The 248967-nt window shown below is 40.4% G+C and overlaps 6 protein-coding genes across 16 annotated transcripts; 3 read left to right on the forward strand and 3 right to left on the reverse strand.

Annotated features, from left to right (window-relative positions):
- Positions 1 to 213: 213 nt before the first annotated feature.
- Positions 214 to 99844, reverse strand: LOC109041322 (uncharacterized). Of its 10 annotated transcripts, none has more exons than XM_072298985.1 (14): positions 99621 to 99844; positions 87468 to 88511; positions 84092 to 84256; positions 32550 to 32677; positions 28670 to 28795; positions 23381 to 23566; positions 21899 to 22061; positions 18627 to 18798; positions 17456 to 17561; positions 15497 to 15692; positions 12189 to 12296; positions 9885 to 10040; positions 6457 to 6570; positions 214 to 5252 (listed from the first exon to the last, which is right to left on the reverse strand). In XM_072298985.1, the coding sequence occupies exons 2-14, from the start codon at positions 88387 to 88389 to the stop codon at positions 2146 to 2148; spliced, it is 5649 nt and encodes a 1882-aa protein (XP_072155086.1). In that variant the 5' UTR covers positions 88390 to 88511; positions 99621 to 99844; the 3' UTR covers positions 214 to 2145. The 10 variants fall into 10 exon arrangements, with proteins under 10 accessions (XP_072155086.1, XP_018913185.2, XP_018913188.2 ...); XM_019057640.2 differs by lacking the exon at positions 99621 to 99844 and adding an exon at positions 98329 to 98790; XM_019057643.2 differs by lacking the exons at positions 84092 to 84256; positions 87468 to 88511; positions 99621 to 99844 and adding exons at positions 68710 to 68912; positions 81666 to 81851.
- Positions 99845 to 100016: 172 nt separating this feature from the next.
- Cul4 (cullin 4) lies at positions 100017 to 116776 on the forward strand. Its single transcript, XM_019057627.2, has 15 exons — positions 100017 to 100328; positions 101931 to 102336; positions 102733 to 102906; positions 103436 to 103625; positions 104435 to 104623; positions 105597 to 105743; positions 107488 to 107674; positions 108642 to 108834; positions 109738 to 109874; positions 110730 to 110894; positions 111865 to 112104; positions 112909 to 113016; positions 113775 to 113945; positions 114925 to 115077; positions 116149 to 116776. The coding sequence occupies exons 2-15, from the start codon at positions 102102 to 102104 to the stop codon at positions 116242 to 116244; spliced, it is 2385 nt and encodes a 794-aa protein (XP_018913172.1). The 5' UTR covers positions 100017 to 100328; positions 101931 to 102101; the 3' UTR covers positions 116245 to 116776.
- A 1638-nt stretch (positions 116777 to 118414) lies between these two features.
- tun (N-terminal glutamine amidase tungus) lies at positions 118415 to 124493 on the forward strand. Its single transcript, XM_019057666.2, has 5 exons — positions 118415 to 118794; positions 119579 to 119732; positions 120398 to 120546; positions 121188 to 121312; positions 122849 to 124493. Exons 1-5 carry the CDS (start codon positions 118715 to 118717, stop codon positions 122968 to 122970), a joined length of 630 nt encoding a protein of 209 aa, XP_018913211.2. The 5' UTR covers positions 118415 to 118714; the 3' UTR covers positions 122971 to 124493.
- A 1384-nt stretch (positions 124494 to 125877) lies between these two features.
- Positions 125878 to 238119, forward strand: shn (zinc finger protein schnurri). The gene is made up of 15 exons (XM_019057468.2): positions 125878 to 126697; positions 215815 to 215874; positions 217739 to 220674; positions 221466 to 221801; positions 222154 to 222330; positions 222915 to 222996; positions 223392 to 223512; positions 223787 to 223922; positions 224520 to 224640; positions 225650 to 225873; positions 226364 to 226589; positions 227859 to 228561; positions 229139 to 229325; positions 230008 to 230256; positions 231356 to 238119. Exons 1-15 carry the CDS (start codon positions 126658 to 126660, stop codon positions 231374 to 231376), a joined length of 5619 nt encoding a protein of 1872 aa, XP_018913013.2. The 5' UTR covers positions 125878 to 126657; the 3' UTR covers positions 231377 to 238119.
- LOC109041342 (alpha-tocopherol transfer protein-like) lies at positions 237968 to 243705 on the reverse strand. 2 transcript variants are annotated; one of them, XR_011899654.1, is made up of 7 exons: positions 243310 to 243705; positions 242429 to 242585; positions 241820 to 242072; positions 241196 to 241306; positions 240155 to 240263; positions 239447 to 239671; positions 237968 to 239082 (listed from the first exon to the last, which is right to left on the reverse strand). XR_011899654.1 is itself a non-coding variant. In XM_019057678.2 (6 exons), exons 1-6 carry the CDS (start codon positions 243380 to 243382, stop codon positions 239526 to 239528), a joined length of 849 nt encoding a protein of 282 aa, XP_018913223.2. In that variant the 5' UTR covers positions 243383 to 243704; the 3' UTR covers positions 237968 to 239525. The 2 variants fall into 2 exon arrangements, 1 of the variants encoding a protein (XP_018913223.2); XM_019057678.2 differs by having other exon boundaries at positions 237968 to 239671; positions 243310 to 243704.
- Positions 243706 to 244496: 791 nt separating this feature from the next.
- Positions 244497 to 247752, reverse strand: Polr2K (DNA-directed RNA polymerases I, II, and III subunit Rpb12). Its single transcript, XM_019057679.2, has 3 exons — positions 247565 to 247752; positions 246271 to 246363; positions 244497 to 245092 (listed from the first exon to the last, which is right to left on the reverse strand). Exons 1-3 carry the CDS (start codon positions 247620 to 247622, stop codon positions 245070 to 245072), a joined length of 174 nt encoding a protein of 57 aa, XP_018913224.1. The 5' UTR covers positions 247623 to 247752; the 3' UTR covers positions 244497 to 245069.
- Between the last annotated feature and the right edge of the window lie 1215 nt (positions 247753 to 248967).

A 248967-nucleotide genomic window follows, 5' to 3' on the forward strand; every position in this document is an offset into this window, starting at 1 on the left:
TATATTTTAGTCGGTATGTAAAATTATACTGACAATATGGAAATGAGAAATTGAGAGAGAAGGAGGTGTTCTTATGGTTGCTCATTTTCTAAATGAAATGTTATTACTTTCTCCTTTTGAATCATCTTTTTAAATTGTCATTTGTGAATATTTGGTTTTATTTCTATCCTTAAAATATTCGATGTACAATATACCTTATATATGTATAGTTACTTTTTTTATTTTATTTTTTTTTAATTTTTTTCTTTACGAAATTATTACTTCATTTTGAAAACATTTATATTTTTAAAACGTGACAAATATTTTTGAAACCTTTTCCAAGCGACATTAATCTCAATGAGCCCCAGTTTTGCCGACAGAAACTGCAAAAATGAATAAAAGAGGAAAAAAAACCAAGAAGCACGCAATATTTACTTTTAACCCATTTGTACATCGATCTTTTAGATTCAAATACGTCAAATTTTGAGCGTTTGGTTGCGCGTACACCTCGCTGCTGCACAATAAAAGCACAACATGTAAAAGAAAAAATTAAAGTGCTTTGGAAATCATTAAATTTGACACGGACCCACCAATATTTAAAAAACACACATTATATTATTATTCTCCTTTGATAAATTGATACATATTTTTTCCCATCAATTTAAATGAGAATAATCAATGCAGAGTGTGCAAACATTTCAAAATCATGAGTTAAAAAACGCTGACTATGCGAGTATAAATACTAAAGTCTAACAGAGCGGAGCGGCGTGCTGCCAGCGCGAGAGGCTCACTGGCGCATACAAACCTAAGTGGATACTTCACGCATTGCACAATGCTTGAAGTATCCACTTAGGTTTGTAGGCGCCAAAGCGCGTTTCGCGCTGGCCACCCGCGCCCGCCTGCCGTGTGACGGCGCCTGAAGCAACTATTTCACAACAGAGGTGTTGCACAGTATTATACGAAATTGAACGTATTAAGAATGACGGGCATCCTTTAAAAGTACAGATCTTTCCTCGCAAAATAAATTAATATGCTTATCGTACACTGGAAAAATCCAAGAGCCTTTAGCTGAGGCAAATATAGAGGTTTATCCGGTTCAGGTATAACAAGGTGAGAATTTCTTGAAAGATAATTAAGTCCTGTTACGCCAAAGAGGTGTAGAGAGTTTTAGTGAATTTTGTCTCAGAGAATTGGCGCTCCCCCATTTTTACCAAAACTCTCAACTATGTATTGTTATCCGTTGGACCAAACAGACAAAACAAAAAAATAAGCAAACCCTCGTTCTTCCAAGACAATATACATTTTCATCCAAAAACGTCGTGAGCAATTGTCGTTTGTATTTACATGTGGGCCAATAATTAACTTTGGGTCTCAACTGGCACGTGGACCAAAACTCCCGTGCCGAAAAAATGAGTGGACGTAAATTACTGGAAAAAACAGGTGCGCGGACAAAAAATCGTTGACGAAATGTCCTATAACCAGGTAATAAGGACTGAACTTCCGTTTATATGGAAAACTGAAGCATTTGGTCCAGGTAAACGACGTTTTCAGTCGTGGGAACCGAAATTCGGTTCCAGTTACCAAGGTCTTTCGAATTAATGCGAGTTTTTGCATGGTTGACGAAGACGTCGGTTCCTATGGCTAAAAACTTTGGTTAACTTGACTGGAAGCTTTACATGTTTCCCAAAATGACCGAAACACCAAGACCAAAATGTTATTCTCTGCGTAACTAATTACTCACCGAGCTATTCGGGTATCGGAGACCCTAACTGCTATAATTTACCGAGCTGTTTCGGTTTTCATAATCGCCATTCGGCTGAGCAGACCGAATGTTCGTCGTTTCCCTCGCGAAAGAACTTAAGTCCATTTCAGTGTTGCCAAGTACCCCCTCGCAAAGTGCATATTAACCAGGAAAATCTTGGACATTTCTAACTGGAAAGTTCACTGATTTTTCCTCAGATTTCAAGCAATAATCAGAAAATTCTGGAGAAAAATCGCACAAGTTCGTTTTCGTAAAATAAATGAATTGTTTGAGTGAATTTGGCAACCTTGAAATCGAGTTACGTTCCTTCGTTGGAAAGACGACGTATTCCGTCATGCTAAGAGAACTATTTTTATCTGCGGTAATCTGCGGAACCTGGCGGGAGATGATGGAAGGGAACTTGTTCAATCGGACAAACAGTCAGTTTTCAGATGATCGAGAGGGGAGCTTACGATGTCCTGCGGGTCGAACTTGTGGGACAAGATAGTCGTGTACAAACTCCTCGACGAGGGGAAGTTATGATGGAGAGGAGGGCTGTCGCTGAGCATTGTTTCCAGATCGTAGGTGGAGCTTTCGCAGGAGGACGTGAATTTCTCCGTTTCGTTCTCGGTCGTAACCGACTCGAAGTACTCGCTCTGGAGCTGGGTCTCGTCTGCCGCGGTCCCCGCGGACATCTCGCTCTCCTCGTCCTGGCTCCGGGCTCGGCGACCTCCGCTGAAACTCCCGACTCTCGGAAATCTCTCCAGGTCATCTTCCCGACTCGAAATATTAACTTGCTCACTTCCGATTTCCAACCTTGCCCCCTCTAGAAAGCCGCTCGAAAACGCGCTCGCTTTTTCCAACGAACCCATCTCAAACTCGGTCCCCGAAGATTTTAACCGAGAGACAGCTCCGTCCCTCTCGAACCCAAGTTCAGAGCTTGTTTGTAATGGGTAGTTTAGAATTGATCCGGTAGATTGCGTCCTTGACACCGAACTCCCTACAACCTCGTCAATCGGAGTCTCTCGTTCGTGGGAGCTGACACTTCCTTGTAGGAACTCTTCAATGGTTTTGTCCTCGACGTCCTCCAGAAGTGGCCTCTGGTGCGGCCTCAAGCAAGTATAATCATCCGAGTGGAGTTTATTTTCAGAAAATGATCCGCCTAAGCTGTGCTTTGATATATCTCCTTTTTTAAAGAAAGAAAATTGACTACTGTCCAGTGAGGAATACTGCCTAGTTTTGCTGAATTTGGACGTACTATCCTCAAAACTACCTCTGGACGATACCTCTTTTCTTACGCTTATCTCGTCTAAATCGCTGAGTTTGGAAATGCTCTTGTCAGTTCTTTGGATCTGTATCCGGCTGAGGATTTTCGAATTCTCCGCTAAGATCCTCTGCAATGCTGTTACACTATCTCGTCTGGGTTTTAGGTTCTCGGATTTGTCTTCATCTATACCACCTAACGTTTTGGGTGTTGATTTCACTGTTTGAATCGGTGACACCGGAACCGATTTATGTTCAGGCACAGACTTTGTGTCAAATTCACTAATATTCGGATTGATATTGTTTGCTTGAGAACATGTTTCTTCATCACTTTGAAGTGGAATTTTCAGCTCGAGTTCCATCTTTTTCATGGAGCTTATACACTGTTGTAACTTGTTTTCTATGTCTAATTTGAGTTTTAAGTTAGAGTATTGATCCTGATCGAGGGTCTCTTCCTCAAGGCACTTAGCATTTTCGGGATTTTCATACTCTTTCAAAATTTGCCCATGCTCGTGTTCAGTCGATTTGCTTTCAGAAATTATTTCGGAGGGTTCAGAACTAGTGAGTGATGTTATATCTAAAGACTTTTCATTTTCAATATCTTTCAACACTGAGGAACTTATTTCTTCTGGCGTTGAAATGTTTTCCTTTCCTAGATCCAATTCAAAACTCCGATGATTGTCCGTATTATTCCTTAAATCTTCACTTCCATCTAGAATGCCTTCCAGGCTTAGTTTATTTTCGAGAGTCTCGAAACTTTTATGACCGTACTTTGCCTCTAAATCGGACCGGTATTCCGTCAAATCTTTCAACGGACTGAATTGGCTTGAACTCACCTCCGACGCAGGGTTTGGACTCAACAAATCTAAAGGCTTACTGATAAATTTTCTTTCACTCCTATCTAATGCGTTAACATTTGAACTATTCTCCCCTACTTTAGGGTCAAATTCAAAGGTCTTTGATTTCTTATCAGGAGTGTCTAGCCCTGTAAGTAAATTTTCCCTGAACAAATTATTAATCTTACAATCTACATGACTAGTGTCAAGTCGATCTTTTGCCGATGAGGGTGAATTTGAGATGTCTTCTGACGAGGCACTAGTGAAAAAGTTTCCTTGAACAACCCGCTCCTCAAAATCTAAAAAATTAGACCCTTGATGAGAATCTATGGCTGGCTCGAGAAAAACACTAAGATTTCCACTAGTTTCTGCCCTTGAAGGCTCACATTTGTTTTCTGTGCCCTTTAAATTTGACTCCGTTGAAGATGACGTCTCAGTTGTCTCTCCCTGGGAAATCTGTGCACCGCTATGAGATACAGAGCGATCCTCTCTACTTACACGGATGGAATTCGAATCTATAGAAGGCGCTGTGGATAATTTATCACTATGTAGACTTACCCCAGTTTGCTTATTTGACTGAAATTCTGGCTCTAAAAATTTAAGGGGTGAGGAAATTTGAGTTTCCGAAAGCGAAGGAGCGGTAATCAAGGTAGAATAAGGATCAGTGATGGAGCTTTTAGAGTCAAGGGCCGGCTGACATACTGGTTGAGTTGGGGAAGAAGTATTTGTATCATCAGGGTTGATAATATAATTCTGATCGGCCAATTCTGATCGATCTGAGGCAGGGTTCACTGGGACGGTTTCATCACGTGGAGAGAGGACGCTAATCATGCTCTCGGATGGAGGCGAGTCCGAGATGGAGGCATTTTGGGAAGTATCCACGCTCTCAGAAGGCGGAGGATGTAAGGGAGTTGTTTCTGTTAACGGACATTCTGCTGTCTCGGGAAGCAACGAAAGCATGGAGGTCGAGTCTTTTTTCGAATTATCTGCGCCCCCGGATAGGAGATATGAGGCAGGAAAGTCCTCTGTGAAATCCTTCGTGCTTTTTTTCAAACACTCCGCATCCACAGAGGGTGGAAGATGTGAAGAAGTGGAGTCCTCTCTGATATCCTCTATGCTTTTTTTCGAGCACTCTGCATCCACGGAAGATGGGAGATGTGAGGAAATAGAGTCTTCTCTGAAGCCCTCGGTGTTTTCAGAGAATTCGTCTCTGAGATGGAGGGAATCCGACGAGTTCCTAGATGATACGGCGATGTCTGGATTGACTTCTTTGCAAGGCGCTGGCTCCTGTCGCATGGTGACGGGAAGAGATTCGGCGTCACTGGCTGCATCGTCGTCCGGGTCTGGATCGTCGCAAAGTTCTGTCGAGGAGGAGGAAGAGGAGCTATTGCTGTTCCGCCGCGACGAAACGTTCGAGATGTCCGACACCTCCTCTGTTAACCAAAAAAACAAACATTAGTACCTAGCTAAAATCGTAAGAGTAACATGTAACGCGTAACACCTGAGTTGCGGTGCGCTTCGGAAGGGGGGGGGGGGTTGGACCTTGACGTGGTCAGAGGCGTACCCCCTAGTCACTCAAGAAAAACAAAATTGATACGTGCATGGCGAAAGTCGAAAGGTGCAGATCCAAATTGCATCGTTTAAAAATTATGGCTTATAGTTTTTAAAGAAAGAAAAGAAACTGGCCAAAATACATATTTTTTAATGTTCGTGAAAATTTTTGAATCAAGTTAGAAAATTTGCAGGAGATTTAAAGAGAAGATTAGGTTTCTTTCAGAAATTACATATTTTAGAGACCCACATACTGCTATCTTCTTTGAAAATATAGCTCATCAGAATTTAATGCAGACTCCAAAAGTTCAATTTTGAGCATTAGTACCTAGCTAAAATCGTAAGAGTAACATGTAACGCGTAACACCTGAGTTGCGGTGCGCTTCGGAAGGGGGGGGGGGGGGGGTTGGACCTTGACGTGGTCAGAGGCGTACCCCCTAGTCACTCAAGAAAAACAAAATTGATACGTGCATGGCGAAAGTCGAAAGGTGCAGATCCAAATTGCATCGTTTAAAAATTATGGCTTATAGTTTTTAAAGAAAGAAAAGAAACTGGCCAAAATACATATTTTTTAATGTTCGTGAAAATTTTTGAATCAAGTTAGAAAATTTGCAGGAGATTTAAAGAGAAGATTAGGTTTCTTTCAGAAATTACATATTTTAGAGACCCACATACTGCTATCTTCTTTGAAAATATAGCTCATCAGAATTTAATGCAGACTCCAAAAGTTCAATTTTGAGCGAGTGGATTCATCAGGAAACTTCAAATATTTGAAATTACTTAAAAGAAGAATGTTTTGGCATGAAGGGCGCACTCAAAACTGATCTGCTAGCTGTTTCCTTTCACCCCTTAAACTGGAAAATTCGTGAAATTAACGAAAAGTATACCTACTTCTACAAAGTGGGTATGATCGCATTGTCGCACTGTAGATTGATGATAAGTTCAGCAGCTGCAAGACTGTCAGTAGTGCTGTGATAATAGGTAACAGGGTAGGGGGGGGGGGATATAGACTCTTAAATGACGACTTGATGTGCCAGAATTCAGATTAACTTCATACCAATCGTCTCATTCTTTAAGAAAATTTACCTGATTGATCAGTGGCTAGAGACTCGGTTGCTGATGTTGCTCGCTGCACCTGCCGTCGTTTCTTCTCAGAACTTTCCCAGGGGATGGTTGTTCCTAATTCCTCTTGTTGTTTTACTGTAACATATTAAAAAAGAAATCAATCCACAAGAAAATCAGAAATAGATCACTTCTCTGATGATGCTCGCAAATATAGAGGAAAATACGAAGAAACACAAAAAATTCCGCGCATGTTACCAATAATTTATTGTATTCATCTATCTGTGACCGGAAGCTACGGAGACAGATCGGACAATTCTGTAGCTGCTAAATGCGTTCAATCCATAACGCAATGCTGCATGAATACGATGGCAGTTTTCATTGAATCGTCAATTTTGCATTGTATTTTTTCTATAGAAAATAGCAAGATAGCTCTGGATGTTCAAATAATGATATACTCGTTTCTGAATTAATGGGAAGATAAAAGATTATCGCACACAAAACCAATCAGAAATCAAATGATATGAGAATGCGAGGAAATAACGCAGGGTGTGAAAATATTAGAGTTCTAATTACATAGTTCGGTGAGCCTTCCGCTCTTGTCATCAATTTATCCTCGTTCTTTTTGAATGGAGTTATATAGAGGTATACCTGAATAAAAGGTTTAAACGAAAACCATCGAATCATTAGCATCCTCTCCAATATTGCCGTATCGGACGATTAAAATGATACCGCTAGGTTAATGTTAACGAAATTTTACCTATGATGAAAGAAAATATTCATAGATGGTAACTCAACTGGCTCAGAAGTGTGCGCCGTTTCTCCTCTGGTAAATTTCTTTTGGAATTGAGACCCGAAAAAGGAAAGATTCGAGGAATTTAATATTATATTATACATTATGCGCATTATGTCACATAATATTATATTTTATATTTCATTATACACATATTCAAAGTTATTAATCCTCCTTAAAAAAATCCTGGGAAACCGTAGAATTGCAATTTTTTGTTTTTGTTTTTGTAACTGGCTCAAAGAGAGCATTATAAAGATCTGAAAAATTCTAATTAATATACTCCTCTTTTCCAAATATCGAAATTAAGTTCAATGAAACGTAATTTCACTCTCCCTCATCAGTGGTTGTCATTCAATAGACTCATAACAGGCTAATATGTCCTTTTACGATTTGACCACGGCACCAGGGAAACTCTCAGGGTAAAGTCGCATGATATCGATGGTTTTTAGCTAAAAGTGGCATCATGCTGCTCTCTCCTTCCGCGCCACCGCGTTTCCCACCGAGTAATATTCGGCGTCCCTAAATCCGTTCACTGAGCAAATAATAATTGATGGTTTGTCGAGCAGCGCCAAGATCAGTCATTACTCGTTAAATGTTCCACGGATGCGGTTGCTGTTCTGTTCATGCCACACGGATCGAGGTGGGTTTCAATAATGACGTCATACTACGATTTTGTAAATAATCGACCCCGGCGCTACAGCCTTCCTAAAAGTTGGATGACAGTTACAACATTCGTAGAATAGCGACCTCACCTCCAATAATTTGTAGAATTTCCGAATGATAAATCAACCTCATAAATTTCTTACCCATCCATGGAAATTTTAAAAAATCTGAACGACTGCTAACAGTTAAGCAGCAGGTTATAGGACATTTCGTCCACGATTTTTTGTCCGCGCACCTGTTTTTTCCAGTAATTTACGTCCACGCGTTTTTTCGGCACAGTAGTTTTGGTCCACGTGCCAATTGAGACCCAAAGTTAATTGGCCCACTTGTAAATACAAACGACAATTGCTCACGACGTTTTTGGATGAAAATGTATAATGTCTTGGAAGAACGAGGGTTTGCTTGTTTTTTTGTTTTGTCTGTTTGGTCCAACGGATAACAATACATAGTTGAGAGTTTTGGTAAAAATGGGGGAGCGCCAATTCTCTGAGACAAAATTCACTAAAACTCTCTGCACCTCTTTGGTGTAACAGGACTTAATTATCTTTCAAGAAATTCTCACCTTGTTATACCTGAACCGGATAAACCTCTATGTTTGCCTCAGCTAAAGGCTCTTGGATTTTTCCAGTGTGCGATAAGTATCTTGATTTATTTTGCGAGGAAAGATCTGTACTTTTAAAGGATGCCCGTCATTCTCAATACGTTCAATTTCGTATAATACTGTGCAACACCTCTGTTGTGAAATAGTTGCTTCAGGCGCCGTCACACGGCAGGCGGGCCCGGGTGGCCAGCACGAAACGCGCTTTGGTGCCTACAAACCTAAGTGGATACTTCAAGCATTGTGCAATGCGTGAAGTATCCACTTAGGTTTGTAGGTGCCAGTGAGCCTCTCGCGCTGGCAGCACGGCGCTCCGCTCTGTTAGGCTTTAATATTTATACTCGCATAGTCAGCGTTTTTTAACTCATGATTTTGAAATTTTTGCACACTCTGCATTGATTATTCTCATTTAAATTGAAAATGGGGAAAAATATGTATCAATTTATCAAAGGAGAATAATAATATAATGTGTGTTTTTTTAATATTGGTCGTTCCGTGTCAAATTTAAAAATTTCCAAAGCACTTTAATTTTTTCTTTTATACATTTTGTGCTTTTATTGTACTGCAGCGAGGTGTATGTGCAACCAAACGCTCAAAATTTGACGTATTTGACTCTAAAAGATCGATGTACAAATGGGTTAAAACTAAAGATTGCGTGCTTCTTGTTTTTTTTTCCTCTTTTATTCATTTTCGCAGTTTCTGTCGGCACAACTGCGGCTCATTGAGATTAATTTCGCTTGGAAAAGGTTTTACACCGACTAAAATATAACGCTTGGACCAAGTCACTGTTGCTTATTTTACGCGTGGGTGTTAACTACTGGACAAAAAAGGTGCGCGGACAAAAAGTCGTTGACAAAATGTCCTGAAACCGTTAAGCACTGGAATCCACATGGAAAATACTCTTTTTGGTATATGCTTTAACTGAACGTAGATTTTTAAACAGGGCATTTATTCCTTACCGTAGCTAAAAGAATCATAGTTTATTCCGGGTTTCATGTAAGCTTGGCCGCTAGGAGCTTCAGATTACAGGCATAGGCCGGCGGCAGGTTTCAAAAATGATACTTTTTTTTGTGCTTTTCAATCTCGTTACGTATGATCATAAAAACAAGTAAAAAAAAGAAAGGATCATCGTTTTTGAAATCTTACGGTGATAAATTGTAGCCAGCTCCTGGTGGCAAAATCACAAGTCCAGCCTTGCCTCCAACACCTTACTAAACCTCGCAAATAATGATTCCAGTATCAAGAGGATTTGCCCTTGCTGCAGGTTGCAGATTGAGGCCCAACATATCGATAATTGCTCCGCAAATAGGTTACTGCAAGTAGCTTTCGTGCAATTTTGGACAAGGTGTAAGGCTTAAAGTACTAAAACAAGATCCAGAGAAAACAAATTCAAAATACCTTGGTGCTGGTGTTTTAGGGGCGGTGGGATGGACCCGGGTATTGGCGGTAATCTATGCGTCTTCGAGGTGAGCAGTGGTTTTTTGTTTAGCAATAAATGGTTCATCGCTGGAGACATTGGATTAGTTACAGCCAGATTTCCTCCGCCGCAAGCAGCTGAAAAGAAAGAAAAACTGTAAATCAAATTCAGTTTCAAAAAATTGGGGAGTGAGAGATTAAAAGCATGTCTATACAAAGTGACGTTGGTCGTCATAACTTCTCACATCAAGTGTTTGAACTAGGACAATGGAGCTGAATCATGTTTTGTCCTCAGGTGAGTGGGACAAAGCATGAATTTAAAAAAGGTGCCCGTCGCGCTAGTTACAGCATCGTGTTTTGATTGTTTGACATTGTAGACGAGCAAATAGTAAATAACACCAAATTTCTACGTCCAATATTAATGGAGATATTGTTCCTTAAAACACGTGGCGTATGACGTCATCCACCGCGACGGTATATATTGTCTTTTCTTCCACCTCAGTTTCAGCCGTGTTTTAATTCAAGCAACCAATACAAATATGTGTATAACTACTTGATGAATCAAAGGCTTGGTAAGAGAAACAATGCTGTACGGCGGTGGATATATGCGGTCACTAAGTGTGGTCGCTGGTCTGCGCAAGCAGCATATAAGCGCCTACAAGAGTGCGTGAATACTTCACGCATTGCGCCTAACACAGTGAGGTCGCTAGTCGGCACGGAAAACATATTAGCGCCTACGAGAGTGCATGAATACTTCACGCATTGCGCCTACTAACACAGTGAGGTCGCTAGTCGACGCGGAAAACATATTAGCGCCTACGAGAGTGCATGAATACTTCACGCATTGCGCCTACTAACACAGTGCAGTCGCTAGCCGGCGTGGAAATCATATTAGCGCCTACAAAAGGGCATGAATACTTCACGCATTGCGCCAAACACATTGCGGTCGCTGGTCGGCGAAACTGTCCAATTCGACCTCCAAATAACTAAAAATGAGACTTGATTATTTTGGATTGAGGGTTTGTTTTTCTAGTCAGTTATATTATCGAGCTTAAAAATATAATACAGGTACCTTTTAATTCCGGCATTTTCCCCTTCTAATTACGCGCAAAAATCCTATGCGACTTGACGGTCGTGACAAATTTAAACATAAAAAGCGTGACGGTCGTGACACACAAAAAAGTTCAACGGAGTTAATTTACGTTTTAAATCCTACCAGAATATTCTAAATTCTACCAGTGACTTCTGAACGATTATATTTTAATGTGAGCACTTCATTCAACGGAATGGAACATTTTGTCGCGATTTTGACAGCCTCTAGCGGCCGTTTTGGCAAACAAAATCACTGTGACGGTTGGTACGTCGAAACTTCATAACAGTATCAACTAAAGCTAAAATCAACTAAAAAACTCGAATCAAACGCCAAACGCCAGCCGCAGTGATTGTTGGGTCAACAATCACTGAGGATGGGAAGCGATAGCTCCCGAAACTAGTCTGGCGTTTTAAGACGTAAGCCAATTCGAGTTTTTTAGTTGATTTTAGCTTTAGTTGATTTAATCAGTTCGCTGTTTTTTAGTTTCATTTTTATTGTTTATTCATGACAGTATATTTTCGAAATATTTCGGGCGGAAAATGCATTTAAAAATAAAATAAAATAAAATAAAAAAAAACTTTATGCGTTGACTGTTTTGGGCTATGAAGTCACAATTGTTTGATCTTCTGACGAAAGGTCATGCCTTCGTGGGGAAAGGAGCCCGGAAAGCATGTTACAGTAAGGATTTCATGGTAGGTTCATCTCAACTGAAATGGAGAATTTGCACGCAATTGTTTTTATTGCTTTATCTGCGAGTAATTCAAGAGCTGATTTCCCAGTATTCTTTTAACTTTTTTTCTAATATGGGGAGATCATGTAAAAACAAATTAAAAAGTGAAAAAATGCACGGCCTAGTGACGTCATTTCCAATTTAAACACATGTATTTTAGCAGATTAGATAATTTTGTCATAACTCCTCCACTTGTTCAATTTATGAACCAAAGGTATCTTCGTGTTCAGTTCACACATTGACAGTGGTTTTCACTTAAACACGAAATTCATCAAATTTCAGACACCTGCAAATTCTCCATTCGCGGATTGTGACCTCGTCTTTGAATGATTTTCGTTGATAAGAAAAGCCAGCAATGGATCAATAATTTAAAAAAAAAAAAAAAAAAAAAAAAACACCTTTAGTTTTCGTGAGGGTCAGCGTGTGTGTATGTGTTCTCGTGTAATGTAGTTGAAAAAATTACCAGATAAAATAATGTGAGCCTGTCTTTGGCGCTCTCGAAGTTTGCAATATTGCTTTTTTAGGGCAGAGATATCCAAGGCTATCTTTTCCCGGTCAGAGGCAAGTTGATCTGGAAAACAAGAAGAAGAACAATAATAGTTTCAAAATTTAGAAGCGAAGCAATAAGATGTTTGGAACATAATAACATATATAGCCTGATTGACATAATTACAAGTGGTAAATCTTTTGATCATGTGACCACTCCATGTTGGTAATCACTTCACTGGATATTGAACCGATGATTTTGACGTTAAGACTAGCAGTTTCAGTTTTTTTTTTTCTTTCTTCAAGTAAAGTGTGTGTGTGCGTTTTTTTTTAAAAAAAAAAATACGCATATTTATTGAAATAGTACTGTATTCCTTAAAAATTTTAAATTTAAATTGTATATGCATTGAAGTAAGTATATGCGGCGTCACTGCTGTTGACTTAACTTCATCGTTGGTTGTTATGGCAACAATGCCATTCTACACCGTATTTTGATTAAATTTCCGCCGAACTTTTAAGCGAACTCCCTCCTTTATGGGAGTTGCTTCTTCCAGTCGTTCACTTTGTTGCAGTTTTAGTAGCGGGCCCTCTGATCGATTCCGCATGCTACCTTGTTGGATGTATCGATTAAACCCCAGGTCCCGAAGACCAAATATTTTGTACCCGTGAAACAAATATATGCATTTGCTCTAGAAATTGACTAGTCAAGTGGCCAAAATGATTACCTAGACAGAAGACTTGCACCCGATCATTTAGCTCTTCACGGATAAGTATCTAAAAATATTTAGTAATACTTCGAAAATTAAATATCTCTTTAATCTCGAATTATTGCAACTGCTTATTCATTAGTTACTCCTTCAATAATACTTTTTAATGATATGATTTGAAGTTTCAGCTGTTTAATTATCATACCCCTTTAAAGTGTCGTCAAATTTTTGCTATGTTGCACATTCCTGGTTCCCAGTAAGATGAGAACTTCGTCGTTTCTCGACCAATCAGAGGCCCTCAAAAGTCACTTTTTCAAGAAAAGGAAGAGGTGGGAAGGTGGGAAGGGTTCCTTTACATCGGAAGGATTGAGGTGAAAAACAATCTAATTTGGCAACGAAGGTATGCATCCTGCCGCGCGGACAAACTTTTAAGTTCAGATAAAATGAGTAAACCGCTGCACTGTATGCCGCAAGAGTTTTCTCATCTGCAATTCGCCTCTTTTACGGTAAAGTTTCTTTATTAAGGCACGGAAACGAATTTTTTGACCTCAAATCGTCCGCTTGAAGTTCGCCTTTAATTCCGGTGGATAGGCAACACAACATATCCTCAGAGGAGGACAAATAGTTATCTACCTGGAGGCAATAACATCATACCGCTTCCTGTTTTGAATGGAGGATGTGAACCAGTTGGGAAATGAAAACCTGTTGAATTTCATTTGATAGGCAGCAAATGTTCAGGAGAGAATATTTTCGCCGCGCCCATACGAAAAATGAAAAATTTCACCCAACTTCTCGCGTCATGTTTTGATGACAAATATAGAATTTCTGCGAGCTCATTGGTATTTTCCACATGAAATTCGCCTTCAATTTTGCTGAATAGACAACAAACTTACAGAGAAACACGAATCTACTTGAAAGTTCACACTTAAAATCCCTCCGTGCTTTGATTGCAAGGGGCGGTAGCCTTTTAATTCCTCTAAGACATTCTGAGAACATTTTTGCCGTACAAAATTTTTGCAACGGCTTGATTATTTTCCCATTAATAACTACTGTTTAAGCAAATAAAATACAGCCAAATAACACCGAACGAAAAGAGCAAATCATTTTATTTTCATTTCACGTGTATTTTCAGTAAAAAGTGCATTTTTGCAGTAAATTTTGCTTTGACATACTAACTTCGGAATTGCATTATTACAAAAAAAAAAAAAACAATGAATTAAATACAGCCCTAAACCGTCAACCTTTACTCTCGCTGCAAATGCACAGTTTCTCCTGTAATTTATTTAAATCCACAGATTTTGTTGAATCTTCCCAATCACACTAATCAACCTTATAAATACATTCATTTAGTTATACAAAAAATAGTAAATAAACAAACAAGACAGCACATCCATCACTCATTTCCTTTTTTTTGAAGTTAACTGTGTTCATGTATTCTTGAGTCTTTCTCTGTGCAGTAAAGTACTATGTAAAATGACGAGTACGTGCGCAAAGATTCGAGATTAGCATTAAAGACAACCGGGGAGTTTATATTTCTGTTCACCGTTCTCCTTATCACAAGGTAACACAAAACACGAGACGGTTGTAAATTCTACAATGTACGCAAAATCCCCAGTTTTATGGCGTCTCATAAACTCCTTGCTTTAACTTTCTCGAGCCTCCTGACACCTACGCAGAGTGGTCCGAGAAGTCGCTACTTCAAGTCCTTTTCAACGGTGGGTGGTACTTAACGAGCAAAAACAAATGGATTCGCACGAACGAAATCCGAGCAAAGGACGCAGGTTAATTCTGCGAAGTGGGAATAAGATTCGCAGCCCTCTCCGCTGTCATTTGAGTAGTTTAAAACATCATTGTTCTCAGAATGGAGATTTCCGTATTTTTCCTCATTTAAATTTTTATGAGAAGAAAGCGAGTAGCCACGCGGAATATAACCGATCCGTGCGGATTTACCCCCCCCCCCTTCCTCAGGGGGCAACTTACAATTTCAGCAGATATTTTTATTAAAGGAACTCCGTATTCTTCAACCCCGGAAAGGTATGTATATGTCAAATTGTCGAAGGCAAATAGTCAAATCAGGCATTTTGTCAAATGCCTAGGCAAACAGTCAAATATTCTTTCTTCGATTGAAATTTTGATTTTTTTATCCTAATTTCAGACAAAATAATTCGTTGCTCCTGTAAGAAAGAATTCTCTGTAAAAATATGCAGCGTACAGTAGTACTTTAAACGATTTTGAGATCCTGAATGCACATTTCTCATAAAATTTTCAGCACATCATGAAATATAGAATTTTTAAAATTTTAACGTTTAAATGTACTACAAGCATGTAAAAAAGGAAGGAACAAGGAGAGTTCGCGAATTTAAAGAGTTATTTTTCCCAAAATACTGAAAACCCGTGAACTCCTCGCCATAAATTTCCAGAATTCCGTAAACCGTCAAAATTTGACGACCGGCCTAGGCATTTAACATAATGCCTGATTTGACTATTCGCCTCGACTTATATACCCCGCTGCATATTCTCACCTGCGGCGAGAAATTAGACGAAAGGAGCATAAAGATAGAATTTGAAAAATAAAAACCTTTATGTTTAGGTGAGCGGAACAAGGCATAGGCTGCTGCGACGGCGACTTTCTCATCATCATCGCTCGTATCAGTGTCCTCGTCGCTGTAGAAAAGTCTGAGGCCTCTCTTGGCCACCGCTGACCACGGCGTGATGTTGTACATGTATTTTTCTCGAAGTTCGCCCAGCTCCGGAAGACTAATACTTGATATTGCCTAAGGAAGGAATGGAAACATCATGTAAATACACTAAATTTGGCCTACTTAATCGAGCAGTGATTGGACAAGCACAAATTGCGAAACTACAAAAACGTGTAACTCGGGCTGAAGCCCGCAGCGCAGCCCTTCTGTCATGCGATGTAAATCTTAAATTGAAAAATTTTCAATGTCATGTGCTAACTTCCCTGCTTTGTTTCTCTATGTGATGAATACTCCGTGAAAAAGTCTTAGAATGGTGTTGATTCATTCGCCTTTGATGAAATAAAATAGGAGAGATTTTGCAGTGACAGGAGACTCTTCACTAGCCTCTTCGTGACAGGTGGTAGCTTTTAATTTCGGGGATTCAACAATTCCTTATGGAAAAGTATAAGGAAGCAACAGTCATCACTCGTATTTCGGCTATTGACCTACCTACATGGTAAATGGTTAGCCTCGGGTGACGTCATGAGCCAAACAAGCTTCCCAAACTTCGGCTTGTTTGCAAAACGAAACTGCCAACTCGTTGTTGAACATCAACCATGTAGGTAAGTAAACAGTAGAATGCTGAAGTCCCGAAAGTAAAAACTTCCACCATTGCCAAGATACTAGAGGAGGGTCTCTTGCCTCTGAGAGTTTGAAACCTCGCAAACAAAAAATGCGTCATTGTAGTTTCACCGTCGATACTTCATTAAGTTTCAGGTTGCCCCAAACCAGACGAGTATCTCATTTTCTGGAACAACACAGCTATTAAGGTATACTTCGAAGGTAGGACAAGGAAAATACATAAGTATTGATATGATGTTCCTGTGTTTAAAGAAAAGATATCATATTTTTACGAGAGAATGAAGCAGTTTTATTGCTCGTTTTCAGAATATTTTTCACACTTGGAAAAACCAATTACCCTCCCAGAGATCATCAGGCATTTGGCACCTTCTGATCTCCTCCTCCACCCCTTGGCAAAGGCCAACGGGGGCAATGGCGATTGGGCGTCGCAGAGCGCGAGGCTGCGCTATAAAAGCGGCTCTACGTGTGTATGTGTGTATGTAGGGGTGTATGTATGTATGTAAAAACCAATTACGGAAGTCGTTCAAATATGACGATGAATGGCTTCTCATTTAAAGTATATGGCAGGACAAGAAAGTAACGTCGCGGGAAGTTCTGGAATATTGTAGGACGAACTCAGTTACCCCCGGATAAAAGAGGAATTATTCCCAAAATCTAAGAAGTAATGGTATAGTATTTACGACCTTTAAACGTTTTCCGCTTTCAATAGGAGATGAAAGGTGGCTAAAATTTGTAATGAAAAAAATGCCTGCTCTGAAGGCTATTTAAGTAAATGTCGGAAAAAATCAGTTGCTCTAAAAATTCCTGTGGCCCCGGGCAGCGTTTTCTTTCTCTCTCCCTCGGCTATTCCGAGGCAAGGTTTCAGAGTTCTTCTTCTTGCTTCATCAGTCAAATTATAAAAAAGAAAGTTCCTCAACCTGTGACTTCTTTGTTTCTTCTTTGACCAAGACTCCTGGATCCATATAATAAAGTGGAATATGACAGCTGATTTCAAGTTTTGAGCTCACACATGACAATGTGTGTCAAAACCAAAAAAAATTCTGATTTACACATTTTCTATTTATGTGCAAGCCTCAAGGGAAATTTTGCATCGCAGAGCTTAAAATAGTATTTTTTCATATGAAAACATGCAATCGTTTCCTATGAAAATTGAGCAGCAGGTTGTAAAACAAGCTCCATGACCAATTAATCCATTAGGATTCTTTACAAGAACTAACCTTGACAAGATGGTCTGCATCCATCAGTCCAATTTCGAGCATCTCTCGCGTGAGAACACCCATGATGCTGTAAAACTCGTCAGCACTATCTACAGCCATTATTCGACTGAAAAAGACAGGCGAATTGTTAACACTAATCGCAAGTACTCAAAAATATCAAATTATTCTGATGTCATTTTGCAAGCATGGGCAAAACTAGGGGGGCCAGAAGGGGCCTGACCACTTCCCCTCCCCAGAAATCTACTTTTCTCCTCCCAAGATACTTGAAGGATTTTGCAAAGAGAGCTCTTGATATATCTTTTTTTCTTTCTTTTATCTCTACTCGTATTCATTTATGTAATCTTCCAACATATCGACGGTGAAACTACCAAACCACGTATCTCGTTTGCGGTGTTTAAAAATCTACGCTTACATTTTATTTTTTTGAAGTAGACCAAATCAATATCATTCCTTGAAATTTTCACGGAATTTTCTCCGCACAAAGAGGAAAAATCACAGAAATTTTCAAGACTAGATGTTAAGTAGTTTTTCATTTAAAAAATAAAGTATGAAAGGAAGTCTGCGACGTCGCAAACCGAGATACGTGGTTTGGTAGTTTCACCGTCGATATGGAATTATATACAGTGTTTTTAACATGAATTCACAAAGAAAGGCAAACAACCGGGTAGTTTGACAGGTTCGACATATCTTTCATCATATAAAGTGTAAAAAATTCCTGGCTCCGATCATGCCCCCGTGGAAGTCATGAAAAAAACTACCAATAATTATTATTAGATGGCCACTTTCTGACCGAAATAATTTTTTCTATTATCCGGTGAATCTTGGCAATAAGTCGTAAATGATAAGTTTAAGCCAGCGAACGTGTTACCTTGCTCATGCAATTGCGTGTATACATATATCATCAATCATATGTTTAAACACTGGAAATGGCTCTCTCTAATATTTCTATTGAAGATCATAGCGACCGCAGCTTTAATTATAAGTTATAACATCTCCAATGTGAAGCAGTAATATCTAGACCAGTTAAACATCACACTCATTCTCTTCCTTCATGATGGGTTACTTTCTCTCTCCTCGGAGAAGGGGGGCGGGGGTGGTTGGATGCTCATGAAACCAAGAGATAATAATGCATCGTATTTGTTTAAGGTAAACTTTTGCAGATGAAACTTACTCGGATAAGGAGTCCCAAATAGCCAGAGCCGTTTTCAGCAAAATCTCATTGCCCTCTAGGAAGATGAGGTCCCATACTCTGAGGACCATCGACTGGGGAAGACAGTTGCAAAACAAGGTCAAAAACCATTGCATAGTGAACACATTTGTCAGAGGTGGCTCGTAGCTGGTGCCTGCGACAATCAAAATATTAATTAATGAAAAAAGTATATGCCACAAGCACAAACAGTTATATATTCGCTGTCGCGTCTCTGCGTCGTTATCGACACGCGCCCTTTTCCTTGCTCTGTTTCCATGTTGAGTTCGTTCCGTTCGTCATGTTTTTACGGTGGCGCCTTAAAGGCTACGCGAGCAACACACTTGAAAACAAGACAAGTGTAATCCGGCCACGTTTTTTTTTTTAAAAAAATTGTCTCCCAAATCTGAGCGACACACGACACCTCACTAGCAGCATAGAGCGGAGCATTGCGAGTTCACGCCTCGCGCCAGCGCGCCTTCAATTTCATGGACGCAACGCGGACATCCATCAAGCACGAATATTTGTATCTCTGCGCCGTCATCAATGCACGCCGCGCCGCGCCGTATCCATTCCTCTATTGCCGTGTTGTGTTGGCCCCGTTTGTGTTATTTGTAGTGGTGCCTCAAGGGCTATGTATGCAACACAGCCAAAGTTAGGAAAGGCGTAATCGGGCCTCGTTTTTTAACGTTCCTCCCGAATCTGAACGACACCTCACTGATAGCTGAGACGAAGCATTGATAGTTCACGCCTCATGGCATCGCGCCTTCCATTTTGTAGATGCATGCAACATGGATATCCATCAAGCACAAATATTCGTACCTCTACGCTGTCATCAACATTAGATAAGGTGTTGCTTCTTTTAAAAATTGAGAAAAGTTGAGGCTAAATTTGCTTAAAATATGCTTTAATGTTTCCAAATCAGTAATCATTTTTGGGGGAAAAAGGTAAAATAAGTTTATAGAGGTCTCTCAATCGCCCCAAAGGGTGCACGTCTAAAAATTGGTATTTTGGTGAGAGTTGTATCTTTCAGGGGGTTCGTACCTTCTCATTTTTTTGACGACCACTAGAAATCCCAAGCCGGGTCAATTCACCCGACTATCTCTCTTTACCTGTCTTGTACTCTCTATCGGGGATGTGGCGGGTGAGGATAGGGGATAAAAAGCGCTAGTATATTGTCAAGAAGGTACACATTTCAAAGAAAACTTTTCTCACCCTCAAAAATAGACATAGGATAGATAATACTTCAAAAACTATCAAAATCAATGTATTTAAATACGAGTCAATTTGATCCGACTTGGGAACATTGCGTGTAAAAGAAGTTTTGAGCATCTAAAGATTAAGTCTTTTTCAGAATGACCATTCAATTGTTAGCTGAGTCCTCTTCAAAGCTTGCTCTGAAGCTTGGAAAACTCAAAAGACACAAATTAGTGGTTCGCCAAGGTAGAACGTCTGAATCTACGTTGTACAGAATTCTCTCTTATTAGAGGGAGAGGATTCACAAAGTTAAAAGAAAATTATATTCTTCCGAGGGGAATAATTTTACGAGTATTTTCCTTCCCCCTGTGATAAAGTTAATTGGAAACCTTCGCTGGCATATCTTTCTACAGTTTTTTTACGGCGCGAGTCTTTAGAATGATGAAGAGATCATGCAGTTTTGAATACTGTGTAGTTAACTCAGTATGCGTGCGTGGCTTGTTTTCTTTATTCTTTTCGGAAAGGAGCCTAGGAGTCTAAATCTGAGAATAATAATTGTGTCGATTTAACAAACTAGTTGAATTACGTTTTGATTTTAAACGCATACTGGAGAAAATTTTCACCGCCAGGCTCTGATTTCTCCCTGTTTCCCTCAATTTTGAAGAGAGGAAGAAAATCTCATTTCTTCCGTTATACATATCGATGGCCAAACCGCGAAACTGCGTATCTCCATTGCGATGTTTCAAAATTTTCGCTCCTGCTATTTTGTTTTTACGTTTACTGCAGAACATTGACTGCTGTGCGCTCTGCCATGCTAAAGAAAAACACCAAGAACATTCGGAAGAGACCGAATTTCTCCCCGTAAAATATTTATTTTTCAGTGGAGTTTTGAATTCTTTTCCTGAAATTTTTTTAGATACTTTAGATTGAATTGCTAACGACATTCTCTGAAAGCTTGGAATAAAAATATTGAAAAGCTTACCTTAAAATTTGTATTACAGCAACGGAAATTTGGCAACATCTGAAGTCCCCTACGATGTTTTTTTTCTCAGCATGTTTGTGCTGAGAACGCAACATTTTCTATCGAGTACGGCTCGAGTACGGTACTGCCGTGCTAAGAAAGTGCGCCGTATGAACATTCGAGAGTTGCCAAATTTCCCTTGATAAAACATGACTTTTTGACGACATTTAGGCACATTTTTCTTTGAAATTTTCAGATATTTTAGATTGAATTGCGTAAAAAATAGTCTGAAAATTTTGGAAAAAAATATGCACAAGTTTCTCAGTAAATTCGGGTTTTATCGAAGGGAACTTAGCGACGTCTGAAGGCTCATACGGCGTTCTTCCTTAGCACGGCAGGGTAGGTGAACGGTATGTGTACGTTATTCCTTCATATCGTTAATAACGAACAAGCTTGTTTTGAGGTCATGTTGTGAGAGGACTTTTGAATCGATAAAAACTAATTGGAATGATTCAATCTCCATTTAAAGCATGAGCTGAGAGCTTAAGGACCTCGAAAATGCAGCCTAACTTGCACTATACGGCTCAAGCGGTTACGCTGTTTATGCAAATTAGAAATTAACCGTTCCAATTAAAATATGTCAAAGCATTGTATCCATTAGCGGTCGTTTGATAACGTTTGGACAAGTGAACGTCCATTCGCGGGAGCATTTAACCTTTTCGGATGCCTTTGTTGGCGTTCCAACAAGCACATCAAACAAACAAATTTGAGAGTAGCCCGAGGCTACCGAGCATCAAGCGCTTTTGAGCACTATCCTTTGAACAATGCATAGGTGAGTTCTGATTGAGAACATCAAAACTGAGCGTTTAGAGGGGTAAATGCACCAACTCAAACAAATGAAACAAACAAGTTAAATACTAAAATAATAATCCGGTTTATTTTATCCAAGTTATATACCAGTTGCAAAAAAAGGAACGATGAATAATTAATACACGATCGACGGACCTTTTAAAGATTGATCTTTTGAAACTCATGAGTTCGGGATGATTTCGTGAGGATTTTTGATATATTATTTATCTCCTAATATGATGTTCTTTACCTGAGTCTTTTGAGTCATTTTGAAGTTGATCCAGGTGCCTGGAGAGGGCTGGAAACCTCAATTTTAGCAACTCCCGGAAAACAGCCATGTCCACAGAGAGCCCCCTCAGGTTGTTTGCAAAGTAACTTTCTGGCAAGACACCTTCTATTAAATAAATCATAACCTAAACAACAAAATGAAAAAGAAGAAAAAAACATGAGTAGAATGACCCAGGTGTGATGGAAAAAATGTGATTGTCAATCGAGTCATCTTAAAGCTCTTCTTCACGTTCAAACTGAAGCTCTCAAACTGGCTTTGATTTTTCACTTTCCAGCCAGTTTCGTACGAAATTCTTTGAAATTCCCCAGAGCTAATCTATGATTCGACCCAAATATATTGGTTGGTTCAAAGGTCGTCGTCCTGACGATCTTTAAACTGTCAACAGGCACACCGCGATAATCAACTTTGAAGTCTCCATTTTAAACGTGGAGAACATTCATTTTTTTCAATATTGTATTTACCTCATTGCCCGAGAATCCTTGTAAGTGCTTCAGTATGATGACTGATCAGGTATACAAAATGCCAGAGCCACTGGCGAGTTATTGGAAATATGGCAAAGAATCTACTTTTACGGTGTTTGTTGCAAACACCCTGTTTATCGATCCTTTTCCATAAGTTTAAATGGGAGATCAATCAAGATATCGCAAAGCACGCCACGCCACTGCCCAGAGCAAACAAAAGGAGACGATAACGGCTCAAATACGATAGTCTAAAACATAAGTACGGTTTCGAAAATAAGAGACTTATTATTTGAGTCTTCTGTAAGCTTGGGGCTAAAATCTTCGGATTCAAATTCAACATTGTGCCCTTTATATGCATGGACACACTATTAGAATAAACCCCTCGCTTCTGTTTTTCTTATGATCTGAACTTCTTCAGTCAAAAACTCAAATTGTCATTTTTTCTACGTGACGAAAAAAGCCTCTCTAGATAAAAATACCGCAGCGCAACAAGGTCCGCTGTTTAAAATCTCCGCTCCTATTTTTTTTTTTTTAAAAGGAAACTAAACCAACATCATCGCTCGAAATGTTCACAGGATATTCTTTACGTAGAGAAGAGAAATCACCGAAGTTTTCATGAAATGGCGTTGGGTAAGTTTATAATTTAGAAAATAAAGCAAAACAGGAAGTCTGCGACGTCACAGACCGAGGTACGCCTTTTTATAGTTTCACCGTTGATATTAAGGAAAAGTTTGCTTTCATACGTCTCAGAGCTCAAAACTCCATTGCACTTCTCAATTTCAGTGGCGGGGCGTGAATTGCGATATATCGATTGTTATGCCATTTAAACCTATGGTGAAGAATCGATTATTAAGGTGTTCGCTGCGAACACCCTGTTTATCGATACTTTTCGATAGGTTTAAACGGCCGATCAATCGATATATCGCAAAGCACGCCACGCCACTTCTCAATTTCCCGGGAGATCAGTTGACCGCTGACTTACCTTCACTGAATTGGGCTGCGACCTATCCATCACCTGCAAAATTAAGGCTGCCAGCATGTTGAACCCTTGACAGTATCCAACATTTTTATTCCACCGCGCGTACGCCAACAGAACTCGTTTCAAGACTGCCTGATTATGTTGACCCGACTGTCCGCAAAATAAACTACACCCTGTTCTATGAAGGTCCTGCAACACATAGGAGATCACTTTAAAATAATGCTGACGACACCATTCTGAGCACTTGCATCGGAACAAAAAATTGTACTTTGATGTAAAGTATTACCTATTTCAGGCGCTAAAGTATTTAAAATATATGTATATTAGAAAGTGGATTCAATTTTACCGAGGCCGCCAAAAAAATACGGGTATCGGGACAAAATTAGGTGGCGGACCCACAGGGGGTCTGGGGAAGAAGCCCCCCGGCTGAAAAACAGGTAGCCTGAGGATGTTTCTTGGGCCATTTTCACAATTGAAGGGACTAAAGATGGATTTTTGAGCTTACTCAATGTGAATTTCAATCCTTCTGAATATAGTCAGCGTTTATAGGAGCCCACGGTCCCATCATTTTTACAACTGCCTCTAGGGTGGAGGCCTGCCAAACGTGACGTCCATAAGATTTAAGAGAAGACAGGGGCCAGTGGGGCTAATGGAACTGCAAGAGAGGCCCCCAAACTTGGATAAAAAGCAAAAATTATGCTTACTCGTAAGGCGCCGAGACTCCAGGGTGGAGGCCTGCCAAACGTGACGTCCAAGATTTAAGAGAAGACAGGGGCCAGTGGGGCTAATGGAACTGCAAGAGAGACCCCCAAACTTGGATAAAAAGCAAAAATTATGCTTACTCGTAAGGCGCCGAGACGTATTAATAAATTGCTCCAGGTCCTCATAAATTTTAGAGCCGATTCGGCCCAGACGAACCCGGGCTGCGGGACAGGAGTCCCTTTTCTCCCTCTCTGAGCAGCCCTCAACTTCCCTCTTGAAAGTCTCTTACTGGTGATCTTCACTTTCAACATTTCTCTTTGAAGCTATACATTCCTCCTCTGAATTAATCTAAACGCGAAAACTCGTAAAAGAAAGTCTAGCTACGAAAAATCTGGGTAATAGAGACATTCCTTATATTACTGTGCTCTGAATATTGCTTAATAATATGAAAAAGTGACATTAAATTCGAGTTTCCACCTTTGTATTGTTTGAAACGGGCCAGAATGACAGAGAAGGAGTATCTCATAACAACCAATTACAGGGAATCGAGGCAGTCATGGAAGAAAAATAATTATAGTTATAACTGCGTTTTTTCTGTCTCGAGGAGGCTGCCCAACGCCGACGGCCCCACTGGTTTCTTTGATTGTTATTCGCAATATTTGAAGTTTTGCATTTCACTTTTAGCATTAGATATTACTAAGAGAAACTCACATTTAATATAGATTGTCTCCTTAGCATATTTAGAATATGAATGAATAGATTTTGAAATGTAGTGGCTAGTGGGGGAGTGTTTGGAACAGTTGACATATTTTGCGTGACTGTGTCAAGTAAAGTATTTTTCACCTCCCTTCAAAAACAATGTCGGAACATATGTTGAGCAATGCTCCCGATGTTTATCTGAAATACGCGAAGAGATGAGCCATGAGTGCGCACCATCAGCAATGTAAACAATCCCAAACTACAATGCAAAAGTATTTATCCCCGAAGTCAAAACACCAACTAGCAAGTAAGTTAATGAAGGAAGTTCAACTAGGCAAAGAGCCGGTGAAAGTGGTCAAAGTTCCTACGGTATCATGAGTGCAGGCGAGGCATACGCAATTTACACGTAGGAGGAACGTACGCTTAACGGTGTAGTGCTTGAAGTATTTCAGCGATTCCGAAGGCGCTGAATTCAGTGCATGCGGACGAGTCTTCTGTAAGTGATAATTTGAATTCGCGGGGTCTTCTCTCGGATCCAGATCGAGTCGACACCCAGCGGTGGGCCGAATTAATTCACAGAAATCAAAATATAATGTTGTTGAGCTAATGAAAATTAGTCAAAGGATGATATGCTATATATTTGACTAATTTTGATTACATTTAAATCCATTCGCGTACAACAAAAATAAACCGGTGAGAGAAATATGACATTAAGTCTACAAGAAGAGATTCGAATCAAAGCTCTATGGTTTCCAAACTACCTGAATTTTAGTTTCAGTTATATGCTTCTAAATTCAGCGCGACAAAATGTCATCAAAAAAGGGCTCATCTCATTGACGCTTTTAAAATCGCATCAGTGAGCACCGACGAGTTCTTCCTTCTTCCTTTCTTGTTTCCACCCTCCATTTTTCATTTTTCAGGTGTATTTCGATCCCGCAAAAAAGAACTTGATACCGAGTGATAGAGGAACATTTTCACGACTGTGAATAAAACACGAAGCCTTTGAATTTTCTCCATTAAGTTGGCATTTGAAAGCGGCAGATTCAACGGTGACGGTGAGTGATCGCAATTTCATTGCCGATACATTCCCGTAAAGCTGAAAGACGGACTATACTGAACACTTCATCCCCCTGCCCCTCCCCCCATCCCCCCACCTATTCGATCCCCGGAGCTGTTTTTTATTTACGCGATGTCCCACTTTGATGGGCTCCAAGGCATTCGCAGAGACGTTTATTTAAGGGAGCCTCTCATTGTTATTGCCTGAGATGAAAAGCAAAAGAAAAACAAAAAAAAGTTTTTCAGGGAAACTGAACGATGCAAAGTCAACACTTCATTTCGTCCTTAATTTGCTGGTATCCAGCCTCTTGAATAAAGCAATTTACACCGGCATTTAATGCATCGCTCTACTTTGGAGGATAAACGGGAACTGGGTCCTCTTGAGGTTGATAAACTAAGACTCTCGAGTGATTGCTTGTCAGTTCCGGTCAACATTGTCCCACAAGATGTAAACGAGCAACAAAAAAGGGAACCTCCCAATATTTGGACTAAGGGATCCTGCAAATGATAACCTGATAAGCTAGAGATAGGAACATGGAGTGCCTGGAGGATATTCTTCCAAATTGCAAAAAAATAGGCAAAATTACTTTGTAAAAGAACACGAAAGGTAACCTTGATCCGCACATTTAAAAAAGCATTTAAGAAGACCCGTTTCCTTGTTCACCCCAAGATGCCTGAATCATAGAGTCTACATGGACTTACAAAGTTAAAAGTAATTCTAAATAACTGTCGCGAATACGTGTGATGCGATTTTGACATCATTTTAAGTTTTTAGAGGTTCTTTTTGGCTTGTTGTTGGGTTTTTTTTTTCTTTTAAAATTTTTTTAATAATTAATTTTACATTTATTTGTTATTTCCAAAGAAATACACGTAAAGTACGTCAATCATACGTTTTATCCTTTTCCATGACTGTAAGCCATCCCATTGGTTTGATCCTGTAGCTCTCCCACATACCTACACTTACGATCCTAACGGAAAGCAATAACAATTTCCACATCACTGACGTTCTCAATTGAACAACTTTGGGACTATAAAATAAAAACAAAACAACCGAGGTATGGCAGGAAGGTATTCCGTATGTTTTCGCTATTTGGCCATAAAGGCATAACTTCATTTTCACTTGAATCCCAGGAAACATGGAGTTGTATGTAAAGTAGGTATCATTTTTCAGTGTAGTCACGCCCTTACATTAGAGACACAACGGCTCGTTTTCAGTGCATACTGCAGTTGGTATGAGGAGCCAAGGCTGCGCTATTAAGCTCATAATAAAGACCATCAATGGATGCACTTCAGACTCAAGAGCATGGGCTGCAAAACTGAACATTGATTCACCCGGATTTCTATTTCTCTCACTAAAATTGGATACAATGGTACCCGTAGATGTAAAATCTTGCATGGCTTATGCCAAGACAAATTGGCAGATATTCAGCCGAGTCAGAGAAAGACAAGGGAGGTTGCAGTCTCGCACAACCCGATTGTTTATCTTCATAGATAGGACACCACGGAGTATGATATGAGTGGACTGGGATCAAGTTATGGCACATAAAAATTTAAGTGGGTACTTTTGGTGGAAATCTCACCAGTCGTGCGTGGTTTGCTTTTTGTTCTTTGGGAAAACGAATAAAGACGGACATAAAAAAGATGTCGATCACTATCTGAAGGTTGTGAATAGAAAACAAAATTTTATCGAGTTTTTTAAACCCCTCTGAAAAGTACTCTCTTCCGTAGAATTTGTATGAGTCATTTCCGAAGATTGCTTCCTTTATTGCGTTTAAAAACTACTTGTGTAAAGATGTAACTAAAATTTTTAAACCCTCTATTCAGGATTATCAACTTGCTTTCGAAAATGGTTAGGAGATGCACGGGCACGGCTTAATCTATCGTAAACTAACTTGTTTTAATTGTTAAAATTGCATTAATTGTTTTCGTTTCTGATATAACTGCTGCCCAATAATGCCAGACATTTGTAAATATTAATTTTTATGATCAAAATCTCCAAACGATGGGATACATATTGCAACGTAGAAATATGCGAGTTTGAGACATAGTGTGATATCACTAACGCGTTAGACACGGGTAATTGTTTGGCAGCACCACCATCAGCTTAATTAGGCTCAAGTTTCCGAGTTCGCTTAATTTTGCTCTTGTTGCTCCCCTTACGTTCAGGAGGCATTATCCTTCAGGCAGTAGCGGAGACAAATAAAATTCTTCTGTGAGCTAAATAACCAAGGGCTCAGTATCAAAGAAGTGAAATGAAAGAAAAAGAAAAAACCGTGCTAAAGAAAAACGCCAAATGAGATTTGAATGTTGTCAAATTTAATTTGAAAGAAAGTGATGAATATTCTTCCATGACATTTTTAGATATATTAGATCAAATTGCGAACAAAGCCGTCTGAAAAATTGAAAGAAAAATATTTTCAAATTTCTGAATTAAATTGTATTTTATCAAAGACGATCTGGCAACGCCTTAAGGCACATACGACGTTTTTCCTCAGCACGGCAGAGTGGAGATTTCGGTTAAAAATAATTTTTGAAGGAAATGAGATCTTTTTACGAATGCATGGGCAAACAGCAGTGGCGTGGCGTGAAGGATCGATTATCGATTCGCCATTTAAAGCTATGGTAAAGAATCGATTACTAAGGTGTTCGCTGCGAACGCCCTGATAATCGACCTTTTTTCATAGGTTTGAATGGCGAATCAATCGATAAATCGCAAAGCGTGCCACGCCACTGGCAAACAGATTTTGATGTGTATGAGGAGCACTCGAACAGGTTGTAAGTCCATGCAGTTTCAATTAAGGAGCGTCCTAAGAGTGTATGAATTTCACAGCTTACCTTAACTATTTGTACTCCTAATTCCTCATCATCTGGATTGGTCCATTCGTTGAAGAGACTCCTGCTCACTTGTGGCCAGTCGACTCCTCGCGCAGCCAAATGTTGCTCCGCCAGCGTCAGCCATAGCTGAAAAAAAGGTTAAACATTCCCGATCAACAAGAGAGGAAGGGATTTTCAAGATAAATGTTTGTTTCTTGGGAAGAGTCGACTCCTCGAGCAGCCAAATTTTGCTCCGCCACACAGTAGATCGAGTCAATTAGAGAGGTTGGACATGAAATTTTTGGCAAAAACTTCGAATTTTGATGTTTATTTCGTCACATTTCAAACTTCAAGGGGTGCTGTCAGCAGAAAATTTCACGAGGAAACCAATGGAACAACTTTGAGAGCCTTAAAGTGTTGTATAAACGGAGTTATAGCGTTTAAAATTTCCAAATTTTGTCCGACCTCTCCAATGGACTCGATCCACTGTGCGCCAGCGTCGGCCATAGCTGGGTTAAGACTTCTCAATCAACAAGAAAGGTAGGGATTTTCAAGAAAAATGTGTGCTCGTTGGAAAGAGTGCATTGCTTACATAAGAAAAAGGATGTTAGTAAATACTAGATTCCTGATTACATAAGATCCCCGGGAAATTCGGTTATCAGCATTAAATAATCAATAGTGATACTGGTACATAGAGTCACACGCTGGGCATCATATTGTCACCTTCCGGCCAATGTATCACGAGCGCCATTAATGATAAATTGCGACACAGAATCACGTTTTTGGGGTGCGGAACTTTTCTAGTTTAAAAATAACAATTCAGCCGTCAAAAGTCTTAATTTTGAACTTATTGAAAGTAATCTATCGGCTATTGTTTTATTTAAATTGGTTTGCTAAATATATAAAATACCCACAGAGTATCACAAGCGCCAAAATAGACACTTAATTTGACTTCTTTCTCTCTCCTCAAATTTTATCCACATCAGTTGCTGGGGCTGCCTCTGAACGTATATACAAAATATCAGATCTCTGATGTGTTTATGACAGCTACGTGAGATTACCTTTTTCAATTTTACATTATTCTTTTGAGAGGTTGGCGCACAATTGACGCTTGCGATACTAATAATCAAGAATGTAGGAACAATTGACATTATCTGTTATGTATACTGAAAAGGCGACAAACCATCGGAGTCAATCTCACTTCAAACTGATTCTTGATTATCAATAAGAGTTATAAACAATCTCCAAACTTGACGATTCAATCCTTCGAGAACTGTGAGAGGCGAAAGTCAAGTAAATGCCGATCGATTGTTGGATCGTTATCGATTGACTTTGATCGATATATCTCTATCGCAGCGATGCTCTCTATCTATCAAAGTTGTTCACGACCGAATCAACAATCGATTCATCGGGTTATTTCAGTTCCCCTCAAACAAAGCGAAGCCGGTGCGGTGACATTTAAGGATCTATTAACGACGACGCGACAGTCCGATATCGTATTGTTCTGGCTTATAAGAGGCACTTCTATAGAGGACCCCGGAGCCGGACCCCCGAAAGCTGTGATAAAATTAGCCTGTTACCTTACCGAAGTAATTATTCAGAGGAAGCTTGCGGTCAACCCTTGTGATTCTAAAATAAAATTTGAGAGCCCCCGGCAAAATGACCTCGGCCTACAACAATTCTAAGTTGAGTTACCGATATTAGAGCATGGAAGAGCAATTTTGAGCATTATTAAACACAACGGACCTAAAACTTCAAAAGAAACCGGTGGTATGTCTAAAACTTACTTTTCAGATTTATTTTTATTTAAATAATTAAATTTAATTTTACTTTAATTGTTAGTGCAGGGTCGTTAAACTATATTATAATTTATCACTATGAATACACTATAAGTTGCACTATCTGCGATAGTTCTATTTACAGCTCGATTCGTCTTTCCTTCTCTCTCTCTCTCTCCCTCCCTCTCTCCCTCCCTCTTCCCCCCTCTCTCCTTCTCTGCCCCTCTCCCTCTCTCTCTCTCCCCCTCCCTCCCTCTCTCCCCCTCTCTCTCTCTCTCTCCCCAAAATAAGAATGAAAATGAACGTGTATATCAATAACGGCTAAGGTTTTCTATACCACATGTTATATCATCGCTCACCCACCGAGTGCTGAATTAGAATGAATTCGCTTTATTTTTGGAATCCATGGTTTGATACCTCCCGTCATTTCAAGGCATCAGTTTTTCGGGGAAAACGTTAATTATTCTGTTTCATAATACTCCCTGACCTATGTGACTAATAATACGTAGTCAAACTTACAAACTCGTCTCGTTCGAAACCCCATTGAAATACAAAATTCATGAAAAAAGTGAACATAAACTCTGGCTCAATAATCCAGATGAACACCCTCCTCTTTGCCCTTTTCCCTTTTTTCCATCTATCGTAATCCATAAGTCGCTTGTGTTTGATTAATCCAACGCCATTTTCGAACTGCACAAAAGTTCACGTCATTCAAAAATAAATCGTCGCTCTCCACACGAAAGTGCGCAACAACATTTTGACGCTGCAAACTTTCCTTCCTCTGATTGTTGAAAATGAAAATGAAAATGTTGAGCGTTTGGAATCAAGAAGATGGGCAGTGACTGATATGTGTGGATTGGTTTTGATTGTGCGTAAAATTTCGATGAGAAAACATACATTGCTGTACATAATCTGGACTGCACATCTGCTCTTGCCTTTAACTGGGCAATTTAATTTTTTATAAGAGAACGTTTGTGCGTATTCTATTGAAAACTTAAAGGAATTCGCTTCTATTATGCAAAATATATACTGAAATTTGCACAAAAATCCGCACAACCGTTTTTATGTAAAAAATTAAACTGCCCCGTTGCATTTGGCAATAGTTAAGGTGATTCGATGGACGTCATATTTTGTGTCAAAACAGCATGCGATATATCGCATCAATTGGTTCCATTTTTTCAGCTCCTCGTCATTTTTCTCCAATTTTGAGATCGCAATTCTGTTGTTGGGAGACTAAAGCACTCACTTACCAATTTTAGCAGAGAAATTCAACGTAATAAAGGCTTGGTTTTTTTTAGAGAGAAAACATAGCATTCGATACTGATATCGAAACTGCACTCGAATGCGATATTTTCTCTCTAAAAAAAACCACGTCTTTATTACCTACGTTAAATTTCTTTGTAAAAATTGGTAAGTGAGTGCTTAAGTCTCCTGACAACAGAATTGCGATCTCAAAATTCGAGAAAAATAATTAGTATAGCTGAAAAAGTGGAACCAATTGATGCGATATATCACATGCCGTTCTGACACAAAATATGACGTCCATTGAATCACCTCAATGTGGCTTGGTCCCTTTCTGCGTAATACGATCACTTCCCGAACCGCCCACGCTACGGATAAAATTGTATGATGACCTCTGGAATAACCTCTTCAATTTTGTAGATTAACCCTCAGACACCTGAGCAGATTCTGGCCTCCGACACAAGATAGGGCGTATTTAAGTTGTATTTATTTATTTACCTTCGTATAAAACATGAATTTGTTATATGTTATAATCAAAAGCCCAGACCCACAGTGTACTGTCGAAGGAGATCATGCGAGACCATGCCGAATACGAATTTTTGATAGAGTACTTTTTCTTGAAAGACTTTGTTTTGAGTCGAAACGTCTCGGGTTTCATTAATTGTGTATTTTTAGCCTTGTTTTCCGTTTTTCGTCCTTGTTTTTCCACTGTACTTTTTCTTGACGATGTTTTTAAGAGTCTGGACTCTAGATCCAATGTGTTTTTTTTTCCCAGTGCGAGCACTGTTTCGTAGTCAAGTGCTCCTTGTTGCACTTCATGGGTGAAAAGTTGCAACGCACATTTTTGAGGGGACAAATAAAATTACAAAGCTCTATCTTACCGTCTTCCGGAATTCGTGAGGAATGCCTTCCGGGAGCCGCGCCACCATTTTCATCGCGCTGTGCCATTGCGCGAAGCCGCTGTCACCGGGGCTCGGAGTCACGCTGAATTTCAGCCGGGTGTCCTCGCCTGGAGATAACAAAATAAACGGAATAATAAATGAATCCGAATAGAATCATGCTTCAGTTTGTTACACTTTTCTGCGTGATATGTGTATGTGTCGCAGGCAATGAACAATTGAACAATCACCCGCAATTTTCAAGCGCTTTGCCAAATGGACCACTGTAGAGTGCCTATATTGAGAGAGTATGGCCACTGGTGTTACCACCTCTGATTGGCTCAGCCATCTTAGGCTGAATGGAGCCCTTAGGACCCAAAAATGGCGGACGCCATAAATTAATGTAATGCAAAATGACTCAAAATGTAGTTTTCTTTGCTTATCGTAACGAGAAATTTACTCAAATGCACCATTGCGACATCTTTACAAATTTTTAAGGCTAATCGTGTGCAATTTTTGAGAAAAATTATCTTAGATGTAGTAAGGTTGGCAGCAAGTGCGGTTGGTGATAACCGTCAAAAGTTGGCAATGTCCCCCCTCCCATCCTAAAAAACCAAAACAAACACTGAAAAAAAAAACTCCGGCCGTGGGAGCCGTCCTTACGGGCTATATAGGCATACCGTTCGCGTTCCGGGTTCAGAGGCCGAAAGTTCCGGGCGTAGAACCCGGAGCAATCGAAGCTTCCGGCTCCTATAAAGGGACTCTACACTGGACAAGGCACGAGTTAAAAAATTCCGATACATATTGCCTCCGCAAAATTTCTCCTATAAAACACTTTTTGCGCAACGGGAATCACTGAAAACCACTAACCAGGTTACTGCAGTTTCTTTGGAGCATTTTTTTTTTTGAAAAATTCAAATTTCCAGCAAAACTTATAGAGTTTACTTTGATCGAATCGCTCACTATAAGGGTTTCCGCAAATTGCCCAATCAAGCACTCTTCCATCCTCGTCTTGTGGTGCATGTATAAAGTGTGACATTCAATAGTTAAACGTTGGATATCCCTCCAATCCTCCCTATCCCTCTTGTCTCCTTTGTCTATAGCTTTGTCTATCAATTTCAACAAAGAGTCCGCGGGGGCCTTTCTATGCTGGTCTGGCAGGCTCAGATCATACGGATGTTAACGTATGTTAGATATGGGGATGCAATAGGAATCGAAAGAAGAAGAGGATGAAATAGAAAAGAGAGGAGAGTAACAGGGAGAAGAAGAAGATGAGGAGGAAAAGTAGGAAATGAATAAATGTGTATCTTCGATGACAGGATAAATGGAACCACATAAATACGCCAATTACGTCATCAACAGGCCAAAAACGGTCCGTCGAGGGATGCCGAAATAACGTCATGAATGAATCCACTAGATGGTATCATCATGACAAGAATTTGAGTTTTTAGTCGTAAGAACGTTGGATTTGGTGAAAAAAGCCCGGCACAGTAAAAATGTTGAAATCATATGGGCGGTCTTGAACAGGTAGGAAGTTGTTCCTTCCACATTTTAGCAGATGTGGCCGTGCTAGACTACATTCAAGCGGGAAGCGCATTAAATAAATGTGTCATAACCACCCGAGACTTAAAAACACTCAAGTGGCTGTGAAGTTTGATAGAACTTTTGCGTGGTTTTTCCAACCGCCCCCTCCCATTTTCGGCAACGACGCTAATCTAGCAGTGTTCCCATTTTGTACGCATCCGTACCTGACATATGCTGGGGAAGGCACACATAGATTATTATCGTTAAAACTTTCAATGTAAACGTAAGTAGACGTAACACGTTTGTTTAATGAGATCCAAATGACTCCGGTGATCTTGTCATAATGGCGGCCATGACGACTTCAGCTCATAGTTCGTGAGTTTCGTGGAAGGATCTCAATTAAACCCACCTCGTTTATTACGGGAACCGAGGTCTTTTCGAGCCACTGCGCTCATGTGCGGGCACGAAGAGAGAGGAACTCCAGCACCGAGCGAGTATATTAATCTCCTCACGCCACTCCATACTTGCACTCGCACTTGAGCCACCACTGACACACTCTCCCGCGATAAGGAAGAACACCGTATGAGCCTTCAAACGTCTCCAAATTTCCTGTGACAAATCGCGAATTTTTGGGAATTTTGTGAATATTTCTCCGCTGATTTTTCAGAGAATTTTTATCGTAATTTGATCTAACTCGACTGAAAGTTTCAAGGAAAAATATTCATAACTTTGATCAAAAAAATATCTTCCAAGAGGAAATTTGGCAACGTTTGAAAGTTCGTACGGCAAGAGCTGTGTCCCGCGTGGGTCACCTGATTAAATCCTGACCACGCTGATTAAATCCCTCACATAACTCGGTGGCGGATCTAGAGAGTAGCTGAGGAGGGAGCTTTTTGGGGCAACTCCCCCCACCCTTCCATCCGGGTTGTGGAACGGTTTTAAGAACTCCGCTTTAAGGAAGATTTGGAAGAAGGAATTCCGTTGGATTATAATTGATGGAAAATTCAGCTGTTCAACTGCAATTTTTAGTGTGAGAATCGTTAGATTTTATCGTTCGCACTAATGAATGTTTCGACGATATTCCGCTAAGGAAGAAAGGCGAAGAAAGCCAAAATGAGTGGAAAAACAGAGCCGGACAAAACAGTGGAGGAATTGGATAATTCAACACGGAGAAAAAAACCTCGTGCGTGGGACCCGAAGTTAAGGTCATATGGATCTCTGAAGTTTTCAGAGTGAGCACCTGAACACTTCAGGTCTAGCTGTCGAGGCTCGGATCACACATCCGAAACTTCAGTTCTTACATATGAAGTACTTCAGATGTAAGAACCGAAGTTTTCCGGATGTGAAAACCGAAGTACTTCAGATGTAAGAACTGAAGTTTCAGATGTGTGATCCAAACGTCAGCAGCTGGACCTTAAGTGTTCAGATGCTCAATCTGAAAACTTCAGAGATCCATATGACCTAAACTTCGGGTCCCACGCACGAAGTTTTTTTCTCCGTGAACAATCAGCCCTCTGTTCGGCCAGTTCAGATCCAATATTTTATTCTAAAAGTGTTGCGCCAGCGCCTCGTTGCTTAAACATGGGCGATTAAAGAATAATTGCAATTGGGGAGAAAATTCCACCTGTTGAGCTGTCGCCTCGTCGAGTCGTGTCGCGTCCCTCGGCCACTGATTGCTCCCGTCCGCGTCGGAGCCCACATCTCATTCCCCCCCCCCCTTCTTCTCCGCCTGCCCCCCCCCCCCGCCACCACTTCACCTCGGTGCGCTCGGGGCATTTTTCACTCAATGGGTCTCCACTGACTTCGACATTAATTCCTGAGACCTCGTCCACACTGGGATTTCATCCTGAGTCCGAGCACTTCCAGGGAGCCACAGCTTCGACCGGAAACACTTTTTGGTTACCTTTCAATAAGTGACGGTCTCTCAACCTGGATCGATGGTGAAACTCTAGAAACACACCCATTCTTTTTTATGTATGCACTTATGTCTCTTTGGGAATGATCGATTCAATTCTTCGTTCATACTACAAAAACAACTCTTGAGCACGAGTAACTCAAAGCTGAAGCACTAAAGATACACACACCCTAAGTGCCTACGTCTCTGTGTGCAACCATTCGCTTTTAAAGATTTCTTTGCCACAAAAAATTGGAGGTGCTTCCTCATTTTGGATCCTTGTAGTACAGTGCAGCGCGCCGCACGTGTGAAGCGGTGAGTGCCTGGAGACTCAAAACGCCTTCACTTTTGTGCATATGCAACACGGACATCCATCAAGTACGAATAGTTGTATCTCTGCGCCGTCATCGACGCACTCTAGATGTCTCTTATTTTTGATACTTGAGAAGTTTCAAGGCTTTTGCTCAAAGTTGATGTGTCCAAATTAATAATCAATTTTTTTTTAAAAATAAAAGAAAGTGAAAAAAATGTTTAAAGATCTCTCAAGCGCTCTAAAAGGCGCACGTCTAAAAAGTGGTATGATGACTACCTCTAGAAACCCCGAGCCAGGTCAGATATTGACCCGACTTTCTCTTCAGGAGAGTTACTTTTGGCAGATGAGGGGGAAGAGGAAGCCAGTATGTTATCAGAGAGGTGAAAATCTCAAAAAAATATTCTTTACCTTCAAAAACATTGAAATAACATAGATAATACTTTGAAAAACTCGAAATCAATGCATTTAAATACGGGTCGACATGACCTGACTTGAGATTTTGCGCATGAAAAAGTCTTGGGCATGAAGGGTTAAAAGATAATCAGAGTGGCATAAAAATAAAAAGCAGCTTAAAGGTCAAAAAACATGTTGAATAGCTACAGACTGCTGAGCAGAGAAAAATAAGGTGGGAAGTGAGTTTTAATATCACCGAGAGCTGAAGGCTATTCTTATTTAGAGAGGTAGAATATTTTTAACGCGATGAAGTTAACTTTGATTATCACCGTGCGATATCTGCAGGGCTCTTTCCAACACGAAGACACCCACCGTAGTAAAATTTAAAATTAAAGCCAATTTCTTCCTCTTAATATTTACCAACCACTTTCCTAACCGGACGGAGATGAATTCAGCTTTTTGTAGCGCCTCTTATTTAGCACTTCAGCAGTATGGCTGTAAAATTGTACGCTCCTCCCCTCTTTCCATCCCCTTCTTTCCTCATCTCTCTCTTGGCGCTCCTATTATCACGGGTCAAATTAACTTAGCTTGCGATAGAATTTACGACAAGCACCTCGAGCGTGAATACCACCGCCGCAGCGCTCCGCCATATCGCCTCCCGCCTACTCTACTATGCCGAAGAAAATCGCCGTATGAGACATTGAACGCTGCAAAATTTAATTTGATTAAAAGCCGATTTTGTTTAAAATCTTTGAGTATATTCCCTCTGATTTTCAGAGAACTTTGTTTGCAGTTGTTTTTAAAGCACCTAAAAATACCAAGGAATGATATTCATTACTCTCCTTAAAAATAAATAATTAATCTGAGGGAATTTGGCAACCTTTTAATGTTCATGAGGTGTTAGGTTAGGCAATTTTTGTGACTGTCAATTTCATCTCAGGCAAGACCAAGATATTCTGCAAAATAAACATTTGTCTACACCTTTTTTCCGTCTCAACTTTCTCATTGTGTCAAGCGATGAGATCTTATACTTAAATACTCGTACTTTAAGAAACTTCTTCGTTTAATGATACCTTGAGCGAAACAAGTGCATTAAACAAATTTCAGAAAAATCCTCAAAATGAGTCAATATAATCGGGTTGGAATCTCACCCTTCCCACCCTCCCTCCCTCCCTCCCTTTACTCTCCTCGTTCCTTCCTTTTCATAGGTGAATAATTTTTTTGTGATGTCCTGACTATACTGTTTAAAAGCAGATTTTAATGTAGCCTCGTTTCATGGTGTTGTATTTACTCGAGGAATTTGAATTTACACTGGATGCTGAAACGGATAATAATATTTACAGTATACTAAGGGATACGGCCCCCTGATCACTTTGCGGTCCAACTCCCGAAGCCCGGCTTGCCTCAGGCGTTGTACGAGGCGTTACTCTTATCATTTCATGTTATTGTGTAACATAGTGTAATTATTGTGTAACATGTAATCGTGTATCATCGCATGGTCAGAAGTGAGCAATCGCAATCAATGCAGTTTATTCAAAATAAACTTCCGACACGCAGTATTTTCAATGATAAATAAATTGAAAATTCTTCAACAAGTATGACTTCTAGTATAAAAAAAGAAAAAAAAGAAAAGAAAATAAATTCGATCTATCAAACTCGGTCCATTTTTTTTACCAAACTAAAGGGTAAATGCTCACCTGGCACCTGTGTGCGAAGCAGCATTGCGCTTCAATGAAAATTCCCGATCGCACTTGCTTTCCGCTCAATTAGGTCGGAGGGGCTTCGGTGTCGCCGGGAGGAGGAGGAGGAGGGGGTGTTAAGACGTAAAGAATAAAGCATCTGAAGCTCATTCGAAGTTGTCCGATTAACTCGCGGGCCCTGGTACACGCTCCCGGTTTCAGGTACGAAATGACAACACTGTGACCGCACTTACTCGTGACGTCACACATCGACTCGGTGCCTTTGGCCTGGTCACCCAGTGACTCAATTTATGTTTCGCGGTTCGCTGAGCAGGGAAACTTACATTGTCACCTCAACCTTTTACCCACGGTATGGCGCCTTCTCTTGATGATGTTAGAAATTGGAAACTCTCACGCTTGTTCATTTACCGTCGTTTTTACGGATTGTTTACCTTGCCTTCAGCAAAGGGTCTTTTGTTTTCGCCGGTGTCGGTATGATTAATTTAGTACCTTAACTTCATATCTTTTATAGTTTTTCTTTTTCATTTGGGCTTGGAAGTTTAAACTTCGATTAATGTAACAGTATTGTTCTCAGTCAAACAGAAAATCCTGATGAATTTCTATTCCTTGAGCGGAAAGGAGAAGAGGTCTCCTGGGTACACTGATGTATAAACGTTTAATTCATTATAATCAGGGCCGGATTTACCTATGGTGCATCGGTGCAGCTGCACAGGGCGCCAAATTTTGAGGGGCGCCAGATTTTGGGTTTTTTTTTCCAAACCCTGCAAAAAATTGAGAATTGCGTCGAAAGTTCAGAAACTCTGATTGTTGATTGATTGTATTGCGTTCCATCTTTTAAATGACTTGACCCTGGACTTTAAGGGTCAAACTTTCTCTTAGTTTCGTAGTTAACAGGAACAGGTACCTGGTTTTGGTTTCTGCCCCAGAATCATTCACTCACTCGAAAAATTCGTATTTAGTTAGAGTTAGCACGTTGTAACCAAAGAGGACCGTCGGGTTGGGAAATGCGCGGGCGGGGGGAGGGGACGTGCGAGGGTGGCGCCTCGAAAATTTCTGCACAGGGCGCCAAAAACATAAATCCGTCCCTGATTATAATGATGTACAAAATTGATCGTTTTTTAACTTAAAGGTGAAAATCTATAAACTTTGTTCGGTCAACCATTATTTCACTTGATCAAGCAGGGAATCCTAAGCATACAGATGAGTGATGTCTTAACTAAAATTGATTGAAAAATTGGTTTTATTTAGGAACTTTGCGAGTAGGTGACTCGTGAATTGGACTACATTTTGCGATTAGAAATTATTAGTTTTCCTAAATACATGAGTGTTTTCTCACATAAGCCAGGCATGTTCGTTCCAAGTGTAAAATGCAGTCCAATTATGCTCGAGCATAACGGGTGACTTTAACGTCTAGATGAGACATTAAGTCGAAGTGTTTGTAGCCTTCAAAACTTGCAATTGAATCTACTAAAACTCTATACCTGCAAGTCCTTAAATATTTCCCTAAGGCTGAGTTTTAGTCATCATTTCAATGATTCTACATCCCATACGCACGCATATTGACAGATGTATTAGCAAGTTGCTGTGCTGTAAAGGTAACGCCTGCTTAAAAGAGGGCGAGGTGAGAGCAAGTTACCCTCTTGAGCGAACTGGGAAACATGAGTTTTTCCTCATTTTACAGAGATAAAAAATCGAACCGACGTATCTCGAATGCGATGTTTCAAAATGTATTACATCTCATGTTTACTAATTTTAAAAAACTAATCACTCAATTTTTTGCAACACACTTTCAAAGAAAATTCTTAAAAATGAAAACAGAAATCACACAAAATTTATGCTAAACAATGACTGATCATCCTTCACGGAAGTAAAATATGCAAGGAAATTTTCAAGCCGATGAACGTTTTTCCCTCTGTTATCATGCATAAAATAATTAGCCGATCATACATGTAAATCAAAATATTTCACAGTGAGTTCATCATTTCAGTTAGTTAGCGAAGTATAGTGGATGAGTTATACTGCATGGTTAATCGCAAGGAACAATTGTTAGTACTAAATAATTATCCATTTTTTATTTTAAAATGATAAAAAAAATTGACGTTAAAGAATCGTTTATTAAGGTGTTAGTGTTCGTTGCGGCCACCCTGTTGCTCTCGATCCTTTTCTATAGGTTTAAATGACAGATAAATCTGTTTATCCTAAAGCACGGCACGCCACTGACATATTGAAGATCCTTTTTTTCAATAATTTTCCAGCACATATTATGTAAATAACTTTTACGTAACTTTACTTGTGCATAAAATTAATCATTTGTAAAATACTAAAAATAATTTCATTATTGTGCACAAGCGGATCAAACAGGATTGCGAGACATCAATTCTATTGAAGCAGTTCTTTGATGTCAATAGAGACGTTTTCTTGTAGCGGTTTTCGCGTAGCTGAAGCATTGATGTTGCTCACTCGGTGGAAAATCCCTCGAGAGTTAATCGTCGGATGCTTGTTTTTCACTATGTTACAACCCTGGTCTACAGGTCGAGACGTTTCAGGAAACTTTTCAACGTCAAGATGCGTGTAGCGTGAAATGACGTGAATATTTGCGTTGCGTTCCGTAAAGCGCAGCCTTCAGTATAAGCCTGGGAAGCGAGGAAAAAATCTATTTTTCAAAATTTCCTCACGTCTCATCCATCTTATCTTGTCTCCTTTCCGTTTTGACGGCTCTAAGACTGCACAAGAGTGTCCGCCCCTGGTTCATTTCGAGTGGTGCACCATCATCCGCTCCTTTCTGCGGTTATAAGCGCATTTCGCTCTAGATCAATTTGAATGAAGCCGGCCAGGTTGGCCTAGTGGTCAGCGCGTCTGACTCTCGGACAATAGGTCCCGGGTTCGAATCCCGGTGGTGGCGTCTAATTTTCACGGAATTGACGAGTAGATCTGCTGAAACAGATTCTCCTCGGCCCTAATCCCTGAAAATTAGAAAAGCCTGGAGCATGGAGCCTGATGTCTACGGACACTAAACATTGTCTAAAGTTGGCTGAAGGTGCTATAGACACAAAGCCATTAAACCAGCAGAAAAAAAAAAAAAAAAAAAATTTGAATGAAAAATACTGATCTCACGTGCTGCACTATCTCCGTCTTGGTGTGATCAAACACGGATATTTCTTGTTAAAACCGGCGCGTTTCGGGCTTTACCGGTCATCATCAGGGACGCGACCCCGACCAATAAGTGGTTTTGATGTTTTATTACTTGGTTGACCTGTTTTCTAGTCTGGTACTTTCCAAAATGTTTAAAATTGGATTGCATTTTGCAAAAAGGAGCCACTAGCATTGCAATGTTACTAAGATTGTGCAACTTCTTTTGTCTTGGAGGAAAAACCCGATTATCCATTAATAGTTTCTATTTTACTCGCTAAAAACTGTAAATTTATGACAAAAAATACCATCTAAATTTCATAGTTTTTCACGATTTCCGCAATTTTATTGCAAAAGATGAAGTTGCACAATCTTAGCATCATATTGCAATGCTAGTGGTTCCTTTTTGCAAAATGCAATCCAATGGACCACTAGACAAGGTACGAATTTAAGCAATCTGATACATGTTTCTTAACCATAATTTCACGTAGAACCCGATTAGCGCAACGAATATTACTGAAACTAACTCCTAACGAAGATATCAACGTTTTTATTTTATATTGGTCACAATGAATTTGAACTGCCCGCTCACAAGAAACTCAAAGCTCTACGTGAGTCAAATCGCGCCCTACAACGGTTTCAGCAAGCTTCTCAATCGAGCAATGTTCATTTTCCACCATATGATGTTCAAACTATAAGCAATTTGCTATAGCTGAGCCAAAGCGTCAAGATTGAGGTTGCCAGATTTTTTTATCGCAGAGACTTTCATGATAACGTTTAGCCAACGTTAAGCGCGCGATGTGAGTCACGTAGAGCGTTGAATTTTCATGAGCGGGTGGTTTGAATTTACGCATCAAGAATCATTAAATATCTTCGTAAGGAGTCCATTTCGGTAATTTCCGTTGTGCGCATCGTGTTCTACGTGAAATTTTGGTTAAGAAATATGTATCAGAATGTTGAAATTCGTACTTTGTCTAGTGGTCCATTATGAGGAAATTGCCGTTATTACGAAAGAGTGCAGATTGATTTACATGGTGGGTTTCTCGTGATAGTTTGATCTGGACCGAGAAAATCTCTTTTGGGTTTCTAAATAGCGTCGGTATTGGAGAATGCAAACTGTTGTACTATGGAAGAACGACGTACGAGCCCTTAAAGGTTACCATATTTCATTCAGTAAACGACAATGTCTTTAGGGAAAATTGTGAATATTTCTCTTCAATTTTTTAGGGGATTTTGTTCGCAATTTAATCCAAATTACCTGAGAATTTCAAGGAGAAATATGCATAACTTTTTTTAAAAATACATGTTTTATTCGGGGTGATTTGGCAACTCTCGAATTTTATACCGCGTTCTTCCGTAGCACGACAGTATATGTCCACATGCTGTGCACAGAACGATTACGTCACCTTGAAGAAAATTAGGGCGCTTTTAGTTTTAGTATATTTTTTGAAAAATTTTAAAATTTTGGCGGGTAAATGTCCCATCTTAGTTCCAAAAATTAGAGTTTTGCCAATTTCTCTCTATTTTTTGGATGCTTCAAAAGCACCACTTATTGGTGCAAGAGCATTCCAATGTCGCTAACCTTGCAAACATAAACGATCATCTAAACTAGTTTCACCTCTACTCCCAATAAACTATGAATTCAAGACGAAAATTACCGTCGCAAAGTTTACTTTTTGCAAAGAATGTACCTAAGTTGCACAATTCCAGCAACATTGAAATGCTCTTAGTTCCTTTTTGCAAAATGCGATCCAATTGGTTGTTGCTGCAAAAAAATAGTTTCCCACAACCTGCTATACAATGCTCCAGTGACCATGTAAGTTGGCCCGAGCACTAACTTTTCGGGAAGAAAGCCTTTCCCCTACCTGGTTTCTCACTTAATATCCGCCCGAGTTTCGCATATCCTCCGTTTCTCCTCATCGCACCTTCCATCAAACCGCAATTGCCCGGAAACTAGGACCGCACATCTTATCTGATAAAATCGTTCGCCCTTTAGACCGATTCTGGGGGGTTAGGCTAGACTAGTCGATGAGTCAACTGTTGATCTAATTTCATTACGTGAACGTAGAAGAAAAACGGGGTAAAAAATCACTAATGTGTGATCAATTTTCAAGGACAATTCTGTAATTTCTCCAACGATTTTAAATAGATTAAAACGCGTAATATCCAAAATCTAAGCTCAGATTCGGCTTCCTCGTGAAAAACTGATGCGATTTCATGCATCAAATTTTAGAATAGCGTGAAGGAAAGAGGTTTAATGGCGTAAAAGAAAACACTAACGTGTGATCAATTTTCAATGACAATTCTGTAATTTCTCCTACGATTTTAAATAGATTAAAACGCTTAATATCCAAAATCTAAGCTCAGATTCAGATTTCTCGTGAAAAGCTGATGCGATCTCATGCATCAAATTTTAGAATAGCGTGAAGGAAAGAGGTTTAATGACGTAAAAAAACACTAATGTGTGATCAATTTTCAAGGACAATTCTGTAATTTCTCCTACGATTTTTAATAGATTAAAACGCGCAATATCCAAAATCTAACCTCAGATTCGGATTTCTCGTAAAAAATTGATGAGATTTCATGTATCATATGTTAGAATTACGTGAAGGAAAAAGGTTTAACGACGCGTATAAATTCTGTCATACTACCCGTTTGAACTACGCCGCCGCGCGGGTCGCCCGAGTGAAACCGAACGGGGAGGCGCCGCCCGGCGCTAACGTTCAGTTTCGTCGCGAGGAATTCCTTACGATAAATTCTTCTTCTTCCTCCTCCGCTGACCCACTGAGCACTACCCATGTTGCCACGTTGCATTCATATGCTCGAATCAGTATGTCTACGTTACGTCTCTTTCCTTCACGCTATGCTCGGGTATGATACATGAAATTGTATCAATTTTTAACGAGGAATCCGAATCTGAACTTCGATTTTGGGTATCACGCGTTTTAAGTCAAATTTTCCAAATTCGAAAATCTGAAATGACTGACGTGGCTTAAAATGCCATCTCGGCTCCTGTTCGATGGATTTTCCTGAAATTCGGTGTCAGGGTATGATACATGAAATCGCATCGATTTTTTACGAGGAATCCGAATCTGAACTTCGATTTTCGGTATCACGCGTTCTAAGTAAAAATTTTCAACTTCAAAAATCCGAAATGACTGAAGTGGCTTAAAATGCCATCTCGGCTCCTGTTCGATGGATTCTCCTGAAATTCGGTGTCAGGGTATGATATATGAAATCGCATCGATTTTTTACGAGGAATCCGAATCTGAGCTTCGATTTTGGGGATCACGCGTTTTAAATCAAAATCTGTCAAAATTCAAAAAATTCAAAATTCGAAAATCCGAAATGGCTTAAAATGCTATCTCGGCTCCTGTTCGATGGATTTTTCTGAAATTCGGTGTCAGGAGGTACTTTTCGACGGGAAACTCGAATTTTTAGTCCATTTTTTAAAATTCTCAAATTCAAGATGGCGGACGTGGGCTAAAGTGCTATCTCGGTTTATGTTTGTTCGAGTCTTGTGAAACGCGGTATCACACGGTATTTTTCAACGGAAAACTCGAATTTTTAGTCAATTTTTTAAAACTCTCAACTCCAAAATGTTGGATGTGGCCTAAAATGAGCCCCGGTTCTGGCCTCCGTTTCTGTTCGTTAGAGCTTTGTGAACCGCGAGATCAGGGGTACTTTTCGACTCTCGCGGACTCTCTTTTCACTTTTCTTGCCTCCTTTTTCCTTCCATTTCCCCCCTTCTTCCTTGCTTTCACTGCCCAACCTTGTTTCCTTTTCCTTTTTTCCCCTTGTCCTTTTTTCCCTTTTTTTCCTTTTCCTTTTCCCCCCACTTTTTCCCTCTCTTCTTCTTTCGTGGCGCCCCCAAAGGCTGGCGCCCGTGTGCGCCGCACGCCCTGCACACGCCCTAGGTCCGGGCCTGTTGATGCTATTATCTCAGTTTCGTCAAAAAATGTCCGTGTGTCTTTTTGACCTTGTCTCAAATATATGGAAAAAGTACTTGACTTCAACTCAGGGAACTAGGGTGAAAAAAGAAATGCGCGCGTGAGGAATTCGCCGTGCTAAGGAGGAACGCCGTATGAACATTCGAGAGTTGCCAAATTTCCCTTTATAAAACATGTATTTTTGACGACATTCATGCACATTTTTCTTTGGAATTTTCAGATATTTTAGATTAAATTGCGTGCCAAACTGTATGAAAATTTTAGGAAAAAAAATTCAAAATTTTCACGCTAAATACGGTTTTTATCGGAGGGAACTTGGCGACGTCTGAATGCTCATACGGCGTTCTTCCTTGGCATGGCAGAGTTGGACCAGGGTCTTCGGGAGAGTGTACCTCTCTATTTTCAATTAAAAGATAAGCCTGGAAACGCAACGAATAATGCAAAGTGGAATAATTCTACAGCGTATTATTCCAATTACGGTTAAATCCCTAACGGGAATGGGAACACGAACGAACTCATTGCAGCGTATTCTCAAACCTTATCGCAGCAGGGGATTGTGTGCGTTCCTGGTTGCGTTCCTGATGGGTCCTACATTTTGGATTCCCCTCTCTCGAAACCGTTTGGAGAAACAATAATTTACTCGTTTCGATGACCATTAGCATTGCGTACTTTGTGATTCGGTGCGTCATTTATATTGCGATGTAGAAATATCTTTTCGTGCCCAGTATTGTTTGAGCAGTCTCTGATTGTTGGTTTGAAAAGTATGTAGTTTCATGTAGAGAAGTCTTCATTACAGGATCAAAACTGGGTAAATGATTAGGAATTTCAAAAATAAGCGAGAGAAATAGAATAACTAAATTTCTGGATTTCTTTTTACACTTTTCTCTTGACAGGAAAAAAATGCTAATAGAGGGATGAAAATTAGCTGTATATTATCCAAACTTTAATGACGCACTAATCTCAAGTTTCATAAACAAAGAAGTAGTTGGTAGAGATTTTGAAACAGTCTAAAGGAAAAATGCCCTTCATGCATCCAAGTCGTTAATTTTTACCGCATAAATTTTGAATATTTTAAAAACTTGGAAGACCACTTTCTCGCCACCCCCTCTTTTTTCTTCTTGTATGCCTGTTCGTTTGAATGTGACCACATTATCACTAAAATCGAAGAAATGTGTACAACAATTGTATATGATTTTCAAAACAATTAATGCTTTACGTATATTCCTCCAATGAAATAAATTTCTAGTAAAAAAGAGTAGGAAAATTCACCCAAAAAAAGAAAAAAAAATTATAACACAAAAATGCATACGTGACCGTCCACGGGCAAAAAGAACTTACTTCACATAAACTCAGAATGAGTTATTGATACTCAGAGGATAGAGAAGTTTTTACAACTCATTATTTTGGACACTAGGGAGTTTATTTGAGGCCTCTCAGTGTTTTTTTTTCTCTCCAAATTCTCTTCAAAGCAACAAAATTCATCATTCTAAACATATTTCTGTGGGCTAAGGTCTCTTCTCTCATTAAAGGTCACATTGAAGGACTGAAGCAAATTTCACGTATGCGCCATCCTCTGTTGAGGACAACTCTAAATTCTAGCAAGACTCTGATATATTGAAGGCCGAAGTGCGAAACCACTTTCTCCGTTTGCGACATTGCAGACTCCCTGTTATACTTTATTTTTCCATTGGAAAACTAGTCAACTAATTTCTTGAAAACTACCTTTATTTTTCTTCTATATGTGGAGAATATGCCGTAGAAATTTCAAGCTATATAGGTGACTTATTTCTCATCGAAAAAATAAAATAGGAGCAGAGATCTTGAAACACCGCAATAGAGATACCTGATTTTTCACTTCAGCCATCATTATTCCAATTCAAAATTCCTCCGATGGCATCAACCAGTGGCCGTTGCAAACGCTCTTCGTCAACCTTTGGAGAAAGATTCTCGTCTAAACTTCTGGACAGTGGGCAGAGGCAGATTTTACCCGATTTTACTCGAAAACCATCGATGGTTTAACAAAAATTAATTTCACTCATATCGCTCTAACAGCCAATGCATGCACGGTCTGTAAAAGAAACTTTATCTCTATGCGTGACTAGTGGATGAACTGGAACGAAATAAAACTGAGGTATTTCATTAAAACAATGCAATGTTATCTCTAGTTAATGAAATAGACCCATCTGTGAGAATGAAACCGTAATCACATCATCTACACTCAACAGAGCGTCTTCGGTGGAGGGAATTAAACGTAATTAAGTTGGTCAATGAGTCCGAGTGACGACTTGCCCCATTTTATTAGTTTCCTTTTCCTATTCTCAATTTTATACTCGAATAATTCGTCGCTTGGCTGATATAAGGGCGTAACTATACATTGAGATGAGCCCGGACAAGCATTGAAACGTATGGAAGACAGGGTTCAGTGCATAGTGCAGTTACGCCCTTATGTCAGGTAGGTGACGAATTGCACCTCGCAGTTGCTGGCATAAAAATAATCCATGCTCCATCCTGGATATTTAATTCCTCATCAAACGTACTTATTAGAAGAAGGGTAGCTTTACGGTGTTAGCAAACTGCATGGGATGGGAGGGGATTTCTCGGTCATTAGTCTTAAATTACGTGTTTTTGCGGAGGTATACATTTTTTAAAGCAAAGAGCTAAAAATATACATATCTCTTACTCAGATTGTGAGAAAGAGAGTCTCATTCTAGATTTTTCTCACGCACTCATCATGATCTTTTAGCAATTTCCCGCGCTTATAACAATTTATATTTTTCTCTCTGGTGCTTTTCGCAACAGATCCACTACCTAACGTTGCCAGGTTCGGAATGGTGTCTCGTTTTTTAGAAAACTCGCACTTTCACCGTCAGTTGCTTCATGGGAAATTTTTGGAATTGCATAATCTTTCATTAATTCCAAGTTCCAGGTTTTAATCAATTGTTCTAATCATTCATTAGAATGAATTATTGAATTTTGACAGTGTGGTTTTTTATGCCTAGCGGACAATATCCATCATCATCAAATGTTTTTTCCGGTGAATTCTTCTTTTATAAATAAAATGAATAACAAAAAGGAGAGAGATTAAAAGCTAATAACGGGAACTAGTAGTATAATATAGGGAATTACGAATATGCACTAGGAGAAACTGGTGCGAACAACTTTTACTCCAAACCTCTTAAATTTACTGAGAAAATTAAAGGCAACTAGAGTATGCTGAACAATATAAGTACCGGGATAGCTATTGGTCACTTTCAGTCTTATTCAAAACGAATGAACATTGCAATATTGCTGCAAGCAATTATTACTGCCAATAAATCCCTCATGTTGCCAGCTTGAGTTATTGAAGGCGAACTGCAGCTGGACTGTTGAAACTTTAACTGGCCATGTCGGCACGATAAGGCAAGACATATCCCTATCTGCGCCGTGCAATATATCGATTTTCGATTCTTGTCGTGACGACATAGATTTCAACAATCAGGCTGCTGGTAAGAATATTGTGAACAGAATAATGTTGGTCCGCTCATGTTATGCTTACATTATCTTCTTTAACTGCTGCAATTTACCTTCACTACTCTGAACAGCCCATACAGTCGCTTATCTACTTAGTTTTTGTGTAAGAATCTTTCTTTTATCAAACAAGTTTTTTCGGTATTAAAATTTGGTTGAATTAATTATTTCACCCTGCACCTGCATGGATCTCAGTCCAAATCGTGATTTTTTTGAGGTTTTTTCTCTCTCTAACTACACCCCCACGAAAACAGAACACAATACTGAACAACGTTTACCTAATTTACACATTACCGGATGTGTCATATTTCACCTCTATCGTACATTAATATTCCAAAAACCACCTGACTGCAGATTATATCTAGAAATAAGTCTTAGAAATATATTTTTCATGTCTTCGCACACCATGCCGTCCAATTACGCACAAGTTATTGCTACAAATATAAAAATCGGAGACTACTCGATAGAATAAAACCACGAAGAAAAATACTTTTACCCCCTATAAATCAGATTTCTTATTCTGCGAGGCAGGGATAGGTTTTTTGTTCCGCTTGCTGCTTCTGAGCGCATCATGCGGAAATTGAATCAGGTTGCCTTTCGCTATAAATTACTCATCGGTGAGTGGAGCGTGCCCCCTCCCTTCCCCCCTTCCCCTCCCCTTTCCTTCCCGACCCGCAATCTGGTCATAGAAAAGTATGGAAACTGTGAGTGAAGCCGGAGTGTCAGCGGTTGCACCCGCTGACACGTGGAACCATATTTTCATTTGTACACTTTTTCGGCCTTGAAATACGCAGAATGTATTGAATGAATTTCAGGAAAACATATACAGCCTTTATTGCTCAGATGCAGTCGACCAACTTAGATGTGTTAAATTATCTGAAGTAATTCTTCAGAGGTTTGCGGAACGTGGATGGAAAGAAGAGAGAGGAAACGAACGTAAAAGAGGCAGGGCAAAACCTTTACGAGCAAAATGTGCACTCGCGAGGATTTACTGTCCTTGTGATCCCGCCCTTCGATAAATATGGTGAATGAAAATCTGTCTTCGACAGCTCGATTGTAGATTAAAGCCATACTGGTGTGTGCTCAGAAAAGTATTAACATTGTAAATACTGACTTACCACAACTTCATTGTAATTCGACATAAAAAATAATTGGAAATGTTATGTTTCCTTACCTGAAACAGAAAAGAGATGAAGAACAGTTAATGAAATAAAATAAAATCGAAGAGCAAGGCGGATAAAGGCTGGTGATCGCATTTCGTACCCTCTGGACGTCACACGGTATAGGGCACGGGTACATGGGCCGGCCGTGGCCCAGAGGGGGGGGGGGGGGGCGCTCAACCTCGAATTGTACGGCAAAACCCGTACCCTCCTGACGTCACACCACTTCAAGATGGCAGCCAAAATCGAAATGCGACCACCATTCCTCATCAGCCTTGATCGAAGAGAATTAAATACATGGGGTAATGTCAGAGTGTCTAAGAGTTGTGAAGGGTAACATGAAGCAACTCTATGTCCCCATAACACTTCAGGGTTTGATACACCATTATTAGTTTAGTTACCTCGAAACCGAACTTACTTATGGCTTATTGTGAGATGAATATTTCATTATAATGAGGGGTCATAAAAATGACACTCGACTGGAAGTGCCTTTATTCTCACGTGATGCTTCATACGCTTCATCACCCAGTTCGTTTGGTTGCCTAACCGACCCGAATCCAGAGCGAGGGACCTCAAAAGAAAAGTTAGTTTCCACTCCAGGCGCGATTTCGGCTTAAAAGTTGGAAGATCGTATCTTTACGTGATATACCTATTTGCTGCATGACGCGTTTGCTGATAGTTGTCTGCAGTATTTGACATTTCTGCTAAATTAAAGCAGTGGTCAAGTTTCGAACGAAGTTAGTAGAATATAGGAAAAGAGGGTAATGCGTTTAAAAATAATTACTTTTTTTTTATATTTTATACAGGAGTCTTGCAGGGCGTGTAAAGGATAAGAACCCGTAATACTTCATAAGTCTTCTCTTTGAACTTTGCGAACAAATTCCTCTACATAAATGCAAATTCAATGTGAATTTTTTCCACGTTAAAAGCAGGGAAAACGTGATATCGTGATCTTTTCACAGCTTTTCCTACTGACTGGGGGTGATATGAAAATGAAGTCGAATGAATCTTTAAATAGCAAACACATTCCTTCCTGTAGACTTGGTCCTCTCAATTTTTCGGTAGTGCTCACTTTGCCACTGTTTTCGAGTCCCAGCCCAATGCTAGACGAAAACGAAACTTTTCAGTATCTTAAGTTTTATGGGTCGCTCGGTGATGAAAGAGACGTCAGAAAAATTTTGAGAAACATTAGAACTGAATTAGATCTAATTTAGTCCTCAACATTATCATCTAGCAATGAGCGTCACGGTAGCCACCTTGTCCAAAAAAATGTCTGAAAAACCAGGAATATCCGGGAACCAAAATGTTTTCTCTTTTGTTTCTGCAATTCGAATAAATCTAAGGGTCGGCGGAAGTTGATGGGAAAAAATACTTAGTGCTTTCATAATTGGGTAGCTTTTGTACACAGCCCATTTGTGAAAGAAATGAGGCGCCAAAAAACTCCATCCGTTGGAATACTACCTTTTCTCAGGCCGCTAGGAATTTAAGTCTTTGATCTGCTTTTTGGAGGCAGTCTGCCACTAAGGAGATGAGTGCATTTCAGTGTACGCATTCATTAAAAAAATGCCCTAATATTCTCATCCAAGTATAAATTGTCATCCATGGAATCGTGAGAAGAGACCGTAAAAGGGATTTTAAAACTCATCAACGACTGCACCTCTTACTTTTCCCTGTAGAGCAGGCAAAAACCTGTGTAATTCTGATATAATATTGCTCCAAAGTCATTCCGACTTGACGAGAAACCTTTGAAATTCACTGTTACTCGGATGACTACAAAAAGAAGACTGCTTGCGTAGGAGAACTCACCGTGTGTAAAAGTAAGATGAAATGTAATCAAACGTAAAGTCTCTTTGCACCTACAACTACAGATGTGTTAGTGACCATGGTTGTTAAGGCACCGCTTTAATATTAACGTATATTACTACTACTGCTATTTTCTCTCTTTCTTCTGAAGGCCTACCTTTGTAACATACGTTTATTTTACAGTTAAACCGAGAAGAAGAAAAAATTATGAACATAAAAACAGAGCAATAGAATTAACTCGAGTTGAAAATATAGTTGTAAATGCAAAATTTTGTCACCCAATTGTGTGATCAGAGTTTGCTTACTCTTATAGTGGAATTAGATAATGGACCAGTGGTGTCAGTAGCCATGTTTGTAGACGAGCAACTCGTCAAGTTTGAAATTGGGGGGAGGGTGACTTTTTTTTTTTTGTTTTTTTTTTTTTTAAATGGGCACTTTTACCGTGAATCTGCCAAAGCGTTACCTATTTTCCCTCGTAGATATTCTCCTCTCCACCCATCTTCCTTATTTTCTGCACCCCCCCCCCCCCGTTCTCCTGTTCCCCCGTATTCTTCGTTTCTCCCCCCCCCCCATTTCCTTTTCTCCCCGATCTTTCATTCCCCCCCCCCATATTTTGTTCTACCCCCTCACCTGTTCCTCCCCCCCCCCAATTTCCTTTTCGCCTCTATTCTTCATTCCCCCATATTTTGTTCTCTCCCCCCTATTCTTCGTTTATTCCCCTCCCCCCCATTTCCTTTTCTCCCCGATCCTTCATTCCCCCCATATTTTTTTCTCTCCCCCCCAGTTTCCTTTTCTCCCCTATCCTTCATTCCCCCCATATTTTGTTCTCTCTCCGCCCCTCGTTTTCCTGTTCCCCCTCTATTCTTATTCTCTCCCCCAATTTTCCTTTTCTCCCGATCCTTCATCCCCCCATATTTTGCTCTCTCCCCCGCTTTTCTTTCTTTTCTCTCCTTCACGATTTTTCTTATCCCTTCATCTTTCTTGCCCGTTTGTTTTATTTTTATTTTTCTCGAGGGGGGCATTTACATGCAAGACACTGCTACTGTTAGTTCTAATCGTAAGCATCATTTTCTGGATTTTAAAAGGAAAGCTCATTTAATGTCAAGAAAAATAACAATGTTACTACACGTAGCTCACGAAAGGTTGAGGGGACCTTTAGTCGAGGTAAGGGGGGCTCAGTTGTGGTAGGGGGGGAAATCAGTCGAGTTAGGATCGAACTTGCTCACGGAAAGGGAGCAGCCCAGTCAAATTTATGTTAGATGAAGACCATGGAAATAGCTTCTGATAAAATTTAAGGAGGGTGTCGTCGGTGAGGATTGGAAAGGGATAGCCTAAAGTTGGGGGGGGGGAGGTTTTATTCAAAATAAAAAGAGAAACTTCCGGCATCGTTAATGGGAGATTTTAATGAACCTTTGAGGGGACCCTTTTAATTCCACGAATGAAATAATTTTTTACTTATTTATTTTTTGTAATGGAAATAAATTTGCTCAATGTATCTGTATGGAGAAGGCATCCATAAATATTCATCCTTACCTAAGTTTTTTTTTTTTTTTTTTTTTTTTTAAAAAAATTATATATATTTACACCGAAAACTACGCAAATTTCTGCAGTGAAATCGGAGACAAAACTGCTGACTATAGCCTCAAATTGCTTCTAGAGAGCATCAAATTTTCAAAATTTTCCGGGGGAGGCCCCCCGGACCCCCCGTCGGGGGAGGGGGCCGCCCCCTGGAAATTCGCGGCTGTTTAAGGGGGGGGTGAAAAGTGATGAAATAAGGGGGGAACTCGTCAAGTACCTACGGGGGGGAGTGACACCACTGTAATGGACAAAAAATTCCGTGAGGCCAAATACGTTGATGCTACTTTGATGAGAAGTTTTTGATCACATCGTTTGCTGTATATCAGTAACGATGAGGGACGCCTGCAAATAGTGACTGCACATTAGGAAATTGAAATCTGTGGAAGAAATACGACCGCTTGAGTTTTCCGACATTTATTTTATGTCGTAAAGACTCCGCAGCGAGGAAAAACTAACTTTCCGTCTATTAAAAATTGAGGCGCTAAAATACCAGCTTTTTTCTGGTACATTGTGGGTCTCTCCTCCATGGCCGGATTTACCTACTTGCCGCCCACGGGCCGCCTGTATTTTGCCGCCCTCTTCTCATTCATTTTGAAACATCAATGAAAACCATCAAGTGAACGTACCGGAGGGAGCAGGGTGCATAAGACGCGTTCACTCATGTTGGACACATTTTTTGCGTAAGCCCTATCAACACTACTAGCAAAAGCTCACGGAACTTCGCGCGGAAGTTCAGTTCCATAAACCTATCTCTGCGGGGACAAGGCCTTTCATTTGTAAGAAATGAACTAAAAAATTAAAAAAGAACATCATAAATGTGGTTTAATAATTTTAACTTCCGCCGCCGTGCGTGCCGCGCTGACCACACTGTGTTTGGCGCAATGCGTGAAGTATTCATGTAGTCTTGTAGGCACTGTGCGTTTCACGCCGCGCCGACAGCGCCCGCTGTTGACCGTGTTGTGTTTGACGCGATGCTTGAGGTATTCATGCAGTCTCGTAGGCGCTAATATGTGTTACATGCCGACCGCCGCGTCGAGAGCTCCTCCTTTTCATCTCAAGTCCTCGTCATCATTTCTCTTTGCGCCGCGCCGCTCCAGGCCAAATTACGTGTTTGGTTTCTCTCTTAACTCAACTAATTAGAGGTGCGCAGTCTTTTGTATCACCGAAATACGACAAAATTATAAATTAATGAACTCTCAGGAAATGAAAGATTTTGTCACCTTTTCTTGTTTGTAATTTTTTTCTGAATCCGATTTTTTTTTGTACGTGCATTTAAAAAAATTGCAAAATTTGCCGCCCCCTAATTATGCCGCCATGGTCCGCGGCCCATGTGGCCACCCCCTTAATCCGGCCCTACTCTCCTCATCGGAAACTGAAACGTGCTCATCTTATCTCATCCGTTATTTTCGTTGTACTATGTGCGATTGCAATTGTCACGTAAGTAAGCCGGTGAGGATTATACCCCTGTGCACTTTGCTGATTAAAGTTTAAACGTAGATGGACGGTGAACGTGGTTTAAACGGTAATTTAAGTCTTCACCAATGACTCACCTCTCTTGCAGATCGAACAAGAGAATATTAGCGCAGGAGAGAAAAAATTCTATGAAAAATTTATCTCGCGTCCAAAATCCCATCCAGATTTGAATTTTGAATCAATTTCATTCTCATGCACATTTTGAATTCGTTATCTCAATGATATCTTCCATGTTGAAGTTTGACCGCTGTCACACCACGCTAGATCAAATAAAACTGAGCAAGTTTCATTAGGATATGCTTGTGCTCTCAGAATAATGCAAATAGATAGGTATTTGAATAGTTCTATCCATGATCCTTAGAGAGGGAGGAAGGGAAGGGGAGGGGGGTCTTTAGAGATATTTTATACGCAGGTGCCCTTATACATCCCTCATGCTCCAAAGCTTCTTCTCAGCTTACTGTACCGGAACCAAATCAATTATAAATTATAACCCTTTCAATCCGAAGCTTTCTTTGTGACATCCTTTCTACTCTTCGTATAGAATTTTCCACTCAGTTGCATACCTCTGCATTGCCCGGATGACAATGGACTAAACGGAAAAATGGAGCAAACGGATTATCAATTGAACGTATCTGAACGAAAGGAGTCCGTCTACATTGGTAGGTTTAAAAAAAAAAAAAAAAAAAAAAAAAAAAAAAAAAAAAAAGTAGTTGTGTAAAATAGCTTTAGACTGCTAACATATGCTAGTTTAATAGTTGGAAGCGTACACGCAATTGGAAAAGACAGAGAAGAAGCAAGCAGTCACAAAAAGGAGCACTTTCAGAAACCATCCAAGATTGCATTAAACGCCAGTGACAGTCAAAGGTTTTATCTCTCCTGCGAATATACTTCTCTCCTGTGATGTAATTATACCGCTTCGAGCAGTATTCGCGAAACAAATCCATCTACCGTCAGACCATCCAGGAGGTCTCCGAAGATTGAAATTACTGAAAAACAAGAAGAATGACCTTATTTGCAAAAAATGTTTGCTAAGGGGGGGGGGGACCACCCCCGGCTGTGCCACTTACTTAGCCGTCAGCTGGCTCACATACTCAAATTCTAAAATCTGATCTATCACTCGAATAGATAGACTGCGTCTCAAAATTTTCAGTGTAGATGGTCTTTTCACGCAAAAATGCGTGATGATTTTATGATATACTTATGATTACAATTTGTTTTAAATCTTTCATCATCGAGTTATAATTTTATACGTTAATATTATGCATCGATGAGTCTTCACATTCAACGGAGGAATTTGTGAACACGGTCAATATTCTCGGAAGAATTTTTATACTCTCTACCTGTGGCCAAAATCAGTGAAAACAGGTACAGTCAATAAAAGGATTCTCATTTCCCTGGGTGTTTTCTAAGGGGAAAAAAGAAAAAAATTATCCGATATTCTGGCGACCCTGGCTGCTTGTCTTCGTATTGATTTTACAATGGAGTACGGAGACGCGCTTTCAGTCTGAATGACTAGGATGAGAGAGAGAACTATGCACACCACTTTTTGTCACAGACCCTTCATCATTTTTGACGGGTCCGATCGAGTCTAAGTCCTCACAAACAGAGGCGCAAAAAGAATGTAGCAAAAAGCAGATCGAGACTACTTGAGTTGTTAAAATTGTTAAATTGAGTAGAATAGAGAATAGAAGATAACAGAACAGAATAGAACAGTATGTAGAATTGAATAGAATGTGAAATAAATAAAAAAAACTAATGTTCGTAAAATAATTCTGATAAAATAGAGTAGCTGATATGAGATTTGCGATTTGCGAATCAATCAATGAGCTTAGAAAAGGGTCAATAATTCATGAAGTCCTCCTGACTTCAGTCGTTTCCATTAGGAGTATATGGTAACGTCAACCCTATCCCTTCACAAGTGTCATAGAAGTGGCCGATGATTGATGAAGCTCAGACGAGGGAAGGAGGGGACATACTTGGTGGAAAACCAGTCATTGGTCAAATTCAAAAGAGGGCACCGTTGATTAAGATTATTTTTTGGGGGAAGGGAGGGCACTTTTAGGCAAATTCAACTCTGAAACAAGAATGACGAGATTTTGTAACGAAAACGTTCGTAATTAATGGTGAAATCATCATAATCCCTGCAAAATTCCAAATAGGCGAACTAAGAATAGAGGAGAAAATTCTAGGATCCCACAAGATGTGTTTCCTTGGCTTTTGTGAGAAGAAGTTGATTGCGCCTACCTCTTCTTGATTTCGATACAAGGTAGCAGAATTGTCTGATGGATGAGTTAATCTTCATTTACTCCCGGGATTTGTCTCAAGGGGATGCGCTTGCCTCTGTCATACTTTCTTGCGATCTCATCGACATTTCAAACTCAAGGCATGACGCATGTGAGGTAAATTTACTTAGAAAACGTGGGGGATGAAACCGCGTAGGTATTCAAAACGCCTCTCAAAAAGTATGAAAAGAACTGGTCCCTCATGTGAAAGTGCAGTGGGAGTCATCGAGACAGCGAGTGGGTTCATCTCAAGAGAGTCGAGCTGCTGACGAGCACATGGCAGAATATCATTAATTAATGTATCCTGCATATGTGTGATACTATAGGAGCTGATGGCAAAAAATGCAAAGTCATCGAACGTTTTCTCGCAAAATTACTAGCGACGGTGTGAGTCGGCAATCACATAACTCGGTTTGCGACGTCGCAGACTTCCTGTCATACTTTATTTTTTAAACGGAAAATTACTCAACGGCAATTCTTCAAAACTGCCATAATTTTTCTTCTCTGTACGAAGAAAATTCTCCAAAAACTTCAAGGAATTATGTCGATTTGTTTCCCTTTAAAACAATAACGTAGAGGCGGAGATTTTCAGACACCGCAAACGAGATATGTGATTGCGGACTTGCGCCGTCGAGAGGGTAAATTACGCCTAGTTCCAACCATAATAAATTTTCAAAATGACAAATAGTGATAACTCCCCTACTCCTAAAAGCAGAATAATTCACATCGAGTCAGAGAGAAGACCCAAGTGCACAGTTGATTCCCTCTTAGATTTCCTGCTGGTGTAATGAATTCATAGAAAGGAGCCAACGGCATAGTGATGCTAGTGAAGTTCTTCCAAGGAATTCGCAAACAAACTCCTTCTTGTTTGCCAGAAAACTTGACTCTTGCCTGCTGTATTTGATCCTTTTCTAACTTCTGTTTGATTAAAGTGGATACTTACTTTTGAACTAAGCAGAGTCTAAGATTTTTCCTCATTCAACTTTGAAAAATTGCGATATTTTGAAGAAATCAAAAGAAACTTTCTGCAAGTCGCAATCTTATTTTGAAATAGACCCTTTTATACGTGGATTTTTCGGGCGTGGATCAGTGGCGTGGCGTGAATGATCGATTATCGACATTTCCCCATTTGAATTCGTGGTAAAGAATCGATAATTAAGGTGTTCGCTGCGAACACCCTATTTATCAATCCTTTTCCATAGGTTTAAATCGCCGATCAATCGATATATCGCAATTCACGCCACGCCACTGGCGTGGATTAATCCATTTCTTGACTAGAGATTCGATGATTTTCACCGGAAGGAACTCGCCTTTCCTTTCCGAAACATCATCCACATACTTTCACGATACAAACTCTGCCTCTAAATCAATGAGCAAAGAAAACTGTAGAGAACGTCAAGCCAAAAAGTACGCATGTTTCTACTCTCAATTTTATTTTTATGCGCACTCTTTTTTCATTGAACTTCTCGCTCCTTTCAGTATTTTCTGTTCTTTCCACAAGTTGAAAGAAAACAACGACGAAACATTTTATCTATCTTCCTTTATATTGTTTATAGGAATTATTCAATTCCTTTTCTTTTTGCACTGAAATAATGTCCTTGGAATAAGTGCGAGTTTCTCATAGAAGCTTTAGAGGTTATTCACGTTACCCCAGGGGCGTAGCTAGGAAATTTCTCTGGGGGGGGGGGGGGGCATGGGACCACCTCTCGTGGTGAAGAGAGCGGGGGGAGGGTGAGAAATGAAGGATCCCGTTTTTTTGGGGGGGGCACGAGATTTCTGGGGGGGACAAGCCCCCCCAGGACCCCCCCTAGCTACGCCCATGCGTTACCCAGATCAAGAGGCATCATAAGGCTGGTTTTTTATAAATTGAATCCTCAGTCACGTGTGATACCGTCGTGCGATTATTGAATTGGGAGACATGTCGGCTGCCGAGTTGTCACGAGAACTGGAGCAAAAGGCAAAGGAATAATTTTCCCTAAGTTCTCGTCTTCTTTGAACAATTGATTGTCATTGCAAAAATGAGAGAAAGAGGGCGAGAAACAAGCCTCTCTCTCTATTGATAACAGAATAGAGGGAAAATTGAATCAAAAGTTCGGACGGTGATCACAGGGAAATACCAACTAAACATCCGAGCAGAAAGGTTATAAAGGGTGAAACTTAAACTTTTTAAAAGAGGACCCTGGAAGAATTGAATTACGATTGGGTGAAGTATAAACTTTTCGGTTTAAAGCATTCTTGCGCCCAGTTCTGTCAGAGAACAATGGTATCGTGAAGACTGTGAGAGCGTGATTTTAGAAAAAAAATACTTCAAATGGTGCCAAAAACCACCAAAATCCGCGTACCTTCTAATTTTCTCTTTAGCCTCTGAAATCAAAAATTTACACTTCAGTTCTATGAACTTAAGCATTATACGCATCCATCACTGCGCAGGCATACTGCCGTGCAAAGGAAAAACGTCATATGAGCTGCCGGGCGTTGCCAAAATTCCTAGAACAAATATTGAATTTTTGGGAAAATTTTTTAAAAAAAATCTCCTCCAATTTTTCAGAGAAATTTGTTCCTAATTTGATTTAAAGTATCTGAAAATTTCAAATAAAAATATTCACGGCTTCCTTCTAAAATACATATTTTTAGGTAGGAAATTTGGCAACATCGGAATGCTCATACGGTGTTTTTCCTTAGCACGACAGCATGGCTGTCGCTTCATAACGGCTGGCGTCCTATGCATTCCAAGATCAGTTTTCCCCTTCGTTTCTCCTACTGACCACAAGCCGCTAATAAAGCACCGCTTTGAATAACTGTCTCGCGGTTACAACCACAACAACACCCACCTCGATTACGATTATTCAAAATTTGTGCTCCTACTAAATGTTTCCAAGGGAGATACAAATAAATGTGACGTTTATCGTCACGTTTGACGTTTATCGTCACGTTTGACGTTCATCGATATGGCTCTAAATGTCGGGACGTTTAAGTTCCGGATGCAGACTAAAAAACCACCAAGTAGACGTAAATACGTCGGCTTTGGGGATAGATTGACGTGTTCATCCCTAAAGCCAACGTATTTCGTCTACTTGCTGGTTTTCCGTCTCCGTCCTAAGTTGTATCATTCTGACACGTAAAGCGATCTCGCGGAAGTCATCTTGATAATAAATGTTACAAATGAATCGAAATCGAATAGACGGGCGTACGTAAGTTCACAAACTCATGAGCCCTGACTTTCGTTAATAACGCAGGACGCTAAGGCTATTGGGTTTTTAGGACTAACGCCAGTCTAACAGAAACCGATTCATATGAGGTCCCAGACGACTTCTTTTGCACTTTGCGCTACTCGAAATTTTTGTCTGAAACTGGTGAGTATTCTTGAAAAGGCAGGGAAAATTACAGGAAATCGTTGAATGACGACGATCATCGGTCATCCTTGTAAACAGTAAAATGTGACAAGAGACCTGTGACCAGGGCCGGATTTTGGGGGTGGCCACATGGGCCGTGGCTCATGGCGGCAAATGTTGTAACTTTTTCAAATGTAGGTATCAAGAAAAAAATCTAATTCAGAAAAAAAATTACAAACGAGAAAAGGTGAAAAAATCTCTCATTTCCTTAGAGTTAAAGTATAGAAATTTCTAATTTGTTCGTCTTTCGGTAATACAAGAGACAGCGCTTTTATTAGTCTAGTTGAGAGAGAAACCAAACACGTAATTTGGCCTGGAGTGGCGCGGCGCAGAGAGCAATGATCACGCGGACTTGAAATGGAAAGGAGAAGCCCTCGGCGCGCCGCGTCGATCAGCATAAAACACCTATTGGCGCCTACAAGACTATATGAATACTTCACGCATTGCGTTAAACGTAGTGCGGTCAGCAGCGGTTGGCGTGAAACTCATAACGCCTACAAGACTGCATGAATACTTCACGCATTGCGTTAAACGTATAGTGCGGTCAGCAGCGGTCGACGTGAAACGCATAGCGCCTACTAGACTGTAGGGATACTTCACGCATTGCGCCAAACACAGTGCGGTTGGCGCGGTGGCGGAATTAATTTCCGCATCATTATTCCACAATCATTAAACCACATTCATGTTTATTCTTTCATAATTTTTTCATTCTTTTCTTATGAATGAAAGGCCTCGTCCACACAGAGATAGGTTTACGGAACTTAATTTTCGCGCAAAGTTCCGTGAACTTTTGTTAGTGTTAACAGGGCTTTTACAAAAAATGTGCCTAACACGAGTAAACGCGTCTTATGCACCCCTCCTCCTCCGGCACGTTCACTTGATGGTTTGTATCGATGTTTCAAAACAAATGAGAAGGGGCGGCAAAATACAGGCAGCCCATGGGCGGCAAGTAGGTAAAGCCGGTCCTGCCTGTGACGTCACGAACCGAGGTACGTGATTTCGTAGTTTCGCCATCGATATGAATATCGAAATACAATATCGAAAAGTTGGAGCGTCGATGCAAAAATCTGCTTCATAATTTGTCGAGGGAGAACTCTGGATCCTTCCTTATATTTTGACAACGTTGCGCTAACCGCACGATGTCAAAGCGTCAAAGCGCATGCACTTTGTTTTGTATAGCCTAGTTCCACGCGCTTTCCATTTACTCTCGCATCTTATTCGGAATGCTTCTTCATCCGAAATCAATTTTCCATTTTCCATTTCCATAATCAAATCGACCATGTCTTGTTGACACGCCAAAAGAAATGGATGAAGGGAAAAATTGCTCTGACTAAAGTCACGTTTTGGAAGTGCTAACAACACTCATGTACTGCTGCATGTGACGTTTGCGAACTCGTTTCCCTGGTTGATCCGCTTTACCCAAGATGGAAATGTGGAAAATGAAAAATACCCAAGTTAAGCTGTAAGTCAATGTTACTGGTTGTTATGATACTAACAAACCGTGACTTATACAACTTCAATAGTAACTCAATAGCTTTTATACGAGCCTGGCCTTTTTTTGGTCAAAGAATCGGCCAATTATGACCTTTTTTTAAAATTGTTTGGACTTGATTGAACAGAAAAGAACCAAGTCGCATTTTGTTCACCGTCCTTAATTACAGCGTTTAGGGTCAGATCAGTTTTCCCAATATAATGTGTATAGGCAATGTGAGCGGCTTTGGAGTAATGATAGTTGCTTGCAGCCTTTTGGTCTCACTGACTTGGTTTCCCATTGCAATAGAACAATAGGAATAAATTAAACAGGAAAGAATGAAATTTCGGGAAAAAAGGAGTAAGACGTAGTTAAGAGCTTGACCAGCAACACGTTTTTTTCTATCAAGAATCCAAAGCCTCGAACAAATATTTTGCTCATGAAATAGCCGTTGAACTTTAACAACACTCTATAATTGGGTCTTACGACAGAATAAAGCCCTCAAATCTCTTTTCCCCGGTATGATCTTGATGTGGTCTGGTTCCTTTTTGTTTTGTTAAACTCGATTTATTTATTAAGATGACCTCATAAGAAGAAGAAAAACTAATTGATGCTGCATCTTTAAGTTGGAGTAGGTAAAACTGCGATAAGTTTGCTGCACAATACCGATGAGTTTGTATTGCGCACCGGTGTTGTTAGCAGTATCGAAAATATCCGACCCTCCTTTTCAGTGTTGTCTCTGAATGTTACTCAACAGAGTAAACACGAAGCCCTATGAATATTTAGGACAGACCAAGATGCAACCTTCACGAATTCTACGAGGACCCCCTCGCAGGTCAACTCAATAATGTTCCTTGAATCTCACAGAGGTAGAAAATCAGCGGGACTCAATTCAACTGAGATGCAGCGGAGGAAACGGCCTTCTCATTTAGCTTCGCGTTTAATGAGACCTCTTCAATCCGGAAGTCCTTATCCTGAAATTTACGGTCGGGTAATACGTGACTTAAATATGAGATTCTCACTCGCTCACCGTTGATGATTCTCAGTCCGTTCGTCTTCCTTTCGGTGGCGGGGCGTGAATGATCGAATATCGATATCTCCCCATTTGAAGCGGTGGTAAAGAATCGATTATTAAGGCGTTCGTTGCGAAACCCTGTTTATCGATCTTTTTCCATTGGTTTAAATGGCTGATAAATCGATATATCGCAAAGTACGCCACTGTCTTTCAGGATGGTTTGTTTTAAGACTCGGTAAAAGGAATTTTTTGCATGATGGCAGCCTCTGCAACGTCGTTGGAAGCATAGGTTAGAAAAATTGCGTCTTCGGAGTAGTTTTATAGCCATCGCAAAAGAATTGTATGTAATACTCTAGGCGCAGTAAAATAGGAAAAACCTAATCAGTAGATTCTAGCATTCAAATTCTAGAAGACCTGAATAAGAAGAGTAAGGATGGCCACTGGAAGATTAATTTTCGATTGACTTGGCCATCTCAGGCTTCAAAGAGCTTTTAGGGTAAATAAAATAGTGAACAGATAATTCAAAATGACAGAATATAAGGTTTTGTTGGCTTGAGTTACCGTGAACTTTACTCAAATTACGTAACAATCAGTTTCCTTCACCTCTCTACTTTCAGTTCATGCCTCCTGACCACTCGCGGTCCAACCTCCTGAAGCACTGTGCGCTTCAGGTGTTATGCGTTACGCATTACTCTTATGATTTTTATGATTTTATGGAGTAAGAGTTTCTCTAGTATCACACTTATGGAGTGGGATAAGGAAAAGAACACCAATACCGTTGAATTAAAAACGATTAACTCATTGAGAAGGCGGAAAATTTCCGAGGAAGGTGGGCAGGATGACGGGCACCGCATATTTCTTCGCCCACCGCTTTGGACAGGAGTTCAAGGCGAACAGATTTGGGAATGAAGTTTTTCCATCAATTACTGTTAAGGGCCAGCACCTCATACAACACGACTATCAATTATGGTTGATTGGTATTATCTTGAACTTGTAACGCAACAAAATCTTGATCATTGTACGGTAAGATTACTTTAGCGAACATTTCCTCAAGTCCTTTTCCCTTCATTGCCAGTATGCAGAAAAAACTGGTGACTACGGTTCAAGTATGGATATCACTCCACACTGAAAAAGAAAAAAAACACATTGGATCTAGAGTCTAGATTCTTAAAAACATCGAAAAGAAAAAATACTCTTGATTCAATCGGATTTTTGCTTAAATCAAGAACCAAACCTCTTAATTTGAGCGGATTTCCTTTTGATTTAAGCTTAAATCTGATTGAATCAAGAGTATTTTTTCTTGTCAATTTTTTCAAGAGTCTGGACTCTAGATCCAATGTGTTTTTTTTCCAGTGCATGAAAACCTATCGTAATATTGGTCTTCTGTCTGGAAATCCACTCGAAGAAAATTGAACCCAAAATTTCGATATTTTATTTTTTTTAAAATAAGATCACTTATACTTATGAAATTAAGTTTTTTCAAGAATTAGCTCTCTAATTTTTCTTGGCTACTTTTGAAAATATTCGAAACCATTTTCTCTTCTTCATTCACAAGAGCAAGAATACTGAAATCCCATTTCCTCATTCTTCACTATTTACCTTGAGGTGCAAATAGCAATAGACGTTTAGGCATCCGTCCACATACCAGATCTTCCTAGTCTCAGGCTTTACCAGGCACTATACCCGATAGTCTTTACACGTCTTCCCCATCGTCTTGACATCGTTGAACTGTTTTAAGCCCCTACTCCGCGCGCTTTCACAGCTGTTAGCTCAACATTGGTATTCCTCCGTTTCTTGTTGACGTTCCTGAATTGCCGTCTCGTCGCTGAGACTCCTGGACTGTCGCAGGAATATGTTTTCATCGCAGTTTGTATCTGAGATTTGGAAACGCTGGAAAAATGTCTGGCCCTGTTGTTTTTCTTCCGGTGGGCGTCCCCATCTCGCGAGACTTAAGCAAGACATCCCTCATCTTAGTTCCTTTTCAATGCTCCCAAATATTATTGAAGACGGATTTTTAGAGAAGAAAAGGTCATTACGCTTCGCTCCCACGTTACCCTCTACAGTTTTGTCGATTTGTTTTCCTCTTTTTTCCCTCCTCCGACTGCATTTTGTGGTTCTGGAATCTACTTAGTGACTTCACATGGAACTCCTAATTTCGCAAGCCACCAGTGATAAATATAAAGGTATGAGATGCAGTAATGAACGGAGGAGAATTCTAATCATTTTGCCTAAATGTGAAATATATTCTTTTCCTCCGTAAACGCGTAATCGCAAGTGACACACTTGCGTGAGCGTGAAGGAAAATTAGCAACCTTAGTTGGGTTGAGGACAGAAAGGCAACTAATTTAACTGCGAGACAAAGCCATGGGTATCACGGAAAAATGAAGGCGCACTAAGCCCAGATTGTGCTTTAAAAGGTCACTGTCAATCAGTCCTTCGCTATACTACCGAACTGAGGAAACCGCACAAGAGCCTTCAAACGTCGCCAAATTTCCCCCGAAAAAATATTTATTTCTGAAGAAAGTCATGTGGATTTTTCCTTGAAATTTATACATAATTCAGATCGAATTTCAAATGCAATTCTCTGAAACATTGGAAGAAGAATCAAACGTTTCTTTGAAAATTTGTATTTTACCAAAATGAATTTTGCAACGCCTGAAGACTCATGCGGCGCTTTTCCTTAACGTGGCAGTATATTAGTACACATTTTTGCGATTCATCAAAACAACGCTAATTGCCTACGAAAAAATCACACCCAAGAAGGGCAATCAAGCAGCAAAAAAATACAAGATGATAGCAAACTTTGGATGTTTTCAGTAGAAACGTCAAAAGGAAAGTGTGTTATACGGTAACGGAGCGTACTGAGTAGAAATAGTTTCACCGCGTAATTAATGAACAAGAATGAACTTGCCTTTTAGCTGAAATTCAAAGGGCTTGATGCGTTGAGCGGGAAGTGGTTAACTTTTAAAAGTTGAGTGCTTAGCTCGGAGCCTCACCCGCGGATGAGACATCACCGTGGATCAGTTAAGTTACTCACCGACCAGGAAGTTAGTGCTCGCCACTGCCTTCAGGGCGTTTCGTGCCACCGACAATTGAAATAAAATAAAAATTATACACCAACCCAGTTCTACGCGCGTTCATGAGCAGGAAATCATGAACGATTTCACCCTGGAAAACGACTTTTCAACATAACTCGGCATCGAACGATTTTACACTGTGATGGTCGAAGGATCAGTTTCTGGATTCCTTCACCGACAGGTAAATTCAGAGTCCTTAATCAGTGGCGATTTTTGAAATTTGGCAACACTGTTTTTCCTCTGACGAAATGCATGTAAAATGATCGATTCTTAGTGAGGCAGCTTGCCTCGGCTGAAATCAATATTTTCAATGGATTTAAATGGAGTAAAAACAGTGTTGCCAACTTGCAAAATTTTCACTTCCCGCGGCGTAGCAGAATATTACAAGGCATTGACGCGGGAACTTGTGCTTCTAACCACAAAACTGTCAAACTTACCATAATTGGGGAGCTTTTTAGAAAAGGGACACATACACGTATGTACTCTTTTTCCGCAAATTGCAGAAATTGGTCTTTCGTATCCCAATGTATATATGCACCCATAGTTAAAAATCAGGCGCAATATGAGTATTCACATAAATTAAAGCTGAGCAGCTTCAATTTAAGTAGAAGTTTATTAAAATCAACAATCAAGCGAAGGAACGCTCAAGAGATCAAGTTATTCACACTGATTGCAGACAGTGCGTGCTTCACCTGTCATCTCTTGGCGCGTAGTTTTCTTTCGTAAAAAAGTTTCAGAACGAGGTCAACTTCACGTTTGCGAGAAAATTTTCGTTGGTTCAACGAAATTTTTTGTTAAACTGCGATGAGACTTTCACAACCATCAAGTATTAGAATACAGAATAAATATTTTAGGAAAATAACATTACTCGACATTCCACTTTGATTTTGCCTCCATATTGGCGTCTCTTGCCTCTTGTTCATTTCGAATCCTAGACATTGCGGGTTTGTTTCGAGGCAAGAGAGAGCAAGCATTTAGCTGCGCACTTATTTAATATTCACCTCTTGTTGTTTGAGGTCGGTCTGCTCATTTAATTGTTCCTCCATACAGTAACGCTCCCGTTTAAAGAGAAAACATCGTATGAGCCTCCGTGAGTTGCCAAGTTTACTTTGATTAAATATGAATTTTCTGAGGAACTTGTGAAATATTGATTTTTCCTTTTTACAAAGAATTTTATTCGTTTTTAGTTTCGAAGCATCTGCAAATCCGAAGGGAAAATATTCATAACTTTTCTCTGAAATAAATCTTTTGTTGAGGGAGATTTGACAACATTCGATTGTTCATACGGCGTTTTACCTTGGCACGGCGGAGGGAGTAAATGTAAATCACGCCGACGAACCTACAACTAAATAACCTTCCGCGGTTCTCGACCCAATTCGAGGTTTTCTTTCCCACCCAGCTCCAGCTAGCTCAGTCCGGTCACTGAGTCCGTGCCTACGCAATCATTCCTCTGAACATCCACCTGAATTTGTTTGAGGTTGAGTGAAAAGTCAATCAAGCCTGCGGGAGCCAAGAATAGTTCACCAAATCAACGACGGGTTCAAGAACTCGGTAAACCTACCTCTGCCATTTCGATCAATACAGAAGGCAGCGCCGACCTTGTCCCATAGGATGTCACCCTTTATGACTCTGCCGCCACGGTGCAACGCATGCACCGAAATTACCGAACATTTTGCATTGTAGACCCTTTACAGAAGGCATTGGACGCTAGGCATGGAAAACCCTTTTAAAATTTGCACTGGCTCGTGTAAAAACAACTATTTTCCGCTTTTTCATCTTCACGTGCCATTTTTTTCTTCTTCTTGATATATATATATGAGTCGCTTTTACAGCGCTCTTTGGCGCTTTACGACGCCTACTCGCCACAAAGCTCGATCTTCCCACAGGTCACACAGTCCACAGGTCTTCTTCTTCTTGATGCCTTCGTAAATATAATTCATGTAGTTAGATACAAGGCGCTTGTAGTAGTTACAATACTATTGAACCATTTTTTCTTTGATAAAGAATAATTCAAGAAAAGCTGTCTGGTTTTTAAGACTCCGCGAGGCTCGGAAATTTTAGTTTGGAGGGCTCGGAGGTTTGGTCCTGGATTTAATGGATTTGCAGGTTAAAAGGTTACTATTCACATCGCGATTAAAAGACGTAGCAGTTTCAACGTCTTACAATTAGCAGTATTCTCAAAACTAGAGAACATGTACATTCGCTATTTCCGCCAAAGCTGATTCAAGTAGAAATAGGGCTTTGCATACTTGCACCAAGCTATATGCATTGCCTCCTGTAAGAGTCATTTTGGAATTAGAAAGTGCCAAATTGTGTGTAATTTTTCTCTATTCCATGATAAATAATCATCAACAATTTGGGATAAAAACTACTCTTTTCCTAGAAAACATTGAGCTATCATGGTTTTAACAGAAGTCTGAGGTTGAAAATCGTGCAACTGTTTTTCAAAAGCTCAAAGAGGGGTTGATGATTAAAAAAAAAAATTCGATCATCAGAACTTACCAAAAGCGGCTGCGCTGGACGCCAGGCTCTTCAAGGAATTGATAAAAGCACTCATCAGACCAGTGAAGCTGTACAAGTGGCCAACTCAGGAAGTCTCCAACATTTTTCACAATCAACGGATATCATTTAATCGTCTCATAATTAATGGTCTCTATTATTCTCGTATCCATCTTCAATCCAGCAACTTAGATCGAAAGCTATTACTAAGAAGGACACCGTCTGTGATGCATATTTTGATATCATAAAAGATGTAAAATATTTTTAGATAATCGCCTACTATTTGACGGTCAATTTTTCAAGTTTACTTCGAGCCACGCTTCAAGGGGACACACAATTGAAGAAATACATAATGAAATTAAATGAAAGCGACCGAGAAAATATCAGATCATTTTCTTCTTTTCTCCAGAGAGTACGATTAAAAATGGATTTAGGGGCGACCTCATAGGATAATTGAAACATTAACGCCTCTTCTTCTAATATGGCTTTATATGATGAAAATATGTGTACGTTCTATTCCTGAGTTTAATTTCCCTACATTGTTAACTTTCTGACACGTTTATGCCTAACAGAAATAAATTAAGTTAAATACACTTGTCTGAGAAACTCTCTCCAAATCTCTGAGAAATAATTACTTTTTCATTATTTAGTGAAGGATATTTAATCTACTTTAATTTAAATCAAAAAGGTAAGAAATAAGAAGAACCCATTAATATCGCAAATCACAACAGTAGGACTGCGTTTTTAATGAGGAACTACTATTTCTGGCTATTCCATAAAAGCACCTATCTGAGTTGGGAAACTAATGGCACATAAGCCGATTCTTCAATGAGCCAGAAATACTCGTTCCTTCCTGCAAAATCCAGTCCAATTGTTTTGAAATATAATTCGAATATAACTAAGCTTCCATCTTCAAACATCTCAAAACAGAAAATTTTAAACAGAGTTTGTTTAAATAAAAAACCAAAATGAAACATTTTTTATTTTATTTTTAAGACTCCTCAAGTTCCGATGAGTCCCGAGATTGTTTTCTTGCTGAAACAGGAATTAATCGAAAGATTCCGTGCCAAAAAACCGGTAGCGTGCGATTAATCGATTGATACGTCATTCAAACCCATGAAAAAGATCGATTACCGATGGACACCATAGGAATCGATTCTTTACCATAGCTTCAAATAGGGAGATATCGATAGTCGATTATCGCGCCTCGCCAGTCTGCCAAACAGCTCTCGAATGGAAAGAGTGGCGGTGAGACGCCCTGCTGTTATACTCCGGCCGGGGATTCGCTTCTCCGATTAAGTCCTTATTGATGGAGAGCAGTGGCGTGGCGTGCTTTGCGATATATCGATTGATCGGTCATTTAAACCTGTGGAAAAGTATCGATAAACAGGGTGTTCGCAGCGAACACCTTAATAATCGATTATTTACCTCAGCTCAAATGGGGAAATATCGATACATCGCAAAGCACGCCACGCCACTGATGGAGAGTCCGCGCTCAGGGAATCTCGAGATTGAATTTATTTTCCACCGTCAGTGGAAATAAAGTTAGGATTGTAGTGATTAACTGGAAAAACTGCGACTAATTGCCGGCGATTGGCTGGAGAGAGGGAAGAGTCCGGTGGCGGATAATGCGCTCCCACAACAGACGCCTTCACCCTCGCCGCGTCGCATCGCAACCATTTGACGGGATAAACCTCAAAGACGCCTCGTGTACGTTGCCGCCATTCGGGATTTTCTTTTCAATGCGTATACGAAGTTTACGTAGCTTTTTTCGTTTACGCCGATGGTATACCGCAGGGTAAATCCGGCGCGACCTTGGCTCCTGGAGTCACATAATTCTCCCCTGTTAATCATCAACTCTCTATGTTAAAATTATTTTGATCTCTTATTATACTTCTATATCCTGTTATCTAATTGTCTTTTTTTATGTCTCTACCGTTGTATTGCTGTATTCTTTTTGTCAATAAAGGTCTAAATTCAAAAAAAAAAAAAAAAAAAAAGAAGCTTTTTTCGCTTCGTTTTTTAACTCTTTGTTCCCCAAGACTTTCTTTATACGCTGAGTCCCCAGTCGGGGCAAACTGACCCGTATTTAAATACTGTTAACGTGTGACAAAAAAAAATACAGTTTAGGAAAATCGCCGCGGGAGCCGTCCCTAAATTACGTAACGCTCTAGGGGGAGGGGAGTTCCAGGAGAATATTACGCTATTTTGTTTTTGTGCGTTCAAGGAGAGGGATCTACGTCACAGAAGCGTTACAAGGGGTGAGGGGTCAAAAATACCGACAAATTTGCGAATTTAGGGACCGCCCCATATGAACTATCCGATGTTGCAAAACTAATGTTATGACACAAAGAATGCCTTGAGAAACTTGTGAGTATTTTTATTCAAATTCTTCAGAAAATAATATTCGCAACTGAATCTAAAAAGTCTGAAAATTTCAAGGAGATATTGATAACTTTTCTCTGGATTAAATACTTCGTCAGGAGAAATTTTACGTTCGAATGCTCACACAGCGTTCTTCCTCAGCAAAGCAGGACTGTCAAAGGCGTTGATAACGGCGCAGAGATACAACTATTCGTACTTGATGGATGTCCGTGTTGCGTCTGCAAAATTGAAGGCGCGATAGCACGAGGCGTGAACTCGCGGTGCTTCGCTCCATACTGTCAATGGAGGTGTTGCTCGGATTTGGGAGAAAAGTTAAACAACTAGGCACGAATTTTTCGACTGAATGCAGTTTTCCCGCTTTAGGAAATTTCTTTAATTCGGAGTTTGGTTTTTTTTTTCAAAGCAAGCGAAATAAAAGAGGAATAACACCACAATCTCAAACTCAAAGAATGAGTAAAGGTCCGAAAAATATAGTTTCAACATGAATTTTCCCGACCTCTAGTGATTACAAATACTACAGTTTAGCCTTTCATATTTTATACGGCTACCTGTATTTAAACTGCAAATTCTACGATCTGATCCAATTCGATAGAAGAGAATTTGAAGCTTCTAAGAAGTACATTTTCGTACCAGGCAAATCGAGCAGGAAGAGCATTAAAGATCGGCATAGCTCCGAACTTTAGCAGCTTAGGAACGAAGCGCGAAGCAAAGAAAAAACCGAATCGAGCTAAAGCAATGTAGTCATAAAATGTAAAGGCCGAGACTGACCAAGACTAAGGTAATGCGCTTATACAAGCGCTGAGTTCGTGGTATTGTTCGGCATTGAATTCGCCTCGATACAAGAAGAGGACAGCCCCTAGAAACTATACATGCACCATCCTTCACGGATTACAAAATATTGAAAATTTCTTGACTATTTCACCTTAAGACGTGCATAAGGTATAGCCATAAGATCTTCGCATCCACTTCTTTTCGTTGAAATCTGAATATTGAAAATTAAATAAATGCTACAATACGCTAATCATGTTCGATCAAAATTACTGACCTTTACCCTCCCCCTTTTCAAGTACCACAGGCCGTAACTATGTATTATAATTTCATGGTAGAACTATCACAACTAAACCGAAGTTTTGTGTATGTTGCCTATCCTATGATTAAAATGGCTCCTCCTGTTGAAACAAACGACAATAAAATTTGAAAAAGAAGTAGTTTGCAGTGAAAAGAGAATCGTCCATCTTTCTTCGTCTGATAGTCTAAAATCGACATTTATGGGCTGAATGGACCGCGTTTAGCAGAAAAAAACCAAGTCACATCAGCTGCTGCCAAATGTAACTGGGCAATTTAATTTTTGACAATAGAACGTTTGAGCGGATTCCATTGAAATTTTTAAGGAATTTGCTTCGTACAATGCAGAAAATTCACCAAAATTTGCGCAAAAATCCGCACAACCGTTTTCATGTAAAAAACTGAGGTACCCGATTAAATTTGGAAATAGCTGAATGCGTCTTGGTTCCTATCTGCTTAACGCAGTTTAAAGGATTAAAAATTTTACAATAATGGTAATCCAATTGTGTTGCAATGAATTATGGAATCGTGGAATCCGTAGAAACAGCTATCAATCATGTTACTCGATTGAAACAATACAGCATGCCCTTCTACGTTAGTTCTACGTTAGTTCCCGTGTGCGGTGCATGCCTTTATTTCGTTATGAGCATCAATGCTTAATGCGCTGAGAGCCAAGATAGGATACAAACGCCCAAGAGGCGCGTGGAGCGCCTAAAGGATTCGGAGATTGATTTTATGAGCTCCGACTTCCAAGACAAACGGAACAGTTATGCAAACGCTATCATGGAACCAATCGGCATGAAGGTAAAACCATAGGTATCCTTTAGAGTTGCCAACAGCTTCGAAAGACGTATTCTCTGAAGTTTCTACTCCATGACTCCATGAGAGAGTTTTTAGTTTCGAATTTCTTCCTTCAAAGTGTCAACACTTTCAGCAGTAGACGTGGCCGCAACTTTTATCACTTTCCACTCGAGCACCTCCTTCCTCTCGACCGGTACATTCATGAATGTATTTTAAATTCAAGAAAAGAGTAAGCAGCTTTCGAGTCGTCTCAGGAGTTTTCTAGTCATGCACAATTCTACAGCGTCAACTACATTTTGGACCTGAGTCCCACGACATACATAGAGTGCACTTATCTAGAGCCGACCTAGATTCGTCCTGGGTGTAATAGGTCGAACTGGCGTGCGATATATAGCTTCGATTAAGGAAACAATCAATCCTAGAATTTAACTTTTTAGCTCCAAAAACAACGATAGCCCCTGCGCATAAGCATTCAGAATCATTCACAACGAAAAAATTATAAAATTCAGAGAAGTAACTGCAGGGTTCAGCTACGAAAAAACATATTCCATTCCAAGGAGGGTTTGATTTCTTTGTCAAATGTAATACTATTTTTCGTGTTTCTTATCTCTTCGAATTTTGTTAATTTTGCATTGCGAATTATTCTTTAGACTCACACGCAACGGTTAAAGTCGCTTTTTGACCTAAAACATCTAACTCTGCCACGAGTTTTTACTTAATCGATTATATATATCGCACGTCGGTTCGCCTATGCTCAAAACCCGGGTTGGATCATTTTCGCAGGAAAGAACTGAAACATATTTTTGTGGAAAATTTGAAATAATTATGTATCTAATTCTGTGAACCTAAGATAAATAGAAAACTTTCCAAAATCGACCTTCAAACCATGAATTCAAATTTTAAAATGCTGCAGATTACCTAGAGCGCAAATTCAACCCGTAGAAGAAAATCGACCCTCCTTTGCACACCTAACTCTGGTCATACATGAAAGTATTAGAAGTAGAGAACGTAATCGCATCGCAACGTTGCGAGGATTTACCTAGTACCTACTCAATATTTTATTTATATTGACGATTACACTATCCATTTCAAAAATTACGAAGAATTTTTTTAAATCATAGAGTTTGCCAAAAATGAGAGAACATTTTGCAACAATTCCTAGGTCAGCTGATCAATTTTCAAGCAAAACTTTGTAACGTTGCAGTGGAAGTAAACTTTTATGGCTTTAACCCTTCCACATTGATAAATTCTTGACGTTCTGATGAGAAGAGGAAAAATAGGGAAGCAAGAAAACCACGAATTCATGAAACGTCTCGGTGCCGATTGTACTCTCTCCGATCAAATCTAGGTTGAGATTTTAAGGCAATTTTTTTGCAGCTCTGCAAATATGATGCGTCATTTATTTGCAGTTATCTTGCATGAATCTGTGAGCAGTCTCTTGAGTAAAACTACCTCTCTCTCAATACTTTATGCGGCACGCGCTTGACTCTAAAATCTAATAGGTAAATTTTATTCTGATATTCATTTCACACATCCTCACGCTCGTTCGTGACTAGAATCCTTACTAGCGCGCGCCAATAACCCAACGAAGGATTCCTCCCTGACCTTAAACACACTCATTCATAAACGAACTTAGTTTTAAGTTGAAACGAAATTTTTCGCCCTTTCTCGAAAGAAATAATATACTTTCAAGAGGATGCGGCCCTGTTCAGAATTCTACTGGGGTAGTAGTGGCGAAGCGTGAATGATCGATCTTAATCGATATCTCACCATTTGAAGCTATGGTAAAGAATCGAACATTAAGATGCTCGTTGCGGACACCCTCCTGTTTATCGATCCTTTTCTACATGTTTAAATGGCAGATCAATCGATTTATCGCAAAGCACGTCGCGCCACGGTGGTGTGGTAAAGGTTCGCTTCGCTTGAAGTCCACGAGAGATGAAGTTGTGCCTAACAAAATTAGGTTGAGGAACTTCGACAATTTTTAACTCGGATCGATAATACACGTCGTCGGCCAACTTTCGATCGTAGGCTTTTAATTTAAAATGCAGAAGTAAACATGGAAACCAGTGGCGTGGCGTGAATTGCGATATATCGATTGTTATGCCATTTAAACCTATGGTAAAGAATCGATTATTAAGGTGTTCGCTGCGAACACCCTATTTATCGATCCTTTTCCTTAGGTTTGAATGGCATAACAATCGATTTATCGTAATTCACGCCACGCCACTGCTGGAAACATCTGCTCCGTGTTTCTCTTAACATTGCTACCTACATTTATGGGCAGACGGAGCGGGGGAGCAGGGACCCTCCGTTCTCCCCCCCCCCCCAGAAATTTACTTGGCCCCTCATATATGTAAGGGATTTTGCTGAGTAAGTGTGTGGCATAACTTTCATCTCTGAAATTGTAATTGAATCAACTTTTCGGTGGTAACAGCTTAAAATATCGCCTGAAACGACTCAATTTTTTTTAAAATTTTCCAGGGGAGACCCACCGCCTTTCGATGCTGAGAAAATCTCCTGAATCCTCCTTAGTGGGGTGTCTCTTTTTGCCTCCCCTCCCCACCCGCCGCCGCCAGACCTTCCTTGATGAGGTGCCCCTCATGCTCCCCCATGATAATTTTCTAGTTCCACCCATGTTTACTTTCATTTTCACCTCCAAATATTAAGAGATAAGCGGTTTATTGTATATTAGAGTGTGTTTACATAAGTAAGCTGCAAAAACCGTGATATTTTAAAACAACATCCATCAGTTGTGGACATTATTAAATGGAGCTATAGAGCCAGGAGGAAGGCCGTCGCATGGGAAAGGGGCACCCAGGTAACTGTAATTCCCTCCCTCCGAAAAGTTATGAACGTTTGTCGTCTCCTAATACCACTATATTTCCACGAAGAGTGAATGATCCCTTGCTGCCCGCCCCTTCTCGTTCCCAGAAAAAATGGCTAGCACGCCTAAAGCAATGACTAAAGCAAGAACGGTAATTTTCGAAATTAATAGGCGCCAATTTTTCGCTATTTTCGGTCACCTTTTGGTAGGGCTTATCCATGTCGCATATTTTCCCATTAAAAAGCAGAGTCGACGAGACCAGCGCTCCCATTCTGCGGCCTTCAAAAATTCCGAAATTCGGAACTTTTCATTTCAATGGCCGTCAAAAGTTCCGGGATCCTTTTTAGATTTTTTCAAAAGTTCCGAGAAAGTTCGGGATAATGGCAAAGACCCAGAATATTTGAGGTTTTTTAAAAATTCCGGGAAAAATTCAGGAAAATCTAAAAAGTTCCGGAAACTGACGTGAGGATCTGCAGAAACAGATTCTACTCGGCCTTAATCCCTGAAAATTTGAAAGCCGGAGCATGGATGTCTCTATCGCCCTGTTGTCTACGGACATTAAATCTCTCTCTATAGTTGGCTGTAGACCTCTGATAAGAGGTGTAAGCCATTAAACCTGCAAAAAAAAAAAAACAAAAAAAAAGTTCCGGAATCCGGAACTAGTTCCGAGAAATGGGAGCACTGGACGAGACCACGGATGCTTTTTTTCAACCACCCTTCAGAACACGAGACGATAGATTCATTCTCTGCTCATCAATATACAAATTTTTCATTAACACTATACTGGTAAAGAGGGAGTGTGAATATATGTTTGAATGAATGAAACGCGTCCTTGATGAGAGAAAAAAAATGGGGGGAAAACTCGGCATCAGTGAAACTGAGGTTTCCCTTCGTCGCGTGTCTACTCGCCATCATGCGACGATATGCTTTTAATTCTTTCGCTCTCTCAGTTTCACTGGGTGAAGTGAACATAATTTCTCGCGGTTCATTCTCTTCTACAAGCTCACGCATGTAGGTATTGGACGAGTTACACAAGTGTAAACGGGCCTTTCTACGTTCAAAAGAAGGAAGAACAATCAAAACTCGGGACTGTGCTTCCTCCACCGAGAAAGATAAACAAATCGATCACGATGAAGGAGTGGAGTGTTGCAATAAATATCAATCTGAATGATTAGATATAATGCGAATAGCTTCTTGACAAGTAGGATAGAAACTCCGGTACCCTTCCATACGATTCCCCACGATGGAGAATTTGCAGGGTGTCTGAAATTTGATGAATTTCGCATGTTAAAGTGGGAACCACTGACTGAAATAGACACCAGAAAATTTTCAATTATTTAAATTGAACAATGGGCCTGTTGCATGCAAGAGATACAGCCGTGCGAATAGACTTTTTAGTGGTTAAATGACACGAAAATTACGATGCTCACATTAAAAAAGTCTGAAATACACTCCTTATTGCGCAATTTGCGTTGTCAGGAACGCGCTTTTTCAAATTTCCCGCGTCTGGGGACAGTTTTCTAACGGAAACAATTAACGGCAACTCGCGGCTATTTCCGGTCAACTAAAAATGACAACATAACCTAAAAATCGGAGCTCGTGATATCGTGAAATGTAATGTAGAAGGATTGCGTTGGATATTTAAAAGTTGATCGATTTGGTTACTGCATAAAGGGTATATAGACCACTTTAAGAGATCACGTTGGGTTTGTAAACAAACTGAAGGAAAAAAATAACAACAACAACAACGACTCGACATCTTCCGGAAATCACCGAGCCCGCCGTTTGCTCGTTTCCGGTGATTAGAAAACTGCCCCCAGACGCGGGAAATTTGAAAAAGTGCGTTCCCAACAACGCAAATTGCGCAGTAAGGAGTGTATTTCAGACTTTTTTAATGTGACCATCGTAATTTTCGTGTCATTTAACCTCTAAAAAGTCTATTCGCGCGGCTGTATCTCTTGCATGCAACAGGCCCATTATTGGAGGAGATATGACCAAATGATCTCATCTCATGGAATACGTGTATTGAAATCGGAAATGCCGCCAGATGACGTCACATTTTCTCACCTTTGAATCTATTTTCCTACAATTTCCCACAGTAGAAAAATTTTATGAAAAAAACTGCAAACTCGGCTCATTAAGCACTTTCAGATAAAAAAATAAAACATATTCGTGCAAATTCTCCATCGATGGACTTGATAGAATACACGAAAAGGGCCACTGCGATTAGCACTCGCTGTGTATTTTATACAGCCTTTTAACCACGGGACGTTTCATGAGATTTGTCTCCAGTTTGAATCACAGGAATGAAACTTTCGGCTTTTTTCTTCGTCAAACGAAATAACAAAGTTTCTTCTTCATCTCTCTGAGTTGCTCTTAGTACTCCACAAAGACTCTACTTGGTGCTGTGATTAGTATTGACTGACTCAATACTTTTCCCAACTTCGCAAGTGAGATTTTTCCCGCAGACAAATCCCACGAAACATCCCGTAGAGACGAGGCCTTCGAATATGTGCAGGAAACGTATGATAACCAAAGCAGTCAGAGAGGCAGAGAATGCGGAGTCATGATATTATACCCGAAAACAAGGAATTGAATCACCCCACGTCCCCCGTTTCCAGATTCGTGTGGGAGTTCCGTTCAACTGCACCACTCCCAGTATGTAGCGGATGGGACGCTCATGCCCTGTGGGTCCATTTCCCGATTGTGGAACGAGCTCCAAAGCGGGCCTTTGATCGTTCCTCTAGAGAACATTTTTTTTCACTACGTAACAATTTTATCCTTGCCTGGGGTCCCCTAATCCCGCCGCAGCCCCTCTCCCTTTCCTCATTTACACACTCCCTTGATCTCTTTTTCCTATTCGTATCGCAGATAAATTAAACAAAATAAATATATGGATCCTTTGAGAGAGGAAGGAAAAAACCCATCAAAAGGGATTTCTTTTTATGGTATCCCTATGAAGAAGAAATGAAGCAAATGGAAACTTGAGAATGCGCGTGCGTAATGATGAGATCTGTAAAAAGCCATCGGGCTGATTATTGAAATTGATAGACAAAGCTAAAAGAAAAGACAAAGAAGACATAGGGAGTACGGAGCAATCCTCTTAGTTTAAATGGGTGGCTCCTATAGACTGATTGTGAGATACAAAATGATGTACTAACTATATAGGATCTCTCGTGTGTTGCCCTCATAGTTGGTCTATTACCTACCTCTTTTGTCCATTGCAACCACCCACTTCCACCAATAGGATCCCTCCATATCCCTTTTTGTCTTTTTTGTCTAAAGCTTTGTCTATCAATTTCAATAATCAGCCTGCAGAAGTTACGAAGTAACAACGTAGTATAACCTTATCTACACTGAAAAAAGTGCTCAGTTCAAGCATGATGCTTCTAAAATTTGCCGCCAACATTTTCTCTTTTTTTTATCTATCCTGACTCAAGTTAAACTCTGGGGACAATTCAAAATTCTTTGGGTTAAGCAAGAGTGTAGCATAACTAAGCTATAGGCATAAACATCACTCTTGATCCAAAAAAAGTATTTCTTGGCGGCATATTTAAGGATTTTCGAATTTCAAAAGTTTATTTTGAGTATTTTATACACTTCCTTCACAAATTCTCTGTTTTTTCTTTCGCATCACTCTTGAGTTTTAAAAATATGAGCTCCGATTGGAGGTTTTGCACTATTATGTTTAAACTGTTTTGATTAAATATGCGTCATTCGATTTGGATGCTACTACACAAAAATGTACTTCCTTTTCGCGAAGCATTTTCAAGTTTTGTCAATCATGCTCAACTCAGTAGTTTGGTCTTAGTAATCCCTGACAACAGCAAAATTTTCATCATACATTATAATTGTAAGCTTAAATTGGATACTCAAAACAAAAAAAGTCTAAAATATTGTTTCAATTGTCCCTCGTACACCTATCAATCTAAAGATGACTTGGATAGTGATAAGGGAAAAGTTTGGGAAAGCTCGATTTATCTGGCGAAAATTTTTCAATAGAATACCTATGGATATTGTTTTTACTCCAGTATCTGCGAGAAGTAAAATTTTCTTATTTGTTTATCATTATGAACATAAATATCTCTCCTTCACGGCTCCTAAACCTGCTGATATGCCTGGCCAATCCGACTGTACTAACCCCTTACTAAAATATTATACCCGAGCTTTTCTTTCTCTTCGGAAATATTCTACATTCGTTACGTTCCCCATTATTCTTGAATTTTCATTTCGATGCAGACGCAGGTTACTTCATTATAATAATAATTGAAACTTCACGTAAAGTAGAATAAGATTGTTTGCAGGAGCTTAAGCGGGAAAAGGGGCTCGGTGCGATGGGGTCTTGGTTCAAAAATCCATTTATAAAAAGGTTATTATTTGAAAACTATGGACGATTTACATTTTTACTCTTACTCCTCCTCTTAAAAACTTTTCTAGATCTTGGCCGCCCCTTTCTTTGAAAATTTCCAAGTTGAACCACTGGCTGTTTAGTGTTTATCTAGCTATCAGTTTTTGATACGAGGATAGATTCATATTGTTCGAATCAACTTAATTTTGGTTTTAAAATCACAATTTTACCAATACCTATACATGAAAGTATAGTCTACGTCTTTATGAGGCTAATTGTTTAAAGCGGAATGTGCATTAGTCTGCCGTTTTTTTCAATTGGATGTTTTTTCCCCTCCAGAATAGATCAAAAAGCTTTTAGGCGAGATAAACATGTAATAGAGTTTAAAAACATTCGGACTTGATTAATCATCTCAAAAAAACATTGAAAGAGAGAAAAATACATTTTTGTTACATAATATATTTATCGGCCCCTTGTCGATCACTGGAAAAAAAAACATTGGATCTAGAGTCCAGACTCTTGAAAACGGCCCCTTGTCGATCACTGGAAAAAAAACATTGGATCTAGAGTCCAGACTCTTGAAAACACTGACAAGAAAAAATACCTTTGATTCAATCAGATTTAAACTTAAATCAAAAGGAAATCCGCTCAAATTAAGAGGCTTGGTTCTTGATTTAAGCTTAAATCTGATTGAATCAAGAGTATTTTTTCTTGTCGATGTTTTTAAGAGTCTGGACTCTAGATCCAATGTGTTTTTTTCCAGTGATTCCTTAAAGAAAGTACTGTGTTTGAACCTGAACCCTCCTTCCCTCTTAAACTAAATTTGTAGCTAATAGTGAGTAATTTTTCAATTTAAGAAGAAACCAGCAGCATTTTAAAAAAATGAAAGGACATCTGCTCATATCAACTCAAGCATCTGGTATTGAAACTAAATCATAAAAATAGTGCCGGTTCTAAAATACGCCCTCTTAGAGCGACTGATATCCGTTTACAGAAGAATCATAGGCACTTACAATAGAAAGTTCTGTCTACAGAGCTTCCAAGCTTTTCTTGTTATGGTCACAGAATATTTCTAACAGGGAAACAGAACTTTGGTCGTAAGCAATTCATGACTAAAAACGAGGATAGCTTAGCACGGAGAAAAAAGTGCGGTTCACATTGAACACCAAAGGTTTTTGGTTCATGCAACCGAATTTTCCGGTCAAAAGAACGGAGTTCTGGAAATATGTTTCCTTTGACTAAAAACCTTAGTTACCTAAATCCAAAAACTTTGGTGTTAAATAAAAAACAAAGTTCAGCCCCTATAGCCAACGTTCTTTTCGCCGGTGAATACCACTGTAGACAGAGCGCTCTGTTACAAGCACCAAGTATTTTTCTGTGCCAACAAACAGGATATTCATCACAGTTTTCGATAGGATGGGGAAGACTGACTCAAAATAGCATCACAGATGTTTAGGTTATGTCCAATAACCTGTTCAAAACACAAACACGGAGACGAGAAAACGAGCAAACTCGCGTCGACCGCTTTCTTACAGGCGTGAAGGGTTGAAATTTCGTTCACTTGTAACAGCACAGACCGGGGGAAAATTCGAGGTTGAGGGATTTCGCGTGCGTGAAAGTTAGGAACGGCGCGGAACGGTGCGGATATTTCGAAGACGGGCGGAACTGCAATACGGCCGCGGCGTGCACCAGCCTGGAACTCACCCCATTCTCGCTCCATTGAGGTGGCTCGACTGACCCCCGCGCCTGCGCCGGAACCCCCTTTCGCCCCCTCGAAGCAAGCGCAACGGTGGCCCCATATTGATTCTCGGTCACTCCTCCATACGGCCGCCTCTCTGCTCGACCGGTAGCTACTATGGCTATAGTATGCCGCGGCATTAATGGATAAGTGTGTCAGTTAAGCGCCGCCACCGGCAAGTTCACGGCTCAGGGCTAAAAAATAAGATACCGTCACCCCCCTCGTCCAAGTCGATGAGGGCAAGAGGCACCGCCAGTCCAGAAGTGGAGCCTCTTCGTTCCTTCGCAACTTGAGTTCCCGGTCTTTGTGAAACTTTTTGAAAAATAAGTTGGAGCTCCTCAGACGTGCGACTCGTGCTCCGTCTTGATGAGGAAAAACTTCGTATGAGTAACTAACGATTGCCAACTTTGCCTCGATAAAATAACCATTTCTGAGAAAATGTTTGAACACGCGGAAAAAACTATGTAGTGCTGAGCACTAACTGTTTAGATCAAACGGAGCCAGCTGATATAGCAGTACTGCTAAAACCTGTGTCTGTAGGGCTGGACCATAAAGTTTTAGAGCTCAGCACTACTGTCATATCAGTTGGCTCCATTTAATCTAAAAAGTTAGTGTTCAGCACTATATCGTTTTTCCGTGTAGTTTTTCTTGAAATTTTCAGGTTTCTACTTTAATGTAATTGCAAAAAAAAGTATTTGAAAAGTTGGAGGGAAAATATCATTTAATTTCATAAAACATTCTTGTATTATCGAAGGAAATTTGGCAGCATCTGAAGGCTCGCAGGTATTCTTCAGCATGGCAGCGGTTAAAATTACCACGCAAGCTAGAGGTCAGTGCCTGCTCTTTTTTCAGGTCAAATGGCTGTAAATGCACTTTACATGGAGTAAAAAGTATCCGGCAGTAGTAGCCAGCGGTAACTATTCTTACAAGTTCGCAACAATTTTTTCCCTCTGTTTCGGCAGTATTACTGTTGGTATATTTAATTATGTATTGAATATATTGTGCTCCATTGTAGTAAGTGGTCAATGGGCCTGTTGCAAACTTTTGCTAGAGCAGAATGAAGAGTTGTTTCCTATAGATAATGCCTCAAAAATCACGATGAGCGCATCGGCAAAGTCTGAAATGCACTCATAAATTCACAATCTGCGTAAGAAATTTGCGTTATTTTGAGCTTCCCGCTTCAAAAACGATACTACTGCACAGGTGAACATTTTGTTAGATGAGTCCCTCCATCGTCGGCAATATTCATCATGGCCGACGCTTGCGCAGTTCCGCGAGTAATTCGAGGAGAGTTCAAGATCAATTAAGGCGGGCGAGGAAAATATAAACGTAAACACGCCGATTGTTATCTGATTTAATCCTGTTCAGATGTTATCTCGTCCCATCACACGTGTTTTGGCGGACTGGCGTCGGCCATGATGAGTATTGCCGCCAATGGAACGGCTCCTCTAACAAAATGTTCACCTGTACCGTAGTATCGTTTTCGAAGCGGGAAGCTCAAAAAACCGCAAATTTCTTAGGCAGATTGTGAAGTTGTGAGTGCATTTCAGACTTTACCGATGCGCTTATCGTGATTTTGGAGGCATTATCTGTAAGAAACAACTCTTAGTTTTGCTCTAGCAAAAGTTTGCAACAGGCCCATTATCATGCGTTGAATGATTGAAACCTCTCGTATAGTTTGTGAATAAATAAAGAAATCCTTAAATAAAACGATAAAAAGTTTTAAAAAAAATTTTGATCGGGCTGAGAAGTGTAACGAACTATATAAAAATATTTAAAAAAAATCGTGCACGTCAAAACTTGACTTTTAGAGAACAAACGTGAAATAAACAAAAAGTACTTGCGGACCCTAAAAATAAATCATTGTGTCGTGAGAGGAGTAAGTGCGCTTACACAAAACATGATCATGTGAGCCGTCGACACTGCTAACGCGCCTTCAATTGCGGATGCATACAAAATCACCTCCGGGGAGTTAAAATAGTTATCGTTCGCGCCTACGGCTGAGATCAAGCGCAGATTGGGCTTATTTACTTCGATGAATTTTGGAGCTGCAAGAATTCGAGCGAGTAATTTTCTTTCAACGTCAGGAATTATTTTTTTACTTAAACATTTCCTGAAGCAGAGGGATCATTACTGTATTTATTACGTTAAAGTGCGATCATACATGCATGCATTTGAGGTACGACCAAAAGGTTAAATAGGAATATATAGATACACTTACTTCTTTTTCTGGAATGAGCTTGAAGAAAGGCGGTGACGATATCGCAGTTTTTCTCTTTCAGTGTGATGAGAAAGTCTCGTTTCTTTAGGTTGTAAACTAACTTGTTCCCCGCTCTGGCGATCTGATTTTGTAAATTTTGAACCAGAAGACGTAATTCTTCTAACCCTGGAAGTTAAAGATAAACATTTAAAACCATCTTCGAAGGTATCAGGTCTTTTTTTGTAAAAAAACTTTTCTAAAAAGAATAAAACGGTTCAAAAAGAAAAAAATGAGAAGAAAACTGTTGAATCCTGAAGACGGGAATAACTGGAACCTTTCTCTGGACAAGACCCCGTTTTTAATTGTTTTGAGGGGAGATCAACTGACGTTCTTTAAGCAAAATTTTTTAAGAACCAAAATCCCATTTTTAATTATTCCCACTTATTTCTGTTGAAATTTCATTCAGACTAAGAAACCTCTCTTGAACTTAACGAGCACTGCTGAAACCCCTCAGAAAGAATCTCTAAAGAAAGTCTGGATTCCGCCCTGCGCTCATATCACTCCGATAGTTTTGGGAGCAAACCAGGCACCATAAATTCACTCCGAATTTCACCTCCAGATTTTTATCTGCATGCACACAATAATTACATGTGGTTCAAGAATATACCATCACCTTCCAGGCTAAGTATCACAAGCGCCATGCGACTTTTCAAAATTTCCGTCGCCATTTTTCTTACAGAGAAATTGTTGATTGAATCTGTTTGAAAATTTCACCGAATTTCATCGGCAGCACGAAAAAAATCCAGTGAAAATTTCGGACAGCTTCGTTGAACAATTTCTTTGTAAAAAAATAAAATTGCGGCGGAAATTTTTAAACGTCGCCTGGCGCTTGTTGGCCGGAAGTTGACGACACGGCGATGCTATATTTGAACCTCTTTGAAATCTTCAGTTTACATTCCCCAATAGAGACGCGAAAGTGCTCTTGATGGCAGTTAAAAGCCATGTCAAAATTGCATCCTGAAAATTCCGGATATTTCGTAGAGGCCTCGGAGAGAGGAAGAAGGTGGGTTTCGAGCATCGAGGGGGACTCCTTTCCAGTCCCTTGACGAACGCAATTCCCGCGGCTAATTAAAACTCATTTCAATATTAAATGAAAACTGCGTCATAGCGAAACAGCCCTATCTTTGATTTGAGAGCTCAACAGAGATTTCAAGTTGATGTGAATTGTTCCTTGAAGGAAATGACTGTTCCTCAATCATACTAGCACAAGACTCGATTGCGAAGGAATATTTCTTTGCCGCTGCTCAATTCCGAAAATTTCTCGCGATGCGTGCTGCGAATGACAGGCACGTGCCAAGGGGGCGGGGGGTAGAAAAGCCTAATCTACCTATTAAAAATGATGGATTTTTTTTATCTTTTATAAATGCTAAAACTGTAAGAAAAAATAATCTAATAGAAGGTGAACCGCAAGTCAATTTTATTGCAAGAAATAAGGTAAATGAATAGAGAAGCAAGAAAGAGCAACCTTCCCTTCCTCACCCGTCCAAGCCCCCCCCCCCCCCAAAATAAAAATAAATAAAATAAAATCCGGGCTACGTGCTTGGCGGCTGATGAACTCTCGTTTTCGAACACGGTTCAACCCTATAAGCATTTGGATTCGAGCCCGACTTAAAGTATACGATATTTTGCAGTATCTGAGTGATATCCTGCCTTTCGATATGTTTCGCTAAGACGACGTGCTGCGTTCCAACCGCGTTCCTCGCTTTACCTTTCCGCTCTCCCAGATTCGGATATCATTTTGTTATTTTTCGTGGTTTTTTCCTTTCGAAGTCATTGGATTCAAAAGAATTTGCCTCTAAGTGAAATCCCGAAAAGATTACAACTAATGATGGTCCTATAAGTAAGGTATGTGGTCTCGTAAAATGAAAAATCGTGAAAACCGTATGAATCTTTTGAAATTTTATTTGTATTAGATTCTCTTATTTAATTTATTCAACTTGTGATGTGAATTTGTGCCACCACGGTAAAAAGGGCTGAACATAAAATCGTTTTCATGTAAAACAGACAACATTGCGGGAAATCGTGGTCAATTTAGTTGTTTAAAGCGGCCACTTTTCCATTTGGCGGATGCATATCAAGGTGATTAAGCTCAATAAGGTCAGTCGTCTAAAATAATAGCCCAGGAAGAAGGGTTGCCAGATAGCGAGTGTTTAATTACTTTCATTAATCGGCTGAAATCAAGAGACCTCGTTGCGCTGCTCGACAACCTCACCGCAAAGTCCACAACCCCGAACTCCCGCAGCTTAATCAAATATCGTGGCGATTTAACAAGCCGCACGAACGCGCTGTAATGAAAGCCGATGAGATCAGAGCTGGCCCTATATTAATATTGGTGACGCATTCCATCAATGTCACGATGAGCCCACAACTGTGACGTCTGCCGCGTTCCGAGATGTTTCAGCGGTTAAATCATACGTTACGTTACGTCACGACAGTTGATCTCCAGAATCGCGTATTTTGGTAATCCGGAACTATAATTTCTGGCTCATCTATAAAAATATTCGTGTATTTTGTAAAACAAATGAACCATACGTTGTTTCTGAACTGAGAGAGAAATCATAATTCCTAATAAACAAATGTAATCCAATTCAAATTAAAAGAAAAAAACTTCAATAACCAAGATTGGATTGAGCTCAGCAGGAAAAAAAAAACAATTCTTTTTGTTAAAACAAGGGTATCCTTGTTGTAAAATTTCATTTTTAAGTATTTTTCGTTTCAAAATATTAACTTTAATAAATTGCAGGAGCCTCATTTACTCATTTATGACCAAGAAAGTTCAGTTCGTTTCAAAAATCGTTGGTATAATTTTTAAATTTTTAATGGCTTGGTTGCCTTTTCCTGTGGGCAAAAAGAAACTGAATTAGCTCAGGGGGAAACCCCATGTCCAAAACAATTTCCCTTCTAGATTTTTGGTTGAAGAGATTAAGTAAGAGGAAGGAACCAACCGCATAACGATGCTAATTGAGTTCCTCCAAGAAACTAACGAGCACAGTGCATTCCTTATTCGTCTAAAAGCACGGTTCCTCTAAACTAAATCCAAATGTAGTGTCAATTGGACCGAGTTCATCAGAAAGGAACCGACCCACATTGAGTTGAAACTGAGAAAAAGAGGTTTTAAGTTGTATTCCTGCATATGGCTTAATGTAAAAAATAAACTTCAACCTCTCTTTTCACAAAACCTTTTTTGTTTATAGACCTTCAGTTTTTGGCAGGAGAAAAAATACGGCCAGTGAAACGCAAAAACATTCTTAACTCAATTTCTCCTTGGGTTGGTTCCTTTCCGATAAACTCGGTCAAATTATTCATCAATACGGAGAATCAGCATGACAGTACTCACTTCTCTTTTGCAGGTACGGAAGCCCATAAACTCGAACGACGCAGTCATCGCAGTCGAAGTCCGAATCGGTCGTGGTCGTGCGATTGAAGTAATCCGTGGTCGATTGGTCACTCCGGTTTCCGTCCGACAGCTTCCGGTCTCCGTGTTTCGAGATATCGATGAGCAACTGGTCCACCAGCAGCGAGACTTTCCGCTTCGTCTCGATTATCCTCGAATCAGAATCGTTCTCCGTGCTCACCCCCGTTTCACTGCTACTCCCCTTCCGGTAGGCGCGTCCCACTTCCGGCCTCTTCACCACCGATTCCCGCACTTCCGGTTTCCCGCGACTCGCGACCACCGACTCCCGCATTTCCGGTTTCCCGCGACTCGCGACCACCGACTCCCACGTTTCCGGTTTCCCGCGACCCGCGACCACCGCCTCCCGCGAGGATTCGCAACACCTCCACGACGGCACGGACTTGAAATTGTTGTCGTTGTTGTTGATTTCATCGGAACTAACGCTGGAGCTTCGCTGCGGCCACGCACTCGCGGTTCTGCGCTTCGACTTCCGGTCGGGTCGTCGAGCGCTTTTACACGGGCACTCGGCGAACCCGTCCGAGGTTTGGAGGACGGTGCAGGCGCACATGTCACCGCCGCCGGAGAGATTGATTCCGTTGCCTTTGGCACTCGGCGCTCTGCTTTTGGTGGTGCCGAATTCTTCCGGAGTGGCGGCGCGGAAGAAGTCTCCGCCGCTGTTGATGATGAGCAGGCCGCTCTCGGGCGACTTCTTCAGCTGCATGTTGACCGTTTTCACGCCGAGCCGGTTCGAGGGCAGTTGCTCGGAGATCGGGAAGAATCGTATCATCGGCTCTCCCAGGGTTTTAATCTTCGGTCCTTGAGTGTACCATCGGCGGTTTGTGGTCTGTATTTCAGTCCTCTTCATCGGGAAGAATTTCCAGATCGTTTAGTTAGCCAGAGAAGATGATTTTCTTCGGAACTTCTCATCAAGGTCCTTCAACTTATTGTAGCATAGTTTCTCTATGTCGCCACACGCTTCTAAAAGACCTGAAAAAGGTTAACATTTACCATTAGTAATTAGAACCCTAACATTCTTTTTCGAATGTAATGGAGTCGGACAAACTCAAGCAAAATGGAATTTCCCAGGAATTGTCAGTCCGTAAATTTTCAACTGTGCGTTGTCTGTAGGACGCATTTTACATTCCCCATGTGGGCATTTTTATTTTTTCGATTTCGGTAACCAGGTTTGATCAAGAGAGGTAAGAAAACCTAACCTGAATATGCAAGCATTCTCGCAAACTTTTCCGCCTCGAGTGTGATTTTCCGTCGTTTCGTGTTAACCCTTCGATGCCCAAGCTGAATGAAATTGACCCGAGGCTTGCTGAAAACGCGTGCTTTGCGGGTTGTATGGAACCGGTATACACACGAGCTCTAGATCTAGGTCTACAAATACATCCTGCCTCAAATCGAAAAAAAAAAAGGAAAATCCAGTGTCAACACAGCCGAAGATCGGAGAGGCGTAATCGGGCCTTGCTTTTCATCTTGATCCCAAATCTGAGTGACACCTGATTGGCGGCATAAAGCGGAGTATTGAGAGTTCACGCTTCGTGCCATCGCGCCTTCAATATTGCAGATGCACCACGGACATCCATTAAGCACAAATAGTCGTATCTCTACGCCATCATCAACGCGCGTCCTTTTCTTTGATCTACGTCCATATTGCGTTTCATTCCGTTTGTCTTTTATTAAAATTTGTTGTGGTGTTTTAAGCGCTACGCGAGAAACACACACAAAGATAGAAGGGACGTAATCGGACCTCATTTTTTTTCTCTCGAATTTGAACGAGCATGAAGGCTATTTCCATTTAAATCTTCCGTCACATTCATACGGCGCAGTAACAACTATTTGAACTCTCCGGAATGCGTGAAGTATCACGCCGCATTCGAAGGCGTTTTCAAAACAGCTTAGTTCCGATGCCCGGATTATCGTTTTGCATAGTTCATATTCTTTTGTTTTCATTCCTAACCACTCGTTTATTTATAATCCTCTTAGAAAAACCACCCATTTGCTAAATACAATTCTACCTGAAGCGCACTTCAGCCATGCATTCACCACTGCAAAATTTCAGAGGAAATCGACAAGCACAGCGTGGTTGGGGGCTATCTCCATTTACATCTTCCGTTACATTCTTACGGCGCAATGATACAACTATTTGAACTCTCCGGAATGCGTGAGGTATCACGCCGCATTTGAAGGCGTTTTCAAAACAGCTTAGTTCCGATACCCGGATTATCGTTTTGCGTAGTTCATATTCTTTTGTTTTCATTTCTAACCACTTGTTTATTTATAATCCTCCTATAAAAATTACCCATTTGATATATCCATTTCTAGCTGTAGCGCACTTCAGCTATGCATTCACCACTGCAAAAATGTCAAAGGAAATCGGCAAGCCCAGCGTGCATGAAGGCAGGCCCGCCACAAGGGGGAAGATACTGTGCCCCTGTTATCGGGGCCCGGGCCCCGGAGTGGGCCCGTGTTACCCGTGAAAAACCACTACGAATTCACATGCAACTCTTGTTTTGTAAGAAGAAGTGAAAAATTTACCCTAAAAATTTTGCAAAAGCTGAATAGATTTTCAGAAACACGCTGGGACACTGTAGAATTCTTCTTAAATTTTCAAAGAAGTATACTTCTTGGAAAATGTCTATCTATTTTCAAGATTTTCAGTACAGACGGATATTTTTAGTAACTGCGTTTCATTTTCTTCCGTCGTCAGATGCTAAGAGTCTCTAGACTGGGCATCCTCGACTGCAATGGCTCATGGCTCAACTCCCTTGCTATAGACAAACGAAGGGGGAGTCCAGGGGGGCCTGGCCCTCTTAGAACTGAAAATAGTATCATACGCCCCCCCCCCCCCGAAAAAAAAAAATTCCAGATGTTTTGAATGCAACAATTTGCAAGTATTTTGTGCTGGAAGTAGAAATAAAAACCATAATTATTCCGCAAAAATTGATGGAAAAATTCTTTATGGAAGCTTCAAAATGCGTCCGATTAGTCGTTAAAATTCTAAAATTTCTCGGGGGATGCCCCTCGTACCCCCCCCCCCCCTCCTTGCTTGGGTCCCGGACCTTAAAACTGGTACCAGGGCCCGAGATGGGATGTGACGGGCCTGTAGCGAGACCTCATTAGTGGCATAGAGCGGAGCGTGGCGAGCTCACGCCTCGTGCCATCGCGCCTTCAATTTTGCAGATGCAACACGGACATCCATCAAGCACGAATAGTTGTATCTCTGCGCCGTCGTCAACGCGCATCCTTACCTTTACCTTGTGTTATATTACACATACCGACTAAGATGGTTTATTGTAAAAGAGCGGAATCAGTTTGCAATGTTTTTTTGTAAATTTAGGTTAAGTTTTCTTACACGTCTTTCTCGGTTAACGAGAAAGCTGATTATTGAAATGGGTGGATAATGCTATACACAAAGGAGACTCAGAGAAAATGACGCGATCCTGTCAGTCCTGTTGTGGAAGCAGATTGTGGAAAAAATACTTTGCAGTAAAGTGCAATGAAGTAAAAACTAACTAGGAACAACACACAAGATGCCTACAGTTAGTTTATCAGTTTCCCCCTAGTTACCGCTCGTTTCAACACTTTCAACCAATGTTATGATCTCTCATTTTCCCTTTACCTACATTGACTATTATTTTGTTTATTAATCAGTTCGTAGGTTGCCAATGATGAAGATAAGTGTACACGCGGCAGTCGGGTAGCCATAAATTTTTCGATGGAGACAAAAATTTCTCTCGCAGAAAATTCAAGTATAACACCGAAATGACGTTTTGTAGGAAAATTGTCAAATCGTACGAGAAAAAGTGGGTACAGACCTTCTAGGCCGCTGGCTCGCGGGCACGAAAAATTTAAAAATGCACCCAACGAAATACAAGAAATAAGCAATGGAGAGTGAATTCCAGTCGTAATTAATTTAGACATTTAGACATTAATTAACGTGCTCATTGGGAGTTTTGGGCGGTTTTACTATTAGATAGTCCATTCATTCATCTGTATCTCTTGTAAGCAACAGATCAATTGAAACTTGGCAGCATACTTTCATGCAATGTGCATGTGCAGTCACGAGAGTGCCGCCTGTCAATGCTTGGTTTCATGTCTGTGATGAGATGACTGACGAGGTGAGTAAAGCGTGCTGATCAGTTGTTTAAATAGGTGACACTCACATCTTGACCCACTTCCGAACTGGGTGCAAACACAGACATAGCACGCATAAAGGTGGCAAGAATTTTCCACCCGGCCGGCGTGATGTTCGCGAATGGTGGTAAATCCACGAGAGCCAATGTGAAATCCAAAAATGTTCCCTCATAATCAAATAGACCAAGTAGGATAGTCTTAAGTGGGAGTAAATGCATCCTCATCAAAATTCGTGTGAAATACTTCGAGTCGAACCACCTCCTTTCACCTAATAATGTTTGGAATTTTAATATTCAAAATCTTTGATAACTGGACCATTGGCGGAATTAAGAAGGAGTCAGAGGTCCTGACCCCCCAAAAAGATGATGTCCAGAGATTCCTAAATCCAGAAAGTGTGAGGGATTTTCCTAAATATGCGCGTAACATATCTTTCATCTAATATTGTATTTCGATCAGCAGTCCAATAAGGTTAGCTCAAAATTACTCCTGGGTCGACTTGATTTTTCACAATTTCTTCAGAAAGGCCTCTGGATTCCATTTTGTGCTGAGGAACCCTCCGAACTCCCCCATGAGACGGGGATGGGGGGTGTCCCTAGACCCCGCGATCCATCTGCCCCCCCCCCCTCAAGCGTTCTTGATGAGGCAGCCTTCAGGATCTCCCCCTCCCACACAAAAAGTTCCAGTTCCGCCCACGAGCTGATTCAGAATTTATATGGTTTTAAAATGTATGGAAACAGTACACTTCTCAGTTTAATCTCTTTGTATGCCCGGATAGCACGAGATATATATAACGAGTAGTGCTGTAAAGTAGAATTTTAATTCCTAGGGCGCAAACGAAATATGCTTCCATTATAACCCTTTTCCTGATGCACCCAAATGGGTGGATCAGGAAAGGGGATCAAGCAGAAAGTTTTCCACAGTAGCAAAGTAATTCTCCTTTACTTTAGGAATATGTTAACCACGTTCTCAAACATTTGTCATTATTTGGTACAATGTAGAACCAATAGCAGTTCAGGCGCCCAGATATCCCTTACCATTTCATCTTTTCAGCTTCAGTTTGATCTACAACATTCTTCAAAGAGTCCTACTTGTTTTGGAAAATCTAGTCTCCTTGTTTCATGAGCTCAATCCTAATTTTTTCCAGCGCACACTGGAAAAAAAACACATCGGATCTAGAGTCCAGACTCTTAAAAACATCGACAAGAAAAAAATACTCTTGATTTAATCAGATTTTAGCTTAAATCAAGAACCAAGCCTCTTAATCTGAGCGGATTTCCTTTTGATTTAAGCTTAAATCTGATTGAATCAAGAGTCCTTTTTCTTGTCAATATTTTCAAGAGTCTGAACTCTAGATCCAATATGTTTTTTTGCCAGTGCAGGAGGAAGAAAATTACATCTAAAGAGGGGATGACTCTGATACTGAGTGACAATCAAAAAGATCGTCATACTTAAACGTCATACTTAAAATTTTGAAAAAAAAAAAGAAAAAATATCCCGGCAAGATGATGCCCTCCACTAGAGTCCCTTTATACCCAGAGTTAAGACAACTCGATTATCAGCTGACTGGCAGTCGGCTTTGGCTGGCCATGGAGGCCGAAACGAGTGCACCCAAACAAACGATATTGAGGGATAAGGATCAGGAATCCTGCGATGTCTGTCACACAAAAACAACAACATCAACAAATTGATCAATTAAAACGAAAATTAGATTGGTTTGTGAATAATTTCTTAATCTATTTTCATTTTAGACCGATGGAAATAACAATTACTCTCGATAAACCACAATTAGGTAATATTTTCATCATTCTTGTTTACATTCGAGGTACCGCCATCTTGGTGCACTCGTTTCGGCCTCCATGAGCGAGAACCAATCAGAATTGGATTTTTTTTTAGGCCACTTTCAGCCCAACCAAAAGTGAGTTGTCTTAACTCTGGGTATAAAGGGACTCTACCCTCCACGGTATACGCAAAAGGGGACCACTCGCCCCTGTGACTCCTCTCCAGTGCCTTGGCGTGCTTTGTGCTGTATCGATTGCTCTGCCATTTAAACCTGTGGAAAAGGATCGACAAACAGAGTGTTCGCAGCGAACACCTTAATAATCGATTCTTTGCCACAGCTTCAAATGGGAGAATATCGATAATCGATTATTCACGCCTCGCCGCTGTTCCTTACCCACGCAGCGCCACTGAGAAGAAAACCACCACTGATTTCAGTTGCTTTCTTTACCTTATTAGAAAAAAAAAAATAATTGGTCATTCGCAGTCACGCAAAGGTCCAAATAAAATTTTGATAATAGGAATCACACAACCTATCGCAGATGCGCTCGATTTTGAGAAGAAAAATCTGAAAGTTTGGAAAAGCCCGCTTTAGTATGAAAGCGGTATACCCAAAAACTCCACCTGATCTGAATGTTGCCACTGTCGCTCTCTTTCCTCAGATTTATGGCTCGATGCGTACGTGTGAAAACTGGCTTGAAGTCAATAAACTCATTGAGGCATAAAGATCAATAATTATCCGAGTTTAGTTTTTTGGTTTCCCATAGCTGCGCGATCGGTGAAAACTCATGAGCTTTGCAACTCTCACATAAACTTTTTTCTCGATCGTGAGCTCGTGACGTCAGCAACCAGCTAAATACACATCGCACTGTGGAAGTATTTTTTCATACACCCTCACAACGCAGTGGGACGGAGCTCGTGTGTGTGCAACAAACGTACTATGGTGCGAGTAATCAGGTCAATGAATAAAATGCTTGTTGAAGTTTAAGGGAATAAGAATTTGAAATCAAGTCTGCACATAGTGGTTGACCGTAGAAGTTATTTGAACTAGAAACGCCTGCAAAATGACAGAATGCAAATTTCCTTTCTATGCATCGGATTTATTTGTTATGTCGCGTTTAGACTGTAACCGGAGGTGGCAACTGCCACCCATGATCATCCCTGCACTCTCTAGTTGAATACATTTGAAAATAAATAATCAAAAATCAGCTAACTTTGTTTTTTATTGCTTAATCTACTCTTATATTTCTACAGGATGACGAAGCAACAAACACCTTGAAACTTTTCATGAATTTTTCAAACAGTGTATTGCATTCGTCAATGTGTGCTTGTGTTAGCAAGTGAAACGAGATTTTGATTTCAAATCTTGGTGATGACCGTAACACGCAAACATAAGCACCCTCACTGATAAGTGATAACACACTTAAAAATTTACTTACAGGGGCGAATGCAAGGATGATTACCAGTGTAAAAGCAGTCTAGACTATCTAATTAGACTACATATAATAGAAGGAACTATGTGCACAGGGTTTCCGTAAAACATAGATCCTTTTAGCATAAACGCGTCCAATCGTAGACTTATTTCCTAAATTCAATTCGCATGAAAACCCATTTATCATGACACACTGCTACGGTTGGCAGCTGATACCGTCCTCTTTGATAAAGCGAGCGGTCCCCGCTAATGTTTTCAAGTCAATGAACTACGCACTACAAGAAAGAAGACATTACCAGCACGCTACGTCACGTCAAGTGTACGACAACAATTAGCCCCATCCAACGTTATCATTTCTCCTTTCTTCGCGCGATTGACACTACTGCGGCCGTCGCGTCGGTCTGTAATTTATTGGGAACACCTGAAAGGTTAAGGGACGGATAATGGCCTCTCCTCGTCCTTGACAAACTGTGGAGCTTTCGCAATTTTATGTCTCCTCGTTTTTACTTCATTTTCAAATTGCCGCTCGATCAGCCACTTACATTAAATTGAAAGTATTTCGACGGTTTAAGTCGGCAATCACATAACTCGGTTTGCGACGTCGCAGACTTCCTGTCATACTTTATTTTTTAAACCGCGGGAAACTACTCAACGGCAATTCTTTAAACTTCCATGATTTTCCTTCTCTGGGCGACGAAAATTCTGCAAAAACTTCAAGGAAATATGTCAATTTGTTCTCTACTAAAAAAAATAACATAGAGGCGGAGATTTTCGGACACCGCAACCGAGATATGTGATTACGGACTTACGCCGTCGATTAATGCTGAAAGGAACTATATCGACGGAAGACTTTGAAACCACGTATCTTCATTGTGGCGTTTCATTTTCGATCTTGTTTCATTTTTTCGAGGAGGAACTCTAGGTATAGCGTGACATTTTTACAGAATCTTCCTCCAACAGAGAAGAGAATAATCTAGGTAGGATGGAAGATTTAAAGAAATTGCGTCGATTTATTTTTCCATTTAAAAAAAGAAAAAAAATGAAGTATGCCAGGAAATCTGCAACATTTACAAACGGAAATTCGTGGTTTCGCACTTTGGCCATCGATTTGTTGCACGAAAATGATATGCACATACTTAGTTACTTTTAGTATAAATACGTGCAACTAAGGATTAAACGGATTTCAGCGGAACCAGCTTAATTCCATAAGACCAGATTATTATTTATTTTTTCTACCAGAAAACCAAGCAACATCCTGACTTGAACTTGTTTATCTACACTCTCTGCAATCTAAGTCAAATTCAAAGAAAGATTCGAAGCGTTATGTTGTTTGGTTTTATATATTAAAAAAAACCGACAGGAAGTTAGGTAACGTGAAATAAACAGTTAGATTTAAATTTAAACGCGCTCCACATTTAAAATATTTCTTAGCTATCAAGTTTTTTGCCAATAAAAACCGTACGACTAGTGAGCCTTAAACTACTCGTCGCACATTTTGTTCATGTGTCATGCTTGCGATTTGGTTCATTTTTATTTAATATAGCCCTCGTATTTTACTGCAGCTGGAATCAAATGAATGAGGTTGAATTGCCGCGAGCAACTATTACTGCTCGAAAGCCGCTCATATTGCCTACACAAATTATTGCAGGCGAACTGGTCTGACTCCAAGCGCTGTTCTCAAGGACTGTATTTAAAATGCAATCACCACCGATTTCGAGTAAATGAGGCCTAAAGGTCTGAGAAATACGTGTTTGAAGTTTCGAATTTAGATGGATTCTTATGGCGGAGAGAAAGTTCTAACTGACTTTTTTATGCTTAAAAATTGTAATTGAATTTTTCACAGAATATGCATTAAGACTAGTTTTACTTGAGATCATTAATATCTCAATTTTTTCAAAAACTGCACTCATGCGCCTCTTATGTATTGCTATTTACTCCGAAGTCGCGAAAATTACGTAAATAAACAGGTCGTATATTCAGGTTCAAGTTTCCGGCACTTCCCTCCAGAAAATTTCAGCGGAAAACAAGGGTTTCAAACAGATCTATTTTCCGTCAATTGCAAATTTATCTCAAGACGGCACTCCGCACGCTTTTGAAGATCGACAACATTTGGTGGCTGGACACTTGACCCAATTTTTTTCACCCTATACCTAATTTGGCCTACTAATTTAATCCAAGGCATACGTTGGCTATGTTGCTCACGTCGTCCTTCAAGCCCTGCTATACATAAGACAAAAGGAACCGACACAACATGGAAATAGAGTGAGAGAAAGGACCCGCTTTGATGACGGCACAGAGATACAACTATACGTGCTTGATGGATGTCCGTGTTGTATCTGCAAAATTGAAGGCGCAATGCGTAAACTCGCAATGGTCCGCTCTATGCTGTCAATGAGGTATCGCTTGGATTCGAGAGAAAAGGTAAAAAAAGGCCGATTACATCTCGCCTATCTTCGGTTGTGTTGATATTTGATTTTGTACCTTTTTCAATTTGATGTCCTCTTTTTTTAAGATGTATTTGTAATCCGGCTTGGGCATCTAAAGGTTACATTCCATTATTTGGCAAAATCTCAGCACCAATACCATTGCTTACAACTGGACTAAGTAAATTATTGGTTCATAGAGCATTGCACACAAAAAACTATTGTACTAACTTTATGAATGGACAGTGAAAAGTTTGGATCAAACAAATTTGGGTAAAATGTCTGGCCACCCACATTGAGGTGGGAATCGAGAAAATCCTATTGCCATTACTATTCTATACATCCAAGTCTACCGATGGGTTTTAATTCTAACACTAGCTAAAGTCACATTCTTTACGTTTCCTTTTTAGAGTTGTTCTCTTCTATTTTACGATGAGGACTAGGTCTTGTTGTAAATGAATTCTGATTTTTTTTTCAATCAAAGGAAAATGAATTCCATTTCTGACAGCTTGTGGCTATTTTAAATCTAAAGATATGAGTCTTTCGGTAAAGGATATACACTTGAACTTATGTGACCATTAACTCGAGGTTCCTATTAGGAAAAAAGCGAAAAAACTCATGGATAAGTTACTCTACACAGTGACTTAGGCACTAACTAGGACCATCGAAGAGCAAACAAACCGGCTTTTTTTCATTTTTTCTTTTACAGAAGTTATAACCAAATTAATTTACTTATTTGTTGTAGGCCTCATTGAAGACAATGATTGGCAAAAGAAAGAGTGCCACAATTTTTAATTACTGTCATTTTATTTACCTCCATTGAGTGAGGAACTAATCGCGGGGACGTATTCCGAAAAAAACCCAATCATTTTGTATTTCTCATTAAATTTCGAGTTCCCGTAAGTAGTATTAAAAAACCAACTCCCTCAAAGTGAACATTTTATTGCTTGCACACTGGATAAGTAAAGGAGGAAAAACAAAATTCATGATGATATTCAAAATGAGAAATAGTTTACTTCTAGGTACTTACATCATTCAAAATCGAAACATTTTCGCGATTTACCGCGTCGATCGTTCCCACAAATTCTAATACAAAACTTCGTTCCCTCCGGCACAATCATCAAATTATCCTTGATTATCAATCGGGAAACCTTCTATTCCCTAATTTACTCCTTGAATAATAGAATTATTGAATTTTGATGGAATTTCATACACACACACTCGGTTGAAAAATCAAATTTAAACTAGGTACTTTGCGAACCGCGAATTTTTGAGGCTGCCACAGGATCGCAAAGCCTAACCAGCCCGCGTAACTGGGCCTGGAAGTTGAAAAGTCGGCCTGGAGCGCTGTGTACCCCCCTCCCCCTCTCCCTTGTCGGTGCCCAACACAGTTCGTTATCGCTTCAAGTTCTATTTACTGACATATGATTTACCTACTTCGTTCAGACAACAGAACCTCAGTTCCCCCATCACACACACACACACATGGTTCAATCAAACTTACAATGAATATCTGTAACGGATACGTGTGTTTGATGAAGGACCATTTTTTAAATGCAAGGTTCTGTGAAAAGCACACGTATGAAACAATTCCATTTTAACGGTAAAAACTAATCCTTTTTAACTAAGGTCAGAGGATAAAGGTTCCCTCCTGAAAAAGGCATGGTTTGTCACACTGTGAGAAAGAGGATGGGGGGGGGGGGGGGGATATAAAAGTTTTTAGTAGTGCTGTAACTCAGGAGGCAATAGGAGTGCCCCCCCCCCCCAGACACACACACACACACACCACAACACGTCTGTAAGGGAGACATCGCATTGCTAAAAAAAACTTCCACCTCTCCTTCCTCTTCCAAGGTTTTTTATTAAATAAATCCGTCACTAAACCTTATTAAGTAACTTGAAATGACGAAAATGAACTAACTCCAAAACCTGAGGTATCGCATCATTAGGACTGGCAGAACTTTTCTTGTAAAAGCGAAGAAATTACCTTCTTTCGACGAACATTCAGATTAAGGAAGTCATCTGACAAACACCCCCCCCCCCCCTTTCACCCCTCGATCAAAGGATCTTGGCGAGATCGGAATAGCCACGATAGTCATAGTAGCCGCTTTTTTAACGCCATGCAATATTGTCCCAGCACGAGGTTGTTTATTTTCAAGCTTAACTTTGCAGAGTTGGGAGGATGGGAGTGAAGGTTAAAATGAAAACATGATATTTTATAGTCGTACCTACATCTGATCACACCAAGCAACCTAATTTAAATCACGCATGGGTGACATTTACAAGGAGAGTAACGCTCTTCAAAAGCCATTCGTAACTTACCTGAATGCTCCGCTTCAGTCGCATGGAAAATATTTCGGATTTTTCGAATGAATTCTAAAGTGGATGAGGTTAAATATAATCACTACACATTTCATAACATACCTATGTACTAAGAAGAAAGTCCGCACATTTGAATTGTTCGAGAAGTTGCCGGCATTTTGAGAATTAGTTCCATTTCGTTCCATTGTTCCTTGTTATTCATTCGTTCCTTCTCTTTCGGAGTGGAAACATTTATATTTGAACCAAAAGGAGCGTGCGCATGTATTACAATCGGGTGTGAGAGTGTGCGTGCACAGTGTAGTAAACGTTGCACTAGTGTGACAGGAAGATCTGTTTCTTGTCTTTGTGTGAGTGTGAGTCGTAAGTTTACACTGTGAATTCACCGGAGATACAATCCAAAACAACAATGGACCGTGCTTTCGGATGCAGCAAATAATTTTACATAATTTCCCCAAATTAAACAGTTTCTTGTTTCTTATAATTTAAAGTTTCTTCATCCTTGTCAAATAAGTGTGGTCATTCCATTTTATATTGTGAAATCACCCTCTCAAGCTGATTTTTCTGATGGTCACTCATATTTATCAGGTTATAGGTTAAGAAAAAGTTTCATTTTCTGTACTTTTGTCCTCAAATTGTTGCTGTTCAATTTGCCTCTCTTGCTTCAAGTGGTTTCATCATCTTCATTGCAAGATATTGAATTTTCATTTCGTAAGTACCTCTTTCCTTCTTCTTGGTTTCCAGTAGTGGATGGTTATTCATTCCTTCTTGAGTTCGCTAGTTGCAACGTCTTCTCATATCTTATTGCCGAAATGTCAGTACTGCTCCAAAGTTGAATGGTCAAAGCGCATAATTTTTCACATGATGTCAGATCATTTGCCGTGCCATTTTCAAACATATTGGGAGATGATGCTAGAGACTGAAAAAAGGGAAGCCGAACCCGCAAAACCTAGTGACCTTTTTTTTGCTCTTCATCTTTACGCCATAATGAAGTAATTTTCTTGGTTCCCTGAATTAATTCGTGAGCCTTAGCCTTGCTTATGTCTCATGGCACTGTATTTGAGCATCTGGCATCTTCTTTTCAAATGAATAATACTGTAAAATAAACAAGCGTCCTTAATCTAGATTCTATTATTGGGCATATTAAATGTGAAACCCTGAACTAACTCTTTATCACCAATGCACCAAAGAAATCAGTTATTTATTTAAGACAAGTAATCAGGTATCATCGGACTTCCAATGATCTGACTTATTCTCCTGTGAAGCACTTTTCTAATATTTGCAGCCAAGTCTTTTTCCCATAACTTTTCAAGTGAATGCCCCGCAGTAACTGCCAGTTACTTTAAAACTGAATTCTTCAGTAGCCTTTTGGATTATCATGAGTAATATTTAAAAATTTAGCTTGGTCATTACTCAAGACAACACCTTAAATTTCGAGGTTGATATGAATTTTATGTTTAGCCAATACTCCGAATTTCTTGATAGTCCCAACTTGCACCCTTCCCATTCAACCTTAACTATGAATTATCTTTAACAATTGATTAAAAAGGATAATCCTGGAAACAAGAATTGGTGGAGTAATTGCTCCGGATACGTTGGCAGTTGTTTACTTCCTGGGTGAAATAACTCTGCTGCTGTCATTCAACCGAGTTCAAAGACTGAGCACAGGCAGCAACATTGCTGCCATGCGCAGGTACTCAAAAGCACTTGGGTGCGACCATGCGCTAGGTAAGCATTGTAGGTGATGGTCAAAAGTGAGCACGTGCCATTTATCGGATGCAATCTCAACAGCATGCAAGAGTGAAGGAATAAACTTGCATTTTACTAAATAGTAATAAAATGATCAGTACATGATGACTGAAAATCAAAAAATTGAAGACGGAAGTCTGCAATCACATATTTCGTTTGCGACGACTGAAAATCTCCGCCTCTAGGTTATTTCTTTAATGGAGAACAAGTTGTCATCATTCTTTGAAGTTTTTGCAGAATTTTCTTTGCTCAGGGAAAAAAAATCACTGCAGTTTTAAAGAATTGCCGTTGAGTAGTTTCTGTTTAAAAAATGAAGTATGACAGGAAGTCTGCAACGTCGCAAACCGAGTTATATGATCGTCGACTTACACTGTCAAAATGTTTCAGTTTTCATTGAAAACAAGGCCTTTTCAAGTAGATGGAAGCTCTGAGCTCATTTCCAAGATAAACAGACTTTCCGAAGTTTTAAGAGAAGCTTTGATTTATGATGTGATAAGAAATAAGTTTGTATCAGTGTCATGATCAACCTACCTTCTTAATTGTAATTTCGCCTTCTTTTTGCAGGTCTATACTCTCACAAAATTCAACTTTATCACATCAACAGTTAACAAAAACTTCTGAAATAAAATGTGCTCCAGTTGAACTGGTCTACCAATAGTTTTGGTTACATAAAAATCATTTCTTTTGCCTTCAAGGCACTCTCAAATCCAAGTCTTGCCTGCAAGAAATGCTCCTATGTCTGGTATGATTAGGAGCAAAGCTTGTGATATAAGGCACAAAAGAGGTCAAGGTGATTATCAAAGTGAGCCTGAAAGGAAAAGATTCAAGGAAGAAATTAATATGACTGATGCAGCCAGTCAAAAGGCTGCTAATTTCTCTGCTCTTCTCACGAGGCCGAATGGAGTTCAGAAGGGATCTTCTAATCTCAAATCAAGCACTGCAAAGAAATTAACTATTAAAAATTTCAAAGGTAATTTTTTCTTTAGCTACCTTTTCCATGTCAATTCATTGAAAATCTTCCTGATTCTACCGAGACTTTACCTATTTACAAAATTGATTTTGTGAAGTGAAAGGGAAAATCATTAAGGATTTATTAACCCACCAAGGTGAGGTACAAGTCTTCTTTCAAGACCTAATAAATTTTGTAATCTTTTGTCACCAAAAATTTGTCTACCTTTCATCCTCCAAACGTTGAAGGAATGGGTCAACCCTTAACTTCTATTTTCTTCGTCAGCTCAGTTTTCACCACTCAAAATGTCTCTCTGTAAGAATTATCTAAAACAACTAATGCCAAAATTGAAGAGACTGGTCACCTACTTCTAGACAAACCAATGCAATCAAGTAATTTTTTTTTCCTAATTTTCAGATAAACCAAAACTACCAGAGAACTACCAACAAGAAACATGGGAGAAACTGAAGGAAGCTGTGATAGCCATTCAAACATCTAAATCTATCAAATACAGCCTTGAAGAACTCTATCAGGCTGTCGAAAACATGTGTAATCATAAAATGGCTGCCACGCTGTATACAAATCTAGCAGGTAATTTTAATATGCTTGACAAAACAATGAGCATGGACACTTCTTTCTTTTAGGCATTAACTCCAATCATGTTGTCTTTTTCATCTACGTTACCATTAAGGTATTTCATTTATTTTTATAATATTTTTATTTTAAAAGGTGTATAGACAAAACATACAATGTCAAACCAAAATGTGTTTATTTGTACAAGTATATCAACAATGAAATAAAGTTGGTCAAAAAGGAAGCATGATACTAATTCTTTCCAACTGTTACAATGCCGCAAAATGTTAGGGTGGGTCTTTAAAGTATTTAAAGCAGTAATTACTTCCTAGATTAGGCAGCGGATCATCAAAAAAATATCCACCTGTTTATAAACAGATGTACCACATGAAGTTTAATGCAGGTTTCAATTTTTATTTGTCAATGCTGTTATGCTCATTTAATCTAGCCGTATTTTTGCATATTCTCTCGGATTTTCAAGATAATTCTGCTCTCCTCTCAGATTTTAATTTCATGGCTTTATTTTTTGTATTTTATTTGTTAACAGGTCTAATAGAAGCAGATGTGAAAGCCAGTATCGAACAATTCACAACAGATTCAATGGACAGATTAATTTTCCTGAAGAACATGAATGATTGTTGGCATGCTCATTGTCAACAGATGATAATGATCCGCAGCATATTTCTTTTCCTGGACCGCACCTACGTTCTTCATAATCCTGCCATTCATTCAATTTGGTAAGTCATGAGTTGTAAATGTAGCTCAGCATCAGTATTTTCCGAGACATCCACTGAAAATCGGAAAAAAGTACAGCTCCTAAATGTTGTCTCCTATGTACACTTGCATTTTATGAAAGGTTTCATTCACATAACTTGATAAAATACTGGCATGAATCTTCATTTCAACCTTTTTATATTAACTCGTCTCAGTGCATAAGCCTTGTAGCTCTTAGAAGGATATCTTTCTGACTATATCTCCAAGTGTATTATTTGGAGGATACTTCAGCTTATGCTTTTTTATTTTTATTTAAAAAATAGAAGGGTAAAAGAGGACACCCCTTTGCTTGTTGTATCAATACCTTGAGTGGAAAATATTAGTCAGTTCTATTGTCACTCTTCATGGATCTGATCTAAAAAAAATTGAAGAAAATAGTGGAAAGTTGAAATTTTACCTCTAACGAATGTGTGATGAAAAAATGTAAAGATCGGTCAGTTGAGAACTGAGTGCTGGTCTTTTGTACATTTATCATACACTTTTGTGACTGATTAGTGTTCAGCACTTCCAATGTACCTTATCATGTGCTATTCCAATATTTTCTCAGGAGAAAATTAGTGACGTTCGATACAGCATGAAAAATTGCACATTCTTAAATCATTGTGCACAAGTCATTTCCTTAAATCAGGAATTTCCAACTTAATTAAAAAATCAAGTGAAAGATTCTCTGGTAACGCAAGGGACTGGTGCAAGTTTCTTATTATTTTCTGTCAGCAGGAAGGAGATCTCTGACATAAATTCATTATGTTAATATGTTTTGGTTTTTTCACAGGGATATGGGTCTAGAACTGTTTCGAACTCATATTGCGTTGAATACTCGAATCCAGTCAAGAATAGTTCAGGGCCTCTTGTATTTAATAGATCAAGAAAGAAGTGGTGATACTGTGGATAGGACTCTGTTAAAATCTCTGTTACGAATGCTTTCTGATCTACAAGTGTACAAAGAAGCTTTTGAAGTGAAGTAAGTTCTAGTGTTCTTTTTTTTAATTGATCTCCAATAGAAATGAAGTAAAAACATTTGTAAAATAAAATAATAGAATAAAAAATGAAATGCAAACATCCACAGAAAAAGAGTCTTGGTGTTTGAGTTTGTGATGCAATTTTACACTATTTGCTATCCCACCAAGCTTGACTCTAGACAGTCAGGTCCTCTTTTGGTTGATTGTCACAGTTGTCGGATAGAACTTTGGAACGGCTAAAATAATTCATTTTTTTTAATTTGTAGCCAAAATGTTTCAGCTGTATGTAGATGGAATTTGAAACTTAAATAAAATTGTCAAGTTCAGAGCATGAAGGTCTAAAGATTGGGGGCTGAATGCGAAAGATGGACTTTTCAATTTCGATATTAAAAAAGCTGTGATTTTGTTTCATTCTATGCAAGGAAAACTAACCAAAATGTTTCCTCGCAATTTTGTGTGATTTTCTAAAAGGAGTGACGAAAATTCACAGCAAATAACAGGAACTGTCCATTAGTTTACCTTTGAATAAATGTAATCTAAACAAAGGCTTACAAAATAACGATCTTAGATACACATCTTTTGACCTTAGCTATCAATTTACAAATATTTTACAAATTTGCAATAGGTTACTGAATAGACAGATTACAAACAAGAATTGAAGCCATGGCTGCTAATCAACGGCATATGGTTTTCAAGACTCTCTTGCTAATCTAAAATGTATGTACAACAGTCAATTTTTATTGATTTTCTGGCCCTAAACTATTTTTAAAAACTTAACTTTATTGCTCTTATGAGGCAAATACAAAAAATGAATATCCCAAGGCTTTATGTTAAAGTTGTTTAAAGAAACAAAAAAGGCCAACAAAAAATTTCATGAACTAAAATTTTCCCTTTTAATAGAAATATTTCTTTGTTTTTCTCTCTTCTTTTTTTCCTCTTCTTTAATTTTGATTGTTTTGATAAATTCTTCCTTAGATTTTTGCAAGCAACTGAACGTCTATATTCCGCAGAAGGGCAGAGATTAGTTCAGTCTCTCGATGTGCCAGAATATCTTCACCATGTAGACAAAAGACTTTTAGAAGAAAAAGAAAGAATTTTACATTATCTGGACTCTGCTACCAAGTAAGATTGCAGTTGTTTTTCTTTTTCTGTCTCTAACTTTTGACCAAGGACAGATCCTTGTTTTTCAAGCCTCTACTCTGAGGATTCTAATGACTTTTAGGGACAAAAGGTAGCTTTTTCCTCACCATGCAGTTTCTTCACACCATGGTCATTATTTTTTATGGTTTATCATGAGAGATGGAGCCTTTGTCTCCAGAGAAAAATATTCAATGAAGCTATTTTTGCTTAATTGGCACAAACGCTTAGGTTTAAAGTAGAGAAATCTGACTAGTTTCCTGTCGTATAACTAGTTGTAAACATATTTTACATTTTTCTACGATCAATATGTCTAGACGTTTTTCTCTCCTGCCAAGATTTGTGTTTATTCCCTTTTTTTTCATATCAATCTCGATTCAATGTATAGTTTTATTAAATCTATTTTGGGTGTTTTGTTTTTGTTTACATTTGAACCAACAAAACAGCGAAATGGAACAATGTGAGCACCCACTAAATCCGTGTATTCAAACCAATAGATACTAACTAATTGAGTTGACCCAATATACATGTATGTGTCGCAGGCAATTAGTCAAATCAGGCATTTAGTCAAATGCCTAGGCAAATAGTCAAGAAATGTAAGAAACTAACGAAGTTCACTATTTGCCTAGGCATTTGACTAAATGCCTAGGCGCTTGATTAAATTCCTAGGCATTTTATTAAATGCCTGAGCATTTGACAAAACGCCGAGAGGTGATCAGGCACATAGTCAAATGAACGGACCGGGGCTAGAGGTGCTTCCATCGCATTTTGAACCGATCACCGTACACGGCTCTGTTTGGTTTCGGAACCGAAAATGGGTCTTGGAAGCACCAATATACCATCCTCCATTCTTGCTAAATTAACGACTGAAGAAGATTTTGAAAACTTGCAGAACAAAGGGAATGAAGAAAGAAAACGCTCTAGGGATTCAAATGAGCCGGAACCATCGGATGCACCTGTAGAAAAAGCTGCTAGATTGGAAGATGACATAAATGATGTCCCTTGCTGTAACTGTCAGACAGGTGGTAAAACTGAACAGTGTTCGACATGTCCTAATGTCTGCCATACACAATGTGGGCAAACTACCCTCGAAGACGGGCAAACATCCCTTACCTTCCTTTGTAACTTATGCCAGAATGAAATAGTAATTCGTCAGACACGTTCTGAAACTCATGAAAGGCAAAAAGATGCAGCAGCTGGCATGGCAGAATCAAGTAAAAAACTTAGCCGTCCCAAAAGTCGATAGAGGGCCTCTTGATCATCAGAATGTACAAGGTTTCGTAACAGATATTCGTAACGGAGTTTACCAAGTCGGAACTATTGGTGGAATCATAAAAAAATTGGTGCGCCAGACCTGACCTTCGACGAATCGACTGTGTTGATTTCGACTTTTCACAAATTCCGCGAGAAAAATTCATATCGATCCGTGAGGCGGTTGCAGCCGGCTCTATGTTTGGCGGCCAAGGTGTTATGAAGTGTTCCTGTAAGCCAAGCAATTTGACTATTTGCCTGATTTTTAACGAGTTTCACTATTTGCCTAAAGGCCATACGGCATTTAGTCAAATGCCTAGGCTCTTTATCAAATGCCTAGGCACTTTATTAACTGCCTAGGCGAATAGCCAAAGTGGGTTTTCGGTAAAATTTGACTATTTGCCTAGGCATTTGACTAAATGCCTGATTTGACTAATTGCCTGCGACATATGTTTACTCATGATGTGTAATTTTTCAGAGTACCTTTGATTCATACTGTGGAATGGCAGCTGTTAAATGGTCATCTTAACACCATATTACAGAAAGGACTGGATAACTTACTAGAAGAAAATAGAATCCAAGACCTCACACTTCTTTACAATCTTTTCAAGAGAGTTAAAAAAGGATTAAATGAACTTTGCAGTAGCTTTAATGCTTATATTAAGGTATTTGAAATTAATTCATTAATTTTATTCTGATCTATCGAAAAACATTGTCAATGAATTCTGCTTGCCGCTTGATGCCCGGAACTCTTGCATGCCATTAAGAGTTTGATTTAATCACTTTTTCTTTTGTAAAATTTTGAAAGAAACACAAAGTTGATTTCTGTGAAATGAACTCCCAAGCTCAAAAAAACTCTTAAATTTGAGGCGGCAATGGAGGAAATTCCGTCGGCTACACTTAGAATCCACCTCTGTATCCAGTTAAACTCTCCATTTACCGATAGGGAGCAAATACATCAGTAGGGTTGCCACTTTGTTTAGGGACTCCAAGGTTAGAACCACAGCAACTCTGCTAGTGCATTTACTCCCTATCTATACATGGAGAGTTAGACTGAATGTAAAGGTGGACTCTCAACGTGGCTAGGGATCCCCTCCATTACAGCCTCAATTTTTATTTTTCACAACAAGGCTTTTTTTGAGCTTGGAAGTTTGTTTTAGAGAATAACAGTGCCACCATTGTGTTTTTCACAGAATTTTATATCCGAGGAAGTACTTAGATTGTAAATCCCTGATGCAATCAAAAGCTTACTTGTTTTCCTTCCTGATTCTTTTTAAATTAAATGTAACTATTGATGTACAGAGTATATCTTGCCCCTTTTTTTTTTGCATCCACAGGGTCTTCAAAATTAATGGAGTTTCAAGATTCACTTTTTATCACTTCGTATCACTATTCTTTTTGTACTCTCGGACATTTTTTTTGATTATCCATGCTCAGTGTTTCAAGCTAAAAACCTTGAAGTACGGTTTTAGAAGCACATATTATGAAATTTATCCCTTGGAAACTCTAGAAATATCTCAATTGGCGAAAAACACTATTCCTCAAACTTGTAATAGTTACATGGAAATAGTCCTCAAAAGCTTATAACCTCTTTTAGTTGATCTAATTTCACATGTCACCTCTATGTTGCAGAAAACTGGTCGAACCATTGTGATAGATCCAGAAAAAGACCGAACTATGGTTCAGGAACTTCTGGACTTTAAGGACAAGATGGATCAAGTCATTATTACATGTTTTCAGTCCAATGAAAAATTTAGTAATAGTTTGAAAGAAGCATTTGAATATTTCATCAACCAGAGAGCCAACAAACCTGCCGAGCTTATAGGTAATGGACAAATACCTTGGATCATGAAAATTCTGTCTTTATTTGTTGCATGACAATACACAATGAAATCAAAAAGTCTTAGTTTGGATCCCAAAGCAGTTATTTTAGGAAGACTTCTATTAACAATTTATAACGCCTGCTCAGAAACACAAAACGCAAAACAGAGGGGGAACAAATGTTAGTCAATAAATGTTAGTCTTTTATAAATCTTGCAAGTTCCTGAGTGTATATATACACTTAAGGGCCAAGTTTGGCTGGCTAGTTTGGTTTGACATGATCAATGATTAAAAAATCGAGCCACAAGCCAAAATAAATAATAGAATATAGTATTTCAAAAGACAAGTAGATGAGAAAAAATGCAACTTTCAAAAAACAAAGCAGACGTTTCAGTTTCATTCCTAAGTGTGCCGGGTGTTCCAGACCACCGGTTTACTATCTTTTTCCCAGTAATGGCCGAAAATTGAGCTTCACAACGAAAACTTCTAAGGTTAAATCAACCCCAAAGAATTCAATTTATCAGCATAAAGAAACAGAGATCTGGAGATATTTTTTATCATCCTCCTCAAAATTTTAAGAGAAATAGTGTGGATCCAGCACTATTTTACCACCTAATTACAATTTTACTTTCCAACATTAAATAACAGGATCAATTGCACAGGTTGCATCTTCAGGGCTCCTCGCTGCGCTAATCAAAACCATTCTCATACCAAATTGAGTAATCTTTGAAAACAGCCTACTGTTGCCCCATGTCTGATTGCAGAAGATAGTGGCAAACTTGTTTCTTTGAACTGCACCAATAGAGGAATCTCGTCAATTGGACCACCCTTAGCCTACAGTCACAGCCTATCTTCACTCTGCCACGGAATCATACTTTAACTTTTAATTTTTTCTTCCTTTTTCCAGCAAAATTCGTTGATTGCAAACTAAGAGCTGGTAACAAAGAAGCTACAGAGGAGGAACTCGAAAGGTTATTGGACAAAATCATGGTTCTTTTTAGGTTTATTCACGGCAAGGATGTTTTCGAAGCTTTTTACAAGAAGGTAATAATCTTGAACTGTTAAATATCTTAAAAACCTTATATACATATGACACCCGACGCCATTCTTTGGTATTGAAACATACTTTAAAACATGGAGGAATTTTCATGATTGAAGTTGTTTGATATTGTAAGTTTAGGCTTTCAAAAACTGAAAAATTAGTCATTTATATGATTCATGTGATAATCTGCCACATGATTTTTTATTTGAGTCCCACTAGTAAATGACTTCAAATTTCCTCCATTTCATGTGTGTGGTTGATGAGTTTAGTAAATGATTCCTCTCAAAATTATGATTTTTCTTCGTTGTTTTGGTACTTACTATCCTTTTTTCTGCTTTTTTTTTCTTTACTGAGCGAAGAAGGAGAGTCTATACGGAGTACTTTTTTTTTTTTTTTCATACACTTTTGCCTTGAACCCAGATTTCAGAGAATATGGATGGTTAGAGGCCTGACTGGATAGGGAAGAATTGGAACAGGAGTTGAGCCTTGGGCAAGAAGTTGTGTACGTTGGCGCGAGATTGCGCAGCGAGCGTGATTCCCATACTACTGCGCTGATTGGCCAAGCGAGAGTTGCGGAGAGATGATATATGAAAAATTGCCTATGTAGAGGTGGTCCGGCAGGAACATACCCACCGCCTGTCACTGGAAAACAATAGAAAATTGTAGTTGTGCTCGTTGCATGCAAGCGCTTCTGTTTCAATTTCTTAGCATTAACACGAGCCTCTGACTTTCCATATTCTTTACTAGATTTTTATGAAGTCCATGTGTTAAATGGAAGCTGGCTTGTGACCATGGCAATATTTTTCCTCCAAAAGAAATGTTTCAGTATGATTTACAGACTGTTTTATCTGTTTCAGGACTTAGCTAAGCGACTTCTTGTTGGCAAGTCAGCAAGTGTAGATGCAGAAAAAAGTATGCTGTCTAAATTGAAACAAGAATGTGGTGGTGGATTCACTTCAAAGTTGGAAGGAATGTTCAAAGATATGGAGTTAAGTAAGGATATTAATGTCGCTTTTAAACAGGTAAGATCTTCATTTTCTTTTTTTGTGCTCTTTGCAACTCGCCTATCAATTTCAGATAGATCAAAATAAAGCTCAAATGATGTAAATAAAAAAAAACGAGAATGGGTTTCTTAATTGCTGCGTTTCAGTATGTTTTCTCTCATTGTAGGATAGGTCACAAAAAATTTGAAAAGTCATTCTCCAACACAATTACAAGTTAATATCCATTTATGATGAAGTCAGCCCCAAAATTTTGCAACAAAATTTGTCAGTTTCCTATCCTCTGAATGACCTAGTCTTTTAATTATAATACACTATTTGCGCACCTTCAATGATTAATTGTCATGAGGTAGGTTGGAAAGAAAAAGGATTAGAAATTGCTCATTCATTCTTCAACTAGAATGGTTTGAGGATGGAATTAAGTTGGTGCTCCTGCTTTGTTTTACTAAAGCTAATGATCAATTGATCATAGCCAAGGTGATGTCATGGCTCTGCATTATTCAGAGCATTATCACTGCAGAGGGAAAATCTCATCCAGAGCATAATTTCCCTCTTGGAGTCATGCTGTTTGGCCCATCACCAGTTGTGTCCAATCACAAAGCAACTTAAGAAACGTTTTGGGTTCAACTGAACCCATCATTAGCACAGCACAGTTCTCCGATTTTCTACTTCCACTCACAGAGAGATCTGAAAATTTAAACGGAGACTTTGGCAAGCAGACGTGGCAGCCAGCAAGCCAGTACGAAGACCATTATCGAAGCAGCACTTCACGAGGATTGCAAGCTGTAATTACAAAGCATAAGCAGTAGAGAAACCAGTTAACAGACATTAATTGGTGATCACACGATCATAGCCAAGGTTCTTTGTTTTGGCCTAAAATGTGTCCATCTTGACTTAAATGAATTCACCAGCTGTATATTTTTGATGTATTCGTTTTTTAACCACTGGTACCTAATCTCATTTCTTTCCCTTTTTTCTTTGTTCAATGTAGTATATTAATAATTTGCCCTCAACGGGAAATGCTTCAAATGAGGTGCCGTTAGACTTAACTGTAAGTATACTAACAATGGGATACTGGCCTACGTATCCAGTCATGGAAGTAACTTTGCCTCAAAGAATGGCCCATTACCAGGATCATTTCAACAAATTTTATCTTGTCAAGCACAATGGACGCAAACTTCAATGGCAACCCACTCTTGGTCACTGTGTCCTTAAAGCAACTTTTACTCAGGTAAGCTTCAGTTCAATTAATTGAAAAAATGCTGAAGTTAATGACGAAACAAGGGTAATAATTTAATCAGAGAGAAATTCTCACAAAATAATGTTGGAGTGAAAATAATTCAACAAAAATTAAAGGAAATAATATCCTAAGCAACCCCCAAAAAATCATCTAAAATTTTTACTGTAAATCTTTGTTTTTTGGGCTCCCTCAGAGCTGGCAAGTTTTTCTGTATGGATAATAATCTCATAGGAAACTCCATAGCTTTTCTGCAAGCCATTATCGGCTGAGGAGTAATGAAACTTCAGCAAAGTTGGTATTAGTAAGATGTAATTCAGTGCAATGCCTATGAGTTATGATCTTTGCTACACAAAAGCGCAGTGGGGTAAGCGGAAATCTTCTTTCTCACTCGCGCTTAAACTGGATGCCCTTTGAGCCCATGAGTAAAAAGAATACTGAAGCTTGCAGCTTGTAGCTTGCTTCACCTAATTTTGTTGCACATGTCGATCCAAAGGACAGCCAGGTAATATGCAAGTGAGGAACAAGAGTTCACTGCATGTCACTGCAAAAGCTAAGTTTCGATCAAAGGATAAGTCATTTTCATGGAAAAATGCAAATTTGAGGAAAGCCTCTGCAAAAATTGACTGGACCGTTCTTTCTGAAGAATGCTAAGGAAGAAAACAAAAAAAAAGAAGTTCTTTTCAAAAATGGCCATAATTCTCCAATATTTGACTCCTTAAAATGAGAACAAGTTGATTATTTGTTGCAAATTTTTCCTTTAATCTCACATCTCCCTTCATTTCTTTACTTTTTCAGGGGAAAAAAGAACTTGTAGTCTCTTTGTTTCAAGCTCTGGTTCTTCTTCTTTTTAATGAGTCTGATAATGTCCCTTTCGAAGACATCAAAGCTGCAACTAGTATAGAGGTAAGATTTGAGGGGTCTTTGACTCATCTTCATGCCTTCGTTTTACTTTTTTTTTTTTTTGAAACTCTTTCTGCTATAAAATTATATCAGGACTGAAAAATCAAAAGCATACGTATGACCTAAACATCAATTGAGCAATCTTCAAAATTCCGAACGAAAGCAGTCAATTTAAAATTACCATCTTTGAAGGCAAAAATACCCACATTCAGAACGTCAAATGACAAAACCGGTTTAAAAAATGTAAAGGAATAAAAAGAGAAATGACGTTCACGGACAGAAAATTGTATACAAACATTGAAGGGACGAGGAAGAATGAATATTACATTAGTAACATTTAGATTGAGGACCCCTGAAGCACATTTCATTGGGTGAAGATCGGAGTCCTATTCACCAAAACATTAAGCACTAACATAATCAGCTGGCTCTTACTCCTTTAGACAGCTCTCTCTCTGTTCCTGGAGTAGGGAAACATAGTAAAATAAATAATTAAAACATTTCAAAGAATCCAGCCCTTGAATGATGGCAATTCTAGCAAGTTGGCAACACAGTTAATACTCTATTTAAATCCATTGAATATATTCACTGTACGTCAGAAGGGCATCCTTGCTTAGAATTGTTTGTTTAACATACATTTAAATGGAGAAAAACAGAGTTGCTAACTCGGAAAAATCACTGTTGCCTTCGAATAACCCATGATGACTGCCTTTGGAAGCTCTGTCTCGGGAGATTGAACTGAAATCGTTTTTAATGTTTTTCAGGATTCTGATTTGAGACGGACTCTTCAGTCGCTAGCTTGCGGTAGAACTCGTGTTCTCTCCAAAATTCCCAAAGGAAGAGATGTAGATGATGGTGATAAATTTATGTTCAATCCTGATTTTACCAACAAATTGTTCCGTATCAAAATTAATCAGATCCAAATGAAAGAAACGGTAAGTTTTTGTATTTTTCTTTTAGCTCGAGTTTTTTTTTATTTTTTATTCTCAATTGTAAAGCTTGTTTTACAGCAATCTTGAATGATAAACATTTACACATATATCAAGCCGCTACCTCAGCGCACTAGTGCGCTCTGCGCCTCCCAATTGCCCCTGGAATCGATCCTCCATGATTAACATAACCCTGTCAACTCTTTGTCGTGCCATGTTTTGAGGGGTGTCACAATGGATTTCTGGATATTTTATAGGCTTAAACTCATTTTTTTTTATTCAGTAGCTAACGACCACTTATTTTGCATGCTTGAAGGAAAAACAATGTGCAATTTTTACGTAGCATAATGAAGCCTTGTTTTGAAATCAAGGCTTTGCAACTAGAGATGTTGATTTTTCAGGGAAGTATCAATACTCGGTATCGATACTGGTAACGACTCTAAGCATCAATACCGGTATCAAGCATCGAGCTGAAGTATCGATACTTTTGAGGTATCGATACTATCTCTAAATTATGCCGTAATACGGACTGTGTGTATGTCAGTTGGCTGTTTACTTCCGCCAGATTTATGCTTCTCTCGAAACCGCCCTTATTCACCTGCTTAGTCAACTATTATGAGCCCTTCATTACTGTTATTGAGCCAAGCTTTTAATATTGTTAATGAAAGTAATCATCTTGAGAAACCTGATTACTCCGTCGCTTGTCACAATGCATAGTGAAGGTAAAACAGAAGAGAAAGAGAGAAGTTGTTAAAAAAGAAAAAGAGGCCTTCTTCATGGCCAAATTAGATTAAGTATTGATATCGTCGATAACGGGGTCTGAGGATCGATACCACACGGTATCGATATTGTTGAGTATCGATGCCAAGTATCGATGAGTATCGATCTAAAATATCAATACTTTGGAAGTATCGGTTAAGTATCGACAACCCTATTTGCAACTCTATATACTTGTTTAACATTTTATTTGCCTGTTTTTTGACAGCCTGAAGAGCAAAAAGCAACAGAAGAAAGAGTTTTCCAGGATAGACAGTATCAAATAGATGCAGCAGTTGTTAGGATTATGAAGATGAGGAAGTCACTCTCTCATAATCTTCTAATTAGTGAATTATATAATCAGCTTAAGTTTCCTGTCAAAGTAAGTGAAAAGTTATTCTTTGTTTTTGCGATCTTTAGAGTTGGTAGCAACTGGAAAAAGTCAAGGTTTTTTTTTCTTTCTTTTTAATAGGCAGGAAATAGAGATTGGATGCTAATATCGCTATTTTATCATTATAGACAGTCTGGCAGGCTGATTAATTTGCATCGATAACTCAAATCAATTGCTGACATGAGTAATCGGCTGAATCATAGAAAAGATTTGGGTTGGATTTGGTTTCAAGATTGCTCAAATCCAAATGTAAATCAATTAATCCTTTGAAAGCGACGTCTTGCAGACATGAATGGTTCAAAGCCATGTGCATAACATTAATATCATGCTCTGAAACTAACAAAGTCTGCAAAAATTTTCTCTTGGAAGGCGCCAGGAAATTCTCGGGTCCTCTAGTAGGATTGGAATATTCTCCATTTTGCCTGTAAGATGAACAGTAAATCAAGAAAAATTATCTTGAATAATGGCAACATGCACAATAATTTGAACTCGTAAAAATTATTTCAGCTCACGTATTAAAAACTAAGTTTTGATTTTAGAATTTTTTCGGATTCAATCCAACTCTTTGATGTTATTAAAAATATTGTCAATTACAGGTGTATTCAATCTGTTCTGTTCAGAATATGAAAAAGTGGTTGAAAGTCACTAATTTCTTTCACGGAATAGTCTAAAAGGGCTTGATACTTTTCCTTAAGACTTCAAAAACTATTTCATCCCAGCTACTTATTAATCCCCCAATTTTTCTTTCCTTCCTCCTTTTAAAACTTTAATGTTATTTCAGTGGAAAAGACCTCATCATCCATAGTTACAAAATTAGATTTGTGTTTTCGCACTGACGAAAACTCTCATTTAGAAAGATGAATTGTATTGCTACAGAATGGAGAACCTTCTTCCTATAGCAAAATACTTCAGCACTCAACACCGCCACAAAATACAAAACTGCGGTTCAAGAACATTTTTCTTCTCTAGATTGCGACATTTGAATTGCATATCTCCTTCTTGTCCTTACTGAAACCTGTTGAATTCCTCGAGTTTTTAATCTTTGGTTGTGTTCTTTTTCAGCCTGCTGATTTAAAGAAAAGAATAGAGTCATTGATAGACCGAGACTACATGGAGCGGGACAAAGACAATGCAAATCAGTATAACTACATGGCCTAGTCGGTAACTTCACCCGTACACTTCTTTCCTCTCTTGAGGAAATTTTTTGGATCAGCTGTAAAAACTCAATGATAACGATGGAGTCATAGATTGACCATAACTGTTCTCTTGAGAATCAGTTTCTGTAAAACCGCATGGCCTATTTGCTGTTTTTACCTGCAGTTTTTTTTTTCAATACTAAGAGATATTTTTGAGTCTATCTTGAGAACTAACAATTAGAATAACTCTTGGTATAGACCTAGAATGCGATGAAACGGACAAAGACAACATGAATTAGTACAACTTTATGGCCTAATCGCTATCTTCACCAACGCTTTTCTCTCACTCCTTGAGTGGTACCAATTAGATCTTAGGATGAAAAACTGAGCAGTCACACAAAATTGAAAAGTGTATTTAAATCCTCTGTAATATCAATTGGATAGAAATCTGTTGATAAAAAAATTTAAAATATTTTAAAAAAAGGAAAAAAAATAATTTGTATAAATTCTGTACTTTAATACCTAATTATAATAAACATTTTTCTTAAGGTAAATTAGCGTCTTCATTTATTTATTTTTTTATCTCTGAATAATGGACCACTGGACCAGGTATAAATTTAAAAACCCTCATACGAGTTTCCTCTTCAAAATTTCAGGAAGAAAGAACATGATTCATGGAACAAAAATTACTAAAATCAACTCGTAACCAAGATATTGACGTTTTTGATCAGCACTGGTTATGACATACTTGAATTTCTCGTTCACAAGATGTACCGAAGTCAACATGAATAAAATAGCGCACTATGACGGCTCTTGCCGGCTTCATAGTGTTCCTTCCTTAACCTGTGTTTTTTAAATTGTAAGCAACATGTCATACCACGGAGATTGAGATTGTCTTATTCTCATACCACTGAGACTGATATGGTGAAGTTTAGTGTGTAAATTAACTCAAGATAATGGTTTTTTTACCAGCGAGAAGTTTGAATTTATGCATCAAGAAACGTTAATATCTTGGTCAAAAATTATGCTTTTTCAATAATTTTAATGGCTTAAATTGTGTTTGCAGTGAAATTTTGATGAGAACATCTACCACAATACTCAAATTTCTGCTTTGTCTCTAGGATCACATTTTTCATTCATTCTTTATCCATAACCTGAGTCACTTTTGATTTAGTCAAAATATTAATCAATGTCGACTAAGGACAGGTCTTAACCTCTATGTCAAGGCAGGATGCCTTAATCAAGGCTTCCTTGAAGAAACCGAATACCGCCCTACTGAAGCCAATGTAAATGTATGTTGACGACCACTGCCCTCAAGATGTACACTATTAAGTGGACCTTTAGAGATTGACACTTTTGATCGGCGTTATTGTCTAATACGGCATTAACGCCATGGTATCACAAAGAAAAATAATTATGTGCACAAAACGCGTAACACGGAGGCCTGCCTATATTCAAGTGTCAAAGTGTTATTAAGTTAGTTCCTGTTGGTTGGAAGGTTGCGCCAGTAACTCAGGCCTCGCTGTTTGGCTTGTCGGAGCTCTAACCCCTCCAATTTCGTTTTATATCACTCTAGCTCCCAATAAAGGAGAGGAAAATATTACCGCTCATAGGGAGATTCAGATATATTAGGGACCCTCATGCGGAAGCACTTACTCAAGTTGAAAGAAAAAAAATAAGTGACGAGAGAAAAATGAAACTATCAAACTAAAAAGTAATGCTTAATCAAGGGATATCGATTTCCCTATTTGAAAAACCTGCAAAGGTGAAGTAATTTTTTTTTCTTCCTTTCTATTCTTTTGTGCATAACTTCAGATCAGAATAATTGACTTGAGTGTTAGAGGCTACAAGTATGTACTTTTACTGGACTTCAAAATTGAATGACCGCTGCTCTTTTAAGAACCATTCAAGAAAATAAACGGGTTTTTGTTTACACATCTTGAATTCGTAAATTCCTTCAAATAGGGAGCATGTGCTGAAAAAAAAATTGTTAAAAAATTGTATTTTCTTTATCGGTAAAGATTTCGTTACGTCATAGGTATAAGCTACAAGTTACCATTATATTTCGTTCCCGAGATCCGCCCTTTTGAAAATACCGCTTTCGGCTTTCCGCTTTTTGATTGGTGCAATGCAGCGGTAGCGGCACGAGCTATCGCGCATGCGCAGAGAAGAGAGGATTTTCATTTCTTTGTTTTTGTTTTGGTCCTCAAATTTTTGTGTTTTACGAGTGCATGCATTTCTCCTCTTATTGAAGTTTTTTCTTTTATCACAAGTTTCTTATCCTGTCAGCGGTCAAGCAAATCTCCCATCAGCGGAAAGAATATATACTTCTCCATTTTCATAGGAAGCTCGCCGATGGCTGTCATTAACTCATTACACTCTATTTTTGAGGCAGGAATTCTACTGAGGTTCAACTAACTCGTATCGGCGATGGTTGCTCTTTTTTGTCTCCTCGGAAAATTCTACTGAGATAGCGAAAGTAATTTAAAATAATGACAGAGTGCAGTGCTTTCAAGTCCTTAAACCAGCTACTCTCTCCTGTTGAATCAAATAGCTACACCACTTGTTATTGGTATGTTGCATGAAAGTACTACCCTTTATTTCGGAGTAGCCTGTGCTCCTCATTTCACGGTATTGTTACAGTTTCTTCCCTTATGTACCAAGTTCATGGTTCACATCTCATCTCAAACCATGTGACCGAGTCCAGGCTAATGAACTATTGGCCTTCTAGGAGTTGTGTTGTCGAAGTCAACTGTTTGGAATCGGAATTACCCAATTCGAAACGCTTGGTGTTGTTGGACTACGTTAGTATTACCCCATGACTTGTGTGTTTACCTATGAAAGCCTAATGCTTTTACCAAACACTCAATGACATTTATAGGTTGATGGGATTGCGTACGTGCAAACATAAAAACCAAACGGAATTAGTCAAGTTTACTTCGACAACGCCTATGGTCAAATGAAAATATGTTTGAAATTCACATCATGTATGCTGGCAGTGGTATCTTTTTTTTGCTCGTAGAGGGCTGAAAAAAGGGAACATCGATGCTCCTGGCTGCGTTCTAGACAGTTTCCGACGGAAATTCGGCAGGATTTTTTGTAAGTCTTACCTTTGGAGCTCAGGACTGAATCTAAACACATCTGCTAAACACTCAACTCCATCCCTTAAGGAGGAAAATAAGATTTTGGTTATTTACCAGAGATGTGTTAGTTTGTTATTGGGTGAAATTTTGATCAAATTTAGCATATAAACAACAAAAAAGCCGTAACTAAGTTAATGAAAATTTGAATTTTCTTATTTATATTGTATTTTGCATTTTTAGCACTTGTCCAATAATTTTTTTGTGGTTTTTCAGTGAAGAAAACGTATGGAAGTTGTGTGAAAAAGTTAAACTGAACAATGAAGCGCACCTCGACAAATGTTATGCTGTTTTCATCTCAAATCCAAATCAAACTGTTGCTTTACGAAATCAAAAAGCTGGACACAATAATGAAGGCCTGGTGGTTTGGGTTAGTATTGTTTGTCTCTCCTGAACTTAATTCATTGGACCACTACCCATTAGCTCAGTATATCAAAAATATTGGAATAACTGTTAATCAGTTGCAATTAACGATCAAAAATTTCCTTTTTTTCTTTTGCCCACAATGTATCACATAATAAAGATCATTTGAAAAAGAAGCTGCCTCTCCCAACCCTGCCAAAAGGGGACCCAACACATTCATCCCATCTGAAGATATTTCTCTCAAAAGTAGAAACATTCTCAATGTTTCATTTCTCTACTCACAATCAGTCACAAACTGCAAGGGGTAGAAGAGACTTCTAGGACACCTGTACATATATTGGATTTGACATGACCTAGTTTTTCATATAATTAAATTTCTGCCACCCCTAAAAATGGAAGAGCAGTTTAAGATTGCCATGGGGACGTGGGGACTTCGTTCACCCACCATATTGTTTAATAGACTGAAAGTTTGGCTAGCACATATCCATGTCCAACAGGTGCCTAAAATTTGAGCTGGACAACGGCACTCGCTCTCAAAATTTTTTCACCGTAATGATGTACCAATTTTACAATAGTTTCATTGTAAGCACCCACCCTTGTGTATGTTCATTTTTGATGTTTCTCATTGATGTTTCTCAATTCTTATCGTTTGTATGTGTTTTTGTTTCTTAGGACTACCATGTTATATTCCTAATTGCGTGCCCTGATGATGGATGTTTCGTATTTGATTTAGACTCTTCTCTTATGTTTCCGTCCAGCTTTGAAACTTACATAGAAAAAACTTTCTATTCATCCACTAGTTTTAGTGAACAGTTTATTAGGTAAACTATTATTCTGTCCACTTTTTTCTACTCTAATTAAGGCTCTGGGTAAAGGAAAGCTGTTTCTCAAAAAACCTTGTTTTGAGATTCAATGGATTCAAATTTTAAAGTTTGTTCCTATCAACTTATTTGGCCAAACTTAAGTCTATTTTCCATCAAAATATAAGTTCCACAAAAGATACTGATGGTTGCAATCTTGACGGTAATGTTGTAATTTAAGTAAAGAATAAAACCTACTGGTTAAAGTGGCCTTCCTGCTTTAAGATAGACAAGTAATTTCAAGAGATTTCATTTTAGGCCATACCAAGGCCACACTTTGTCCTCTCAAAAAATTTGCGCGAGATGAACCCTTCATGAGATATTTTTGAGGAACCAACACAAGGCTAGCACTCTCCCATAAAAACGCATGTTCATCAATGGCCGCAATTTATTTACTAGTATGCCGTCACAAAAATGTAGGACTGCCCGCAGCCAGCCGACCACACTGCCAATGTGTCATTATTGTATGGTTCCGATGTGACATGTATACATACCGAATATGTAGGCACCGTCTGCTGCAAAGTAATTTGTCTTATTTGCAATTAATATCCAATTTGATTCTTAATTACTTTCTTTCACTAATTTTTCTCCCTTTTTTCCAGCTTCTTTCGCATGGTAAATGCAACAGATTATTTAGGAATGTTCTCTTCGGATCGTAGACATATGAAGGAACCTAATGGTACATGGATTTCACCTCCACCAACCTGGCCTCCCATTAAAGCCTTGGGTATGTCCCTTGTAGGTCTGGTTACTCTTACTCTAATTTTTCCCTCTCACGATGACCTTTAATCGATATATCCGGAAATGGTAGAATCATTGAAATTCATTGTTTCTTTTTTGAATATTTGTAATTGTTTAATGAGCAAAAAAATGAATTACCTCCTATCTAATTGTAAGTCAAAATGCTAAATGATTAAAATCTACTTGGATACTTGGCTGTCAGCACCGTTTCAGTGATAAAAGCAGTCTGAAAAGTTACATACTGATTTATCATTAACCATTGAAATTTTTAAATTGCCTATAGATTTTCTAATAATTATTTATTCTATTACCTGGATACTACTTTTTCGTTCAGTTTTTCTTGATTTCTGAGTCAGGCTATGTACATTTCAGAATTTTCTTCCTTCTTCAGGCTAAAATTTTGATGGTTGTCTATCACTCTTTCCTTGTGCGCACTCGATGGTATGAGAGACACATTAAAATATAAAATATCCGAATCATAAAAAATAAAAACACGCAGACTAAACAAATTGACTGTAGTAACGGCTCTGGGTCACGACCGATTTCTTTCTTCTCTTTGAATAAGAAATCGGTTGCGACCCCTTGCGGTTACTACAGTCAGTTTGTTTTACTTTTAGTCTACGTCTTTTTATTTTTTATGTTTCCATCCGGTAAAATGATAAAACCACACAATCTATTCATTCTTTGTCAACGTAACATTTGTTCTCAGGCCTCAAAAGCAACTGAAAGGAAATCTCTCGGGAGAATTTTTTTTTGTGAATAGTGAGAGTATCAAGCAGAGTATCTATAGGTTTGGGAAACAGGGAATTTTCATCAGGCTAGGAAAATCGTATGAAAGTGTGATTTTCATTAGAGGAACTGCAAATTTTAAAAACCGCGAGACTGGAAATCTAGAAAAATATCGGTGCTGTCCAACCCAATCAAACCAGGCCCCAGTCTGGTTCAGGGTTCAATGCTGTGATTCACACTCTAAATACTGCCGTTTACGGGAGAACACTGCATGAACATTCAAGAGTTGCCAATTTTCCTTTGATAAAACATGCATTTTAAAGGAAAGTAATGAATATTTTTCCTTCAAATTTTCAGGAGCTATAGGTGAAATTGCGAAAAAATTATCTGAAAAATTAGAAGGAAAATATTCATAATTTTACCATAAAATTTGTGGCTTATCAAAGGGAAGGCAACACCTGGAGGTTCATTCAACGTTTTTCCTCAGCACTGCAGAATAGTGAAAAGCGGAATGATTTTCAATGAGGAACTGCAGTTTTATTCAATTGAGTGACTAGTACCAGGAGAAAGAAAAGTCACATGTTTCGGTAATTTACAGTGAAACGAACGCCAAAAACTTTTCATTTCCTAGCTTGCCTAATGTCGACATGAAAATTCATGGAATTTAGGAATTTGTTTAGGTATGGAAATCTGGCAAAGTCAAGAAATTCTTCCTTGCCAAATTTATAGACACTTTGTTCAGGATGGAAACATTTAATTGTTCATTCATATATGTGTCCTTTTTTTTTTGCAGATTGTGATTTTAATCTAGACGAATACACAGATATGAATTCTTCCAAAAAAGGCAAGGTTCTCAGTCTTGCTGGATTCAAAAGCGAAGTAGCATCCTTGCTTAATAGCGAAGAGCAATTTTGACAAAGTGCCCAATTTCCTAGTTAATTTGTTCTTTCCTCTTAAAATTGTTTAATTTAAGCTCACAACTGTTATGGATCACTCACGAAAGTTGACTTTACCTTGGGATTTTTTAGTCGTGCGGCGGAGCCGTACAGACTACAGGTTTTGCCGAAGGCGCCCAAAAAATGGCTAAACTTTCAGGCTAAGTCCACACTGAAAATTGTACATTTTTTTTAAAAAAAAAAAAAGATGAAGTTGCACGATTTTTACAACACTATAACTATAATGTGTGGGTTCCCTTGTACTAAATACGATCTATGTCATTGACTTACTCAAGTATTCTAAAAGGATCTGGAAAACACCCATTTTTGCAGAGGCTTTCAAGCAGTGCTCTTTTGAAAGCACTTTAAAAATTTGTATGTTATAAGTTTTATTTGACCTATCGATAAATTATAGGTTTTATAGCCTGTTTTATGTTAGTTTTTCCTTTCAAATCATCTCCTCATACATGAGTTGTAGTACAGTAGAGCCTTTTTTATCTGGCATCAGTCATTCAGTAGACATCCTGCACCAATTTTTATGATTTTTCCATTAAGTTTCCATCTTGCAATGTTTTCCGTACATTTTAAACTATTAGGCATTTTTAATGAGCAGATCATCCCCAAGTATGAGGCGATATCTGCAGCTTGGCTGTAATGCTGTTAAATGGGTTCACTTCTCTGAAACAGGCTGGGTCAGTCGCGCTTGTTACAGAATCACGTTTTGATTGTTTAAGCCTATGGACAAGCAAAAACTAATACGATCTATTCAAGAGCAAAGTTTGTACGTCCAATATTAAAGGAGGCATGGCAGGCAGAGGCATTATTGAATAACACAGCTTATGGTGTTATCCACCACGGTAATGCATACCGTGGTTCCATCAATCAGTTCACCCACGTTTGTGCTGGTTGCTTGACATAAAACTTGCATAAAACAAAGGTAAAGGAAAGTACGGTATGCACTCCTGCAGTGAATGATGTCATAGACTGTGTTTTTTGATGGATGATATCTCTGTCAATCCTGGATGTAGAAATTTAGCATCAATACAGATCTTATTTGTTTTTTTAAAACTGTAAACTCAAACCATCAAAACACGGTTGATTGAGAATACACAACTGAGCCGTACTTAAACACAAGAAAAAGACATCATTTGAGTGATGTTTGTATCACCAAGTGACTAAAATTTTGTTGAAGTTATTCATACTGCTTCCAAAGCAGTCTTTAAATAGTTAAATATTTTAGGGAACATTTGGGTGTTGCAAATTTGAATTTTTGTGTTAGTCAGTATTTTTAAAATAATGCAAATCTATTTTTATTTGTAATTAATTTTTAAATTACGTAACATAGTCAATTAAAATAAGTTATTTTTCCTTGTTTGTAGGCTGTAATTTTTTAATTACTATGTCCTCTTTTTGTTTCAAAATATTAGTACATTCTAATCTTTTAATTGTTGTCTTTATGAAACCATCTGATTATATTAAAAGCAGCCCTTTCAAGACTACCAACTCTTGCTGTCCGTTTTACAATTGATCACCCATTTCCTTAATTGTTTCATTCACTGGGGGCAAGGTTTATTTTAGCGATTATCCGACCAACTGAACAGTCTGTCCAAATGTGCATTTGCATGTATTTTACAATCACTAGTGTACCACTGGCAATCGCTTGTTCCCAATGCTATATATGTGCACTTGGTCAGACAGCAAATTTACACATTTTGAAAATGACAGCCTCAATGAGGAAAACTAGAGGAGTAATAATTTTCATTGATGCCCTAATCGCATGCATTATTGGTATTATTGCAGAGATATCGATGGTGAAACTACAGGACTGAGTATCTCCTTTTGAGGTGTTTCAAAATCCCCTCTCTTATTATATTTTATCAAAGGAGAACAATCCAATGCCATATTTCATGTATCGTTCTGACAAAGAAGAAAACCACGGAAGTTTGCAAAATACGATGTTGAGTTTTTTTTTCAATTTAAAAACTAAGTATGTTAGGAAATCTGTAACATTGCAAACCAAGACACACGTTTCTGCAGTTACATCGCCGATTGTCTTTTGCATCTAGTAACGCCGTCAACTCGAGGCTCGCCTTCAATTTCGTCACATAGGCAACAAACCTAACGAGGAGCGTGAGTAAGATATCTTTTCGAATAACTCGCCCCAAGAACTTATTGTTAAATGAAACCATTAGACGACGCACAAATCTATTAACAAATATCTTTCTCTTGAGATTCGCCTTCAATTTCGCCGTATAGGCAACAAACCTACTGGAGAGCTCGAATAGTTATCTATTCGGAAAACACACCAATCCCGCTCCATAAACTTGGATGGAGTAAACGTAAGACGTATATGGTCTACTTAAGATCCGCCTACAATTTTGTGCGTAGGCAACAAATCTATCAGGAAGTGTTCTTTTCAAAAAACACATTTTCATAAAATTTGATGGAACATTGAGACAAATACCAAAAACATTGAATCACAAATACGCAAATCCTTTTGGTCAGATCAGATATTGTGCACCTGAGGCCCGCCTTCAATTTTGCCGCATAGGCAACAAATTTACGACACATTCAGTTGGTAACCCATCCTTGTCCTGAGGAAAGGTAACAGATTTTTTTAAAATGTTTTGCTTATATTCTTCGTGATTTGACAAATCCTATTTTTTTCTTCTTTTCATTTTATTTCCATGTGAAACCCACGCCCGTTGTTGAAGGAAAAAATCAGTTGCCAGGTGTAATGAGCTTTTAACTTTTTAGACAGTGCTTTTTCCGCAAAAATGTATGACAAAGGTGTAGATCCTTGAACTTCATGACTGTCAGAAGAAAAGTGAAACTTTGTTACTTTGCAGTGTGCTTAATCGAACCCCTCTGGCCCCTGCTACCCCTCCGATTACACTGGGAATATTCACACCTTGTCAACCGGAATAAATGATGCGCTCAATCGGTGCATATTGTCCATTATTTGTGCGGCATGCAGTTGCGATTGTATTTGCCATGATTGCGCGTAAATATCCGGTGAGAACTGTCAACGTCTGCATGTGAATATTGTTGTAGGGGTGTCAGGTTCCTCGGGTCGGTGACGTCATGGAGATGAAATGAAGGCCGAACGCTGAACAAGGTGCGAGTGGAGGGGAAATGAATGCATCAGGCTCGGGCATGGGCATCCCGGGGCGCGGCGCGCGAGGGGAAATGGCTGTAACTGTTTTGAACAGAGTTCAACCAGCCTGCTTGCCCCTGCCGCGTTGCCCGAATACGATGTAGTCGTAGTAAGCAAATCGACCGGGCGCGTGGTTACTTCTCTCCCGTTCTGTGCGCGAGTGATTTTTTCATCATTTATAGTTGATTAGATCCCGTTTCCTCCGGCAGGAGTTCGTTTTACGAAGCCAGTTTGTTGTGCGGATTACCAGCTCATCGTTTGAGACGCCTCGATTTCTTCGCAAGTGATTTTGTTGATGGTTTTGTAGTTATTTCTCCGCTACACCTGTGCTCTCCCACTCGTACAAGTTCGTGACAATGTGTTCATTCACGGTTGCTGCTGGCAGTATCGCATTTGGATTAGTTTTTGTCATGGAAGTGAATTAAGAATCCAGTTGACATGTCAGTTGTGTAGGATGCTCCCTGAACCCTTGCCAGGGTTCCTGATAACAACCCGCTCAGATGCAACGTCATGCCTCGAAGGAAGGGTCACAGTATCCCCCCTACTAAAAGTAAGTCGTACATTTCTTATCAGTAACTGAACACTTTTCCACCATACCTAGCATCCGTTCGCACATTCTAATTTCCACTTACTCACAAATCAGATAACAGAAACCAATTCCCATTTACTGACCGATGCAATGCTTGATGCTTGGCCGTGATTTTGCTCATTCATTCTCCCCATTTTCTCTGCGTAGAGCAGACCGCAGTCAACGTAAACAAACCGAATCATCCATAACCCTTCATTCATTTAACAGTTTAACGCTATCTGATAATACCAGTAACTCGATTATGAATCATCCATGCCTGTGCAATACTTTGCATCCATGAGGCTTTATGTTATTTGTTACACAAGTACGAATTTTACGGCACAGGACATGTGCTTGCACTTTTACTAGCGCACCAGCAATCGTTCTTGTTCGTATTAGGTCTAGTTCTATTAATACAAACTTTTTTAGTCAGATGAGCAGGTTCTATGAGCACCTTTCGATTGATGCATTGGAATTAAAGGAATTTAGTTCTTCATATCACAGGGAGAGAGATAGATGTGTCATTCCAACTGAAACACGTAGAGTAATCCTTTGGCATTACTCTATCGGTCGTCATGAAGATCACAGTTCCTTCAGTTCATCTGATGGGTCATCTGTCATAATTAAAAATTGTTCATTTATAGGTTAGATTACTTACTGATAGATTTGTAGCGAAGAAATCATTGCCACTGCCTCACAGTTGATCGAGTCAATCAGAGCTAGGTCAGACGTGAAATTTTGTACTAAACTTTCAAAATTCAATGTTTATTTTGTCACGATTTCAATTTTGAGGAGTGTTTCTGAAAGGAAATTTTACGCTAAAACCAACGGAACCACTCTCAAACTTTTTTCATCCTATTTTGGAAAATACAAGCTTTGAAAGTATCCAGATTTTGTCTGACTTTTCCTATTGACTCGGTCCAGTGTGCGCCTGTTACTTACTTATATTGTATGTGCACTGCCAAGTGCTTTGGTCGTAATCCTCTTTGCTCGCTAGTAAAACTTTCAGCAAAGATTTCTGATGTATGGACCAAGTGCACCCCAGTTAGCTATTCTATTAACCCGGACACGCAATTTGTATTTTCCCCTCTTCTCCTGGACTTGGGATGCGATAATGGCTTTGTTCGCACTGAGAATGATATCCTCAGCTGATCCAATAATAAGCTTGAGGGATTTCATTTAAGGATATATTGCTATCTGATTACTTTTTGCAATTATTTGTGTATGCTACGAATTGGTGTCCAGATGAAACTAATCTACTATGGTTACCAAAATTTGAGGTCTGATCTGCAAGTGGTCTACAAGGGTCAAACTCCTGCCTCAATGAGGAATTTATTTGACCGTGGGATCACGGTTCCAAAATAGCCATGCCTCTGAGCCGATTTGATATATAGGGTTACTGGCGGTCTGGAAAACCGGGAAAGTCAGGGACTTTTTGAAATACGTTTTGCAGAAGTGAGGGTAATTCAAAGGAAAGAAATCAAACGTCAGGAAAAGTCAAGGAATCCAAAAAATTTGGAGTCTGGGAAGTCAGGGACTTAGACGATGAAGAAATCATGGTAACCCTGGATTTACCTAGGGGGGGGGGGGGGGGGGGGCAAAGAAGAAGTTCTGGTAGAGGTATTACGTCATGTCTTAATTAGCAGTAAGTCAAGAGGCTTCATCCTTAGCATAACCTCCAAAATTACTGAATATCCTCAGATTTGTCTCAAACAGGGTTGGAATCCACCAATCTTCTCATGTCGGTCATGAACATACTGCTGAGTGTCTGCTTTCATTTTCCAACCCCAAGAGATATTCATTGAACACCACGTTGTACCGCTCAGGATTCCATTCATCCACAGCTTTTATTGTTAAAGCATCGAATTTTTGTATCTCTGAGAGAAAGTGTAAGGTAGTTTTCCCAAGTCGCATGGGGTTGACTGATAGAATAGCGATAGTGAGCGAGCAACAGTTGCAGAGAAACGGTCGGAAAAGGGCGGCATGGCGTTATGTCGGCAAGGAATAGTTGAGAAAGATTCCCACTATCAGAACCGGAGTCGGTCAAAGTCAATAACCTGCCTTGTCCGCAGACACATTGTGACTGCTGCTTCGGTTAAAATTAAACGATTAACGGCTCGTCAGAGCGCGCAAAACCAAGAAAACAGATTGCGTTGTTTCCGGTGTTTACGTTCAGAGGCGTCATGTTCGCCGTGGTTTTTTTAATAGCTTCCACTTGGGTGCAAAAAGGTGTCTCTGCTCAAGCGGGCTCCGATCTCGTCAATGCTGTTCCGTTCCAATCACGATGATTCATGTTCGTTTTCATTCATATTTTCAGAGCCAATTCTAGGTACGTCATTCACTGAAAAATGTTACGGGCTCCACAGACATACCGTCCGCTCTAGGTTCAGAGGCCGAAAGTTCCGGGTGCTGGAGCCGGAACTTTTGGCCTCCGAGCCCGGAACGCGGACGCTATGTCTGTATAGCCCGTGAGTACGGCTTCCATGGCCAGAGTTTTTCTTTTTAGTGTTGCGACAGGGGAGAATCCTCCTAAGATTCGGTGGCTTATCTATTTGACCTGCACCGAGCGAATGGGGCACGTTTACAGGATATTAAAAGCATCTAAATGATCATGAAGTTCAATGGAGCCTTAGGTGAATTTTGTGAGTGCGTCCTCGTTCCACTTTTAGTGTATTTTCCGAAGGAAATACACTATTTTTGGATGTTTCCCTTGCGCTTGGTCCAAGGCATACTCCATTGGACACAAGTGTGAAGTCAGGGTTTCCACGCAGTCAGAGAATACCGGCAAATGTCAGGAAAATGACGCAAGTCAAGTTAAAATTTTTTAGACATCTTTATTTGCTTTCTAGAATAGATTCGACGTTTGGAACAACAAATTTTGCCTAAGACCTATTTCTAATTATGTATTTTTGACCGTCTGGCATAACTTCAATTGCTTGGGAATTTTACCAAAATGCGTTCGGGAAATCGGGAAAATTCATTTTTCAAATTCTGCAGCATCCCTGACAAGTCTTTTTTCAAATATCCTAGAATTATTATAGTTACAGGGTTTGCTGAAATGCTATTCGTTCGAGTTAGAACAGGTCTTTTTTACCTGGCGGAGGATGGGGGAACTGCGCGGAGCCACGAGTGATCGGGGAAGAGGCTCCAGTCGGAGTCGGTGCGGTCCTCTGAGGTCAATTGAACGAAGTAGGTGGGGCGAGGGGGCGCCAGATTGCCGCTCAGGGGCGCCGGGAGGGAGCGGGGGCTTCGTGAGATTACGTCACAACCGAGCCCGGCCCGGGCGATGAATGTGCGTAATTCGTGAAGGGAATTCTCTGACGCGGGGAACCCGAGCCGCGGATCCAACCTCGTCGCCATGTCTCCCCTTAATTGAATCACTTGTTATCAAAAGGGAACAAGTCCATTTTTGCATGAGACTCTGCCTCCATAAAAAGACATACGAACTAAGACTCATCGAGGAATGGATTCGTTCCCTTTTGACAAAAGCTGATTCTATCCCTTATGTTCCTCGTAAAAGTGTCGATGTATCGAAAAGAAATGATAAGTTGATGATGCATCGTAATAGACCCTTCGAAAGGGTAAGAATTTACTCTCTTCGAGACAGGGTTCCTTATCAAACTGTCGGACTGTACAGACCGAGTCAGGCCCGCCACATCCCATCTCGGGCCCTGGTACCAGTTTTCTGGCCCTGGCCCCTAGCACAGGGGGGGGTTCCGGGGGGCCTCCCCCGGGAAATTTTTGAAATTTTAAATCTATTTGGACGCATTTTGAAGCTCTTATGATGGAGATTTTCCATCAATTTCTGCATAATAATTACGCCTTTTTTTTACTTTCAGCACCAAATACTTTCGAATTGTTGCATTCAAAACATCTGTACATTTTTTTTGAGGGAGGGCAGATGATACTTTACAATTCTAGGGGGAGCCGGGCCCCCCTGGACTCCCCTTTCGTACGTCTATGGCAAGGAAGTTGAGCCATTGAAGTCGAGGATATCCAGACAGGAGCCTCTGAGCATCCGACAACGGAAGAAAATGAAACGCAGTTACTAAAAATATCATTCTAAATACTCAAAATTTTGAAAATAGATAGAAATCTCTAAAAAAGTAAGACAAATTTTATAGTGCCCTAGCGTGTTTTTGAAACTTCATTCACCTTTTGCGGAATTTTTAGGGTGATTTTTTCACTTTTCCTTACGAGACAAGGGTTACACATGAATTCGTAGTGGTTTGTCACCTGCGTCACGGGTCCCTCCAGGGCCCGGGCCCCGGTACCAAGGACCCAGTATCCCCCCCCTTGTGGCGGGCCTGGACCGAGTACATATCAAGATGTTGTTTCGTGGGGGGGCCGACGCCGAGTAAGTAAGGAAGTTAGGAAGAATGAGTTAGATCTGCGGAACGAAAAGATTGGACTAATCAGAAAATGGCACCATTCAACAGTAATTCATGTGTTAACCAATGGACCGATTGATGGGCAGTCTTTCAGGTTGATGCGAATTTTGTCCAATCTTTAGGAGCTTTTCGCGAAATACATAACGTTCTGAAGGATGGAGGGGAGGTCCTAGCCTAGAGTGTAGCCTTAGAACCTTTGTTATAGGTTCTTATTAGGGGGCTTTAATGTCTGGGTCTGCGTCACGTAAGACTGAATCGAAAATTTAGGATGACAAATCGACACGGGGTGGCAATTTTATATCCGAAATTTGTTCAACAGCGCTATTTTGAGGGAGGGTATAGCTCTGTTACAGGAGGAGAATGGGCATATAAATATCCGATTTTTTCAATGAGTGGCCGCTGCCCATCGAAATTAAGAGGCGTCTTCATTCACTATTTGATCAAAATGTAAGTCTCGAACTGATTCCCAATTGGATGTCTTTTGATATCCTGTCTGCGATTTATGTTGATTATAAAGTAGAGGCGCTTCTTAATTTTGATGAGCAGCATTCAACAGTCTCATCAACGTTCCATTTTGATGGTGGAATCACTGCTTAAGATCTCTCTATTGTACGATTTGGCAACCGCGATGGAAGGAAACTCCTCGAGCCAGCCAACGCGCGAGCCGGGGGATGCCCCCTTCTCACTTCTGGGGTGACGGTGCGGTGAGCTCACGGCTCAACCGGTGAGCGCTGCTTATCGGGAAGGGGGGTGGGGGGGGGGGGGGGGGGGCTTCTAAAACTTGTAGGCGACCGGGACTCGAAGAGCTCGGTGGAATGCGTGCAAAGTAGTTCCCCCGGCCGCGGCGGCGTTGTCGATCTGACATGCCTCATACTGGACCGCTTTCCAAGCGAGAAGTTAGACATGTGCGTTGTGACGTCGCAGCGGTGAAACGAGTTCTCGATACGTTTCCGTGAAGGATATTCTCAGCTCACGCGCAGTATTTTCGGTTCCAAGAGTGGGCGACAAAAAAGGAGGACTTGTCAGGGATGCTAAATGTCCCTGACCGTCCGGATCAAAGATCGTTTGCGAGCGATGTGATCGACCATTCAGATCACCTTCTCCTATAAAATGGAAAAATTGGTCCTAACGAATGGCGCAAGGCCACAGTGCCTGTATTGGAAGCATATCGCTGATTGTCCTGATCCGTAGGCGGACCCAGACCCTTCGAACGAGAAGGGCGGAAGAGGGGGTCCGGGAGGCTTCCCCCAGAAAATTTTCGACATTTTAAAGCATCTAATCTGCAGTTTGAGTCAACTTAGTCATGAACAATCACCAAATATAAGCATCCTCTTTTCCTTCGTTCTTTCTTTCTTTCTTCCCTTTTTCGGTCGAACGAGGGCCATCCCTGTATACCGGCTGCTAATTTGCTCGTCAAGCCCGCATGGACCAATGTAAAATACAAAATAAGCCAACCCGATCACGAAAGGGAATTTTTACTGCGGAGGAAGTAATGTACACTTTTCATTCTCGGACAGAGCTTCCCATCAAAATTTGGATTAATCCTCAACTAGATTTTCATACAGAAGAAGGAACGGACACTTCTCAATCAGAAAATGTGATGCCCAGACAGAAATCCCATCAAAAATTGCTCAGAGCTGAATTTAAAATTTGAACTAATCCTTATCACGTCTGGAACTCACGCGCTATCTTGTTTGTTTACATTGGTCCAAAATGAGGAGTGAAAGGGCTACAACGAAACTCGCGGATCATTCAGGGGATGTCACTTTTTATCCGTCGTCAAATGATTGAGATACTCCTCCTATACCTACAAGTTCTCTAACGCAAGGCGGGAAGGTGTGCGAGTTAGAGTCCCTTTATACCCAGAGTTAAGACAACTCACTTTTGGTTGGGCTGAAATTGGCCTGAAAAAAAAATCCAATTCTGATTGGTCCTCGCTCATGGAGGCCGAAACGAGTGCACCAAGATGGCGGTACCTCGAATGTGAACAAGAATAATGAAAATATTACCTAGTTGTGGTTTATCAAGAGTAAATTGTTATTTCCATCGGTCCAAAATGAAAATAGATGAAGAAATTATTCACAAACCAATCTCATTTTCTTTTTAATTGATCAATTTGTTGATGTTGTTGTTTTTGTGTGACAGACATCGCAGGATTCCTGATCCTTATCCCTCAATATCTTTCGTTTTGGGTGCACTCGTTTCGGCCTTCAAGGCCGGCTGCCAGTCAGCTGATGATCGAGTTGTCTTAACTCTGGGTATAAAGGGACTCTAGTGCGAGTGAGTTGTGATGGACCATCGATGCTGTGGTGCCCGAGGAGGAAACTAGGAAAGGTGAGGCCGATACGGGGCACGGGGCGTCTTGCCGGGTATCAGACGAGAGAATCCCGGGCGGAGCGGAGCGCGCGGCGTCCGAACCCGATGACCGCTGGCGAACCTGGCAAGCGGCAAGATGGCAAGGTTGTTCGCCATCCAGTCGCCATTTCGCCAACCTCGCCCTTAGCCACGACCAACACCACGCTGCTAAGTTTAACCCAAACACGAGGTAACCTCCAACGCTAGAGATCCGCGGTCTCTCGTCCAGCAGCTCAGCTAGACGGAATCCTCTTGTCGATCTTACTTTCTCCGTGAAATCGTCCGAAGACAATGTATTGTAGAGACCCCGCACCCCCACACCACGCAATCGGGGTGCAGGGTGTCCGTCAGTCACCCAGAACTAGTATTCATTTTTTAAGGGCGATCAGGAAGTAGTGAAAAAGTACGGGAAATCCGCAAGAAGGTCCGGAATTTTTCGCTTCATGCCACGCGTGTATTGTATGACAGCTAGGAAATCATACCATACCGTGCCGTATTTGCCCGCTATATCGCGATGGCGCAGCCAGTTGATCCCCAGGCCACGTGGCCACGTTATTTAAGGTGCGATCCACGCGTGAATTTAGGATTCTCGAAATTTTCCGAGTTTCGTCACTCAACGGTAATGAAAGAAGTTAAGCTTTTATCAGTTGAGGAGGTACTGAATTGTTTGGGGAAGTATCCGAGTAACCAAAATATTAGTATGAGATACATCGTGTGGATGCCATTATTAATTTCTATTTTATACAGTATTAAATAATTGTATCTATATACAGTTTCTGATACGTATAAAATACATGTATCTAATACTTGCATGTAGTTCCTGTATTCGCCGCTAATGACGAAGTACTGCAGAGCTGAACTTTTGTCAGCCAATTTTAGAAGCCAACCTGCGGATGAGGCAAAATCAAGTTCGAAGATCGACGGACTCTATTTTTCGCCTAATGATGATTCACGCCTGGATGCAACTATTCGGGCTCCATAGATGCCCGTGTTGCAAATGCACGGAAGTGTAGGCGTTTCGGCTCTTTAAACAGCGACCGCCTCGACAGGCGGTCACAGTACAGCGAGTCAACGAGAGGAGTCAAACAAACGTGAAAACATCCATAGCTCATGTTAAAGTTGATACGAAACGAGGTGGTTTCATTTATTTTCCCGTAAAATTTCTTCCAGAAGCACCTCATACAGCTTGTAGGTCAGGGCTAGATTTAGGGGGTGGCCACATGGGCCGCGGCCCGTGGCGGCAAATTTTGCAATTTTTTTAAATGTAGCTACAAAGGAAAATCGGATTCAGAAAAAAAATATACATACGAGAAAAAGGTGACAAAATCTCTTATTTCCTGAGAGTATATCTCTAATTTTATGATCTTTCTGTGATACAATAGATAACACCTCTAATTTGTCGAGTTAAGACTAAGAGAGAAACCGAACACGGAATTTGGTGTGGAACGGCGCGGCGCAGAGAGTAACGATGACGAGAACTTGAGATGAATAGGAGAAACCCTCGGCGCGGCGGTCGGCATGTAACACGTATTAGCGCCTACAAGACTGCATGGATACTTCACGCATTGCGTCAAAGACAGTGCGGTCTCTGCGCGCGGTCAGCAGCGGGCGGCGAGAAACGCATAGCGCCTACAAGACTGCATGAATACTTCGCGCATTGCGCCAAACACAGTGCGGTCAGCGCGGCGCCGCGGCGGAAGTTAAAATTATTAATCCACATTTATGTTTGTTCTTTCATATTTTTTTCGTTCATTTCATACAAATGGAAGGCCTTGTCCACACAGAGATAGGTTTACGGAACTTAATTTTCGCGCCGACTTCCGTGAACTTATGCTAGTAGTGTTGACTGGGCTTTCGCAAAAAATATGTCCAACACGAGGAAACGCGTCTCATGCACCCCTAGCACGAAAGACACGCGGATCCCACGCCTGTATGCAAATATTTGTACTTACATAGTAGATATACTTGTTTTATAAAATGTGAATTTAAAGCGCTCTGCCTTTTTGGATTCTCTCGGTAAAGCCTGCAGTTGGCGACTGAAGCGGTTCAATGCCTGGACAATCAAAACGCCTTCACTTACGTGCGTATGCAACACCGACATCCATGAAGCTCGAATAGTTGCATCCGGGAGTTAAAATGAGTGTTCGTCGCATTCGACACCAAGTAAGGGTGCTTTGCTTCTTTCTCTTGCGTCGCAACTTAATTCCAGCTTTGCCTATTGTCACTATGAAGTAGACTATTACTGATTTTTATGCCTCGGCGAAGTGTTAGCTTGATTACTTCAGGATGTTTTAATTACCAACCTTAGAAATGCGTTCTTAACAACTTTTGATGGATTTTTACGGCGAGAAGCCGCTTTTTTGTCATGCAGTATCATTCATGTAGGCGGATGCAGGAACTTTTCGTGGGGAATTTCGTTAAGCGAGAGTCAGGATTCGAAGCCTTCCAGACTCTTGGGGAACTAAGACCGTGGTTCCCACATCCAAAGGAGGGTTTGAAGTCTCCCCAAAAGAATTTCGATAAACTGAGTCTTCTCAGGAGCAATTTTGAGCTGTTCTCGCCGAAAAATTGTTCGAATTACCATTTCATTGATGTTAAATATGTCGCGCAATTACTTAGCAAATTCCTTACGATTCTCTAGAGGGGCCCAGCAGATTTTGGGGGTTCCGCCCATGATCATTCATTGCTCCCCCGATAGCAAAAATTACTCTGGCTGAGGCTTATAGGGATGCCGAAAGTTCTTAGCCTTCCTATTTTTCATTTCAACTTTCCCATTTCACGAACACTTTTTTCCTCAGGCAAACAGGCGATTTTAACCGTGGTTTTGAAAAACACTCAAAGAACAAGATTTTTCTAGCATTCCCATTTGTAAAGAATCTTTTCAGGACCCTCCCATTTTCACCCGCGACAGATGACGACTCTCCCCGTGTGGTTCTTGCACCCCTATGGGTTTGTTTCCATCGGTCCTTGTAAGCCCCGCGATAAGGCGAAAACGGATGAACCAATAGGAGAGTGTCAGAGACTTGACGATACTCTCCCCTTATACAGATACGCTAGGCTGATCCACTTCATTTCCGACAGGATGGAGTGATCAGATATGGCAGCGATGGACCTCCAAGCGAGATAAAAAATGCCGAGTAGTATTTGTCATCACCGGCGTGGCGACCGTCTGGCGGTCGTTGTCGTTGTCGCCGCCACAGTCACACCACCACCGTGCGAAAGAACCCCTCCTCTTCATATTCCTCTCCATACTCCTTACATTTTCCCCCCTCCCCTTCTTTCAGGCTTCGTCACTTTTCCTTTTTCATTCGATTTTCTTAGCTTTTCCTCCTGCGTGTTCCCCTTCCCTCCCCTTTCATCTTGTGATAATCCGTGCTTTGATTTGCGCCAACATACTGACGTACATCGACTTCCATCAGTGGCGTGGCGTGCTTTGCGATCTATCGATATTTCCCCATTTGAAGCTGTGGTAAATAATCGATTATTAAGGTTTTCGCTAAGGTGTTCGCTGCCAACACCCTGTTTATCGATACTTTTCCATAGTCTTATATGACCGATCAATCGATTTATCGCAAAGCGCGCCACGCCACTGACTTCCATAGCTTTCCGCTGATGGTAAATTCTGTTGAGTAATATCAGAATTATCAGCCACCTTGTTCCCCGTCGAAGGCGTAATGAACACATTATTATTGACCTAAAAAATTCCTCTGAAACGGGAACGAGAGAATTCAATAGTGTCTTTAAGGCGCTGGGGCATCTTATGGGAAAGAGGACCATGAACTACCAATTAGAGATGTTTTCAATTACAAAATTATTTTGCGAATCATACATACACGAAATCGATGCGCCAGAACCATGTGGGTTTCGCTTTTCTGACTATTGAGAGTCATGATTGATTTCTTATCATTATACGCCACCAAGCATCAAATAAAATTTGAAGATTTTTTGAAGTTGCAAAATATGGTTCTAAGCTTCCGGAGGAAGAGGGGTACAGGACAACTTACTTAGGTGTGATTGTGTGCACTGTAACCAATACCTGGCCTATCATCGTTCGAAAAATTTGATTTCGGCACAGCTCACCTAGAAAACCTCAGACTCGTGATCAAAAAAACAAAACTAGTAAAAAAAAAGAAGGAACAAACGCAGGTTTATATCACGCAATTTCCGGGAAAAGGAGAAAAAGTCAGTCAGTAAATCACAGGGAAAAGCCAGACAAGGTGGAGGATTTTGAAAAATGAAAAGGGTACCTAAGTGCCCGTTTTTACGTTTCGTGCAGTAGTTGGAGAGTTTTTAGGTCATTTTCCGAAACAATTTTTTTCTCTCTTTTTTTGGCCTCGGAAAAGTCACACACGAAATTACCTTTTTTTGCGTAAGCCGCTTTAAAGTTGCTCTCTTACGCACGAGTGATTAGGCCTCATATTCGAGTGTATCCTAAAACGTGAAGTTCCGGACGAATGCCATTGAAAGCGGGACAACGAAAGTGTCGTTGTACGTAAAGACCTATCAGTTATGAGCCCACTTTGATGCTGGAATTATTTACAGTCGTTATCGATCAGACGTGGAGTGCTCAAATGTAGACAGCTTCACGGAACGGCTTAATTAATGGTAACATTGGACTTGGTTCGAATAGTAATAATCTGTGCAACTTTGCCTGCTTCCAATAAAACAATCAACTGATAACCTGAGTTTATCAAGTGGGCAATATTATTGCGCCCGCTTCGTATGAATCATTTAAACAGTCGTCTCAGAGAAAGCACGAATTAATCCTTGTATCGCATCATCATCATTCATCGACACTTTGTCGTCCTCAGGCTCAGCCTTATTTCCCTCTTCTAGGTACAACGAGAAAAATTCTGGGAAAAAGCCGATTTGTGCAACGTTACTGAATTGCGTACGCATTTTATTCTGTCTTATTTCGTAGCATTTTTTCGCCAAGTTCCTTTCTGTTCGTTCTCATACCTCCTGAACCAATTAAGTTACGCGTAACACATGATTTTATTTCCCATTGGTGAAATATTCCGTCTCTGAAACGACTTGGACAAGCAAGAAGATAATACGGTATCCTCATGTTTGGAAATCTGCAGTGCTAAGGAAGAACGCCGTATGAACCTCTGTACTTTGCCAAGTTTATTTCGGTAAAATACGAATTTTCTGGAAAACTTGCGTACGTTTTCCGTCCAATTTTCAAGAGAATTTTATTCGAGATGTGATCTACAGTATTAGAAGCTTTCAAGTAGAAATATTCAATATTTGTCTCAAAAATTAATATTTTTGGAGGGGAAATTTGGCAGATTTCGGATGTTCATACGGCGTTTTTCCTTAGCACGGCAGAAGTATACATATGATTTTTTATCGACCCTGTCTCCACCGTGGTACTCGTCATGAGCCATGTCTTGAACTCAAAAATTAATTTAATTCTCCATGGATTCCAATCGAATAATCAGACAAAAAACGACGGATACAACAGTCCAATTGGATTTTTAGGACAGAAAACAAATTCATTTTGTATCGTGAATTTTTATCAGTTTTTAAGTAAGGGTATAAGTTTTGTTTGTACACCTTCCGCTTTAATTCATTCGATTGATGATTACGAACAATGAAGCAAGTTTGCTAGTTTTCCAACCGAGTAGTATGAGACATAGATTCCACTCGCTCGTTACCCACTCAATTTACGCGCAATCAAGTCGCGAATTTTGCTTAAAAAATCATTCAGCACTTGTTTTTATCACGTGTTTCTCCGAGTGTGTCAGTTAACTTATCAGACCCTTCACCGCCCAATCCCCGTTCGCCGGGTCAGGTCGCCGCACCCTATCTTCAGTTCGTCCAATTTAATCTGCTGATGTCAGCTCATCGTTGTTCGAACGGGTAAAAGTACTTGTTCCTCCACTCGTTCCATCTCTGTCATCGGCAAAGTTGATACCGTTCATCCACATCCAGCGCCAAGTCTCGTCGCCCTGCGGGCCGATTATTGAAACTGATAGACAAAGCAATAGACAAAGACGACAAAAGGGATTTGGAGGGATCCTATTGGTTGAAATGGGAGGTTCTTATCGACAAAGGGAGAAAATGATAGACTAACTGTCGGGTTTCTCGTGAGTTGCCGTTAGTTAGTCTATTACCTACCTCCTTTGTCCATTGCAACCACCCGCTTTCACCAATAGGATCTCTCCATACCTCTTTTGTCTCCTTTGTCTATGACTTTGTCGATCAATTTCAATAATCGGCCCGCAGGCTTCTTACGAGAAACACGAGATAAAAAAAAAATTGAATTAAGTGACGGAGCCAGCCGTCTAGAATCGGAGCTGTAGAAGAGCTTTTTTTTTTGTCTATTTGCGAAGACTACTTTTCTCCTAGACTGGTCCGGTAAATGTAGGAAACAGAAACGTCTACGAGGTGAAATTATGATTTTCTGTAGGAGAGAGTGTCCACGAGGTGCCACTAGGATTTTTGTTTTTATGAAGTGATGTCGACGTACCTTTTTGAATTATTGAAGCCTGGCTTGACCCCCCCCCCCCCCTATTTTTTGCAAAAATATAACGCCGAAAATCGGACAAATTGCCGACAAAAATTATTTTAATCGGTAATATTGTGTAAGATTCCGTAAGCCAAGCTCAGGCACCCTCCTCCCGCCCTAAGTGCCTCACGTAGGTAATACTTTAACGGCCTCAAAGTTAAAGCCATATAACTTGAAATCTTCTAATATCCAAGATCTATTGGCGAATCGATCTCACTGTAACACCGCAATCACACGCTGAATGTGGCTTGAATGTGGAAGTCATCGCGTGCGTGTGTGTGCGCGTGCCGCGCAAAATTCAGCAACGATTCTCAGCAACCATCGGACCAATTTTGAATTTGTCTGAACTATTCGAGTAGATTTGATACACATCTGGATGAAAATAAGTCGAATTTGCTAAATTTCAGCCGTTGGGCGATGACTGTTGACTTCCACATTCAGGTGCTAAATTCAGCGTCTGATTGCGGCATAACATTTGAAGAAAACTAATGACAAATCATGGAAAATTCATATTTCATCAAAGAAATTAAGCAACGTCTAAAGGTTTTTACGGGGTTTTCCTTTAGCTTGTAAATTGCTGGAGTGTCACGTCGCGTCGACAGAGGATTCGGGTGAATTTATCCCTCCTCTCCAGATGATGATGTGGCTGAGGAGGGCAGGAGTACCGAGTGGCCAATGAACCTTCAAATCGCGGCAAGGTCATTCTAGGTCATGGTAGCACCGTCGAGACGGTATCAATGCGAAATTCGCCGCGAATTTCACGTGCAAGGATATGCGAATTATCCGCTTATCCTCTTTAGCGCGCACTTCCGAAGGCGAATTCTCTGCCGACATTTCCCACGATGCCAGACATCACCTCATCAGCAGACCCTCTGATAAGTACCGGAGGACCCAAAGGCAGGTTGAATTTGACAGAGTTCATCAGAAAGGGACCAACCTTCATTGAGTTGAAACTGAGGAAAAGAGGCTTGAGCTTTCACTTCCCCGCAAGGCTCAGGGAAGAAAATAGACTTAAATCCTCTTTTTCACACACTAACTTCTTTTTTTCGGCTTTGAATTTTCAAAGGAGAAAATATACGACCACAGGAATTCAAAATTATTCTGAACTCAATTTTTTCGAAAATGTGGGTTGGTTCCTTTCTGATAATTTCGGTCCAATTTTGTCTTAGCATTAACTTCGGCCGGTTTTTGTAGGTTTAAAAAACCCCTCGAGTTTACACCATTTTCTTTCATTGTGCGCTCTATTTTTATCTTTACTTGACTTCGCCTCGACTGAACTGCGTTACGAAATTCCTGACAAAATCTGAAATTTGTACCTCTCAGTTCCTGCGGTATTTTTTCATGCGATTCATGGTATTCCGTAACTCGAGGATCATAATTTTCACAGGAAACTTTCATTTACGATACTTTCGTAATCCTTTCCATCACATCCTATCTGTTATCGTCGGACGATACTATAAAGGCCGGAATCGGCACCCGGGAACAGAATTTCAGACCGAATCGGATGCACAACTGTGCCCCCCCCCTTTCTACTCGGAAACCCCCTTCACCCGGCCGCCCCAGCCAGCGCCGCGATGCTATCCCTTTCGAATGACCCGGCGCGGGCAGACGGAGCGACAATCGGCCAGAATAACAGGCGAATGTGGGTCAGCTACCGCGCTCGGACCGGACGGACGGCCGGCCGGCCGCCGCCGCGGGGACACCGGGTGACGTATGTCGCGGTGGAGGCGGGCACCCAACTAGCCATCCGGTTTTCTTTCCTCGCTAAAATCGACTGCCCATGCCCTCCTCCTCCCTTTCTCTTGCCCTTCCGACTCGGAGACATTTGCACATTCAGTTATTTTGATAGACTCTCCGTTGCGAATATTACCGGAGAAAAGACTGTTGGTAACGTATGGGTATCGACTATGGGTATTTGGATAATTCCATTGTCGAAAGAAGGTGTAGTGCGTACGACTACGGACTGAATGATCCCAAGCATTTGTGAAGTACTTTACACTGGGGGAACTATGGACGATTGAGGAGGGAGTATCGCTGGAGAGGAGGGGTCCTCTTGACCGCGAGAAGCGAGTCCACCACGTGGCAGTACTGATCAACCAATGAACACCCTCGTAGGCTCAAGGTCGACGAAAGGTCGAACAGTGGCTGGAGCCGCGACGTCAGGCTCGAAGCCAGGATTTTTTCTGGGGGGAGGGGGGGGCGGCTTAGCCAGATATGGGAGGATCTGCGCTCCCTCTAGAAGGAGGCGGGTTCGGGGGTCCTTTCCAGGGAAATTTTTATCGAAGACTCCCTGAAAACTGTAACCTTTCTTTATTTTATGCCGAATTTCAAGTTGTAATGAAGCCAACTTCCCGTGATGATTAGTTGAAGCAATTTACGGCCTAAAAAAGTACAATTTAATGGCAATTAGGTACAGTAAACATTTAGCCCTGTTCTTCTTTACACGCAGAAAGAAAATGTTTCGTCTTCTACCAAAAAGGTCTTCGAGCCTCCTGGGTGTTTCTTTTCTAATACCTATGGTTCATACTTCCTCCTTGCTTGCCCTTTCTTGTCTTCTGTCTCCTCTTTTCCCCTTTTCTTCGATGGGGGTGGGGGGCGGGGGCTGCCTGACGTCATCTTATAGCAGTGGACGCCGCGGACGTGGCCGTTGTGGGTCCAAGTCCAACGCCCATGCGGATTGGTCGGTGATAGAATAGGGAATCGTAGAGTACCTATATTGAGAGAGTATGGCCACTGGGGTTACCATCTCTGATTGGCTCAGCCATCTTAGGCTAAATGGAGCCCTTAGGACCCAAAAATGGCGGACGCCTTAAATTAATGTAATGTAAAATGACTCAAAATGTAGTTTTCTTTGCTTATCGTAACGAGAAATTTACCCAAATGCACTATTGCGACTTCTTTACATATTTTTAAGGCTAATCGTGTGCAATTTTTGAGAAAAATTATCTTAGATGCAGTAAGGTTGGCAGCAAGTGCGGTTGGTGAAAACCGTCAAAAGTTGGCAATGACCCCCCTCCCTTCCACAAAAACCAAAACAACGCACCGCCATTTTTGGGTCCTAAACCTCTCCATGGGGCCCAGTGGCCATACTCTCTCAATATAGGTACTCTAGCCGTTGTGGGTCCAAGTCCAACGCCCATGCGGATTGGTCGGTGATAGAATAGGGAATCGGTTGTTGTGCCGCGAAGATGAAGCGCAAGCTGGGGGCCGCGGCCCCTCTGTCTCTCTCCGTCATGGCATGGCATCGGATCGGAGCGTTGTTTCGTAATTAACTCAAGGTCGAAACGGTGAATCTCCGGATCAGACTGAAAGCCGCAGCCGCAGTCAGGATGCATTCAAGACGAGAATGCTTCACGTGATCGTGGGTTTCGAGATGAAGAATCCACTCCTCACAATCAGTCGTCCTCGCATGCTGTCATTATTCCCCGCGCACGAGACGCCGCTCGTGCCGCGCGCGCAGAGTTAAGAAATTTCATGAAAGATTACAAAAAGAAATTTCATTAGGAAATTTCAAGAAATTTCATTAGGAAATTTCAAGAAATTTCATGGGGAAATTTCATGAAATTTCATGGGGAAAAAAGAAATTTCATGGGAAGGAAAGAAATTTCATTCGGTGAAATTTCTTTTAGCAACTCTGCGCGCGCGCCAACTTCGACCTATGAGCCGAAAGTTCCATATCTTCAGAGACAACACATTTTAAGAGACCCCATCGTAACAGTTTAATACCATTTTGATTTTAGGAACTGCAATTTTTGGCTCACCTGTAAAAAACACGTATCTGTATAGGGAAACTAATGTTACGTACGCTGTTTCTAAACTGAGTCAGGAATTGTAGTTCGTATGATTGGAAAATATAGTCCAATTCAAGCAATTTTATCGGGTGAGGTAAAAGTCAAGCCTGGAGGACCCTGCGCCTAGCTACGACCAATGAGCGTATGAACGAATAAACAGGACCCACGTACAGGAATTCTTCAGTGGCGTGGTGTGAATTGCGATGAATCGATTGTTTTGCAATTTAAACGTATGGTAAAGAATCGATTATTAAGGTGTTCGTAGCGAACACGCTGTTCATCGATCATTTTCCATAGGTTTAAATGGCATAACAATCGATATATCGCAAAGCACGCCACTCCACTGGAATTCTTACTATCAGGGGAGAAATGAATGATATGTGCTCTGTAAGGATGGAGTTGTAATTTAATTCTTGGCCAAAATTTTCATGGACAACTCGTCTAGAACTCATTCCTGCGGGTTGATCATTGAAATTGATAGACAAATAAGACGAAAGGAGTATGGAGCGATCCCATTGGTTGGAGCGGGTGGTTCCATTGAACAAGAGAGGTAGGTAAACTAACTAACGGCAGCCCACGAGAGATCCTGTAGTTAGTCCATCATGTTCCACCTTGGTCTGTAACAACCACCCGTATCAGCCAGTAGGATCGCTCCATGTTCCCTACGTCTCCTATGTCTATCACTTTGTCTATCAATTTCAATAATCAGCCCGCTGAAGTTGGAAACCGAAAATGTCTTATGAGGTTTTTAATTTTATCGCCCCTTCGCACAGCTGACACTTGCTCATCATACATCTCGGGTTTTTGTAGGTTAGCGATATACTTGAACTAATTCAGTTTTTTTTGGTAATTTTTAAAATGCGATGGGATTTGAATTGATGGCCATGCCGTTGCGTTAATCCGCGATTGACTTACGAAGAAATAAACCGATTTACGTTTACGGTCACACGAGCGGTTCACGCAAAAAACTCACGAGAGAGAAAAATGAATGCGCCCAGACGCAGACTTATCCCCAAAAGGTAGCGTGAGAAATTGTTGGGGGTCAACAGCACTGTTCGGAGCAGTGGCGTGGCGTGAATAATCGATTATCGATATCTCGCCATTTGAAGCTATGGTAAAGAATCGATTATTAAGGTGTTCGCTGCGAACACCCTATGTATCGATCCTTTTCCATAGTTTTAAATGGCATAACAATCGATATATCGCAATTCACGCCACGCCACTGGTTCGGAGGACGGGATTCCTCGCGGGCGTCGCGTCGTCGCTTCGCCTTTGAAGTGCCGACGCTGTACTCGAACATTCGGTCCGCAGAAAAGGAAAGAGCCAAATCGGTGCTTCCACATTTCGTTGTCGACGCAAATCGCATTGCGTAAGTTTGGACGAATCCGCATATATAGTTCAGCAAAAGGCAGGCCCTCATACGATTGCAGAAAAAGAATGTTTGAAAAATTGGTTAAAGTACACTGAAAAAAAAAAAAAAAAAAAAAAAATTCCGGCCGTGGAAGCCACGCTTGCGAGTTATATACACTAGAGTCCCTTTATACTGAGAGTCAGGACAATGCGAATCCATTTCTGATTGGTTAACCGGATTTTAGGCCTTCACAGTGTCACAAACGGGAATAAAGATTACATTTTCACCAATTGCTAAGATTATAATCTGGAATGGACCGAGGAATTTCGACTTCGACAAGGAACAAACGGAATGAAAGAAGGAACGGAGAAAGGAATTTAAGAATGAGCCGATCAAAGATTACAAAAAACGTTCAATTTCTGTAATCTTTATTCCCGTTTGTGACTCCATGAGGGGTATTGTCTTGACTCTCAGTATAAAGGGACTCTAATATACACATACCGTCCGCGTTCCGGGCTCAGAGGCCGAAAGTTTTGGGCGTAGCACCCGGAGCATTCAAAGCTACGGCTCCAGCACCCGGAACTTTCGGTCTCCGAGCCCGAAACTGGCGGTATGTCTATGTGACCAGTAAGTAACTTTTTTTTCAGTATACACTGGTAGAAAAAACTTAACACAATGCCTACTATCAGACAGTTGAATCGGTTTCAATCAGTTTTCTCGTGATTTTTTCACAAGAGTCTCAGCAGTCTCCATATCTCTCTTGGTACAACATTCCCTAGGGCTTAAAATCCTTGATGACGAGTTCATGGAACATGCCCGCCGAACGGAGAGCGTTGATTAAACGATAACGCTCCGTATCAACGGTTTTTCAACTTTTTTGTTGACACCATGCCCCACGATCAGTGGGCTGATTGTTGAAACAGATACACAAAGCGAAAGACAAAGATGACATAGGGAGTATGGAGCGATCCTTTTGGTTGAGATGGGTGGCTCTTATAGACTAAGGGGGTAAATGATGGAATGACCATAGGGTCTCTTGTGGGTTGTCGTTAGTTACTCTACAACCTACCTCCTTTTTCCATTGCAACCACCCGCTTTCACCAATAGGGTCGCTCCATGTCCCTTTTTTCTCCTTTGTCTGTACTTTAGTTCATCAATTTCAACAATCAGCCCGCAGATTTCGGGTTTGTTGATACCGTGAACTTCTATGATTTGCAACGTTACCGATTAAACTAACGGTTCGGCAACGTTTCTGAGGTCGGGCTGGGCCGTGTCTCACCTTGTTGAGTTCGCCAAATTCGTAATTTTGTCATCATCGATGTTCGAACGTCGGGACGCGCGATTTAGAAGAGGACGCGAACCAATACACGTCGCGGTGACGGTTTTGGTCCCTCGGGCCGGATGAGGCGCAGGCGGGATCGTCAGCAAGTTCAACAAACAAAGTCGCCAAGTCGCGCTCGGTGCTGTTTTCCAGCGCCCGGTAGTCGCGCCAGCCCAGACGTCGACTACCGCGGGTCTGCCGTCTCCTGCCCCAGCGTTGTCGCCTCGCCAAAATTCCCCCGCCGATGCTGCCTTGCCAAGGCTGTACGCCGGCCGTACGATCACTCGAACGTAACGAGAATCGCCATTCTCAAGCCATAGGATTCCTGTTAAATGAGCGACGTAACCGCAAACTCATAAAAAGACGGAAATGCACATAGTCGACAGGTGAGCGCAGATTATACTGCCCTTATATTTGCATCGGCCGATTTCGGTATCAGTGGTTTGGGGGCGGGGCTAGATTTTCGGCTAAAGTACCTTCAGGGTTGCCACAGTCGGGAAACACCTGGAAATGTCAGGGAAATTGACGAAATTGTCTGTGAAAAATTGTTAGGTCGACTTTATTTGGTCTCTAGAATGGGCTTGACGTTTCGAATATCAAATGCCTAAACGTTATTTCTTTCCAATTATGTATTTCTATCCATCTGGTATAACCTCGACTGTAAGGGAATTTTAGCAAAATGCGTCAGGGAAATCCGGGAAATATCAGGGAAAGTCATTTCCTAAATTTTGTGGCAACCTTGACCCTTTCGGCGAAACTTTGACAGAAACGACACACGCACACGTGTACTAACTAGGTAATCACCCTAACTTTGAAGAGTCACTCGCCACTGCCCTGGGAACTTATGGCCGCTCTTGTAATACGTAACGCTTCAGAGGGGTCTAAGCCTTCGTTACGGCTGCGACTTCAGCGCAGCGCTGGGTAACGTAACGCTTGTCTGGGCACGTAGCGCAGTCTTCGCGAAATTCTGAAATGGGAAACAATCGCGAGGAGGCAATTTTATGTCAAAGGGCGGTCCGGAAGTACTGAAAAAGTGCGGAAATACCCCCAGAAAGGTCCGGAATTTTTTAATTTTTTTTCATTTTTTTCGCAGTTTGAGCGATAAATTGAAAGCTTTCGAATTTCGTCAATTGGAGGTTCCAAAAAAGCACTGAATTTTTCTGTTGAGGAGGTACTGAATTTCTTGGGAATGTACTGAAGAAGCAGTGAAGCACTGTCTGTCAAACAAGTCTGTTTTCTTAGACACCCTGTCAAGCCTAATTTTCAAAGATTTCTCCATCTCCTCCATGACTCGGCAACGGTGTCGTGCTTGGTATTACTCACATTCCGAGCTTCCAGCGGCTGTTGCCGAAATTCCTCGACATGGAGTCAGCTCCGTTGGTCGCAGGTGTAGCGCTGGCGGCAGAACTGGCACGGCGAACAAGTAGCTCGGCTATTCCTAGTTTCGGTCGCTCCCCACGCCCCACGGCCCCACGCACGCGGGCGCGTCGCGTTTTTCTCCGCCCGCCCGCCCGTCGTCGTCATCGTCGTGTCGCCTGCCTGGACCGACGACGGCGACCGATTGCCCGGCGCGGATTATTAGTCAGCGTCCAACGGAGATTCCCTCGCCGCTTTACCATATGAGTTCGTCGTTCGGATTTTTTTGCCGCCACGAGTCATCCTTGCCTGGCTCGGAGTCTCGGAGATCTTGGGAGTTGCCGGTGGAACTTAAAATAAGCCGCCGCGTCGCGTCGCACAGTGGATCCAGTCAATGGGAGAGGTCAAACAAAGTTTGGAGACTTCGAAAGCTCGCAACTCCGTTTTTACAACCTTTTGTGGCCTTACAGATGGTCCTATTGGTTTCCTCGTAAAATTTGCCATCAAACTCACCTCTCAAAATTTGAAATTTGACGAAATAAACTTCCACTTTTGCAGTTTTAGTAAAAAAATTCATGTCCGACCTCTCCCATTGATTCGGACCGTTGTGCGTCGGGGCGCTCCTTCGTCACTAAGAGGTGGATTAGCGAATTCCATATGATACCAAAACATTCGGTCGAATTTTAACAGAAAAGAACCGAGTCTCATCAAGATCGAACCGAGAAAAAGAGGTTCACAGGCTGATTATTGACATTGATTGCGAGAGCGATATGCGTGTAAAGACAAAGGTAAAATAGAGGTATCCTATCGGTAAAAGCGGTTGGTTGTCATAGACCAAGAGGGAAAATTATTGACTAACTATAGGACCGCTCGTGGATTGCCGTTAGTTAGTCTCATGTCATGATATATTGATCCAGCATATCGAAAATGTGTGGATCCAAAGCAATATTAGCTTTGCGGAACATTCTTACCGCAAGCACATATGTTGAGTGGCCGGGTTGGCCTTTCGAAACCCAAAAGAATAAAAAATCTATTTCAAAAGACCCGTTCCCTCAGATTTCTGAATTGACTTCTGAGGCTATGTTTATGTTTTGAACCAATCGATGTCGATACAATCTCACCCGTTTGATGTATTGAATACGATCTATTTGCAACGGATTTGAATCAAGGAAAACAGTGTTGCCAGGTCGTAAGACTCTTGTTTGTATAAGTATTTGTTTCTAAATCATCGTAAATGTTTGATGGGTCGAAGTTTTGAGTAGATTCAATTTCCACTGAATTCGAATGATATTCAGTGTCAGCGTCGAGCTTCTTTCTGCTCATGCTTAATTCGTCAGGTTACATAACGGCAGGAGGCGGGTATAAATCAGGACAGAACCTATCGACATGAGCAGAAACAGAGGCAAATAAATCGTCAATTCCAACGCTTAACCCCCAAGCTGCGGCGCGGCGCCGCGCGGACCAATCATGAACAAAACGAAAAGAAACATCGTTGTCACCTCCTCTCCCTTTTAATCGCTTATTTTGTAATCGGCCATCGTCGTCAGAAATTTTTAAGGGGCAGAATAACGCACGATGTTTCAATCGACAAGATAAAACACATTATTTTACGAAAATCTGGGATCGTCACTTCGTCAGGAGATTTAAAAAAGAAGAAATTATATGTTGAGACTGTATTTGTTAAACATGGTTTACATGACGTTTTGATGAAGAATTTTGTATCGCGGTCTCCAATTTCTCACCTCATCCAGGGGTCCACCGGATCGGCTTAAGGGTCGTACTCCAAGGCGCAATCGTTCCTTAAACAGCCCCTTTCTTCAGGAGACCCGTTCGGTTTACATTGCATTACATCAAGGGAGTTTCAGGAATCCTTGCAGCCTAAAATGTAAAACTAATCCCAATCTCGCGTAGAACCTCAGTAATACAACTTTGGGTATGGATCATAGCAAGAGATTACGATAATTTGCCACCACAAAAACCACAGATACGGGGGGAAAATCCATGCCTCTGACAAATTTTAAGGCAGATGCAGACTGACCTTATAATTACTCCTTTTTTTCTTTTTTTTTATATCTCATAGGATTTCCCCTGGTATTAGGAACCCAAAACGAGTCGAGAACTTGAGTTTTGGGTCCTTCTCATGCCCTAACCGTTAAACTTTTTAAGAATAAAAAACTAAGAAAAAAAGAAGCGAGAGAAATTAAGTAAGTACTCCATTATTATTTATATTACTCATCATATAATTATTTCCGTATCCTCCATTTTTGATTGTGATAAATCATTATAGTCCCTTTCAAGAATCCACTCCTAAAGTTATTCGGCTGAATTTTACTCTAGGTTAGCAAAAAAATCTCCTGGAATCCCCTCTATGCCCATGTAAATCACATGGGGCCGACTAAGGTAAGGAGTAGAGTCCCTTTATACTGAGAGTCAAGACAACACCCCTCATGGAGTCACAAACGGGAATAAAGATTACAGAAATTGAACGTTTTTCGTAATCTTTGATCGGCTCATTCTTAAATTCCTTTCTCCGTTCCTTCTTTCATTCCGTTTGTTCCTTGTCGAACCCGAAATTCCAGATTATAATCTTTGCAATTGGTGAAAATGTAATCTTTATTCCCGTTTGTGACACTGTGAAGGCCTAAAATCCGGTTAACCAATCAGAAATGGATTCGCATTGTCTTGACTCTCAGTATAAAGGGACTCTAGTAAGGAGCTGTTTGAGGAACGACTCTAAGTACGACCCTTAGTGACCGAATAGGAGAAACTTGGCATGCAGGGCCGAACGCATATAGAACGAGGCACGGGCGCCAGAGACGTTTTCAAATAGTAGTCGCGCGAAGGAGGAGCCCCGAGGAACACATCTAAATGACAATGATTATGAATTAGCTACGGGCTGAGCCACCCAAGGTTGGCAACACTTTTTTCTCGCTGTTAATTGAGAAGGCTACGAGGCGCGCCGCGAGGAGCCCGAAGTCGTAGGAATGACATTCAAATGGTAAGCAGCATCGAGCGTGAGTAAGCTTCACGTTTTGCGAATCTCAACGCGCAACGCGTCATACGTGGAGCAAACATTTTTAATCCATTCCCTACGCACCCCCTTGCCTTTGCGTTCTCCTCCTGCTCTCAGCGAGTCAGCGGTATGGCATATCCCCGTCAAAAATGTCACAGGATCCTTGTCTCTGTAAGCACCGTTTCTTGAATACTTCATAGGTTGTAAACCGGTCAAAGTTGATCTTTGAGGTTTTAATATCGACCAATTTATTTATTTCTTTATCTACTTATTTATTAAGGCTGCCAAAGAAGTTGCTTGATTGGGTTCCTCCTGGGAGGAGACGAAGGGGACGCCCTGAAAAGGTGGCGACAGGGGGTTTTAGAAGAAATGAGGGTTTGCCAACTTCCTGAAGGGCTTTGGGAGGATAAGGGATGGGGACTTCGGCGGCTAGGAGTCGCAGAGCGCCAGAGAGCGCTATAAAAGCGGTTTAATACATACACATTTATTTATCTATTTATTTATCTATTTATTATTTATTTATTTATTTATTTATCTATTTATTTATTTATTTATTAGAAAATGCTCATAAAACACAAATATGCAAAAGAATCACGCAGTAATCCTGTACCGAAAATAAAATGGTTTACGTAACATAAATTAAGCAAGAAGTGAATATATTGCCTTTGGAATAAGGGTACGCGTTATTTGCAGCGCGGTGTTGAGGCAACATGCCAGGTTGGTTTTTGGAGAAATCAAGATCTGGATTGATGTGGGTACGAAGCAGGGACGAGTTCCTCTCGAATTCTACGGGGTGATCGAAAAGTACCGCTCCCTCAGCACCAGGCATCACCCCAGTAGCTTTCGAAGCGATTGAGACGGAAACTTGAAATGTCTCGAGTGCTCTCAGATCAAAGGAAATGACTCGTGGAAGCCCTCAGCAAAGGACCACCTAAAAAGTGGCCAGAACACTAAATGTCGTAAGGTTGGCTCCAGACTTTTGGATCACCCTGTAGTGTGGGACTCCAGGTCCAGTTTTGGCCTCCTCTCGCACGCGCACCTGTCCTCAGCCTCCGTGGCGCCACCGGCCACAGTCGGCGCGGCCCGCGCGGCGCCCAACCGAAGGAAAAACGCCGTATGAACCTTCAGGCGTTGCCAAATTGTCTTTAATAAAACACGAATTCCCTGGTAAATTTGTGAGTATTTTTCTTCCGATTTTTCAGAGAATTTTGTTCGTATTTTGATCTGAAGTTTCTGAAAATTTCAAGGAAAAATATTCGTAATTTTCCTCAAAAATACACATATTATCAAAGGAAATTTGGCAACTCTCGAATGTTCATACGGCGTTTTTCCTTAGCATGGGACCGAACCCTCGGGAGCCGCGCGCGTCGCACCACACCGAGCCCGCTCCATACTCGATTCGTCGGAAAGGTTGGAAACTGACCGTAATAATTCATTCGCCTCAAAACTGCGTCGCAGTGAAGTCAACGCAGAATATCCCAACTTCCAATCAACAGCCAGGTAGATTTTAGCAGGACTGAACGAAATAAAATTTTCAGGGTTACGCCGGCGGTCTAGAAAACTGGGAAAGTCAGGGTATTCCGGACGCATCTATTAATCACTAAAATATGTCACTGATTTGCCGTCTGTTTATCCTTTCTGGTCATTTATAAGGCTTGTCATCTTTTAACCAGCTGCTGAATGCCTTAAACAGTGATTTTTTTTTTCCAGTTAAAATTTTGTTCGAAGGTGAGGGAAAGTAAAGAAATTAGGAACTTTTGGAGTTAGTGAAAAGTCAGGGAAGAATCAGGGAATTTGAAGGTGAAGAAATTATGGCAACCCTGCATTTTACAAAATTCATCAGATGAGGATGGTTTCAGCATGTCAAAAATTTCAAGTTTCTACTCGAAAAGTATTCGGCTCGCGAAAATCTGACTTGAGCTTTGTCTTCCCTTCCAATCCCATGCCCTTTGAATACTTTTCAACAAGCTGTTCGATTGTTGAAATGATCAGTGTGATCATTTCAACACCTTAACAATAAATGCAATTAATAAATAAAGATACTAACGCCCAACTCTTCGCGGACGTGTCAACACCCGCGCATACCGAAAGCACACACCATCGGTTTGATTAGGCTCGAAGACTAGGATTAGCCCGCTAGAAAATACGGATTCACTGAATCGGATTCAGGCGATCTGCATGATCTATCCGATCCAATGCGAAAATTCGCATTTTGATCGTGGAAAGCGAACTCAAGTCCAAGCGTTTCCGTCGGAAATGGCAACTTTGCTCCGGAGCGGAACCCAATCTGTGACAAAGGCCGGCGCGGCGCACAGTGGATCGAGTCAATAAGAGTGGTCGGACGAAATTTGGAAACTTTAATCGCTTATAACTCGGTTTATACAAACTTTTGAGGTTCTTATAGTGCTCCGTTGGTTTCCTCGTGAAATTTTCCTCCAGAAGCACCCTTTAAAATTTAAATTGTGACGAAATAAACATCAACATTTGCAGTTTTAGTCGAAAATTTAATGTCTGGCTCTCTAATTGATTCGATCCATTGTGCGGCGCAACCTAGCGCGAGCACACTCGCTCGCCGAGTCTTCAATTGAGGTTTCCTGTTGATAGTTGCGCTTCGAGCAATGTTGGGGGCTCCCAACACCCAACATTCAACACTTGACGATTGATTAAACCTTCCAGTTTCTCCGGTACTGCATCGCAGGGTCAAAATGAGCCGATCGAAATCGGACATCGATGCGACAGTCGAGAGATAAGAATCAGAATCGATACGTGCCTCCACCTTTTGATCAACATAAACCGCGGATATAGAAATCCAAAGAGACTTATTCCTTACTCTTTTCCTCGATCTATAGTAATCCAGGAAGAAAGGCGCGTTTTACTTTGGATTGGCAACCCCCAACAGACCCATCGATGTCCTGTTTCGATCGGCTCATTTTGATCGTGAAAGCACGCGCAGCCATGAGGAACCTATAGCTCCTATAGGATCAATTGCTAAAACTCGCTTTCGTAGACGCCGTGGAGCTTGTTTAATGGCAGACGATACTTACATACAGATAATTCAACATTACAGTAAATGAGGTTGCATTCCCTCGTGTTACACTGAATTTTACTCAAATTACATGGTTTAGCGAGTTTTCTCAGTTTTATAACCTATTTTGTGCATGATATCTGGAAAGGAAAAAAAGGGGGGAAAAATCGATTTACAGGAACTCCACTATGGCAGGGATGGTAATAATTACATTAGGTGACAACCGTTAAAGGTCGGCATCTTCTCCCAGCCTGAGTTGCTGCCATTTTTATGTAATGATTTTTATCATCGTTTCTTTTCTTTTTATCTCAAATAATCTTCTCTTCTTACATATAAAAGTGGTCTATGCTACTGGACCGGATATCTCAGGAGAATTCGAAACAGATTCTGCGTCGAGCAGGTGTATCGTGAAGGTATTAAAAATCATCCAGACATACCAACTCATCTCCCCCCCCCCCCCCCCCCCCCAATAATGTGACCGAAAAGGTCTCCTTGCATAGCTGTCCACAAGTGCTCCATGAAAAATGAAAGTTTTCGATAAGCATCATTCATGGCAATACCCTGAGAGGCATTTTTTTTTTCAAAAGTTTTCTCCAGTGTAATGTTTCATACTGCATAGACAGCATGAACAAACACTCATATTTCCCACTTTGTTGAACCGTGTCAACCCATCAGTCCCTCACCTTACGTGAGCCTCTCGTGTTTTCAATTCATATTAAGCCGTTATACTGTATTTTTTCTTCATATTTTTCATTTGAGTGGCTGTTATTTTTTTGCGTCTACTTGGCACTAATTTGTGTTTTTCTGTTTCAATTTGTTTTAGGTGAGTACTCAAGAGTTCATATCAAGCATTCTAAGTGGAGGTAAAGCATTCATTTACAATATAATTTCTCATCCCTAAATAAGTCACAGTCACAGAGCGAGGAGCACACTTATATGCCCTTCTTTGCTCAGCTTTGGTAACATGCTTTCTATTAACTTTGACAAGTTTAACCTTAAACTTGTCAAAAGAATTTGCTCAAACGTTCTCTCGTAATTGAATTGTCCCGGTTTTGACAATAGCTAATGTGGGTTGGCTCCTTTCAACTAAACACGGTCCAGATGATTTCGAAAAATTCTAAGCGTGAAAATAGTTGTTTAATTATGTCCTTAGCGTTGAATTTTAACGCGCAAACTGAAAAAAAACACTCCGCCGCGTACTTACGGGCTACATAGACGCACCGTCCGCGTTCCGGGCTCAGAGGCTGAAAGTTCCGGGCGAAGCATCCGGAGCGGTCGAAGCTACGGCTACAGCACCTGGCACTTTTGACCTCTGAGCACGGAACGAACGGTATGTCTATATACTGCCGTGCTAAGTAAAAACGCCTTATGAACCTTCAGGCGTTGCCAATTTGTCTTTGGTAAATCACGAATTTTCGGGAAAATTTGAAAATACTTTTCCTCCAATTTTTCGGATAATCCTGTTCGCAATTTCACCTAAGGTTTTAGGAAAATTCAAGGAAAAATATTCATATCTTTCTTCAAAAACAACAATTTTCCGAGAGGAGATTTGGCAACTCTCGAATGTTCATACGGCGTTCTTCCTAAGCACGGCAGTATAGCCCGTAACGTTTTTTTCAGTGAAGGAGTAAAACTTCACACCTCGTTATTTCGTCACCTTCCGGTCGAAGTATCGCAAGCGCCATGCGACGTTTCAAAATTTCCACCGTAATTTTATTTTTTTACAGAGAAATTTTTCAACGAAGCTGTCCGAAAATTTCACTGAATTTTCTTTGCACTGCCGATAAAATTCAGTGAAATTTTCAAATAGATTCAACCAACGATTTCTCCGTAAAAAAATAAAATCGCGGAGGAAATTTTGAAACGTCGCTTGGCGCTTGTGATACTTTGCCCGGAAGGTGACGATTTCGGTTTGAACTTGATGCGGCTGGCGCGTCTCCTATTTCGGTCCATTTTTTACCCTGTTCAGCGATGTCCCGCGAATTGGATTCCCGGCCAGATTTGCAGTGACGCGACGTCTACGCAGTTGCATTTGCATGCCCACCTGGAGCTCATGGCCGGATTAGGGTTCGTTTGGCATTCGTTCCGTCGACGGCTACGGCGTCCGCGTCGTCGCGTCTCGTTGGGATTCCGTGACGTCAGCCGCCCGAGCGAGACTCGACTCGGCTCCGAATCCAAAGCCAAGTTCAGTGCGACAGGAATCCATTGGTTTCTCGGAAACGAGTGAATCACTTTTTTCCAGGCTCCCGAGTTGAGCGCGCGGCTATCGCCATCCCAGAATGGACTTGTTTTTTGGCCGTGAACTTTGCTCGGGTGGGCTAAGTCGCGGATTTGCCGTGTCCCGTTCTGCCGTTCAACGCAAAAACGCCGTAAACGCCATTTTAAATTTTTTGAAAATATATTGAAAATCATAGCGAAAAAACTTGTTTACTTCGGGACAACGTTTTTACAAAATTGTTTCTCAAACGCTATCAAGAACTTAACCTGAACGTTTAAGGTGCATAGCCAAAACCGTTTTTTTAATAAAATGCGGGAAAATCCTGATGGATGTACGGCGTTCTTGCTTAGCATGGCAACGTAATCGGGAGCCCGTGCACTGCCGTGCTAAGGAAGAACGCCGTATGAACCATATCTAAAATATCTGAAAAGTTTAAAGAAAATTATGAATAATTTTTCTAGAAAATACGTGTTTTATGCGGAGAAATTTGGCAACTCTCGAATGTTCATACGGTGTTTTTCCGTAGCACGGCAATATAGAAAAACGTCTTATGAACTATAAGGAGTTGCTAAATTTCCTCCGATAAAATGTTTACTTTTGAAGAGAAAAATGCGTAATTTCTCTTGAAATTTTCAGATGATTTAGATCTGATTGTGAATGAAATTCTCGAAATTTGGAAGAAAAATGTACATTGGTTTCCTTGAAAACCCGTATTCTATCAAAGGAAATTCAGCAACGTCTGAAGGCTCATACGGCGTTTTTCCTTAACAAGGCAGTGCAAGGGCTGGGTCGCTCGAGTCCTTGAGACCGCTCTCCACGCTCTGATTCACGCGTTGAACGAGGTTTATTTTTCAGCGCAGGGCAGGCCGGTGAAAATATGCACAAAGCTGTCTGTATAGTGTCCATTGGGGCGGAACACGCGTATTCAACTGTTGGAATTGTGGATTTGAACATCCTGTAGTTCACTGTTCTTTTCAAAGTTCTTGAGTTGGGCCCCCACCCTTTCCCTGAATTTTCGAGCTCTTGAATGGCCTTAACTTGTGGCAAACATGGGCGGCTCAAGGCACTTTGACCCGAGATTGGTCTGATCTCCCACCTCCCGAATATTTCAGAAATCAATTCGAAAAAGTGGAATCAAAACTAATTTTTTTTTAGCGACATTTTTTTTAAATTAGAAAATTGGAAGTTAAATTGGACATTTGTCATTTTGTGTCGGTCGTTCCAGAAGGTTTTCATTTTTCGATAATATTTTAATGAAAAAAATTGTCGAGAAAAGCACTAAGCCGAAATTTATGTCCCCTAAATTGGATTTGCTGTATATCGAGCATTGCAACTCTTGACGGCAATCGTTAGTTGCTCAGGTGGAACAGAAATAGAGTCCAGAGAAACTAACAGTCCCAGATTACGCTGCAAGGGAGATCGGAAGTCGAAGTCGGAAGTACCAGGAATTGTGATATTACAGGATCTTGCATTCGGTTTCCCATGCTTCGCAGTCACTGATTAAGAAATGGAATAGAATTCGCTTTACGTTCGTTTATCGCCAGCTCAGTTCGCTTATCGTTCGTTTTTCGACTGCGAATTGCCCAAGAGACGGCGCACAATCATTCCGTTCATCGTCTCTTGTTTTGCACACCGCTGTAATGCTCCAATTTTTCGCAATTTCGCGTTGTCCCCATATTGTGGCAGTAGGACGACTTCTCGACCACTGCCGCCAGTTACCTCAGATGTGAATAAAAAAATGCCCATGAAAAAACGGAAGGGATCATCACATCGTGCTGTATTCACTCGGGAGAGGCGTCGGAGTTCTCGCTTTCATTGATCTTACTACATTGTTAAATTCTAAGCTCTAAAATTGTAAATTTTCATCTAATTTCCTTGACTATGTCGCGTCAACCTAAAGTGCACCAATCATTCGTTTCGTTAGCACGTCAATTTCTTTGATTAGTGTCATTTTCCGGTTTGACATTTCTTCTCTTCTCAGGTGAAGGAACGTATCCCCACTCCAAGGTCGCAAAATTGGCTCAAACAGTTCAATTTTTTCACAAGAGTGTACCTGTGAAATTTTTGTTCAAAATTTGTCTGATCAGGAGAAGAATCAGTGACATTTTCAATTGGAGATGCTCAAGATTCTCTTGGTAAAAATGCAATTTGTGAGGGGAATTCTGGCAGCATTGAAATGAAGTTAAGTGTTTTCGTGAGCGAAACGACAATGTGAGCTTTCTTCTCGCTCCCTAGCACTGCAAGCACTCAATGCAACGGTTGTGTGAAAATTACCACCGTGTTTGTTTATTTAAGGCCGGCAGAGCACCTCAAGAGCCTGATTTTCGCGATCAATCAAAACCGCTGCTCTCAAATGGCCACACTCCTATGCTAGTCAAGGTAGATTTACACAGGTATGGACAGAACTTAACAACTGGCCTCTGATTAGCTCCCCAGCGGCCCCTTAACGTCAGCCATTTTGAATGTTTTGATTATTTTGATTTATTATGTTCGGTTTATCGTTTGTCAAAATTTTGTGGGATTTTTTGCACAATTTTGATAATGCGATATTAATTTTAAAGTTCAAACGCACAAACGTTTGAATGTTAATTTGATTGTAATTTAATTAAAAAACGGGCCCCTTAACCTACGTCACGTAGTCATGTGACACGTACTGAGGCTCATGGGAAATTTTCAACTTTTCCATACCTGTGTAAATCTACCTTGTATGCTAGTATCTGAATCTGACTTTTTATTGGCGACTTTTGCATCGAATAAATGTCTTGCTGCTCCAGCGGAAACGACACCTTTGATGACGTCACGCGAATGCGGTGAATGATAGAAGCTATAAGGCCGGACCGGAGCCGCACGGTGGATCGAGTCAATGGTAGAGGTCGGTCATGGGCGACGAAAAAAAAAGTCTGATTTTAAATATTTTTTCTTGGTTTTCTAGTAGTTAAGCTTCCAAAATGAATGTATCCACGGTTCTAGGATCTTTGAACCCTTCCGCTTTGACATGCGGGTTGCCTAAAGCTGACATTGCAGGTGGTATCAAATTTGCCGTCTAATTCTCAAGGTTTTATTTCGCTTTTGCATGAGTTCTGTGGCAGATAAATCAAAATTTCAATTAAACATGCTTATTCTCCTCCCTTTAAGGAACATTTTGGTATATCATTAATGTGCATTGGCATATTTTTAGGAGGACCAAAACCACCTCCAAAGCTTGCTTTCAAAAAAAACGCCCAAAAAAATGTTAAAATAGCTCGATAAAAAAATGTCCACAAGTGTCCGCAAAATCCTTTGTTGGGTTGCCTCCTGTACACTATCAGGAATGATATTATGTAATAATTAGCCGCTAATATCCGCTAATCTGCGAAAACGGTCCATTTGAATGATAGGAAGTCGCGCCTGCTGGGAATCCGATCTTGCTCTATTGTCACCAAAAAAATCGTGCATCACACCATATCCTTCAATCTCGATAATTTTTCTACTGATCACTGATTTTGGCTTATTTGTTGATATTTTTGGACGAGACATTAACCTTCTGTTAGTCTTTGAAGCTGATTCGATCAGCGTTATACTGTGCGATAAAGTTTAAGGTGTACGTTTTGCGCATTGTATATTTCACAAGTCCCGTTTCTTGCAAAATGTCTTCAACATACCTAGAACTCTTTCATGAGCTCCATACAAATACAATTTCAACTCCCCCCCCCCCTTGGAGGATGGCAATACTTTCTCTACCCTAGGGTAGCGAGAAAGTAAAAACTGGTTGTGGGTTGAAAAAGAAGAAATACAAGAAATTTCTTCAGGAGACAATAGTCCTTCTCAGAGGTTCTTCAAGGGATCAGAACTTGCATGAAAAGTAAATTTCCTCCTATTTTAATATGTATTCAATAAATATGTTTCAAACTTCACTCCAAACATCGAGGAACAAAATGAAATAATGGAAGATAATATAATTTTTTTTTCTCTGCACTTTCAATTTTTTTATCTGGTGATAAGTACCTATAATAATTTTCTAGGATGACTCGATAAAAAAAAGCTACAGTATATACGTCTCTTTTTTATTTCTTTAATATATTGATCTATTTTTTGAAATATGCATATTTGTTGAATAACTGAAAGAGTAGAGAGTTCATAAAAATGAAAACGTCTATTGACTGGCTGGAGGAAAAGAGAAGAAAAATGAACATTATCAGAATGTTCCGTATATGTGTCAGTATGCAATTGCGAGAAACCAATTAACATGGACAAAAAACGATGTTAGCAGAAATTGAAAGAAATATGGCAACCTTCGTGGTGAGGGGGCTGTAAAGCCGTCCTCCCTTACTCCTCAAGTAATGTCCTTGAGTCAAGTTCTGCAAAATTATTCTTTACGTAAGATGCTTACGGTCCCATTCGCCGAAAGTAACGTGATAAAACAGCTATCGAGGATCCCATTTTCAATAGTTATGAAAAAGTGTGTCAAACTCGTATTAAAACTCGTTATTCGGCTGAAAAATGATCAAAAATGGAATCTACGACGAAAAATACATTAAATGAGTGTAATTTGATCTATTCTAAGGGTGGGAAATCTCCGTAATCAGAGAAAATAAGACGCGTGATGCGCGATGACCGACCCCTCCCATTGACTCGATCCACCGTGAGCCGTGGCGAAGGAGCCTGTGCAACCTGCGCTTGCGGCAATGGTGCGGCGCGGCGGCCCACCATGCCATGCCACCACGCGTCGGAGACAGCACGTTGGCTCCGAGCTCACGTCAGCGTCGGGAATTTCTTCACGATACGCGGGACGGCATCCCATCGGCAGGGTTGCCGCTTTGCACAGAATAAACCCCTACCGCTGAGAAACACCAAGTGCGAAAATGGAGTTCGAGAAAGTGAGCCGTGCAGCCTTCGAGCGGAAAATCCAATCGGACAAATCCTCTGTTGGTCTTCCAATTGTCAACAATGATCCTATATAATTTTAAATCGATGATTTTTATTTTCGAGGATGTAAAAGGGCTTTTTTTATTTCATGCTGCACAAGACAGCTGTGACTGTCACGTTTTGTTCACTTGCGTTTCTATGTCCAGACGCCCAACAAACAAATTTTAAGGCCAGAAATTGGAAGGAAAGGGTAAAGCCTGTCTCAGATAACCCCTAGCGGAGTAGGGAATTCTGTTCCCTATTCCGGGCATATTCTACAATTTCACTCAAGACAGCAGTAAGTACAGCGCTTTTGTTGAATGATGTGGACTTACTGACGTTTCATCAAAAATGACGTCGTAATCTCCCTTTTTTTACAAATAATACGAATTTTGCAGTTCCAACGGAATCAATGAGTTCAGTTCAATAGGTGACCGAAATTTGAAGAAAACTTGGTCTGAATTTTTGGGGTTGGATACTGTAATCTGTGAGTTTGGAGATGGAGAAGTGAAGGAGTCTCGGAACACTAGGAACGGTTTAAGTCCCTTTATACTGAGAGTCAAGACAATGTGAATCCATTTCTGATTGGTTCCCGTATTTTAGGCCTTCACCGTGTCACACACGGGAATAAAGATTACATTTTCACCGATTGCAAAGATTATAATCTGGAATGGACCTGGGAATTACGGGTTAGGCAAGGAACAAACGGAATGAGAGAAGGAACGGAGGAAGGAATTTGAGAATGGGCCGATCAAGGATTACGTAAAACGTCCAATTTCTGTAATCTTTATTCCCGTTTGTGACTCCATGAGGGGTGTTGTCTTGACTCTCAGTATTAAGGGACTCTAGGAACGGTCACCGCGAAAGGACAAGCGACAACGCGGCGGATCGGGCAGAGAAGCCAAAGCCGTGCGCCGCGCGCGCGGGGTGCGGTTGTGGCAACGGGTGGGGCGGGGGACGGCGCGGCGGGTGGGTGGGTGAAGAGGGCGAGAGAGAGAGACAGACGCCGATAGAGAGAGAAACGCCTGGCGCCACAGTTGGAGTGTCTGTCTACAACCTGCTTCATGAGTTCCCCGCGGTGTTGCTACACCGTCGGCGAAACTCCCGGATTCCTCGGTGTTGTTGTCGTCGTCGGGCCAACCTGTTGGTTTTCCCCCGCCTTTTTCGTGGTCTCTCCCAGCTTCGGGAAGAGATCTTTTACGGATTCGTGGCCCCGACATCCGCTCGTCCGGGCGCCAGATCATCGACACGTCTTGTCGTTCTCCTCCGGTCAAAGGAATCGGAGGAGCCCACCCCATCGGGCCCTGTCGTGAGAAGCGGGGATTTCCGTAGCCACGACTGGAGACTGTGGACAATTTCGCGAAAGAACCATGCCGATGAATGAGCTCGAAATCATTTGATAAGCTCGGAAAAGCTTCATCCTTATATTGGAAGCATCCCTTTCAAATCAGGGCGAAAACGAGGAATGGGCGAATAAGGGGGTGGGAAGGTTGAAATGAGCTCACTGAAACTCTGCAAGAGCCAGTTGCCGGAAGGTAACCTAAAATTTTGCCACAAAGGTCCTCACAGGGCCAAGCTTCGGGTGCTAGCGAACCCTAGGTTTGAACCAATAAGTTCATAATAATAATCATTAGTAATGGAGAAGAAGGGATAGATTTATACAGTTAATTATATGTAAATGCTGTACTAGCTTTGTTTCGGTCATAATTGTAAAAGAAGATATGAACTACTCGGTCGTTTGTAAATACTCCTTATTTTAACTTGTATGTACTGACAACGAGTATATTTCCTATGTTAAAGAAGCGCACAATAAATCAATAGAGAAGTATAAAAAAAGGCCTTGCACGGCCCTTTTGGCCAGAGTAAAGGGGGCAATCGTCACCAAGCCCACGGGACATACCGTTCCTGATCATAGCCGTGGGTCACTTCAATTCCAAAAGTATTCTCTGTCGCAGAATAATTCCAAGACCCCGCCCAACATCGAATGCTCGGCATGATACATTGGTCGTCAACGCGATAAGTTCAAGTTTATTAACTTCATCCCTCTCCTCTCTCATCGTAAAGGAAGATTGCCTGAGCAACCCCAGCGTGTGTGGCAAAATGTTCAAAGTATGTAAAAGACAGACTTTCATCTCTAAGAGAAATTGCGAGGAATTTTCCCTCCGATTTTCCAGCCATCGTTTTCAGAACTCCATTCTATGGTAGACAATTTATATTTAACTATCACGTCGAGACAGTTGACGTCATTCGACACTGATGAAACACGTGAAATGCCCTCCATAAATTGCGCTACGCAAAAGTCGGTGTTTTAATGCATCTATCACGCAGGTTTCGGTACTTCACCCTTAAATATCACGCTACCTGCACCTGGGCCCCGCATCCAAAGTCACAATATGCTAAAAAAAAAAAAAAAAAAAAAAAAAAAAAAAAAAAAAAAATTAATGAATTAAAAAAAAAAACATTAAATAACTTCTTTGTCATCGAGACTGGCAGTTGACGATCAAAATGCCTCGAGACAAAAACGAGTTGAAAAGGAGCGACAAATGACGTGCTTTAATCATGCTCCGGTGCTTCTCAGTGGAAACCGCGAGAGTATTTCAAATTTCTGCACGAGCTATCAATTCGTGGATTCACTGTTTGTAAACATCGGTTCCAATCGCAGTGTAGTTGTCTGTTATTCCTCTGCATCTGTCGATCCCGGTGAACTACCTTTTCAGAGAGAGTATGGACACTGGATGAGTGGGTCTCGTGCCGTTATGACATGCGGGAGCGCCATATGGACGCTATTGGTGATGACGTCACCAATTGGATTCTCCGTTTTATCGAATTTGATACGAACAATAACAATAACATAACCTCTTCCATCCCTACCAATGAGAATGAATCGACTTTTATCGAAATGATAACGCCTAGGCACTTTGGAACGTTGTCATCTCTCTTTCATACACCCCGATTAATCTTAGAATCTTGTGAATATATTTTTTGAAAATTATTTGGAGGTTTGACCTAGGCCACCCGAAATTTAAAGGAAGAATGTCTATGACTTTCCTCAAAAATAAACCGTTTACTAAGGGAAATTTAGCGTCATTCTTATGTCCGTACGGCGCTTAGCTGTAGCGCGGTAGTATGGGGCACCTTCTTACAATCCAGGAAAACTACAGCGATTCTGGATGCGAAGGGATTGTTGCCAAACTTTGACGGTTATCACCCCTTCCACTCGTCTCTAACCTTGTATAGGGGTCTGCATGCGTGCTCAAATAAGTAAATGAATAAATGAAAATATGAGAAGCCTTAGAAACATCCAATAATGCAAACACTAGAAAGAAAAACGCTTATAACCACCTCCATTCCCCGGCATCCGCATGTCTCTTCGATTTTAAATGCACGAATTGAAAGTATTAGGGATGGATCATTTGGATCGATCGCATTTGGTTTTGGTTAGGTTAAGCAACTAAACTAACTTCGTGACGATGCGTGCAGTATCACGGGAGCACGAAGGTGCTCAAATCGCCAAGCGTGCTCCAGAGTCATCATCGATGAAGCCCCCACTCATTGATCATTCATTACTATAGAACACATTCACATTTATTTATTCATTCATTCAGTTACCGGCGGGCCGCGTTAAACCGCGTGCGGAGGTGGGGGATCAAACGAAAAAGAGCGGTTTTTCGCGCGAAGTCAAGGTAAATATCGTGTGTCTGAAGCACACCCACGATGACATTTGTGAAGTTTTCGTAAAGCCGCGAAAATGTGTGCGTAAAGAACATCAAAGATCATCGTGTAGAAATTTTTCATGAAAAACGGGTTTTTTAAATGGAAAGGCTAAGGAATATCTGCATCACTGTGGGGCTTCACCGTGCAGCACCTAAAATTTCTTCGTGGTCTTGAGGATTACATTGCAAACGGTGAGTAATCGGCGAGCCTTTCATCAATGGTGTCCTTAAGAGCACGCTTTTCGGTTCAAGCGCCTTCGTACTCTCCAAGATACTGCCCGCATTGCAGGAATTGAGTGCAGTTGGTTTTAACCCAACTGTTGGCTCCAAGAGAAGTTCTCATTCTCTATTTCGGACTCGATTCCTCTTTTTGGATGGATTTGACGGAAGGACCAACGTTTTGAATTAATTTTTACGAGCCGCAAGAAGCTTTTACTAATATTTGCTTGCGTAATTTACAGCATTTTCATCGTGATGAAGTTCTTTTGAGTTGCAGAATTACACAATCGAGGGCGTAAAGGAATTTTACAAAGAGACATTGCATTCGAGAGAAGATACAGCGTTTCTCCTTAGGATCTTAGTTATTCGCATGAAATCTTATTTTCAGGATTTCTTATGTACATCAGTTTATGCCAGTGTTGCCAAATTTTGAGACGAAAAGCTGAATAAAACGCGTTTCTGCGGTACATTCACATCTGTTTCGCTAGGTCAGGTTGGATAGTAGACCGAAATATCCGGAAGGAAAAAATATTTTTTCCCAACGTAGTTCGAGTCTTTCAGTCTTTATATGTTGAAATTTTCATTTGGTGCGGAGAGGGAGAGGGGGAGAGAGAGAGGTTGCGGCTTATCATTAGAGAACGTCAAGAGAGGGTGGGGTTCTCCATAAGCTGCAAATGTTTATACATATGATAGCTTCGTAATTTCTGGATGGTCTCTTTAGCATTTTTTCTGGTCCTGGATCTGATCCTAAAATCCAACCCGTCTGAAGCATCTTTCCGTGAGGTTTCGTCCTCAATTTGTCAACGTTCGCTATCTTCGAAGGTGGGGGACCCCGGCGGCTGGTGCCTTGCCTTCTGCGCTCTTTCGCCTACCCCGCCTCCTCATTCATTCCTCTCATCTCCACTCCTCGTTAAATTGAGACTTATTCCTCTTTTCATCGCTTTCTCTCTCTCTCGCTCCCCCTCGCGCGCGCTCTATCCTTCTCTTTCTTCACCGTTCCTTTTCCCCATTTCGCCCGTTCGCGCGTCATTTTGCCGCTCCGCTTTTGAGGATGATAAGCGCCGCGTAGTATCCCTTCGCAGTCTGTGTTTCAGCTAAATAATTTAAGGTGATTTCAAGTGATCTAGGGCCGATATTCGCCGCTACGTTGCACTTTGTTAAGTTGCAGTAGTCAGAATCCAACACCGCCCTCGCGCTCAAATCGAAAGCACTGAAAATGGGAGTGACAAGTCAAGTTCGCCTTCAACTCGTTGGATGCAATTTGAGCGTCTCAGGAGGTGGAATAATTGTATCACGCACTTTAGTCAGGCGTGATGTCCGAAGGACGAGCGTTTCTCGTTTTAATCTTCGAGTTTTACTCAGTTACTTCTTACAGTAACCTACACTCGATTTCCCCCGCAGAAAAATATTTTGATATTTACATTAAGATAAGTCGCTAAAGTTAGAACGTAGCCGCGCTCTCGCGCTCATATCTGAATAATTGAAAACGGGAACGAAGTGCGCCTTCAACTCGACGGACGCAATTTGAGCGGCTTAAGAGTTGAAATAGTTGTATCGCGCACCTCAGTTCAGCGTGATGACGGAAGGACGAATGACTCTCGTTGTAACCCTCGTGTTTTTATTGACCCTCGCAGCGAAACGTCCTGTAACTTTGTCTCGATTTTCCTCGGAGGAAACAATTATTATTTTGACTTTGAGGTAAGTCGCAAAAGCTAAAATTTAGCACCTTCTCGGCGCTCATGTCTGCACGCTAAAACCGGGAATGAGAAATCAAGGACGCCTTCAACATGATAGATCAGTGTGGCGAAGGTCCGTGATAAACAGGCAAACCTCGCGCACCTCGACCCCTTGCTACGCCCCCTTGATACGATACCTTTCATGAAAAGTCATGGAAGTCACAGAATTTCAAACCCCAAGAAAACTTGTCACTTTGAATGAAGCTTGGACCAGCACCTGCCAATATAATAATGTTGGTCGGCGATCTATGCCGATCAAGAATGGAGGTACACCGCCGTGCTAAGGAAAAACGCCGTATGAACCTTCAGGCGTTGCCAAATTTCCTATGATAAAACACGAATTTCCTGGCAAACTTATGAATATTTTTCTTCCAATTTTTCCAATAATTGTTTTTGCAATTTTACAACGTGCCCTTGAAAATTTCGAAGGAAAATATTCACAACTTTTCCTCCAAATAAGCATTTTATCGAAGGAAATTTGGCAACTCTCGACGGTTCATACGGCGTTTTTCCTTAGCGCGGCAGTACATTTTTAATCACATTAACGAGGGCGCTGGCGGGGGATGAACCCAGCAAATTCATCACCGAAACGTTAGGCCGATTGCCAATTAACTCCGGATAAAATTGTTCTCCTGAGTTGGTCTTGGCTGCCAAATGTAAGCCCAACTCGCGGTGCGCTCGGATCGAGTAAGTACCGCATTGCGCTTTCTTAGCAACACCGATGACGACCTGTGTTGGGTCTCTCTTCTCGGTTCCCTCATTTAGTTCACCGCACGGGGCACGGCGTGCCCTCCCTCCTCGAGATAATTTCCTCCGCCTCATCCTCGTTTTGTCCCACCCGCGAAAAGTGTCCCTCGAGTTGGCACAGGGTCTCGAGACAATGGACCCTCGCCCTCTGTCAACACCTTTAAAAAGGTCATACTTCCCGAGTTGAAAATAGAGATAATCAGCTTCGATCATACACGCAATTGAATCAGTGAGAACGAAAACGCACCAACTCGGTGACTCAAAAATGCTCAATTTTCAGCAAATAATGTCAATTTTTTTTTTGTAAAGGTCGTTGAAGTTAGCGGATCTGTTCCAACTTGAACCTTTTGAGTGTCCTTAAGTGCTTGTCTTTCGGCACCAAAAATCTGTTTCTCACAGTAAGTTCTTCACCCACCGTGCAGTTTTGTGTGTGTATTGATTATGTTCATTTTTTCGAGTTGGTGTGTTTTCGCTCTCGCACTAATTCAATTATGGGGTCGTCAATTAATAAAGATCCCTTTCTCCAAGCAAATTTTCGTTCGTCAACTGATGACGAAATCCGTAAACAGTTGTCCCGCGCGTTAACGAAGTTGAATTTTCCAATATTTTCATCAACAAATCAGAGCCTGGTGGCCTGTTTACATGACATACATGACTGATGGGTTTCACTCACTCAACAAGAATCGTTAACAGGTTAGATGGCGTGGTATGGAGCACGTTTACGGAACCATGAACTGTTGACGAAAATTAAATTACATTTTATTACTTACGGGCACAGAACATGTCGGAACTAACATGGGAACATGCCGTCCCCGAAATTGTACTGGGCACGATTGAGTATTCCATGACGGAGAAAAAAGTTGACTTAAATCTAACTTTTCGGTACGAATAATAAGCATACTGGCACTGGCACAATATTGATATGATTCAACAGGTGTTTCACTGCTTATTATGCCACCGATACCCACGATAGGACCACGGTGATTTCATTAGGATTTTCCCGCGAGAAAAATGTGAACGAGCTCTATTTTGCTGTGCCAAGGAAAAACGCTGAATGAACGCCAGAATGTTGCCAAATTCCTCGCATCGAACATTGATTTCCTAAGGAACTTGAGACATTTTTCCCTTAAATTTTTTATAGAGTTAAACTAGTGTTTAACTCAAGGGAGGACTCTAGGACAAATATAAATATTCGACTTCAACTTTTACCACTATCGAAAATAAATATTTTAGGTATTTGAAGGAATTTCGCAACATTCGAATGTTCATGCAGCGTTTTTCCTCTGCGCGGCAGTACGGCAGGATTGCAAAATGAAATTTTACTTTTTGAAAGAATTGTAATTGCCGTGAAATTTTATGTGTTTCACAAGGTTTTAAAATATTTAAAAAATATGACATCTATTTTGAGGAGCTGAGTATGCAATATGCACTCAAATGAGTCAAATACTTAAAAATTTAATCTTATTTTTTCCACCATTGAAGTGAAAATGTCGAATCTCCCTGTTTTAATGTGATTAGAGCAAGATACCGGCAAGAACCAAAAATTTTAATTGAAAAATTATTACCAGTATCGTTAATCGCTATTTTTAATCCAATTTGTGTTTCTTCCTCATGGGAAACATTATCGTTCAGGGCCTAACTGATATTGCATTTCAGTCTTTAGCGTTGCTGTAGACGTATCATCAATTAGTAAATCAGTTATGATAAAACATGTATGAATGCTCAATATATTTTTCAAAACTTTCACGAAATTGAACGGAGTATGCACTGGGGAAAAAAACACATTGGATCTCGAGACCAGACTCTTGAAAACATTGACAAGCAAAAATAATAATCTTGATTCAATCGGATACTTGCTTAAATCAAGAACCAAGCCTCTTAATTTGAGCGGATTTCCTTTTGATTTAAGCAAAAATCTGATTGAATCAAGAGTATTTTTTCTTGTCGATGTCTTCAAGAGTCTGGACTCTAGATCCAACGTGTTTTTTTTTCTTTTTCGAGTGTGTAATGTAAAATTTTACGATTTTAGCTATAGCAGCGGAGACAAATTCCGCAGCCATTCATTGAAATTTTGCAAATCAGGCGCCTGTAAATATTCTAACACGCTGATCAAGCGGCAACCGAGGATGTAGTGTGGTGTCGGTGTGGTTGTGGCATGGTGCGGCGCGGCGCGGTTTTAAATGAATCACTCGCCGTCGCTGTTGCCGTTCGGCCTTGAACAAGTCGATCGGGCTACGCTGCCGTGCTAAGGAAAAACGCCGTATGAACCTTTAGGTGTTGCCAAATTTCCTTTGATAAAACACGAGTTTCCTGGTATACTTATGAATATTTTTCTTCAAATTTTTCAGCTAATTTTGTTCGCAATTTCATCTGAAGTTCCTGAAAATTTCAAAGAAAAATATGCATAACTTGCATCAAAAATAAACATTTTACCGAAGGAAATTTGGCAACTCTCGAATGTTCGTACGGCGTTTTTGCTTAGCACGGCAGTACGCGTCTGTGTGTCCCTCAGTCGTGTCCTGGACACCGAAAAATTTCGTTCATTCGTCTCCTTTACTTTTTTTCTCAGTGATAGTATGAAGTGGCGAGATGTGCAATTTGGCAACATTTTTTTTTCTTTTATTTAAATACACTATTTATCTCAAACCTAGACCTAGGATGGACCGTATTCGATACATCAACCAGGTGAGATTGTATCGATATCGATTGGTTCAACATGTAAACATAGCCCCAAAAGTCAATTGAGAAATCCGAAGGAACGGGTTTTTTGTGAGATGTTATATTGTTAGGAATTTTCTCATTTTCACCTTTTCCAGCACAAATCCTTTTTTTTTTTTTTTTTTTTTTTTTTTTTTTTTTTTTATTTTTTTTTTGAGGTTACATTCTGTTGTTTTGAATCGAACGATACATCGAACCACTATCGAATACGATCCATCGATTGGGAGTTTTCTGAAAAATTCCTTCTTGGATCCGCAGCAGATTCATCAGGAATCGGAAAATTTCAGGGAAACATAATGCTTATAAAGTTGCACCTTGCCTGCTCAGTGGTATACTCTTTATAATTATGGCTACAAGTGCCGCGTCGATTTCTCTGATTTTTGTCTGCAACTGGAACTGAAATCACTGAAAGTTTCTGTTGAAAATTCCCAACAGCTTTCCAGGAAAAATACAATTTGCGGGTGGAAATTTCGCAACGTTAGTGTGTAACTAGTCGCGTTCTCTCGTCTGAGAAACGACGAAATCTCTGAGTACACACGTATCGCAACTTTGCGATCCTGCTTGTTGCCATATGCGTGTCAAAACGGGCCGGGCTGAATTAGTCGTGCTGATGAGTGATCAGCGATCAGGTAGCCGAGCGGAGTGAGAATTGAACGGAGGTGTTTCTCGATGCTGGTCTCTGCGCGTGCGCCAATGTCGCGATTGGTCGCCGACGACGACTCCGGGATGATGATTCAACTAGGTTGCGTCACGACGTTGCATGCGTTGCATCGCGTCGCGTCGCGTCGCGTCGCATCAATGCACCGCGCCGCGGTAAAAAAGAACGCCCTATGAGCCCTCGAAAGTTGCCAAATTTCCTCAGAGTGCGCACATATTTTCCCTCCAAGTCTTTAGTAAATATAATTCGCGTTCCTGATCCTGGATCCAGGGTTCCCGCGGGGTTGCTGTAGTCGGAGAACACCGGGTAAACCGGAAAATGTCAGGGAAAAATTATTAAGTCACCTTCATATGCCTTTTAAAATAGGCTTGACGTTTCGAACAACAAGTATTGCCTGTAAGCTATTTCTAATTATGTCTTGTGAACCATCTAATATATCTTCAGTTAACAGGAAATTTCACCAAAGTACGTCGGAGAAATCAGGAAAATGTTCAGTTGAGTTCTGATCCGCAAAGCAACCTCATCAACTCGTGGGTGAAGCGTGAAGTATCACGCGAAAGAGTATGCGTGTAGGAAATCGTATTTTTCTGAGGATTAAACAGAAGACATTTTTCGGCGAGGGTTAGTTTCTAACTATTGAACATTTTAATAAATTAAGTTAAGTGCAGACGCTTAGTTTTCAATGCCTCATACCTAAACCAAATAACCCCACTGTTTTAACGTAAAGGCTCAACGCTCATTGGATCAAATTATCGAATTAAATCATGATTTATCAAAGTTCCCCAGCGTTTGTCATCCTTTCAGAGTCAACAGTTGGGTTCGATTGGGTTGAGCAACTAAACTAACCTCGTGACAATGCGTGCAGTATCTCGGGGGGTATGCAGGCGCTCGAATCGAAGAGAGTGCTCTAGAGATCATCATCGATGAAACCCTCATTGATCACTCATTATCATTGAACACATTTACAGTCAATCTGATCTTACGGAATCAGGGTTTCTGCTTTAGCCTAGAAAAACTAGAAAATCAGGAATTGTACGGCGACCTGGGAAAGTCGGGGAATTCAGAGAAAGGCAAAGAAATTCGCTTGTAGCGCATGGACTCAGCAACTTCACCCGATGCCATTCAGGGAAACACCAGTGACTTTCGTTAGAATCCAAAGTCAGGAAAAGCTGGAGAATTCGAAAATGAAAAAAGGCTGGGAAAGTCTGGGAATTTAAAAATTTTGGAGTCGGAGCAAAAATTAATCCGGAAATGTCAGGGAATCGGAAAATGAAGGTATTACGGAAAGGCTGGTATCCGAAAATTTCCAGGGAAAATACTCAAAAACTTCCTCAGAAATAAATCGCTATTTTATCGAAGGAAATGTGACAACGTTTGAATGTTTCATACGACGTTTCTTCTTAGCGTGGCAGAGTGCCCTGTGCCGCGCACGCGTTAGCGCGCGGCCGGCCCGGCTCACTTTCTCAACTTTACTTACATGACGTCGTGTATCAGGTCGCAACAGAATCCTCCGCTTCGAAAAGCGCTTAACTTGGGAAAATAAAATTCCCATTTTTTTTCGGCAGGAAAATTGTCTTTGTTATGTATCTCCGCTAACATCGGACGTAGAAATCTAGCATTTGGATAGAGTCTATTGATTTTTGCTAATGCTCGAGTGTAATGAACCAGCAAAACGTGATTTTGTGACTAACGCCGGAGCCCAAAACCCTTGTTCTATTCAGTAAAACGATGGACAAGCGGAAGGCATGGAACACCGCACGCAAGATATATAATTGGACGTATTTCTGTCAAACGGAACTAAGTGCATTATAACGTGAGCCCTGTTATGCATATAGTGTTATGGGTCTCAGGGCTCATGTCTTAATGCACATAGTTCCGTTTGATAGAAATACGTCCAATTTTCAAGCTTATATGATCGTTTCCCGAACGAAGGAACGTAACTCCATCCCAAGATTGCAAAATTGACCCAAGATGTTCAGTTTCTTACAAGAATGTACCCGTGAAATTTGCGTTCAAAATTTGTCCGATTTCGGTCGAAGATCAGAAGAATAATAAGTGAAATTTTCAGTTGGGAATGCTTAAGATTCTCCCGGTAAAAATGCAATTTCTGAGGGGGAATTTGGCTACATTGAAATGTAGTTACGTTATTTTATGACAGCAACGACGATGTATCTGCCGATGTGCTTTGGCACTTGATTCGTTTTCTCGTTGCACAATGGATCGAGTGAAAAGGCGAGGTCGGACAAAATTTGAAAACTTTGAATGCATATAACTCGGTTTATACACAATTTTGAGGTTCTAACAGTGGTTTTCTCGTGAAATTTTCTTCCAGAAGCTCCCCTCAAGGTTGAAATCGTGACGAAATAGGTAAACATCAAAATTTGCAGTTTTAATAAAAATGTCATGCCCGGGGTGTCTACAAGTCCGGAAAGAGTACTGATTTTTCAAGGGCGGTTTCAAGTAATGAAAAAGTGCGGAATTTCACAATAAAGTCCGGAATTTTTTCATTCTTGTCGCAATTTGAGCGGGAAATTCAAATTTTTGAAATTTCGTCAGTCGAAGATTCTGAAAAAGTACTAAATTTTTCTGTCAAGTAGGTACTGAATTTCTTGGGAATGTACTGAAAAAGTACCTTTAAGGTACTAATTTTTGGGCAGCTTGTTTTAGTAAACACCCTGCATGTCGACCTCTCTAATTGACTCGATCCACTGTGGGTTGTATCAATTTTGCACGGGAAAAGAGAGGTGTTGTTTTTTTGTCCATCAAAGTCAAGTTGATGGCAAGGCCGCGACCGATGAGAATTAGCCAAGGAGTCTCTGGCTATATCTGCGCTCTCCCGCACTCGCCCAGGTGTAAGCAGGTGATGGTTTAGATCTCGGACCCGCTCCTTCTTTTGATTCGTCACTCGCCGCTCCATTGGATCCTCCCCCCCCCCCCCCCCCTTCCCCCGACGGTATGAGGATTTTTCATCCGGAGTTGGATCCTGCTACCGTGGAATTGTCTTCAGAGATCGAAGAGACATTTTCCAGGGAGTGGAGTTTTTTGGGAGAGCCTGCTCACATTTACATCCAAATTTTAACTTCGTAAACGAATAGTGTAAGAGTCGAACGCACTATTAAGTACTTGTGCATTTTTTTACCCCCGACAAATGAATTTCTGCGTGATGAACAGTAACCCATAACGATAGCACACATTGAGGGCCGTTCATTAATTACGTAACGCTCTAGGGGGGAGGTGTTCGAGAATTTTCTTCAAATGCATCCAAATTAGAGAGGCAAATTCAGTCGATTGGTTTCCTTTTAAAAAGATAAAACACGAATGGAAGTTTGCAACGTCGAAATCCAAGTTCCGCAATTATCGATTTTAGTCATTGATTTGCTGATCATACACATACACAAAGTACCAACAAGATAAGGAGAGAAACCCAAAACCCTCCGCTTGTTGCAGCTGCAGTGGGCGCGATTTTGCAGTGACGCGCCTTCATTTCCGTGTGACACCTCTCGCACTACCGCGAAGCTGATTTAGTTGCGTGACCCAACCTGACCTAACTCGAGTCTTCTGTGGCAGTCCCATGCCTTTGCGACTGATTTGAATCGGATTGGAATTATTAATTCAGGTGAATCCTTACCGGGTGTAAACGAACATGTAGATTACGTACGAACATTTTCTGCTGCATTACTTATTTCTGTTTCAATTTTCAATTAAGAGGGAAAATTGAAGAGTTTGCCCGTAGAAGGGTATATTACTAAATTGTTTTTTTGTTTTGAAGGTCAATTATACAGTATCAGCGCATCTTTGCATGTTTTTATGTTGATCCGATGCTCCTATGCGGAATTAAAGGTTCAAATGTGCAAAGCCGTTCTTTCCCAACTTCAAATGAGTTTTTCTCATGACAAATATTTTTCAGACGCCTTTCTACGGGCACTCTTCAATTTTACTTCTTTAAAGCGTATCAACCCAATATTACCCCTCAAAACCGAGGTCGTGATAGTTACTTCAGCCTATCAATTTTGAAAAATTTCGCGAGTAACGCGTCGGCTCAGCAACTTCAGTCAGTGCCTGAAGTGGATCCAGCGATTTGGCACCACTGGTTTTTCTTTATTTAAACCTATGTTGAATAATCGACTTTCGTCGGAGCAGTTGCTCCCTTCAAGATTCGATACATTTTTAAAGGTTATCAAATGAAGAAAAGACAATGCTGCCAACTTGCTAAATCCACCAATGGTCAGTGCCATTCATCAAAGCGCAAACAACTTCTGAGAGCCTTTTTGGACATTTCAACCTTAGAGGTGAACTTTTCGTCCATGCCTAACTTTTAGTCAGCGCATCAGCCTCTTTTTTTCCTTTTTCTTTTCTTATGTAAAAATCTAAGCAGGAAGGCGGCAGGGGGTGTACCGTGAGTAAAAACTGGAAAATGTCATCAGGAATAATCAGAAAAATCAGTCAAGGGTCAGGAAATGACGATTGCGTCATGTACTTTTCAACTACGTGCAGTTTAGCCCATGAATTTAAGTCAAAATGAAACATTTTATCCACTTCATCACGGTTTGTAAAATCATGGTAAAATTAAGCGAGTGTCAATTTATTCCTGCAAAAAATCAGGAAACATCGTCAAATATCAGGAGAATCCAAAACGAAACATTGGTAGACACCCTGAAACGGGTGTCTTTTTACAGTCGAACGGTACGATCTTTTCATTTACAGCCTCAGTCCATTAATATTTGCACAATGGGAACAATGATCGGTTTACTTTTGCCCGGTTTTGACGTCTGGAGGCTCCTGCTATCAATCTGGGTAGCCCTTTGCTCATTCGCCGGTCGCTCTCCGCAGAAGAGATGTCGAACTTTGGGCCCTGACTCAAGACAAAATGACGTCAGCCGTGCTCCAATCATTGAATGGCCGATAAGATAATTTTATTTTTTCACGCCACCAATCGAGAACCTATCTTGTTTTACTTCAAAGTGTCAATTTATCGAGCATCTCAAAGCGCCGGATTAGTGAAGCCCCCGCTCCCCTACCCCACCCGTCCCCTCGCTTTGAAGAGAGGTAAAATTGCGTGATTCTGGCGTCTCACAAAGTCAAGAGCCTACAACCGGCGTTGCCAGATGCCGTTCACTGTCACCTGGGGTTTTTTAAAGGTGACCGACCTATCCTTTCATCATCTTGAGAAATTGTCAACTCCAGCACGGAAGGACGTCATTGCATTTCTACATTGCGAAATATCCAATCGCAAACTGCAGAAGGATACTGTAGGTCGGGGTTTGCCATTAAAAAATTTGATCTATATATTGACGGCGCGATGAATTCGGGCGATTTTTGAACCGAAATGTTCCTGTCATTCTCTTCATAAAAATCGAATTTTTTTAGTCAATTTTGCAACCTTTGAAAAGGGTCATGTTCTCTTGCCTGGGGCTCAGACTGATGATGAAAGAGTCCTCTCCCTTTCATATGGGGTGTACAGAGCTTTTAAGCATCTGCCTCACCTGACTCTAACTCCAAAATTGCATGCAAAACACGTCAGACGCGTATCTATCTTTTCCGAAGTCAACCAACGAATGATAAAGTAACGTTCGCAGTTCATAGTAGAATCGATCTATCTAAATTCTTCCCTCACAAAAAAACCCAAGCCGACGTAGACCAAATGGACCGTATTGGAATCTATAGTTTTCGCACAGGCGTAGTTAAAAGAATTACTTAGGGGTGGCATGGCCCTCGCATTTCAAGGAGGGCCTTGGGCCTTTTTAGTTCCAATGGGGGCTTGGGATGGACCTCCCTTGTGTGCGTTTCGAGGTCAGTCTCACGCAAAATGTAATCCTATGCTAACTGAAGGTGTTGAACCTCTTCCAATAAAAATCAATCCTCGATGAGCAACTCAAACTTTGATCTCATCTCAAATTTTTAACAGCAAAGGTTATTTTCCAACGGGAGCAGGCCTATCACAACGCCGCAAGAGGGGAACTATCCATGCGTTTCCCGGAAAATAATACTCTCTCTTTTTCAGGGAACTTTTGTCAATTTTCGCATCATAATATTAATTTCAATTATTCTCACAAAATAATTTCATTGCGCCAAAAGTAATAGTTCGCTGGGAGTGGAAGAATGGAGGATGACTTAGCTTTTTGCCTTTGCGTGTGAATATGTGTTGTCACTATGGAATCAAGGTGAATGAATGGAATACCCGACTAACTAACGCTGTAGAAATTGCGACTTGTTTAATTACGGCAAACCTATGTCCTTCCATAATCACTCTATTCTAGACCGGTTATCTCGATTATATGTAATAACAGCGCGAAAAAATTGTCATACCTCGCGAGTATGCCATTGTTGGATCCATGCGCTCGTATGTGGCACGAACCTAGATGATCAATGGTTCATTTTCTGGCCACATCATCCAATGTAGGTACATCGCTGTCTTTTGATCCTAATCGAAAAAGACATATTACCTCGTCATATTAACCCGAAGGCGATGGCATGCATTTTGGGCAGGAGCGGCCTGGGGGGGGGGGGGGGCTAGGGATCGGTCGTCCCCTAAAACTTCGGCCAGAAGAGTCCCTCAGGGTAGGGGAACCCTTCACCGTTTTTCTGAAGAGAACCCCGAGCATTCGTATTTTTTCGCCCCCCCCCCCCCCCTCAGTTGGCCTCTGGGTTTGAGTGTTTCTTAAAGATTCGCGTATGTGAAGATTCTTGTTGTTAATGAGTCATTAATCGATCTCTGATTTGTCAGTGACAAAATCGTTTTGAAACCAAACAATAAACTCAAAATTCAGACGTGAGATTATTTTCTATTTTTGCGATTGGAACTATCGAAAATCGATAAGTCGAATGTCGGAAAGATAACGCAGCCACCGAATTAGTCTATGCAAATGGTTTTTTTTCGTTTGAATGTGTCTATACAAGTCCTAGGCGCTGCTACATTGGCGGATCCAGCAAATTGGCAGCAGTGTATTTTCTCCATTTATTTAAACCTATGGAAGTGTATCGATTCTTAAAGTGGCCAAGTGCTCCGATAAGAATCGATTATTTAGCATCGCTTCAAGTGGAGAAAATCCAGTGTTGCCGAATTGCTTTATCCGCCTCTGGCGCGGCGCGAAAATCCGGTACCAGTAGAGTACCTGTATAGGGAGAGTACCGACGGATCAGTTCATGGAGGGCTTAGGGCCCAAAAGTGCAGCCACCCTTCTAAACCAACTTCTAACGCACAAAATTTCACTGCCAGTCTGCAGATTCCAATTCTAACCAAGATGGCCAAGAATGTACAGAAATGAGCGTTCTTCCGCGAAATTGAGTAAATTTATGCAAAAACTGAGTCAAACACGTGCTTAATAAAGGACGGTTCGTAACAATAATATCAGTAAATCGCTCTGGAAAATTGAAATTCATGTTGGCTGCCCTTTTGGGCCCTAACTTTATTCGCGGAGGCATCGGTGAAGGCCTGATCGACTTTCGGAGTTTCAGACCTGTCGGTACTCTCCCTATACAGGTACTCTAGGTACCAGTGATCGCGACTCAATCATTCATTTGGACAACGCCGAGACAGTTGCGATGACGGAGACATTGACACGGCGCAAGGTTGACGAGGTCTGCTCGAGACTTGATGGAATTTATGCAAACCACATTCCGAGCAGTGGCGTAACGGACTTCCGCTGGGCTCCCCCGCAAAATTTTTTCTAGCCCCCCCCCCCCCCCCAATGTCGATAAAATTTCAAAATTATCCTCCCCTCCCGCCCCTCTCCCTCCCTCGCTCCTTCCCGTTTTTCCTCTTATGGTCGGGGCCCGCAGCACGAAAATTTCTGCAAAAATCAGCCTTAACCACCAAAAATATCAAAATGGCAGCAGCTTATATCTTTTTACCTTTAGGTATGGTATGTGCAGGATTTAGCCTATTTTTACGTTATGTCCTTAGGTTGAATTTGACTCATCCCTCACCGTCCCGGATCCCGTACCCTATTAAATGGGGCCACTAAAGGATCAACGATCTAAAGTGGGGCGAGGGCCCAGCCCAGGTCCAAGGATCTTCAGGGGGGCCCAGGCCCAAGAATCAAAGGGCCCCCAAGGGCCTTGGGGCCATTAGGTTCTTGGGCCTCCCCCCTCCCAAAGATCGAAATACGAGAAGTGACAAAAAAAGAGAAAATTATCTAGTAATCACTGAGTGGACATTGGAAAGCAGGGACCCTCCAGCAAACAAAAAGTTAGGAACAGTCCGAAAGAAGTATGAAAAACCCCGAGCTAACAATAAAAATCAGAGGAAGAAGCCCCATCTCTGTAAGTAGAGGCCAAAAGTTTGAAACCAAAGTTGAGCATCAAAAAGAGAGAGAGAGAGAAAAAAAATCCCGGCGGCCGAGGGAGGGCCCCCTAGGCGTCTGGGCCCCCCTGCATAGCAGGGTCTGCGGGGGCGCCCGTTACGCCACTGATTCCGAGCACAGAAACTCAAGTGGCAACAGGCAACGCGGCTTCGCAACCAACATCGCAATCGAATCGTTGACGTCAATCTCAAAATCAAGAATAATTTCAATTCAAATCCTCCGTGCGCTGATTTGGCGCTAGTGGTCACCCTTGCAAGTTGGCAACATTGTTTTTTTCCACATTTGAATGTACGTAAACAATCGATTCCAGGTGGAACAGGTTGCCTCGCCTAGAATTTCGCAACCGGATTTTTTACTCCTTTTTTACCATGTCAAGCCTCTCTTCCCCGCTCACCGTCCCTTAAAAGTATTCGTCAGTAAAGTTATAAGCGGGAACTTTTCCGTTCCCGGTCAAGATCTAATTTCGTGGAAAGCTTTGACGGACGCATGAGTCCTTTAAAATCACCCACCCTTTAAAAAGCCACCGGCAACGCCCCTGATAATCCTCGGGTGGTGACGCGACTTTCCATGTTGGCAACTCTGTTTTTCCTCCATTTACATTCATTAAAAATATCGATTTTTGACGAGGCAAGCTGCCTCACCAAGAATCGATTGTTTTACATGCATTTAGAGGGAGGATAAACGGTGTTGCCAACTTTCAAGAATCCCCACTGTCCTCGGACATACATGCCTTAAGGTAATGGTGGAAAAAAAGAAGTAACAGAAACATTATTTTTCCAAATTGCCCCACGTTTGCGTCGACCCTGCAGTAAGAAAAAACCGACTTTTTGTCTTAATGTGGGAAGTAGGTATATTTAACCTAAACCTACGATTGAAATTTTCCGGTTGGTTTTTCTTCTGGTTGTATCAACCGAATCTTTGGGTGTCATTGACAAAATCTGCAGGTTGAAAATTCGCAACCTCATTTAAAATCAGGCCCGAATCGGCAGGATCGAACCTGGATGGGTGACACTTGCTATTCGCCTTTTTTCCTTTTTTTCGCTGCTTTTTGGCCAGGAATGATGGGAGATTAGAGGGAACGGGGTTGCCTGATTACGGTCATCGCGTGCCTGTCTCCTGCCGTTGGTCACCGCACGTCGAACCTACATGCAGCAGCGTGTCGTGCACTGCGATGAATCGACCGTCCTCCCATTTAAACCCGTGGGAAAGGATCGATTATCAGGGCATACCCGAAGAATCGATTCTTTACCATAGCTTCCAGTGGTGAAATATCGATAGTTGATGATTCACGCCTCGCCACCGAGCGGCAGCGGGTCGCGATCCGCGGCTCAGCTTGCAACTTCCGCGAAGTGGTCGACAGGAATGACTTGCGTCGCAGGCCGTCGAGTCAAGTTTTCAGAGGGAATCTCGGCGACCGTCGAGACGGCCCCATTGGACACACACCCCCCCCCCCCCCCCCTCTAAACATCGGTGTCCGATGAAACGACACTAGAGTCCCTTTATAATGAGAGTCAAGACAATTTGAATCCATTTCTGATTGGTTCCCGTATTTTAGGCCTTCACAGTGTCACAAACGGGAATAAAGATTACAGTTTCACCGATTGCAAAGATTATAATCTGGAATGGACCGGGGAATTACGGGTTCGGCAAGGAACAAACGGAACGAGGGAAGGAACGAAGAAAGGAATTCGAGAATGGGCCGATCAAAGATTACGAAAAACGTTCGATTTCTGTAATCTTTATTCCCGTTTGTGACTCCGTGAAGGGTGTTGTCTTGACTCTCAGTATAAAGGGACTCTAAAACGACACTATCCCCCTTGTTCCCGTGTCGCCACAGGGGTTCTGGCCGTCTGGAAAACCTGGAAAGTGGGGAAATTCAAGGCGAGTCGAAAGCAGAAGCGGATTCAGTTTGGCAACACCAGGATTCCCATTAAAACCTATGTTAAATAATCTATTCTCGATGATGCACCTGTCCCCTCCAAAAATCAATATATTTCCATAGGTTTCAATGGAGAAAAACAATGTTGCCAATTTGCTGGATCCGCCAATGGTATAAAGAGTCATAGGGTCGAACCGAAAGTCGTTCCTTAAGTAGCTCCTTTTCTTGAGAGGCCCAATTCGTTCACATTATTACTAAGGGAGAACCGGAGAGATCCTTAACATGACATCATCATATGGAACATTTTTGGCAACCGTGAGTGAAATTCCGTAGGATAGCTTTGGAAACGGATCCTTACGAGAATATAAAATGATTTGCCACTGTAACAAGTTCAAAACATACGAAAGGATAAAATCTGCGATTTTTGAACGCTCCCTTGTCGCTTACGTTATCTACGACTTCGCACAAGCAACAGACTTCCAATTACCGTGCGGTCGTCAAATTTACAAACTTTTTCACAACTATTCTCCTTAAGGCTTGCTACCAGCTTGGCGAAGTTTGTTTGTTGGTCAGTGTTTGCTTCCTTGTTTACGTGCATGTTTGTACGCCTTCACTGTTTCCATATCTACTCGTGGAAAAATTCACGTGAAGCTGTTGGGAGAAAAATGTAATTTTTTCATAACTTTGGCACCGTAAGCACATCGCTCCCCACTCCCGCCGCAGAGTCTCTGAATGACTAAATGTTCAGCGGTCGAGCTTGGAACTTTCGGATGTTTATTTGCATCTACCTCTCGGGGTTCTCTTTTCATTCTCGACTCAGCTGCAGCGTTGCCAGTTCCTCGGCAAACTACTATCCAGACAAACTAAATCGAAATTGTTGGTTTGCATCGCGGTTCATAAGAGCTCCACGAAAATTGAAAGTTTTCAGTAAAGTCAGTGACGTCAATGGCCACGCATAGCAATTCTCTGAGAGGCCCTTTTTTCAAAAGTCTTCTCCGGTAATCTATGTATCATGTTGCATAGACACAAACGTAGGTACACTCGTATTTCCCACTTAGTTGAACCATGTCAACACGCCCCTTACCTTACGTGAGCCTCTCGTGTTTTCACCTTGCATTATGCCGCTGCACTGTGTTTCTTCTTCAACTTTTTTGCGTTTGGGTGTCAGTTATTTTTTTCCAGGTATTGCTTTTACTTTGCACTAATTCGTGTTTTTCTGTTTCAATTTGTTTCAGGTGAGTACTCAAGATTTCATTCCAAGCATTCGCAGTGGAGGTAAAGCATTCATTTACAGTATAATTGTCATTAAATTAGTCACATTTATGGAGCGAGGAGCACTCATTTGAGCCCTTCTTTACTCATCTATGGCACAGCGTTCTAGATCAGGGTGTTTACAAGTCCTGAAGTAGTATTTAGTTTTTAAGAGCGGTCCGGAAGTATTGAAAAAGTGCGGATATTTCGCTATAAGGCCTGGAATTTTTGTCACTCCTGTCGCAATTCGAGCGAGAAATTCAAATTATTGAAATTTTTCAAATTTCGTTAGTTAGGGGTTTCAAAAAAGTACTGAATTTCTCTGGAATGTACTGTAAAAGCACTGATTTTTGGCCCTGTAGGATACGTTCGCAAGTGCAATGCTCGCATGCCAAAAAAGTGCCATTCGACCGAATGTTTTACGCAGTCCGGGATGTTTTCCTCGCTTATACTCCCGAAAAATTTCTTCACTTTCCCAAATCTTTTGAACTTTTGAAGTGATGACAATTTTCTCTCCCCCCCCTTTTTATTAACAAAATGTTATCCTATTCATGCTCCTTTCTTTGGAAATTTCCCCGTAACGTCTCGCGATTAGTTGAAAAGATCGATAGAGCGTCAGGCAGAAATTTTTCCGAACATTTTTTTCGATGTCGTTTTGGACAAAAATTTCTGCCACTTTTTTGATCCTCCCAACTTTCCGCGAGACATTTACGGGGAAATCTTTAAAAGTGAAGAGCATAAAAAATTAAATAAAATCAAAATCAAAAATGACATCACTCAAAAGAATTTGGGAAAGTGAAGACATTTTTCGAAAGTAAGTGAGGAAAAAATCCCGGATCGCGTGAAATGTTCGGCCAAATGGCACTTTTTGCACCTCTGAACGGTACCAGTGCCCTCGTCTGAAACAACGATATGTCAAGGACAGTGGCGTGGCGTGCTTTGCGATGTCTCGATTGATCTGCCGTTCAAACCTATGGAAAAGAATCGGCAAACAGGGCGTTCGCAACAAACGCCTTAACAATCGATTCTTTACCATAATGAAAACGAGTAAATCGAATTGATAATCGATCATTCACGCCTCGCCACTGAGGACGCAAGCGGTTCCTCATAGACTCGAGCACTTTCTATCGGACAAAATCACTCTCTGGCGCTCGGTGGATTCGGAATCGCCGAGGGGCATCGATTTTTCATCCGGTCACTCTTCGATGTATTTTGTCCGATGTTCGGGGTGTTGAATAGATCGTTTTCGATACATCAAATAGGTGAGATTTGTATCGATATCGATTGGTTCAACATGTAAACATAGCCTCAAAAGTCAATCGAGTAATCTGAGGAAACGGGGTTTTTCTGATAGATTTTTGATTCTCATGAGTACCTACTAATGGCATCGCAAGGCGAAATAGTTATTAATTTTCTCATTTTCAGCTTTTCCTTCTGAAATCCTGAAAGTTTTGTTTGAGGTTATGTTCTATTGTTTGGAACCAAACCATACATCGAACCACTATCGAAAACGATCTATGGTACGCAAATAAAATCCTCCGAATATGGCAATGCCGTATTGGCTCACGCGCTGCCCGAGGATGGCTGTCGGAGGTTGGAAAGCTGGTAGAACGAAATGGCGAAGTGCGAAGGGCGAGACCGTTAATTTGTTGGGTACACTCGGCGGGACTGACGTCATCTGCCAGCCGTGGGAGAGAGGAACCAGCGAGCCCGGGGGGGGGGGGGGGGGCGGAGGGGGCCGGGTATCCCCGACGCCGACGTCGGTTCATGGGTGAGTGATGAGTGCGTTGCCTCGACGGAGTCGCCGCTCCCGGTCGTCGGTGTCGTGTGACGTCATGCTTTGCGATGAATCGATTGATCTTACGTTTAAACTTATGGGGAAGGATCGTTGATCAGCACTGGAAAAAAAACATTGGATCTAGAGTCCAGACTCTTATGAACATCGACAAGAAAAAGTACTCTTGATTCAATCAGAATCTAGCTTAAATCGAGAACCAAGCCTCTTAATTAAGCGGATTTTGTTTTGATTCCAGCAAAAATCCGATTGAATCAAGAGTATTTTTTCGTGTCAATGTTTTCAAGAGTCTGGACTCTAGATCCAATGTTTATTTTTTTCCAGTGAGGGTGACCCCCTTGATAATCGATTCTTTACCGTAGTTTCAATTGGAAAAATCGGTAGTCTCACACCGCGAAAGCTCCGCCGAGAGTCGAGATTCATCGTCACACGTGCCGAGAAACGCCAGCTTGAAGAGAGGAAATTTTGATTTTTGGAACTAGTTTAATATGAGAACCGAGTTTTTTTTTCGGTAAACGAAAGGTCTCATAGTTTTCGGCAGTTTGGAAAAATGAGATTTGACGAATCGCAAGCATCTGCATTGAGGTAACGAAAGGCCTATAGGCATGTGACATTGAAAGCAAGATCTCGGCTTTAAGCGCCTTCATTTTTCGCGATACTCCACGCATCGCCTTGGAGTTAATTTAGTTGCCTATCCGACCTGAGTCCAATCAAGATCGCTAATCACACTACACGCTCACTGGAATGTGGCACTAGCTGCCGTGCACTCATCGGGGAATAGCGCTTTGTCAACGTTAGGCATAATCAGTTTTTGGCTGCAAGCTTCAAAGAAGTGGAAAAAATGGCATATTTTGTCCAGGGTTGCCACAGTCAGGGAAAACCGGGAAACACTCAGGGAATTTTAAAAAGTCAGGGAAAACCTGGAATTGTCAGTGAAAATAACGTACGTAAATGTCGTAAATGTCAGGGGAAAATCGGTGAGACACCTTTATTTGCCTTCTAGACTAGGTTTGACGTTTCAAAGAATAGATTTTGAGTGAAAACTACTTGAAATTATGTCTTTTTAACCATTTAGTGTATTTTCAATTTGCATGGAGTTTCACCAACATGTAACTGGAAAATCAGGGAAATGTCAAGGAATTTCATTTTTAAAATTCTGTGGCAACCCTGTTCATCGAGAAATCGGGCATTTTGTCGTGAACTCGCACGTTTGACTGTGAAACCAAAACGCCAAATCGCGGGAAACGAGGGCGTTTTGGGATTTTCTGCACGCCGTGAAAAATCAACCGTCAAGTCAACGCAACGCCAAATGTTCTGAGGCCGAGCTATGTTTCTGCGTCGCAAGGAATACTCTGAGCAAGAACTCGTCCTCTCCGGAAAAAATAGCTCCGAAAAAAAGAGCGGAGAGATGAATGAATAAATGTTTACGTGAAAGCCAAACGCTTGTTTATGTATGACGCGCGCAGTGCCCGTGCGAGACGGAGCGTCTACTCGAGTAGTCGGTAGCGAACATTATGTCACCGTCACCGTCACCGTCACCTCATCCGGGAGGCCTCGCAGCTTCGCAAGAATGAACCAACGACGGATTTTTATTAATGCGCTGTCGTTAAAAAGTGTGCACCATTAAACCCACCTGGCAGACTCATTGTACTGATCATCGCGCGCGCCAGACGACTCACTGCTTGTGCTCGCGTGTGCGCGCTCGTTAGTGCAGACCCCGGTCGGTCGCCAGAGTCTCCTAGGATCTCCTTACCGACATAATCAGCGGGTTTTCGAACAGTGATCCCATTTCATGTCCATCGAAGGTTCCGGGATTCGGAACTTTGTCCCAATTTCTTCCACTCCATGTCAATCAAAGGTTCCGGGATTCGGAACTTTGTCCCAATTTCTTCCACTCCATGTCAATCAAAGGTTCCGGGATTCGGAACTTTGTCCCAATTTCTTCCACTCCATGTCAATCAAAGGTTCCGGGATTCGGAACTTTGTCCCAATTTCTTCCACTCCATGTCAATCAAAGGTTCCGGGATTCGGAACTTTGTCCCAATTTCTTCCACTCCATGTCAATCAAAGGTTCCGGGATTCGGAACTTTGTCCCAATTTCTTCCACTCCATGTCCATCAAAGGTTCCGGGATTCGGAAATTTGTCCCAATTTCTCCTACTCCATGACCATTGAAGGTTCCGGGATTCCTTTTAGGTTTTTTCGAAAGTTCCGGAAAATACAAAAGATCCGGAAATTTTAAGAATTACTAAATTTCCGGAAAAAATTAAGGAAAATCGCAACAGTTCCGAGATTTGGAACTATTTCCGGGAAATGGGAGCACTGGAGAGGCCTTTCCAGGCAAGCGGTTAATCCTAGTCAATGGAGGATTTCCACAAGGAAATTGTATTTTTTCGTATGGAAGTGCTGGATGAACTGAGTTCGCTCTGAAAAAAAATGTATGGCACATTTCATCATAAATATGGTAAATTCTATCACGAGTTTACTTGATTTTTGACACTGTGACACTGATAAAGATAACCTGTTCTTGGTAAACATAACCAGACATCCTGTAGCTAGCGTTGATATACAGGGCCGGATCATGGGGGTGGCCACATGGGCCGCGGCCCATGGCGGCAAATCTAGGGGGCGACAAATTTTGCAATATTTGTAAATGTAGGTATAAAAAAAATCGGATTTAGAAAAAAAAAATTACAAACGAGAAAAGGCTACAATATCTCTCATTTCCTGAGAGAATAGTAATTTCTAATTTTGTTGTCTTTCAATGATATATGAGACAGCACCTTTAATTAGTCGAGTTAAGACAGAAACCAAACACACAATTTGGCCTGGAACGGCGAGACTTAGGGAGAAATGATGACGAGGACCTGAGACGAAAAGGAGAAGCCCTCGGCGCGGCAATCGGCATGTAACTCATATTAGCGCCTACAAGACTGCACGAATACTTCACGCATTGCGCCAAACACAGTGCGGTCAGCGTGAAACGCATAGCGCCTACAAGACTGCGTGAATACTTCACGCATTGCGCCAAACGGCGCGGTGGCGGAATATAAATCATTAAACCAAATTTTGTGTTTGTCCTTTCATAATTTTTTATGAATCTTCTTATGAATGGAAGGCCTTGTCCATGAGAGATAGGTTTACGAAACTTGACTTTCGCGCAAAGTTCCGTGACCTTTTGCTAGTAGTGTTGACAGGACTTTCCCAAAAAATGTGTTCAACACGAGCAGACGCGTCTTATGCACCCCTCTCCCGCTGGCACGTTCACTTGATGGTTTTTATTGATGTTTCAAAACGAATGAGAAGGGGGCGGCAAAATACAGGCGGCCCATGGGCGGCAAGTAGGAAAATCCGGCCCTATTGATATACCATACTTTTGGTGAATGCGAACAGAGTTCGGTATTTGCTATTTCATAGATTCTGTTGGTGACTACCGCATTCATATCACTGTAGCTCAAACAATACTTTTTTCAGTGTACAGTATTTTCTAGGAGTAGTCTCTGGTTACGGGAAATAAAATACAATTCAATTTTTAAAAAAGTGAACAAAACCGTTGTGTGACGTCAAAGAGAGGCTGTATTTTGCACAGAAGATTATTCCATCCTAACTCCTCCAATAGTTCTTCAATTTGAAAACCACGTGTGTCTACATATCTGTGCTGAGCAGTAACGTAGCTAGAAATTGTCCAGTGGGGGAGGGGAGGTGGGGTGTCTTAAGGTTATAAATTCCTGAATATCGCTATTAATGAGGTTTTTGGAAAAATTTGCCAGTGAGGCCAGTCCAAAACCATTTGGACACTCCTCCCTCTCAGCTACGCCACTGAGCCTGAGGTAAGCTCTGGAAGAGAAAAGTAGAGACTAGGCTTTCTTAAATAACCTTTTGGTGACAGGTGAAAACTATCACATCCGGAGATTCAACATAGTTTCTTATGGACAACTGTGAGGTAACAACAGTGATCGCTCTTTTTTCGGCTGTATATCTAACTCCTAGATGGATTTCGGGTGATGCAATGAGCTGATTAAGTTTACCAAACTTTGGTTGGCTCGAAAATCAAAATGCACAACACGTTTATCAACATCCTTTGGTAAAAATTGGCAGTAGAATGTGTGTTCCAAAATACTATAGACCTAAGGCCGGATGTAAGATTTCCAATAGCTTCTGTAGCCGGCTGTACAATTTCTTATAGCCTTTTATAGCCGATGGCGATTAAGCAACAGCCAGACGATAAAGTTTACGCTAAATGTTACTAAATACGGATACTAGGACTTAGTTATAGTTTTTGGACTACCGCTCTCTTTTTGTGCCGTAGTGTCTTGATTTATTTTGCGAGGAAAGCTCCGTACTTTTGAAGGATGCTTGTCATTCTTAATATGTTGGAGCGCCTTCAATTTCTTATGATACTGTGCAATACCCCTGGTGTGAAATAGTTGCTTCAGACGCCGTGGCACGCTGCGGCGCGGCGGGCGGGCAGAGAGTGCGAAACGCGCATTGGCGCCTACAAACCTAACAGGGATACTTCACGCATTGCGCAATGCGTGAAGTATCCCTGTTAGGTTTGTAGGCGCCAGTGCGTCGCCGCGGCCGCTCCGCTTTGTGTTAAGCTCTAATATTTAATCTCGCGGAGCCAGCGTTTTTCAACTCATGATTTTGAAATGTTTGCACACTCTGTAAGGACTGTTCTCATTTTAATTGATGAAAAAAAAAAATTATGTTTTAAAGGAAAATATAATGTGTGTTTTGTTAATATTAAGGTAGTTCCGTATCAAACTTAATGATTTCCAAAGCACACGAATTTCTACACAATTTCTTATAGCCTTTTACAGCCAATGGCGATAAAGTGTAAAGCCCGGCGATAGGAACTCTAGCCCAACTGTATACTTTTTGTATAGCTTCGTATAGCCCGGGTATATGATTTGCTCCGCTTTCTACAGCCAGCTATATGATTTTCAATAGCCCTCTTTAGTCGGCTATAAGAACTCCTATGGTATTTTGAAACGCAGCTCCTATCGCCAATTTTTACCAGGGTCCACCTAGTGGGTAGCTCATCAGCTGAACGTTGGAGTCCCAAAAGTAAAACCACCATTCCACCATTAGAAAGATAGCAATGGAGGATCTTGGGACCTCCACACGACTGACTAGACTCCAATAAGAACGTTTCCTCCCTGCTAACCTCTTCGGAAAGAGGCGATTGAGAGGTTATCGAGAAATTAATTCCACGGTAGATGTGATAGATTTTCGTCCTCGGTGGCCGATCTGCCGTCGGAGCAGGGGGGAGGGATAAGGCGCGCGGCGCTGCTACAAACCAGAAATATTACGAATTGTTATTTCCACACACGTTGATCTGTCTTTCCCGAGAGACTGGAACACCGATGAGCGATGTTGCTCAAACGAGCCACCGTAGTGTGTACCCGTCACACCGTGTGCAACATCTTCATGTATCCGTTCCGCGCGGCAACAGAGATACTGATTTAAGTGCAGATAGATTCTAGTATCAACGGAGCCGGGCACGGAATCCAAGCCACCGTTTCAAAGAAGAGCTTGCGGAGGGGGAAAACTGCAATAAAAATAGATAAATATCGAATCGAAGAAAAAACTGTCTCCTCCCGGGTTTCCTGATCTCCCGGGTTTGACGGAGTTTTCCGTCGGCGCACGGAGGTATTGCGCGAGGGATTGAACTCGCTACCTCCTTGAAATGATAACACCGCGACCGCGCTATCGAAACCCGATCATGTTCCTCGCGCATACATCCTGCCTCGATGTATACTTGATGGCTGCGTGTCTTCTCCCCGTCTTTTTTCTAACCCCTTTGCAAGCGTGGCTTGAATCTAAAGAGCGATATTACGCGGATCAGTGGCGAGTCGTGGAGGATCGATTATCGATTTTTCCCCATTTGAAGCTACGGGAAAGTATCGATTGATGAGGTGTTTGGTGCAAACACCCTGTTAATCGATCCTTTTCTGAAGTTTAAATGGCAGATCAATGGAAGCACGCCACGCCACTAACGTGAATCCTCCTCGCGTTTCTATGTTCTGTAGATCATCTTCTGGACACTAGAGGGGATTTGATTTTAGTGATTGGCATGGATACTCTTTCGTATCTTCACCGAGTCGACCAAATCATATTTATATCCGTGAATCGCGACGTTTTACCATTTCAAGTGTTCCTGTGTCCTTTTCTTATTATCTTATTTACACTGGGAAATTCGATCAGCATGATATCAGTACGGTTTCAGTGTTAAATCAGCGTGATTCAGTTGGTAATACCAGGTACCTAATATGTTGGTATCATACTGATATCATGATGGTGTCATACTATTATCATATTGATATCATGTCGGATAGCATGTTATCATACTGATCCACTTTATCAGGGTGACTTAGGTTTCTACGAGCATTGAGAATTATTGCTCAGTACAGAATGGTACTAATCGGTTTCATTTCATAAAGTTTTCGAACCAGCGAGACCCTGAAAAAAATCATTTCTCCTGCTTTTTGCCGGCAGAGGTGCAGGAACTCTGTCACCCTGCGGCTGGCGGGTCGCGATACGTCGCATGTGCGAAGCGTGAAAGGCCTCAAAAACGGGTTTTCTAAATGAGGAGGCCGCGATTAGGGGTTTTGAAAATGGAAAAGCCGGCTCGTGCCAATCTCGTGTTTTTCACCGAATCTCGTCGATTTGTAAACAAATAGCGAAAAGAGAAGATCAGAAAGTGAGGAAAAAATTCACCGCGTAAAAAAATTTAGGGGAAAAGGGGGTTTTTCAAGTGGGAGGAACTTTTCCTGCACCTGCGTTGAGGCACAGAAGTGCACTTATTCAGGTAAATTTTGGACGTTTAATGGGCCTGTTGCAAACTTTTGCTAGAGCCAAAATAAGAGTTGTTTCTTATAGATAATGCCTCAAAAATCACGATGAGCGCATCGGCAAAGTCTGTAATGCACTCATGACTTCACAATCCGCGTAAGAAATTTGCGTTTTTTTAAGCTTCCCGCTTCAAAAACGATACTACGGCACAGGTGAACATTTTGATAGAGGAGTCGCTCCATCGTCGGCGATATTCATCATGGCCGACGCTTGCGCGCAGTTCCGCGCGTAATTCGAGGAGAGTTCAAGGTCAATCAATTCGGGCGTGGAAAACATGAACGTTAAAACACGCCGATTGTTATCTGGTCCAATCCAGTTCAGGTATTATCCATGGTATTATCTCGTCCCATCACACGTGTTTTGGCGGATTGGCGTCGGCCATGATGAGTATTGCCGACGATGGAACGACTCCTCTTACAAAATGTTCACCTGTGCCGTAGTATCGCTTTTGAAGCGGGAAGCTCAAAAAACCGCAAATTTCTTACGCAGACTGTGAAGTTATGAGTGCATTTCAGACTTTGCCGATGCGCTCATCGTGATTTTTGAGGCATTATCTAAAAGAAACAACTCTTATTTTTGCTCTAGCAAAAGTTTGCAACAGGCCCATTGTGATTCGCGGAATCGGAACGGAATGCTCGTCAATGTGACAACTCGGTTTTTGCCTAAAGGTTTGAGCAGGTGTTGAGGAGAGTGACTCGATGACGTCATACACGTGAGTTGAACGATAAAATGCTCGCATCGTCATCGCGTTAGACAAATCACCTATTCGCCCGTCATGCCGCTCACCGTCACCAGATGTTGATGAAATCAACAAACATGTCCTTCTGTACGAGAGGCACCTAAAATCAGGAATCATTTAGAAGGGAGTCGACTTAAAACAACCCCAAAAACGAAAAAGAACGTTACGTAATTCATGAATGCTTTCCTTGTCTATGGCAACCATCCGTTTCAACCAAGGTTATCCGAATATCGTCTTCGCCTGTCGTTTTGTCTATAGACATTCAAAACAAAGTCGCTACTACCTGCAACGCATTCTGGCGCTCTGCGACATCCCCGCCACATGCGCCTATCTTCCCAAAGGTTATCGGGCAACCGACAACGCAACGCAACATCTCTTCTTCAACGCCCTACCGTCGTTTCATCATAGGACATCTCCGTCGCTTTTTTCCAGATGGTACCCAATCAAAAACTCGTTCGGGCAGGTACTCCTCCAACATTCTTTGCACATGTCCGCACACTAACTGCCTGGACATGACTTCGTGCACGATATCACTTTTAACCTTCATAACTAACAAACATGCCGCTCTTTTAGCACTTTTGTGCGCTCTGCGACACCCAACCGCCACTGATACCGATCCTGCCAGAGCTCCTCTGCCAAATCGCCTCTTCTCATTTCCTGCCTTCAATGGCGTGGCGTGAATTGCGATATATCGATTGTTACTCCATTTAAACCTACGGTAAAGAATCGATTATTAAGGTTTTCGCTGCGAACACCCTGTTTATCGATCCTTTTCCATAGTTTTAAATGACATAACAATCGATTTATCACAAAGCACGCCACGCCACTGCCTGCCTCAGTCCATCCATGGGTGTCCTCTATGTTACCTGCCAGGAGGGACCCAATCCAGGACCTTCTTAAGCAACCGATTATCTGGCATCTTTAGCACAAGCCCATACAAGCTGTTTCGTCACCCCTCATCCTTCCTTTACCTTTCCTTCAAGCGAATTCTTTCATTCTGGAGACGGTCCCGTCTCGAGCCGTTTTGTCGGTCAAATCGTCACTCCTTTGACGTCAGGGCGTGTCTCGATTTCCGCATGAGCCTCAAAAGCATGGAGTTATATGGGAGGCAGGGCTCACGTGGACATTGTGATACGGTAACCTTACTTGAGAGGAGGGACGAATTTTCATAATCAGCCCACAGTTTGGTTTTGGTCGATTAAATCCCCGTTCGATCTCTCGGAGGTATCGCCATTGTGATGGGATCAGAGACAAGAGACCCTCCACTGGCCTCTGGCCTCCTAGCGACAGGTGGAAGCTTTTACTTTCGGGGTTTCAACAATTCCTTATGGACAATTATTAGGGAGCAACAGTCATCACCCTAGTTTCGGCTGTTGACTTACCTACATGGTCGATGATGAGCTTCGGGTAACGTCATGAGCCAAACAAGTTTCCTAAACTTCGTTCATTTTCGGCTTGTTTGCGAAACGAAACTGCCAACACGTTGTTAAACATCAACCATGTCAGTAAGTCAACAGTAGAATGCTGAAGTCCCGAAAGTAAAAGCTTCCACCATGGCCAAGATACTAGTGGAGGGTCTCTTGTCTCTGCGTCAGGGCCAGGACGATGCGGAGCCTGAAACGTGGCTCGACGATGACCGTTGGATGGCGGCGGCGCACTATGGTCCCAATCCGCTCGGGAGCGCTCAAAAATCGATGTTTATGAAATTGGACGACATTTTTTTTTCAAGTCAAAATTGATAAATATAGTATCTGCGGGTCATAAACTACACGTAGTATACCTCAAAAAAATTTCTAGTCACTTTGAAAGTGTCAGAAACTGTGCAAATAGTCGGATACGTATTTTCTGACCCGTGAAGTGGCTATTTCTAACAAAGCGTTCGGAGCCTCTCCTGAATCATGAAATGGTCTCTCAGAATTCTTGCTTATGCCATTTTGTAGAGGACTCTAAGAGGATTGTAACGCACTAATTACAATTTTTCTCCGAGGCATTCTGACACATCCCACACAAGGTAGAAGTTGGATACCTATTTTTCATAAAAAAATGCCGATTTTTCCCACGAACTTTCATTTTAAAAAAAAGTCACCAAAGGTCACCTAATGAGACACCTTTAGGGAGCTTCTACACATCCTTGGGAAGCTACAGTAGAAATATTTCGTGCTTTGGTTTGCTTTTTCTCGAGAAATCGAATTCACTAGGTCTCTAAGTCGGTGGCTAAAATAACGGTATTTAGCAAGTTTAGCCATCGATCAATCTGTAGTCGTCTTAAACTTTTTTGAGGCATGCGACACCTCCAAAAACGTGCTTAAGTAGTCTCTATGAATCCTTAAGAAGGATTTTAAACCAAAAATTGTTGGTTCTTCTTGCTTTTTGGACTAATTTTGAATCTTTTTCGTACCTGCGTGTTTCTTTCAAAATACTGTTTTACAACCCTGGAAAGCCCCTCGAAAAATATTCTGAGACATTTGGCACCTCCAGAGACACTTTTAAGTCGTTTCTGCAGATCCTTAGAAAGGCAACCGAACCAAAAATAATTGCTTCCGCCTGCTTTTTCGACCAAATTTGAATTTTTTACGTGACTACGTGTTTGTCCCAGGAAAACTCAATTGTTTGCCCCGAAAAACACCTATAGTTGCAGGCTTAACACGTGCTAAGCATTTGTGCATCTACAGAGACGCACTTATATAGCTTCTATGAATCTTTTTGAGGTTGACCGTTTCGAAAAAAATTTGGTTCCCCCTACTTTTTGAGATTTTTTGGGAAGTTTTCCGTTCCGCAGTTTTATCTTTAAAAACGCTCTTTTCAATCCTAGAAAGTACCTACTGATGTAAAATTTCTTACTCTCCGAATATTTATCCATTGTTGATTGAATTTTTCTTAACGTGACAATATTGCACCCCCGCTCTTCAACATTGTTACGTACCCGATTTGCGTTTCCCGTCAAATCAACGTAAAGAAAAGTCTTCTCTGAAGCATTATTTCGACATTTTTAAAATACAAATGAATTTTAGATCTATTTCATTTTTTTCAGTTCAGTTTTCCTTTAAAAAAAAAAAAAAATGGGGGGGGGGGTGTCAAAAAATCAAAACATTCTTAATTTTACATGAACTGTACATGTATGTGCAATGAACGCATGGTTTTCATCCAATCTAAGCAAGTATAACAAGCCAATCGTATGGTAGTTTGTGATTTTTGTGAGAAAATGACAGTAACTTTTGCAAATGATTTTTTAGGGAAAAGCGGAGGTCAAATTCGGATTCAGCGCATCAAAATCATGAGGAAAACACATCTTAAATGTATTTATACTCAAACGGAGAGCCGCTATGATTTTTGATCACTGAAAAGTGAATTGGGACCATAGTGCGGCGCGGCGTCCGCGTCGTTCGAACTGGGCGAAGTCGCTGGTGGAATGCGGAATGCGGTGGGCGACCCGCGCCGCATCTGCTCCGCGTTCTCCGCACCGCGCCGGCCGGCCGGTCGCGGTCATCACTCGCTCTTTCCACGTCCGACCGGGACCGTGCCGACTTCCATCGTGCACATCGACGCTTCCAGTTCACTCGCCTCGCTCGACCTCGCCCCCCCCCCCTCCGCCCCCTCCAAAACACGTTATCGGACGTCCTCCGTCTCGAGACGCTCCGGCCGGAGCGGGAGTTCGGCAGTGCGGTGCGGAATTCCGTGCGGTTTTCGAGGCGACCGCAACGGTCCGGTCCGATGAGGATCCTGCCCGTTCGGGGGCTCCTCTGCCCTCCGCCTCTCCCGCCAAGATTATCCTCTCCGGTGCTCCTATTTCCCGGAACTAAGTCCGAAACTCGGAACTTTTGAGATTTTCCTGAATTTTTCCCGGAACTTTGAAAATTCCCGAAAGGCTCCGGATCTTTTGCATTTTTCAGAACTTTGGGAAAATCGAAAAAGAATCCCGGAACTTTTGACGGTTATGGAATGGGAGAAATTACAACAAAAAAGTTCAGATTTCCGGAACTTTTGACGGCCATGGAATGAGAGAACTGCTCAGGACGCAAACTAATGCGGAAATAGAACTGCTTTTTCGAGGGCGGTCCGGAACCACTGAAAAACTACGGAGATTTTACGTTAAGGGGCGGAATTTTTCTCCTCATGCCGTGCGTGTTTTTTAAGACAGCCTGGAATATATTCAGTCCTATTGCGCATTGATTCTCACTACAATATTTGCCCGTTCGATTGCAATTGAATCGGTTTCTTTTGCTTGGGTATAAGTCCAAAAATTCATGAGCCCTGGCTTTCGTTGATCACGCGGGACGCTAGGACTCGAGAGTTTTTGGATTTACGCTCGTCTAGCGGAAACCGATTCAATTGTGTAGCCACTTGATTTTTAGGCCCCCTACGAGCTTTGATTTCGTGGCAACGTCATTTTTGTTGCGAATTGCGCCTGAATTTCGTATTTTCGAAATGGTTTAATTCTCGTCACCTTAGACTACCGAAAAAGTACTGAATCATTCTGTTGAGAACGTATTGAATTTTTTGGTAAATCACCGAAAAAGCACGGTACTTAAAAGCTCGAATTTTTTGCCAGCCAGTCTGACTGTAGACACCCTGCGCTTTCTGCAAGGAGGAGAGCTAAGATAAGCCAAGGTAAGGTCCCTTGCCGTACTGTCGTGTAACCGTAATGATCAGCAACGATTTTCGAAATCGAGTTTGCGTCAAAATCCAATAAATCTAATTATTTTAATGAACCGACCAGCTGAAATAGCAAAATTCTTTTTTTTTTTTTTTTTTTTGTATACAAAAATAAATAGATTAACAGGGAAGCGGTAATCCCGCACAGTACATCACCGCAGGACCAGATTTAGGGGGTGGCCACATGAACCGCGGCCCATGACGGCAAATTTTGAAATTTTTTTTACATGTGGCTATAAAGAATAATCGGATTAAAAAAAATTACACACGAGAAAATGTGACAAAATCTCTCATTTCCTATGAGTATATCTCTGATTTTGTCGTCTGTCTGTGATACAATAGACAGCACCTTTAATTAGTCGAGTTAAGACTAAGAGAGAAACCGAACACGGAATTTGGCCTGGAACGGCGCGGCGCAGAGAGCAATGATGACGAGAACTTGAGATGAAAAGGAGAAACGCTCGGCGCGGCGGTCGGCATGTAAGACATATTAGCGCCTACAAGACTGCATGAATACTTAACGCATTGCGTCAAAGACAGCGCGGTCGCTGCGGTTAGCAGCGGGCGGCGTGAAACGCAAAGCGCCTACAAGACTGCATGAATACTTCACGCATTGCGTCAAACACAGTATGCGTGCAGCAGCGGTCGGCGTGTATGGCATACTTAGCGCATTCAAGATTGTAGGAATACTTCACGCATTGCGCCAAACACAGTGCGGTCAGCGCGGCGTGGCATCGGAAGTTAAAATGATTAAACTACATTTATGTGTATTCTTTCATGATTTTTTCGTTCATTTCATATAAATGGAAGACCTTGTCCGCACAGAGATAGGTTCGCGGAACTTAACTTTCGCGCTAAGTTCCGTGAACTTTTGCCAGTAGTGTTGACAGGGCTTTTGCAAAAAATGTGTCCAACACGAGTAAACGCGTCCTATGCACCCCTCCCCCTCCGGCGCGTTCACCTAATGGTTTTTATTGATGTTTCAAAATGAATGAGAGGGGGGCGGCAAAATACAGGCGGCCCATGGCGGCAAGTAAGTAAATCCGGCCCTGCGTCACCGGAAAAATCGTGTTTTCAGTCAAATGATCTCAACAAAGTCTCATTCTAATAAATTAATAATAATTACTGCTCACCGCATGAAGCTTCTTGCTGTTGTTCGCCCACACAGCAAAGCATTCAGTACGTTAGGGACACTCGATGTTTAGTTATTTCTGACCAAAAATATGTACATATAAATTCAGATGTAGTTCAGCATGAATCAAGACAGTTTTCGATCAAGCGAATGTCCGTCATGTGCGAGCGGGCTTTTGTTTCATCTACCGAAAGAGGAAGTGTGTCATCAAACCGGCGTGTGAGTGTGGGTGTGCCTCTCAGTGTTGCCATTTCCTGGCATCAATTCCGAATTGCGGAATTGTTCAATTTTTCAACTAGTTTTCGAGCCGAAGCCTGCGTAAAATAATCGGAAAAAAGTCCCAGTAGACCCGGAAATTTTTTTCCGAAGTATTTCAGATAAATCGGAGAAACTATGCCCCGAAATCGACGGTCAAGCTAGAATGGCAGCACTGGTGCCTTGTATTGAGGGTATTCAACTGTGATCCACATCGATAGTTCACAGCTGTTCTGTTTGTTTATGAAGCGGTCATCCCATTACTCTTTTTTATATTATACATCACGTCATTAATGCATCGCTAAAAATTTGAATCAATCAAATTTAACAACATCTGACGGAATTTCAATGACACATTGGAAAAAAAAAACACATTGTATCTAGAGTCCAGGCACTTACAAACATCGCCAAGAAAAAATACTCTTGATTCAATCAGATTTAAGCTTAAATCAAGAACCAAGCCTCTTAATTTGGGAGGATTTCCTTTTGATTTAAGCTTAAATCTGATTGAATCAAAAGTTATTTTTCTTGTCAATGTATTCAAGAGTCGGACTGGACTCTAGATCCAATGTGTTGTTTTTTTCCAGTGCACAGTATTGTGCGTATATGCATTGATCATTCTCCAGCCATTTTTTAGATTTTTTTACAATCGCAGTTTGACCCGATGATTTGATAATGCTTGTATTTGAATTCGTTTATTCATTTTTTTATTGATTTTCTGTTTCAGGTGAGTTTCTTTTCACACTGGTAATTTTCGAAGTCTCGCACAATTCGTCGCCTACCTGACACAAGGGCGTATAACTACACCCTGCAATGAACCCTGTCTTCCATACAATGCGACGCTTTTCCAATCTCAATGTGTAGTTACGCTTTTATGTCAACCAAGCGACGGATTAGAAAAGACTCAAAGGTGATTTCAAAAATTAATTCCCATCAATATCAGCATTCGATATGGTTCTACACGTGAGTTGTTTTTTTTTCTCTCTCTTCAATTTGAACGATGAGTTTGACTTATGATAGGATTTTAGCATTTACTCTGTTTACTAATAATTTGCCTCAATCCACCTGCCAAGAGGAAAAAGTGGAAGTAGAACTCATTTTTATTCGGGCTTTATTAGTAGTGCTCACTTACTATTCTATCTTTTTCTCCTCCCGGTGATCTCTGTGTGGTTTATAGTTGTCCATAATAATATTGCTTATAGTTATGGTACAGCCAGCTATGTATAAACCACAAAGATATCATTGGGAAGAAGAAAACGATAAAATGGTAAGCGCTAAAAGTAAAAGCAGTCAAGTGAAACAAGTCGTGAGTTAACAGAGTAATCCCGAACCCACTATGATACGATTATACTTTAAGTCGATGGTGAATCTACTATACTGTTGATTTAGATTGTGGTGTTTTAAAATGTCTACTTACATTATATTTTTCGAGGAAATACTTCTCGACTCCTTTGTGCGACAATTTCATGTAATACCGTCAGGATTTACCTACTTGCCGCCCATGGGCCGCCTGTATTTTGCCGCCCCCTTCTCATTCGTTTTGAAATACCAATAAAAACCATCAAGTAAGCGTGCCAGCGGGGGAGGGGTGCATAAGAATCGTTTACTCGTGTTGGACATATTTTTTGGGAAAGCCCTGTTAACATTACTAGCAAAAGTTCACGGAACTTTGCGCGAAAGTTAAGTTCCGTAAACCTATCTCTGTGTGGACAAGGCCTTCCATTCATAAGAAATGAACGAACAAATTATGAAAGAACAAACATAGATGTAGTTTAATGATTTTAACTTCCGCCGCCGCGCCGCGTTGACTGCACTGTGTTTGACGCAATGCGTGAAGTATTCACGCAGTCTTGTAGGCGCTAAGCGTTTCACGCTGACCGCACTGTCTTTGGCGCAATGCGTGAAGTATTCATGCATTCTTGTAGGCGCTATCCGTTTCACGCTGACCGCAGTGACCGCATTGTGTTTGATGCATGGCGTGAAGTATTCGTGCAGTCTTGTAGGCGCTATTATGCGTTACATGCCGACCGCCGCGCCGAGGGCCTCTCCTTTTCATCTCAAGTCCTCGTCATCATTTCTCTCTAAGTCGCGCCGTTCCAGGCCAAATTGCGTGTTTGGTTTCTCTCCTAACTCGATTAATGAAAGGTGCTGTCTTTTTTATCACTAAAAGACAACAAAATTAGAAATTACTATACTCTCAGGAAATGAGAGATTTTGTCGCCTTTTCTCGTTTGTAATTTTTTTTTCAAAATTCGATTTTTTTTAAAAACAATTGCAAAATTTGCCGCCCCCTTGATTTGCCGCCATGGGTCGCGGCCCATGTGGCCACCCTCTTAATCCGGCCCTGAATACCGTCGAAAGAACGAAAAATAACAAATGAAATTTTGTGGCAAAATCATCATGATCAGACCCTTTTTGAAAAAGTAAAATTCCAAAGGTGATTAACAAGGATATGCGCAATGCCACTAACCGAGGCAAGTGGTTTGGTTCTTTCATGATCGATTCTTATTCTTTTTCTTGAAATGTAGTCGAATCTCCGGAAGATTCCTACAATTGCTCTTTTCCAGAATGGATAAAAATGGCTGAATTGAGCTTCGAACTTTTTCGAGATGGAAACAAAACGTAATGCCAGGCATAAGAGTAAACACGTGTCAGTTGCGAAACGTATACAGATCCGGAGCTTTTGATGTTTCGAAAAACTTTCAGGCCCAAAGGAGTAGGTTCCGGCACGTCATGAGTCTCATGTTCGTTCCTACGAGAGGATTCGCAGCCGTATCCCCTCGCGTTTCCTCCGTTGAATATTCGAGTTAGGAGTTAGTTTGATGTCTACCTCTATGCTCATGTAAATCCGAGGCCCGAGCCCTGGAAAGCGGAAAACGTCATTTCGTGAAAATGGAGCTGAAAATCGGATGACTTACTTTCAGAACATCCCGATTGCTCGCTCTTTAGACGGCTCCGTGTCGGGTCGTTCCCCTTCATTGTTGCGACAAGCAACACGCGTCGCGTCGGTCTCCACTAATCCCGGCCCACAGTGGACCAAGTCAGGGAGAAAGATCAGACAAAATTTGGAAACTTCAAAGGCTCATAACTCCGTTTTTACACAATTTTGAGGTTCCGAAAGTTGCTCCATTAGTTTTACCGTAAAATTTGCCTTCCGAAACACTCCTCAAAATCTAAAATGTGACGAAATAAACATCAAAATTTGCAGTTTTAGTCAAAATTTTTTTGTCCGACCTCTCTGATTGACTCGATCCACTGTGCGGCCTCGTGCCCCGGTCTCGAGTCCTGCTCAGAAATGCCTTGTATTCGTAAATGTTTTGTTGATTTTTATGAACTCTTTCCGTAGCCTTTGCTCCTCCTCTATTTTCGTCTCTGCGGTAGTCTTCGTTGCCGCCTCCTTTGCAAACAACATCGATGCGTAGGAATTGACGAATAAGGTCGAACTGCTCTCGACTCGGGGCGCGGGGGGATTCTGAGCGGGAATTTTCCCGAGAATTCCCGGCTGAAATCTACTTTGGGCCCGTTCAAGCATTGCTTCAGTTACTTTACTCAGCAGGGTTGCCGGTAGTCCGGAAAACCGGGAAAGTCAAGTCAGCGTATTTTAAAGAAAATGTAAGGAAAGCCCGCGTTCAAGCATTGCTGAAGTTACTTCACCCAGCAGGGTTGCCAGTAGTCCGGAAAACCGGGAAAGTCAAGTCAGCGTATTTTAAAGAAAATATAAGGAAATTTTGTTCAAGGTTCAGGGAAAGTCAGTGAATTAGGGAATTTTGGAGGCAGGGAAAAGTCAGGGAATTGGAAGGTGAAATAATTATGGATGGCAAGTGAAAATCTGGCTTCTTGTACAATATACTAATAAACATAGAATGGAAAATTTGCACTAAAAAATTTTATTGCTGCATCTGAGAGTGCTCAGTTAGCTGCGATCGAGGTAATTTTTATGATTTTTTTCCGATTTGGGAAATTGTAGAAAAGTAAATTTAGAAGTGAGCTCGTTCATAATACTCGTTCATTTTAGAAACCAAGGATATTCTCATGCTCACATCACTCATTGTCAGTAGTTCTTCTTAGGCCTTGTCTCCACGGGACGATCCCTGGGATTTGTCCCAGGGAAAAATCTCACTTGCGAAGTTGGGAAAAATGTTGAGTTAGTCAATACTTACCACAGTACCAACTAAGAGTCCTTGTAGAATTCCAGGAATGATTTAAAAAGATGTTGTGTTGTTTAACGGGAAAAAAACCCCAGGAGTTTCATTCCTGCGACTCAAACTTGGGGAAAATCCTCGGAAATGTCCCGCGAAGACGAGGCGTTAATCGTAAGACTCATCAAATTTCAGACACCTGCAATTTCTCAATTTCCTGGACACATACACTCCCCCCCCCCCCCCCCTAATTTTCCTCTTCCGTAGGATTAATCAGAACTTGACCGCCATGGTACCGCCTTGGACCGCAAACGATATGGTGCCATGGTAGTTCGCACGATGCACTGGAAAAAAAACACATTAGATCTTGAGTCCAGGCTCTTGAAAACATCGACAAGAAAAAATACTCTTGATTCAATCGGATTTTTGCTTGAATCAAAACGAAATCCGCTTAAATTAAGAGGCTTGGTTCTTGATTTCAGCTAGATTCTGATTGAATCAAGAGTAATTTCTCTTGTCAATGTTTTTAAGAGTCTGGACTCTAGATCCGCAATGTGTTTTTTTTTTTTTCCAGTGTGAGAATCCTACGATTCGCATCCCGTCCCGCGTGGCGGCGCCGCTCGTCGAGCGACGACGCAGGGTAGGGCACGGCCGGCGACGCGGCGGGACGGCTGAAAACGGCGTCGGTTGCCGTTGGCGGATGACGATGACGTCCTGGTGCCGACTCGCGGCGTCGTCGTTGGGCGCGCGATCGCCCACAAATGGAGCCCGAGGCAGACGACTCTGCTCGCGAAATCCGGCAACGCTGCCGACCCGCGAGCGTTCGCCGGGCCCGCCACACGTGCCGCGACGGACGCCCCGTACTACCGGGCTCAGAAAAAACGCCGTATGAACATTCGAGAGTTGCCAAATTTCCCTTGATAAAACATGCATTTTTGACGACATTCATGCACATTTTTCTTTGAAATTTTCAGATATTTTACATTAAATTGCGAACAAAATAGTCTGAAAAATTGGAAGAATAATATTTACAATTTGTCCCATAAATTCGTATGTTATCAGAGGAAATTTGGCAACGCCTAAAGGTCCATACGGCGTTTTTCCCTAGCACGGCAGCGTACTTCATCGCGCGTCCCCGGCCCCAGCCTCGACGTCTCCCGTTTTCTGCTTTGCCTGTCTCATGTTCCATGTTGTTTTTCGATCAAGTGATGAATCGATCAATCGATTTCTTAGACCATCTGAAATGCAGGAACCGATAGGTAATCGAATCGAATTCAATTATCGGCAAAGTGCGTATTTTGAAACTGTAAATTTTCCAGGTAACAATGCTCGCCAAGTGTAAATCAGCATTTGCGCTAAATTTGAGAATCAGCATTTCCTTGCCTCACCCCCTATTCCCCGGTTCATTCCAGTTTATAATATTTGCAATTGATCAAATGTAATATGTATTCCTGTTTGTAACACCGTGAAGGCCTAATAAGCGGGAACCAATCAGAGATGGATTCGCATTGTCTTTACTCTCAGTTTAGAGGGACTCTAGTGGAGACTAGAGTCCCTTTATACTGAGAGTCAAGACAATGTGAATCCATTCCTGATTGGTTCCCGCTTATTAGGCCTTCACGGTGTCACAAACGGGAATAAAGATTACATTTTCACCGATTGCAAAGATTATAATCTGGAATGGACCAGGGAATCACGGGTTCGGCAAGGAACAAACGGAATGAGAGAAGGGACGGAGAGAGGAGTTTGAGAATGGGCCGATCAAAGATTACGAAAAACGTTCAATTTCTGTAATCTTTATTCCCGTTTGTGACTCCATGAGGGGTGTTGTCTTGACTCTGTAAAGGGACTCTAGTGGAGACGAGAGCCAAGAACAAGAGGGAGGGCCGAGTGGAATCGGGGGAGGAAGAGGGTGGCCGAACCAATTAGCGCGCGGGGAAGGAGGCCATTACCCGGCATGAGCGCCGCGACGACCGCGACGGCTAAGAGCAATAATTGATCGGTGTTTACAGTGCGCCGAGAGGATTACCCAAGGTAGCCCGGTAGCCGGAACCCCCGAGGGGTCCGTGTAAAGAGGTGGTGGGTGGAAGATTAAGAGACGGGGAGCGACGGGGTGTAATCTGCCGGCGGTCATTAAATACCGTGTGAACGTTGGCGAAATGAAAATTTAATACGCCCAGGATAGACTACGGGCAAACAGAGCGAAAGAGGCGGAGGCAGAGCCCGCTTTCGGATCTTCGCCGAGGTCGCCTTGACGACGGAAGGGTCGCAGGGACGTCGTCGATCTCCCGCCCCGGCCCCCGTAGCCCCCTCTCATTATCGTCGAGATGCGTTAGCGGGGTCTGTCCGATCAGGCGGTAACTAGAGTCCCTTTATACTGAGAGTCAAGACAACACCCCTTATGGAGTCACAAACGGGAATAAAGATTACACAAATTGAACGTTTTTCGTAATCTTTGATCGGCTCATTCTTAAATTCCTTTCTCCGTTCCTTCTCTCATTCCAGAGTCCCTTTATAGTGAGAGTCAAGACAACACCCCTCATGGAGTCACAAACGGGAATAAAGATTACACAAATTGAACGTTTTTCGTAATCTTTGATCGGCTTATTCTTAAATTCCTTTCTCCGTTCCTTCTCTCATTTCGTTTGTTCCTTGTCGAACCCGAAATTCCTCGGTCCATTCCAGATTATAATCTTTGCAATTGGTGAAAATGTAATCTTTATTCCCGTTTGCGACACTGTGAAGGCCTAAAATCCGGTTAACCAATCAGAAATGGATTCGCATTGTCTTGACTCTCAGTAAAAGGGGACTCTAGCGGTGACCACGGGGATCGCCCGCGAATGACGTCAGGATCTTTCTCAAGTTTGTTTACCCCTTTCTACCCTTCGTATGTCCAGGGTGTCTACAACTACAAGTCCGAAAATAGTACTGACTTTCTACGGCCGGTCCGGAAGTACTGAAAAATTGCGGAAATTCCGCAAGAGGGTAATGGACCAATAATAGACAAGGTACGAATTTAAGCATTCTAATGCATGTTTCTTGACCAGAATTTCACGTAGAACACGATTCGCGCAACGAAAATTACCGAAATCAACTCCTAACGAAGATATTAACGTTTATATTTCACATTGGTCACGAGGAGTTTGAACTGCCCGCTCACAAGAAACTCAAAGCTCTACGTGAGTCAAATCGTGCACTAGAACGGTTTCAGCAAACTTCTCAATCGAGCGATGTTCATCTCCCACCATGTGCTGTTCAAACTATAAACAACTTGCAATAGCTGAGCTAAAGCGTCAAGATTAAGGTTGCCAGATTTTTATATCGCAGAGACTGTCATGATAACGTTTAGCGCGCGATGTGAGTCACGTAGAGCATTGAGTTTTCATGAGCGGGTGGTTTGAATTCACGCATCAAGAATCATTAAATATCTTCATAACGAGTTGATTTCGGTAATTTTCGTTGTGCGCGTCGTGTTCTACGTGAAATTCTGGTCAAGAAACATGTATTAGAATGCTTAAATTCGTACCTTGCCTATTGGTCCATTGGAGCGAGGAATTCAAATTTTTGAAATTATTCGAATTTCGTCTTTTGGAGGAACTGAAAAAGTACTGAAATTTTTCGCTAAGGAGGTACTGAATTTCTTGGGAATGCACTGTAAGAGTACTGATTTTTGGCCAACCTGTTTTAGTAGACACCCTGATGTCAGCACCCCGAAAAGGTTTGTGAGGCAGCCCCCAGACCATTTTATCCCTCTAGGCAGTAACGTACGTGTCGGTAATTTTGAGGTTAGGTCATGGATTTTTTAGGGGCCCGGAAGCGAATTGCAGCCAAGCTATTAATCCAAATTATCCAGAATGATTTATTATTACAATTTTTACAACCGGTCGTCTGGAAATTTTGCATAAAACTGATTTTTGCGGAAGAACGCTCATTTATGAACGGCATTTTTCTAGTGTTTTCGTATTAGACGGGTAACTGCTCTTTAGGGCTCTAAGAGCTCCATACTCTGACATGTCCGTACTCCCTCTATATCTGCAGGTACCCCACCAAGCAGGGGTGCAGAATCGTTCAAGCTTTCTCGCGACCGCCTGCCGGTTTTTCACATTTTTCTCATCGGCTTTCCAAAGCATTTCATTCAGATTTCAAAATCGAGAAGCTCTTTCCTCTTGTTTCCTATGATCTTCGACTTATGAGCCGAAAGAATTTCCCCTCCTCCAACAATTTAACTCGGCCGGGCTGGTTATTAAGCATTTTCTGCACGTATATACTTTTACATACCGTTTTAGGCACCAGTTGTCATTCCTGGTTTTAGAGGGGAGAAAAGCGATGGCGAGTTAAGGACCCGTATCTACTGATGTATCGGTTACACAATCTAATTCTGAAGGTTTTGTACCTAATCACGTTTTCCATTTCGTGTGCCCGAACGCCCTGTCGTAGTCGCATAGCAACTATTCGACCACCGGAGTGTGGCACAGTATCTTTTGAAATTGAAGGCGTGCTTAACGCACCAACTCAGGAGACCAAAAATTCCTGTCACGGCTAAAGTCGTTGGATTTTAAGTATCAATGAAAATTAACGCAACTGATACTCGCCGTACATAAGCGTGAAGCAACTATTCGACCACCGGAGTGTGGCACAGTATCACTCGAAATTGAAGGCGAACTTTAAGCACCAACTTGGAGGCCAATGCTACGGCTGAAGTCGCTGAACTTTAAGGAATTATAATGAATGAACGCGATATTGATAACCTTTTGGTCGACCTGGTCTGGAAAAATTCTGCTTGCTGGAATTTAACGTAAGGTTCCAAGAACCAACATTCTGGTGCCATCGATCGATGTTTTAACCATTTTCGAAATAAATAGGTCTTGGAAAGGTATTAAAACGATTTGCTGAAGGAAAAAATAGAAATTAAATTGCGAGTCTTTTAATTTCTAAAGTAGGTTCGCATCTCAAATCATAGAATTATTCCTCCGTATTGCGTTCTTTTTCCAGTGGCAAATCTTTGCGATTCCTCTCGCAAGGACCTACTTTCCAAGCTATACTGCTGACTTTAACTCGAAGTTGGCAAAAACTGTCGTTTTTATTATGCTGTTTGGACCGAGTTTATCAAAAAGGAACGAACCCACTTTTTCGAAAAAATTGAGTTAAGAATGTTTGCGAGTTCCACTAGCCGTACCTATATTTTCCTCTGCCAAAAACTGAAAGTCGGAAAATAGAAATTAGTTTGTGAAATAAGGGGTTGAAGTTTATTTTCTACATTGATCCCTATGCAGAAACAAAACTTCAAACCTCTTTTCCTCGTTTTTAACTTAATGTGGGTTGGTTCCTTTCTGATGAACTCAGTCCATATGATCGTATTCGATACATCAAACGGGTGAGATTGCATCGATATCGATTGGTTCAAAACATGAACATAGCCTCAAAAGTAAATTCAGAAATCTGAGGGAACGGGTCTTTTGTAACAGATTTTTTATTCTTTTGCGTACCAAATGCCAACGTAATGTGAAATTGTTCAGGAATTTTCCCATTTTCAGCTTTTCCAACTTTAATCCTTTTAGTTTGGTTTGAGGTTATGTTCCATTGTTTTGAACCAAACGATACATCGAACCGTTATCGAATACGGTCTATTTTAAGGGATTCCTAACTCGCAATGTAAACCATACGGTGGCTCCTAAGGAAAGGAATCGAGTCCTGGGTGTCCCTCTTTGACGTCCTCATTCGCTGGAGCCGAGAAGGCCGGGGCGTCGCGGCGCGTCGGTCGATGCCAACGAGGACGCCAACGCCGACGACGACGACGACGCAAGAGTCAAGACCTGTTGACTGCCGAGTCAACTCGAGCTGGACAGTGTGGCGTCGCTTCCCCGTCGTGGGCGACGCCGAGTGGGAGGGGGGTGGGGGGTGGTGGGGCGGCGCAGCGTGGCGTCAAAGGCGTCGGGCGTCCCTCGCAGCCGCAGGACGCAGCACTGCAGACGCCGAGTCTAGACTCATGATCCGCGCCGCCCCGGCCGCGCGCAGCGCGTTGGGCACCGGCACACCACACCGTGGATCCAGTCAACGGGAGAAGTTGGACAAAATTAGAGTCCCTTTATACTGAGAGTCAAGACAATGCGAATCTATTTCTGATTGGTTAACCGGATTTTAGGCCTTCACAGTGTCACAAACGGGAATAAAGATTACATTTTCACCAATTGCATAGATTATAATCTGGAATGGACCGAGGAATTTCGGGTTCGACAAGGAACAAACGGAATGAGAGAAGGAACGGAGAAAGGAATTTAAGAATGAGCCGATCAAAGATTACGAAAAACGTTCAATTTGTGTAATCTTTATTCCCGTTTGTGACTCCATGAGGGGTGTTGTCTTGACTCTCAGTATAAAGGGAATCTAACTTTAGGAGCTCATAACTCCGTTCATACAAAACTCTGAGGTTTTGAAAGTGGTTCCATTGGTTTTCTCGTGAAATGGAGTTGTTGCATGGGTGAGGGATTTGCTATTTGACCATTGATTCTTATGTTAAAGTTTGCGAGAAACACGATGGTGCCACTGGTTTTCTCTGAAATCAACTCCCAAGCTCAAAAAAAGCGCTCAAGTTGAGGCCAAAATGGAGGGGATATCCCACTCCACCCTGAGAGTCCACCTCTACATCAAAACAAACTCTCTATACATAGATAGGGAGCAAATACATTAGCAGGGTTGCCACTTTATTTGGGGACTCCAAAACTGAAAACACGGCAACCCTGCTAATGTATCTTTTCCTGCCTATCTTTGCATGGAAAGTTTGTTTTGATGCAGAGGTGGACTCTCAGGGTAGGGTGGGATATCCCCTCCATTTTGGCCTCACTTTAAGAGCTTTTTTTGAGCTTGGGAGATGATTTCAGAGAAAACCAGTGGCACCATCGTGTTTCTCGCAAACTTTTACATAAGAATCAACGGTCAAATCGCAAATCCCTCACACATGCAACATCTCCATTCTCGACCTAAAGCACCCCTTAAAATTTAAAACGTAACGAATTAAACATAAAAATTTGCAATTTTAGTCAAAAATTTTATGTCCGACCTTGCTAATTGACACGATCCACTGTGCGGCATCGTTGCGTCGAAGCCCGTGCTTTCCATGTAAATAGCTTTTCGCCCGCGGATATCGCTCCCGATATTGCGCCCCCTCCCCCCCGCCCCCGCCCCCGCGCTCCCCTCCCGACCGCGCGTCACATGTCGCATCCCTCCGCACGATATTGCCCACGCTGTCCGAAACGAGGTCGGAATCTACGGAATCGTCCAGAACAATGCGTTCTCCTCCAAACGAAAAGACGTAAACTGGAGTACTGCCGTGCTAAGGAAAAGTGTCGTATGTACCTTCATGCGTTGCCAAATTTCCTTTCATAAAATACAAAATCCCTGCTGACTTTATGAATATTTTTCCTCAAATTGTTTAGATAATTTTGCTCGCAATTTCAACTGAAGTACCTGAAAATTTCAAGAAAATATATTCATGTATTACCTCAATAATAAAACACTTTATCGAAGGAAATTTGGCAACTCTCGAATGTTCATACGGCGTTTTTCCTCAGCACGGCATAGTACCTGTATGCTGCCAAGCTAAGGAAAAACGCCGTATAAACATTCGAGAGTTGCCAACTTTCCCCGAATATAACAGGTATTTTTGAGGTAATTCATGCATATTGTTCCTTGAAATTTTCAGATACTACAGATTTAATCGCGTAAAAAATTGACCGAAAATTTTGAATAAACATATCGAATAGATTCCTTGAAAATTCGCAATTTTTAGGAAGTAATTTGGCGACACCTGGCGGTTCATACGGCGTTCTGTCTTAGTACGGCAGTATAACATGGAGAAAGTACGGACATTTCGGTAATTTTGAGGTTAGGTCATGGAGCTCTTATGGACCAAAAAGGCAGACAACCTGACAATTCCAAATCCCAGAGTGATGTATTGTTACAGTTGTTACGATTCTGCGTTTGTTACGCACGTATTTTGACGCACAATCAGTTTTTGCATAAATTTACTCATTTTCATGGAAGGACACTTAATTATAATCATTCTTGGGGATCTTGGTTTGATCGTGGAATCTCAAGATTTGTAGCGGTAACTTTTTTCGCACCAAGATACTAAAAATCCAGTGATTTCCTCTGTCGAGGAGTTACTGAATTTTTTGGTAAAACACCGAGAGTGTGTCTACTTACTGATGTCTTGTCAGTCGGTTTCAGTAGACACCCTGGAACTCGACATGATCATTCTTGAAGGCGCGAATGTAGAACTCTGAAGACTTTTCTTTCATAACGATTCGTCTACGTCTTTTCAAGATAGCTTTCAATTCTACATACATCTACTGCTTGTTTTTTCCATTTTTCTACTTATTTTTCCATGTCTCGTGAATCGGGTGTTTTTCGGTGCACTTTCGGCTTGAAAGTTCATCGCGCCGCTGCGCCTGTCTTCGTCACGCAACCGCGCCGATGCGGATAGGCGGTAGGCGGTAGGTTCCGGAGCCCGCTGTTTCCAACTTTGTCACCCTCACCGCCCCCGCCGGCCCAGATGACTAAGAAATAGCTTTTGTCAGAGCTGCAACGGTTACCATGACAACCACAATCACCGCCTCACTAACCCGATGATCGCCCCCCCCCCCCCACCCCCATCACTCTCATTCAAGCTTCTTCCTTCTCCTCCATCTTGATCGGTTGTCCTTCCTACCGTACCCCGTCCATCCCTTTGCTGAACCTGCTGAGCCTGCTTCTCTGTTTTGGGTCATTTAATTTTAATTTTTCCATTGCGCCAAACTGTCCGGAGGTAAAGTCATGCTTGACTTCGAGCAGTTTATAGCGTTTCTCATGAAGTTCATCCTTCTTTTTCAATTTTAGTAATGAATTAATTTTTATCACACAATTTTAAGAGTTGGAGGGGCTTGGAGGATAAGGCGCGCAAGTGCAATTTTTGAACAGAATTGGGATATTAATGATTTCAAGTAAAATTAGTCTTAGTGCACATACTGTGAATAATTCGCTCTCAAATTTCTATTTTTAAGCATCCAATATGCGGGACATTTTTTACCACCTCTGTACAGATACCTTGTGAACCGTATCGTCTCACCTCAGTAGTAGAAACCAAACTTCGCCGCGTAGATTTCTTCAGGGATTTAAATTAAATGCCCTTACGAGCGCTCTTCTCTCGAAGATGTGTTTTTAATTCTAAATAATTATCCTAATGGTCCATTGCTCTTGTACTCGTATGGTAAAAAATTTGCTCTCCTCTCCTAGCGGGCCCTTCGTGTACTCTTCTCTCGCTCCCTGCGAGTCCCAAACTCCCAACTGCCAAAAATTTGTCGGGGTCGGACGTCGGGACGTGGGGACGTGGGGGTTGGCGGCGCAGCTCGGTCGCTTCCTACGCGATTCCGCAGTGCCCTTTCCCCCTCCCCCCAACCACCCCCTCGAGCTATCGTATTCACGCTTGTGTCTGACGCGCGACAGGTTGGCCCGGGCGCCAAATCATATCCTAACGCAATTCTCACCGAGTCAGTTCGTCTACAGGGTGTATACCAATCAAGAAAAGCCTCCTTGTCGGCCTCCTATGGTGCAGTGGTTGTAGCGCTTGCTCTATGATCGGGAGGTCCCGGGTTCGATTCCCGGCCAGGCGACCCGAGTTTGATGGTCTCAAACAATGGTTGCCTGGGACGGAGGGGGGTGGAACTTAAAGCGTGGGATTAGCCCTTGAGGGTTATTTGAAGTAGTAAAAAAAAAAAAAAAAAAAAAAAAAAAAAAAAAAAAAAAAAAAAAAAAAAAAAAAAAAAAAAAAAAAAGCGGACTTGGTTAGAGTCCAGAGTCCCTTTATACTGAGAGCAAAGACAATGCGAATCCATTTCTGATTGGATCCCGTATTTCAGGCCTTCACAGTGTCACAACGGGAATAAAGAACACGGTTTCACCAATTGCAAAGATTATAAACTGGAACGGACCGGGGAACAGGAGGTACGGCAAAGAACAAATGAAATGAGAGTGGGAACGTAGGGGTTGATCAAAGATTACAGCAAGCATCCGATTTGTGTAATGTTTATTCCCGTTTGTCACATCCACAAGTCGCGTTGTTTCAACTCTCTCTGTAAAGGGACTCTAGACTTAGTCAGTAGATTTCATCAGGTCACAGAAGGCAGAAAAAAGTCAGTATAAACGATCTATTCGCGTAATCTTGACTGGTAACGTAGACGTGAACACCATAAATTAGGAGCCGAATTTGTCGATTTTTTTTGCATGGAAATGCAATATCCGCCAATCTGCGCCGCCAATCTGAAGCCGTAGAATTGACTTTGAGTGCAGTTGCCACTCATCCTAAAAGTATAATTCGTCGCCTCTCTTACGAAGGAACGTAATTCCATTCTATGGTTGCCAAATTGACGCAAACAATTAATTTATTTCACCAAGTTATACCTGTGCTATTTGTATCAAAATTTGTTCCGATTTTTGCATGAAATCTAAGGAAAAATCAGTGAAATTTTTAGTTGGGAGTGTCCAAGATTCTCCTAGATGATATGCAATTTGCGAGGGGAAATTTGGCAACATTTGAATGAGGTTACGTTCTTTCGTAGGGAAACGACAAATTAGGCACGCCCGTTTACCGCGATTAAATTCGGCGCCCCAGTCAGTGTGGAACATGAGTCATGGCTGTGGTGTCAAATCTCAATGAGTAAAAGCCAACCTCAAAGTACGTAAAACCCCCAGAGGCCCGCTCTCACTTAAATTACAGGTCCTGAGGTATCATTTATATCAACATACTTTTTATTCAGGTCATTTTTACATCTCTCATGGATTTTCTCAGAATCTTAGTCGATGCAATTAAACTTTGGAAGGGAAAAACTTTGGAAGGGAAAAAGCGCGAGGCATCCTGGCAGCTGTGCGAACGATTCCGCTCGGAGATTTCCGCTGTGTTGCCTGTACGCGGTATGAACAACTGCTTCAACGTGGTTGGGCCGTCTCGGTTATCGATTACGCGATTAATCGTAAAAACTAATTGAAACTAACCGAACTTTTTGAACAAAATGTTTAACAAATCCGGGCCATAACTAAGTTAAAGGGAAGCTCACAAATTTCGTATCGCACTTTTTCAGCATTTTCTTCCCCTTATGCTCTCAGGGCGTAGATCATAGTAACACGTAAAAACAGATTAGCCTAACGCTCTCTCCGACCCACCTCCGTCTCCCAGAGCGTTACTTAGTTTATGAACGACCCTTAAACTACACTTTTGATTGTTCATTCCGTGATTTCCCGGACGAAAGAACGTAACTCAATCCCAAAGTTGCAAAATTGACTCAAAAGATTCAATTTTTTTTTTCAAGAAAGTACTCGTGTAATTTTTTTCAAAATTTGTCAGATTTTGGACGAATTCAGATGAAAAATCGGCAACATTTTCAGTCTGAGATCTCCTATATTCTACACTTAAAATTGCGATTTTTGAGGGGAAATTCGGCAACGTTGAAAAGCAGATACGTTCTTTTGTGAGAGGAACGACGACTTGGTGTACCAATGGCCACCAATGATTATAATCGAAATTTACTAATCGAAGAATTGATTATTAGAGGCACTGGATGCGAAAAGGGCCCCTCTCGGTTGCAGTGAAATATTTCATTTGTTGTAAGGAAAGAGAATGCATCTATCTCACTACAAATTTCGCTGAATTTTTCCTATGATTATACAATTTTTCATGGAAAAAAATCTCAAATAATCACCCAATAAGTTCTTCTCCAAGGGATTAATTAGCAACAGAGATTCTGAAACACCGCAATCGAGAAGTGCCCTTTTCGCATCCAGTCCCTCTTTAATCAATTCATCGATTAGTAAATTTCGATCAATCGAGGCAATCGAGTGTCAAGAAGGGGCGGTATACCGATTACGATCGATCGGTTACTCGCGTAATCGAACATCCCCACTGCGTGGGAGCTATATCGGAGATTTTTTTGGACGAAGGTTTGACGGTCACTCCCGAACTGCGGCGGACACATAATCGATTCGGACGAATCCTCTCGGAGCAGAGCGCACCTTTGTTTCGCGAGGGCGGATTTTTAAGTATGTTTACTTTTTTGTTTTCCTCTCGGAAATATCCACGGTGGGAGGAAAACGAACCCGACATAGGAACGCGCATCATTTTCTCAGAAACCTGGAAAGATTTCAGTGCACGCGCAAGTATTGGCAAGACGCAGATTTCGTTTCCGCATCTTGCTGGTAATTTTTTTGAGAAATCAACGCAATCATGGCACTTTTCCGAAAGAAAGAAGAGGTGCAACGCCAAAACGCCGTAAACACCATTTTACATTTTCTGGAAACAATGTATCATAGCACACAGGGCTGGATTTCCCTACTTGCCGCCCCCTTCTCATTCGTTTTGAAACATCAGTAAAAATCATCAAGTGAACGTGCCAGCGGGGGAGGGGTGCATAAGACGCGTTTACTCGTGTTGAACGCAATTTTTGGGAAAGGCCTGTCAACACTACTAGCAAAAGGTCACGGAACTGTGCGCGAAAGTCAAGTTTCGTAAACCTATCTCTAATGGACATGGCTTCCATTCATAAGAAATGAACGAAAAAATTATGAAAGAACAAACACAAAATTTGGTTCAATGATTTTAACTTCTGCCGCCGCGCCGCGCCGACCGCGTCGTGTTTAGCGCAATGCGTGAAGTATTCACGCAGTCTTGTAGGCGCTATGCGTTTCACGCTGACCGCACTGTGTTTGGCGCAATGCATGAAGTATTCATGTAGTCCTGTAGGCACTGTGCGTTTCACGCCGCGCTGACCGCTGTTGACCGCACTGTGTTTGATGCAATGCGTGAAGTATTCGCGCAGTCTTGTAGGCGCTAATATGTATTACGCGCCGACCGCCGCGCCGAGGGCTTCGCCTTTTCATCTCAAGTCCTCGTCATCGTTTCTCCCTAAGTCGCGCCGTTCCAGGCCAAATTGTGTGTTTGGTTTCTCTCTTGACTCGACTAATTAAAGGTGCTGTCTCTCATATCACTGAAAGACGACAAAATTAGAAATTACTATACTCTCAGGAAATGAGAGATTTTGTAGCCTTTTCTCGTTAGTAATTTTTTTTATACCTTCATTTAAAAAAATTGCAAAATTTGCCGCCCCCTAGATTTGCCGCCATGGGCCGCGGCCCATGTGGCCACCCCCTTAATCCGGCCCTGACAGCAGAAAAACTTCTTTACCTCGAGATTTTTAGAGAATTCTTTGCAAATACTATCAAGAACTTAACCTGAAAATTTGAAGTGCAAGGGTAAGACGGTTTTTTTACTATAAAGTGTTAAGTTTCAAAAAGCGAGGGAAAATCTTGGATGGATTTACGGCGTTTTTGCTTAGCACGACAGAGGAAGGGAAAAACCAGCGATTACGCAACAATTTTCCTGAAAATTCAGGAATGCCTTCAATAATATGCACTTTCACACGAAAATCAGAGAACTTTTAGAATTTTCAGTAAGAACAGTGCACTTTTAAAATGCAATATTTAATATATAATATATAATAACTCGCGCAGCTGTGCACAAGCTCCAGAATGCCAGATAATAATTAATTAATAAATACCAAAAGTTGCACGTCTCTGGAAGCTTTTGATTGGTTGATAATTAAGCTACATGCTTTTCCGCCTATCAGAGTTTCAGTTCATCGACGTTTAATGAAAGTTGCGATGGAACCGCATGATAGTGTCATCAAAATGTGGCGTTTTCATCAGAATTTCAATTTTTCGCTTGTTCCCTCTTCAGCCGACCTTTTATCCCCGTTCTTTTATGTAAATACTTTTCGAATGACAGAAATAGTCACATTGATATTAAGATAAAATCAAGTGGAAAATAGAAACAACAGAGTGGATTGTAACTTATTTATATGAAAAAGAAGGAAGCCGCTTAGAGACGGATACTGATCTCTTTGACGTAAAAATGATTAAAAACCAACCTTGTTGCCGTACATCCAACTTCATAATTTGAAGTGTTGGAATTAATTTACGAGCGCATGATCAGCTCCCATTCGCATTCTCTCGCACTTTTGTATCGTCATCTATTTAATGAACAATTCAATTGTTTTTGTTTCAGAAGTACGAATAGCAGATGCAGGAAACTATTCAGAAGAAAAAGCTATCTTTAAAACACCAGGTTGGTTCTATTTTTACTTCACATTTTATTGTTGTTGAACCCTCCTGTCTCCAACTCTTCCTCGTTGTCTTCTAGCATCAGACGTACAAAATTTTATCTAATTTTTTATTTTCTTAAAAAGAAATGGAGGGAGTATACACTCAAAGTAACTCCTTTTTTTCTCTCCCTTTGAAAAAGAAAAGAAAAAAAGAAGCTGTGGTGAGTCTGGATAATTATTACATCATTGGTGTATAAGCATTAGAGCCCTTTTCTTGCCCGATCATAAATAATTGTATCGATGATTTGATCGTATATAATTGTTGTATGGATAATGGATAGACAAAGGGTAAATCATTCATGAGGCTGTATGCATAATTCTTCAGACAGGCTTTTTCCTTAGAGAGGCACGGTTTATTCTGTATTAAAGGGTAGTTGAAAGAGACCTGTAACATAGCATCATAAAAAAGGACAATTCTTACGAAAAAAATTTGACAGTTAAACTTCAGAAATAAATTCTTAGTTGGGATTAAAATATTTCTCTCCTCCAAAGAATTCATAACGCGACTTTAGAATACTCCGATATAGACCAAATATAAGGTAAGTACCAACTCATCTTCAAATTCGTGAAACCCGCAATAATTTTTCTTTTCTTTTCTACAGTAGCCTGACATCTTTTCATCTGTTGCAAAGCTTTTTCTCCAAAGTTTTACTGTCGAATTTCACTCGCAGTTCGCAAAAATTGTTCTTTTTTTACATAGCTATATAAAAGGTATCCTTGAATCTCCCTAAATTGCAATGCAAAGCGTATTTTGCCTCGCTAAGGAAAGGGGTCGTTGAAGCAACAACTACGATACGGTCTCAGGTGGCTTTGATTTGCTGTAGAATCAATTTTTCATTGATTGCCCTGGTAAAAATTGGCAGTAGAATGTGTGTTCCAAAATACTATAGACCTAAAGCCGGCTGTAAGATTTCCAATAGCTTCTGTAGCTGGCTGTACAATTTCTTATAGCATTTTATAGCTGATGGCGATTAAGCAACAACCAGACGATAAAGTTTATGCTAAACGTTACTAAATACGGATACTAGGACTTAGTTAGTTTTTGGACTACTGCTCTCTTTTTGTGCCGTAGTATCACGATTTATTTTGCAAGGAAAGCTCCGTACTTTTGAAGGATGCCTTTTATGCATAATATGTTGTAGCGCCTTCAATTTCCTATGATACTGTGCAATACTTCTGGTGTGAAATAGTTGCTTCAGACGCCGTGGCACGCTGCGGTGCGGCGGGCGGGCAGAGAGCGCGAAACGCGCATTGGCGCCTTCAAACCTAACAGGGATACTTCACGCATTGCGCAATGCGTGAAGTATCCCTGTTAGGTTTGTAGGCGCCAGTGCGTCGCCGCGCCGCTTTGTGTTAGGCTTTAATATTTAATCTCAGCGTTTTTCAACTCATGGTTTTGAAATGTTTGCACACTCTGTATGGACTATTCTCATTTTAATTGATGAAAAAAAAAATGTTTTAAAGGAAAATATAATGTGTGTTTTATAAATATTAAGGTAGTTCCGTATCAAACTTAATGATTTCCAATGATTTTCCATAGAATTTCTACACAATTTCTCATAGCCTTTTATAGCCAGTGGCGATAAAGTGTAAAGCCCGGCGATAGGACCTATAGCCCGACTGTATACTTTTTTATAGCTTCGTATAGCCCGGCTATATGATTTGCGCCGCTTTCTACAGTCAGCTATATGATTTTCAATAGCCTTCTTTAGTCGGCTTTAAGAACTCCTATGGTATTTTGAAACGCAGCTCCTATCGCTAACTTTTACCAGGGTGACTTGATAGATGATCCCTGTTTGGACTAATGGAGCCTCCTCTTTGTTTCAGAGAAGAGCGAGGGGGATCCAGTGATACCATCCTCACCGACCTCGACGACAATAACTGCAGCGAGAAGCACGATGGGCGCCGAAGCGGTAATAGTGGAGTCGCGGACGGTGGAGGCCTTCGGGGCGGACAAGTACCTGCACAAGAAGTTCAAGAAAATCGCCACCACGGTTCACCCGCAGGAAAACTCGCCGCCAGCTCCGGCCCCGGCTCTAGGAGCCGCGAGAACGCCCATCCCTAGCCCGGTAAACGGGTTCAAGGTGAAAAGCCTCCTCTGCTCCGTGCCAGGGTCCACGGAACCTACCCTCGGCGTCTCCGTCGAGCCCCAAAACAGCAAAGCGCACGACGCGGGAGAGGCAGCCATCGGACCGGGAGAGGTGGCCGTCGGGCCGGGATCCGGCGTCCAGAACGGGCGCTACATCTGCCCGTACTGCAAGCTAGCTTGCGCCAAGCCGAGCGTCCTCCAGAAACACATCCGAGCACACACGAACGAGCGCCCGTACCCGTGCCACCCCTGCGGCTTCGCGTTCAAGACGAAGAGCAACCTGTACAAGCACTGCCGCTCCCGGGCACACACGCTCAAGATGGAGGAGGACGGCCACGACGCGGCGCAGATGGAGCCGCTCAACGAGGACGACATCGAGTCCTCGACCGACGACGAAGACTCGCCCAAGAAGTTGAAAGCCGCGGGTGGGCGCCTCGCCTCGCCGGAGTCCAAGCGGGACGAGCCCATGAAGACCATCTACAAGCCCAAGTTCCACACGGTGGTGGAGGCCGCCTCGCCGACCAAAGGCGGCCCGGCTCCTAGCCCGTTGGCGCTGAGCATCCCCTCGAGCCCGCAGCTGGCCGAGAGCCCTAGCCCCGGCCTCGCGCCCGTCTCCTTGTCCTCGGCGTCCTCGCCCAGCCCCGAGTTCCTCCAAAGACATATCAGCAAGCTCATCAGCGAGAACCAGGCCATCGTCGAGACGATGGACCCGTTCTGGCCGAAGAAGTACATGCAGCGCTCCGTCTCCAAAGACTCGAAGGACTCCTCGGCCAGCTCCCTGTCTTCCTCTTCGTCTTCCCCCGGGCCCGAGTCCTGGTCGAAAACTTTCTTCAACCGCTCCTCCGGCGCGGACCACGCCCCCGAGTCCAAGAAAATGAAACCTGTGCCAAAGCAAGTGACTGAATCGAAGCTGGCGCTTGCGCTCTTGCGACCCAACGCAACTTCCTCCAAAGCCCCCGAGACCCACGGCGCGGACTCGGCCCAACCTTTGAATTTGACGGTGAATAATTGTGTGCCTGTATACGCGAAACACGTTTCCGAAGCCAAACCTGAAGCGACCAATTTAACTGTGGACCAAAGTGAGAAAGTTAGAAAGTCGCCTCTAAATCATATCAACTCTTCAGCTCCTGCCCATCAAAGTTCTCAGGTGGAAAGCTCCAGCATTAAGGATATTCTTTTAAAAGCCAGAGGAACGCCAACGTCAGTCTTTAAGGCTACCAATTCTTCACAAGAGAAAGGGGATATGGCATTCATCAATCCTAAAAATGCACCCAGCAGCACCGACAGCATTACCAGTGGAAGTAACAAATTTTCCTCGCTACACTCCCAGCAATTTGCTTGTTCGTTCTGCAAGGTTGCGTACCGCAGCGCCGATGATTTAGAAATTCATAATTTATACTACTGTAAGAAAAACGGAAGTACGTTGCGACTTAGTCCAAATCCATATAAAGAAACAAATCATGTAGAAAGCAGAATAAGTAACGGGAGTTCTTTAGGGTCTGCGACCTCGCTAACATCCCTTTCCCAACCCTCTCCAGGGCCTCTCCTCGGAAAAACACCTCTAGTCAATTCTTATCATCCTGAAACAGCGAAAGTAAACGTATTTCCATCATTACCGGCGAAAGAGATATCTGTGCCATCTTTGTTGAATAAAAAGAGTACCACTACTACTTTGAAATCATTGGAGGAGTTGTGTAAAAGCCCAATGAGACCTAATTCCATGCAAGCATTTAATAATGAAAGTCACACGAATGATGACAGCGAGGTGCAAGTTTCAAAAGTAGAAGTGACGAATCGCGGAGCTATGGAGAAATATTTTGACTCTGAAAAATTTGTGGCAGCAGTAATACCTAGTTTTAAAAGGTCGAAAACATCTAAAGAAAATGCAGAATTCTTACCGTCGTCTGTGAGTCCTGCTAAACTAGGCGCTCATCCAAGTGGATCACATCCAGGATTGATGATTACTGATGGATTATCATTAAGTAGTAGTAGCAACATTAGTCGTGCTAAATCACCATCCTATGAACCTGCTCAAAAAAATTCCCTCGGCCAAGACTTCAGAGGAGCGCAACCGCATCTAGATCGTCTTGTCATACCGATCATTCCCAAAATCCTCACTCAAGATCTCACTCAAAGTAGCGCCATCCCCGCTTCCATTTCATCAGTTCTTCCTCCCTCCCCTCTTCTCAATCCTTTAACTACGATCACAGCTTTCAACCCACTGACGCTGCCCATCAATTCACTTTTGCAGAAAAGGGCTGCCATTGCCACCCCTCAGGAGGGCAAGCCTAACTTTGCTGCATACAATGGTGGCCTAGTCACCATTCTTCATGGTGGAAAGTCCATCCCCTTTGTTCCTGGAATGCCTGGTCCGCACTCTTTTTCAGTTGTGGAGTCAAAGCCTTTGAACTTGGCAGAAAGGATGTTGAGCAAAACGGGTGAAAAGGAAGTCGAATCATCATTATCCTCAAAACGCTCAGCTGGTAGAGATTTTGAATCGGATTTAGAAGTCACACAAGTAACAGAAGTCACAACTGTCTCCATTTCTAAACGAGTCCCTCTACTGAGGGTCGAAAGCTCTGATGATATAATATTAGAAAATAAAGCTAAAAAACCAAGACTGAGTGTGTCAAGCCCTAGTCCTCCATCAGGCATCCTTGCCAACTCAAGCAAGGTAAGCAAAACCATATTTTACATTTTTAATCAAGATGCATACTTTATCATCGAAGTTTACCTGGTCTCTATCAATTTTCTTGACTTCTGAGTAAGCTGGCTCATTTATGCCCCCAAAAAGATTATTTCTCTGCAATGAAAACCCTGTAAAAATAGAAATTATTTTGCATGTATAAATGGCCAACTGTAACTCAGCATGTTTAAGTAATGGTTTATTTGATTGTAAGTCACTTCGTGAACATAAACTTTTGACCACTAAACCTTGCAAATATCATAATTTCTTAATCTTTTGTAAAATGATCTGAAGATTAAGTAAAACCCTCACCCTCCTAGTCAGTGAAAATGAATGTTAGCACAGTGTCAATATCACGCGTTTCTTTGTAACTTACGAATTCATGAATTCCTACCCACATACATGCATATGTGCAAGGATAATTGGAAGATTCTCAATAATTTTTGAAACGTGAGTTTAATTTTACAAATGGCATACTTCATGCAAACATTGAAATGCTAATCCCTCACGGGTGTCTAGGTGTGCAAAGAACTGGAACAAGCTCTTGTTGTAGGTACCATATCTTAAATGCACTGAGTCTCTCTGTCACCCTTGACTTCAAATTTTGTTTTTATTTTTTTTAATTATTTTTTTAATAATAAGTACTTATTAAAAAGAAATCAAGTACAATATTGTGAAACTTTCTATGAGAATTAAGTGGTCCTGTTGATTTTCCTAGTTTTCTTTTTTGCTGTTATAATGGAAATTTATTCTAAATTTTGTTATATCCTTTTTTGCAGGTAAGAGGGACTCCTGAACCGTTGGAAAATACAACCTCTAGCTCAACTGAAGATTCGTCAAATACTCAAAAGCAGTTCTTGAGGCCGACATCATTGCCTTTGAAACCAGGAACTTTTGCTTTGAAGAAGTCAACTCCCCTTGGCAGCACAGTATTACCTTTAGTCAGTCCTGAGACACCACGACCAAGCAAATCGTACGGGCAGTTGTATTTAAATGGCAATGCATACACTTATTTGGGTCTGAAATGTTCCACACGCACTTTCTTCTGCACACTGAACAAACCTCAACCAATATATGTCCCTCTCAGCACACTATCCATGTATTCGAATTGGAAAGTAAGTTAATTATCAATCAGTTTTATTTTTTGTTGTTTTTTTTTTCTTTTTTCGAAGTCTTTCAATCACATTCACCATGATCTTTTTTCAGTCTGTCAAATTTTGCTGCGACCATCCATCGTTCAACATCCTCTCGAAAACTAGAGTTAAAAAAAGGGGGGCAGACTAAATGCTCTCTTCAAATGCATCATCAGCTTTAAACCAGAACGTCTAATCCATTATATTTTGATTTGTATAAATACAGACAAATTTGAATACCTAAAAGAGTCAAAATTTTATTTAAATGTAGGTACTAGAAATGAACTCCAGAGTTATGATATCTAATCTCCACGTCTTTCACTTTAATTTTCAGGTTTGCTCTGAAGCCGGCCCAAATCCATTTGGTCTAAATCCTGGGAAAGCTATGTCCTTTTATGACTCTCGTCATCGACAGTCATCATACACTGTTGCTCGTACCAAATGTGAAGATGTTGTGACACATTCATCTTATTGGCTCAGTCAATCAAAATCTAAAGAAAGCGAGGCAAATGTAAGTAACCCCCTGCTGTACTTTTACTAGAAACGCCCAACTCAGACAGTCACACTTTTCATCGGACGAAAAGTTGAATGGAAAGTTAGACGCAAAAAAAATTGGTGTAATTACCATTGCTGTGTGATACCGTCATGACACCATCATCAGCCATCAGTTTTCGGTTTATAAAAATAGAGTTTCTGTAATGTAGGCAGGAAGATTTTGTCTCAATGTTTCGCTCGAAAAATTGGAAAGCAAGTTGAAGGGGACATTAGATTCAAGTTTTCATTCAACTTTTTATCAGATTTTCCTTTTTTTTCTCGTCAGCATCAAATGATCCAACGTTTTATCGGAAAAAAGCGGTAGAAAAGTTGAATGAAAAGTGTAACCGTCTTCATTTGACTACAGTGTGTATTGAAGCATTGAAAATTACCTTTTTAGCTCCGGTTTTCTTGAAATTGGCACATATTCATTTCTTGGATTAACGTGTTATTACGTTTATAAGACCATGAAGAACATAATTAGAAAGAATAGGAAAATTCAGCCATTGGCAAATCCTCTGCTAAACTGCACATTAATTTTAGTACTTCTCTTGTTTTCAGGAATCAGTCAAGGATGATAAGAGCAAAAAAACAAAAGGAGTATATGAGTCAAGCGTAGACTACATTTATATTCGAGGAAGAGGTTTGTTTATTCCCTGATCAATTTTAGTCAGTAAAGACGTCTTTTTTTAAGTGTTTGTAAAGGGGAGGGAGGTGAGGTTTTTTCCACTAAGTTATTGTCTTTAAATGATCAGTAGAATGATCAGAGTAGATTGCACCCTTTCTTTTGATGTCTCTCAGAGGGATAAAATTCTTACACCTTTAGATTCCCGTGTTAATTTAAGTTTTCATCAATGGATCACTTCTCATTAGTAATGGATTATTGAAAGTATCAAATACATTTTCATTACAGAGACAACATGTAGCTTCATACCTCCTCTGATAGTTTCACCCACTTTTGCTCTGCTCTAATTCATTGCAAATCTTCCATTGCTACAGTTTTTATCTGAACTTTTTTTTTTTTTTTGATGTTTTCAGGGCGAGGTCCATATGTTTGTGAAGAATGTGGCATAAGGTGTAAAAAACCATCCATGTTGAAGAAACACATAAGGACGCATACAGATACCCGGCCGTATACATGCAAGCATTGTGCTTTCAGGTGTGTTAAGAATATCCTCCCTCTTCAGTGTTCTATAATGTTAATATTTCTGATGTAATATTTCTCTTTTGTAATTTTGTATCCAGCACATTTCTAACGTAGGCTTTCCTACATATTGAAGTCACATGAAATTTAACATCATCGTAGATACTCTTTAAGAACAAGATGTTTCGTTTTAAATGTCAACATATTTTTACGTTAATGCTTTTTTACTCCTAGATTAATCCTCATTGAATTTCAATTCATGTGGTGCTGGTTTTTTTTTGTTTTTCAGTTTCAAAACTAAAGGTAACTTAACAAAACATATGAAGTCGAAAGCGCATTATAAAAAATGCGTTGAATTAGGAATAAGCCCTGTTCCAACAGCTGTGGATGAATCGAACATTGACCAAGAACTTCTGGCTAAACAGGTTCGCCAATAGATTTATTCTCCTTCCCCACCCCTTTCAATTTTTCACCTCTCTATTAAGAGTTTGTCTCTAACAACAGAGGTCAGTCATTCTGGTGTATGAAAGTAGGGCTACCTTGGGCATGACGTCAAGCGTCACCTCACAAAAAATATCCTCGCAGCTTTCAATGTTCTTCTAATGGGATGTAGATTTTCTTAATTTTAGAAATCAAAATATAAAGACGGTGAAAAATCATTTGAAACTGTTTCCAAGTGCAAAAGAAAGCTTTTAGAATTGTGATATGGCATTGGAATGAAGAAAACAATTTTCCCTTCATAAAGAATCACTCGGAAAAGTCAACACAAGTCTCTGATGATATTAGTCTTTTTGTCAAAGCGGATATGGAATATTCAATTGGTCTCATACCAATAAGAAAGTCAGTCATAAACTGGACTGACCTCATTCAATTGGTCACATTCTACACCATCAACCCAATAAGGGGAGTGGCCGATTTCGATGGTACTATATCAAAACAGTAATTATCATTTGAGGATAATTTCTATCATTATCAGGGAACTTTTGTTTTTTGTACGCTAACCTGATTTTTTCACGTTTCAGCAAGAACTACTGGGAATGCAAAGTGGAGACAACGAAGAATCAGAAGAAGATTCAGATGAAGATCTTGACGAAGAGGATGATGATGAAGATGAGTTTGATGATGAGGATATAATGAACAGTGGTGAGCATCAATACATGTTGCATTGTAAATTCTGAATTAAGGGTGCTTTTCAATTAATTTCTTTTAAATACTTGCTTTTTAAAGTAAGGTTTAACAGTTAAAGTTCTTGGTCAATATGATAGAAGACAAAATGGCCTGATCAATAAATGATTTTTTTTTATCTAAGTAAATCACCCGTTGCTAGTTGTGATACAATTCACAACAAGCAATGATTTAAAAAGGAGCAATAAAATTGTTCAATAGATCTATTGTATACCAAAGCTGCTGTCATCAAAAAACACTTTTTTGGGGGAACATTGCACTGAAATAACATTGAGAACAATACAATTTTCTGAAATACACACCGAAATGCATAATTTGCACTGTTTGTATCAGCATTTTCAAATTTGCCACCTCGACAATTACAGTTCTCATAGTCTGTGGCAATTTAGTATCCACCTGAAGAAACTTCTAACCCAAAGGAAGAAACTTGCCCGGCAACTGTCATCCACCCTGATGTGGTTTCAATCGTTTTGTCTTTCTTATTTTAGGAAAACAGGAGAAAACAGATCTTTTGTAATGATTTGAATCATACATGTGAAAGACTGATCAACAATTAAACGGTCTGCAAAATAGTTTATTCATTCAGGTTAGATCACCTGGAATCTCTCTCAGGGTAAACTTGATTGCCGCTGACTGATTGAAATCTTCCTGTAGACTGAAATCTTCCTGTAGACACAGTGAATTTGATAATACATGCCACCCTCTCAAATTGTGTTTCAGACTATATTTTAGACATTTATGCTATTGAAAACATTCTCATAGATCTTTACCTGTAGAAAGTCATCTCAGTTGGTTGCATCTCCTGCAAACAACAGACTTATTGCATTTAACAATCAATTTTTCCCAATTTTCAGTTTTAGGTAATTTAGACCAGTGGGTAGATTGAAATGAACAGTCACTAGATTTAAACTCTTTCCTTTCTATAAAATGAATTTCTTTTAAGTAATTTTTTAAAATTATTTTTCAGACAACAAAAATAAGTTAGAACGAGAGGCTGTGTCCTCGTTACTGAGCCTGTCAGAGGTGACAATCCAAGCGGCTGTTCAAAGCAAACACGTTCTTGCTGGATTGTTAAATCCATCAAATCGACCTTTCACGTATCCTTATAATTTCTGTCTTCCACCAAGGCCAGTTTCAGAAGCTTGTACACCCACTTTAACATCCATCAGCGCTCATCGGGAGCATGAAAAAGTAAGTAACATTTTTTAATGTATATATTTTGCCATCACTTTACTACTTTAATTTATTTATTTTCGATTGCTGTTAACTCGATAATTTTCTATTTCCTGAAAGATAGACCTTTCACTGCCTTTCAGCCCACTTATTTTATTTGTGTACATTGAGCATAACTAGAACCACTTACGAGGAAGGTTTTTCTCTTGCCATTTCTACAAACATCGAAAGGAGGAATTGAGTTAAGTCGGTAGTAAAAATAATTTATCCAAATTAAAAAGGAAAAAATAATGGTGATGTCATGAAATGAGCAAAGAGCCCTATTTATTTTACCTCATGAGACTGCTTCTTAAATGACATTACCAAACTTTCCTGGTTGTTTTCATAATGCTTTTCGTACCGTGTCCAGTGGTCCTTTGTCAAGTATTTCTCTATTTATTTTATTTATTTATTTATTTTTTTTTTTTAACATAGATTGTTTCTTTTCATGTGTTTATTTTGCTCTCAGGTTTCACAAAACACAGGATTAGCAAGAGAATTACAGCCCTCCAATCCAGTAGTTGATTGTGGGAGGTCGGATGATGTAGGACTTGCTGCTTGCAATAAAACATCGCACTACTATTTCCCATCCATCCGAGATACTGCTGATTTATCGATGGAAGAAGATTCTAGTCAAGATGAAGAGATGGCTGTCACAACTATTAGTGGCCCTATTGATCTCAGTAGAAGTAAAAGTGAGTGAACTCAGTTAATTAGTAAAACTTTTTTCTCAATTTTTTTTCCTGTATAAATTACCACGATACAATGAACATTATGAGAAATGGAGAATTTGCACAAAAAAATTTTAATTTTTCATTTGAGAGTGTTTATTAAGTTGAGTTCGTGGTATTTTTCATAATATTTTTCTAATATGGGAAATTTTAGGAAAATACATTGAAAAGTGAGAAAATATACTGCCCTCCGATGTCATCTGGTGGCACTTCTCATCTTTTAAACATAAGTAATATGCTGATCTGGCCATTCTCCAATAATTGTTCAATTTAGAAACTATGGATATATCGTTGCCTACGAGAATGGAGAGGCCGTACTTACTCGGTTTCGTGACATCAAACTAGTAGAGTAATCGCCTTGTTAACCAATCGGAGCCGCCGTCGATCGGCCGAAGTTGCATGAGTGGCGCGTTTGAATCTTAGAGGGGTAACGATTTTCGGTATTTAGTCATGTTTAGCTTTTATTTCCTCAATTATCAGACAATGTAATTTATGAACAAGGTAGTATTCTGATGTGAAATTTTATCTTCTTTCAAAATGGTTCTTATGAATTTTTGCATCAGATGAACCCCTGAAAAGATATTAGCATAAAAGGAACATGTGTCATGCGTTCTCCCACAAGAACACATATTAAATCGCAGGCGAGTTTCATCTACTAGCGTTGTACAGAATTGTAGTTACGGCCTCTCTATTCTCGTAGGCAACGGATATATTTGTCCTGAGCTCTCTTCTTTCATCTTAAATATGAAAGTCATGAAATTTCAGACACCTGTAAATCTTCCATTGTAAAAGGCATATAGTTGGTACTTGTACCAGGAAATAATCAACCAGGGAATAATCAATGAGAGAGAATAAGAAGAAGATGATTTTTTATGCAAGTCTTAATATTCCATCAGATGAGGCAGATTAACCTCACAATTCAAGTGTGTAACTGTTGTAGTCCAAACCCATAATCTGATCAAAAGAAGTTTTGACCAAATAATGGGTTTTGACTTTAACATGCCAATCTCTAGGACTTGACCCTATAACTGTCTATTCTCCTGGTTTCATCTCTTGCTTGTAATAGACCCGAACCTTGTAGTTCTTGCTTACCGTTATTGCCATCTTTTCAAAATTTATGTCTCGCAGTATGCAGTCATCTTCTAAATTTTTTAAATTCCTATATCTTTACGTCTATCAATTCCATTTGCTCTTCTGTAAAATTGTTTAATTTTTTTCTGATTTCTTTTTCAGGTAATAATAACAATAACCTAAGAAAATTATCCACGAGTAGTCTCCCATCACGACTGAGCATTTCAACGCATTCCCCTCTTCCAGCAGATATCCTAACTACAGTCTCAGAGCCAGCTTTACTTCTAGCCACCTTGTGCTCATCAATGGAGCGATTACCTGTAACAAACACTGTAGATCCTGCTGAGGAGGCAGCCATGTTACAAGTTTATCTGAAAGAAAAAGCTATGCAAGATCTCAGAATGAAACAAATGCAATACCAAACAGCTCTCAACAGCAAAATTTCAAACAAAGGGAAGCTCTACGCTCCAACTTTAGAAAAAGATAGTAAACTTGAGTCTCAGACTGGATTCAATATTGAATTAACCAGTTCTAGGGAAGAGAAAAAGAGTGCAATATTAGACTCAATACTTAAGTCTGACTCATTAATGGAGAATAATGGAAAATTCATGAATGAGCCGCGTAACTTGCAACAAAAAATTTTCGAAAGTGTTTCCTCTGTCTATGAAAAAGCTCTTGATTCTGTGAAAACAGTTAATTCAGTGGCCAAAGAGAATGCGCTAGATATTTTGGCTCATACAACTTCAGAGGCTAAAAAGTCCTCAGAAATGCCTAGCGTTTCATCCCCTAGCAAATTAATAATGCCTAAAAAATTAAAGGCTGAGTTCAAACCTCCAAGCTGTGGACCGTCCTCCAATTATGTGAGGTAACTATATTTCAATTATCCATTTTTGTCTATTTTTTTGGGAGTAATTTTGTTCCTAAAGGGTGGAACTAGAAGAATAATGAGTCTGTGAAGTCGATTTTTTCATTGGATCATTCGAATGTATCAGATGAGCTGAAGTCACGGTCATTTTCTATTAAAATTAATCAAGCATGTCGAACATTTTACAAAGCTGTAACAGCAAAAATTGTTCATTTTTTGCAAAAACCACCACCAACAGACCATTAGGAAGGCAATTATGTCTACTTTCAGAATTTTAAAGATTTTGTCACAATCTATCATTATTCTTAAGTCATGAGCATGGAGGCATTACTTATCAGCCAGCTCTCATATTTTGATTGTTGTAGAATCAAAAGGGAAGAATTTAAACAAAAAAATGGCCTAGTTTGCTTTGTCCTTTGTAAGAATCTTTTTCAAAATTGAAAATAATGTGCTCTTTTTAAAGGTCAGTACATATGAAGGAGTGCATTATTTCATTTCACATCACTCTTATTTGCAAATAGCACTAATTACATCTCTTTTTTTCTGTTTCTCATTTTTTTTTCTTTTTTCTGTTCAGTGTTTTAGAGGATGGTCGAAGCATGTGTGTGATTTGCAACAAAATTTTCTCCAAACCAAGTCAGTTACGTCTGCACTTAAATATTCATTATTTTGAAAGACCTTTCCGATGTGAGTCTTGTGCTGTCTCTTTTCGAACCAAAGGACATTTGCAGAAACATCAGCGGTCTGTCTCTCACACGAACAAAGTAATTCCGATTTTCAGTTATTATCAGTCTTTGTATATTCTATGTACATTTGAAAATGTATTGGCACAAAATAGTTTTTATCTGCTATAGATTCCCTAGATCTCTTCTTTTGCCTGTAGATCCTGCCGTAGATCATTACCATGATATAATTGTAGAGTTTAAAAGATGGTGCAACTTTAAATAACTTATCTTGATGAAACATTGTCATTATAGCAATTTTGGGACTTGAAAGAAATTTTATACCTGATCAAATTTTCAGTTTATAACCTTCAAAAAGTACTGCTGCAACAGCGTCTTTATCTCTTAGAATCTGGTTAGCACTCTCTCCCGGACTATGCTCGGATCTGCCCTCTTTTGATTTTTATGACGTTTAGAAATTTAATAGTCAAAAAAAAAAAAAAAAAAGAGAGAAAGGCTCTGAGATTCTATGAGTTTGCTACTTAAATCATTATATTTGAAAGCCGCCTGGTAGGGTCCTCCTCTCGTGATTGGGCAAGCTGACAACGTAGTCTTTCATGCTGTAGCAAATTTTCGAATCTCAGGCATCTCGGTGAAGCTGAACTCATAACCTCCAGTGATCTCTCAGGCTATAAACATGCATGCAGAATTTGTAAACAATGGAAGTCCATCATCAAATTTTAAAGTTAAATAATCATTTCTTAATTTGTGTTTTATTTTACAGGTTAGCATGAATTCAACTTTTGGGGCTGCTACTTCAAGTAATCCTCGCCCTTTCAAATGTGATGACTGTAAAATCGCTTTCCGGATACATGGTCATTTAGCTAAACATCTCAGGTCCAAAATGCACATTATGAAATTGGAGTGCTTAGGTAAACTTCCCTTCGGCACATATGCAGAAATGGAAAGGTCTGGCATTAACATGAATGATATTGATACCACCGACTGTGAAAACTTTTTAGAAAGTCTTCAGGTACGTGTATTGAATTATTTTAAGCAAATTCTTTGTTTCATGCCCACCCATGTTGGAGAGGAGACAAGCCCCCCTCCTTGCAATTTTTTAAATTCTTCATTATTTTATCACTATTATTGCTTGAAGCAATTTTGTGATTGATGCTGCAGGCACTAACCTAAACCAGTAGTTTAGGTGTGACCTAAACTACTTTTCTCATATCCCTTGCTGTTTTCTTGTAACCTGGGAAATCATTTTTAGAGTGGTTTGGAGTAGTTCACCATTGGTAAATGATACGAAGGGGTAAAAAAAATTAATGAGCAATGGATGATAAAAGTACAGAATATCAAGAAATTCGACCATGAGCAAATTTTTTTATTGTATGATTTGATGTTCTTCAGGATTCTCTGAGCGTGATGAGATTTTCAAATCAAACTTTGTTTATGTTAATGTCTAGAAAAATAGTAAATTTTTCAGCATCCAATTTTCTTGTGGAGTTGTGAGATTGTTGGTGTGTTTATGCAGACACCATGCTGCTTGTCATTATTGTTACGAAGGATTGGATTCTTTTTATCTGTTTCATCTTCTTAGATAGCAAGGAAACCAAAGCATTCGTCAGTCACAAAGCAAATTTTACAATATTTCCGCAAAATTATGCATGTAAAATTTCTGAAGAATTCTTTTTCAGTCCTACTTTTTTCGAAATTAGCCTATAAGAAGTCTAATGTTTAAAACTCACTGTGCTAAGAAATTCGTGGAAGACATCAAATCAGTTAATAATGAAATTTCACTGGCGCTAAATTCTCTGGTTTGCTGTACAGGGTCCCTCATGAAAGGATCCTAAGAAGATCTGAAGAAGGTTCATCAAAAGATGAATGCAATCAATTGGCACTGAATCCCCCATAGACAGTCTGTTGTTCATTTGACATTAGCTGAGGGACTCCTAATACAGAACTGCTGCTTCAGAGTCAATTGCATCAGAAGTAAAACTGAAATAATGGAGACCATCAGAAATTATGAGGGATCAAGATTACTTGTGCCACATTTTTAAAAAAAAACCAGTCGGTACCCGTTGATTTCCTTTGTACTGAATACTTAGATTTTTTTTTTTTTGTTTCAGCTTTTGGCTCAGAAATTATGAAGCAAATTCTATCTCGAATTTTCTTAGAAAAGTTGCCTTTGAGAAAGGTAATTACTTTGGCTATTCAAGATCTCAGAAAATGTTTATCTCTGTAACCTTATTGCTTGCTTGATTGTTCTATTTTAAAGTGGACGATTAAGAAGAAAAGGAATTTTTTAGTCAGGACAAATGAATGGACAAAAGCAAAAGAAGCGAAAATCCATTATTTTTAAATTCGGTATTATTATTAAGCTAATATATTAGCTAACTTCTTTTAAAAAAGACAAAGGCTCATGGTTTTAATTTTGCAAAATATAATTGGAAAATTATCCCAACATGGGGAAAAAAAGGTTATTGAAGTGCAGGACACTCCAGAGGTACATCACGTGAGGAATCAGTCCTTTTTATTCAAGAAAAGAGCAGAAGTCATGAGTCAAAATAAAAATGTACGTTTCTCTGAAAAGCATCATAAAAATTTGTAACATTATGCTATACGGCTCAGAGAGAGCTCTGTACGCCTAGAAATACCATTGAAGTTTTGTATGTTGTCTTTCCTTGAAAAATTTTGCCTTTTTGACTTCCTCCAAGACTTGACTTTGATTCCAAGAATTTTCAGGCTTATGCATGTTTGGCCATATATTCTTGTCATAATGCAATAGGGTGTATACATATATGCAGTGGGAGTCCTTAAAGTCAGTCTGCCTTGGACTGCTGCAGCTAATCCATCTACACAATAAACTGAAATATGTGTCTAACTCTGATTTCTCAAGAATAATCGGAAAACTCTTTTCTTCTTGTATGTATAATGGCATTAAGGTCAGAGCACTCCCACTTACTGTTTGCACAGATATAAAAACTGCTCGTTCAATGATACTCAAGTTGCCTGGCATTACCTGTAGCAAGTCTTGTTAGTCCAAGGACTGAAAATCAAACTGTCTAAGCATTCAATTTGAAGGGACTTGTCATTTCATGTCAGATCACCTCAGCGTTTGCAGAAGTGAATATTACTTTTATTCTAGAACAAGTTCAATTCGTTTGAAAAGAACTCAAAATTGGATCATTTTCTTATATTGTTCAAAACTATGATTCCCTTTTTGTAATTCAGTGCTCGTGATAGTCTGAGAAAGTTTGAATTACTCCGCCTTTCAGTTTGCTCAATACTCAAATCCTTAACTTTCAATTCTTGGAATGATGTTTCCTCTCATGAAACTCTTTATCTCCAGTAATTAAGGAGAATAATAGCTTAAGGTTTCATTTTTCATTCCTTAAAATGAAGATAAGTCTCAATTTTTGAAAAATTTACACCAGCTATTTTTTCTATCTATCTGGGAGAAAGTTGAGTTACCTGATGAGAGAAGTGCCTATCTTGTTAAGGATACAGCAGCGGTATAATTTTTCAAAATTATACGCTCGACTCTATTAGGCTTACCGCTCTCAGATTGCAAATGTGAAAACTCTTGAAGCAGGAATGTTCGTTGATCGCTATACATTCAAAAGTATTTTTGCCTTTGAGAACAGGAAACATCACTGTAATAGGTTGAAATAATTATTGATCTCTCCTTTTTTATCACTTTGCAACCCTCCAATTTTTTTTCTCAATACTTTCAAAAAATTGAAAGTAGAATTATTTAATAGCTAGCTCAAAATTTTGACTGCTATACACACACATTGTGGATGCAAAATGTAGCTGTACATATGAATACCTTAATTATTGAAAGAAAATAAGCAAAGTAGACATCTAAGATGCAAGCTGACAGCAAGTAGACAGCAAGCTGCCCTGTTACAAATTATGCTGTTGTCAGAGGCTGCTCCTAAAATTTTTAGTCAAACTTAGTTATATATTTTTGTATCAATTGAACTAAAGTGGAACACTGTCATGTATCTGTAAACTGTTAGGAAGTTTAATCATAAATGTGATCAAATTGTAGATAGGCTTAGTTTTTCAGCCCTCCTCTCCAGAGCTTCTCGATTGTATTTTTTGTATCTCCTCTCTTCTAGATTTTAATACCCGATAACTGAAATTCTTATCTTTTTTAACGCTCTCCTTTTTTTTTTTTTAATCTTACCCCTGAATAACCACAAAGTTGACAAAACTACATATCTATTGTGTTAAAGTTTAATGTTTCTAATTGTGACTTTATCTGGCATATTCCCCACTTTTTAAGTGCTTAATGTGGATTCCTAGTTAGCCCCTTTTTTTATCCAAAATTTATTTTTTATCTAATTTCTGTCTACTTTTTCTAAAAGGAACCAAGAACATTGTAATTTTAGTGAGATCGTGCCAACTTCTTTTTAACAGTATGATAATAATAAAATGCAAACCAAAAAATGAAATTTACAGGGTAATTTTCTCATTTAATTAACATTTTTTGGGTTTGCAAATAGAACCTTTAAACATTCTCTAGTTCTCCTAGCAGGACAAAACAAGTTGATTAACTTCAACATCATTGTAATCTTCTTGGTTCCGTTCTGTAATAAGCAGTTTATTTAGTCTCATGTTTGTGCCACTGACACTTTCATTTCAATTTCCAAACTAAAAGTTAATATTTTTTATGGCTGCTGAGTAAAGAAGTCCTCCCCACCTTTTCCTCCGTTCTTTGATGTTAAAGTGAGTTTTGAAGACCTAATCTCCCTTTGCAGTCCTAAATTTTTCAATTTTAACGTATGGTACAGTTTTCCAGTGAAACATACCATCAAACCAAAATGAAAATTGTGTCCAACCAGAAGTTTTCAATGAATTCTTGCTATAAAATGAGGTGCCCTTGTTGTTGTCGTTTTTTGTTTATCCTTCTTCAATTAATGGCTCTCTCGTGAAGGAACCACCAACACAGAGTAAGATTGCTTTTTCCTGAAAAAAGCAAAACTAAAGAGGAACAAATAAAATTAATAGAAAATGTATCAAAAAGTAACAAAAAATCGAAGAGCAACAAGTAGTTCTTTTGTTTTACAGCAAGAATTGGCGCAGAGCCCTGCAATTTCATCTTCAGTAGCGTTTTTTTTTTTTTTTTTTTGTCTGGATGATGTGTTTTTTTAATAAGTTTGTGCTGTCATCATTATTTTTATTCCAATTATTGTGTCCTTCATTTTCGGCACCTCAATTCTTAAATGTATGTATTTACAAGAATCAGGATTAAGTTCTTAGAAGCACACTAAGTTGCATCTTGAAAGAAAAAAAAGAGGTTTTAAATTTTATTCCGCCATGAGACTTTCAACCCTGAGGTTTAAGTTTAAAAACTCTTTTCTTGTTCAAAATGTTTTTTTAAACTTTTGAATTTTTGACGGAAGAAAATTTACGAGCACCTATCTCATTTATTTTTCTAACTACTACCTTATGCGTTTCTGGTGATCTCTGTCTATTTTATCAATATTTTCATCCTAGCCTGGAGGTGACAGGAGAAAACTAACTCGATTGGGCTTGTTTATTTGAGCAAAATCCAATTAAATCATGTTTGATTCTGAAGAAATTATAAAAACCTTGTTAGAACTAGAAAACAGCAGCCCAGTCTGACTAATTTTACTCTCACTTGTCAACTTTTTGTTTTTCAAGCAACGAATTGTTTACTAATATTTTCTCGGTTGTAACATTAGTCGGTTATTTTATATTTTTCCCCTGGTAATTTTATCTAGTCACTTTTTTGAATTACGTAAATTGAATTTGTTTTGCTCCACGCCAATGTAATAGCTTCCTTTGTTATTCATTGTAGCCCCTACGACAAACTGTATAAGAAAGTTTCTCTTACAACAGGCAAGTTGAAGTCGAGAAATTTGAAGTTCGTTTTTGAAATGTCATCGAGAAGTTATTTGAACAGTTTTATTGCAAGGTATCACAATAGCATAGTTAAATAAATGTATCAAATGTAACAGCTGCCAGCTACTGGTTAGGGATAAATATATTTTATGTTGAAGATGAAGAATAGTTCGTGTTCAAGGGAAAGAATATGTTTAAGTCATTCCATTGAAATGATGCTTTGTAGGTTGGTTTGTTACATTCTCATAAGGAAGCAGCTGATTTTTTTACGAAAAAAAAAGAAATTCTTTGCTTGGATTATCTTAGCCACCCGATGTTCAAAAACGTCGTGAATTCGGCTTTCTTTATTTTATCTTTGTCTTGCTTACCCAGTGTTAAGAATGCTAAGAAATGTTGGAAAGTCTTCCAAGGTAACAAGTTGGAGCTCAACTGTTACAAGCTTTTCTCTTTCAATTTCAAACCTCAAGCCCTTTTGGTCAAATGCTTCAATCATTGATGTAACAATTAATCAAATCGCAAACCTGAATCTTTGTTAATTGAAGATTAAGCAGCAAGAGCTTAAAGAATAATTTATAATTTTTCATTATTTAACAAAAACTAAAACTGAAAGAACCTATTACTTTTACAATTCCAACAGATAAAGCTTCTAACTTTTTGCTCTTTTTACCCCTAAAATTTATTTTCTCGCTACGCTCATTTTCTTATCTGGTTCCTGTTCAATCTAAATGGAATTTTTTAAACAGAGATCAATAATAATAATAATTAATATTGTGTCATTGAAAAATCTCTGTACTCTTTTTCTCTGTGTATTTTTTTGTGGTATCTTGGCACAAGTAATGAATCTTTGAAGTTATTATGTAGTTTAAATCAGCATTTCCTAGTTTTCCCCATTCCTAAGTGTATTGTTGGAGCATGTTTCACGGAGCAGATAAGAAGCACATATCAGTCAAACTTTACTGAGCTAGCTTTTAGATGAGGTGGCTGTGTATTAGTATTACCTCAATCAGCTGTGTACTTACCGACAAGAAACGCCCTAAATTTACTGTTTTCAAAGTATTTAACTCAACAATGTAAGTAAGAACCATTTTCTTCTGAGTACATAATATTTTCAACTTTACTTTTATAGATAACGATCGTACATCTGGCTGTCACGCTTGCTTTATCTTTGTTCATATCAAAACCTATGTCTAAACTTTTCTCCTTTTTATACTTTTTCACAAATTTCATCGCCGCCTTTGAACATTTTGACCAATAGTATATTAATCTGTACAGAAAAGCCATTCATAATGGACCACTGGACAGTGTAAGTAAGTAAGCACTACCGCACATGTGTTCTTATCAGAGTTTTACCCAAAATATGTTGAACATATCAAAGTATTTCAGTATGAAACGTGAATCAACAAAGACGAAAACTGTTATTTTGTGTGTTATGAATTCAATTCAGAAAGTTTCAGTGCGTCCATCGTATTATGAGTAAAATTTCGGTAAGAAAACCTACATTCTAGTGGTTTTTAACTCAGTACTGCTTCTAGTGGTCAATTTTATCACAAGTTTACAAATAGCCTAAGGAAGAAGAAAACAGAAAATTACTTACCCCTTCGGCTGTAATTTTTCTAAAATTCAAAGGTCCCTCGGCAGCAAAATATTTTTACTCTATTTAATGGGCATAAAATCAACTATGTAGTTCAATGAAATCTCCTCGAAAATCTATCTTGGGGAGAGTTCTAATGTAGGAGGATACACAATTTAATTAGTGGTTGTTAATCACAGGTATAGTTGCAAGTTCATTTTTTCTAATAAATGAGTCCTCCTGCACGAATGAAACATTTGCGACGTTACTTCTTTGTTATTCTTGTACATGTGAATTTATTTAGTGTTGGTAGTTCAGTGCTAGCTCTAACGGAGCCATTAATGTTTATAAGTGTCATAATGTGTAGTTAAAATGTACTGATACGGTTTAATACGTATGTAATGATACGTTCTTATCTGACAATGTGAATCCATGTAAATACAAGTAGACTATTTATTCTTTGATTTCTTGACCCATGCACACCAAAATGTGTCCATTTATTGATTTCTATGATTTTCATCAATGTTGAGAAAGGTTTATGAGAAAGGGTGCCAGATATAATACAAAGTATGGCACCCCAGGGAAAGTTTCTTCATCCAAATTTCATAAGGAACACAATTAACCTATTGCTAATGTCCAAAATCAAGTACTTTCCAATTAAAGGATTCATCTTAAATGACTAGGTTTTTCCATTTCATAAATATGAATGCTGGAAATGCACTCCTGCAAGTTTTAATAAAAATGAAAGTAACTTTTTCATCCTCTTCCTTATTGTTATCTACAATAAGTAATTCATTGCTAACAAAAAAATAATTTTTTTTTGACAAAAGATACATAAATGTATGCCCGAAGATAAAAATCTGATCAGCTCATTTCAAATCAGCAACTTTTCAAAAGCGGAATAAAATCATTACAGGCCAGCACCTACACCAAAGAGCTGAGTGTTAACCCTATGTTTTGGTTGAAACCATCATACGTATCCTAATGTGTAGCCACTGAATAATTGCTGTATTTCTACCTTGCACAAGGGTCACCTAGGAAAAGACTGTGAGTGGCACTCTACGTGCTTGAAAATCTGGTCACTCTGTAATTTGAAGCCTTTCCTGGTTTTTTACTTTTTCCTCAAAATTAAAAAAAGAGAACTTAGGACATTTTTGCATGAACTAATTCATTTAACTTGTACATTATCCTCCTAGATGGAGACAGTTGCATCTTTCTGATAAATTTTTCTGCTCTCACTTTATTTTCACACACCTCAAGGAATTCAATGAAAGAATGGAAGAGAAGAAGTGAAGACTGTTGTTTAATTATGTGTTTAATTGTTGTTGTACATTTCAGTGACTGATGTTGCATATTGTTTTTTTATGTAAATAATAGTATATTGAAGACTGTTAAAAGGAAGATGTAAATAAGTGTATATAATAAATCAATTAGTAATTCGAATAACCTGTTCCTATATTTTTGCTGCTCCATACCCATGCACATTGATATTCTCATACATTTTAATGATCTGACATTCATATTCAGGTTGAATTGGACGGAGTTAAACAGAAGGGAACCAAGCCACATCGGGATCGAACCGAGAAAAAGAGGTTTAAAGTTTGGCTTCTGCATAAGACTCAATGTAAAAGATAAACTTCAAGTTCAATCTCTGCAAAATTTGCTCCAACAAAAACTTTGAATTTTTGGCGGTAGATAGCAGAGTAGTAGTTGAGTTCAAAACCACTCATAACTCAATTTTTCCCAAAATGTGGGTTGGTTCCTTTCTGCTTAACTCAGTCCAATTGAGACTTCAATCAATGAAAGATTCTACCATTGAGATGAGAAACCTTGAACCCAATTCTATAACTCTCGCTCCATACTCAAAGTATATTAATTCAATCCCAGGCAAGAGACGATAATTCAACTTTGCTTTCCAGAAAACTGATTATCCAATTACTTCAGTCCTATCGTAGAAACTAGATAGGAAAGACTTTAGCGCTAGAAGTAAAAATACGGGGGAAATCATAGAAACTGCATTAATCGACCCGTTCCAAATCTTAGATCAATCAATAATGTGATTAATTATTTCATCGCTTAAATATTTCAGAGCTCCGAGAGTTAGGACAGGTTCATTAGAACAGTTGTCACAGTTTTTCTCATATTTTCATTTATGACGCTTAAGTTATTTTGAGAAAGATCGATTGAATTTCTGAAGATTCTTTCAATGGCTGTTGTGCTCTGGCAAATCCTGTTAATAATTAAACTCAAGTGTCAATCAAATGGTCCATCAAGTATAGATATTCATCAGCTATAAAAAGCTGTGTCTCCATTAAATTTTAGAATCCTGGTCAAGGTCATTCGATGGACACCATATTTTGTGTCAGAACGGCATGCGATATATCGCATAAATTGGTTCCATTTTTTCAGCTACTGGTCATTTTTCTCCAATTTTGAGATCGCAATTCTGTTGTCAGGAGATTAAAGCACTCACTTACCAATTTTAACTAAGAAATTCAACGTAATAAAGGCAAGGTTTTTTTAGAGAGAAAATATCGCATGCGAGTGCAGTTTCAATATCGGTATCGAATGCGATGTTTTCTCTCTGAAAAAACCACGCCTTTATTACGTTGAATTTCTTTGTTAAAATTGTTAGGTGATTGCTTTAGTCTCCTGACAACAGAATTGCCATCTCAAAATTAGAGGAAAATGACGAGTAGCTGAAAAAATGGAACCAATTTTTGCGATATATCGCATGCCGTTCTGACACAAATTATGGCGTCCATCGAATCACCTTAATGCAAGACAGATGCTATTCAGCCTTTACTTTAGTTTCCAAGTAAGAACAAACACTTGACACATGATTGGACAGTTTATTCAATGCATAATTGTTCTAATGACGCTTGGTCCTCGCAACTTGATTTTCCTTGACCATTGTCCCTTTTGGCAATGGCTGAAAGTCTCATTTTACCTTCCAGAAGGTGTTCTCGATATTCTATTAACCGCTCTATATTTTTATCTGAAACATAGACCATAATTATAAATATTTACCATTATTTCCATCTCTCTTAATGATTTAACAACAGGACTAATATTCCTGAATCTTTTAAAACAATACCACAAACTCAAGCACACTGTGAAAGTTCATACAACCTACCAGCTGCTGATAAATTTAATTTCTTTGTTCACACCTCGAAAAATATCCAATTTTAAAATTTATTTTTTTCAATAGGTAAGAGACTTATTTTGTTTGTTCTCAACAACTATTAATGCTACTGAAACAACAACTTCTTTGTCAGAGGAGTAATAATTTCAGCTGTTGTTGTTTTCTTTCCTTTTTTTCAAAACTTGAGGTGATTTGATGGCTGTAGGGTTATAAGCCAGAATGACATGCCACATACCTGGAGCCACCACCACCATGTTTGATAATACCTTCTAGTGAGAAAAACTTGGGCATCAAATTTCCATTTTGAGATAGAAGAACGTTAAAATAACAACTCACTATTCAGATCTTCCGAAGAACCCAAAGTTCCACCATATTCTCCAGGGAGACACCTCTGGGGCACAGCTGAGTAAAGAGTTTCCAGTTTTGAGGAAGAATGAAAGAAAGTCTGATGGAAAAAAAAAAATATTATTGACTCCAAGTTTGATACACTATCCATCAATTAAAAAGTAAAATATTTGCTACCTGCGACTTTCTTTGACTGGATTTGAATATTTTTTTGATTATTTATTTATGAATTCCTTGCCACAATTCAGCACTGCTGTAGTGTCTTTACTCCAATTGTCATTCTGTTTTGACAACTCCTCATTCAGACACGCATGAGGTAGGTATGAGTGCAGCTATAAAGGACTCAGATACAATCATGATAAATCAGTACTTTTGTTTTGGTGTGTGCCGTCTTTTAAAGAAATTCATCTTTAAACTGCTTTCATTTGAAGAGATTAGTTCAATCTGAGGAAAGTGCAACCCTGCAAGATTCCTGAAATACACCTTGTTAAATTTGAGGCTTTGTAGACTTAAACTTAGAACTTTTGAGTTTTTAAACACTGTGTACATGGCTGATGACTGCACTGAACCAAAACTGTACCTTATGTTAAAACAAATTAATCTCTATGACTTTTTAATGTCCAAAATTAATGGGAAGTATATCCAATTTTTTATTCAAAATCAAGACGACAAAAATGCTATGTATCGTGAATCAATTCAATTAAAAGAAAAATGATAGCTAAAAGCTTGTTCAAGACTATTTTTGATGCAAAGGAATAAAAAAATGGTAAAACACTCGAAGTTAAAAACTAGATCATCACGTCAAATCTACTTCCAGACTATTACCTACTTCTGGATCTTCGATTTTTTTTTGATGACTCGAATTCTAAGAAGAGCATCCCTAAGCAAGCAATAATGAATTACCTAATTTTTCAAATTGTGTGCCTCGATTAATTTTCTCTGACTTGGCTGAAATAAGAAAAAAAATGACTTAACTAACTTCTCAATCTCCAAGGTCAAAGCTGGAAACGTAAAATTTTAAATGGCACTTACCATGTCATCTCTGTTTGATTTTAAAAATGTCTTGACTAGTTGAATTATTTTGACCATTACAAATGTTAAATTGACAACATGTAATCCTTTGGTTCGAATGGGCATTCCTTCCTGATCATCGAAAGATTTCATAGAAGAAACAGAAAAACAAAGTTTATGCATGAGTCCATAAACAGGGGGGAAAACAAATTATGAGAATTGAAAAACAGTTTAATATGATGGGTAATTACTCACCCATGTATAATAACAGATTCATAGGTAGAACTTGACACTTTGTCACACTACGTATCATGAGTGCAATTTGTACTGAGGCACCTAGGTGCTGTATTTCTCAAATTTGTCCAATTTTTTACAAGAAAAACCAACATTTTTTGAAAATTTTACCAAATATTACTTTTGACATGAAGATTAATCCTTGAAACTTTCATGAAAGTAGGTACGTGTAAAAGTTTTAAAGAAAAACTTGGAACAATGTTGAGAGGTCTTGAAACAAATAAAATTAAAATAGAACTAAAGAACTTTAGCCACGATACCTAGTTGGAAAAAACTTTCATGCGAAAAATTGAACAAGGCCCATTGAGTTGGAATGAATGGAACAGAAATAAAAATAATAAAAATAAGTACCTCTAAATATTTGATACACTTCCGCAGGACACCAAAATTCAACTTCCTCAAGTGTGATACGGAGCTACCAGCCACATCAAAAACCAATATTAATCCTTCACAGTAAGGATCCTCCAAAATCAGAGTGTCTACGGTCATGAAATATGCTTTGAACAAACTTGCAATATCAAAGTATTCTACTGACGGATTGGTTGCTCGAATCAGGATCACAGCAAAATTTTCATCAGTTCTCTCTTTGGACAGTATAATCTGACTGCAAAAAGACAAATACTCAATTTATTTTGTCTTAATAGATCTTAAATGCTAGATGGTCTAGTTCACTGCTCTTCAAGGGCCAGCTTTCATTTAAAAAAACTGGTGACACAAAAATTTGACGAGCAAGCGAACACTTCTAGAAGGCAAAACACTTTAGAAAAAGCTTAAGCACAAGGATTTCCTTGTGCCAAGGTAACAGAATTAATTGAATTAGGTATGTAGTTTGAATAACTGCCATTCCCCCTGATGCCTCTCGGTTCATACCCTTTACATGATAATATTTACTTGAACCATCACTTGCCAAGAGGAGAGGTATAACATAAGTGAGTGTGCGGCTTGTTACATCATACTTACAAACATTTAAAAAATTGTTGGATGGAAGGGTCTCTTGGATCTCTATTTGCAAAAACTTCAGGCAGCTCTCTCCTTGAAGAATGATAAACTTCGATACATCTTTTTGTGTCAGTACAATTTCCATAGCAGCTGTGCAGAAAAACCTTGATTTCTTCATCTGAAACGTAAAATTATAGAGCTAAATTTTGGAATTTTTTTGAGCCAGCCACAGTAAAAACTTTGCAAGAACGTTTCAATATTTTTTATTTTTCTGTGAAACGTCCGGTGGGTAATTTTCAACAAATGCTTCAATTTTGAAATTCCATTTTATGACTTCAAATGAGTCTTATTCTATGGTTTTACATTTTTTTACAGCTTTTTGAACAGCATGGTATCAGTAATTTGGTGCCTTTAATGATTCATCCCAGTATCCATGAGAAAAGGTCAAATGTTAAGGGCCTTTTCGTTAAAGTCACTTTGTTTCAGCGGTAGGAAAAACCAGAAACAGAGAAATGTCCAATTTTTAAGTTTCGAGTTTTTTGGGGTTGATGATATCTACTTTTCAAGGTTAATTATACAACCATGAAAGTGGTGCAGAGATCAATCTAGGGTTACCTAAATCCCAAAAAAGGTCCACCACTGACACGATTTCAATGACTCTTGACAGATATTAGTAACACAAAAATACTCAAAGCAAGAGAAGTGGATTCTAGCAGTTTGTGAAGATTGAGCAGCATTCTCAAGATAAAATAAAATAAGAGCAGAAATTCTTCAAAATTGCAATTGGATACATGGTTTCACCATTGATATATTCATTGTTCGAATCTGTATTCTTGTCCTTATCAAAATATTTCCTTCCTTTTTTTTATTTGGTATCATGCTTTGTTGAAAAAATCATTTACCTGATAATTCAGTATCTGGTAGAGAGTTGAGCCACAATTTTATCTCATCAAACGCATCTAAGTCTGAGGCCATCAATAGAACCACATGAAATTCAACTTTTCACAAAATTAAAAAAAATAGCAGACCGAAAAGAATCCACAAACATCAAAACGTGGGACACTGATGAAGGAACCAATTTCAAGTTTTCAAGATGAGTTGGTTATCATGAAGGTAAATTTATAGATAAAGAAGCACATACAGTGAAAAGCAGGAATTCAGATGAGAATCAGAAGTAAGTGACCACTCTAAATTGAAGTGGGTGAACCAGATAAGGTTAGCGAGAGACCAAATTACTCATTCTAATTTTTCACCTGTTTTCCTTCATTTTGGCAACTATGCTTCATTTCCCTAGTGAATGATATTGTAAGTAACCATGAGAGCAGAATGTGGGAGATTTATCAAGAGAAAATTAATCTATTACTAGTTGACGATAAAGGTGCTTACAATTAATCAAAGCTGCACTGTTGAGGCGGGTATTGGCAGGAATTCATGAATGATCACACAAATGGAGAAAAAAAAAGAAAGAATATTCCTCAACATAAAAAATGCTGCCCAATACCAAGTCAGATTTCAGACCCTCATTGGTTGGTTTGAGGGAGAGAGTCTATTGCTCCATCTCCTATTTTTGCCAGTAAACTATAGGCGGAAAAAGAAGAGAAGGAAGAAGTGTGAAAAAAACCATATTTTGACTAAAATATTGGTTACTTACACCCCCCCCCCCCCCCCATTCACATATCTAAAGCTACGACTGCATTTCTAAAAAAATAAAAGAAATAAAAATAATGAATTGGAATATTGTCAGCTATGGTTCATGTTTTCCTCTTTGAATTTGAAATAAATGAGTAGAAGTAATCCAGCTGCAATAGATTGTTTTAGAAACGCCTTTTACACTAAACTTATTTATGAAAAGCTATTGCAACATCACTGATTAAAAGTTCTTGAGAATAACATTTTCGAGGGGTAGACAAAAATCACTCCAATTTTAGGTAATGGGCGACACTTTCTTGTTTCTTCATCTCTTGTTTGTAAAAAACAAACCAAAAATTGCAAGAAGTTTTGAAATATTACAATTGGAGGAGGATTAGTCTTTCAAGACTGGCTAATGAATCTACACAGAAGAATATGATCTTGAAAAGCACAAATCAAATGTTAGTTAAAAACTGTATATTTTGAAAAAAAAGTTCATAAGTTGAAAAACGTTTACACGAGTCATTTTATCAGTTATTTACACAATTTGAATTTTTAATTCGTGCAATAAGGAGACTCTAAAAGTCAATCGTTAGTCATTTGCTCTGATTGAATGTTCATTTCACCCAAAATGGTCCAATAAAAGGATAAAACCTGTTAGGGCTGAAAAATTGGCACTTCTTGACTTGACAGTACTGAATAAAAGAAAATTTTACTCATTGCTGAGACAGGTAGGTATCATTATCGAAAGAATCTGTGCAAACAAACATTGAAATGGTGTGCATCATACCATAGACTCATTTTTAGGATTCATTCATTAATTTGGTGAAAAATACTGACAAATTAAAGAAATTTATTTAAAAAATCCAATAGATTTAATTAAAATGATCAATGACTGATCTAATCTTATTTGAACAAATCTAATATATTAACTTATCTCAACAAATCTGTACAATATTCACAACTTCTTTTCCACTGCATAGGTATCCTGAGAAAAATTCTTCAGTTTGAGGCATCCTCTTTCAAGTCGATTTCAGCGTGCATCAAAAACCACAACTGTAAGCAATTGAATTAAGGAAAATGAGAGAAAAATTAGATCAAATACAATTGAATGCCTGAATCCATTGTATGGAGATTGACTATAACGCTGATGCACCTTTTCATCATCAAATCACTGATGTATCAACTGCTGTTACTAGCGTTTCTATAGGCATGGAAGGAGCACAAAATCTATTTTTATCCAAGAACTAATGCGCCAGCTTTAAAGCACTGCTATGTGTAAGTTGGACATATTTCTATCAAACAGAACTATGTGCAGGTGAAGAAGATCGGGAGTGCTCATTAGGGCTTGCACCACAAGAATGAACGGGAAATATAAAGCGCCAGTGATGGAGCTGCTGCCCCGCTCCCTCGTTGACTCATGAGCCCTTGCCACAACGCTCTAGACACATGCCGACGGCTCTTGAGTCCCGCACTTAGTTGGCTCACAGTTCCATTTGCTGAATTGGAGAAGCGAGATTTCAAGTTCTGTCAAACGGAACTATGTGCACAGTGTATGAGCTGTGGGCATGTATGTAGAGCGTTCAAGACAGGGCTCATGAGTTAACGAGGGAGCGCGCGGCGGCTCCATCACTGGCGCTTTATATTTCCCATTCATTTTTATGGCCTGAGCACTAACGAGCACACACCATCTATCACTTTCACATAGTTCTGTTTGATAGAAATACGTCTAGTTGAGACTCCACAACTGAGAGTTTTAGCCAATATCTACCATGCTTAAAAAGTATGACCGAATCAGCAGGAAACGCATACATGAAAAAAGTTATTTTTCACAAAATCAGAGGACGCAATCTTGAAGTTTTTTTTTAAAAAAAAGAAAAAATCTTTGGGTAGGTTTCAAAGTAATACCAATATTCAACTTTTTGGCACTATAATGATATCTGCAATAAATCCTAAAAACAAGCATAATCATCAAAAACCGCAAAAAACAAGAGTAATCGTGAAAATCCACGAAAGCTGCTTCATATGATCGCAGCGGTTGGTATAATAGAGACTTTGCCAATACACTCATTGTGATTTTTGAGACACTTTCTATGAGTAACAACTCTAATTTTTGCTCAAGCACAAGTTTGCAACAGGCCCATTATAAAGTACTTTTTCTGACACTTTTGGTCACTAAACATAATAAAAAAAACAACAACATGGGTCATGAGTCATGATAATAAAAAGGATACGTCTCTTCGTCCTCTTCTTATACATAATACGGTATCCGCATTCTCTGCATCTGATCGGATCTCTTGGTCTAATTTCATTCTCATGATGGCATTCTGCAAAGAAAGAAAAAAAATCATAAAAAATATTAGGAGGGCATGACTCAACTAAAGAGATGGGAAACAATCAATAATTTTGAATTTAAATGAGAGATAAAATAAATTTTCCATTACACAATTTATATGTAAATAGTATGCGATTGAGAGAAATGATCTCACTTAGCCCATATCATAGAGATCAGCAGATTTTACTGCTTATTTACAAAAAAATGTGACTAGAGTAACAAATAATCCTTTAAAGTTAAAAGAAATTCATACAAAGAAGCTTTTAATTTCCTCTCATCCAACTAGAGGTGTCATACCTTACACCTAGCAGCAATGAAATTGCACTGTTCAACATTTGTGCCATTTCAATAGAAAAAATATCGAAAAAATCCAAGCTGAAAGTAGGCATAATGATTTTTCAGGTTTAAAGGAGGTATCTTTCTGGTTGCAGATGTTTTAAAAGTAATATCATTTTAAAAATAAGATACTTTAGTGTCATGAGTTTAAATAAAATGCTCCTCTAATTGATCACAGTGCATTGAGACCAGTTCAAAACTTCTGTTGGTGCCCTATATACATATAAATAGGACCAGAATTTATATAAGGCATTCATTAAGACGTAACACTAACTTTCTGATTTTTGGACCACCTCTCATAATCTTTGTCTGTACGTTCTCATCCTACAACCCATGAGAACAAAAAGGCTTTAGGCTCCCTGTCCCCCACCCCCTCGAAGCTTTACATATTATATGAACAGTCCATTAGTATAACCAGTAAACGCTTTATGCAATCTCAAAATATCTGACACGATCAAGAAGTTTGAAATTCCCGGTATACCAGCATGAATAAAATATAGGGGTTGCATTTTATTTATACTTGGCGATTGATTCATTAACTTGAGAGCAGACTTTCAAGTAACTAAAAGGGCTACTGGTGCAGCTAACTGATTTCATCATGCAAACGTCCGTTGTACCAGAGGAAAACAAAGACGTAGGTACCTGAGAGACAGTAGCGCAAGAACTCATGGAGACTAAATTCAGTAAACTGACATCGCCGCAGAATTAGGTAAAAACAAGTTAAAGGTCAGTCATCTGGGAAACTTCTTCAATGCGCAGATTCCCTTGGATTTTGTGTAATCAAATTGAAATAGCATTGCTCAGATGGCTACAGTGGATTCTCTTACAACCAATAATGTACAGAAAAGTAATATTACCTCCACAAATGTACACCATCGAAGTTTTCGGAGGTTCTTTCGCTGGCTGCGTCTCCATTGTCGTGAGGCTTCAAAAGCCCAAATTTCAAGATTTTTACAAAAAACAGAAAAGACGATCTAGTCACGTTTCACGTTGCTGGACGAAATGACAACATAACCTAGAAATATTAATGTTTACCGTTTTAAAGGCACGTTCACACAATGCGGTCAGGATGTCTTTGGTCAGGACGGCGCGCGACGTGTCGAGCCACTGACTTACCGCGCACGGCGCTATGTGCTGACTATGTGGACGCGCAGTTATGGACCGAGAGTACCAATAGGAATTTTTTTAAATAAATTAATTGAATTTATCCTCTTGGTCCATGGCGCAGAATCAGCTTTTCGAGTCAGGCTAAAGATCTAGAGCACAGGAATGAAAACCTCTCAACCCTGATCAATGAAAGCAAATGGGACGAGAAAAATATGGTTTTTAAAAAATATATAAAAAATGGTTTTTAAAATATATTTATTTATTTATTTATTATACAATGAACGGGCAAAGAACCCAAGATACACAAGAATTAAACAATCCAACATGGCAACACGGCGATGTGTTTGATGCACCCTCGAGCGTTATGCGTTTTACGCGTTACCTTACCTTTGAGATTTTATTTTGCAGAGTAAGATATTTTATACAGGGTGTAACAAAAGTCCGTCCCACCGCCCACCCCTGCTAACTTTTGAACGAATTGAGCTAGGGAAATGAAACTTTGGAAATGTTCCTATCTCAAAGGGGACCATCTTTTGGGGGCGTCGAAATTTTGGTCCCCCCCCCCCCCTCAGGGAGGGACGGGGGCCCCCAACTTTTTTTTTTCAAATATCAACCCCTATCTTGTGATAACTCATTCGAAAGAGCATAAACAACTAAGAATTTTGGCACAAACCGCAGATCAATATCTTAATTTTTGACCGAGTTATGATAGGTCAAAGGTCAAATTTGACCTATTTTCAAAAAATCATAAGTCCGGTTCAAATTATCGTAAAGAAAAAAATAAAACGGGAAAATTTACCAAATTGTGTTCGCTTTTAAGCAAATATTGCAGAAATCGCTTCGATTTAATTTTATGGGGGGGGGGGGGTCGGACCCCCAAATATGTCAATTCAAAGGTCATTCAATTTTGCCGCGAAATAAGCCAATTTCCCCTGAATTTGCCTCCACATTATCTCAGTAAGGTCAAAATCAGTTCAACATTACGTTGGCAAGTCCCCAAATTTCGGGAAAAGTTAAAAAAAAAACGAAATTTAAGGTGATTAAATTTGACCGTTTAAATTTCCTCTTTTTTTTTTTTTTTTTTTTTTTTTTTTTCCAACTTTTCCCGAAATTTGGGGGCTATTCAACGTAATGTTATGAACTGATTTTGACC

This window comes from Bemisia tabaci, chromosome 1 (assembly GCF_918797505.1).
Source record: "Bemisia tabaci chromosome 1, PGI_BMITA_v3".
Classification (NCBI taxonomy): Eukaryota; Metazoa; Arthropoda; class Insecta; order Hemiptera; family Aleyrodidae; genus Bemisia; species Bemisia tabaci.

What these genes read in the sequence shown, in the direction of transcription:
- Polr2K (XM_019057679.2), bottom strand. Translation starts at nt 247,622, where the DNA reads ATGGAGACGCAGCCAGCGAAAGAACCTCCGAAAACTTCGATGGTGTAC. An exon ending in GATGGTGTACATTTGTGGAG is followed by an intron (nt 246,364 to 247,564) that starts GTAATATTACTT and finishes CTTTCTTTGCAG; the next exon opens with AATGCCATCATGAGAATGAA. An exon ending in TAAGAAGAGGACGAAGAGAC is followed by an intron (nt 245,093 to 246,270) that starts GTATCCTTTTTA and finishes AATTGCTTACAG; the next exon opens with TTGTGGTTTTTGATGCACGC.
- LOC109041322 (XM_072298985.1), bottom strand. Translation starts at nt 88,389, where the DNA reads ATGAAGAGGACTGAAATACAGACCACAAACCGCCGATGGTACACTCAA. An exon ending in CGCAGCCCAATTCAGTGAAG is followed by an intron (nt 22,062 to 23,380) that starts GTAAGTCAGCGG and finishes TTTGTTGTTTAG; the next exon opens with GTTATGATTTATTTAATAGA. An exon ending in ATTTGGGACTCCTTATCCGA is followed by an intron (nt 17,562 to 18,626) that starts GTAAGTTTCATC and finishes TGTCTTTTTCAG; the next exon opens with TCGAATAATGGCTGTAGATA.
- Cul4 (XM_019057627.2), top strand. Translation starts at nt 102,102, where the DNA reads ATGTCTGGTATGATTAGGAGCAAAGCTTGTGATATAAGGCACAAAAGA. An exon ending in AACTATTAAAAATTTCAAAG is followed by an intron (nt 102,337 to 102,732) that starts GTAATTTTTTCT and finishes CCTAATTTTCAG; the next exon opens with ATAAACCAAAACTACCAGAG. An exon ending in CAAACCTGCCGAGCTTATAG is followed by an intron (nt 108,835 to 109,737) that starts GTAATGGACAAA and finishes TCCTTTTTCCAG; the next exon opens with CAAAATTCGTTGATTGCAAA.
- shn (XM_019057468.2), top strand. Translation starts at nt 126,658, where the DNA reads ATGCCTCGAAGGAAGGGTCACAGTATCCCCCCTACTAAAA. An exon ending in CCATGTATTCGAATTGGAAA is followed by an intron (nt 221,802 to 222,153) that starts GTAAGTTAATTA and finishes TTTAATTTTCAG; the next exon opens with GTTTGCTCTGAAGCCGGCCC. An exon ending in TGCAAGCATTGTGCTTTCAG is followed by an intron (nt 223,513 to 223,786) that starts GTGTGTTAAGAA and finishes TTTGTTTTTCAG; the next exon opens with TTTCAAAACTAAAGGTAACT.
- LOC109041342 (XM_019057678.2), bottom strand. Translation starts at nt 243,382, where the DNA reads ATGGCCTCAGACTTAGATGCGTTTGATGAGATAAAATTGTGGCTCAAC. An exon ending in AGTGTATCAAATATTTAGAG is followed by an intron (nt 241,307 to 241,819) that starts GTACTTATTTTT and finishes TTCGATGATCAG; the next exon opens with GAAGGAATGCCCATTCGAAC. An exon ending in TTCTTCGGAAGATCTGAATA is followed by an intron (nt 239,672 to 240,154) that starts GTGAGTTGTTAT and finishes TCTATGTTTCAG; the next exon opens with ATAAAAATATAGAGCGGTTA.
- tun (XM_019057666.2), top strand. Translation starts at nt 118,715, where the DNA reads ATGACAGAGTGCAGTGCTTTCAAGTCCTTAAACCAGCTACTCTCTCCT. An exon ending in AGCTACACCACTTGTTATTG is followed by an intron (nt 118,795 to 119,578) that starts GTATGTTGCATG and finishes GTGGTTTTTCAG; the next exon opens with TGAAGAAAACGTATGGAAGT. An exon ending in GCCTCCCATTAAAGCCTTGG is followed by an intron (nt 121,313 to 122,848) that starts GTATGTCCCTTG and finishes TTTTTTTTGCAG; the next exon opens with ATTGTGATTTTAATCTAGAC.